This window comes from Haliotis asinina, chromosome 6, assembly GCF_037392515.1.
Source record: "Haliotis asinina isolate JCU_RB_2024 chromosome 6, JCU_Hal_asi_v2, whole genome shotgun sequence".
In the NCBI taxonomy this organism is placed as follows: domain Eukaryota; kingdom Metazoa; phylum Mollusca; class Gastropoda; order Lepetellida; family Haliotidae; genus Haliotis; species Haliotis asinina.
The window spans coordinates 59,417,703-59,660,593 of NC_090285.1; the positions used below are offsets into that span (position 1 = coordinate 59,417,703).

A 242,891-nucleotide genomic window follows, 5' to 3' on the forward strand; every position below is an offset into this window, starting at 1 on the left:
CATGCTCTGTGGTGCAATATTTGGGACAGGCTGTCATTGGTGCAAGTCTACCGATATGCTCTAAATGGTGCAGCATTTGGGGCAGCCTCCATAATGGGTGCAAGTCTATACTAGCATGTTCTCAATGGTGCAACATTTGGAATGGGTCTTAATGAGCGCAAGGCCACTGGCATGTTCTCAATGGTGCACAAGTTGGGGCAGATTCTCATGGGTGTAAGTCTACAGGTATTCTCTTTATGGTGCAACATTTGGGGTAGGTTATCATTGATGCAAAACCGTGGACAGATTCTCTGTGATGCAACTGCTGATACATGCTGTTGTTGGCGCAACATTAAGGCAGCTGATAATGAGTCAACATAAGGAACATGTGATCATCAGTGCTAAACTATGACAGGTGTTCGCCGATGCAACACTACTTGTCTTGTCAATTCAACACCATGCATAGTGGTTTTGTCATTTGTAGTCTGGAAAATGTTGTTCATCAGTGGATTTTACTTTAATGGAAATGGACATTGGAACTAATGATATTAGTCTTTGTATTGTGTCAAGCATTACTTTTCATTACACATTTCAACAACTGCTACAATGCGATCACAAACACTTGTTCTTGTGTTGAAACATCATCCTGTTGTAAAACAGCTTAGAGTGTTTAGTTTAATCAAGAATGTTAGTTTTGGCTAAAACATGCATGAAGTGTTGTATGCTTGTGATGCCAAAGCTAAGTGAATGGTGTATTTATGCAATTCATTCACAAGTTTATTCATTCAGATGTTTGTTGTGTGAATCTGGCCTGGGAGGTGTTAAGTTTGCCAACACAAACACATTGTAACATTCCTTCTGGTATTCCCTGGCAGACAGCCTTACACATCAGCAACCATGAGTAGTGTGTTTCACTCAACACTGTCACTGGTGGGATGTTACCTCCCTGGATGCTCTCAACACTGTTATAGTAGAGACAGAGACCATATCCTGAATATATGGTCTCTGGGTGAGACAACTCCTTGGCAGCGCTCAGCACTGTTATAGGTGGGGCAACCTCCCTGTCAGCAATCAACACTGTTATAGAAGAGACAGAGACCATATACCAATATATGGTCGCTGGGTGAGACAAACTCCTTGGCAGCTCTCAACACTGCTATTGGTAGGGCAACATCCCTGGCAGCTCTTAACACTGCTATAGGTTGGGCAGCATCCATGGTAGCCCTCAACAATGTTATAGGTAGGACAACATTCCTTGCAGCTGTCAACACTGTTATAGGTGGGACAACATCTCTGCAGGTCTTAACACTGTTATAGGTGGGACAACATTCCTTGCAGCTCTCAACACTTATAGGTAGGACAACATTCCTTGCAGCTCTCAACACTGTTATAAGTGGGATAACATTCCTTGTAGCTCTCAACAATGTTATAGGTGGGACAACATCCCTTGCAGTTCTCAACACTGTTATAGGTGGGACAACATTCCTGGCGACTCTCAACACTGTTATAGGTGGGACAACATTCCTGGCGACCCTCAACACTGTTATAGGTGGGGCAACATTCCTTGCAGCTGCCAACGCTGTTGTAGGTGGACCAACACTTCAGAAGAGACCAGTGTGAGTGAGTCAGTGAGTGAGTGAGTGAGTGAGTGAGTGAGTGAGTGTGTGAGTGAGTGAGTGAGTGTGTGAGTGAGTGAGTGTGTGTTGATTGTAACACAATGACATTGAACAACATCTCAAGGGCATCATTCACTTTGTACAATACTATTATACTGCTGTTCAATGCACATTTAGAAAGATGTACTTCAAAGCTTACTTTCTCCTAGAAGATGACTTTTTGGCAAAAGTACAAGAAGAGGCTGTTATAATTGTATTCACGTTCAGCTTGAACACTGTTATTACATTCTTACCTTGTTAAAATCAATATCAGCTTTGTGGAAGAGTAAGCTGGGTGTAGCTGACATTCAAGTGTTAAAACAGTTTGGATTGAATTTGAAATACTACACATTCCATCTACATTTGGCTGGTGTACTGCAATATCTGATAAATTCTGCCACATATTTAAGTTCCTTGTCACATTAGCAACAATCATGAAAGTGCAACACTAATGGTTGGTTCTGAACAGTAGACAGCTGTCATGTGCTGGAATTTAAGCTTACATGTGTGCATGGCACCAAGCATGCAGTTCCTTTTTCATCTCACATTCAGCAACCCTCCATCTACAGTGGGATGTGAGAAATAATGCCTAGATCAGACAATGCAGAGACTGATATTGTGAGAACTGTTCCTAGTCATCGGGGTAGGAAATAATGCCTAGATCAGACAATGCATTGACCGATAACATGAGCACTGTTCCAAGTACTCAGGGTAGGAAATAATGCCTAGATCAGACAATGCAGTGACTGATATGTAAGCACTGTTCCTAGTCATCAGGATAGGAAATAATGGCTAGATCAGACAACCTAGTGACTGATATTGTGAGCACTTTTTAAGTCATCAGAATATCATGACCTTCCAGCTACTCTGGTTTACCACTTTAAGACTCTCTGATGATTCCTGCATTTTGTACAGTCAAGGGAAAAAGTTCCATTTGCGAAATGTGCCTTTTGGTACGCAGCAAAAACATCACATCAATACCATCCATTGTGTTATTTTTATCAAAGCTGAAGGAATCCAACTAGAATGGAAAGTTGCCAAACAATATCATGCTTTCATCTCTTGACAAAAACACAATTGCACCACAAACCTAAACAACCCATGTCTGCACAAAAAGGTATTTATTTGTCATGTGATGAATGAAAATTCAATTCTCAAGGTATCTTAGTCCATCTCACAAAAATAAGCCAGAGTTTAGGTAGGGCTCCTTGATTGCTGGTATTTAAAGCTTTTAAGGCAGTGAAACCCAAGAGTGGAACTTTCATGGCTGTAAAGATGGTGCCAGTGGGCTGGGGTGAGAGGTCAGTGATAGGGACTATTTGTAAGACCCCACTGAGTTGACTTATCACACTCCAGGAATCACATTAGTTAGGTCATGTGTTTATATTTGCTTAAACAGTACAGTTTGTTTGGTAAACACCCAGAGCTGTTGAATGATGTGAGTGTCACCCAATCCATGACTCCTGTGGTCAGCATGATATCTTCCTCAAAACACATTATAAATGTGCTGTGTAAATAGTTCTGCTGCATCCTACATTAATGGCCATATTACTTACCTTAACATCCTCACAGTTTATCACTAAAATGTAATTGAATATTTATTATGCCTGTAAACCTGAGAAATGACGATGGACCACTCACATAGTCAATTCTTCATCTCCTGATCAGGAAGCCATAAACAAAGCTTTACTTGCTTAATTCCATGTATACATTTGGCTTATAAGGCATAAATTATGGAACCAATAATATGAACATGAGCACTGACACATTACAGGAGAATGGCCTGTTATGGGACAAGTTTTACACTTGATGCCACTCAACGAAGTTAGGGTTATGAATCAAATAATGTCAAATCACAACAGGTGACAATCCGGGCTAGAACTGGCTTTCAGCAACCGTGGATGTCTTATAAGAGGTGACTAACAGGAGCAGGTGGTCAGGTTTGCTGACATGGTTGGCACATGTCATAGTATCCCGGTTGTGTAGAATGATGCTCATACTGTTGATCACTGGAATGGCTGGTCTGGACACTGCTGTCACATAGCTGGAATAATGCTCAGTGCAGCGTTAAACAACAAACAAACAAACTGTCAAATCACCAAACAGTATTCAACAGATTTCTCATAAGGATTAACAGTAAGATCACACAAAATATTGTGCATAACAAACACTACTAGCAACGTTTTCTGTAAATAAAACCAAAACACTCTGCCTGCAAGTTGCATTAGTTTCTCACCCTGAAGACATATGATTACCAAGATCACATATTACACCAATATGTCACATATCACAGGCACTCTAACATAGAAATAGAGCAATGCAAAGAGATACCTGGCAATCACCGTCATTTCACAGACACACCTTCGTCTCATCTTGAAGCAGCTCCCCAAACTACATGGCACTTTCAGAAGTCTAAAGTGTCAGACTTCTTAAGACCTGACTAATAGTTCTCTCTTACAGTCTGATTGTATTCTGATTAGTTTGGGCATCCGGTGTCTGGTCATGATAATACTTTCCACACCACTGGTTACACTGACAGATGGCTGGGATCTTCATATGCCTCTCAATACAGTGCTTGTTACGGGATTCAATTGCTGTCTGGACCAGGCAGTCAGTCAGTCACTATGCTCCACCAACATGATGATTAAACTGTATCAACAGTCTCCTAATTCAGGAAGGAAAATAAGACACAGACCATTGTACACTCTGGGGGAATTTTTAATAAAATAAAATATTCCTGAAAGTGTTGAGAAAATGTGCTCCAGCTTCTCTTTTCAAAGCAAGAAACTGGAATTTTAACAAAATTAATATATTCCTCAAAGTGTTGAGAAAATGTCCTCCAGCTTTTCTTTTCAGAGCCAGAAACTGTTTGTGAGTAAATATCGCAAACGAACATCACAATCCATGAACTGTATCTAAGTAGTATTGAAAAAACAACTAACTCAGTGAGTGAGTTGCACCAATGTTGGGAATCGAAACCGAGTCTTCAGCGTGATGGGTGAACACTTTAACAATAAGGCTACCCCAACACTTCACAACTACCACAGAGTATTAAATAGCAAACTGAAGTACATAAAGAAAGCCAACCACTCACAGTGTTTCTATATGCAGAGCAACAGCTATAAAGATGAAATGCAACTATTATCAACATGTGTTCTACATCTAGTAACGTCTTACACCTCTCAGAATAAATATTTAGAGGAAACATATTCCTCAAAACTAAGCTACGACTGGGTGACCTGACCTTGTTGTGGCATATACATGACATGAATGACATATACATGATATATATGTTTCTAAATCATTTTGAAAATGTGTATATTAGATGTGTGCCATACATCTGTGTGTCATGTTTGAGTGTGCAGTGCTTACATGCAGATGTGATTTTCTATTATTTATGCCAATGCATGGGTGTTCCAAAAAGGCATGAGCACTGGATGTGATTTCTGAGATGCAGAGGAATCTGCATGTAAAATGTTTGTTTCTGATGGTTCATAGTGGTTACCATTGACTACACAGGTGTATCACTGATATGGGAATCTTTGTGACTGTTTCCAAATTCTAATAAATACTAGTATATCTTTGTGGTGTTTTCATTTCTAATTCACTGAAGGTGGAACTCCTTGAACAGAATAAGAATATGAGTAACAATGTGTTCGTGACCTCGACTGACTGTGATCTACAACAATTCACCTTTGATGTACATCTGTAAAGAACTACGAACTGGGGAGGGTTCTTGACTTGGGAGGGCTGAGTGAATTTTTTTGTCTGCTTTTGGCAGTGCTGCTGAGAATCCCGAAGGAGATACACACAGTATGGAGTACAGTTCCTAGTCTACATTCCTATGTACATTTACATAAAGAAAACAAAAAAAAAACCAAACCCAAAATACAATCAACAAAATAAGTTGATTGATATTGATATTTTTCTGACTGATTTTTTATCAGTACATCAATGAATAATACATCATTATTCATAATTACAAAATTGCCCTAACTATTTGTTCCAGTACATTAAAAGTATTCCAGTATATTAAAAGTATTCCAACATCCAGAGTTAACTCAACACATATTTTGTAGAGTGAATGAGTGAGTGAGAGAGTGTTTTAGTTTTTGCTCCTCATAATGAGCAACATTATTCTCAGCATATATTCTATACTTTCATATTCCACAAATATTTATGTTTATTACATGTAATGAGATAATACAAACAACTAACAAATAATGTGAACAAAACCTTACTGCTTGTGCACAATACAAGGAGTAGGTCTGGTCTGGTGAGCTACAGTTAAATTATTTGGCAAGTCTGTATTGGGTGGAAACTGCTCTGCTCATCCTGAAAGAAGCACTTCGCCTTCAGTTGTGACGAGTTTGGATGAATGTTGTCATTACTGGAGGCCAATCAGGCCACAGACACCACACACCATTGCGGACCAGAACTGTCACCCAGTGGTGTTAGTTTTCAGGCCTTTCATAAGATCTAGTGGAATCAGATGGAATCAAAATATTACATGAAATCAATTGCCCCTTCCTTGACTGGGTGCCTGCGGCAAGGACCAGACAATTAAACAGTATACAGTACAAGTCAGAGTGACCCTCATGGCTCTAATCAGGAACATGTCTCCCACCACCTGCAGACTTCGGGAAATCTTCGCAACAAAACATCAACTCTTGATTTCAGATTTTTGGGTCTCACTGTAGTTCCAGATTGCATTGCTTTCTCAGTAATCACTGTCTACACCTTGGTCACACTTTATCTATGCCAGGGTGAAAGGGTTCTCCTTTCACAGTGATGGACTGTCATGTAGAGCCTTTGTCCTCTGTGATGAACTGTCATGTAAAGTCAGGGTCCTCAGTGATGAGATGCCACATATGGTCAGGGTCCTCAGTGATGAGCTGCCACATATAGTCTGGGTCCTCAGTGATGAGCTGCCACATACAGTCTTTGTCCTCAGTGATGAACTGTCATGTAAAGTCAGCGTCCTCAGTGATGAACTGCCACATATAGTCAGGGTCCTCAGTGATGAGCTGCCACATATAGTCTGGGTCCTCAGTGATGAGCTGCCACATATAGTCAGGGTCCTCAGTGATGAGCTGCCACATATAGTGAGGGTCCTCAGTGATGAGCTGCCACATATAGTCAGGGTCCTCAGTGATGAGATGCCACGTATAGTCTTTGTCCTCAGTGATGAGCTGCCACATGCAGTCTTTGTCCTCTGTGATGAACTGTCATGTAAAGTCAGCGTCCTCAGTGATGAACTGTCATGTAAAGTCAAGGTCCTCAGTGATGAACTGTCATGTAAAGTCAAGGTCCTCAGTGATGAACTGTCATGTAAAGTCAAGGTCCTCAGTGATTAACTGCCACATATAGTGAGGATCCTCAGTGATGAGCTGCTACATATAGTGAGGGTCCTCAGTGATGAGCTGCCACATATAGTCAGGTTCCTCAGTGATGAGCTGTCATGTAAAGTCATTGGTCCTCAGTGACGAACAGCCACATATAGTCTGGTTCTTTTGTGATGAACTGCCATGTAAAGTCAGGGTCAGACACACAGCACTAATCAAGCTATATGGTGGCGGTTTGTAAATAATTGAGCCTGGACCAGACAATCCAGTGATCAACATCATGAGTACCATTTCATGCAATTTGGTTACCATGACATGGATCAACCAAGAGATCCTGGCCACCTGATCATGTAAATCACCTTCTATGACAAGCATGAACTACTAAATTCTTAACTGGATCTTTATGGGTATCTGCAACTTTGAGCTCATCTTTGCAAAAGTTTTACATCAGTTATCAATATAAAATATCTGGATAAAGGAAAAAAGCCTGGAGGGATGCCTATAGGTTTTGGGTTTTATTTTGTGAAACTGAAGATCATAATTATCTTGAATCTTAATTTTAGGCCATAATCAAAGGATCCTTGCATATAGGGACATAACTCTGCACCGCAATATTTGTCACCTTTATCAACTGGGTCACCTGTTGTGAAAAAAAGATGGTCCCATTTCAGTGTTTGTTTATGTGAGTAGGAATTTAAGGCATCAACTAAAACAAGAGCATTTGAAGGCCAGATACAGCATTAATCTCATGGAGCTGGAACAAGCTTATCATTTAAGGGCTTTGGGGTAAAAAACTTCAACTACCACATGTTTTTTGTCCAGATGCATCGAAATGAAACACATGTTGTGATTGTTTCCCACCCCACCCTTTCTCGGTGAATGTCAGCCCTGCACAGGTTATCTGCTAGGTGTGGGTCTGCACATACCAGCCCGGCCACACCATGCAGATCTACACACACACACACACACACACAAGGTCACACATGTGTTCTGTGCAATGCAGAGACGGATCAAACACTCTAATGTGAACAGTATGTGGTCATGACTGCTTGGAAACTCACAGCTATTGTCCATGATGAAAATTTGGAATTAATCTGTTTTTAAGTTAAATTATAATGTAATTTATTTTGCTGTCAGATCTTTGCAAAATTGCAAAATTATTATATTAATGTTTCTGAAACTGAAATCAATTTTACTGGGCACCTGGGTATTTCATTCTTTACTAGTATAAAAGTGTTATGTGACTTAGTCAAAAGTGTCAAGATATAGTAGTGCTGCATAATTTGTTTTTAAAAACTGGTGGCTTGACTGAGTGATGTATGTTGTGTATATCAGTGCATATACAGTAGTGTTGTATGAGCTGTTAAAAAGCAGGTATCTTGACTGAGTGAGGTATGTTGTGTATATCGATGCATATTGATACCTTGGCACATGTACATCCGTGTTATGCGTTAGTGCATGTTATGTGTGAGACATGTTTTGGTTGGATGTGTTTGGCTGCCTAGCCCTCCTAGTCTGTCTCACAGTCACTGAACCACATTACTTTCACTATTGCCTAGCCCTCCTAGTCTGTCTCACAGTGCCTGAACCACATTATTTTCCCTACTGCCTGGCCCTCCTAGCCTGTCTCAGAGTCCCTGAACCACATTATTTCCACTATTGCCTAGCCCTCCTAGTCTGTCTCACAGTGCCTGAACCACATTATTTCCACTATTGCCTAGCCCTCCTAGTCTGTCTCACAGTCACTGAACCACATTATTTCCTCTACTGCCTAGCCCTCCTAGCCTGTCTCACAGTGCCTGAACCACATTACTTTCACTACTGCCTAGCCCTCTTAGTCTGTCCCACAGTCCGTGAACCACATTATTTCCCCTACTGCCTAGCCCTCCTAGTCTGTCACACAGTCCCTGAACCACATTATTTCCCCTACTGCCTAGCCCTCCTAGTCTGTCTCACAGTGCCTGAACCACACTATTTCCACTATTGCTTAGCCCTCCTAGTCTGTCTCACAGTCCGTGAACCACATTATTTCCCCTACTGCCTAGCCCTCCTAGTCTGTCTCACAGTCTGTGAACCACATTACTTCCCTACTGCCTAGCCCTCTTTGCAATGTTAAAGCCGTTCAATTCAAACGGATTTAGTTGTTACTATCAAAATTATATATATTCAGGGGATAAGTGTTAGTTTAAGGATGTTTGTCATAATGTGCTGGTGTGTGTTTCATGTGAAAGTGTGTTGTGGGATGATGTCTGATGAGTGTGTGTTTCGAGTTAGTATGTGTGAGTGCGTGCATAAATTTGTGTGTTCACGCATGTGTGTGTAAATTTTTAGGATTATGACCATGTGGGAAGCATCCATCCTGAGCTACTCAGCTCACCCAACAATAAATGGCAATAAAATACAAACATAAGTAACTTCAGCCTTTCGATTTACACACTCAAGGGAAGAAATCAATGGCTCCTCTCCCTATCAAAGACCTGTTCTTCCACAGCACTTCTCATCTCACTCATAGTTTTCTTTATTGTTGGCCTGTTACTGAACCCTTGAGCCTAGAGATGAACCAGCACAGATACACTGACTAGAACCGGTGCTTGTCCCACTGATCAGCCAATCAATAACTAGCACATCAATGCAGGACGTTACTTTAGAGATCACTTGACTTACTGCAGCAAATCAGCCAAACTAACACAACAATTTAGGAAGCGTTTTTAATAATGAGGCTTATACTTCTAACAAAATCAATATGAGATTCAACATTGGGGAAGGAGGCTTGAGTATGCAACAGCCACTCCTGGTGTATAAAAGGACATGTATGGAACTGTGGGTAAGGAATATGAATAATTGAAGAACTACTGAAAACTGCAACTCTACATCCTGCAGACAGACATAAATGTTCAGCTAGACTTAGAGGCAGCTAGCTACCTCTGCTACAAGCGATTCAAGATTTATAGTCACACTTTACCTATACAAACATTCTTTCAAAACACACTATATATCACCACTCACAAAATTCTCATCCTCATCTATACTGGTTTAATCCTGTATACATATCTGGAAATGTAGTTTACTTGTAGTAAACATGGCTAAGTCCTTTGCTGTATATACTGGCACCACTCATAAAAGAGAGGGCTATATCCAGTGCTGATACTGGAACCAGACAGGGAAGAAAGGGCTATATCCTATCCTGCATATATACTGGCACCACACATACAAGAGGGGGCTTAATCCTATTCTGTACATATACTAGCACCACACATACAAGAGATGGCTATTTCCTAATCTGCATATATACTGGCACTTCACATACAAGAGGGGGCTTAATCCTATTCTGTATATGTACTGGCACCACAATTACAAGAGGGGGCTTATTCCTATTCTGTATATATAGTGGCACCACACATATAAGAGATGGCTATATCCTATTCTGCATATATGCTGGCACCACACATACAAGAGGGGGCTTAATCCTATTCTGTATATATACTGGCACCACAATTACAAGAGGGGGCTTATTCCTATTCTGTATATATAGTGGCACCACACATATAAGAGATGGCTATATCCTATTCTGTATATATACTGGCACCACACATACAAGAGATGGCTATTTCCTATTCTGCATATATACTGGCACCACACATACAAGAAAGGGCTATTTCCTATTCTGCATATATACTGGCACTTCACATACAAGAGGGGGCATAATCCTATTCTGTATATATACTGGCACCACAATTACAAGAGGGGGCTTATTCCTATTCTGTATATATAGTGGCACCACACATATAAGAGATGGCTATATCCTATTCTGCATATATGCTGGCACCACACATACAAGAGATGGCTATTTCCTATTCTGCATATAAACTGGCACCACACATACAAGAAAGGGCTATTTCCTATTCTGCATATATACTGGCACCACACATACAAGAGAGGGCCATTTCCTATTCTGCATATATACTGGCACCACGCATACAAGAGAGGGCTATTTCCTATTCTGCATATATACTGGCACCACACATACAAGAGAGGGCTATTTCCTATTCTGCATATATAGTGGCACCACACATACAAGAAAGGGCTATTTCCTATTCTGCATATATACTGGCACCACACATACAAGAGAGGGCCATTTCCTATTCTGCATATGTACTGGCACCACACATACAAGAGAGGGCTATTTCCTATTCTGCATATATACTGGCACCACATATACAAGAGGGGGCTATATCCTATCCTGTTAATATACTGGCACCACACATACAAGAGGGGGCTATATCCTATCCTGTTTATATACTGGCACCACACATACAGGAGAGTGCTATATCCTATTCTGCATATATACTGGCACCACACATACAAGAAAGTGCTATATCCTATTCTGCATACAAACTGGCACCACACATACAAAAGGGGGCTATATCTCATGTTGTGTATATACTGGCACCAGACATACACAAGATGGCTGAATCTCATGCACCACAATACTAGAGAGGGCTATATCCCATGATGTACATATACTGGCACCACACATACAAGAGAGTGCTATATCCTATCCTGTATATATACTGGCACCAGACATGCAGTGTAGCAGCCTTGCGGTCTCTAGTGCCAGCAGTGCTGCTGTGTTTACCATTCATAATGGGCCAGTCATGTGATCCACACATCTAATTTGGGACCAATCTGAGATGTAAGTGGCACCAGGCAGGTCTGGAGTAATCGTGACTGCTGTGTGGAGTGTAAAGAACATAACAGATATCTATGCCTCTTGGATCTAAAGGAGATTTATCTTGGCTTTATATCGGACAACTTCCGCACATTTCTCATAGTAAGGCTGGACCTGTCCTCTCAACTTGAGCCTCAACTTTACTCAGAACTGCAGGAACTGTATGTGGGCATGAGACTGTAACCTTGGCAACTCACACAAATGAGGTAAGTACTTCATTCTCAGTTCTGTAACATATCCATGTATGAGTTAACTGGCACCTGAAACTTTTTCAAAACTTTGGTAAGTTCAATGTTTAACTTCTTCATCATCCCATCCCAAAACAATGTCCCATATATAATGTTCTTAATGATGAATATATGGGGATATTACCATCCACAATATATATAGCAAACATGAACCATCCGTATCAACTTCTGACCCCCTCTTCATCACAGTCCTGTGAAATGGCTACATGCTGGATACACACCATTACTGTAAATCAACTAGCTCTGATATGGATTTTTCCAAGTTGAGTTTTGCTCAGCATGATGAGTGATTGAGCACGATCCACTGTGAGCACTTCTTACCAACACCACCATAGGAAGATGTTTCTGCAGACTGGTATTGATCTCACAGTGATGGAGAACTGTATCACCTCAGTAAGTTAACATTCTTTCAATCAAAGAACTTCAGTTGCCAGTGTACATGCAAGAATAGGGACTGATGCAGCATATATCCAGACTACAAAGGTGACAATAATCGCAGTTATATGATATATGAGACAAGACTTCAACAATATCAAGATATGTCCGATTAAGGTGTAAGAAATATGTCCCTGTCTCTCAGCATGAGGAAATAAGCACATGAAACAGTCCATGCATATTTCCGCACATATGACGACATAATAAATGCAATAAAACAGCAAGCTGGTGCCTTCCAAGCTTTGGAAGCAATATTGAGGCTGCGACTAAATCAATTATTTCTCATCATAAATCAAACTATTGTATTGAATAATTGAACAATTTACACACAAATATATATTCAAGGTTATCATAAGAATCTCCAAAAAAAGTGCTTTCCAAATACTGGTGCCAGTCTCTCACAGTGTGCCAACCAGATCTGCTGAGTAGATGGGTACTTTAGACACTTACATAAACACGTGCTTTTCAAATACAGACCATGCAATTGATAATTTTGTATGTCATTGCATATGCAATTGGATGTCATTTTGAAATATCAAGATTGTTGACATAACTGTTCAGTGCCACGTATTATGCATCACCTAACCATCTGCATGTCCAGCTTCTGTCTGGGTTCACCCCATCTACCAAAGCCATCTATTCTATTTGGTCATACAGACCCAGACACAAATATATTCAATACAGCCCATGCAGTCTATTTTAAGTGTGAATTATTGCAGTTTATTACCTACAAGGGCACACATATACAGGTTCATATTTTTCATATGATGCCCTTGGGCAAAATATCACTTTGTCCTGGTGACGTCATGAAAAATGCTAGGACGTCACTTTTCTTCTGTGATGTTGCATTCTACATGCGGCGAATGCACGTAGCCTGTTTGAAAGTAGATTTGAGTTCTTTCTTCTCAATTTGATGACTGCAGTAATAAACAGATATTATATTTGTGCCCATACTCGTGCCTAAATATTGGTATATATCTTGCTTGGGAAATACCATTTAGCCACTCGTGTCGTAAACATAGTATGACATGGGCACTCATATAATTTCCTCTATTTCTGTAAATGAATACAGTCTGCTTGCCCCTTTCAGGGGTATCTTTTCAAAATATACTCTTCAAAAAAGTATGGGAACCTGAACTTTGAAGTCTGGTAGAAAGAAAACCCATTGAGGAACGTTACAATGACATTCATCGTGTGTATGCAGCATCATTTCACGTTATCCCCACACGCAAACACAATGCATGGGAAGCAAGTGCACAACATGGGAGCCTCCTACACTTGCATGGGTTGTCAATATGAATCTTGACACTTTTCAGGCAGGTCGATAAATCACTGTAGACCATTTTTTCCCATAATTTTCTTGCATTTGTGCATGGTCAGGGTTTTCAGGGTCAAATCTCCTACTATTGACTGAAAATTGTAATCCTGAAATTTTCATGTCATACTACAGTCACCTAATAAGGGGGATAAATGAACTAACAGCTTTGCTTTGAATGAAATCCATTCTCAAAACATCCATTTTTTAGTATCAACACTGATTCAGTCCCATATATCTTCCAATTTTGACAATCATACATTGAAAGTACAGTTCCCCTACCTTTTTGGAAGAGTATACTTGAAGAACTCTCTGTAAAGGATGCAAATCTCAGAGACTAGATGTTCAACAGTGTCTAGTCAGCACTACCTATTAGGTCAATAAGCTCTATCTGTCCAGCCTGTTTGCAGATCTAGCTTAGAGCTAGTCTTCAGTAACCCATGCTTGTTCATGTTGTTGTAAGAGGTGACTGATAGGATCAGATGGTCAGGCTCACTGACTTGTTTGACCATGTCATCATATCCCATTTGCTTAGATTGATGTTTATGCTGTTGCTCACTGGTCTGGTCCAGGTGTGATCATTTACAGACCACCATCATATAGCTGGAATATTTCTGACTGCACTGTTTAACAACAACCAATCAAAAACCAATTGCAGCCTTTCTATCTTAGTCTGTTTCCCAGATCCTTGAGAATATACTAAAAAAGGAGTCCAACTCAAGTCTTGATTGATTTGGCAAGTCCTGAAATTAAATATTGATCTGCGCTTGAATGTTACTTACTTTAGTAGAAATATATCTTAAATGAGACAACTTTAGTTTTCACATTAATGTTAGGTTATGTTTCTCTATACAGCCCATCTGTTGAGCTCCTATCTCTCTAGGCCAGTAACTCTCCTCAGACCCATCTATTTGTTCAGACCCTCACATTCCCTCTCTAACCTGTCACTCTAGAATTTTCTCTGGAAGCCCAGCGATCCCAACATAACTGGGCAGATCAGCTAATCATCTTAAATGGTTCAGCAACAGTTGAATTATCTAATCAGGAATTCCTCTGTGATTCCTGTCTGCTACTGGGCCATGCAGCATGCCACATGTTGGTTAGGCCACACTGAAGCTTGAACTGTTAACAACCAATTGACCAATAGGCAGAGTGTGTGACTAACAGCCTATTGACCAAGCTTGTCATGAGAAGCTCTCTTTACTTGCAATAATATCAGCACCAGCAGATAAACAATCCTGACAAGAAACTCTTTAAAAGTCCCTTAGAAAGTTGACACATTATATTATTAAAATACAACCATCTTTTAACCCTCCAGTCTCCTATATCTGCAGTGAGGAACTGTGGGACTGGAGACCTTTGAGCCATTTCTTGTCATGTTCAGTCTCAGTTTCGTACTGCATTGATTTTGTTGATGGATGTATTGACGACAATGAAATATGGTCCTGGCTGGCCATTGCCAGACATCTGTTCGCGTAAAGTAATATTAACTCACTCTAGAGTGAGTTTGTAATTTAACTGTGTACCACTGGGATCCTGGTTGATCCAGCTGGCCACAGCTTAGCCTTGACTATTTGAATCTATTGCACTTTAAGCAACATGGACATGTTACATTGTTACACGAATGTGTAAATAAAAGTAACATAACACTTTACATATCCATCAGAAATCTCTGATAAAAGTCGACTACACGATTCCCCCTTCCCACTGTATCACGAGCATGTGTTTATGAATCATTACCCATTCTTAACTACTACTTGTGTTCTGGTTCCGTATCTAGACTAACACTTACTCCCTGAATATGTAATTTTGATAGTAACAATAAACCCATTTGAATTGTTTGCGTGGCATTCTAGAAGTTGCTGGTGTAGAGATGACACATTTTTACGGATGATAAACTTTATTTAACAATTGCGACATTTCGGTATAGGTCCTTATATGCTTGAAAACAGTACAAGAACCTATACTGAAACATGACAATTGTTTAAATAATGAAGTTGATCATCCATAAAGTTATGTCATCTCCAAATCCATGGAAACTGAATAGGAGCCTCACTGAGATTAGAGATTTCTGAACCTGTGGAAATCTTGACTTGCTTCATTTAGGGCTTTAGCACTGCAGGGAAGGCTAGGCAGTAGGGAAATAATATGGTACAGGGACTGTGAGACAGACTAGTTCTGTACCCTGCAAACCAGGCTAATGCTGAATGTTCTGAAAATACAGAAAATTGATAGCAACAACTCTATTTAAATCTATACAGAGCTCCAGTGAGATGGGAGACCAGACCTGTGGGGAAAAAATCCAGATTTGCTCCATTAATGAGCATCAGCATTAGAGTTGGGCAGGAGGGAAAATAATATGGTTCAAGGACTGTGAGATTACCTTCTTCTTCTTCTCCTTCATCTTCTCCTTCTTCTTCTTCTTCTTCTTCTTCTTCTTCAATGCCAAATTGTCACAGGCAACCATCCTTTATCCTGAAATGCCAACCATTCTGATTTGGTCAGGATCAATACAATAATTTATACTGAATTCTGCCAGTACAAAAATGAGTGAAGTACCGTCAAGTTTTGCCTGCAAAAAATTTTTCAAAAAAATGCCAACATTATCTGAATCTGATATTGACTACATGCATTGTCATATGCACAAGCAATTACAGATTAATTATCAATGACATTTCTAGCTTGTGATTTTGTAAGGTTTACAGATTCTGTCAAGTTGGGTAATGACACCTCATGCGAAAGATTAATCATTATCATCAAAATGTCAGTCACACTTATAATTATTACAATTATTGGTTGTTTTAAAAGTAAGATTTGAAGAGTCAATTACCCTAATATTCCTTATTACATCAAATTAGGTTTGGTATTTCTTTTTCAAATCTGGGTGAACTGGACAACAAACATAGTGTACAAAATTTCTTTTATTGTGGCCTGTTACATTCTAATTAGTCTACTCTCATTAATTGTATATCTTGATAAAAATCTGTATATGGTATGCACAAGACTATTTTATATTTTGCAACACTACCACAGTTTCACAATACAGCAAGTTGGAATAATGTCATATATTTTTACAAAATTACTAAAACAAAACATTTTTTTCAAAGTGAATAATTTGTCTGTAATTTGACCAAAAAGAAGATTGGGTCCATAACTCTTATAAACTGGCGCTACTGTATGTTGCAGTCAGAAGACAGTCCTGTCTCAGTCTGTATGTTTAACCTTACTCTCATTACTTGAGCCCTCAGGGTTTTTACATGTCTTGATAACAAATCTATATGACATGGCATATGGTCTGTACAGACATAAAACAACTTCACTGTATATTACATAGTTCAACATCCATGTAACACTTCATGTACAAATGCCTCTTGATACAGTGACAAGATAGATTTTATTTTTTCTGTCAATTTGTCAATACAAACACTATGGCCATGACTGATGGAAAATGGATTCGGCATTGAAACTGGTTCAAGAATCCCTATGTTCATTTCATAATATCTATATTTAATGACAAGGAACAAAGTCAGTTTCAAACGAAAAAGGGGGTGTAAATTTGGTAGGGCCTTGTCTGTAACCTTGACATCCTCCAGGAGTAAACCTGTGTCAGGTGTTGATAAGGAGATTCATTATTCATCCCCACAGTTAAAGTAACGCCACTCACAATGAATTATATATTTCATAGGCTTGCACCATGTTACATCATCTCACCTTCAGAACAACCTTGACCACAGGCAGAGGCTGGCATGAGATAAAAGTACAAAGTGTTACCTGTGCATTTGACAGCTCTCAATTTAATGTTGAATCTGAAACCAAGAAGTTTCATATTTCAAAGAGTAGATTTATAATGTTACCAGTGTTACCATTTCACATAATGGGATTTAATTTTAAAACAATGAAGTTTCACAGTCTGAATTTTATTAAAAGATAGTGTATGCTGTAAAATCAGCTGTACCTACCAAAGACGATTTGTTGAAATCACTGATTGAAGACTTCTTGATTCTGCTTGGTCAAAGTCATGGCAAATGAGGGTTCAGCACAGTTTTTATTAATACCTATGTTATTTGTTTGTTTCTTTTTTGTTGCTTAACAACACACTCATGCTAGATGGCAACAATCTAAATATAAGAATTGTTGGACCAGACAATCCAGTGATCAATATCATGAGCACTGATCTAATCCAGCAAATCTGACCACCTTTTCCTGTTACGCACCTCTTAAGGCAAGCATTGGTTGCTGAGGACCAAATCTCACCTGGATCTACACAGGTAATACTTATGGTAAAGGGCTCCTGCTTGAATAAATTAAAAAAAGAAAGTTTACCTAATGCAGATTAATCATGAAAACAATCTAGATTGTGATCTGGACAGAAGGGATAATACATATAATATGGTTCAGGGACCTTGAAATTGGAATGGGGTCCCATGAAAATTGATTGTGGCATCATGGAGACTGGGACTTTCATGCCCGAAGAAGTTGATAATATAAGTTGTAAACTGATCAAGGTCACTCACAATTCATAAATATGGTATTCAGCATTATGTTTCACCAGTGACATAACAATCAGCCACTTGGAGGCACAGTTTCCACATCAGTGATATGCCGCAGTAAAAAGCATCAGTACCTCCATCAACAGTCAGTTTTAATTTGAATTGTACCTTCACACAATATTGAAATATTCACTCACTCTCATACAACATGTGAAAACCCAGGCAATAACTGTACTAATCATGTTTCTAACAATTTCCATTAACCTCAAAGGGACAGCAGTAAAACAGATATTATCGGAAATCACCAATGCCATCAGGTGACTCATGAAAAAGACAAGCATGCAATACTTCCTGTAAAAGAGTCATATTTTAAAAAAAATCTTTTTATCTATAATATTTATGGACTGATACATGAGTCACTATTCAATTCAAACTTTAATGAAATCTCCCAGGGCTATAAAAACAGCATCTTTCTCCTCTCCATAAATGTCAGCAAAACCTACTGGCAAAATATTCAGAGGTTTTATCGACAAAATCTGTTTCAGACAATACTTGGATTATGAAATAACACTTCTCTTGATATGATGAATAATTATAAAATTATTTGGACCCTTATTTTGGTAGAAAGATAATTGGATACTTCAAAGCAGCAACATTAAGAAATATTCTATCTCTAATCAAGATTACACAATCTAATTGTTTTTTACAAAACGGAGAGAGGAGACCCTTATCCCTTTTACAACAATCGGTTTCTTTGACCAATACTGGTTTTTGATCAGTGTGTTCAGTGATATACTAAGCAAACATGGCAAGCATTTTTGCTATTTCTTAACCACAGCAATCTCAAAAATCTATAATCTAAACAAAATCTCAAATCCTATCTAAATTATCACAAAGTGAATCTTTCTCTGTTACTTTGCAAATTGATTTACCTGGTCCAATTTACTTTTTATAATTCAATTTCTTAACTTCCGCTCACCTAATAAACAGTTCTTTCTCAACTGCAAAGCTAGTTTGTTGCATTCACTGGATCTTTGTAAACGTTAAATCTGTCGTATACAAGAAAATAATGCATCTGAAAAACTGATGAACTGTTTTTCAAGTATTTGGGGATTTTCTTGTGAAGGGAATAAAAATACATGGTCTTCCTAGGCCATCTTAAATCTAATTTTTCTTCATCCCCAAATGTTAGTGATCCATTATAGTTTCTTATCAAATCCATGCAATTGGTGTATGCTACTGAGATGCAGAGTGAGTGAGTGAGTGAGTGAGTGAGTGAGTGAGTGAGTGAGTGAGTGAGTGCGTGTGTGTGTGTTAATACTGCTTGAGCAGTATGTCAGGATGTGTTGCAGGAATGTCATGCTGGTCTTACAATGTTCACCATTTTTTCAAACCAAGGAACACTTGCATTGGGCTTAAGAAGATGATGGACAATCTAGGATTCAAACCCTGGCCTAATGATCACATCTGTGGTGGTGTGTGGTCTTGGGCATAGAGCCTTGGGCATAGAGCCCAGGCCATAAATCAGTTGAAGTTAAACAACGTTGGTCATGAAGAGTGCGTTTGGTAGACCGTGTTTGGCAGCTTGACTCATGAGAGTTTATAGGACCGAGCACACTTGGCTCATGTAGTCTCACCTTAGGTAAATGAGTTTGTCCAACACTGCCTCTGTTTACCCAGCAGTGAATAGGTACCTAGTGGGTTAAATCACATGACTGTTAACCATCTAGGCAGCTTGGGTTAAATGGGGTTGTAATGTCTTAGCACTTTGATATGCCCAAGTGCATGGATAAAATGTCCATTATTATTAGACATAATTAACTCTGGGCAAGTGCATGGATACAACATACATTATTATTCGACATAATTAACTCTGGGCAAGTGCATGGATACAATATACATTATTATTCGACATAATTAACTCTGGGCAAGTGCATGGATACAACATACATTATTATTCGACATAATTAACTCTGGGCAAGTGCATGGATACAATATACATTATTATTTGACATAATTAACTCTGGGCAAGTGCATGGATACAACATACATTATTATTAGACATAATTAACTCTGGGCAAGTGCATGGATACAACATACATTATTATTCGACATAATTAACTCTGGGCAAGTGCATGGATACAACATACATTATTATTAGACATAATTAACTCTGGGCAAGTGCATGGATACAACATACATTATTATTAGACATAATTAACTCTGGGCAATTGCATGGATACAACATACATTATTATTAGACATAATTAACTCTGGGCAAGTGCAGACTACCAGAAATGAAGCAGAAGGTTTAAGCCACATCTTTCAGTATTAGTTTTCTGAAATCTCCTTCATGTCTGTCCTGAGAAGGTCCTGAGTTTATATAGTTATATTCTGTTTGTGTTACTATCTACATATTGTTTATAATACATCAGATACTACAAGGTCGATTGAGCTAAGAATATAAATTATATATGTTGTCCCAAAAGTGATAAATTTAAATCAAACATGACTTGCAACTCTATTATTAATCAATACAGTGCTATTCTACGTATTTTCTTTTTAACTACATCTATTACAAACATAACAAGAATTAATCAGTTCTAGATCTGAGGGGAATATCTCCAACCATTTAACACACAATAATTTTGTTGCAACAAATAACTGCCTTGACATAACTGCACCACTCATTCTGAACAGTTGTTTTGAAACTGAGATATAATTTCAAGAATATTACAGATTAATATCCCATTGCATTTGATGGAGTAAATATGCAAATTTATGCTCTATGATAGCACTCTAGAGAGCACAGCATCTTTACAGAGCTGGTAGAACCATAGCAGGTTAATGCTAATCACCATGAACTGTCATGTTGAAGCCATTTTGAAGAATCTGATAAGTATTCAAGTAAAGATATGAATTCTGACTGGAGCCGTTGCGTATTGGGATTCCCATCACTTACACATCACTTAGGACCAAAGAACAGCATAAACACTACAGGAGCAGTAACAGGCTATATAGCAGTCAGAATATCAATGACCTTAAGGGGTAAAGCCCTTCTCACTCACTATGCACCCTGTATATACAATTATTTCATCTACAGTTGGTTCCATGGTACCGATGGCGTTGACAACTGGATGTCTTGTCAATGAGCATCTTGCATCAGGAACTAAGTTCACAACTGGACGTCTTGTTATTGGGCATCTTAGATCAGGAACTAATTCTCCCCAGCAACGCCGCCATTCTCCTGGTGCAAGTTGCCAATCCTAACAAATTATCCCAATTATGTGACAATTATCACTCACTTACAGCTGAATATTGCAACATCTGATTACTAAGCAGCCATAGACATGCTAGTTATTATTGCTGCCATTTAGAAGGAAAATTAAGTAAAATGGTCGCATGATACTGTTTACACGTAATTGTGAATGTTGATATTACCACAAATATGTTTTCCTAGTACACCTCATTTTATTTTTGTTACAAACATTTGTATCATGTGCCATATACCCAGAGTCTCCTCTGTGACATGTCAATCATATATCAGATGGTGTTACATTCCCAGGTACTATCAGATGGTGCTATATATCCCAGGCACCATCTGACCAAAGTACATGTATATACACTCCTTCAGTGTATATGATTAACACTGGTCATATGTTGCCATATCTCCCTAGTCTCCTCTGTACCATATTAATCATATACCCTGGTCTTGAGGCGCTATATATGCTCCACTCTCTGGTACAGTGGTGTTATACATAGTCTATTGCACCCCAGATGTTCAGGTGAAGTCAGGTGAAGCTTATGGATCGACCACAAGGTTTTGGATTTATCCCAGCTTTGAGGTCAAAGGCCAAACACACACAGCTGGAGGTGTTTGCAGCCAATGTTGCATTTATTTCTTACAGAAACTGGTGAGCATTACCATATGGAAAAGCATTAGGGATATATCAACAACAACATCCTGAAAAAACATCCAACAGAAGGGCTCATTCTGCTAATACTTTACTCCACTTCTCAATAATGTAATTATGTAAAATATTTGTAGATAACACTTTTTATGGTCATTCGTTTAAAACAAAATATAGATAAGTAGACACAGAACACTTCCACCATCATGGATGGGCAAATGTAATACACAAGATAGTGCATACATTCTGCATACCTGGCAACTCCATCCATGGCAGATCCTGTTTCAGGTGTCTAGGCATTTCCCATTACAACTTTTACTTCTAGATTTTTCTTTTAGAAAAATATGGGACCAGAAATTCCGAAGTTTAACATTCCTTCATCAATTCTGGAAAACCCAACCCATTAGTTTGGTTTCTTTATTTGAACCATTAACTCACTGTGGAATGATTTATACTGTTTGCAGGATCTGAAAAGATTAAGTCAGGATGGTAGCAATTATTTCAGGCAATTAGATATATCCTTTAATTGGCTTGAAGTGTGGTGCCCTGGTTTCTACAGGTGGAATGATGCAATCAATCTACCATCGGCCTACTTGGTCTCTGTTAACTAGCTGCCTCTTGCTAAATGTATGATGAGGATACCTAGACTCTGCATACTGTATGAGGAGCCTAGTTGAGTCACATTAATGGTATGACATGCCCAGTTGGGCCCTGCTTAAAGTGTATGAGGAGCCTAGTTGAGTCACATTAATGGTATGACATGCCCAGTTGGGCCCTGCTTAAAATGTATGAGGAGCCTAGTTGAGTCACATTAATGGTATGACATGCCCAGTTGGGCCCTGCTTAAAGTGTATGAGGAGCCTAGTTGAGTCACATTAATGGTATGACATGCCCAGTTGGGCCCTGCTTAAAGTGTATGAGGAGCCTAGTTGAGTCACATTAATGGTATGACATGCCCAGTTGGGCCCTGCTTAAAGTGTATGAGGAGCCTAGTTGAGTCACATTAATGGTATGACATGCCCAGTTGGGCCCTGCTTAAAGTGTATGAGGAGCCTAGTTGAGTCACATTAATGGTATGACATGCCCAGTTGGGCCCTGCTTAAAGTGTATGAGGAGCCTAGTTGAGTCACATTAATGGTATGACATGCCCAGTTGGGCCCTGCTTAAAGTGTATGAGGAGCCTAGTTGAGTCACATTAATGGTATGACATGCCCAGTTGGGCCCTGCTTAAAGTGTATGAGGAGCCTAGTTGAGTCACATTAATGGTATGACATGCCCAGTTGGGCCCTGCTTAAAGTGTATGCTAAGTTCAGCTGGGCCAGAGAAACTCCAGCATCAGCTGACAGACTGACAACGCCAGGTGATCGTATGACGACAGGTTATTGTATGATAACCTCAGCTGACTCTATGACAACAGTTGATTGTATTGATAACTGCAGCTGACAGTATAACCTTAGCTGGCTGTATGACCACAGGTGATTGTATGATAACCCTAGCTGACTGTATGACCACAGGTGATTGTAATGATAACCCCAGCTGACTGCATGACAACAGGTGATTGTATAACAATCAACTGCATGACAACCCCAGCTAAATGTATGGTAACCCTAGATGACTATGATCACAGATGATTGTATGATAACTCTAGCTGACTGTATGACAACAAATGATTGTATGATAACCCTAGGTGATTATTGACAAAATATGATTGTATGATGACAGCAGCTGACTGTAAAACAACATTAGCAGATAATCTAATGTATGACAACTGACAGAATAAAAGAACTTCACTCCAACAGCAGTTGGACTTACTATCCATATTGCAAACATCTACCCATCCTAAGTGAATGATTCCGAGTAGGGTGACAGATGTGAAACAGACAGATTGATTTCAGTCACTAATGTTAGGCTGAATCTGATATACAGAATTTCTGATTTGTGAAACTGGCATTTTTAAGCTATGAATAGTTTTGGACTTTTGACTTGTGTAGAAAAACACACAGCACAACTGATTATGCCAAAATGATTAAGTGTCAACATAAATCATTTCAAACTCCCAAGAGCACGATTTAAAAGCATTCAATACCATCTGCTGGTGTTTCTCAACATTTCAAAAAATCCAGCCATCATGAGTCAATATATGATTGTCTTCATGCCAATATCTGCATATGTTGCACTGTTTTGTTAGTAATGTCAATAATATCAAGTCATCAAAGTCTCATCACACAAGCAGATTTCTTCTCAAAGTCCTGCATTACGTTTGGGGTAATAGCTTTTTAATACATATGAAATCCAAAATTGTAACAGGTTTTCAACAGTTGCAGAGACTGAATTTAAAGGGCCACATTGTCCCATATCACACGTGTCACAATACTGATCAATATGCCTGTATCTGTTTACATTAGTCAGAATGACAATGAGTCTCCTTTACCTTCACCTTGCACTACACGAAGCCAGTCGGTGCACTTTGAATCCACCTTCTGGGTTCAATATTGTCTGTATGTTTAAATACCATGCCGGTATTTATGTTGCGTTTTAAAATCACCATGGAGTCTGAATGTTCATCTCATATTTCAAGTATATTCACAATCTGCCATTGGTGAATGGTCACATTTCTTTAACAACAGCTGTCAGTGGTTATTTCACATTGGGCAACATAAATCATATCAAATCATATTCACTCAGCCACCCACTTACCTGATCCTACAGTACAACCTCACTGCTGAATTATTATTCAAATATTTTACACAGTTCAGTCAGTGCTACATCAGTGTCGAGAGAGGCCATGTCTATTGGATAAAAAGGACTGTACATTTAAATTTGAAGGAGAGCTATCTTAACTAAGTAGGAGATACCACACTTCAGGAATCAACTAAATAGTTTACATGTATTCCCTCTCTTTAATAGAGAAACTATGCAATAATGTACAGAGAGCATTTGGTAAATTCTAGTGTGTTTATTACATTCTCATAAACTGAACAAGAATGGACAGAGTTTGAGAAAAAATTTGTGGCTTTGTTTTTCAAACTGGAAACTGATCAAACAATTTCAGACAAAATATTCCTTCCAATGGTCATTAACCATACCTTGTTTTGTTTGGCATATATACTAATGAAAAAACATTCAGAGAACACAAGGCCAATATTGCAAAATGTGTTCACTGAAATTTCACTGAATATCATACCTGGGAAACGCCTACGATATGTTGATTGCATTGTTATACGATATATTCTTAGTGTATACACACATTTCCAAGCAAACCAACTATTTCCCATTATAATCAATCCGAGATTCTCTCTCCTTGCCACATATGAATATACCTAGCACAGAAAAGTTGAACAGAATCTTTATGTGCTTTGTTTAAAAACCCCAGTGGGAGCACTTGAAATGAATTAAACATCATAAAGAAATGACTAACTTGTAAAATCAAATTCCATTCAAGTCATCAGACCCCAAACCATACATCCGAATCCATAAATTCTATTCTAAGATATGATAGTTTTGTTAAACAGATAATACTGCTCTAAGAAATTAATGACCCCCATATGTTGGCCGTACCCTACTTCAACCAGCCTGCCCCACCCTCATTTAGGGAGGGGCTGGTCCACCCCTGGGGCAAGGCAATGAGGGGTGACTCTAAATACTCCATTGTCAGGAACTTCATTGTTTTACATGAATAAATAATTCAACGTGAAGTTCTTTGTCTAACTTCACCATAACTGTGAACAGAATGGGACAAAGGACATCTCTCTGCATGACTCATAGCTCTGTAGTATTCCGGGTGTGCACGTGGGTTGTTACAGGCTAGTGGAGTAGATTGGTCACTGCTTTGTCCCACGCAGCTACAACCCTACATGGAAGCCTAATTTTCCAGCTATCATTAAACCTGCAGCATTGTCTTTGTTTAGCGGAAAAATTCCAATAATGATCTCACTGTTTGATCATAATGCTATCAGGTTGCAAATCTAATTGGACCTACTGAAGGGGAGGGGGAGCTGAGGTCATGCATGGCTTGTTTCTACTATCAACTCATATGCGTGTAGATGTCAATATTGATTTTATGAGTAATTCGTCCATAATGAAAAGTCTGGACATATCAATTACAATCTGATGGTAGAATAAGCTGGGGCTGAATGAGTCATATAGGAAAAAATATTTCAAAATTCATTTATCATATGTAAGTTTTGATTTGCTCTTGATGTACTCTTTTTTAAAAAGAGGAAAAAAGGGAAATCAATTATGTTCCAAATTTCGTACCTTTAGGTTTAAGAACTTTAATGTGTTTCTTTGGATTCTATAGAACTAATGGTTTTAATTGTGCTGGCTGTTTAAACAGGTGTTTCTCACTGATAGGATTGTGAATAAACTACTCAAACATACAATCTAAATGTCACTTTAAATTCCATAAAAACTATATCTAGTTTTGAAAGCTTCAGAATATGTTTAAACAGGTGTCACATGAATATAATCATGGAAAAATATTATTGGAAAGGGACCAAGTAATGGCATTATCAGAGCACTACCCAACACATGGCATAAAACAAACAAGCAGTTTTCAATATTCAAATCAGCTTCAGACATTGATTAAACACACATAAGCTTTTTTTTTAAAATTAAATATTTCTCCAACTATGAAGCTGCTCAATATAATTTTCTATTATTTCAGAGTAGGACAGTTACTGGTATTACATAGCTTGATCCTACCATGCAAAACAAAACAAGGGAATATTAAGGGCAAAGATGTTTCATTAAATTCAATTTCATCCACATAAGCTTTTTTGTAAGTTAAGTATTTTTCTAAATATACATTTGCTTTATAGGGCAGCTATTTCATAGCTTGATAATACCATGCAAAACGAAACAAAGGAATATTAAGGACAAAGATGTTGTATCAAATTCAATTTCATCCATCATCAAACTACACAACAGATATCAAAAGACCTTATAATTATTCTTCAAAGTTAACTATTTGCACAACAGCTTTTATGTTTGAAAATACAACAGCATTTCATAGTGTAATTCTGACGTATGTATCAAAGATAATATTTACTTTGTTGATTGAACACCATCCTGCTGGAGCTGAGGATTACAGTGATTGGTGGTGGTGGGTGGATCAGGACTTCCAGTGGTTGATGACTGGGCTGCCTACTGGTGATGTATCCCCTAGCATGTGATCCCCAACACACGTTCAGTAATTACCCAGATAAAAACCATGTTTTCATCATCCAGTAACCTTCAGTGATAATCAGGGTCAGCGACATGACCCAGTCTCTGAAACTACTGATGCTGCCATGTTCAGTGGGGTCAGTAATCATTCCCCAGAACAAAAAAAAATGTTGGCAATAATAAGTAGCTGATATTCAACATACTGTTCCTACCAGCAGTTCCTGTGCTTAGCCTTACCATTTTTGTATTTTACTTACTGAGCGACTATGGTTCTGCTACTGGGCCAGCCATGTCATAAAGGGAACATTAGAAATGGACTTCATATGTTATTTTGTATATGGACATGGGTCTTCTGTATGATGAGTTAATGCTTTAAAGGCTAGCTTATATTACATTTTATGGATGACAAATTTTGTGTGTGCTGTAAGGGACATTAATTTCTTCATGGCTAGGGGCTGAGGCTGGGTGGGCGTGGGGTGGGGTTGTTGATGATTTTAAGTGGGGGTTCACCTATTTTGTTGCAGAGAGGTAGAGGGTCATAAATTTTGAATATATGTACTAGAGAAGTGGTTATTGATTTAGTACATGACATGCAAGATAGAGCACACTTACTCTGTACATAAATTTGTGCAGGGTCACCATCACCCCCTGAGCCATAAATCACGAAATATCATGTTGGGGTGTCAGGTTTGAACTGGTCCTTATTGTCATCAAAGTGTGACAGTGGGATTTGTTGCTCATAACATCAACCACTTGATTGTCTTGTCAAAATTTGGCTAGTAATCATGAGTGAGAGAGTGAGCAAGGTTTTATGTCCTTCTAGAAATATTCCATCTACATCACCAGAAATAGTCTTCACCTTCCATTGTGGGGAAATGAACCTGGGTCTTCAGCATGGCATGTGAACACTGGGGTGAACACCCCAAGGCTACTCCAGATCCCCAGTTATCATCAGTAACCAAGGTACAAAGGTAATTGTTGACAGGTGAAACCATCCCATTTCTCCCCTCCTTGCAGCTCCAAACACATCTCCTTCCTGCAACCCTACACAGATTTCTTGCTCACACACCTATCTTCTCACTTCCCTTAGTCACCCGTGACCAAACCCGGGCTCCTATCATGCTACATACTGCTCCCCTCCACACTTTCATATCTGTCCTTCTTACACCTTGACATCCCTTCTTCTTCATACCTCACTCTCACACCTTTCCCATACCCCAGTCCTCACCCTCCACACAAAACCTTCACCCACACGGACGCACGGACGCACGCACGCACACTGAAAAGCACTGGTCCATTGAACAGCAACCCACCCCAAACACATTCCATCCCTGTGCCAGCCACACACACAGAACCCCCATGGCTACCACAAAGCTGTTTCTGGACCCTACATGTGTCTACACTGAAAATGCCTAATTAAGTTACTCCAAAATGGAACAAACAAATAGTAATTCCTGTTCAGCTAAACATCCCAGGGGATGCCAACATCCTGCCAGGCCTGGGGTCCTTCCTCCCACTGTTACTTGTGACGACCAGGTTGTGATGGAAACACTTCCACTTTGATATTGGCAGATATCAATAATAACTAATGTTCTAATAGACTGGGCAAGATGTTGCACACCCTTCAGCAGGAAACTGATAAATGTCATCATTGAAGGCATAGTACATATGTTCATACTAGAACAAATACACTTGGGTATGTGGGCAAAGAAGGGGTGGACGAGATCTGCATGTAACAGTACCACAGGAAATCATGCAGCCAACCACAGCATTGAGTTCTTAAAATCTTATTTCCATATTACTATGTCAATTACAATGCTAGTATTGACATTGACATTATATAGTTTTCAGTTATAAACTGACATGCACATATAAAAAAACCAAAAAAAAACGTAATTTATCCCAAGTATTTGAGTTAGTGAGTGAGTGCTTGAGTGAGCATGAGCAAGTGAGTTAGTGATTGAGTGAGATTTTACATCCCTTTCTTCAAGAAACAAATACAGGGCTCACACACCCATGATGAGAATCAAATCCCAGGCCTCTGGCATGCCAAGAGAACTTATACCACTAGACACCCAGGTAGAATCCAGAACCCACACAGCAGCATTACATACAGAAGAGTTCTGGCACAGGGCTTGATTTAGTTAAGATGCCAGATTATGTTTCGATATATTTTGGTACGAGAGCTGCTCTAAAACACTTTGGTGTGACGACAAACTCATTAACCATCAGGGTACCCCAGTCCAAGAATCTCTGACATTGGTATTACACTGTCTCACAGTGCCAGGATAGTTCACTAGCATTCTGGGCAGGAGTAACTAGTGATGTCAATACCAATTACCCTGCAATGAACTGAGGGAATATTACCAAGTTCTCAGAGTGCTCTGGCCCCACATTAAATGTTATCATGAGGTCATGTCTTGTAGTGATTCATCTTTTTCAGTCTTCAGAAAGCTTTGTGACTTCACTCTGTGAACACTTCTCATCCTCCATACAGCACATAAATCGCCCTGTCGCCAGTACTGAGTCAACCATAGCCTAGAGTCTCAGCAACATTTCCCTTCCCCACAGTGAATACTGAGGTTAGAATTGGTCTTCAGTAACCAGTGCTTGTCATAAAAGGCAACTAACGGGATTAGGTGGTCAGATTTGCCAACTTGATTGATGTATGTCAACTTATCTCAGCTGTGTAGATCAATGCTCATAACGTCAATCAGTAGATTGCTTGCTCAAGATTTGATTATAGACAGGCATCACATAGCTCCAATAGTGCTGAGTGTAGCAATAAACAACAAACAAACCCCCCTGCAATGGAAACAACAGAAAAGTACAAGCCAAACACTCTAAGATACATCAGCATACACTACATCATGAATCCATTTCTTCACTATCTCTTGGCTCTGTGTATCTGGAATACTAACTAATCAATTTGATGTTAAACTAATCACCATCATGATGACCGCTGTCTGTGTTTACCCCTGTCCTGTAACAACTCAGTGATTGATGTATTTTCTATGTATCAATGCTGGCTCGAGGTGGCCCCTAATCTAAGGCTGACTGACCAAGGAGTTTGAGACTTCCCAAGTTGTCAATGTAATGATGACTTCTTTCAGTGGCATTTTAGGAGTTGGGAAGTAAAATAATGACAAATGTTTTGGATAACAACTTCTATTTCCCATCACCATTACACTTATTGAATATATAGTGTAATGATAACCGGACTGTTGAGGGGTGAAGTAGCCTGTGATTGGTCACTTTCTACATGTGTGGTTATAGGTTTACACTTGTTTAAGGGGACTGACCTTAGAGTTTCAAGCATCACTAAATTCTCAGTGATGATGTGATTGTTGGGCCTAACTATGGCATTTGCTATACATCAATGCTGGCAAAAGGTGGCCCCTAGTTTCAGGCTGACTGTCCATGGGGCTTGAGTGTCCCTATACTGTCAGTGTAATAATGACAGGATTCTTGGGTGTAGAAGTGGCCCCTGATTGATGCATTTTCTAGATTTCAGTGCATACTGGGAAGAGGTGGCTCTTTATTTTTCATAGACTATCTATGGATTTACAAGTGTCCCTTGTTTGATGGTGTATTGATCCCAAGGGTGTTAGAGTAGAACTGAAACCTTTTCAATGGTGTATTTACCACACGCCTTGTGCTGGAACCAATTCTAGTAATGATGGACACACAACTGTTTAGGGGGGGTTAATTGGCACTATATTTATGGTACTGATCACCAGAGAATTGAGAATAATACATGCCACTAGTTCAGTGCACTTTTATAGCACTTCATGCAATATTCAAGATTCAGGACATGAGAAAGATACCCATACACTCCTTTTCCTGGATGAAGCCTCTAGATTCTCTGGTATGGACCTTTCATGTTGAAATGACTTCTGGAATTTTAGGTTCAGAGGTGGTACCTCTCAGTTTTTTGAGCTGTAGCCCTGTTTGACAATCATGATCTGTTGGGACCCAAAGTTGATCCTTGTTGAATGGGTTTGTGAGGGTAAGAAGTGTCACTTTATGGTACTAACTCATGTGACTTGGTCTGATGTAGCCTTTGTTAGATGTCATGGAGGTGGATCCTTGTTGAATGTACTGACATGGGTTCGTGAGGGTTAGACAAAACCTTCATTTGATCGTACTGACCCATGTGACTTTGTCTTATGCAGCCCTTTCTTGACGACACTGAGCTGGATCCTAATATATTGTACTGACATGGGTTTGTGAGGGCTAGACGCAGCCTTCATTATGTGGTACTAAGCCATGTGACCAGCTTTGATGCAGCCCTTGCTTGATGACACTGAGCTGGATCCTACTAAATTGTATGGACATGGGTTTGTGATGGCTAGATGTAGTCTTCATTGCATGGTACTGAGCCATGTGACTAGCTTAGATGTAGCCCATTTAATGGAACTGATTTGAATTTCTTGTTGGTTGTACTGGTATGGGTTTGTGAGACCTATACATAACATTCATTCCATGGTACTGCCCTATCTGATAAGTCTGACGTAGCCATTGCTTGATGACACTAATTTACCGGGCTGTTAGGCCTCCTGGATGATTGTACTGACCAGAGTCGTCCCTAAATTGATGGTGTTGACTACTGGACTGGAATTGATCCCTGATTCATTTTCAGCTGACACATTTTACAAGATCCCCCAATGAGCCTCAACTCCTTCATTTTGAGCAATAATTTACCATAGTCAGTGTTTGAATTAGTAGTGAGTTAGTAATCTTCATTTGCCCATACTTGGCGAAAGCAAAGATACCTGATATGATAAAGCTAATCTTATAGATAGACCTCAGGTGTGGCAGTCAATCTCAGACTGATCAGAGGGCCATCCACCTGTACTGGCCTGTTAGCAGATTCCCTGTACTTACCTGAAGTTCATGATGACAGGTGTACAGTCTGTTTGACTAGGGTCAGCGAGAGGAATTCTACATCAATGTCCATCAGGCAAAGCAGGCATCATACATTAGATAGAGCAGCACCTGAATGTCTCAGAATAATAGTTTAGCTGAGATGAAGCCTAGGCAACTGGTACTCGCTTGGATAGAAAGATGCAACTGTAGGTAATGGTTCAACTGGATTGGATGGCAGCAATGGGATTCTCTGGACATCTCGTCGCCTGGGCGATTGAAGCCTGCAACTGTACTGTGGCTCAATGTCTGATCAAAACTCCCATTTTCTGAAACACCTGTGTTTGTATCTACACTCATGACAGCAGACATCATAGTGTCAGAGTATATTTAATGCTTTGATGGAAGAAGGAAATACTAGATATACAGAGGAAGCAGGTGGGGATATTACCTTGATGTATTGCCTGAGTGGCAGGTGGATGGTGGGTGGTTTTAGTCTACCAATACCTGGGTGGTTGGTGGGTTGTGCTAATATAGCAATAGGTCACAGGTGGGTATTGGTTGGGGGTTATTTACTAGAAGGTTTGTATGTTGTGTTGTGACAAACTACGAGTTGCAAGAGGTTAAGTTGTGGGTAGATGGTGGGTGGTTTTAGTCTACCAATACCTGGGTGGATGATGGGTGGTTTTAGTCTACCAATACCTGGGTGGATGGTGGGTGGTTCTAGTCTACTGATACCTGGGTGGATGGTTGGTGGTTTTAGTCTACCAATACCTGGGTGGATGGTGGGTGGTTCTAGTCTACTGATACCTGGGTGGATGGTTGGTGGTTTTAGTCTACCAATACCTGGGTGGATGGTGGGTGGTTTTAGTCTACCAATACCTGGGTGGATGGTGGGTGTTTCAAGTCTACTGATACCTGGGTGGATGGTTGGTGGTTTTAGTCTACCAATACCTGGGTGGATGGTGGGTGGTTCTAGTCTACTGATACCTGGGTGGATGGTTGGTGGTTTTAGTCTACTGATACCTGGGTGGATGGTGAGTGGTTCTATTCTACCAATACCTTGGTGACGCTAACATAGCAATTGGTGGGTATTGGTTGGTGTTATTTACTAGAAGGTTTGTGTGTTGTGTTGTGACAAACTACAAGTTGCGAGAGGTTAAGTTGTGGGTCATGGCAAATTAACAGTAGGTGGGTGCTGGCAGTAATGTCCCTGTGGATAGAGTATCAACCACATGACTTTGGTTTGAATGTCCAAGGAAAGTTAACTTGGTAGATATCAGAATTGGGTCTTGGCAAAGTGCATTTTGAGAGGTTAGTTAAACTTTCAACAAAAACAATAAAAACCTATCTAGTCAGGTTATCCAATAGCACAGTTTCCTGTGGATTGCTTACAACAAAAAGTCTTACCTCTTTGATAAAGCAAAGATAAACTCAGCAATATAATCTGTACAAGAACATGACAGAATCATTTTACAAGATAAGAAACATGCCTCATGAGCTGTTAATGAGGAAGAGGCAATCAACACCTCAAGAGGGAGGCTAAAGGGGTAACCATGCATATCCTTAAAGGAGATGATAGGTGCTAGATGGGTGACACTGCTATGTATCTAGAAGCAACATATACCATGGGTTGGTTATATCATGTATACATGGTGATACAAGATGGGTGACCATCTTTTTATCCCCTCAGTATGTCTGTCCAACTGTAATCCTTTTCCTTCCCGGGCGTAACTCCAAAACGGTTGAATATTTTCCAACAAAACTTCGTGCATGTATCAAACAGCACCTAATTATTATGGTGCCCTTTACTATTTCCAGATTTTTATTCTTCTTGGTTTCTATGGAAATGATTTGAACTGAGTCTTCAAAGGGAGGGGTGACCCTCATTTTCAGAGCACAACTGGAAAACATCCTTTATATCTTTCAGCCATTATATATGCAAAATTTGGCAGATATGTGAGGTAGACCTCAAAGTGGTCCTTTTGCTATTTACAGATTTCTAGCATTGTTATTTCTCCCCGGTTTCAACGGAAATGTTTCGGACTTAGTCTTAAAAAGGAGGGATAGGCTTCGTTCCAAAGCACAACTCGAAAACCATTTGATATCTTTCAACAGATCTTGGCAGATATATACGCCAGATCTTGAAGTGGTGCCTTTTGCTGTTTACAGATATATTGCATTATTATTTTTCATGACATCCATGGAAACGATTCATACTTAGTCTAAGCAATTGTCAAGTAACTGTTAGATGGTTTGTCCTTTCAAATATGTGGGAGCCAGGGGATATGTCATGGTTTGATAACTTTTGTTACTAACAGAGCCTAGCTACAAGGGCTGGGCAAAAAGTTCTAAGAATACATAACTTCTGGTGACACCAACTAATCTTAGGAGTGTTGTGGACAGTGTTCTTCATCAGCATTTCCAGTTATTTTACTCAAATAGATAAACTAGCTCAAAAGCAACAGGTTCTTGAAGCATACTGGGGTATACAGGTGTCGCCACAGAGGTGTCACCAGTCTAGAAGTTATACAGCCTTAGAACTTTTTGATCAACCCTTGCATATCATCATTTTAACAGGCAGGTACAACTAAAATGGGCGACCAACTCTATACAGACAGGTACTAGAAAGATGGTTGACATCTGAATACAGGCAGGTGCTAGAAAGAAGGTTGACAATCTGAATACAGGCAGGTGCTAGAAAGAAGATTGACCATCTGAATACAGGCAGGTGCTAGAAAGAAGGTTGACCATCTCAATACAGGCAGGTGCTAGAAAGAAACTTGACCATCTCTACACATGCACATGCAAGTAAGATGGAACACTATGCACTATACAGAGAGGTTCATGCTCAGGATAGCTGACCATCTCTACACAAGCCGGCGACAGCTAGATGGGACACCATCCATCTTCCACATCACTCTATCTCTCTGCAAAGTTACTGAAAGACAATATTACAAATTATTTATGACATTTTCATCCTCATTCACCTAACACTGAAACACTGAAACTGATGTGAAGTTATTATCGATCGAAAACCATCCATCTATTGTCCTGTCTCTGTCACCTGCTAGCTGACAGTCAACACTGAAAAATATGATTAGAAAATGTAATCTGAATTTGATATAACTAATCATCTCAGATGGCATTCAAATTAATCATCACTCATACCTAATTATGTAACACAAAACAGTCTTGTCATGATCATGAATCAACACGCACGGCCATGTGTCAGGGACTGTTGTTCAGATCCTTGTTAGTAGGTTGTAACTAACATGAAATACTGGAGTTCCATGTTCGAAACACAGTCCCAGTCTGACAGCAAGTGGCTTGTTCACATAACCAATAACATTTAGGTAGAGATGGAATCTATTAGAAGATTCCACACCCAAACATGGAACAGCAGCTGTTAGAACTATACGTAAAAGCATTTACTGTAAGCAACATTCCCTTTATTAGCATCATAGATAATCCAGGCCATTTGATCACCATACTATCATGTTAAACACTTTTTTATCCTGATGCCATCATGTACCATAAGGTTACTGTCAACCATAGCTTCATTTTGTTACTGATACTGCAAAATATCTTCTCTGATTCTGCACAGTTGTTCTTGCTCATGACAATATTTGATTGATTGGTTGGTTTTTTGTTCAATGTCGCACTCAGCAATATTCTAACTATGTAGTGGTGTCTGTAAATAATCTTGTCTGGACCAGACAATCCAGTGATCAATAGCATAAGCAGCGATGTTTGCTATTTGGAAACGATGACAGTGTCAACCAAGTCAGTGAGTCTGGACACCTGATCCCATTAGTCGCCTCTTACCACAAGCATGGGTTGCTGAAGGACAATTCTAACCCGGATCTTCACAGGTTTTATGACAGTAATTTGACTGGACAGCGGCATGCCATCAATCTGGGTAACGTGACACAGTTGTAGCCAATTGATGCCGGGTATTTATCCACATAGAGTGATGATGTTGATATAATACATTTGATTATCAAGGAGGTTGCATTACTGCATCACCCTGCAGGTCTCCAGACAACATAGATTCACAGTTTATGTGGGTTAGGCCCATAACAGTACCACGAAATACATACAGTTTTGGATGAGCCATTAGTGTAGTGAGTTACTGCTATATCATACATGCTCAAGATTATTGATATGGTTGTCCAGACAGAGGCCACGGAAGGGCCGTCTGCAACTCCAGATTCACACGTATTGGAGAACTGAAGGTGGCTTATTACATCAGTAACGGACAACTTAAATATTACCTGCTGGGACAGCTGCAAAAATGAACAGCTAGTTCCTTTTTGAAGAAATATTTTGTTGACAACCAGTACACATTCAAAGCAATCTGCAAGCATTTCAGTGAGTAAGTAGGACTTTATGTCATTTTTAGTGATATTCCGGCAAACTCATGTTGAGGGACATCATGAATGTCTTCACACATTGTACCCCTGTGAGGAATCAAACCGAATTTTCCGTGTCAAGATCAAACGCTCTAATGACTCAGTTACACTATTTCTTCTTGTAGTTCATGGAACAGAGACCATATAATTGTGTATGGGCTCTGAACAGAACCAAAAGATGTGACATTTGGAAAGTAATCTTGAAAGATGAACCTTATATCATTTGCTTTTTGATAGCAGCAGTAATTTTTTTTTTTTTGCGGAAGACACTGACGTCGAATACTTCAGCAGTCCCATCACTTGGGGGTCCACAACTTTTCAGATACAAACGAGCATGCACTCACTTTCTATGAACATTCAATGCTGAATTTTTAACTTTATCTAGCATACAAGAGTAAAGGCTTCAGCAAGCATTTGATGAGTTTTATGGCAGACAATTTTTGATGGCATTACCAAGTTTCAAGATGTGTGATGAATATTTTCTGTAGAGCAACTGCCCGGGTTTGTGGGTGGCAGAATATGCTCATCTTTGAAATTTATGAACACCTGTTTTACCACTTTTTGATTGTGAAGGTGATATGGTCAGAATCTGGCAATAGACTATGCTTTTAGCACAGGTTCCGAATGGTTATGGTTAGGAAAATACATTCTTGTAACAGGATGCACATCATAGACGTAGTGTTAACATACAACACCCAGTATCAACAGGCCTAAAACAGTTTAACAGTACAGTGGTACAGTAACAATGTTAAGAAGTTAATATAAACAGACAATTGTCTCTGTTTAGTATTCATACACATGCAGGTAATGTAGACAACCCACAAATCCTGAACCCTTATTTCCCTTCAGCCCTATCCTTTCTAATGCAAAAACACAAAACTGAATCAAGTCTAGATTTTTGAAAGATTTTTCTAGCCCACTTTCAACTTAAATAGTGTTATTTCTTTATTTGTTCACTACCATCAAAGGATGGGTGTTTAACAAGTAAGGATACAATAAATACTTAATGTTTACTGATTGAAACACAGAGTTACAGTTAAAACTCCTGAGTATAATTTCCTTTACAACAATCACAGAGATTTTGGAAAGAAATCATAAAGCAGAGGCAATCAAGTGGCTCCCTTAACACAAGACACAGTTCCAAAGGGCAGTTCCCTTCTACCCATCGACCGGAACAGTTTCAGGAGCTTCAAAGGTAGTATTGCTCCAAGGCTGTACTTCAGATTAAGCCCATGAATGTATAGTAATTCTATTCCTCGAAGAGGCAAGTCTAGAAAAGCGGACCGTACAAGAACCCCAGTCTGTTATCTGTTTTAGAAACTATCATTTGAACTGTTAATTATTACCTTAATCGACTTGTACAGGTCTACTTCAGAAGCTGACCTGGCAGAAGCATCTAGCAGATGAGATCCTATGCGTGCACATCATTGTGCAGTATTTCTATGTCATGAAATGTTAACGAAATTTAGATTATAAAACAGCAAGTCAGCACAACAGAAAACGACAACAATTCAGAGAGCTGTACTGTGCAACCAATATGTAAACTATATGTAAGTCTCACCAGCCATGTTGTAACCAAGCACATACTGGCAGGCAGGCTGGCTGTCACTTTGCCCAGTAATGACCTCTCAACTGACCACATCAGCAGCGGCTCTGATCATCAGCGGTTACATCTGCAGTTATGTCAGCAGCTATAACATCTGATAAAGCTGTCATCAGCAGAGGGGAAGATAATTGCTCTTTTGTTATTGTGAACAAACACAACATGTCTTGTTGTGAAGTTCATGAAACAATGGCTGTCCTGATGACTTGCCCAACAAACACCCACCTGTCAGACGATGTTTATCTGTAGTTCCAAGTAATCAGCCTGGCTGGAGGTGGATACGTCCATCATACATGCTGTAAACTAGCCATTTCACAGTGTTACATGATAAACATTTACCAAACTGTTTGCTGAAATTATATATTTGTTTCTTTGAGTCACTGGTAAGATGAAACATTTGACAAAAATATATTTCTTTTTGTGAAGGAAGTCTTGTCATGAATTCCCTGACTGTATTTAAAACCATGTCTATTTTAAGGAGCATAAAAGAAAGATCCTCTTTGATCTTTTTCCATTCAAACCTGTCAATTGTTCATTATTGTACTTGGCTATTTATGAGCCCAAATTATGTATTAATGCTTTTTTGTATTGGGAAGTGTATTCAGATAGCACTTAGTTGCCAGTGCGTGCCTGCGTGCGTGCATGCGTGCATGCATGTAGAACCATCCCTAGAAACTTAAAGCGGACAACTTTTTGATTTGTACCAATGGTGAAGGCTGATATATGTTGATATTGTCTATACACCAACATGTATCATTATGTATCATCATCACAAAACAGTTTATATAGCCGCTGAAACAGACGTCTGTTTTTTCATTTTATGAGACATCACGGCCCAGATCTTCAGATTACATTTGTCAATGTCCACAGTGACTTTAAAATTTGAACAATCTGGGTCATAAAAGTGTGATGTAGACGTAATTTACTTGTTGCAGTTTGTGGGGGGTCATGGTGGATGACATTATCAGCTATGTGGTATTTACCACACTGGTTTTAATTGCCAACGATGAATCTGGAAATATCACAGCCATCACTCTCCATGGATATTAACACACTTTGGCTTAATGGCATAATAGTCCCAGATGATGTATGTTTACAAAAGTAGCCTAGGAACCTAAACTAATGCTTTGTCTTTCAATGTATAATTTTAACATTAACAAAAAAAACCCTGCAGGCTAAGCAGGAGAGAAATTAATGCGGTTCAGGGACATGAGACAGACTGACTGGCATTTCTTTTTCAATGCTACATTTATAAATGTGCTAAATTTACAACTCAAACCTGAACTATTCCAGTTATATCCTTGCAGTTAGTAAATAACCTGTCTTGGATGCTACATTCTGTTGGGGTACAAAAAGAAAAACAATAAGTCATTGTTTTCAAAGACAACACCAACCACATGTTCTAAAGTATGTTAAAACATGATTCACATTTTGCAATACTATTTGGCAAAGTTGTCCTAGACATTCAGGCAATAGGTAATTAACACAAAAATCTCATCTAAGCACATGAAATACATCTTTTCAAATTTTGAAGCTGAAGGTGTGTTTGTAAATAATGACACCAGGTTATGCATCACAATGCTGTTGATCATTCATTGCTTACAGAACAAATAGTGCTTTCTGATCAGGAATGTACTTGACACCAACCCCTTCAAAAAATAAAATTACCTATGTTATTTTTACCATTATCTCTTACCTCCATTAAGGCTATTTACCAATCAACAAATAAAGTTGTTGTTTTATCGAATGTGTGAGAACCTTCTAGCAATGAAGAGTCTAGGAGTGGACAAGTTCTCTTCAAGTTGAAAGACTCCCCAGGGAAAACAAACTAACATGTTCCAGATTTCAAAATAGCGTACATGTGTGAGACTGAGTGTTGTGATGTGTTGAGGTAATCAGCATTTCTCTTGCACTGCTTCCCTCACAACTACTGATGCATGTTCCACCTGTATCAACATCTACCTGGCTAGGTCACCTGATAACCTCATCCACAACTGCTGCTATGACAACACTTTGCTGTTTAAAAAATATTTCTAAATGCAACGCTTATCAAAGAAAGGTTCATCAAACACCAGCTTGTTGTACCCATGATGAGGCGGGCACAAAGCTGATGAAACATGTTTTGTTATTTAAGACTTACAGTCAGCATTTGTGCTACACAAATCATTTGTCACCTCATAAGAATTCAACTATGAAGTGAATACAAAGCTGTTGTAATGTTTCTTGTTATTCAACCATAGCCCACTATCAGTATGTGTGTACAAATCATTTATCACTTTGAACATAAAGTTGATGTAATGAGTTTTGTTATTCAACCTCTGTTATCAGCAAGTGTATGTTCAAGGTATTTATCACCTCGAAAGTGTTCAAACTGTTGACAAATGGAACAAAGAAATAATCAGAAATATTTCAGAGGTTGAGTAAGTACATCAGACAAAATGAATTGTAACTGCCTGTGACAATGACACTGAGTATATCATCTAAAGCCCCACATGTGGAGGTGACACATGTGTGAGGTAACACTGCTCAGTCCATGCAACCACTCTTAACAACAGAAACACTATCTTCCACACAACTAATGACAATGACAAGAACCCCCTGGGACATTTGAGATAACAGATCTATCTTCAAGTCCCTTGTGTTCATTAGTGCACCCCAGTGCCATCTCTAACATATAGCAGTACATACCATCTCCTGCTCTCATGCCTAATTAACTAAAACGTCCTTATCTCAAAGAAATATTTCTTGTCTGGTCCATAAAACCTTTTAGCTTGGCTGATCAGCCTCTGATAGTTTAGTTGTTCTCATTAACTACTGCTTGTAATGAACTGTTACAAACCTGATAAGAAAATGTTAAATACAACAGGATCTTCAGCAGTACCATGGCCTCAGTCTGATGCACAAATGACTTCCAAATTCACACTTTCCTAAATTGTGTGTGGGCTTAATCCATTAATATGCATCGCAAACTGCCACTTTGTGAGTTCTGGATTCAGAATGCAACTTTCCGCCAACAACATTTTTTCTTTGGGAATTAATTTTGGCAAATTAATTTTGTCAACACACAGAAATTCCATTTGTCATCAATAATACATACGTAAACAGTTTTTAAATTATCTTGTTAACATTAATATTTACTACAGGGAGTGATAAATTTTTTCAAAACTTTCAAGCCACGGAAACCCAGGCCATTAACAATAGGCATGTATACAGTCAATATACCACATATCAAACTGAATTAGTCAGCTGCTTATATCAATACCTAAATGCTGGTTATTCTTTGTGATATATTAGTGCTGATGTCATCCTGACCTGCAGAATTAATGGCAAGCCCTGTTATGTGCGACACAGTCTAAATGTGCATGGATCAGCTTGGATCTGCATGGGTGTCCTACAACAACAGCTGATGCCATCATCTGCTTCCAAGACAAACACTTGCACTGTGATACAACTGTGACACTGTGTTTTAGAACACACAGACTAGCTGCGTGTCCCATTTCTCAAGGCAAAACTACTTTGTGTATTATCTCTACTAATTTTTAATTTTTCACCATATTTACTATTTTTCCTTCATGCCTACAGGACAGTTTCTTTCAGTGAACTGTGGTTTTGTTTGACACAGTGTCAAAAGATGACATCATTTATTGCTCATGGTGTCACAAACAATTTAATACAAAATCATTTTTTTCAGTTTCTCACTGAATTCATGCCTCCAACTTTGAAAATGAAATACAAATTATCTACAGTTTCCCTGAAAGACGCCTGTTGTTAACAGAAAGAGCACCTATTCACTCTCTGAGTGTGGATTATGGAAGGAATTTAATTTGAACATTACAAAAAAGTAATTTATGAGGTCAGATATCCAATATTCTTCATAATTCTCTAAACCAATATCTGTACTAATATTGCTATTTCTTCTTCTGACTGTGAATCCTTGGAAAGATATATGATCATCAGGAGAAGATCCTTATTTTCAACGTGATTATAGTTAGTATGTCAAGGTAATGTCACACAAACAACCATCATATGGAAGAATTTAGAATATTTTTTTAGATTAATTTAGCATTGTTATTGTTAATCTGTCTTGGATAATGTCATCTGTAAAAATTAGCCATTTCTAATACTGTTCATTCACATATAGATTCTTGAATGACACAACAAGTGTTCCACTGGCTAATAAGCGATGTAGTAATTATGCATGAACTCAGCCATATGTTGTGATCAGTATTCGGTAAATGTCGGAGTCATTAGAAATACCACGGTTCCCAGAATGTTCTGGCTCAAGCACAATGACACAAACAATTTCCTTGTTATCCTCCTACTGGTGATGAAATTACCTCAGAAAACTTCGAGTCAGCAGACGTAATGTGTTGCAAAATGTGTCTATCTGTTCACCTACAATTGCAGGATACGGATTGTAAACTAATTATGAGATTCTCATCCCAGTCGATTATCGAACACCCTCAGTCGATTGATGTTATTACCCCTGACAGCCATATGTGACCATCCCCCTCAGTACTGCCTCACTTGGTCATAACTAACACTAAATTTTTCTCAAGAAAACATCTGAAGATTTTCTTCTGTTAAATTGCTCTTAAATATTTAATAGAAATGAGTAGAAAGAATCCATTATTTTCCATAGAAAGAAATCTGAATTTACTGGATTGGTTTTTTTTCAGTATATTTTTGTTTCTGGGTTAGACTAACGTCTAGTCCCTGAGATTTTGAATAGTATATTACAGATAAACATAAAAGAGCTGTCCTCTGACTCTGGTCTTATTTTTTTCACGAGCTACTGACAGCTAAACTTGTACAATGTCACGGACTTGCATAGGTTGTATTGAACATATTTGTATCAAGGTCAGCAGATACGGATAGATATGATGGCCAGTTCATCGTTATTATTTATTTCTTTAGATAAGTTTGCGGCATTGTGGAAAATCTGAACAATAAGATGCAGTGCTCTAATGACAAAATACATACATATCTGTTCAAGTTTTTTTTAGAAGATGACACCTTAACATAACCCACATGATTGTATTTGCTCCCTGTATACATCCAATATTGACCACAATGTCTGTCAGAACAAGACATGAGGCTATTACAGGCTGAAAATCTAATACCGGTAGTTTTTGTGGCCTCATGAATAAAGGCCTTACGTTTACCATGATAAAATCAAACTGTATGCAGTCCATGAACCTCAGTGTGCAGCTACAGAATTATTTAGTTAGCTGAGCATGTTTTTCCTCAAAACAAGTTCAATAAAAATCTAAAAGATGTGCAATGCTTTATATCTTGTAGAGTTTCATAGTAATGAGAGCGGATGACATTTTCTAAAAAGTGGTCAAATGTAACACATGTTGTATTTGGGATTACACTTTTTCAGTCAAGAACCAAAACAGTACTTGAATCTGTACATTACTGAGAAAATGTAATGCTTATTATAATTTACCTGTGAAGATTCAGGATAGAAAAGGTCTTCATCAACTCATGCTTGCCACAAAACGCAACTATGCATGTCATAAGATTTGACTAAAGAGATCAGATGGTGTGGCTCGATGGCTTCAATGACAAATGTCATCAGCACCTAATTGTGCAGATTAATGTTCCTGCTGTTGATCACTGGATTGTTTGGTCCAGACTCAATTATGTAAAGACCGCTGCCATAGCTGGAATATCACTGAATGTGACGTAAAACTAAACTCACCCACTAATCCCTTATTATAATCATTTTAATTTAGGACAAATGTTTCCCTTGTCCCCAAACCAACAAAAGGGAGATAGTTTAGGAGGCTACATTGATGTTATGATAATTTTTCAGTGAGAAATAAACACTCCTGGCTGAAATGTGATAAAACTGGCTCAAGTTGTATGAAGGAGCTTCTTCCATCATTCATTCACAGACTCAGTGGATACTGTAAAAACAACAACTCATTCTAAATTGAAATTAAGATATGAATTGCTAGCATTCCTTTTACATTTTTGCTTTAAATTCTCAAACACATGTCACTTTGAAGGAAATTTTAAAATGCATTGAAAAAAAGTTTTAAAAATATCTAAAATGGCTTTGAATGATTCAGACCATCCAAAATGAATTATCTCATCAAGGTGGTTGGATTGTCTGAGCAGTTAACAGATTTAGACCACTTAAAATGTGAACATGTGCACATGCTGGTGAGAGGAGAATTTACAGAAGAAAAACTCTAGAATTTCAACCATGCTCTCTTTAATGTACAATGTCAAAGCTTTGAGCAGCATAAATTCAACTTCAGTTACAAAATTAAAAATTAAATACACAGAGAAAGAACGCATCACATTTGCCATTAACATGAAACTTGCAAAACAGCTTCGTCTTTGTCAAATATGGGAAAAGCAATTTCACTCTAAATCAAACAGCAATAAAGTTTTCAAATAAATAAAAATGTCAAAACCAATTCCATAATCATAAGGAATCTGTCCTAAAAGCAAAGTCCAAGTTAGGATTCCATGGAGACCAAGAACATGTGTTTATGAATCATAAGTACATAGAAATGGAGGGAAATATGTATCAATACAATTTCCTATATGAGTTTTCTATAACTGCTGCATCCCTCGTCTTGATGAGTTGTTTGAACGTGCTGAACACCAACCTACCCTCTACTGCCTTGATGATCAACAGCTGTAGCATGCATGTCCTAATAAGGTCGTGTAAGGACAACTCTTATGCAAAGTAGAAATTTTGTTCTTATTCAATGTCTGAACTCTGCATTCTTCCTATAAACTTTTTATTCAGATTACAAAATTTACGACTTTCAATGTTTTGTACTACAAATGTCAAGATGTAAAATTCTTCAAGTACCAGTTTGTGGATTTTCCACAGTTCAGTGAGAGATGCATGGTTTTGTAATTTGTTTATTTTCCATTATGCAGGAGTTGGTTTGCCTGCCTTGTATGAAACACATGTAAATGGGAAGCTGTGTACATCCACCCTTCAGCACCACCCTTACATCAACATCTCCACCCACCCGGACCTTGGGATTTTTTAGTACAAGGAGGCCCCTCAAAACTCAAGACTCCAACACACTCCTTCCACTAAAAACAATCCCTTCCCCTAATACACATCTACAATCTCCATCCATCTACACAGCATTAGGTCAATCATAGACTCTGGAAATAAGTCACTATGATGTAAAAAAAAAAAAAAAATTTAAATTGAAAAGAAGCCACAGAGAGATGAGTCAGTCTTAACCTGAGTTAAATCTGGTTCATGTAGGTTTAGATATGAGAGAATGGGTTCAGCATTACATTATAATGTTCAAGGATTTTGAGATTGGGACAGCACTGAAAACCCATCTTCCACCCAAATAAAGCTGTCCCCAAAGTTGTAATCCTGATTCCCTTGCCCGACCCCTGCTACATTAGTTGACTATACATCCAGTAGTTAGTACATCCGTTGGCTTCCTCTCATTGCCACTGGTAATGCTAGATCTCATCTAACAGGTGCTTGTTTATCTGCCTGGCCCTGGCCATCTTCTAACTTGAAAACTGACAAAATCTGGTCAATTTCCGCTGAGATCTCAACTCCCGCCATTTGTGCCTCTGTGATGTATGTTAACTGATTGCCCTACTTCTCCATGACAGATAGTCCTCTTTCTAGTTACATTATTCCACTTTTCAGCCTGTAATACTCAAGAGTCCATCTTTACATCAAGAGTCTTGCTTCTCTGGGCAGTGACATAAAAGCTATGAGAAGAGTTCACAGGTCTCCTACATGAATCAGCCTCTTGTCTTTATTTGCTCTAATCTACGTGTACCTCTGCCAACTCTACTTGAGTTGCTCCCCACACTGAAGTAAAGGATGGTACTAGCCATACCTTCTGAGGTGGTACAACCACTAAGACACTAGACAACCTATTTAAGAAAACAATCAGCTGCATTCAAATTTATAAACTCCCGCACCAGACATACTTCCACTTTCTCAGTTCTAGCTGCCTCATTCTCATCTCCTTTTCAACTCAAGGAGCCTATACTCAGTCACATTTCAACTCAAGCAGTCTTTGTTCATCCTATTCTAAGCTTAACTTGATTTACTTGTCTCCTCTCAACTGGAGTTGCCTAATATTCACCTCTTTTTCAACTCCCACAGCCTATACTGATTCCCTTTTCAACTCAGGGAGGTGGGTTTCTCTGTAAAATTTTAATTTCTCTAAGTACTAGTAATTAGTTTTATTCAACCTTCATACCTAGCTTGCTTTCACAGCCCAAATATCAATGGCTAATAAGATCTAGCTAACAAAAAATGATATTTGCTGTCAATTTTACTCTGGATGAGTGTGTGGATGATTGTCTGTGTGATAACATGGTCCCCACAGCTAAAACAGGTGGCCCAGCCACCTCCCCTTACCTCCCCCTAACTGTGACTCAGCGGAACATCCAACATCTCCCGCCCCTTCACCCTGCTGAACCAAGGGCAATGGACACATCCAACCTATCACTCAGCATGTTGCTTGACATGCTAATCTGTTTACTGCTAATGTGTCCAGCTAATATTCCCAGTTTCTGATGAAAGATTACACAGTCATGTAACCAGGAGATAAGGAAAAATCCTGATGTCTGAGTGCAGAGAGGATGCCTGGTGTGTCAGAGAGACTGTTACAGCTGACACCCTGTGAGTCCGTCATCATGTCACTAGATTCAGCATAGCTCTGTACATGTCATCAGCCACTAGATTCAGCAGAGCCATCTACATGTCATCAGCCACTAGATTCAGCAGAGCCATGTACATGTCATCAGCCACTGGATTTAGTTGAGCCATGTACATGTCATCAGCCACTAGATTCAGCAGAGCCATCTACATGTCATCAGCCACTAGATTCAGCAGAGCCATCTACATGTCATCAGCCACAAGATTTAGTAGAGCCATGTACATGTCATCAGCCACTGGATTCAGCGTAGCCATGTACATGTCATCAGCCACTAGATTCAGTATGACCTTGCATATGTCATCAGCCACTGGATTCATTAGAGCCCTGTGCATGTCATCAGTCACAAAGATTTAGTATAACCATGTACATGTCATCAGACACTAAATTCAGTATAACCTGTCATCAGCCACAAAGATTCAGTATGACACTGTACATGTCATCAGCCACAAGGTTTAATTTAGCCATGTACATCATCAGCCACTAGATTCAGTTTGGCCATGTACATGCTCTCAGCCCTAAGGTTCTTCATAGTCCTGTATGTATCGTAAGCCTCAAAGCTTAGTGTTGCCCTGTGGGTTTCATCAAGTTCAGTATACATATAACTCTACTCATGTGATTATCTCCAAGGTTCAATAGATCTGCCACACTGCTTATCCCACACTGACAGGCGATACCATCCACCAGGTACAGTATGCTATATAAATGTATTTTTAAGTCAGCATACAACAGGACAGTATAACTGCCTTCAGCATAACCATTCATAGATGCTGATGAAAAAATTCAAATAACACAGCCAGATCCAGTATTCCAATCATCCTTGTTATAAATGTCAAGATCTACATATTTCAGATATTCCCTCGGCAATTGACGTCATGGGGTAAATATCAGGAATTATACTTCATTATTACAACAAATCAATACTGATATGCCAAGTTAATAACATTATTCATCAGAAGCTATGACTGGTAAGTTCCCGAGCTACAGAGAGTCTACATGTAACCCCCAGCCTTAGCCACATCAGACTGCCTGTCTCACATCCACACAGATCCACAGGAGAAGAGCCCTATGACTGGAAGTTTCACTTGTTCTAAAAGAGAGATTTATTTATGATAGGAAATTGAGCTGTGTTTTGTTTTCCCACTTGTGGAGTTTTGTTGTCAGAGGATGCAGAGATGTTGTTTTGTCAAGTGTCTGCATCCTGGGGCCTTGTGAGATGACCCTTAGAGCAGCAGGACTACTGCCCAACATTAACAGTACCCATATCACTGTTCTCCACACCTCCCCACAACACATAAAATCTCAGTTCAGCTCAGTATTCCTACACGCAGCCTGTTCTGGTGTCTTCTTGTAAACACACAGACTAAATTGATGGCAAATCCAAACCAAATATACTCATGGCCACAGAATATTGATTAGTAATATTCCTCAAAATTCCCCAAAGCACCACTCTAATATTTTTGTATATGCCAGGAGCGTTCTATTCCTGTGTACAACAGTGTCAAATACAGAGCATATCCCACCACATAACCCCAGCCCATTTTACAGATGCCCTCCCATCCCAATCCCTCACATGTCTTCCACAACTATCAACAAGGCTCAGCAGATGAGAGATTTACTACAAACCCATCTAACATGTGTCTAACTTAGGCCTTCACTTCTTTACCGAGCTATATTTAGCTAACGTTTATTAATACACATTCACATTTCAGGTGCTGTTTTCAGGACTTTTTCAAGACCGGTCTATTTAGCCACACAGTGTGTTTCCCTGTGAACCCATCTCATTACCATTACCCCCTAAGCTGAATGCACTCTCCCAGGCAGGTGTAAAGAAAGCCACTGACTGTGTTCAATACTCACTCAATCAGTGATAGAGCCAAACTCACTCAACCAGAACAGTGCCACTGCCCACACCCCTACCAGGTTAATCAACTCTCCCAGCGAGTGAGGGAGGGATCCAAAGAACTAAGCACTATGTGATGGTGAGCCGTCTGTGATTGTTGGATGATGATAGTACGCTATAAGACTCTCTTCCTACTGTTTCAGGACTAGCAGTATGTGAGCGTTCCTATTTTCTGGATTTCTCCACACTGGAATGGATACCATTTTCCCCATCTCCCTGGTGCTAGCCATCATTGTGGCAGGTAAGTCACAATAACTTGGTTAACTTTCAACAGCTTCGATTAAACTGACAAATACTTTAAATAACATCCCCCATCTGCTATTCCTATCAATCTCAAGGATGTAGATCTTTTACCATAGTAGCATCTTGTAACTCATCTTCTTTCATATCTGCCTTTGTTTTATGTTTAGGTTTAGTTTAGAAGTGTTCAGAACTTGAAGTTATATGACTACAAAGTAAATGATCTGTGATGTTCCATGTTGCGCTGGGAATACACGCAAAGTGTGCCATATATCTCATTGATCTGAAGGACAGACAAGTGGTATGCTGCTCTCGTTGCCTTACTCTCTGGTCGAACTCTGGTCTTTAAGAAGGCATTTGCAGTTGTGTGTGTAACATGCCACATATGCATCAACTGCTGTCAATAGGTGTCTATTTTCAACAAACCAAACTTGATGCAGCTGGTGAAAAAGGCTCTATTCTGGGGAACTCATTGTTCAGCCTGTTCAGTATGTATGAGCATAAATCTCTAGAATAATGAGCACTCCACTGCATATTCAACAAGGTATATTTTTCATCTACTTTCTACACATAAGTCACATAAGTGCACAAACACTTCAACCCCTTTAACTACCCACCCTGCTAGAATCCCATTATATACCCACCATGATAACCCTTTTATCTACCCACTCTGACACCTCTTTGTCTACCTTTCATTACATAACCTGTTCTATCTACCCACCTTGACACAACCCCTTCATCTTCTCCATCTGAAACAACCTCTTCATCTACCCACCCTAACTTTCATCTACTCAAAATGAAAGGACCCCTTCATCTACCCACTTTGCACACCCCTGACATCATAGATTTATCTCACACTGACATGCAAACACCTGATGGCACTGCACATGGGTGCAATCGAAACAATACACTGACATTCCATAAGTGGCACTTACAGAAAAAATGATCACAGTGAGTAGGTGAGTATGGTTTTATGCTACATATAGCAATATTTCAGCAATATCATGGTGTGGGACACCACATATTGGCTTTACATATAGTACCCATGTGGGGAATTGAACCCTGGTCTTTGGTATGGCGAGCCAACGTTTTTACAACTAGGCTACCCTCTCATCCCAGATGATCAAGAGACACAAACATATAACTCACACTTCAACACAGGATATGATTGGTGTATTCTCTGGCTGATCCCCCCAGCTGCAAGTGACCATCTGATCAGTATCTCAGTACACAGACTCCAATTAGGGGAGTAATGTGTAAAGTGGATGCCATACAGCTTCTGTAATTGTAACCACCTGCCTTACAATCAGTTGTGTGTAGGACATCAGCTTCTGTGTCTGTACAGAGAGATTGTTGTAACAGATAGACTGGGTGGTGCATTGTTCCAATAGATTGGTGTGTAACATTGTTTTAACATATAGAACAGGTTTCACATTGTTCTTACCGGTAGGTGTGTGACATTGTTACAACAGATAGGTGAGTCACAAAGTTGTAAGACAGAAGGGTTGTGCCCCGATTCTGAAATTGTAAAAGAAATGTAAAATACTGTCACATTGTTACTGAAAGAAGGGATGTGAGCTAGGAGGCTTGTATTGTAAGTTATAAAACTATAACACTGCAACAGACAAAAGGGTTATAACAATGTTGTAACAGATAGGTACATAAGATGTCACATTGCTACATCACCCATAAAGTTGTCAAGAGGGTCTGATTTATGACTACATCTTTGTAGGCCTATTGATGTAATTATGCAATCAAGCAATTATGAAAATATCAAAGGTTTTGTAGTGAACAATTAATTCAAGCTGATTACACTGAAAGAGATTAGCATTTCCAGCTTAGCATTTATGCTCTTGTTGTAGTTGAAACTGTTTTGAGAAAAATATTGAAACACTGGAGGGCTGCTGGGACAGCCTAGTGGTTAAAGCATTCCCTCGTCACGCCAAAACCTGGGTTTGAACCCACACATGGATACTATGTGCAAAGCCTATTTCTGGCATCTACCACTGTCATGGAGATATTGCAAGAATATTGCTTAAAGTAGCTTAATACCAAATTCACTCACCCACTTGAAACATTGCAAGGAGTCTCTACACAAGATTCAGCTTTACATAAGATGAAGCTGTGGCATCCCTGAATTGTGAAGCTACTGTCATTAGGCTACATTAGAGACACCTTTCAGCACCATCTATCTTTGTATGCAATCATTTGACTCTACAGAGTTGGGTACAGCAACAATCCAGGAATACACAACAGTGGGGCCACAAGAACCAGGGCTCCTCACATACATGTTGTTAGGTACTACCCATATCAGGCTTGCACTTTCGCGTCTCACCTTCCAGACACAAACAAAAGACGATAGTATGTTTGGATATGAGATGGAGGAAAGCTGCCCTATCTCTTAAAGCACATCATTTGGATTAGTGTTTATTGTTTTGATTTGTGTCCATGATAAGTTGCTATTTAACCACCCAGAATTGAAAAAGAATGGAATATCATGGAACAGATTTATGATACTAAAGTGCCCTATTCCACTGACAAAACTTAATAATGCTAGTATTCAACACAGGAATGAATGCCTTCAAAACACACTGCCAAACACTATGCTTCTCTCAACTTTTTTATCCTTCCAATCAAACCTTTCAGAGAATCCAAATATTTCATACTTTACATTTTTCAAAGTCTAACTCGGTGTTTCAAAGAATAGATAAAACATACCACATTATAAAGGCATAATGATCATGCTGGGTGGAGTATTGGTACATTGTTCTACAACACTCAGATACTCTCAATCAGTGCCTTTGTGTATGCGTGTCTGTAACTAGAAGACAAAGTAGCCCTCTGTCACCCCAACTGTTACAAAGACAGCAGCACTTTAAAGAATCACGACGTCAATAATTCTCTGATTGAGGGGACAAGGAAATTGACTAATTAAAGGAGATCTACTAATTTTACCACTGTTGGGTTAAGTCAGTGTGTAACCTGGTCTGTCTTTAAGTGTTATTACCCAATTGATTCTTCTAAATGCACCCATCCTGTACCCATAATGTAGCATACAGCAGCCTGGGGCACTGGCATACAGCAGCCTTAGGTGAAAAGTAGCCTTTTGTAATGGCTCATAAAGAAAATCTATAATCATATTTCAATTGTTTAATCAAACAAAACTCAATGCCGCTATTTGTTGCAACAACTGTTTTGCATGAGTCACTGGGTCTTTGTTCATTTCAACGTGAAGTTATGATAGCGTCATCCCCGTCCACACAGCGCAGTGACATCATCTGATCAGATTGTCACCACCTGTGTAGAACCCGTTGTTGTCATCGCATCGCATCGCATTGCAGCCACGGCCAGCTGATCAATGTTGCCATGGTCAGCTGATTGTTGTCATGGTCCACTTCCTGCCATGCAGTCAACCATTTATTCAGGTTCAGTGAGTCAAATCAGGATTAACTGTTGTGACTCGTCTCCACCTAAATCATGAGTATCCTTTGTAGCATGGACAGGCCGTCAATTAGCTAAATGTGCCAGAGCTCATAAACAGTACAAGGGGAATTATACTGCTTGCTGCTGGAGTCATCTGTCAATACACATATAACAGGATGGTTCCTGGTTCACTGACTGGTCAGTGCAGGTACATCCACATGGATAATAACACATTGCATTGCAGTCATCACACATATATCCTGGTAGTTTATAACAGCACATAGCATTGCAGTTATCACACATATATCCTGGTAGTTTATAACAGCACATAGCATTGCAGTCATCACACATATATCCTGGTAGTTTATAACAGCACATAGCATTGCAGTCATCACACATATATCCTGGTAGTTTATAACAGCACATAGCATTGCAGTTATCATACATATATCCTGGTAGTTTATAACAGCACATAGCATTGCAGTTATCATACATATATCCTGGTAGTTTATAACAGCACATAGCATTGCAGTTATCACACATATATCCTGGTAGTTTATAACAGCACATAGCATTGCAGTCATCACACATATATCCTGGTAGTTTATAACAGCACATAGCATTGCAGTCATCACACATATATCCTGGTAGTTTATAACAGCACATAGCATTGCAGTTATCATACATATATCCTGGTAGTTTATAACAGCACATAGCATTGCAGTTATCATACATATATCCTGGTAGTTTATAACAGCACATAGCATTGCAGTTATCAGACATATATCCTGGTAGTTTATAATAGCACATAGCATTGCAGTTATCACATATATATATCCTGGTAGTTTATAATAGCACATAGCACAGCAGTTATCACACATATATCCTGGTAGTTTATAATAGCACATAGCACTGCTGTTCTCACATACATATCCTGGTAGTTAAACACTGCAGATACCCCACACGTATCCTGGTCATTTATTATAACACATAGCATTGCAGTCATGTCCATGTAGACTGTTTGATTGGTTTCTAGAAGTTGATGAGCAATATGAAAGGTATGATACTTAATGAACAGCCTTTTTTGTATTGTGAGCATGGTTCTGTGCTGTAGTACTTCACTCTTTCTAAACAGGCATATAAGAATCTCTTCAGAAACGTTGCATCACAATATAATAACGAAACTGCAATCAATAACATGTCACACCTTTCTTTCATCCTTGTAGTTTATGAAAACACATATCACCGCAGTTGCTTGTATACTTTAACAAAAATTGCAATTTCTAGATTATTCTAACACTTAGACACATCATTGTGGCTGCTGGTGTAGTATAATATATACACAACAGACACTAACAATCTGGGGTGGACCTATACTATCCTACTGAACTATTTGTTAATAAGAAAAAAGAGGTATTGAATCTATTTGCTTACATACATACTAAAGAAAATCTTTCAAATGAGTCATGAAATAACATCCAACGAACAAAAGCTTAGTTCTGACACTGACTTTTTCATTTCTTTAATCTTTTCAATTGCCATCTACTCCAATTCTTTTTTTAAATTTTCAAAAATATATCCATCAAATTCAATTTATAATCAGTATTACATGTATCACCATGTACATAATTAACTGATTTTGTGCAGTAGCTAGTAGTATCCCCATCAGATTTCACAGTCTGTAATTAATCTACAGAACATAAACACACTGAGTCTGCTGCTGACTTCAAAGTGCTCAGGGAGTGTACATAACATGATTGCTAACAGAAACCACTGAACACATTGTACACAATCATGGAGTCTTCACTCCACTAAAAGAACATGAGGGTAGGGAGTATGAGGCTGCTGTGTGACAACCTCTATTGTTGCACCATGTAATACAATGGTATTATATGGCCAGGCACGACAGGAGTGTATTTTATGACCCAAGCGTGGAACTGTAATTACACAGTCTCAGTTGACTGCACAGATTGAAGTATCCATCTGGCCTCAAATAACCTTGCTACAAGGCTTCACAGTAGGGGGAGCACCACCCTCACCTCATTTCGCCTGCCCCTCATCAGTCACCTTCACATCAGTCTCGTCTCCCCACACAACATATCCACCTCTACCCCGCCCCTCTCTATGTGATCTCCCTCCACTACATTCTTCACCCCCACGCCTTCATCTCCCAGCATTACACCATTCATCTTCATTTCAACCCAACATTTTAACTTTATTTTACCTAAGCTTCCCCCACCCCTAATCTCCCCATCTTCACTCTATTAATCCTGAAACCCTGCTCCTCAGTTCCTTCCCCAGTCTTATCTCCCCCACCCCATACTACAACTCCCCCGACCCTCCTCATCAATCCCTGATACACACGTGCCTAAGTCTCCGTGCCAGCCCCACATACAGCCCAGATATCCTACCCGAGACCATTGTAATCATCAGTTTCTTTAGATCTGACAGAGCCACAACGGTTGTCAATCCAAGTCTGCACATTAATCTCTCCCATCTGTTTGCCAACAGGCCACTTGAACATGTTCACTAATGATCGTGTTATTCAGCTCCACCTGGAGACAGTTCTTCATGTTTTCTTGTACAATATTTGACAGTTTGTACCAACAAATTGTCAGTGTAGTTGGTGTAGTTGCCCATGTGGTGTTGATGTAGTTGTAGTGCAATGTACCTGTACTGTGGCATGTTTGCAGCTTCACACAACAGCTGTCAGTGGCAGTCAGCTTCACAAAGAACATGTCCTGCAACAATCAGATTTCTAATAAGAGTCCAACAGTATCATCATTCTTTATGCAGAACATGTCACAAATTCAATTAGAAACCTGTAATCCTAAAATTGACTTCCCACACACTGGGATTAAAAAAATGTTGTTTGAAATTGGGCTGAAGTGATATTCTTTACCCACATGGACAAAAAAAAGTTTCATAGAATAATCAATAGACGCTAACTGACTTTATAATGCTTTCCATTCCCTGATCCCCAACCTCCCAGCTCCTCAAACCTCCTTTATGTTCCTACTCTGTACCAGGTCTTATTTCAAAAGGGAACCACACTGCACAAATGAAACATCACATCTATTTTTTTCAGTACAAATGTAGTTTTTGGTATAATAAAGAGTCCAAACTGCATCCAACCTAAATGTGATTGGCTGTACTGCTGCAATTACAGACCAATTATCACATGTGAAAGATAAAGTTGCTGTTAAATATTGATATGTCATGAAGAGAGGAACTCATGTATCAACAGACTTTTATTAAGGATTCATTCACTCAGTAATCACTTTATGGTGGAAATGCGCATGGTTCTGTTGCCTGATGAAGCAATGCCACCATCGTCTTCATGCACACTTAGTGCCTCAGTGCACATTTTTTTTTCCTTCTGTCCAGTTCTGGGATAGCCGAGGCATGAACAGAGCCAACAGATGGCGAGTGGCAATATCCTTGCTGGGTACACCAAACATTGGTTTCACACACTGTTTCTCCACGTGGGGATTTGAACCTGGAACTTTGACATGACAAGCAACCACTGTAACCAATAGGCTAACACACTATCACTTAACAGGAAATTAGTATATGAATGTAATATACCATCTTCACCACCACAGTATATTAAAGTCAGTGAATTGAACAGTGGTTGATAGAATGAGGAAAGATTCACACACATGCATCAAATAAATAGATCAATATACAGAGCATGGGGTTAGTGAGTGAATGATGTCAGAATCCCTGTCAGAAATATTCCTGCAATATGACAGCAGCCCAAAGATAAAAAAATCATTATGCTTAGGTAAAAAAGGTGTCTGACAGGACAAGCAGGAGGTGACCACATTACAGTAAATGCTACCACCAATCTTCATTAATATAGGTCTCTGTGATGAGGAACAAAATCGGGAAGGGAGTTGATACCAGAATCCCCACCGGGATACAGCACCTTGGTGACGCACATTCAGATCTATGGTACAGTGGAGACTGTAGACAACAGTGCTGTTAGGTTTAAATCACTTAATCAATAAATAGTCTGAATAAAGAGGCTGTATAAGGTGCCTGTCCAACTGAACATTGAAGCATCACAGAGACACATTGAAAGTTTGAACAGTGCAATAAAACACTCCTATGGATATTGTGTAGACTGCAATATATTTCTGAGCTATAAAATTCTGTCTAATATTGAGATTTCAGTCAGGATTGAAAAAAAGAAACCCCAAAGGAATTATTCCAGACAAAGAGTTTTACAACACAAAGCAATCTAGCCTAAGTCGGTAATGAATGATAAGTCTATGAATTATTACACTTATTGTTCATCACAATACGCAAGTCCAGATACATGGTCAACCTTGGGATGCCTGGCTTTTATACTGACTATATGCTCCTATTATTCATGTCATTTAGAAATTATGAGTTAATAGGGCTTGATTTATAAGATGAAAACCCACTTGGACAAGGTGCAACCTGGTGGCATCAGCCATATTCGAGTCGCACTGCATTTATTGTATTATGTAATGAAAGACACATGATAAATTATTTACATCTTTATTCACAAGTTTACCCACTCATAAACTGAGTTACACCCGATGCAAGTTAAGACCAATAATTAGGTTGCACTTGGTCATATTAAGCTGCACCAGTTCTACAAAGCACTAAATCAAGCACTGTTTTATGATTATTGAAATATGTGCAAGTTTACTTGCCATGAAGACTTGCACAACGTTTGGTATCTCTCTTCATAATCTTTGCTCTGGTGTGTATGTAGCTTCCTTCTGCCTTCTTGTGTGTGACCAGGGTATATATTATATATATATAATCTTTTAGGATTTTAAAACTGATAAGACTTCTGTTTTGGCATCAAGATTTTTAAACCTTTTAATCACCTTGACTATGTTTTATGTAGCCATGTTCTATGACAAGAATTAAGCCATCAATCATGACAACAAAACATGGCTGTTTTATTTGGCTGTGAATCATCATAAGAATGGGATTCTTATCTAACCAAAGTCTGCTCATCCAGATGAGGATTACCAGATAACAAAGCAGACTTATCTGGGTACAGCATCTGGCTGTATATTAAACTGATGAAGATCAGATCAACAACGATAAGTAGTATTCTAGACATCTTATTGCTACAGATATTTAATCTACTGTATTAAATGCTACAACAGTTGTAATGAAATGACTGCAATGACATATAATACCACATTATACACTGGTGCAAAGGCAGAACATTTTGTCAAATGCAATAACCCCTCAGGGAAGAAACAACATAAAAACCAGTACCTAGCTGTTATATCGCGGACTAGGGCATGGAAAATCATTAAGTCCAAGCACAAGGGACAATGTTGCATTATTAACCGCCTGTCCCAAAGCGTAGGGCAGAGGAAAGGCTGGCAGGTGGCCTAGCAGGACAGATGGACATCTCATCAACTCTCCAGCAGAAATATGAAGTAAGAATAACACTTGGCAAAGGCAAGCTAGATGAAAGTTTTATGTGACGACAATATTTCAGCTGATTGTTTTCATAATGGTGTTTCTCTTCACAAATCGTATTGGTGTCACTACCATGAGTCAAAGAAGGTGAACAAAGGATTGTTGGAGGTAGCCGAATCCAGCAGTCAGTGCACCCTGAATAATCCCAGCTGCTCAAAGGGAGGATTGCTATGATCAAGTGTTCATTCATACATCTCATTATCTGGTTAATTGCTACAATCACACTGATAGGAAGTTCAAACACTCTGCAGTGATACTGGAGGTAAACATGCGTAAATTCTATTACAGAGGATTAACCTGATTACTCTTCAGGCAGCACACAGTATCAACCATAAAACTTGGCACAAGTTAGACACTTTGATGGCAACATGAATCCGATATTAAAATGCAGTGTGTGTAATATCCCAGATTAGAAACATTGCAGCCCTGTTTAGTGGTATTGGTTTGGGACAGTGGTGATGGAGAGGGAAAACATAAGGGTAGGGATAGATAGGGCTGTTGGTAGGAATATATTGGGTGGGTATGCTGGGGGAGGGTAGATAGGGGTCTAGGAATTAGAGATTGGACTAGGGGTGAGGTTGTATGGGATCAGGTAGAAGGCATGGTTTACAAGGAGGGTACCGTTGGGGTGATATGGGTGATGGAAAGCGAGGGGTAGTTACATGGGTGATGTGTGGGTGGAGATATACAGATGACTGTAAGAGTGGAGTAGGACAGTGGGTAAGAGTGGGGTATGGCTGTGGGTGATGGTAAGGGTGGGGTAAGGCTGTGGGTGATGGTAAGGGTGGGGTGGGGCTGTGAATGATTGTAAGTGTAGGGTGGGGCTGTGGGTGATGGTAAGGGTGGGGTAAGGCTGTGGGTGGTGGTAAGGGTAGGGTAGGGTGGGGCTGTGGGTGATGGTAAGGGTGGGGTATGGATGTGGGTGGTGGTAAGGGTAGGGTAGGGTGGGGCTGTGGGTGATGGTAAGGGTGGAGTAGGGGTTGTGAGTGATGGTAAGGGGGAATGAAGGCTGTGAGTGATGTGAGAGTGGGGACATATGGGTCATGTAAGGGTGGAGATATAGGGATGATAGTAAGTGTGGGGAAGGCCTATGGGTGATGGTAAGGGTAGGGGTAATCAGGTGTTTCAGGATGTGGGACTATGGTTGATGATGGGAGTAAGGGTTGAGGTGGGGCTTGATGTGTTGCAACATAGTGATTAATCTAGTTAGTACCATTGAGGGAATGGTATGTTAATGAGGTGTTCCTATTAAAGCGGTCTTGTAAAAAAATAATGATTAAGCAAGTTTTCAATTCAATACCCAAAAGACGTTAAATAATTCTAAAATCAACACATTGATGTATGTTATATCAATATTGCTGTAATGACATGGAAATCAACACCACAGTTAATTCCATGAACATTGAGAGTTAATGAGAGAGAAATCATATCATTACTTTGAAACTTGAGTCAGGGGATTGTTGAACGGAATGAGATCTCCACATGGCCTCTAGATGAGAGGGAGGGAGGGCGGAGCCCCGCATTTCTCCGGGCTGGTAGCACTGATGGCCATGCCAAGCCCTCCAGGATAATCACTGGGCTAGTTTATGGCATCAGTTATGAAGTTTATTGGCATTTAACTGCACTTTCATCAGGGACTAGATGTCAGTGTCCTGCAGGGTATTGATTGTGTGGGAATAGATTCTACTGTCATTTGTCACTGTCTCAGCTCAAACAAAGCCTTTAGATAATTTGATGAAGGAGGATGCATGTTAAACAATAAATGTCATAAAAGATTAATATCTACAGCATGTGTGGACTGGTGCTGGACACTACACTCAGGTGGGTCACTGTTAGGAGGGGGAGCATCTGATAGAAGGGGCAGGGTGGTGGGTGCTGCAGCAGGTGACCATCAGGTAAGGATCAGTTCAAAGGTGGAGGGGCAGTACAGGATGGGATGAGCATCATTTTGGAAGGAGGAAGTGGGCCGCATTGGAGGGGATCTGTTGGGTTGGAAGGGCATGATGGAGAAACATCAGTGAGAGGTTGAGCGGGAAGGTGGGTTGAAGCAGGAATGTGGAGAGGAGAAGTTTGAAGTGGAAGGCTTGGTGAAACAGGAATGTGGAGTGTAGGAGGTGGCGGTTGAGGGTGGATAGTTTTGTGAAGCAGTATTGTGGAGGGGAGGAAGAAGATGAAGTTTGAGGTGGAAGGTGAGGTGAAGCAGGAATGTGGAGAGAAAATGAAGGTTGAGGTGGATGGTGGGATGAAGGAGGAATGTGGAGAGGAAGAAGATGATAAGGTTGTGCTGGAAGGTGGAGTGAAGCAGGACGAGGGAGGTGGAAACAAAGATGGCATAGACAGGTATGTTGATGAGGAGCAGGGTAGTGGTGGGCTGTGGCAGAATGGTGGGTTGAACATGAGTGAAGCAGGAAGGTGGATACAACAGGTTGGGGTTGACCAGCAATGTGTGAGTGGAGCAGAGGTGGTGTCGGAGGGCTTACCACTTAGCTGGATGGTGAAACTGGTGGCCTCGTGGACAGGTCAATGAGTGGCTGACCCAGTGAGCCAATGAACTCAATTCCATGCATGTTAATACCCAGGACTGTTCAATTTACTGTATACAACGTGACTGACAAGCCAATAAACTCAACCAGACAGTTTTGTTATGGTCATCAAGTTCAGATAACCGGCAAGTCTGATCTGTTGACAGCCAGCAGCTTGACCTCACTTCCCACAGGCAGACAGATTACTGGCTTCAGTACATAAGTTACATCACTGTCCTGACAACTTTATCAATCACTACCCCCAAATGTATTCATAAAGATTTGGATCATATTGTCATTGAGTGAGTGAACCGAAAGTGAATTGAAACAGCAAGTTTTCCAAGTTCAATCTCATCCATCTTCATCTCTCTATATCTTCATTTCAGTTTACATAGCATCAATAATGAAATGGGATTTAATATATATTAAATAATAAAACAGCTGGGCACAACACCTAAAGTAATAAGAAATAATGCAGAACAAGAATCAGAATCATCAAGAATTATGATATTTTTCTGCTTTTCATTTGCTTTTATTTACTCCAAGGATATGACTCAAAATACTGATCAAATCAGCAAATTGATTGTTTCTCTAGCCTGTACCAATGTGCAGTGGCAGAATGGCAATGGTCTATTTTTTTTTTTCGGTGGACAGGTGGCAGTGTGCATCATCCAATGGGTTATATATGTGGAGCCCTGTTATACAGATGACATGTATATGTAATGCCCGGTAACACAGGTTATATATGTGATGCCCAGCTCTACAAGGGAATAAATGTATGATTAATATGTTTGATCAAGATGAAAGTTTGGAAGTCCAAAATAAGTGAGGAATGTGTTGAGATTGAGAGGCTCTTTCTATTTCTGGAGGTTTCTGCCAGACATCAAACAAAGTTTGTGACCCCCTGGTGGCAGATATAAACACAGCATTCCCCTGAGAGAGAAGTGAGCTCTGCTTCCAAAGAATAATCCCAAACAAGCCACACAAACCAGTTTTAGCTTTCTCTGGGCAGAAATTTGTTTATAGAAGGCCCCCAAATAAACAATTATTGTAAGTAGACCAAAACGAGAGGCTTAGTGTCTAGTAAGTTGAACTGTTGTTTCTAATTCTTGTGTTTTCGAGCAAATTGTGTACTGATGGATCATCCTTTAGAGCACTGAAACCAATGAGCCAAGATCAGATTGTCCAATAACATGATCTATCTGAATACTAACAACTGCAAACTATACCATCTCATCTCACATTCATCTCACAACTTTAAAGAACTGTACATGTGAATACTTGTATCTGTTTAACTACAAGAGAAGCTTACCAAATGGAACACTTTTAATCCTGAACCCATATGAACACTTGTTCAATATGAGAAAGATTTAAAGGTAGACTAACAACTAGTCCCTGAAATGAACATACTTAAATTTCACAGAAAAAATGTTCATAGTAAATGAGTGTATCTCATACCCCAGACTGCTGAGTGTATGAACCATGGTGCCCATCACAGGTGATATCCTTGCTCATCTCATACCCAAGACTGATGACTGTATGAACCATTTTGTCTATCACTGGTGATATCATTGCTCATCTCATACCCCAGACTGCTGAGTGTATGAACCATTTTGTCTATCACTGGTGATATCATTGCTCATCTCATACCCCAGACTGATGAGTTTATGGACCATTTTGTCTATCACAGGTGATATCATTGCTCATCTCATACCCCAGACTGCTGAGTGTATGAATCATGGTGTCCATCACATGTGATATCCTTGCTCATCTCATATCCAAGACTGATGAGTGTATGAACCATGATGTCCATCACTGGTGATATCCTTGGTCATCTGATACCCAAGACTGATGAGTGTACGGACCATTTTGTCTATCACTGGTGATATCATTGCTTATCTGATACCCAAGACTGATGAGTGTATGAACCATTTTGCCTAACACTGGTGATCCCGGCTGATCACACATCCCAGACTGCTAAGTGTATGACCATGTCTATCACTGGTGATATCAAAACTTATCACATACCCCAAACAGTTTTTCGGACACATAAATTTGCACACTAGGAATATATAATATATATACCTCAGGTCAATTCTGCATGTATCATAGCCAGCCCATCACATCAATCAAACAGTGCCATGTAAATACAATGATTTCCATCTCAGATGATATCTTAGCTTATCACATCACTCATACAAAGTTCTGCAGTAAAAGTGCCACAGGATTCAGCTGCATGTGTCTTCTATTGATCACTGCAGCACCGCCACATTCAATCACCATGGACTAGTTGTAGACTTAATCAACCCGCTCCTGTTACCACCCCTTGCTGCTACAGCTCACAGTTAACATCCACTGAGGGTTACGCTGGTGCTGCCCCTGGTAAACACTTTGTTACATCACGCTGATTTTGACAAATCTCTGTGTTTGTCCATGGAACATCTGGACAAGGTTTACGAGCATTCCACAAACTCAATACTCCCTGGAAGAAACAGTGCCCTGATGCCTGTTTGGACAGATATCACTAAAAATGTTTCAATTTCACACTTCCAGTCCAAAATGTCAAGATGCAAGAGGCTAAAATACATTGATCTCCATTGACAAGTGTTCAATCCCTTTATATATCCATCACAGAAAAATATGTCCAGAGACTTAGGTTATGGATGTTTTTAAAGAGCATTTCAGTTATATCATGGCATGTCAGGTTTATATGGAAGGAAATCTGAAACTGATTAAATGTTTTTACCTTTTCCACTATTATGAAACCTCCATGTATATGATACTGAAAAACCTGGAAAAGTGAGCCTGTTTTAAAACCTACAATGGCAGGTTTCTGGCAAGGATAAAGCTTTGAAATGCATATTGTCATGGTTTCTATGAGTGGGTCATCAGTGCCCATTTTATCACATAAAAGCCTGTTGAATGAGGACACTTGATGGATTTAACTATTTCAAATACTAGAAAAGTATTAGTCTTGCTTGAAGTTCTTGAAAAGTCTTGCTTGTTAATGGGTGAAACTTCAAGGCATGGAACCAGAAAACTACTGGTTGAGTTTGTTAATAAGTGAAACTTTCAAGGCACAGTAAAACATAATGACAGATGCAGTTGTATCCTCTGGTGATGATGTAGGCTAAGCCATAAACTATTTCTGACAAAATACCCTGATGCAAGAACAGGACATCTTGACTTACGATGGCAACTGCATCAGCCATTTCAATAACCCTCCTTCCCTGTCCAGATTCTTATAGCCCTGAGAGGCTTCCCTCATTAATCATGCTGGGTTTGATGCAGAGGACTCAATAAGGTTGTGGAAAGAGAATTTTGAATATGTGATCAAATATTTGAGACATCTTCAAAAGGACCATGCCTCCTTGTTAAGTTCAATCATTCATTGACTCAGCTGTAAGTGTCCCCTATAAGCAGCATGAGCTGCCAGCTCAAAGGACAACATCATTCATCTCCAGCCTGGGGCCAGTTGTGTTGCCAAACGGAATACCATTTCATAAACGTTGTACAACTAATTTATCAACTAAAAATGATACCTAATAACATCCTAGTTTTCTTGATCAATATTACTTTGGATCAGTTACAGTGAACATGTTATCATCTGATGAAGCTATTCTATATGCACTAATTAAAGAATTACAGAAGTGATTATTGCCATAAAATGGTAATTGAACAGTCATCGAATCATTGATCTTGCAGATATTCCTGGATCTAACAGTAATCTTAAACCATCTCCGGTCCACAACAATTATACAAGCAAACAATCCCCGACAATATGTCTCCAGTTACGCATGGATATCACATAGCCATCAGAAATCAAACAGTGTGCAAAATATGACTAAAACTGACTAATAGCTGGTGGGAAATGTGTAATGTCATGCAAACAGCTGATCCATAGAGTTGGATACCTGCCTGGGCCTTCCTCCGGCTGCCTACTGCAGTATTGATTGGATGTCGATCTGATGAAAATCTGGAACAGGGACATAAAACATGTAACACAACACAGTTTCAAATGGTGGGGACTTCACACAGCGGAACTAGCTTTTCATCAAGCAGCTGGCAATAGTCTGTAGTATTCATGTGTCATTTCTTCCTCAATATCAGTTCAGTAAGGAATCAGTTCATAAAAACACATCATCGCAGAGGAATGATTTCTCACGTCTCTAGTGTCTTCTGTAAGTTTTAAAAAGTTTAATCAGCCAAGTGGCAGTAAACATCTTCTTTCCAAACACAAATCATGTTATGACTAAGAAATGCAAATACCAGTTTGTGCGTGATGTTTGTTGAGTGTTGTGATGTCTCAGGTGTCTGTGATTGGAGGCTAAGGGGTGTGTGTGTGATGTCTCTTTGACTGGAGGGGAAAAGGCATCGATCTGTACCCCCTGTGTGGTATGACTGTGAGTGGGGTTTAATGCTATATTGAACTGGGCAGGACCATCAAGAATGGGGTTCCTCACATGGTGTTCTGAAGAGTGATTGGCACAAAACTACCCATAGAAGACATGTTTTAGTCCTGTAAGTCACTTTTCTGTTCTGGAGGTCCCCTGGTTTACTCTGTACATGCTGCACATCCGTGGGATTTGTAGGTCACTAACCCATGAAGATTCAGCTTAGAACTGGTCGTCAGCAATATATGTTTGTTGTATGAGGCGACTAACAGGACTGATTGATAATTATTTCCTGGGATTGATGCTGAATGTTGTTATCACTAGATTATCTGATTCAGACTTGACTTTTAAAACACTGCCATAGCTGGAAAAGTGCAGAGTATGGCATTTAAGAATGAACAAACAAATCGAAGGTGATTGCATGTTTACAGATGGTCACTGAGGCAGTGAGAATTTCTGTAAATCTCTCTTGAGTGCTATGCTTGATACTTTGTAGGTGGACTTCTAGGAATATTTGTTCACCTATTGCCAGATTGATGGCAGTGGTCTAAGTAATCAAGCTTGGACCAGACAATCCAGTGATCAACAGTATGAGCATTGATCTGTGCAACTGGGGACCGATGACATGTGTCAACCAAGTCACCGAGGCTGATCACCAGATCCCATTAGTCGCTTCTTACGACAAGCATAGTCTTACGACACAGTCACCTTTTATGGCAAGCATGGCTTGATGAAGGCCTATTCTACCCTGGACCTTCATGGGAAATATGTGGAAAGAATTTTTCGTGATTTGAATCATTGTCAACTATGTTGTAGTGATGTTGAAACAAATTATATTCCTGCATATTTCCCATTGCAGTAAGGACAGGCTGAGTCCATATGCAGGCCAGATAGCTTTCACACAAATTAAGGATGTACCTAACCCAACTGTCAAAACTGACATGCAAGGTTCAGTAACATTATAATCTGCACTTACATCTAACATGAAGAAAGACTTTCAAATTATCCTCACAGCAATTATCAGATTTTAAATGACACACCAAGCCAGTCTGTCAATCTTCTTCTGAATCTGACAACCATAATTAAGTTTTTGCCATGTGGAAATGTTACTCTATGAAGATATTTACACCCAGAGTGGCCAACTTGATTACTTCGGTGACTAATGCCGATAAAGTCAGCCACTGCAACCTCCATGCAAGCTAATAAAGTTTTATGTCTGTACACAGAGTGATTTGTGGGATATTGCTAAATTACAAAATAATATCATACTGATTTCTCCATGGCTTATGAAAATCTCTCTTTATGGTTTGTGAGATCACTATGTTGACCTTTCTGAATAACACATGGTCTGCTTTTAAAACAGTACATAATTAGTTGTGTAAACACTTACATGGGTTTTTCGTTGATTGGCAGCAATTTCTGCCGACATGGAGTTGGAACACTTGGCAGAGCCCAGATAAACTGCATATTTGTGTAAAATACACTATGGAAAAGCTGAAATATGCAAGAAAAATAAATTGCGGCACATGAAGAAAAGCTAAATATTTACATTTATGCTATGTCAAAATAACAATGCACATTTACCAAATACATCAAAATCATGTTGCGTATCTTATCAATTGAAGCTCATCAAACTTAAAGTTTTTCAGTCTCTAAATATTCATCATTGAAAAAAATCTTGAATAATTCTCAACACAATTAAAATGTGCAACAGTGTAGAATACTTATTATGGTTTATCAATCTTTCACTAATTAGCGACCGATCAAATAGCTGTTTTCTTTCAGTAAACAAATCCATAATGGTGAGCAAGTGTGATGAAAAGCTTCAACACGCTCAAAATAAACTACAAAGTTTTATTATGCTAAAATCAAAATCTACTGAAGGCCACTATTAAGTGTTTAAGTCATCTCCCTACTTTGAAAGTTATCTATTACACCTTCCTTTAAATGTGTGCATATAGCTTACCTATATTAGAACTTGAACAATAACCTACCAGTAGAACTGTTGAGTGAAGACATCGCTGTTATATAACAGGCACAAATTACTTCTTAATTATTGAACAAAACAATACTGTACCTTTTCTACTTATCTGAAATGAATACCCAGATTTGAAAAAGATGGAGGGTATCTAAAACTATAGATACAACTTGAAAATATATACATGCAGTGAAGAACTGTTATGTAAAACCTTATTTAACCTGACACCTGTAAGCGAGGATGTGTTTGGTGGGAAATATCACTTCCTATCAACAGTTATGTCAACCATTATATTCATGTTGATGGCGGCCCAGCTACAACTGCCATGAAGGTGCATGAACATGTCAGTACCACATGTTACTGTTCAGTGCTGAGTGGAAGCCGTCAGCTTTGACATAGCAGATAGGTTTAAAGATAATGGAGTCCTTGTAGATACCAAGTTTATTATCAACTCATCTTTCATTTGGTGCATTTAAGTTGGATGTTGACCAGATGAATGAATCATCTTGACCTACTTAAGGATAAGCAAGGACAAATTGGATAGTAAACAGGCACAGAACAATAATACCGGAGAGAAACAATACTCTTTTACATGAAAGTGATGAATAAAATTACATAGACAATAACATAGATAGATAGATAGATAGATGGATGGATGGATGGATGGATGGATAGATAGATAGAGATAGAGATAGATAGATAGATAGATAGATAGATAGATAGATAGATAGATAGATAGATAGATAGATTTGGGAGTTTTGTTGATGTCAGAAGGTTTGCCAGATATATGATAATAAAGTGAATTAGATGGATCAAATTAATTCTGTCTTGTCAAAAAGATTGGGCAGATTGATACAGTTACTTCTTACCATGGAGACCATGGTTAAAATTAAGTGTTCCAGCTAAGGCTGCTGCCTCTGTGGATCTCGAAGTGGAGACTTAGTGGACTAAACAGTTGAATGTGTGGGAAGGGAAAGTGTGGGATGCCGCCATGGGACGGAGAAGAGAAGCAGTGCAAAAGATCAATATATATTTACTTCCAGGCTGACTCCCACCAGAGACCCACTTGTTGCTCTCAAATGCCTTGACCTCAATCTTCATCGAGTCAGGCTTTCTCTGTCTGGCATGATGTCTGTAACCTGCTTCAATATTGAGGGCATTTCCAACTTAGCATATCCTATCAACAGCCCAAGACATTATTGGAGCACCATAACCAGTGTTTATAGTTACTTTTACCTCAAATTATCACAAGATCAATGCCGAAAACAATGTCTCATTTTATGCTCAAATTACAGAACAATAAATGTCTGTATTTTGATGATAATTACCATTGATCAGCAATAAATCCTGGCAATAAGAAAGTGGTCACTTGGTTGCACCATGCCACTCAGTTCAACCTTCCCAAACACAGGTCGCTGGGTGCTGTAGGTGCTGGTAGTGTTATAACACAAGAGTGCAGTATGTCGTCAGCTGGCAGTATCTGATAATAACCCTTTCTTTTGTAAGCAATGTACCTGTGTAATAATTATCTATCTCCAGTTAAGGCTTTTCTCCCACATAACAAAATACTAAAATACTATTTTAAGTGTATTTTGGACACAATTCACTTAAAATCTTTTTAACTGTAACTAAACAATAATTTGTATATTGTATGATATTTGGTTGTGTTGAACTCCAGTACATTTTATGTGGTGACATGATGCAACACCACATTGGTGACCATTGCAAAATTCTGTTCATTATGAGTCAGATGAAGAGATTTTATTGCGCATGTACGTCTCCAGCACATGCTTTTTCCAACTCTTGCTAGATGAAAAACATACTGGTTAATTCCTACAGCAGGCATGGATTAACTTAACAATTTGGACACTGATCAATGTATAGATTAACTCAACAATATCATGTCTACAAGGTGTACACTAGCCTTGCTCCAATGTTACACTGATATATACGTCCATAGATGTATAGTACTGTATTCTACCTTTTAAAGAGGCAAGTCTAGATTAGAGGACAGTACAAGCACACCAGTCTGTCAGAAGAACTACAGGGATATTTATATTTTTTCATAAATTATTATTTAACCCATTAACTATTACTTTGGAGACTTGAGGAAGTCTAGGTGCACGTGTATCACATTTCACATGTGGAGAATGGAACCAAATTTTCAGCATGACAAGCTTCCTAGAGTAGGATAGATAAAGAAGTTAAACATGTGATTGATGGTAGAAGATTATCCTATTTTCAGTCAAATCAACAATAAAGTCCACTAATAACTAGATGTAGACACTCAACACATCACCATATAGAAGGAAATTATCAATATGAGGATTCATCTGCATTTCCAGATGATTGTGTAGTGTCTGCTGCATGTCAGTCTGCAGTCCGTAAAATGTCATCCTGCTTCCATTGTCCGATGGGCATCTATCTGAATAAAGCAGCTGATAATAGTGACAGAGTCCCGCAATTGCCCTGATTTGTCTGGAATGCACATTACCCTGACTTCCTCAAGACGCTGGCTAATCACATTATCATCTCTCTGTTGTGCACCACGCTTCAGAAGGCTGGTGTTGGGAATGGGAGGCCATCACACCATCATCAGCATGAAGAATATTCATACATTCCTACAAATGTCTAGATGGCACAAACATTCTCCATACTTATATGCCAAGTTACTGTGATCAGTGTAGCTATAATTTCACCCATATTCATTCACTGGAAGAGAATAGCAATAGAAATCACTACTGAATGTAAGCGATAACTCAATGATATCCTTTCATAGAATTTAAGAAGTGTATTTGGTAACTGTTACTCTGGTGTCTCACTCGACTAATATACACAGGAGTATTCAAAGTTTATTCAGCACTGTCGTCCAGAATCAATGGAGTTGTCTAGACAGTATAAAATGTTTATCCAATACTGATATTTCACACACCAGTTTATACTGTAGGTACAGTTTAATCCAATATTGTTATCCAGTTGAAAAGATCAGACAGTATTACCCTGATTAAACATACTTATTCATTCATGCCATGAAACTAATGATTGTACTTTGCTTCAAAGACTTTTTATGAAATGGACCATGCAGTGTAACCTGCAACTTGTCCAAGGCTAGTTGAGTATGTGGCCTTAGTCAGTAGTCATAAGCAAAAAGTGAGTGAGAGAGTGAGTGAGTGAATTGTAGCACAACTTAATATGTGCTTTATGTGCTTGGATAGTTCAATAATGTTCAGTTTTTCTGAACATTATTGAGCTCTGACCATTTTGGTGATACTCAGTGCATGAATCTGTTTATCACTATCGTTGTTTAACTATTAACTATTTCCTAAACCTACTTTGCAGTACGTGGCGAGGGAAGACAGAACATCTATGCCAGTGGTTGTAATGAGCAGGAAGTAAAGCTGGACTGTGGTGCGGGACACCGCATAGCCATCAAGCGCTTGTTCTTCGGAGTGAAGCTGGATCCAGCCTGTGTGGGACATCGCCGTACCCGGCGTGACTGCTGCTCTACGTCACATACAGACTGCATTGTGAACAGGGAACAGTCCTACCTTGATATCAACACCCAGTGCTCTGGCTATCCTGCCTGCAAGTTTACAGTCAGGAAGGTCACCACTGGTGGTCAGTGTCTGAAGAAGACAACTGATTTTATGACCATCATCTATGACTGCATAGCAGGTGAGCCAACACTTTTTCAGCATTTTACCATTCCAATTGGAACTCTACCAGAACATAATTTCCTCCTCCTCCTCGTCATCATCGTGGGTACCTTAAATCTACCCCCATATAGTTAGAATACTGCTGAGTGTGGCATTAAACAACAAACCAACAACAAATAAATCTACTTTTAACATCAGGTGTGCTAAGTCAAGGCACTATACCAAATCATTCCATGTGAGTGTAAAAAGTAACTACATTGTAGTGTCAGTTAACACTTGTCATACAAGTACATGAAGCATGAGAGCAAAAGTAACAGTTGTCAGACCAGCCCCCTAAAAACAGAAATACCTAAATATGACATATGTTACTATACATTAAAGAATAGTACACCCACACACCAGAGTGAGTGAATAAGTGACTGAGTGAGTGAGTGTGAGCGAGCAAGGGACACCAGAAATGGGCTCCACACACTGTACCCATGTGGAGAATTAAACCCAGACCTTTAGTATGGTAAGTGGACACTTTAACTATTAGTTATGCCACTGAACCTAACACAATCAGAACAATGCCAGCATGTAGTAAGTTTATTTAAATAAGTAACAAAAGATGTGTTACATTGTATACACTGCGGAGATAAACCCACCACTATCATGCACAACAGGTGAGTTTTAAATCAACTATGATTAAGAATACCAGCTGAGCTGAAACAAACAACTATTGTATTAGAGAAGTTAAATCAAAACCACCTCGCACTTAACTACTTGCTGAGTGGCACCTCATAATTCTTCACTAGAGTATGTAAACATGTTAATAATCATATCCACATGTGACAGGTGAGGATTTTACATTTTGAATGTATATGAGATGATTGTAATTATTCATTATCACCACCAGGTGAACTGAGGGAAAGGGGTAAACTACCTCTTAACATGCAAACAACATCTCCACTCAACATTCTATGGACTACTTAAGCAGTCAAGTTTAATTTTACTTCAGTTCATTTACTCATAATTAATCCCTTACCGTTCCTCATGACCTCAATACACTGAAGAGAAAAAAGTTCCCTGAGTTTCAGAAACAGACTTTCTCAAAATGAAGCTATATCTGTCTGTATGAAGCAATGAAGAAATTGCTCAGCTTGTGCTGACATCAGTGCTATCTTTGATGTTCCCCGAACATATGGCTGAAGATGACCTCCTATAAACAAATGGTGCTACTTTACACCTGTACAATGTATGTTATGTACACAGACACAAGGTTAAGTCATCATCAGCTGTCTACACCATCTACAGGAGGCATCCATACACATCCAACAATTGTCTTGCGTGGAAGGAGTGCTTATGATAGCAATGTGACTAGTTGCCAAGTGTCAGATAACACCAAAAGTTGTTGCTCAGAATTTCCTCAATGCAAACAAGTTGTAACATTGTTGAAAGATCACAGTATCATAAACACAGGCAATGATGAGATACACCCCAGAGTAGGACAAAGTGGAGGTGATATGATAAACCTGACATGAACAAGGTAGTGATTAGATCAGCCACAGAATGGATTAAAGAAGCAGTTATTAGTATAGTAGGGGCGTTGGGGTAGCCTGGTGGTTAAATCGTTTCTTCATCATGCCAAAGCCCATTTCTGGTGACCTCCAATGTGATATTGTTGGAATATTGTCAACAACGGTGTAAAAACTCACTCACTCACTCATTCACTCACTGTTAGAACAATCACAGTGTTCAAAGGAGCATGCCACGAATGCCATGAAGTTCAAAAAGATAGCAGTCATAGAACAATTACAGCTGTTAAAGTAGAACAGGTCAGGTATGACTGGTTGGCATGTTGTTTAACACCTGACTCAGCAATATTCCAGCTATTTGGTGGTGGTCCATGAAAATGTGACATTTTATACTTATGGAAACTCGTTTTTGATTGTGACCTATACATCATTGTGTTTCATTCTATTTATCAGAATAAAACAGTTTTGTTCCCCACCCACAAAGATGACAATGTGGCAGCAGTAAATTTTAAATTACCACAGTTTCAAGAATTTAGAAATGGTTTGATCAGCCAGTGTCAGACAATGTTGACTTCTCTGAGTTAACAAAATGGCATTATACCCATTCCTCTGTACAACACAGATTCTGATGCCAGTGTGTATCAGACACTTTGTCACTTAAATAAAAAACAAACATCATGCTGATATGAAGCATGTATGGTCATCAGAAACAACACGACACTTCAAAGCCTGTTGGCTGCAAAGACTTTTTTTTATTCACAATCCACACACGGCAACTTCAAAACATCTGTGGATTTGCTCTTATTCCCCTAAGATGTGAAGTATCCAGTATGCTCACTGCTCATGAAAAAGTTACATACCCTACATCTATATGTAATGGTTATCGTAGTTCTTATCATGGTTGAAAGGCTGTAGAGGAAATCCCTTCCTACTACATTCTACAATTACATGTAATCAAACCGACATGTATTTCTGTCAGGATTCACACAGCGCCTAAGAACCCTACCTTGTTTAGAATACTCAACACAAGCTTATTACAAAAAAAGTAGGTGGGTGAAATCGTAACTTTTTTTCAACATTAGGAGTGTATTTACACCAAGCTGTCATGTTATTGTACCTACGTCACAGCAGCAGGAATCAATAAATAACTTCCTCCTACCGTTTCCAGACCAAATCAACTAATTTCAAGGGAAATGGAAATGAAAAAGAAATCAAATTATCCATGACAGGGTTGTCAGTCTTTCATTCACCGTGTTAACAGTTATTATCTCAATCAAACCACATTAAAATAAATGATGGCATTCAAAACATTGAATTTCGTTTACAAATTATTCATGTAAACTTCCTGTTATTTACACAATTATTTTGAAAGCACTGAATAAGATTGCTGCAACGTAACATCATCTCTAGATAAGATACATGCAAGGTAGTAAGAGTTACTTCCCTTGGGCACAGCACTTTTCTTCAGTTGATGTCAAACAGAACTTATTAACATCAAGCCTATCTCAAAAACTATCAACAAGCCCAAACTTATTTTAAGGCATAATGTTCAGCTTATTTAGTTTAAAGGAAAACTAGACTGACATTACCTGAGCTTAGATGACAGAATGATGTTAGACTTTTAAACAGCTGATTGAACACACATGGTAAGAAAGTATTAAGGCATCAATATAAAAACAATAACTCTTCTGGAACTCTGGTAGAATTCATTAAATCAATAACATGCTTTTTCTAAAAACAAAAACTAAAATTATAAATCTTATAGCAACTGTTCTGCTGCTGTCAATTCATGAACGTTGTTGAAGGCATGGCAGGATCTACTGAGTCAAGGAGTTGCCTCTTTTGGGCACGCCAGTGATCTGTTTGAATTACATTTCCATCTGACTGTTTTTTAGGTTTGACAGCAACTTACCTGTAATTGTTAGTTCCCCATACTTACGTTTTACATTCAAGACTGTAACTGCCAGGGGCTGACATCCATTTTGTACACGTCTTTGAAGGGCATTTAGAAGTGAAATGCATAAGAATGAAGATTTTATGGATATCAACTTCTTTATATGAGAACACAACGTTTCGGAGTTAATGCTTACTCCTTCATCAGGTGATTGAGAATGGGGTACAGAGCTATATTTATATGTACAGGTAAAGCAATAACAAAGTAACAAGTGGAATGACTTAACGAAAGCTGGAAGCCAGTATAAACAAGCGCTGATTGGAAACCGACAGTTATGATAACAATGATAGAAGCCAATGGTAATACATTACAGATGATGGGATATGTTTACATAACACAGGTAGGGGGTAAGGACGATGTACATGATAGGGGAAAAGGGTGGAAGCCAATGGTGGATGATGTTTACATAACACATGATTGGGGATAAGGATGATGTACATGACTGCATGAGGGTTGATGGGCATGTTTACATGGGGGTAGATGATGTACAAACACAAGTAGATAAGGATGTACACGGGTAGATTGGCTATACATGGATTACATAGATTACATAGATAGAATGTACACAGATAGATGAGATTAATTTATCAATAAGTCCCAGGCACTTGGTAGGTACAATCCTTGGTCACGGTTGATTGCTGGTTTCTGTCTCCGGATCTCGATGGCTTCTTGCAGTTTCCTTTGGCGCCAGTTGTTGTTGTTGGTAGATAGTATCCTAGTGTCCTCCCATCGGATGAATGTCCAGGGTTCTTGAGAATGTGTTCAGAGATGGCCGATTTCTGGTCAAGTTTGCTGACGGAGGTCTGGTGTTCCTTCATTCTGGTGTTGATTGGTCTCAGCGTTTCTCCAATGTATCGGTCGCCACAGTTGCAAGGGATCTGGTAGATGCATCCTCTCGGGTTAGGGTGTTCACAGCTGGGTCCTTTACCGTTGGCTTTTAGGTAGGTCTTGATGATCTTGCCACTGGAGAAGGTGACATCGATGCTGGCTTTGGTCTTGATGAGGCGTGATATTTGATGACTGATGGGGCCAAGGTAGGGTATGGTTACTCTGATGGGTGATGGAGAAGGCTTGAGGCGGGGTTCTCGGTCCTTGAGGGTCTTGTTGATGGTGGCTGTGACGAGCTGGGGAGGGTAACCGTTTAGTGTGGTGAATGTCTTTCTGAGGTGGTCCAGTTCATTGTTTAGGGCATCAGGATGGCAGAGGGCTTTGGCACGTCTGGTAAGGGTGGCGATGATAGCTTGCTTGATTTGAGGATGGTGGCAGGAGTTGTAGTGGATGTACTGGTCGGTGTGCGTCGGCTTGCGGTATACTGAGGTTCTGAGTCCATCGTCTGTGGCGTGGAGGGATACATCAAGGAAGGGCAGGTGTTGGTTGGTCTCAGTCTCCATGGTGAACTTGATTCTTGGATGTTGGTCGTTGAGGTGGTTGAGGAGCTCGCTGGGGTCGTTGTCATTGGCGATGGTGGTGAAGGTGTCGTCGACTTTGCGCTACCAACAGAGGGGCTGGAACGGAGCTGTGGAGAGGGCTGCTTCCTCAAAGGAGGTCATGAAGATTTCTGTAATGAGAGGAGAAAGAGGTGAGCCCATGGGGAGACCGTGGATCTGCTTGTATATCTTACCATTAAATGTGAAGTAGGAGGTGTCAAAGCAGCTGCGGGCGAGGTTGATGATGCTGTCTATGGTGAGGTGGGTGTCCAAGTCATCTATCCTGTTGGCTAACTTGCTGCGAAGGATGTCCAGGGCTTCTTCTAGTGGGATGTTGGTAAAGAGGTCCACGACGTCGTAGCTGACCATGGTGCCTGTGGGGTTGGATTCTTTCAGCTGGTTGACAAAGGATGAAGAGTCGCTGATGTAGGACTTGCCATCTTTGCCAAATGAAGCGAGGAGATGTGAGAGGAACTGGGTGGTGTTGTAGAAAACTGAACCTCTGGAGCAGACTAGGATCCGGGCTTTGGGCGGGTTCTTGTGGATCTTGATGGTAGCTCTTCCATATGGGGCTTGGGAGTTGATAGGGTTCAGCTGGTTGAAGATGATGTCGTTGATTTCTCTCTTCTCATGAAGGTCCTTCAGGGTTTTCTTGTGTTGTCTTTCCAGTCTGGCCGTGGGATCTTTCTTGATGTTGAGGTAGGTGGTGGTGTCTGAGAGGCTGTTGTTGACGAGCTGGAGGAATTCCGGGGTGTTCATGATGACTGCTGCTTTGCCCTTGTCAGCTTCGGTGATGGTGATGGTGTCATCCTTCTTGAGTTCGGTGATGGCCTGTCTCTAATGGCGCGTGAGGTTGGAGCGGGGCTTGGGAGCTTGCTTGATGGTGTCTATAATCTGGTGTCGGAGATAGTCTACGTTGCCATTGGGAGCCAGTTGTTGAAGTCCACTTTCAATGCTGGTGATGAAGGCATCTGTGTTGATCTTGGCGGTGACTGGGACATACCTCAGGCCTTTGGCAAGGAGGGACGTCTGAGATGGTGTGAGAGCTTTACTGCTGAGGTTGATGACTGTCTTGGGGTTGGTGGTGTTGTTAGCTTCAGGAATGTTGGAGGTGGGAGGGCATTGTAACTGGGTGAACTTGGTGATGTGGGTAGTTTTCACTTTCTCATGGAGGTGCTGCTTGGTCTTCTCTGCTAAGGACTGGGTCTTGTGGTAGAGGTCAGACTCGAGGGTGTCTTGTAGGTGGCTTCTGCTAGTTTCAATGTCTTTTTGGAGGTGGGACTTGTGGCGGCGTAGTGAGTGAGTGAGTGAGTGAGTTTAGTTTTACGCCGCACTCAGCAATATTACAGCTATATGGCGGCGGTCTGTAAATAATCGAGTCTGGACCAGACAATCCAGTGATCAACAACATGAGCATCGATCTGCGCAATTGGGAACCGATGACATGTGTCAACCAAGTCAGCGAGCCTGACCACCCGATCCCGTTAGTCGCCTCTTACGACAAGCTGAGTCGCCTTTTATGGCAAACATGGGTTGCTGAAGGCCTATTCTAACCCGGGACCTTCACGGGTCTGTGGCGGCGTAGGTGCTGTATCTGGTGCTTGACTATTCTGGTGCTGGCATTGTGGAGTATCTTGTTGATGGCAGGTGAGCGAGGGACAGGAGATGAGAGTTGAAATCCTCTGGGAACGAGGTTGTTGTCTCAGCATCGTAACAGGAAAGTTAGATGATTACTGGTTTTCACAATTTTGCTAATAGAACGGTTGTACCTGTTGATGGATATAACTGCATCATCTCCATGTTGAACTACCCACATCACCAAGTTCTTCATTCTCATTTTGTACACATTACTATTTTCGGACATGACATGCATGGGTAGGGTGAGGTGTCACATATTTTGTAAATAAATGCTGTGTGTGTGTGTGTGTTTTCGCATTGTACTTGCTTCTTCATAAAAAGTCATCATCAGTTAATCATGAACTGACCACTGAAGCAGAAAATGAAACAAAGACTTACTTACTGGAATATTTCTTTGCATACCGTCATACAACTTGCCTGTTTAATGAGTTCTGGCCATTGCACATTTAATACCTGTAAATTCAGCAGTTCCATTCTAAATAAACAAGAGGGACAATTCTAAGGCTATACTTCTTCATTACAAAAAAACATTGGTTTACACACTGTTATTAAGCAAGCAAGACGTATAGCCACAGAGTTATCTCCCTTGTTCAGCATTCAACTTCAAGATGTTATTTGAAGAAGTTACCACTCAAAGTTATCAATCAATGGACATTGCAGATGTTGATGTTGCGAGCTTCTGCTCTGATACACATAAGCGAGGGAAGGAGTTGTACATAGCCAATGAAGAATACCCAGCATCCATCCGTGGCAACAAACATCGATGTTCCTGCCTGGCCACCACAGAGCAGTCCCGCGGTATCAGCCTCCACTCCATCGACATCCTCATTGCCATGTCAGAGTATGGAGGCCGAACCTGTACCGAGCTCATCAAGATTGAAGACAGCTTCAATTATAAGAAGAAGATCACTTGTGGTCACCGAGGACTGTATGGTTTCCGAGCTCTGTATGAACGATCTACGCGGAATGTCACCATCAGCCTGGAGAGCCATGGTGAAGATCGTGGAACTGCTTATGTGTGGTTCCAGATTAAAGGTGAATAGCAGAAAAATAACTGTACACAGTCAATTAATTTTACCTTTAGATATATTAGATGTAAAGAAGTAAAATGTTTGTTTTAATTGGATCTGATTTTCAACATCATATTTTCAAAACTTTCATTCCCTAAATATTTTTGCAAGAAATCAACCTATATCAACCATGGCAAATTTCTTGTTTCATCCTGTATTTGCCTTTTTATTTACATTCAAACCATTGACAAGGGAGGTAATCATTATTCTACAAGTATCTCATTAAATACAAAGCTCCACTGGCTAATGGCCTCAGAGCATCTATATGATAATACAAAACAGACTGGATAAACTAGAATGGAAGATGGAAGAACACAGAGTCTTCGATGACTCCAATTTGTGAGTTTTAAATCAACTATGTTAAGTTTAGTTGTGACAATCTTGCAGAACTTTAGATGACTTAAGTTAAAATCATATCGAGTTTTGATCTTCTTCTGCACGTCATCTAACATGGTAGTTGATCAGAAAGAGTAGGTAGTGGTTCACCTTCCTGTGATATGATACAATTGGTGATCAGAAAAACTTCATTTCTTGTCATCAAAAAGTACTGTTGATCAGAGTAGCAACACTTTCTTCTTCCAGCTGAAGAATCAAAGGACTTTGTGAACGTGTATTGTGGAGAGGCACTCAGACGCCTCCTTGCCAAGCCATATCAAGATGCTGAATCAAGAGATCGAACTAAAGCTGAAGGTTCCAGTGAAAAGTTGAGCACCGTCACACCTCGCTGGCCTGAAAATGAATCACCTTCAGCAGCCATATTCCCCCTTACATCTGATATGGGTGAGTCAAACTATCATAATCACAACAGTAGATATCTGTTTCATTTTTCATTACTTTACTTTTCATCTCACCCATTTGAGTCAGTTTATCATAACATAATCTAGTATTCTCCCCTGAAGTTAAAATCCCAAGAAGATCCAATGTAATACAGATAATCAAAGCTTGGAGGTTTTTAAAACATGCACACTGAACTCTGTTCCCAGTTTCACTATAACCAATACCTGCAATGGAAGGCCTAGATATGACATGTATCAGACTATCACCTTTTTATTGAGATGTTGAAATCTGTGTATCATTATCACAAGCCTGTCATTGTGTTCCAGCTGCAATAGTAGGAGGAATCGTGGCTGCATCGTTTGTTATCTTCGCCATCCTCATCATATCCATAGCTGTACACTGCAGGAGGTAATTGTTTGCGTCGGGGTAGCATTTCTTTCTATATTGTTTGTTCATTAATGTCCAGACAATCTGTGATTGATATTATCAGCAACAATCAACCTAACTGACATACAACCGAGTCTGGGCCAACTTGCACAAAGGGATCTTAGCGCTACAATGATTGTAACTTCCATTCTCCAACACAGGCTTAAGATAGTTGTAGCGATAGTTGTGCAAGTAGGCCCAGATTACGTTCCACATTACAACAAGCATAGGTTCTGGGGACATCAGATCCTGTTACAGTTTAACAGACTGAGACACATTTGTTCAATACTGATCAATATGGATTATGCAGTTGTTTATTCAAGTACACAGGTACACATTTAACTTCCTTATGGACACACAGTACATGGACAAACCAACAGAATGGCAGTAGATATTTATTTGGCTGAACTCATCTCCCATGTCAGAATTCATACTTATCTGACCAGCAATTCAAGAATTCTCCATTCGACATGTCTCAGCATATTCCATGATTCATTACAGCCCTATTTGGCTGCAACTTTTCACCAATCAAGCATTATTTATTTTTATTCACAGTAGTTATTTTTAACACAGCACACCAATCATGTTGTTGTACAGATGTCATTATGGTATTTCTGCTGTAGGATGCGTCGAGCGAAGGAACCAGTGAAGCGGGTTGAGATGTACCCTGCCATGAGTCCTACTCCATCCATGGATGTTGCATCCTACTGTCGCTATGACTATGATGACGACCACTACTGTTCAATCAGTCGGAGTCCACTGAAAGTATCTTCCCAGTATGACTACAACCCAAATAAGAATGTGGTACTGGGATCAGACGAATTTAACAAGCCAGAAGAGGAGGAAGACGGGGATCTGCCTGCCCCTCCTCCCCCTTACAATGGCAGCCTGGACGGACACCAAACAGAACCCCTCATGAGTGTTCCTCCTCGTGATTACCTCACTCTGCGAGAAGAAATTGACAGTGCTGCAGGAAACCGCACTTTGACACAACCTCCAAACTACTATGCTGTCATCAACAAGAAAGGCAATAAAAGCCCACCACCAAAAACACGCAGCAAGAGTGTTACATTCTCTCAGCCTGTCGCGATGGTAACACCACTTCCATCAGGTTCGGATGAGTCTGTTATGGACCGAGAAGGAAATGAGAAAAATGAGGAGTTTCCACCACCAATACTTGACTCCCCCACCAAACCAGAGACCATCCAAATACCCAGGTACGATGGAGGCCAACCTCTGGACACGCCAGCAAGACCGCTGTCCACATTCCGTAGTCCTGATGAAGAGATGAAGATGAACAGCCAGTTTGATTTACCTCCTCCTCCTCCTGAAGACTATGACATGGACAACACATGTCAGGCACAGTATGACAACATCCCCTACTATAGCACCCAGGAAAAGTCTGTCTGGTTACCACCTCGCAACTATGCACCCAGTGAAGTGCCAAATGGGAAAGTGAGAAACATCTATGAAACAGGAGTCTGAGAATGTTGATCAGATCTATTATATGTGCCATCTATGAGACACAGGCAGGGAGTATGGGGTACCGGGATAATCACAAACTGTGTCAGCACTTCTGTTACCCATGTCTCAACACCAGGCAGTGGTAGAATGAACACTTTCATTAGACACAAGGAAGAACATCAAACTTTGCAGGTTCTTGACTTCCCATCAAGTCGAACTTGGCACTTTTGACAAGTATATACTAAATGTACCTGTGGTGAATGACAATTTGTGGAAATCAGTATATATGTCTACTGATAAATGTCAGAATGTAAAACCTTGTCTGACTGAAACACCTATACCAAGGCTTGCTACCTACAAATGGCTATTTTATATTATGTCACTATTGAGAGACACTATTGAGGCTGGCCTCATACCGTCTTACCTGTTCAAGGAAAATAGTACTGTCAATATTGTACTTGGCAACAATGTTGGATGTGTAAAACCAGTCTAATGAAACTGAGACTATTACAATGTTGTAGGGTCAGATGTGTGTACATTTAGTACAGGAATGTGTATAAATTGTGTTTGAACCTGTCATATTTATTATACAGATGAGACCAGATATGAAGGACATGCTCTACATGTACATATTTGGGAGCAGTTCTAATATGTTCATTTGTTACTGCTCTGTGTCAGAGCATCACAGTCCTGGTCCTGCCTGCAAAATATTTGGAATGAAATTCTGCTCAACAAATACAAGAATTTTCAACTTTGTACTATTTTCACAAGCTCATGAAGAGGTCATCAGCACCTTCTGAACCTTGCTTGTGCCATGAGCATCTTGGTTACAGTGTTAGCTCTGTCTGGATCATTCAAGATGGTTCATGGCACTGATCATTAGTTCAAATCATTTCAGTCATCACAGTTTGATGAGTTATACATAGATTATACTGACAAAAAGGATAACTACTGATATTCCGTCTGCTGATTGCTGCTGGATTATGTGCAATATAAGGGAATGGATCCTGTCTTCTGAGGAACAATGTGCAATATACAAGAGTACAATGTATGTATTTTGTGATGAAATCCAGAATGCAGATACACTGTAGCATTGCTGAAGCTGATATGTCTAGAGCAGTTGGGCAATATACATTGTGTGTCTAATCTGTTCACTTACTAAATATATCCACAGTTATAACATGTACAAAATATAGTGCAGATACAGAAGCCATAGATGATGACACTTTTTGTGCCATAGTATTAGAGCAAAATGCTTGTTTTATTCCTAGCAACATCTGTGCCAGGCAATATTATCTGGTCATATAGTATGAGTATTAGTAAATCATTGAGTAATCACTGAGTATACATGTTACACTACTGATGAGTAATCAGTTGAAATTCATTAGTCACAACTCTCCATGATATTCATCCACAGATTTGTTATATTTCATGGAACATACTTCTTCCTATATCTGCAATATACCTCTTTGTAGACACTTTCCTGTTTCTATAGACCTGCCTTAGTGGAGGCCATTTTACTGTTATGAAAGGCCAGTAGATTTTGTCAAGTGGATCCATCTTCCTACAGCCATAAAAGCCAAAAGATCTTTTTCAGAGGGGGCCCATCTTACTCACATCATGGAAAGTTAGTTGGCATCCTTAAGAGAAGGCCATCTTACCTGTAAGAAAGTAAACCTCCTCAACAGCAGGCCATCATACTCCCAGGCACAAGCGAAGGCCTTAAGATCTTGAGAGGTGACTTTGTTTCACACATCAAGAAAGTATATAATCCACGAGAAGATGCCACTCTACTCCTGTGAAAGGTCAATGGTTACTAGGAAATAGATGATCACTCTTGACCATGGCTTCAGCCTTTGTACCTACTCCTAATGGCATAGTTGTATGAAACACTTGTTGTTGATCAAGCTGTATCTAAATTATTTTTGAGAGTAATTATTGAATAACACATGATTTTATGAGTGCCTCTGATTTCATTTCCTGTAGATACAAAGTGATAAACATGTTCAGCTTCATGTTCTTTCTACAGATATCAGTATCCTTGTACTTGGTGTTAATCTATTCTGTATCCTTGAACATGATATTAATCTAATTTGAATCCTTGTACACCATGTTAATCTGATCATTACTCTTGTATATGTTAATCTGACCAGTATCCTTGTACTTGGTGTCAGTCTGACCAGTGACCTTGTACTTGGTGTTAATCTGACCAGTGACCTTGTACTTGGTGTTAATCTGATTAGTGACCTTGTACTTGGTGTTAATCTGACCAGTGACCTTGTACTTGGAGTCAATCTGATCAGTGACCTTGTACTTGGTGTTAATCTGACCAGTGACCTTGTACTTGGTGTTAATCTGAACAGTGACCTTGTACTTGGTGTTAATCTGACCAGTGACCTTGTACGTGCTGTTAATCTGATCAGTGACCTTGTACTTGCTGTTAATGTGACCAGTATCCTTGTACTTGGTGTTAATGTGACCAGTATCCTTGTACTTGGTGTTAATCTGACCAATGACCTTGTACTTGGTGTTAATCAGATTTCTAACTTTGTACATGGTGTTGACATATAACCTTATACATGTTAATTGTATCAATACATTCTACTGTATGTGAGTGAATGAGTATGCCATTACAAAACTGTTAGCAATATTCTAGCAATATTACAATGGGGAACACCAAAATGGGCTTTGGCATGACCAGTGAATGTTTTGGCTTCTTTGCTATACCACCACCCCTTGATATCTGCATAATCAATTTCATTTTCAATTTTGACCTGATTACATATACACCACTCTGTGCATGGTATACCTTGTAGCAGACGAATTCTTCAATTCAACTCCGAAGTTGGCTGACAGCCTAGAAATGCTGTTCTATTTTTCTACGGTTCCTCATCTGCATGGTAGTGCCCATAGCACCCATGCGATGCTACCTACGTTGTGTCTGCATCAGTGTATGTCTTGTTGCACATTGATAGCTCTGATGTCATACTGTCCTATTCCAAACATTTAATAATGTGCCATGTATTTATTATTGGTAAGCCAAAGTACAGGAGTGAATGGTTGAGTGGGTGGGTGAGTTGGTGAATTGAGTGTGAGTGAATGGGTGAGTAGATGGATGGAGGACTGGGTGGGGTAGTACATGGGTGAATCAATGTCTATGTGATAGAGTGGCTGTATATATGAGTGAACATAGGGACTTCAAGATTACATATGCAAAAATTAGAGGAGACACAAAGAAACAGTTAAATACACAGGGTTGTGGGTCCTCCATAAAACAAACTAATTTCCAGGTATTTGTAATTCATTGCTATAAGTCTTGCAAAAGGCATGCTTAGTATCAAGCTTACAAATGTCATGGTGCAAAGATCATGGTGCACAAGGAGGACCGGACCTCCATTTCTTTAAATATGGTATGAAAATACACCAATGTGATGTGTATATATGTGACTGAATGGGCAATATCGGAGACTTGAGATAAATATATACTACATATAGTGAGTAACCCTCTAGACAGCACTCCTGTGTAGTGCAAGTAATGTCTAGTACCAGGTATAAGTATAATAAAAAGCATGTGTTTTTGTACATTTACATATTACAAACTGCATGCGAGCATTTGTGTAGTGGAATATGTATGGTGTACACGCCTCTAAATAATCTCTAAATAGTTAATGGAGACAAATCAGGACCACCAACAATCCCTCCCTTTCCCATCATTGCATATTTTGGTTTCTTTTCTCTCTAGCTCCTATCATCCATATACCCAATCCTCCTCTTCACATGTACAAGTGTCCCTCACATTCTCTCTGCTCAACTCCATGCATCCCCTACCCTGTCAACATCGACCACCCTTTACCCAGTCAAAGTCCACCATTACCTACCCTGTCAATGTCCACCATCCCATACCTTGTTAAATCAATCATCCCCTACCCTGTCAATGTGTATTTGTGAGTGATGAGCATCAACTCTCTGCACTTTTCTTGTGCATTTGTGATGTGTCTCTGGGATATACATATTCTTGTTGTGGCTTTGTACGTCCTTTGTCAATGTGAACCGTTAGTGTACAGCCAGTACATAGTGCTCACGTAGCTTAATGAGGCCAGGGTAATAGGCTGCAAACTTGACCACTTTTTTTTACTCCCTACACTTTCAATTCTCCATACCACTGTTTTTATCATAGATCTGAAAATTTCTTGTATATATGTTAATCTTTTTCTTGAGATGATGGAGCCACAAATTGCCTGTTGCTGATCAGTTAGCAATGTCTTCCATGACACCAAATCTTCCAGCAATGTGGACAATGTAATACAGCGACTTCCATTACCCAGTGTAGCTTACTTCAGCATGATCCTTGTGATATCACGCAATGGTTCTGTTTATAAACAAACAATTTTTATTTTTGTTGAACCCCTAATTAACATAAACTCCTCCATTTTCATCTGGCAATTTCAGTCATTTCTCTGTTTTGACACAGGAGTAGCTGGCTGTCCTCATCTTGACATGAGTGAGTTGGGCTTTAAACCACTTATAGAAATATTCCAACAATATCACAATGGAGGACACAGACATGGGCTTCATACACTGTACAAATTGGCCTTGTCAAAGAAAGGATTAAAACAAAAACATGCATTTGTGAATATAGTGACTCACAAATACCTCCTTTTTGTTCTCATTTGATGACTTACCTACACTGGACCCATTCCATGCCAAAGCTTAGTTTCACCAGGAAATATAGATAAATTTCTATGAAAATTGTATAAATGAGGGAATGGTGAAGCTACTCCCAAAATAAAGGTAGGGCAGTTATTTGAATGAATCTTCCACAATTGAAAGGAGATAAAATACACTGGGTAAAAGAGGCTGCCTAATTGGGGCCACATGTAGAACAGCAGAAAATAGCTGAGATTAAATAATCAACTTTTCATCTTGTATCATAACACTTAGCATGTACTGAATTTTGTGTAGTGCTCAAATACACCATTGCCAAATACAAACATATGTTTTGCTGACTTGCATAGCTTGTCAAGTACTGAAGAATCTTCCCCTGGCATTTGTTCAGGTCTCATGAAGGCTGTCCACATGACTTGTTTTGCCTTATTCTTGAATATCATACTGCAGTAGTGTCTCCATGTTAAGTTGCAGTCAAAATGAAGAGATGTAAACACCTTTCCAGTTAGGGCAGAACCTGTAAGGCAGGCAATCATGAGACTAATGGTTGTGGTAGAGCTGAAAAGCACCTGTCTAAGATCAAAGGTAGAGTTGAGCTCAGAAGTACCAGATCTGTCCAGGACCAATGGAGGGATCAGTGGAATAGACAAGCACCTTGCCCAGTCTAAGAACTGTTGTAGATGCAGAAATATTCATAAGCACCTGCCCAGTTTCACACCAATAGTAGATGCAGTAGAGCTAAGGCATACCCACCCAGTCTATGACAAATGGTAGATGTAGTAGAGCTGTAATATTTCTATGCAATGTCCACATGCTCATGAGCACATGTCAAAATGGATGTTAGGCAAGTAGCGATTCTTTCATCTTGTCATTATTCATGACACATGTAATGACCAATCACACGACCAATACCATGTGTCCTATTATATGATCCTGAAGAGCAAATGCTTTGTTATTATCAAATCACTGTCAGTCATCTTCTTGTTAAGCAAACTATTAGAACTATATAACCTCCATGCTTTTAAACAGTGCTTGTCAAAGATACATATTACCTATTCTTGTAATGATGTTTCTGTGTGTTCATCCCTCCTGGGATCAGTGTAGGTTGAGCTGCTTCTCTAATGCTGCTGTTTAGCTAAGGACTATCTTTAAGTCTCAACCTGTGCCTCAACTTGTTGCTTGTATTGGATACACATAGCTCAAAGCCTTCTGCCATGTTTGATACTATATTACCTGATGTTCAGTGTATTCATATAAACACAATAAACAAACTCAATTTACATTACACAATATGTCAGTGTTGTTTGATATCATACTGAGGGAAGAAGGGTAAAACACTTCAGCAGTGAACAATGTTCAACCATATTGCCAGCAACACCATGATGGCAGGGGGCACCTGCAATGTTTGTAGTCAAAAGGCCATTCCAATTATATTCAGGTGTGTAGTAAATAACTCAGTCTAGACCAGACAGAGTCTGTGTAGTAAATAACTCAGTCTAGACCAGACAGAGTCTGATGCATTGTTTGATACAATTATCTGTGCTGCAAGTTTACGAAGATGTGATGTTGACCTCCTGATTCAACTGGCCTCCTGATCCTACTAAACTCCTGATCCAACTGATCTCCTGACCCAACTGACCTTGTGATCCAACTGGCTACTTCACTTGACCAGCATTGGTTGATAGAGAACAATTCTGACCTGGAATCTGTTCAGGCACAGGTGAAGTGAGCTTCACACAATTCTGGGGAATTGAACCCTGGTCATCAGTGTGATGAGCTGCCACTTTATCAGCAAGGCTACCCCACTGTCCCACAAGGTAGTCATACAGGTGTGTATCAGCAGTAACTGATATAGTATACATATATATGAAGTGTCTGCTCCCATAAGATGTAGAACAGATTACAGCAGAAGGGTGAGAAGTATCAAGTCACAACAGAATGAAAGAATGAAATCCAGCACCTGCATTCAAATTGAGTTGATATCAGTACAACTTAAGTCAATGATAAGTGCACTGTTGAAGAATACTGTACTGTTTATGCAGTACATTGCCCATATCAGAATCATTTAAAGGACAATAATACAAACCCATCAATCTGGACAGTACATATAAAGACCACATAATAGGGATAATTTAAGAGTGATACTCTGTGAGGGCCATAACTTCGTTCACTTAAGTTTACAACTTGGTTTACAACAGCCAGAGGCATGCCAATTTTAAAGGGTGGCAGGAGTGAGAATTTCTACACAGATAGTTTGGGACTACTGACATTATACGCAATGGATTAAATGACATTACCAGCAATGGATGACATGGCATTACAAGCAATGCATGCACTGGAATCATAAATGGACCGTAAGCTGTTTGCAGACAGTATCTTAACATCAACAATGGAAGGTTATCTGTCCGGAGAGAAAAAAAAACAATGTGGCAGTTATGACAATGTGAAAAGATGTTTTGCTGCAGGGTGATTTTACAAGATTGATTCCTACTTATGAGGCAGAAAAATGATACAACCATTGAGAAAACATTTGTATTTGAACCCCTCACCAGATATCCAGATCTATAATCTTACCAATAAGTACAGCCATATTTTAAAATGATTGGAAACCTGACTCTTGACACATCAATTAATTCAAAACCTGCATCTGGGGATCCTTTCAACAAATACCCCCAAACTACACCTGAACAATAACTCTATCACACAATATGAGATCACATCTCTCCTGCAGATTGCACAATTGGGTATCCCTGTCTACAAAACACTGTCACTTATTGAAATAGGTTTGGCATCATGGTAAAAGTTTGAGCATTTGAAATAAAAAAATGCACAATGAAAGAAGTTGTCAAAGATTAATGAGTCTACTGACATTATTAGTTTTAACTGAATCAACATTAGCTACTTCTGCTTTCAAATCTGTTTTGTCCTCATGACATGAAATAATACTGTCTGTACTCATGTAGACTCAATACCCCAAATCATCATAAACAGGTCTCTAGTCTGTTTCATTCTCAGCTCTTAAAGGAGTATACAACAGTTTGTGATAAGCCATGAGGTTACCAGCCTCATTACCATCCTTCAGGGTGAAGGACCTACAATTTTTTCAATCTGCAGGCTTTGAATTTATGCAAACACATTTGATTTATATCATAAAAAATGGTGACACACTGCACAAACAATGATGTACAATAGTTTTAGGCTCAGATAGTGAGGTTGGGATTGTACCAGTCCACCATAGCGTTAACACCAGCCATCATACACACAGCGCTCAGTCCCCAAGCCTAAGTTGTAGTTGTGTGTGGAGGCCTGGCTCACCAAAAAGCTCTGTTGATCGATGGCGGGACTGACAAATACCACAGACAATGCATCCCTCCTCACATCCATGACATACCCCGGGTCATGTGAACTGTTCACAGTACACATTTCTGTCCCGTTAAACATCAGCAGATTTACAAATACCTGTGAAAATCTTTCATTAAGGCACTGTCAGAGTTTAAGTGAAAGCGATTAACAACAGAGTGACAGCAGAGATTTAATTAATCCAACAACATCCGCCTTGAGTGAGCTATTCTTCTAATTCCCATGCAAAGAAATTAGCCTAATGAGCTAGCTAGACAATTTTGATGTCATCAAATCATCCCACAAACTCACTTTCGTAACTCCTCCAAAACTCCTGTCTTCAGTCTTTAGATGAAGTTTCCTTTACCCACAAGACCTAATTCAGTGGCCAATGTACTGATGGCCTACTGAAGCCAATGTATTACAGCAATGTATCAGTTGTCAACAGTGACCAGTGTACTGAAGGGCTATAGCGGCCAATGTATAACTGAACAATAATGACCAATGTATTGATGAACAAAAGTGGTCAATATACTGATGATCAATAGTGGCCAGTATATTGATGGTCTGCAGTACCGAACTTATTGATGATCAATAGTGGTCAGTGTATTGATGAGAGATAGTATCCAATGTATCGATGCTGATAGTGACGACAGCTAATGATTTGACAACAGTGGATGAATCAGTTTTACACACTACCAAACTGTGCTCCACAGTTGGATAATATAACTACTGACATGTGACAATTCTGCAATGGAGATTCTTTCCAGCAATGTCTAACTCATTAAATAGACCACAAGGTAAGTAATGATTTAATTCAACAAGATATCAACTTTGTGAAATGAGGAGAAACAAGGGTCATCGCTACACTACTTAAGGTGTGAAGTGGTTCAAGTACCCTTATCTACAGAATGAAACAACACTCAAGGGTGATGACCTGAGGTCATGGCCCACCACATACACAAACACACACATGTATGTGACATCATGAGTTGGTTTGACCAGAACCTGGCAGCAGTCATGGGGATGAAGCCAAGGACTCAGTGATAGCTGCAGTCTGAGTGCAGTCAGGCCACGTGGGTTAGTCTGAAACAGATCAACAAATCCTTGGAAAGATTTGAAACTGTCAGGGACAGGGGTCCTTTCATGACACCAAGAGGCCCAGTATGGTGTTCCAACAACCCTGGCAATGTGTACATTCACTCAGATATCAGAAATACTGCCTCTTCTTAGAAATGAACACAGGCATTCCTAGGCATGTTAGACTTTTCTTATTTCAAACAAGAATAAGCTGAAAGGGAAACAAGTTGCAAAAGCAACATAATAATATCCCAGAAATGTTGTGAACTCCACCTATTCTGTGCCCCAATGTGTAACTGTGGCAATCCCTCTAGTGCCCTGAATGGCTGCTCGGGTAATGTAAACTCTGAACCATCCTTGTCAACATCTGATGTAGACACAGCACTGCTCACTCTCAACAGGTATCCCAGCAGGCCAAGTTAACCCACGAAAACGTCTCACATTCACGTAACATAAGTACGTTATTACATAAAGGACTATCGGTACGTTCAACTCAAGACAGAAACCATAATGTGAATATTACAGATGGTGTTCAGTGTGATTAGGTGAAGAAAACAGTGACAAAAATCAATGTGAAAGTTCTGTGTTTCCACCCTGGTCTACATCTTTTTGGACAACATGGATCTGTGGGATGGTCTCCTGGCACTTCTGGCTGTATACTCTGCAAGCCTTCCAGAGGTCACAGGTAGGTGTCATTTGATGACCATTGATTTGTTCTTGATACTGAAACATTTTCTGCTGATCTATACTCACTGCGAATGTCAGATAATACAACAAAAACATAAACATCAGAAGAATAACATACTCATGAAAAAATAACTTATGACAGGAACTTGAAAAATATGTCATTAGGACTACACAAATAAATGTTTTTACTTAACATGGAATTTTCTCAATTTGGAAATTTTGAACACACATGTTCAGGAATATCCAGAAACACAATGGAAACTACATACACATTCAAGAATACACAGAAACATGTTGGAAACTACACTCACACATTCATGAACATACAGAAACATGATGAAAAATACACACACACATTTAGTAATATACAGAAACATGACGGAAGCTACACACACACATTCGAGAAAATAGAGAAACATGACAGAAACTGCACACACACATTCAGGAATATAGAGAAACATGACAGAAACTATATACACACATTCGAGAATATAGAGAAACATGATGTAAACTACACACCCACATTCGGGAATGTAGAGAAACATGACAAACTACACACACACATTCAAGAATATAGAGAAACATGATGGAAACTACACACACACATTTGGGAACATACAGAAACATGATGGAAACTAAACACACACATTTATGAATATAGAGAAACATGACAGAAACTACACATACACATTCGAGAATATACAGAAACATGATGAAAACTACAGAAACATGATGGAAACAACACACATTACGGAAGAACATTCTGAAATCACACATGATTGTGACGACAGAAATATGATGGAAAATATCTCCATTACGGGAACTAAACAAATTCTGGTAACTACATACACCTTCCCGAAAATACAGAAATAAGACAAACACTAAACACAAACCATAGAAACTATATGTGAAACATGATGGAGATTACACATACATGTATTTTGAAAAAAATACCTAGTATATCTGATGGGCAATCCATAAACTGCACACATTCAGGAAAGACAATACATTCACACAGACTTCATGCATACATAATGGCATCAACACTTTCATCCCAGAACTTAAACACAGATAAAGTGAATGAGTGAGTTAGTTTAGCTTTCACTGCTTATAACAATATTCCAGCAATATCACAAGAGATGACACCAGAAATGGGCTTCACGCATTGTACCCATGTAAGGAATCGAACATGTGTATTTGGTAATGAAAAAACATGTCAACTACTGGGCTACCCCAGGTAAGAACACAGATCAGAGATACAAGACTTAAACATCATAGAAACACAACACACAATTCCTGGTGATTACACACATACTGAGGCAGGGATGACAAAACTTAAACAAAAACTTGAAAGTGACTACCAGATTGTGATGAGTGACACAAAATGGCCTTTACTGAGATCAAACCAACAACATGGTTTCAAGAGACAGATCATGAGCCCCATATTTGATCATATTTCTTAAAATCTGTTTAAGCATGAGGCCTCAGATATGACAGTCATTAAATGTTACAGGGAAATGTCAACGTAACCGTTCGAACACTGGCGTTACTGCTTCAATGTGTTGTAAGTCGGAAAACATCATTCTTATATTCAATAAGATTATTCCAACATTCTCAGTAAGAACACAAAGAATCACAGTTGATCAAATGTATGAATCATTTACTTCAGTAATATGATTCAACTCAAGACCATCAAGTGAAAGAAATTTTCACAAAGGTTTAACTTCAAGCGTTTTTAAACATAAAAATTTGATGAGATTTTCACACCAAGGAGCTATCACATGTGAGTTTATTTACAATCTGTATTGGTGGTGACGCACACACACATACAACACCCTCTAACACAATGGATACTGCAGTGCTCTAACAGCCTTCAATCAGTTTTTGTTTACAATAGCCAGCATTCAGATGAGTCTCCACATTAAAGTCGAGCTGGTATTGGGAGAGCCTTTACATTACAAGAGAGGATGTTTAAAGGAGGGAATTTTTCAGGTGATAACAGCCTTCAGAAGCTGCATGTTTGACAAATTGTGTAAGATGGGTGATGGGATACTTGCAATGAAAACAGAGATAATATTCCGTCCAAGTTGTTTTACACCTCAGTCACCATTACAACTGTGCCACTTTACTGTGAGACACACAGACCAGTGGCTGATAGAACAGGCAACAGCATAAGATGCCTGAGTACAGCAGACACGAATCAGTGGTTGACAGCATAAACAACCATCTAGGACATGTGGGCACTCTGAGACACATAAACCAGTGGTTGATATAATCAGCGACTATATATGATGGCTGGGTATAGCAGACACACAGCAGGATACAACACAGAGACAATCCAACTGATATGGTAAATCAGGAATTGGTGAATGTCTATGATCTTCATCATATTGATAATTGTGTCCATCATCACTGAAAGAAATTCAAAATAACATACTTAGATCAATAATACCTTATTCCATAACATGGGCGGTGGGGTAGCCTAGTGGTTAAAGCGTTCTCTCGTCGGGTTCGATTCCCCACATGGGTACAATGTGTGAGGCCTATTTTCTGGTGTCCCCCGCCGTGATATCGCTAGAATATTGCTAAAAGCGATGTAAAACCAAACTCAATCACTCATTCTTTATTCCATAACATTATCTAATCCTGTAAAAATCACTATATGCTTGAATTTACACTATCATATCCTATTAACGTTAACCTATCCCTAGATTATATACTAGGCACATAAAGAAACCACGCATTGTCAAAATATTATCCCAGTTGATAAGTATGATAACAATGTCAAAGGTGTATATAGATTTTAATGGAGGGATCATGAGACCAAAACAAATTTCAATTGAAAAGTCAATCACAATAATGTAACGAGTCCATGAGTGGTACTGGGATGTCACGCCAGATTCTCTCAAGTTCTGTTGCACGGTCAAGGATGCTACCTGGCGGATGAGGAAGACGGCGTAGATGTCAATCCATCTTGTCCTAAACATGCCCTATTGAGGAGAGATCCGGCGAATCTGCAGGCCAAGGCAGTAAGTCAGCGTTGTGGTGTTGCAAGAAACCCATAGCAACCCTTGCCTTATGAGGGCAGGCATTGTCCTGTTCGAATGTTAACCCAGGACCATGACATTGCAGAAAAGGAATTGCCACAGGTCGAAGAATCTCATCCCTGTAGGCCACACCAGCTAAGTTGCCCTGAACAATCACCAAAGGACTTCTTTGCTGTGCTGTTATTCCACCCCAAATCATCACACAACAAACACCAAAGCAATTCCTCTCCAAGACACATCCTGCGCATAATGTTCTCCCACATGTCTATATGCACGTTGATGTCCATCACTACGGGAAATGTTAAACTTGGACTCATCTGCAACAACAACATTTCTCCACCAAAACAAGGATCTGAGGACATGATTTCGGCACTCCATTTGGCAAGCTTGTCGATAACGTTGTGTCAGGATAGGTCGTATGGCGGGATGTTGTGGACTGATCCTATGATGACATAAACGTTGTTGAACTGTGTTGGGGTGAATACGGTGAAGTCCTGGGATGGTCCGGGCAGTCATCACTGCAGTCTGAAACCTGTGGTGAAGATCATGGATCACCCTCATCCATCTGTCCTGTCTTGGCGTTGTCTTTGAGACATTCCACAGTCCTCATCCCAATGGCCTCATGACATTGTGCAGACGTTAGCCTGGGCATGCTATGCGTTTCAATAGTCATCTAATTTCATTTGCTCTGTCTCTCTTTCCTGGAATGCACATGCATTGTGCATGTGCATGCATAATGGATACATGTCATTAATTTCTGAGTTTAAATCCTTATGTGTCGACACAAGTTTGATAAATTTTTATTTTAAATTTTTGTATGCACAGTTTCTTTATGTGCCTAGTATATTATCGTATCCTCTTAACACTACTGAATTCCTGGATTTATGATATCTTCGTAAACATAACTGTACTACTTGATTTTCGTTATCTAATCCTCTTAATATCACTGCATTATTTGATTTACGTTATCTAATTACATTAATTTTACTTTGTTCTATATGTTTGAGAAATGTACCAGTCATGAACGTCACATATCATCCTGGCCCAAAACTATGCTCACAGAAATTTAAAATTACATCATCAGATTTATGTGAAGATCACTAAAATATAATGTTCAGAGACAAGAACAATTTTAGAAGTCAATACTTATATGATAATTTACACAATTTTTCCAAAATGTAGTTCGCCAATGTGTTTGCTTTTTTAATGTGTTCCCTGAAAATATATCAATGAAATGTAATGGATATATTTTGCTTACTTTGTTTTATAATGTACATTACATCCTTAACTATACAAAGACAGAGTGTAAACATGTTAAATCTTCAGCATCCGTCATTCTTATTTTCACAGTGCCATCTTACAGCTATCTCGAAACAAACAAAATCAAGAAAGCTGCAAGGAAATTTCATAAATTACAAACTAGTGACTGTTTAGATTTGACAGTAAATACATCTAACATCTTCTTTAGTTTCATTGACAGGCAAATGAAATTTTAAGCATAGCACAGTATTACACAATGGTTTGCCTGGTTATCAGCAATGAACAATTATAAAATTGTACAAATTGCATCCACAGTCCCATACATTTCAAAATTAGCAAAGAATTATATTTTTGTATTCCCAATGTATGTTGTTTATAATGGGATAATAACATGCTGCAAAATGCATTGCATGACAGTAGTGCATGGCCACAGCAAATATTTAAATTCAGCATTTTTAGTACCACATACATAGGCTGTAAATGGTGTTTAAATGTTCCGTTATACCGAGCGCAATGCTGTCAAGCAACTACAGCAATACGTCTCTTCTATCCACAGGACCATGTTGACATAAGAATGAAAAGTGGGTAGGCTGCTCTAAAAACTCCTCTTTCTAAGGAAGAAATGATAATCAAACATTTTCAGAGCTTGTTTACACATGCTCCTCAATGTGCATAAGTCCATAACACATGAGGTAAATTCTTTGATTATGTGCTTCAACCAGCATCTGATTCTTGACAAGGAACAAATCAAAATTACAGAGTCCTCCCAGCCACTTACACAGATTAATGAAGACAGGTACACATTAAACAGTTGCTGACATGTTCTTGTTCATGGACACAAACTGCCTGGCAAGATCCCTTCAATGGCATAAAAGCGTACTTGATTCATTAAGGCGACATTTGTCTGTAGTCTGTCATGTCAGATAATCAGCCATGCACACACATGCCCGACTGCCAAGGAGTCTGCTTCAAAGGATCACATCAGGACCAGTTCAAGTCAAATATCCTTAAGCCATAATACAACAACAGTTTGTCCTTGTGGGTAATCCAGAGTGTTGTCAGCCACTGAAGGTACTGTACGCTGGCAATGTCCTCTCTTTGAAAGTGTCCAAGTTTCCCAAGATACTAGCATGACCCAAGATAAATATTTAGTTACATTCCTCTTCACATATCAGCATATACTCAAGAAAACAAACAATGGAATACACATTAACAATGCGGACTGATAAAACATTGTTTCATATCAATGTTGTGTGAGTGTCTCAAGTATTTCAAGCATTCCTCCGATGCCCATTGTGTATGGGATTCAAACTTAACTCTGTTTCCTAATATTTCCAAGGCCAGAGATACTGAATATCTTCTTTTAAGATAGGTCAAAGTGCCAAACACACATAGGGATAACAACCAAAATAACAAATAATGCCAGGAGTGTGTTTAAGATAAATGTCAGAAATGTTAAAATGAAACAGAACACAGAATAATTTGCTTACATTAAACTAAAGGTTCAAAATAAGTATTTTTCAACCAAGCACTACACAACTTAGTAAAATAGTAAAAATTACAAAAGATTGGTAATAACAATTAAGTAAGTGACAGTATTATGAAATTATGAAACAATTTGTTCATTAGGAAAGTCATTAGTGCTTTAATCTACATTTAGTGTCATTACAAGAATATCTGATGGCAATATAGATTTTGACCAAATATTGTGAAGTTCACAGAATTGTTTAACTCTCCTAAAGTAATAAAAAAATGATGGATATCAAATATATTTCATAAAAAATTAACTTCTCTGCCATAGTATTAAAGAAGATAACCCCTAAATATCTGTCCACATGAAATTTTGTACACACACAGATAAGTAAACCTTTAGCAACTGCCTCACTATGATTTCTCTATTTGTACCCCATATGCAACGGATATGCGATGACACTTCTCAAATAGAGTCAAAACAGAGAATACATTAGATATGCACATTTATAATTAAACATTGTTGATATCAGTATTAGATCACCTGTAGCATTAGAAAATAGTTGGCCAGGCATAAACACGTTCGTGCCCCTGTGTATATTGGAGGTGACCATTTCCATATGGATATTTGACTACTGAATTGTCCATATTGGACAGGCACAAACATGAGAACAGCCTTAATTACCTTGCTATATTGATCTTATATCAAATCAAATGAACTACTTTTCTAAGACAACATCATTCTGTTTGACATTGCTAAAAACTAATCTGTCTGGTCAGGCATGCTGTATATACTATATATACCATGGGAATAACTCACAGGTGATGAAATATAGTGTTCATTTTAGGCTGCATACCTGCAACATCAATTGCTATTTGTCCACCCAGCACATAAATGCACTGCTTTTTGGGGGCCTCTGATAATACAATGAATGAATAAATGTGAAAACAGGACATCAGGTTTCAATAAACAAAAGTGATACGTAATCATGTTTATGAGCCAATAACTGTTAAGTCAGCAGTGTGATCTCAATATGGAAAATGCCAAACATGTCTTCCACAACGATTTGCAATAATTACATTGCTATTTTAAAGTGATATAAATTTCTTAAATCAAACTGAAACTTTAAAATGATTAAACAATCATGTATGATTGTATGATGCAATATTTCAACCTTTTTCCAAACCTAGCAACCAATTTTTTCACTCTTAAATTCTGTAAACACTTAACCCCCAAAATCTCTCCTTAACAAGTTTGCAAGCCAAGACCACACTCCCCAAACAATATTTACCTTGAAACATACCCAATAGTGAATCACCTATAAATTCTGTCCAAAATCTTCACAATGTTTTCAGAATGTAAGGCAACACTACACAGAGTAAGAGCAGCAAACATGAGGCTGGTCCCATTACTCCTGCTGAATGTAGTTCAAGAAAATATTTGTAAATGACAAGTCTTTTTGAAGATTGTGTGTCCTTATGAAATAAATGAAAAAGAAATCTGCCACATCTGTCTGTTAAAAAATGTAAAATAGGAGTCAATTACACTTACTGATCATCATGGCAAACCTGCTAGCTTCAGGCTTGAATCATTGAAAGAAAGACAACCGGTGTAATACAAACTTCCCCACATGCATTGTGCAACATAACCCATCTGCCTTGATCATAAACAGTTTTCCAGGTTTGTCAAAATGACAGTGAAATATCAGTGACTATAGTGACTTTATTATATTTACTCATCTACTTCATCAAGCCCAAAACTTAGTGCAGCAATGCAGGAATACAGTATCGCTGCCACACATTGTTTATCACAGTTCATAAAGTCAAAACAGAAACTCAGAGTAATCAGAGAATTGTATATATTAACAGTTTAATATTTCAGGATCTATGGCATAATAAAGCTATACAAAATTCAAATAAGTGCTTCATAATGAAAGTACAAACTATTCAACATAAGGAAATTTGTGGCATTAAAAATGCAGGCTGACATGTGGATGCCAAAACACAAGGAAACAACCTGATTATCACCACAAAGTAATGTTCCCAATATACACAGGTGCATATCAGAACAGTATCAAAGTCTGGTTACTGCACATTTCAACATAGCAATTCTTATTCTAGGTGATGAATAAGGGTGTTATTCCTATGTCATAGAAATTTTCCAAAGTTGACACAGCATGAAACATCAGGCTTCACACACTGTACCCAAGCATGGAGTCAAACCCTGAACTTCAGTGTCATGAACGAAGGCTTTAACAACTTAGCTTCTTGGGGTATGATGTAAGGTGCCATATCAAACCTTCAAGGTCTTGTTGTACAGAGCAAAGTGAAAGTTGCAGTGGCTGACAGGCTAGGCAGTTGACTTTGTGTGCAGGCAATTAGGTGCCTGACTCTGACGGTGCGGGTTAAAATCCCGGATGGGACTCAACCAAAAAAGTACTAGAAGTTGTACTTTACTAAAAAAGTGAAATCCCAACAATAACATATGTTGCAGGGCAAAGTTACCACTGAAGTGGCAGCAGGAGAACATGACAATAAGTGGTGCACTTCGGCCAAATCCCTTGTTATTGTAGACAATAAAATAGGTTTAACACAAGGTGATTGTTAACGTCCATGCCTAAACACAGGCTTACAACACTCTTAGGACTAATGTTGTTTTGAACAACAGCATCCAGATCCCCATTTCAGTTGATGATGCGTACAATGGACTGTTTCTCAATCCCCAATAGTTAGGTGGAAAGAAGCATGAAATTTTGCAAAAAAGTCATTAGAAACATACATTATGTAAAGTTATGCAAAGGTGGACATTTTCAGCGTTAAGTCAGGACTGCTTGTGACAACTTGCTGCTTGACAACATGTGCAGCTGTCATGTTCTGCCAATAGTGCACCAACACCAGCATGCACGATCAACAAAACACAACAGTAAACTTCAGCCACAACCACCTACCGATCTATACCAATGTAAAGTTTATTTGGGAGTGTTATCGCATTCCGCAGGCATGCTTTCAACAGTCACATTCAAACATGGACGACAAAAACTTCCATTATGAAAGGTTATGTTTGAAAATGGTGTTTGAACACAACTTTGCCCAACAGTGAAGTCTCGTCTCAGAAAAATTTACAGGGTAATTAACCTTTTTACCTGACTCCAGATGTAGGGATAGGAGCATATGATATATGCAGAGAAGCTAAATATTCATATTGAGTTTTATCAGGAGGCTTATATCCTTCTTTTGTAGTTGTAAAGAACATGGCAGCTGGAACTCAAGCTACTGAATCCTGCTAAACTAAAACTGTCATAGGTTACATGTCCAATAATCACCTTCAAAGAGCAAGGCTTAAATGACTTACACAGGAAATTTCCAAATTATCCTATGTACAAAATTCATTATATTTATATCATTATATTACATTAATCAGATTATCTTCATTGATGTAATTTTGTAATATTTTCAATTCTCATTTCCTAGTGCTCATCAAATAGAAGAATTAGATTAAAAAAGAAGATTCAATGGGAAAAAACTCTGGATCACTGACAGGCAGTCCATCAAACAATTGATCCTTTGATTCACAACAGGAGAGGTGTAGGTGTTGCCTTCGCAACTTCTCATGTGTGCTTTTTCAAGGACATCCCATCAAAGCCTTGCATTCTAGCATCCATGAAATGTTGATTTGTTAAACTGCTAAAGAATCAAGTAACCTTGTGCTAAAATGGAAACAGCTGTTGAAGCAGAGTAAACTTAACTGAAACGTTTGATGCATAAGAATCTCACATGCAAATGTGACCCGAATTAGTTGAGAATGAGCAACTGAAGCTGGCCAATGTAACATCCCCAAGATGATGTCATGGATTAACCACTTCAAATGTGCAACATTTCTGTTGTCAGAAGCACTGTCAACAGGATATGTACCAAGCAATTCATGGACACATAGAAATCCGTGTGCCACCTCCTTAATCATGTTTTGTAGCTTAGATGGATGCACTGACAGAGTATATCTGCTCAAGCCTTTAATCGGACTTATAACCATTCATAGACCACCAGTGTGCCTCTTGACCACAGTGGTCATGACAAATGAATAAACACAAAGTATCACTGTTTTGAATATACATGTGTGTGCATTGAGCAGGAGGTCAGAGGTATAACAAAAAGAAAGGTAAAGTGAAAAACAGATCATTAACAATAAAGGTTACATATTCCATACATATTTGGCTGTTTGGAAAATGTGTGCTGATCAACAACAGAACAAATTGTTCAGCTTTTAGCAGTAACAGTGAGAATATTCAGGTGTGTAAAGGATCCAGGGTAACAGAAGGGAGAATCAGAGCATTTGATATAAACCTAAAGTGTGCTTCTCACTATATGTTAGGTCATCTCTTGTTTTCCCAGAATAACCGCATTTGAGGTTTTTGTTTTGGAGGGACAGGTTTTACTTTTTGCTAGAAAGACCTCCTCCCAGGTTTTACTTTACGTTAGTAAGACCGGTTCCCAGGTTTTACTTTTCCTAACTTTCCCCTTCGGTATTACATTATCTACCAAAACCTTGGAGGCGTCTTTTCTCCTATACATAATGATTGTCTGTGTATATGTGTCGATTTTGATTTCATAACACTCAATAATACACCATCCCGTCTTTCAGTTTATTTAGTATTTCAGCTCAATGAGTAGTGTTACAGCATTGTGTGGGGGGTTCTTCATATCTCTATGAATCTGATGCTTTATCTCTGCACATATCATGTTTCCTATGTGTATGTATCTGGCTAGCTATTCTAGAAACGTTCATAGCCCTACAAACTTCTTAAGCCCATTCTTAACACATTGGCTACAATCAAAGTTAAGAATTCTTAGGGCTACGAACATTTCGAGAATAAGGGCCCTGATGTTCAGGCTCTCCATGTGTGGCTGGTTTCATCTTTGTATATATGTCTGATGCTTTATCTGTGCATGAATCTGATGTTTTAGTTCTGCATGTGTGAGTTGTTTCAGGGATGCGTATATCTAATGTTTCAGCTCTGCAGTCATATGCATGTTATGGAACTGCCAACAACTTCCTGGAACTGAACTGTGAAGATGGGACGGCAATCAAAGTGACGGAGGTCCTGTATGGAGCTAAGCTTAAGGATGACAACTGCCCAGTCCCAACAGTCAACACAAACCATGACCCAGCCTGTTGCTACCTCACAGAAACAACCTGTGCCTTCTCTCTCCCAGGGGGTGTTGATGAAAGGACTGACCCCTACAAGGCAGTGTGTGCTGGTCTGACAACTTGCTCCATGCAGACCCAGTGGTTGGACACAACAGGACACTGCAGTGAGGACTACATGTCACATACAAACTTCATGCAACTCACTTACATCTGTCTGAAGGGTAAGTACAAAAGGCCTTGATTTTAACATCATGACAAAAGTTATCACTAACAAAACAAGACACAATCATGCACTGACACAACTTGATGATGACCCAGCCAGATGCTGAAAGCACGTTGACAATACTGGACAACAACAAAATTAGACACAGGTACTGACAAAAATGGATAAAAATGACAATCATAGGTAAAGGGGTCACAGCCATAGCTATTCGTACTGACATATTCAACACAACCAGATACTGACAAAGTTGGGACTCCAACGCATTCAGATAAACACCGATAAAACCTGACAATGTCACAACTGGGCTCCTTCACCTCATGCCATGGATCAAAATCACCATGACCAGTCTTTGGTTCAAAACAAAGGCAGCCAACTCTTCACGCACAACAGCAATACCTTTCATGTTGTCAGGGCAGAGTCACATTTTATCTTTTCAAGGAAAACAAGTCCTGTGAACAAGGTATATTTGTAACAGCTGTTACTGTTTGTGTTGCCAGGAAACACCAGTCAACCAAACAATGTAGCAGCATCGAGTAAACCAGTGAAAACAGCAGCTACAACAACAACAACAACCACAGCAACAACTACCACCACAGCAACAACAACATCCAGACCATCAAGCACACAAAAGGAAGGAAGTACCACTGCCACTAAGACACCCGACTATGAATTGTATACAGGGACATCTTCTAAACCAACTAAAGATGGAACTCCAAAGTCAGGACCAGAACATCTGACATCAGACCGACCTAACAGACCATGGTCTAGGTCTAACTTGTCAAATGCTGGGTCTCGATCATCTCCCCACATGACCCCATCCCCATCCCCTGGGAAACACGTGGAGATGGATGTGACCTTCACCACCACATCTGCATCTGTCAAGTCATCATCATCAGCATCAACATCCAGTTTTGCATGTGAGTATATGATATGACTTTATCCTCAGTGTGATACAATACAGGTAATTTTGACTTGTCCTGAAAACCATTACAGTGAGAAGGAATTTATGCAACTTTCAATAGGAAATCATTCAAACGAAATCAGTGATCACTTGTCTGCCAATCAGCTAAGGGAGGCAATTCTGGATATCAAGGATGGCCATTGGGCCTACCATTTCTCCAAACTAAAAACCTGAATTGTTATGACTATCAAAAGTGTAGATTTAAGGATGGAGTATCTTTAAAGGGGCACTGATGCGGAGCGAAAAATGTTTCTCGTCAACGGTCTAATTACGAAATCAAACTGCAAATTGGTCAGTGCCCGCTCCCTCGACCGTGACGGACAAAGGAACTGGGCTCCTGTCCATATTAGCAGAATTTCTTCGCCTTAACAATCAGGAGGCCGGATGCCCATCATATGCCATTATTTAAAAATATCCACGGTATTCCTTGTCTGATCGTACCAAAATATCCCAGCAGTGTATTTTTTTCGGATGCTTGGATGGCATATACAGTGACTGATCCAATTAGATCCTATTTAATTATGTTATGTGAACATGTGATGCCTACAGGCACGTAGCAAGCCATTTCAATCCGAAAGATTGCAAAGCTTTATATTTAGACAGATTTGAGTGTTTGTTCAGCTGTGATGGCAAATATCACACGTAAATTTGGGTAGCTTTGGCAGTTACCCTGGTTTATTATTTATGATAATAAAAACAGACGGTTGATTTATTTGAATTCGTAAACTAAAAACAATGACTTTGCCTTTGGTAGAGAAATCTGAAAATCTTCTTACGTAAAAACCTCCAACTTAGTACACCTATTTTACCAAAGTACACAGCAAATGCCTATATGTATTTCTTATATAACGAAGTTCCGTTGGTATCCTAAAAAGAGTTTTGGCCCTAAGTGTTTTCAGGCTGCATGCCACACAGAAATCATATCTTGATCCTTGCTGTAACTCGCGTTTGATGGCGTAAACCTACACGTGTTATTTGTCATCATTCTCTGGATGGTCAGTTAATGAATTTTTAACAGGTATAATTAGTAGTAACACCACCCAGGTTACTCAACAAAGGTTCCCATTTGGCATTTCTCCTGTCTGGAGTAAATACTCAACATTATAAATTAAGGTCTGTAGTGGCAAATGTATTGTATGTTATGTAATATCTGCATGTAAGTGATGCAAGAGGGTTTATCAGCTGAGTTACAAAAACAAACATCGATCAAAGGATTAACTGATAACACACTGATTGATTAATTACTTTTATCTTCTACAGCGGATTTGTCAAAAGACAGTGCGTGTAGATGTACTAATCTGTACTGACTACATCCTGTCGTAAAGTGCGAGTGTAAAAACAACATCCTCCCTTCAAAGAATTAACCACCCTTGCGTTGATTGATTGATTGCTCATTATTGGTTAACTAAATTACTTAGAATGGCGGACATCATACAATTAGTTGCCAGGTATGCTATCTTGGGTGACCAATAAGAGGTTTATTAGGTTTTCACCAATGTGAAAGACGTGAAACGATGTGTTACTTTTTCGAAAATTAGACTGTTGTAAGACACGACACAGAGCAGGGTTATTTACCAGCTGCAGATGAATGGAATATCGTTCTTTTATGTGGATATTGATGGATACATTCCTGAACAAGGTAGTAGCCTGACATTGTTGCTATGAAATTAGTCTGTTTTACATTCATTTGTTGCATTTTGTTTGAATTTATTTGTTGTAGCATTCAGCAGAATCTATATGACAGAAAACACACACTAGATCGCTTATGTGTGTGAAATAGGATCCACATTGGCAATCTATACAATGTATAAATGTTGCTGTCATCTTAGAAATTTACTATGATTATAAGCAGACCGTTAATTTTCAAAATCATACAGATATGACAATAAACTAATTAGGGTTATGAGACAAAATACAGAGACGAACATTGGCTTCGTTATTTTTCCGTCCTAATAGGTTTTTTTTACCATTTCTACCATTGCCAGATGATTAACCTTCAAAGTGTTTCATTTGTTTTCATAATACATTTGTAATGAAGTAAAATGACTTCACCTAAGTTGATCTGTCTATAATTAAACTATCAATTGCGCTTACGGACTGCGCAGCAGAAGTCACGAACCAGTCACGAATCCTGGGATATCATCCGGGTACTCACGGGAGAAAAACAATAACAAAAGTTTACACCAGTCCACGGATATTGCTCCGCATCAGTGCCCCTTTAAGCATAATAAGATCACATCCAGAAGCTAGTTACTTACATAGTTTTTCTGTTTATTAATTTTCGCCACTGTCATCAGAGTTCTAGCTATATTACTTTACAACAAAAAACAATGTCACAAGAACATTGTCACATCAGGAAACATTCAGTTGATTTCCTGATTACAAAGCACACTGAACTGAGTGACCTGAGAAAAATTCAGCTGGTCACACCTGATGTCACAATGACTCGACATATCACCACATTACTTCCTGATATGATTAGATCTCAATATAATTATGAATACTTCTTGGAAATAAATAACTTGAAGGAAAGAGAACACATAATAGAAAAAGGGAGTGTCACATGTTGCTTTCATAGGTGAAGTTACACATCCACATTGTAGCAATACATATCACGAACACACCATCTTCACACATCACTGACACACATCACACACATACACATCATGCACGATCAACAACAATACGCATCATCCACACAACACATACATCATTAACACACATACACACATAAACATCGCCAACACACAACATCAACACATGTTGCATCAAGACACACACATACATCACATACATCCCACAGTTTCTTAACATGGACTCAATTGGACTGGCATGAAGTGATACTAAAGAAATGTGACAATGAACAAATAGTGAGTGAGTTTAGTTTTACGCCACACTCAGCAATTTCCATGGCAGCAGTCAGTAAATAATCAAGTCTGGACAAGACAATCCAGTGATCAGCAGCATGAGCATCGATCTGCGCAATTGGGAACTGATGACATGTGCCAACCAAGTCAGCAAGCCTGACCACCAGATACCGTTGGTCTTACAACAAGCATAGTTGCCTCTTATGGCAAGTGGCATGCATGGGTTGCTGAAGACCTATTCTACCCCAGACCTTCATGGGTCATATGAACAAATAACACTTCTTTCTTACCCATGTAGCCGCAATAATGTATACTCATGGGAACAAATATAGGAACACATGAAAGTACAAGTGTTCCTTGCTTTTTTGTCAAAGTTTCACCCACAGTGCATACATACATTGTGAAAACAACTGACAAAAAATGAAGGAACACTTGTACTTTCATGTGTTCCCTTATTTGTTAACATTAGTATATAATCTTGATATGCTTCAAAATGTGTGCTACATCCCCTGGGAGACGTGAAAGGTTGGCAGTTGTTCCAGTTGACTAGACCCCAAACAACATAACCATTATGAGTAAGCATTACTACATTATTTATTTATCAACTAAATTTGTGAAAATACAGCTTTGTGTCAGGCGAGTGCATATATAAACATGCTGCACTACTATATTCCCAAAGTTAATAAAGGTGAGAGACACTGCAATTAGGGAGACACTGCTGAGTCAAGACAAGAGTGATTAGAAGATGACAGATCCCCCCTGGCCCACACATATTTGAATGGACAGTTACTTAATGATTTTTTAGACTAAGTTTGAATCATTTCCCTGGAAATCATGAAAAATATAAATGTCATATATATATTACAGCAAGAGGCACCACTTCAAGATCTCATATATCTGCCAAGATCTCTTGAAAGATATGAAATGGCTTTTGAGTTGTGCTCCAGAAAAAAAATCCATCCATCCATTTTGAGACTAAGTCTGAATTGTTTCCATGCAAACTGGGATAAGTAAAACTTCCAAACATTGTAAATAGCAAAAGCACCACTTTGTGGTCTGCCTCAAACATCTGCCAAGTTTTGCTGAATGATCTCAAATAGGTTTTGAGTTGTGTTTCAGAAACAAGTCCCATTCTTCCATTTTGAGACTAAGTTCGAATTGTTTCCATGAAAACCGAGAAAATCATAAATCACAAAAACCTGTAAGTAGCACAGACACCTTAGGTTCTGACTGATATATCTACCAAGTTTTGCAGAAAAACATTGAACGGTTTTTGAGTTCTGCTCCAAAAACAAAGCCCATGCCTCCATTTTGAGACTAAGTTTGAATCGTTTCCATGGAAACCAAGAAAATAATTAATCACAAAAAGCAGTAAATAGCAAAAGGCACCACTTTGGGGTCTGTCACACATATCTACCAAGTTTTGCAGAACGATATTAAGAAGTTTTTGAGTTGTGCTCCGGAAACGAAACACACATCTCACTTTTGAGTCTTAGTCCAAACGTTTCCATGAAAACTGAGAAAATAGTAAATCACAAAATCCTGTAAATAGCAAAAGGCACCAATTTAGGTTTTGACTAATGTATCTACCAAACTTGGTCTAGAAATATTGAACAAGTTTTCGTGTTCTGCTCCGGAAACGAACACACCCCACCAATTGGCCTAAGACCAAAACGTTCCAAGGAAAAACAAAATAAACAAAAAGAAAAAGCCAAAAAATTGTAAATAGCAAAAGGCACAACCATAGGTTCAGATTACTGTATCTTTCAATTTTGGTCTAAAAATAATAAAAGTAAGTAAAAAAATGAATAAAAGGAATAAAAATGTTCAACATAATCCCAGTCAAGGAAGAACTTTCTCTACATTCACAGGGAATATTTGGGAAAGGTGTAATGAATATCATGTATATTCTCAAAAGCCTAAAAGGTTTACCAGCATTGTTGCAATTGCAGAAAAGAACTAAGTTTAGAATTGTCTAAACGTTCCATTTTTCATTTGTAATCTACTAACTCAAATTATATGCTCACGGAAAAAACTCATTTCTCAATTTCTATGTGGTCTTTGTTACTTGAGATGATGACCATACTTCAACGGTTAAATGAAACTGAAAGCTAATGACAGGTGCAGTTTCAAAAGAAAATAATACAAGGAATGCTGGAGCACTCATCAATGATATACCATGCCATTCTTGCAACATTTTGGGACAAAGCATATTTTGGCATATAGGAAACAACAATCCACAAATCACATATTCCAGTATGCTGATTTGTTACTTTATGCATAGAAACTAGAATATTTTTCTCTGATTAATATGGTCAAAACAAGGTAATATGTCAATATGTTTAACTTACATTTTGGGTAATTTGATGGTCTGATGTCAGTAAGTAAAACCAATGCTATTTCTCTTGGCATAATGGAGACCATTGTGCCTGCCTTTTTTTCATTGGTTGGTTTGGTGTTTTAACACCAGAAAAAGCAATTTTCTAGATATGACGACAGTATGCAAATAAGTGAGACCAAACAATCCAGTGATCAAAAGCTTGAGCATCTATCAACACAACTGGGATATGATTATATGTGCCAACCAAGTCAGTAAGCCTGATGACCCAATCCCATGAGTCACCTTTTACGACAAGCATGGGTTGTTGAAGACCATTTCTAACCTGTGCCTCCATTGGTCTGTTGTTTTTTTCATATTTAAACCCTATGTAAAATGCATTATCACTCTGACAAAATGCCCTTTACCAAACTGAATGTCAAGGAGGATGACTTCAAGTTTCCAAATAAAATCTTTGAAATAGTGGGTGAGTGAGTGAGTTTAGTTTTACGCCACACTCAGCAATATTCCATCTATATGGTGGCGGTCTGCAAATAATCGAGTCTGGACAAGACAATCCAGTGACAAACAACATGAGCATCGATCAGCGCAATTGGAAACCGATGACATGTGTAAACAAAGTCAGCAAGTCTGACCACCCGATCCTGTTAGTCGCCTCTCACGAAAATCTTTGAAATATGTTGAGCAATATTCTTGTGGCTCTAACCTTTGGTGTCCTTCTGCATTAAAGCTTAATCAAGAAATGTTCTTTCCATGCTATTCTTCAGCTGAACCACTGACTTGCATGTTTTGTTTTGTGTTTGTGACACAAATTTCACTGGCTAAGAAGCAGATACAATAATTTCATATAGCATTTCTTATGAACATGGAATGGCCTTTCTCATTTCTGCTTTGTATACATATACCACCATGTACATGTCACCATGTACCTGCTGAATCTTCAACATGAAGCCTCGGAAGTGAAGTCCTATACCATAAGATGTATATTGTAGTTCTCTTTGTGTTAATGTGTGTCATCCTGTTCCAGTCACCACAGGAATGATGGGAGGGATGACTGCAGCCATTGTTGGACTAATGCTGACCATCTTTGGTTTCATCTTTTACTGGGGCAGGTATGTATCACCACTATATTCTCTTCACAGCCAAAAAATAACTCTTTGAGGACAGGAGTAACAAGGGAGATTTGGATAGAGGGCTAGGATATATCTGGAGGCCTGGGACTCATATTCTGAGACTCAATTCTAATGTCACTCCTCCTTAGGAAAGCATTTTTGGGAGACCCCAAGAGAAACACTTCTCTGAGATGTAAATCCTGTTCAAAAGTGTCTACCCAGAGAAAGTGTTGAATTTGTTTATTCAACATAAAAGCAGGTTTTGATTTTATATTAACTCAGAGGATCACACTTCCCCAGACTGTTTGGCCTTGATATTTACTAAAGTTTCAACAGTTGCCTTGAACAGCTTTCCATTTACAATGGATTTTCAAATTAAGCTACAGTACAAGCAGTGTCATGTAGACATTCAACCTGAAGAAGAACAAACTGATACAGCTGCATGGGTTACATTTATCCATTCACATCTCCTTGCAGGAGGAGAAGGAAGTTGTCTACCACCAAAGCCAACAACAGCAGCACTGTATGGGACTTCCTCCTGGCTCACACGGTTGCTGCCCGCACATTCCGGCGTGGCTACGACAACTTCAGCAACAACCGAGAGTCTGTTAGCTCAGAGACAGATGCAACAACTGGCAAAACAACATGGTTGCCCAACATCCGTGTAGAACCAAGCCCAGACACACAATCCGTGACATCAGATGACAACTGCAGCATTGTGAACATCAACACCCTTGGCACAATTAGCAGCACACACAACCGCTCTGAGGCATAGACATCCAGCGACTGATAGTTCATGTGGGCAGACGATCTATCAATAATGTGGAGTCCTCTCCACAAACACTATCAGTGCTAGATAAAGGATTGTCTTGTACTTAACATGATCTTTTTTCACACTTTAAACAAACAACAAATTATGTGATAAGGAATAATTGTTGACAAACCTGACAGTGGTATATGTGAATTTGTCCTTTTGACTTTACCTCACTTGTTGCACCAAATGCAACTGTGAGGAGCCCCTGCCTTCAAGGACAGAGGAGACAGAGTTGTACAGCTAGTGCATTATATCTTCTACATTGCTGAGTACGCTGAACACATCTGCCTCCACATTTTATTTCAATGGCATGACTCAAAATAGACATTTATGCACATACAAATGATATCAACACACATTTAAACAATAACTACAAACAAACATTTATATGATTTCCATTTTCTTCCTCCTTTACATGGTGTACAAATATTTTCATGAACTACATATTCAAGGAATACAATGCAAAAGAGGGAACTCTCAACTGAAAACTGAAAACTGAATCACTGATGGCTGTCACTTTCCATACTGATCAACAGGAACTGTCTAAATGGGCATCGGTATCACCCTATTTGTATATATTTTCAGTAGTATTTTTACCTGTACATATTGTTAACATTGGGAGACCAAGTCTCATGTTGGTATTGACTGTAAATACATCTGTCCAACAGATTGCTTTGTGCATACAACTTATGAAAAGGTCATGGTTACAGGAAAGCCTGCTACACAGCAACATAGAAAACTTCATTCACGGCCTAATATGTAATCATAAAATCCAGTGTCATGTCAGACTCGATGAAGTGAAGAAATGTTCTCCTTCACATGAAATGGCAAAATCTTTTATTTCAGAACTTGTTAACATTCAACATCTATCATATATCATCAGAGACTGTCAACACTGGCAGTAACCCATCAAAAGTTATGCAAAATTCAGTTTAGAACTATTGACTGAAGTAAGTGGCTATATTCACACTAGTGAGTCTATACTTTTGATGGGAAGTATATTTAAGACCACTGAATGCAAACCACAATCAGGAATATGTTGATGTGAGTCAACGGATCATATTCAACAGAACATGGAATTAAAACCCACACCCAGTGCATCATTCTTGCACAGCTATTGCACTGGAATTTGCAATGACTTCCTGCTATACCTTCCTCTGTTTTTGAAATGTGAATTACTAGCTGACAAAATTTTGCATGGGCTATGACATGTATGTGGTGATACTGAACTATATTGGCATGCATCAGCCTCATCACAAGCTCATTATGGAATAAACATGTTAATGCTAACATATTTCGGTTCTTATCTTTTAACATCACGTTTCTTATGCTTTGTGCATAGGGTAATGAACATGAGATTGATTGATCTTGGTGTATGGCACCTAGTATTACATTTGAATCAGTGTGTGTCTGGTAAATGTGAATGGACTGCCAAGTGTCTCAACACCAACCATTTTGGTCAAACTTAATCAAACGCATTGAGCTAACAAACCCTAGGATGCAATTTATGCTAATCAGAAGCATTTGGAGTATATGAATATATGTGTCAATCCCAGGTGACAGGCCACTGATTCGCAGTATGAGATCATATTACTCTATTGCTTACACCATTGGCATGGTACCTGCAACAGAAAAAAATTAAAAAATTATTTGATTTTAAGTAGAGTCAGCATCAGCATCAGCATCAAAATTTCTTGAATATTTACTCACATCCTATAAGAAAATATATTAAAATATACTTGAAAGTAAGCAAAATATCACATGTAACAAAGGAACGGTACATCCATGATTGAAGGGAGGGAATACAAGGTGGTCTGGGTCTGTTTAGAAAAAAAAAAACTTGTTCAGAATATTAATCGGCCTGGAACCCTTTCCATGTCAAAGTGGACAAGGAAGTGTTACTGAAAGATTGTACCATCAATCCCTTTGGTACCTTGTCCATTACAACAGGCACAATTATCAATCTCAACTCCTTGGGGTTCAAGCATCTCTTGCAACCACTAGGCTGGAAGGACTGGGGCACATAGTTACAGCACTTTGTCCAAGTAGACAGCACATTGCTGTACCTGCAACTAGCTGCCTGCAGGTGTTCATGTGGCCACCATCTGGTCATGTACCAATAGATTTGTGGGTTCTTTTGAAGTGCACAGGTCGTGTACTGCACACTACGGGGTGTGACAACACAGAGTCTGCACACAAAGTTGCCTCCAAGGTTTTCATGCCCGATCAGTGGGCTTGATCCCATCACCACAAGCCCACTGGATCACTAGTCTGGCGCCTTAGCCAGGTAAACTGGTGAAGTGCCCATAAAAAAGAAAAACTTTTTAAGTACCATTTCCTCACTCTTGTTCTCATGGCATAAAACCTAAAGTGAGGTGCAAACAACACCCCCATGCACAACCCTTGTTCTACTACTAAAACCAATGCAGTACTTGGGTACCAGAAGTCATAGAGTACAGTCAGTCAACTCTTGATATCCATTCAACGGGTAGATGAATAAGAATCAGTTGCGAACTAACAATAATCTTCACCTTATTCTATCTTTGCAAAAACAGTTCAAAGAGTCATTTCCACTGTACACAGACATTTATAAGTATTGGTCTAAGTTGGAAACTAACCTCATCAATAAGTAACAAATAAGTAACAAGATACCTCTACATATGGTATCAATGGCAGTGTTGTGCATGCTTTAGTAACATTGCTAAAACAACTTTCAGCGGCTTCTGAAATACAGCCATACAATTCATTCATTACAGCGACTTCACAGAAAGATGACCTTCTGTCTACACAAGTGACTAACTCTTCACCAAGTTCACACTGTGAAATCAGTCTCTGTTGTATTATGATGGTATGTAAAACAAAGATAAAACAACAAATAATCTAATTCACTATTGAACATTCATTATCTGCTGTGTTTAACACTCCGTTACTATTTGCCTGTCACAGGAGGTGACTAACAGGATTGGGTGGTCAGGATCGCTGACTTGGTTGACACGTCATCAGTTCATAATCGCACAGATTGATGCTCATGTCGTTGATCACTGGACTGTGTGGTCCAGACCCGATTATTTACAGACCGCCACCATATAGCTGGAATATTGCTGAGTGAGGTGTAAAACTAAACTCACTCACTCAGTCACCCTTTACTATTCTTCTGCCTCTTACTGAAGTCAAAACGTGACATCATAGCATATCATGTGATAACCACTCATTTTCAACAAAAACATCAGCAGCACAATCAAAAATCGTGCCATTGTCATGCAATATTTTGAAATTAGATGTTGTTTCAATAATATTTTTACTAAGTTTGTTACTGTCACTTGATCTCAGTAAACAAATTACACTGCATATACAGGGTTTATTGTGGCAGATAGCCATGTTTACACACATTCAGATCAGCGCCATTGTTGTCTGTTAAACAGATGAACCTATCTCTACAAGGAATGCTTAACCTATATATTTCTACAAAATAAAACAAAAATAAACCAAATCCTTTCTATTCAACAGATGCTTTCATCAAGTCATCAGTTTGAATACTTTCTCTATTCTCCTCATGTGAGTCATGGCAAAAAGTCTAAATCAGGGTAATTTTCGCCAGTCTTTAGTTATAATCTGTTGCAATGACTGCCATTTACTTTATAGTTAAGGAAAACTCCACAATAAAGTGCTCTCAATCTTCGCTGAAATGCAAAGGTAACAGGTAGGTTGACTTTCACCAATTTCAGAGCATGTTTTCGCTTTAAACATAAGAACATGATTCCTGCACTATGACTGCAGAATATCTGCATACAATACTCTAACAAGCAGTACAGATTGTGGAAATGAGTAAGTCCATCCAGCTCTATTCCATATGACTTCTGCAACTGAGGAGCAGAATTTATTGTGTAACACAAGATGTGTTTTTGACCAGAAAGCCTAGAAATCAAGCATCATGATTATCATGATTATATTTCTTGACTTGATTTACCTTCTTGAAACATCCCTACATTTCATACTCTTGGTTCAAATCAATCCCATGTTGTACATCAATTTCTTGTTGTTAACAAATGTATTCCATGTTGTAAACAAGTACATTCCATGTAAACATCAAAAGACATCTGCAAAATATGAATGTATGATTAACTGATTATTTGCATTAGCCGAAGAACGCATCATGCAACACCAGGTAACCTTAGACAAGCTGACTGCCTGAGAATCCTGTCAGTTAGACAGATGACCCACTTCCCCATTGTAATATGTAATGTGCCCACTGAATCGTGACACACGTAGCCACAGAGAGATTGTACAAACACTTCTATTGAAAGGGACCGCCAGCCAGCTCCAAACAGTATGCATCATAACACTATTCCAAAGGAATTGAGCAGATGTACATAGTTCACCATATGTAGGCAGGAAACTATAAATAACCTACAAACTTGTTCGGGTAGCATGCAAGGGTGTGCGACTCCATAACAAAACAGGACAGGTAGACTTTGTTGTGTTCCATAAAGAACACAAGTATGACATGACAGTTTGATGGTGTTGTGACAGTTTACACCACAACCAAGCGCAATACTGCAGTGATATTCCCTGGTTCAAGTGTCACCTGTGGACCTGTGATTGGAACAAAGGGCACTATTGTGGATACAGCTTTTGACAACAGTTTGTAATAAGCATAAACCACAAGCACAACTGAATGCGCATCTTCTGCCTAGAAATGAGTCTGTCATAAGGTGAAAGCACAAGGACAGTACTTCCTCCTTCTACAGCATCTACACAGAGGCAGAGTCAATTAAACCAGTATCCCAAGAATATGTTCATTATATTCTCCACTGGAGCAGAGAAAAGTTGGGATGTAGACATTTCTGTTTGCAACAGATTTTAATGTAACCTGTGACTTGATTATGAAGATATCCTTTCATGTCATGTGCATATAACATCAAGGATATTATGTGAACTGAAGTAGAATATTTTCCTGGTTATCTGTGATATATATGACTGGACACATTCAACAACAACCCTTTGTCACAGCCAAGAAGAAGATGACAAACACCATGCTGGCATCACTGTCTCTTCTCCTTCTCATACAGTGTGGTAAGTTATGGTCGAGATTCGTGGTAATGTGCATATTCAGTATGTAAAATACATTCTAAAACTAGAAAACTATAGCTACTGCCTTCTACCCTCATTTAAGACAGAGTGACCTAATTATGGAAATATCTGACATATTCATTGACTACTGCTTATGGTGGAGCATTTGTCAAGATCTAGGCAAACTTCCACACAGCATTCTCAGGTCTACAACAATCTTAACACCCATGCTCTCATAAATATCTATGGTAGTCATAGTGCTGAGACTCTCTTGTGGTGCAAATGGGTTCAGATATAGATTTTCTGTCCAAACATAAAGTACCGTAAGATGCATGTCACACTGCAAGAGTATCAACCCCTCAAAGCACTATACATGTTACATCTGACCTCTTTCTAAATTGTTGTGTATAATTAAGACTTGATTTAGGTACAAATAACATGCACCAGTGTATCATTTTATTGAAAAACGCAACTATTTCATAGTTCCTTCAAAGTACATTTACCATACTATTTCATAAATCCTTGTTGTGTATGTATTTTGTCATTTGGGATGACATCCTCAAACTGTGGGTGCTTAACGCTTATATTCCTATTACAGTAAGGAATATTTAATTGATTTGAAAATGGCAGCAGACAGCCTCTGTTTCAACTGAACTAAACTAACTAACTAACTAAATTAACGGGACCAGCTTTTGTTTAGTTCGCTTAAGTCTTCATACCAACATCGACCAGGTGTATGTTCTGATTATGTCTAAAATGACTGTAAAATGGATATATTCTTAATGAATTTATTACAAATTTCACCAAATTTTCAACATGTTCAACACATCACATGTTCCTTTAAGTCTGTCCATTTCCAAAACTCCAAAGACCCTGGGGTTTTGTCATTGACTTGTCACATGGAAGCAGTTTAATGACTCAAGGTTTTGTGGATATCCCTCTACAACACCATGTACTGTCCACAGCAAATAATTCACTATTACACATTTCCTCCTTTGCAAGACTCATAACTTATCATTCAATCCTTGTCTGTACAGCATCACTACACACAATTCAGCAAAGGATGACTGACGAAAGTACAATACATGACAAGTATTATCTTCCATTGATGGCAAGTCATCCAAAAATGCTTAGTGCAACAAATTTACGGAACATGTTTTACAAGTGGAATTTGGCTGGTGCAACTAGATCCTTGTCACAGGTTGAACCTGGTACAAGTAGGATAGCATATCTTGCATTGAGCCCTGCATATTCTCTTGAAAATGCAATTGTTATCTAGTTTGTTGATTACAACATGTAACATGTGACCTGTACTCAAAAAATGTGCAAATAAAAAAAACAAAAACACATTTACATAACATGACATAGAACATTTAGGTCATTTTGCCGATAAGGCGACTGTATCTGTACAGCACTTCTCAGTAATGTTCCTTTGGCAACACTGTACAACACACGTACATAATGTTGCAGGTCAGGCAAACCTATACAAAACATGTACATAATGTTGCAGGTCAAGACACACATCTTGATAATTGATGTACAAAAAGCTTATAATGTTTCCGCTCAGACAACACTGTACAATATATATGCACTATGTTTCAGCTCAGACAACACTGTACAATATATATGTACACAATGTTTCAGCTCAGACAACACTGTACAATACATATGCACAATGCTATGACTCAGTCAATGCTTTACATCTTCATAACGTTTAAGCTCTGACAACACTGTACAATACATATATAAATAATTATTCAGTTCAGACAACACTGTACAATACAGATGCACAACGTTTAGACTCAGGCAATGCTTTACATCTTCATAATGTTTCAGCTCAGACAACACTGTACAATATATTTGCACAATGTTTCAGCTCAGACAACACTGTACAATACAGATGCACAACGTTTAGACTCAGGCAATGCTTTTACATCTTCATAATGTTTCAGCTCAGACAACACTGTACAATATATTTGCACAATGTTTCAGCTCAGACAACACTGTACAATACATATGCACAATGTTTAGACTCAGACAATGCTTTACATCTTCATAATTTTTCAGCTCAAGCAATGCTGTACAACACATCTTCATCGTGCTTCAAAGGCACTGGAAGGAAAGAACAAATACATGCCACCTGCGACCACAACACTACCACTGAGGTAGGGATCATTGCTGTTCGAAGACTGTTTTATGGAGTAAAACCAAAGAGCAATCAATGCCAAAGCACAGATGATGCCTCTGTGTGCTGTGAACACAAGAAAACAGATTGTGTTCTAGTATCTGCTGCTGGACAGCTCCCTGAAGGGACCATGACAGGATGCTCCGGTCAGGCAGAGTGCCTGATACAAGCCAAGAAGAAGTTCACTGGTTCCTGTCCATATGCCAGCAAATTTCCCTCTTTCACTACATACGGCCACATGGAGTATGAATGTATCAATGGTAAGTGGCTCCATGCATAGATTACAAATGTGTCAGTGGTAAGTGGCTATACACTTTGAAAATACATGTATCAGAGGTGGTTTCACATATGGATACAAATGTATCACGGGTACATCAAAAGAACTCATTTTGCGCACATTTTGCTTAAAATGGGAAACCAATTTTTATTACAGTGGTACACATCTAACACCTCCCTCACTTTAGGTGTATCCTCCCAAATCAAGCAGACATGAGTGACTTTAATATTCTTCAAAGTGCTGCCATTGTATCCACTCTCTCTTATGACCTTGATCTAGAAAATAACATCATCAGTCTATCCACTCACATCCAAGGAAACCTATATTCAATTTTGTTCTAGAGGGGCTCTTGACAGACATGTGCCATGCAGGCATCATCGAGAGCAACAAGATCCTGTACATTTCCAGCAACATCTACCATATAAATGATGAGCATCAGGACAAATCCTGTTCCTGTTCAGTGACAACGAACTGTGGGGAAACTATAGATGTAGAAGCCGTTGACATTCGGTTGCACCGAACTCCTAGCTCCTGCACAGAGAATCTCGTCATCCTGGACAACAAGAACACCACCCATAACAACACCATTACATGTTACAACACAGGCCTCAATGGGTTCATTAACATCTTCACAAGCAAATCAAATAGCCTCACCTTGAACATGACTATCAATGGCAATCACACAGGACGAGTCTGGATCAAACTGAAAGGTAATGTTAGCATTCCTGCATTCAGTTACCTGGTCCTGAAAACCATCCTTACTGTTGAAATTGTTTTACCATGAGTTCTTATCTAAGTGCTCTGAGAAGAAAATTTGTACCTTTTTAAAATAAGTATATAATCCTATTACTTCCTCTTCCTCATTATATGCTGGTCCTGTTATCAATTATTTCTCAAAAAGACTATGTACACTTATGTCTATAAAAAGCATTTAAGCAAACTACTTTTCATTACCTAGCAATCAAGATCAGTCAAAATATCAGAATATGTGATGTTTTTGCCCCATCATGTCAGCTTTCCTTTCCATGCATGAAAAATCTGATAAATATCATGTCTTGCCTTATAAAAAACATGTGACCAGTCCATTTAAACAAAAATCATAACCCTAACAGACAGATGCTGATAATGACAATCCAAGTTCCTGAAGTGGAACTTTCTTCTCACGATAACCATATTGTCTTCCAACCCATATGAAATGACTTTGCTGGCAGGAACATCACCAAACACCACTGTGAATCTCAAGTGTGGAGCACTCAGCACCGACCCCGACCATTTCTGTCCAGGGGACATGACAACACCACCTATAACAACACCACCTATGACAACACAACCTGTGACAACACCTGCAACATCAGCAACAACTCCAACGACAAGTAAGTCACATTTCATCAGTTCAGTTTGATGGTTCAGGGGAAGCTGTAATGAACTGATCCTTAAAATGAAAACATAGTTTCAAGCTTTTGTTGGAAACAGACTTGGAGGAAGTTTGAACAGATAGTGGCCAAGACAGTCTATTTAATTTCTGAGCCAGAAGAAACAGAGACAAAGCAATGACAAGTCTGCTTCAGTTCCTTGTATGAGCAGATCAGGATTAAGGGCTTGCATTAGAATTCTAAAGTTTTGTCATATATTCACAAAATGTAAGTAGAAGCTTGACATTCCTTGCATATGTGTGTTCTTCTAAGAGAATGGTTCTCTGTATATTTCAGCTATCAAGAAGTGTGGTTCTCAAGAGAACTGTGGGGAGCCAGCTGCACCAGGTATACGGGATGACAAAATCTTGGGGGGTCTTTCTTACCATTTTTATTGCCACCGGACTGTATCTTCATTTTAACATTACAATACAATATAACATAAAACATGATACACAAACATGTATCGTATCAGCAGAGGGAATCATTATGGACCCATCTGAACCATACTATTAAAAGTAAATTAATCAAACACACAATGGTTCATAACCTTATTCCTATTTACAGAAAATCTAATGTATAATGCATTTTTTTGTGCTAAACATATTGTATAAATGTTACTCACACAATAATCAGCTACTTCATTATATGATACTGAAGTCATGGAACAAAGGATCTCCTTGTGCTGTATGTCACAATCCAAGGGTATGGCAGGGACATGCAGCTGTTGGTAACGTGGCAGAAAGCATCACTGACTACATATTATTATTCTGCACAGACTGGACCATCTGAATTTATTGTATGTATGGGCACATAATGCGCATACATGCCTGTAATTGTCTGAATCTCATTCATTGTTCAGTGATGGTCATGTTGGTGAATGCCAGAGTTGTGGTGTGGCATGGCATGGTTTTGTGCAGCATGGTGTGGCGCACTGTGTCATGGCATGGTTTTGTGCAGCATGGTGTGGTTTCATGCAGTTTGGCTTATGGTGGCATGGAATGGCATGGCATAGCATGGTGTGCTTTTATGCAGCATGGCGTGGTGTGTCGTGTTTGTGTGAATGCTTATACGCACCTGGTACATTTTCTCGGTTGACACACTATCTACATGGGTGATGGCAACCAGACATTTCACCCTGTGAATGTTAACACATTCCATTACTTATTCACTCAACAACTGGTTCACTCCCATAGAAACAAAAACAGCACACAATATCATCTTATGGACATTGACACTAATAGCTGTGAATTTACTTGCATTCTTGTTGAAATTTGATCTCTAACAATGCTAAAGAGATATCTGAGGAGATCTCACTGACCAATCAGAATATTTCAGATATGGAAAGTGATAATAAGAGTATGTGTTCTAAACATGCAACTTCCAAAATTTTAACAAAAGAGGTACTCCCATCAAAAGGCCATCAAAAGCCTCATCCATTACCTTGTTTCACCGAAATAACAATTATAAAATGGATGAGACTTTCCATACAATATCAGTCATCTGGTATCCTTTCATGCCTTTTGTTCTTTTGTTTTTTTCAGTTTTGAAACTACTGCCACCATCCTCAAAATAATAATGCTTTTTGATCCACTATTGCCAAGTTCATGCGTGTCATTTCATTGGTCAGAAAAGTTTGTCCAAGGCCACTGATTTGTTTTGTAAAAAGATGTCATCAGATCTTTGTTAAGCAGTTACATACACAAATCTGATTTTCACTCCGTTATAAATTACTTGGAGTGTTTTCCCACCAACACTGAATACAAATTAATTACATGTACCAATATTGAATATCATATACATCATGTAATATTCTATACTATAAAAAATTACCTGTTAGTATATCCTCTTTTCCTGCATTTTCAACAAGAACAGTTTTCTTCAAATGAACAACAATTCTAAGAAAGTATCAATTTTCATTTTTACAGGCATCTCTCCAGAATCTTTGATTTGAACAACCCTGATAAACTTTGTTGTAAACTTACATATTGGCACCTTCTACCTATCATCTTGACAGTAACTGATTGTACCATGTCTACCTTACATACGGGCACATTCTACCCATCATGTTTACTGTAACTGATTCTACCATGTCTACCTTTCCTTACAGGGGCTCAACAGGAACAGTTATCCACTGGTGCCATCATCGGTATCATCCTGGCTGGTGTCTTCATCCTTCTTGTAATCATCCTCATCCTTGTCCTCATCTTCCGCAGGTAAGGATTAACATTACATCTGTGGGGAAAATGGCATGCTCACATGAAACACTCTTCATACTGGTAAACATAATGAATGCATGAAAGCAATTCATTTTAATCTTTCATATTCAGAATTAATGTATTTCAATAAAGAAAAAGCTTGCTTTTTGCCTTCATTCATGGAAATATGACTAACAGAGAGACAATCATTTATGAAAGCAGCCAAATGGAAATGAGGCAGACCAATACAAGGTGAGTGAGTCAATATGAAGACTATGCAGGACTAATTTCAGTTCAAAGAAATTCCCATTACCTGCGTTGTCAGGCCAGTATGTTATATGTTCACCAAGAAGCATGGTGGGATATGGCTGATGATATCTTTGTCCTTCAGGAATACCCCTCCAGACCCAGACGATGATTACACCACACCAACATACACACCTGACTATGAAACACTGAGGAACTACGTTCCACACGAGAGAGCCATGGCAGCTTATGACAACCAGGTCTACTTACATGACAAGATGGAGTCACAAGAAACCAACCATGACTATGCTGAGCTGCAGGCAAAGATGGAACCAGGAGCCTGCAACTATGACAATGCTGCCATGCAATACCAACCTCCTGAATATGACAATCACCAAGATGACTCTGTGATGGAAATGCCTAAAGGAGCAGTTGGTTAATTAATGCATTTCAGAACTGACCGCAGGACTTATCATCTCACAATAACCCGAGTGAAAACTTTGATTGAACTGGTCCAATACACTTATTTGCTGTTGAGTTAAAACCTACTGATTTCAGGTTATGATACGAACAATGCATCAATGTGAAAGAATATGGTTGTCTTTAGTTTTTTTCAAGAAACAGCAAAGGCAAGATACTTACACTTTATTATTAAGCTTTCAACCATAAAAAACTTTCCTTCACTGTTTCTAAGCAGTGTGTATCAAACAGTTGTTTCAGTAATGATCAGTATATCATACCTCTCAGCATAAATTCACATGAAATTTTTTCTCTCCATTTTCTGTCACAATCTCCGAGATATATCAATTGGTTTGAGATAAAGCATCAGTGTTTCACTTTGCCCAAATGGTTAGGGGTCCAATGGGCAATTGATATAGCTCAAGGGCCCTTCCTGGAAATATCAAAGTCAAGTAATGAAATGGTCTAGCATCCTGTACTGTGAAATTTGAAAACTTTTAAGAATTTTTTGAGTACATGTCACCGAGTATTTTTCAGGGTGCAAAGCATATTTTATTGCGTCAATTTCATAAATATGTGAATATGAGACACACATGTAAAACCCTGAGGGATAAAACATATTCCAAATTGAGGTTAACTTCCTTAAATATCACAAAACCTACAACAGTGCTTTTTTATTAGTTGCTGTATATATTCCATGTGCACTTCTTAGAAAATTCAGGCTGATGCAGATAATCAGTGAAGTCACAAATATACAAGTGTTATTTATTTACCTATGGACAGAAACATATAGTTGACAAATATGTTCATCCAGATGTTGTCATGGAGATTAACCACTAATATCTTCTAATATATGATAATTGGTACAGGAAATACTCCTCAAAGTTTCGAAAACTGCTGACATTCATCATGGTGAGAGAAACAGCCCTAAAGCTGACCTACAAACAATACTTATCACGCAAAAGCTGGATCGGAACATTTGACCGTAAGATTTTTAAAAACCTAAAGGACATAACTCTATGGAACCTCAGACAACTGGGTAGAAAATTTCTCTAGGAAAAGGTTTTGTCATGACAAAAAACTGAAATACACCTCTTTCATCTGTGAAAAGCATTTCACTTCATATTCAACATGAACTTATTGATAAGGATCAGATATAATTTTAGGGGCGATTGGTGAAAAAGAATTTTGGATCAGGATCTTATTACTTGTTCTCTGCTTGCATACACATACAGAGACGAAAATGGAATTAATATCACCTGAGTCACTTGGAACATGTCCATGAATTACCCAAAGTCAATATTTGATCCAAAGTCTACAGCAAATGTCAGTCAAAAGTGACAACTGGACAGTGTGCTTCAAGACGATAATGACAGGGCTCATCATGCACATGTTGTTACAGACTTTCTCAGCTAAAGATCTTTTCAGAGAATGCAATGGTCAGCGTATTCCAGTGCTTTTTTAACATGAACATATCTGTGACATTTGGACCGACATGTTCATGAAAACCACCCACATCCTGCCAGTCACTCAAAGCTGGTTGCATTTCTTCAACAAGAATGGCAGACAATACCACAGGCATTCTTACAGACACTTGTCAGATCCATGAGATCTCACTCTGATCTCACTGTGATAAATGCATCCCGAAACCATGGTCATCACACTCATTATTAACAGTGTCATGACGTATAACTTTTAAAAAGGACCCTCTTCACTTGCAAATCCCTGTACAGATATTGTTTGATGATTTGGTTGTAAATGTTATTGAAAATACAATCATGAAATATCTGGTCATTTAAAATTATACAAAGTTTCCAAGTTTTTTTTAAAATTAGGAAGATATTTTGGAAATATTGCTTGTAGCTTGTATAGCTACCTGCTTCCTTGTCTTTTATTCACCTGCTGATGGAATCAGAATTTACTCCAAAATATTATTAGAAAGAAGCTTTGATCAATAAAATTCTCACCTGTTATCGTCTTGATTATCCAGTTTTCTTTTGGTACTAAATACATTTCTACTCCATTGTATTCTTAACATCTATACATGTCCGAATTACAACCAGCCATGATTACACTATATATTACTATAAAGACTTGATGAAAACACATTAATTTATCTCGTATCTATAAGCTAGCTTATGTGTATGCATTGCACCTATACTTAAGCCATCCTAAACAAGCTTGGCAAACCATTAATTATTGACATACATTTATTAGTTCATTGTAGGAACTTAATATGTCATGCTTGAGGTCTCTGAACTGATAAACTGCTATGGGATTTGTCAGAGTTCATGGCAGTATTTCCTTTATGGCAATGTGGCAACGTTTTGCTTTGATCTATGTTATTCATGTTAGAGAGTAAGTAACAATGTAGCAGGGGGTTGAGTTGAGTTAGGTTTTATGTCACATTAGCATCATTCCAGCCTAATAACACTGACGAGATCAAGTTTGAATTCATACACACTTTAAGGACAGAGTACAAATATGTTTAATTTTGAAAACATATACATTCATTCCATTAATATCTAAAAACATAAAATGCTGCTGCATCAAATTCAAAAGCAGGCAATTTGATTGTATTATGTACATACAGTTTATGATATAGGTCAAATTCCCTCAGGTAGATAACAATGATATGCCTGCTGATGTTCGAAACAACAAACATAGTAAGGGGAACAAAGGGAACACTGGGATGCTGGCACTGCTAATTGTCAAGCAGTAATGATGTTTTCTTGAATTGTGCTTGATAAAGTCATGTGGAGGAGAAACTGGCACCACCGGCGGAACAATCAATGGGGCAGTAGAATTATGCTAATGTAAAAATTATGAATGAAATGTGCCAGACAGGATGTTTTCTGTCAGCGATTACACATCAGACAAATTTAGGCTGCTTCTTGGTATGCCTATAGTAAACAGTGATGTACAGGAACATAGATGACAGAACAGTTTCCCAGTTTCCCTTGGGTACTTATTTACAGGAGATCTTCAGTAAGTACCAAGTTCCAATATGGAACAAACAGACTGGTGCATCAGGATCAGGGTGATACTGCCTCTGACATCCATTGAAAGGCCATTCAAAATCATGGCCAAAACAGAGCCTTTATTCAACAACAGTCAACAATGTTTGCCAAGGAAAACAACATGTTATGGTATTTTATTGAATGGTAGGGCATCTTAAAGACAGACTGATATATATGTGGCAGTCCCACTCAGATATTCACTTGTTTCATGGGGCAGAATCAGGTATTTTATGAATGCTTCTGAGTTAGGCCTGTATTGAATGCTTTCTTATCACAAGAGGCATCACTGGATAAGTGAGAATGGTGCCATCTTGAGTAATATTTTAGGTATATCACAGCATGTCAGTCTGATGACAGTGGAAATCCAACGGTAATGAGGGCTTTGTGTAGAGGTAGCCAGGTGAGCCCATGAAATGAATGGCTTGTGCCTACAACTTTACCATCATGGTTAGCTATTAGGGCCTTGCTTTTCTGGGATTCAACGCACAATCAGTGGAGCCTGGAATTTAAATGAATGACGAAGAATGCAACAGTGAATCATGGCACTTATGTTGGTAAATCGAAGCACTGCTCTTACCTACCGAGCCTGACTTACATACTCGTTATTTCTGATTTAAAAATACCGTTCTTGTGTCTTGAAAATGGACAAATGCAAATCTAAATAGTCAAAGCACTGATTCTTGGTGATAAACAGTAAACTATGGTTATATTGAACCTTAAGGAATTGTTCATGTTAGTCGTTTATATAACAAAGCTTTCTGTACACATTTTGAATAAAACACACAATGCCCAGAAAAACAAAAAAACCTACAGTTTTTATCATGTCTTTCTTTTCACTTTAAACATAGTTTACTGTATATTGAATTGTGTTACCAACATTTACTAAGACTGACTGAAGTTCCTTACTCTAACAGCAGACACCAACCACTTACCATTTTGGAAGGAAAACAGTGGGTCCCTTGAATATAAACTTCATTACAATGAAATAAGTCTCTTCCTAGCCTGAATGGCACTGAATACAACTACAGATATGATGGGATGTGGTGGTCCAACATACACCGGAGACATGGAGATTTTCACATCTACGGCAGTATCTGGGATATTACATATTCATTATGGATAATGCTACATTCCCAGCAGACACGAAAATGTTATTGAAATACATCTCTAAAACATTTACCTGAAACCAAGGACAGTAATTCCTTTCATGAAATAACAGTTTATATCTGATTGGCGTATCTCAAAATATCACACAGACAAGCAGACGAACTATACGTAACAACTTTCAGCATCACCGTCAATATATTACGTCATGGACTGATCCCTGTGAGGAGCCCATCGCAGTGTGCAAAAGAACTTTTTTCCCGTCACATGACGATGAAATCCAGGCAGCCAATCACCGAAGAAGAAAGAGTTGTGCCGTAATCACTGCCTGAGATGTGATAACAGAAAACAAGGGAAGAGTGTCTTTTTATTCAGCGGGTACATCCTTGGGGAAAAGGTAAACACGTATAAAAACATGTCATGATTAGTGAGGCAGAAAAACGTGCATGTTATATTCGCCCAACGTCTTTATTTGACGCATCTGATCATATTTGTCAGATGCCACGCCCTTGATAACCATAGTAATTGTCATAGGTTTGCAGACTTGAGGGTTTGCATTCATTATTACTGGCTAACACATGAAAACACATTATGAAGAATCTTTGTCATGAACTAACTGTCACAGTAATTATCACAAATCAGTGGTGTCAGATTGCTATGTACATCAGTCACCACACAAAATTAGTCAGACAATCAGTCACACACCAGTTGTCTTATACAAATTTTTCCGGCGAGCAATCACTCACCAAGCGTCACAGACAAGCTCTTGCATGTATATCACCTTATAGCCTTATATAAAGTTCACTGTAATTAGTATTATAAGGGTAACGCTATTTTTCAGGGCATTATCATTTGCAGAAGCCCGAAGTCTTTCATTAACTGTTTGAAAATACCAAGGGCTTCTGCAAATGATAATGCCCTGAAAAATAGCTTTACCGTTATTATAGCTACATGAATAGAATTTTTAATAAAATAAGAATAAAAACAGCGGCATCAGTTTAAAAGCATTTACTGCCAACAACAAAACGATGGAGGTCACTGACACACATTTTGCACATATAGACACATCATAGAACAACACAGACGACGTCACTATTGAGAGTGACGACATTCGACCTTGACCTTTGCTGATACTACAAGCCGCCATTGTTTTCAGTGATCAACAACGTTAGACTTCAAGTCGATATTTTCATTGCTGTATGTTGTCATTTATGGTACAATTGTTATGCTTGGCACAGGCAGGAAAGTGCATAATGGCACAAGCACATGTGATGAATGTGACCCAGATATATAGTCAAGAATGAAGCCAAGTTCAAATGAGCCGTAGGTGATTGAACTTCAATAGCTGAGCTACCTATGACGTCACCTAACAACGGGCTTGATAATGGCCCGTCGTCAAGCATTTTGCGGGCATAATCAAGTTACAGTGGCCCGCTTATTTCTGATAAGGTGCGGTCGTTTTAATGATAATTCTATCCATTTTAGCTATAATGACAAATATCACACTGTTATTTTCACATCCAAGTTATCATACACCAGTGGTTGTTTACAAAGGTCAGGGGATACCTTCTGCTCTGTTTTGGTGAAACATTAGAGTGGAACCTGAATCGTGTTAAATGTTCATGTAAAGAAGGTCACGAACAAGCCCAAAGTGATAAACCACTTCTATAGTATTAATTGCATGTAATATTGCTGGTGCTACTATAAATACTGATTAATTCCTTATTACTGTGATAACATTGTTTTGTTGTAGATTTTAAACTTTTTCATCAATTTTTTTAAATAAAGAATTTCACCTCCAGACAAAGTGCTAGATTGAATTTAGTTTTGTTTGCAGTCAATGATACACAGTTCATGCATTTAAGTACAGAAAACACATATATATATATATTACTATTTAAGAAACTATACAGTAAAGTTAGTTAAAACAACCCCACATTTCTAAGCGACTATTTAGTCATACGTAGTACACCCTGTTAAGATAACGGTAATGCTTAACAGTAACAGAAATTCTTAGAAATGAAGCCGTAAGACACATAGGGATATAGAGATTCCCCACATTGTGGATTTCCTTAGAGAGAAATTACAGTTTTCATTGAGAGTTTTTACATAAAAAAATTGATATAGGTAATAAAACGAGTAAACACCTGTTGACTTTGAATTACAGATGATCTTTCCCTCGTTAAATTAGTGATGTATTTCTCGAGCGAAGGCTGTCGAATTTCATCATTAATGTAACTCAGAAAAGATAACCTGCCATTCCCAGTCACTCTTTAGTCATTACCTAAGTCTTCTCCCACCTTTGGCAGGACCCATGGAGATCCAGGTTAGAATTTATCTCCAGCATACGATATTGTGGGAAGAAACAACTCACTACTCACGGGATGAAGTAGTAAAGCTGATGTACATGTCATCATATCTCAGTTTCGTAGATCGATGTTCATGATATTGATCACTGGATTGTCAGGTTCACACTTGAATATTTACAGACCACTGCCATATAGCTGGAATATTTCTGAGTTTGGCGTTAAACAACAACCAGTTAATCCTATCAATCACTAACACCTGCAGATCAAGTCAACTGATCATTAGGAATATTAGGGAACCCATAGGCGCTCGACACTGGTACATATTTGGAAGTATGACCTAAGTATGCGAGATATAGAAAGGTGTGACACTGCCAATGGCGGCCCTGCTTGCCTCGGCTCGTTTTCAGTCTGACAAATGCTTCTGTAGCTTTGATCGTTGAAAAAACTGCACAATTTATACTCCGTTGACCTCTGTAAAGTACCTTGCATATCACTTACCTGCTGATTTTATTTCCATTTAAAGATTTCAAAAATTTTACCGTCCACTCTCGGACTAAGTCAGGACATATGCCCGCAATAAAACAAATCTCAAGCTACAGACCTGCACCAAATAGAAAACGAGCTGAACCAACCCGGGGCGCCATTGTTAGTGTCACACCTTTCTATGTCTTATATATTTAGGTCATACTTCCAAATATATATCAGAGTCAGGCACCTATGAGGGAACCATATTGACTATGGCCAATGCTTCGGATTTGGAAATTTTCCCGCTGCATGTCTGCTGTGAGAGTGTCCTTTGTAGATTAGAAGTAATTCTAAATGTCACCCTCTCTTAAGATCGGATAATTCAGATCCAGATACAAACACTGGAATCCACAGAAAATAAGTTTTTGTAAGTTAATGGGTCCTAGAAAGGATGAAGTCACAGATGGTCACAAACATATAAGGCCCAAGGGTTCGTGCAAGATTCCTTTACAGGCCTCAATTTAGTGTTCAGGTACTTTTCACTACTACAACCCAATATTACAAGGTGCAAGCTAGTTATTAGTGAAACTTCCATCAAGTGCCAGTCGTTTGAAGTCGGTATGCTTCTGCATTAAACCTGTAAGTACTTCACTCTACATACTGCCAAAACAGCAGTGCAGCCTAAGTTTGGCTGATCCAACTAGGTTTTTATTGTAAGTAAGTTAACATCATCTAAAGAGCCCTTCTTTAAAATTGTAAGCATTAAACACTCCAGGTACCTCAATCATTTTTTTTTTTGATAACTTTTAAAGTTAAGATTAGGGCAAATAACTACCCAGAGCAATGTTTCAGAACTTCAAACATCTGACATGTAGTTCCTGTCATGGATAATGTGTCCTAATGCATGTGGTATACACCAGACTAAATGTATCAAAGGAGGAGCATAGATGGTTAAAAAGAAAGCAGTGTGATCCAGAAACATCTCATAGAAGCTTGCTTGGAAATGCCAATGATGTCAGGAAACCAGAGAGTATCTGGTGTCAGTGAAAGCCATGCATCTCTATATAAAAAAAAAGTATATTGCAAGGTATCTTGGGTTTTAAAATTGTGTGACCACACCGTGATATAGCTAGAATACTGATGAGTGTGGCATAAAACTTAACTCACTCGTATTACCACAGACGAAACTGTTCAAATAGTAATATGCAAGATTGTATGGTATCTGTTTATTATTTATAAATGCAGATTATCCCACCAATGTAAGAAACTTTGCTTATTCTTCTGGCACTAGGAAAAGAACCTTTGATCCTCAGTGGGAATCAGGGAGACAAAGAGCTTTATTATAATGAGTGTGAAAACATAATTGTGGCTGTGTTTATCAGACTTAATATGCATATTCCTTGTGTAGTTGTCACATTTGCATTTTACTTTTCCAATATTTACTTGACCCCTGAGCCAAGCTAAGTTACGCGAAGCCTTATGTTTCACCCCTTGGGTTCAGAGATATCAGATGATTTTCTGAAAAGACAATTGACATGTAAAGTCTTGTTCAGTCCTGTATTCTGACCAAAATGGCAAGACTTCTGAACTGGCATGTTTGTGACACAATTAGTACATTACACGGTACATGGTATACATTAATACTGATACTTAAGTACAATCTATTTCAACAGCATGTGTTACGGTGATGAATTTACCATGACTAACGATGTAAGAAATCCCCTGTGAACCGGCAAAACAGAACAAAGACAAGTCATAAACGTTCAAATTCTGTATCATTATGCAACGAGAGCAAGGTATACAAAGTCACAATTCAATAGTCACAATATCGATTGCAAATTCAATACAAGTGAGGCAAAATCTAAGGCAATGGGTCACAAAATATAATATAGTAAACTCACCAAAGTCTTAGTGTGAGAGAGAATCAACTATGCAGAATGTAAGTTTGCGCTGCAATCGGTCTGACAGCAGATAATGTACATACAGGCGTTAACGAATTTTGATGATCAAGCGTTGGCAGCATTGTTTACTAATGGTATGGTTTATAATGAATTCATGAAGAGTAACATTGATGTTTCAAGGTAATAGCATTACATGTTATGAATCTACACATTCCAATTCATAAAAGGAACATCATTATTCAACTCTGTAGGCACACTGACTGAAAAGTGTTATAATTCATTCAATCTAACAAATATTAAAGGACCACTAAACTCAATTTTTTGGTACTCTTTTTATCACTGCATATGAAAGACTTTTGATTAGTCATAAACAAAACACCATTTTTTTTGTAAAAAAAACCCCTTGTGGTTAATTAATACCAAGCGCTTAAAAGTTGCTAAAAAGCCATCTGCTTCTCTCTCGCCCGCAAACGAAACCGCAGACAGGTTACGTAACTCTGTCGCCTGAGCCCTACAGTGACGTCATAGAAGGAACGATTTCCAGTTAAATGTATAGAAAATGTGTGAGGAAACTCGTCATTTTGCTGATTTCTCGACATCACCAAAGACATGCCGAATTGTTGTGTTGCCGTCAATTGTTCCTTGGGGTCGGGTGATGGTGTCACTATGCACAGATTTCCACCAGACTCTGTAGTTTGTGCTTAAATTGGTTGTTAGTGTGTGCGAAATGAGCTTTGTGGAAGCCTGTGGTATATACTAAATTGGATGGTTCGCCCCCTACCACACTTCCAGGGTAGAAGATGGAGTTCAAGTTTCATCGAGTTTATAAAATCAAGACTGCTCACTACACATTGCTGACCAAAAGGATTTTGCATGGATACAATGCTTTCTTCCCCGGAAACGAGGTTGTGGTTGAAGTGACAATATTATCGTAAGTAATATTATATTGACCCCTTATATTGACTGATTCCAAGAATGAAATTGTTATGTTATAAGCAATGTCATATAAAATCCTAATGTCCATCAATAAAATACATATTTTACTGCCAGTAGAAAGTAATTTTGATTTTGTAAGTCGATGAAAACAAACTTAAATAGCATTCATCCTCAGACAGGGCGCCGCCATTTTTGAAAATCGTGAAGTCAGGGGCTAATGTCTGTTAGAATTATTGAGATTATGATTTGTTCTCATCAAGTTAGAAAATCAAAACTACTTTTTACTGGTAGTTAAATATGCATTTGAATCATGGCCAAAAGGATTTTGCATGACACAACTTTTAACATAAGGACTTCCTCCAAGGAAGCAAGGTAGGGTTTGAAGTGACATTTATATTGCAAGCAATGTTATATTAACCTCCACCTCACTTCCAAGAGTGAAATTGTAATGTTATAAGCAGTGTCATGCAAAATCCTATTGTCCATCAATAAAATACATATTTTACTACCAGTAGAAAGTAATTGTCCTTTTGTAAGTCCGTGAAAACAAACTTAAATAGCATTCATTCCAAGACAGGGCGCCGCCATTTTTGAAAATTGTGAAGTCAAATCCATTTGAATTAATGAGATATGTATGGTTTGTTCTCAGCAAGTTAGAAAATCAAAACTACATATATATGTATTTGAATCATTACCAAAAGTTTACATGACACAACCTGTAACATAACCTAAGCGAGGATGGGGTTGAAGTGAAAATACTGCGCGATAAATTTCTTCATTTGCTAAATTTACTTGGTTTGTAAACGTTCACTCACCAGTATGTAGGTACTTGTCAATATACCTCTTTATACTTGGTCTCATAATCCTAATTATTTTATAATCATACTTGTATGCATTTTGAAACTATTTAAAAAGAAGCGATCTGCAAATGTATAACAGGAATGTAATATGTAGACATTTCATAGTTTTCCTGTATGAATCATAATTCGCATGCACGCCTTAGTGTATGTCGTCTGCATCATTACACTTAACGACAAAAACAATGATTCTGTTGAAAGCTACGACAACTTATTAAAAACAAAAATGCAAATAATAAAATTAAAGTTATAGGAGCAATGTCAGGCTATTACCTTCTTCGAGGAATGTATCCATCAATATCCACAAAAGCAGGTGATGTATAATTCATCTGCAGATTTCCCAAGTGATGTGTCTTTTAACAGTCTAATATACGAAAACGTGATGTATCGTTTCAGGTTTTTCACATTGCTGTATAGTTTCATTGGTTACGCAAGATAGCACACCTGGCAACTAATTGCATAATGTGCGTTATTCTTTTTAAAAGGTTATTTAGTTAGCCAATAATGAGCAATCAATCAATGTATTGGCGGTTAATCCTTTGAAAGAAGGGTGTTGTTTTACGTAGACACAGACATGACAGAGTGTATTCAGTATAGATTAGTAAATGTACATACATAAACACTACCTACTGACAAATTCCCCATTTAAATCCCCATAAAACTAATTAATCAATCAGCGTGTTATCAGTTAATCCTTTGATCGATCCAGACAAAAGAAATGCCAAATGGGGGCCTTTTGCGGGTAATCTAAGTGGCGTTACCACTAATTATACCAGGTATAAATTCATTAACTGAGCATCAAGTGAATGATGACAAATAACGTGTAGGTTTATACTACCTAACACTGATTACAGCCTAGCGACACCAAGTGATTTTGACAGAATCATCTATGAAAACAGGGGTTGTAACTCGAAAACTGCGGAAAGCAGGAGACAAAACTAAATGATAGTAGATTGTGAGAACATACAGGTTTCATTTTTCTCAAAAGCTTTCACGATTTCAGGTTTGTACAAACCTGTAAATGAAATAGTTTAACCCCTGAAATGTAGATGAATTCTGCACAGACCCTCATTTCTATACCCACTATTACGTCAAGGAAATGCGCCGCTCTGATTGGTTGAAATTTTGTTTGGGGCTGAGAATTGTGCACTGTTGTCAAAAAGGTTGATTTAAGGAAATTAAAGATCGAAATGAGCAGTTTTAATAACGGGGTTTCATTTATAACGATATCAGCAAGTGATTCAGCAAGAGTAATCAATTGCCATCTTGGATTTTACTGTACCTTGTGGAAGGGGAGATAACTCAATCCAGACTATCTGCTTCGGATTTGCAAGTATTTTACTCGTTAGAACAGTGTTCACGAATAGTGTCTGACCCTCTGTCAAATCTGGCAGATTTGCCAATGGTCAGAAGTTCCTAACCTGCTGGCCCCAGTGTCTGACTGAATATATTACAATGACTTTGTCTGAAGTTGGTATTTGTGGCATGTGACACGTGCACTGTTTATATGTTTATTTTTTATAATGTTTGTCATTATATAATGTTAATAATTTCAATGCAAATTTTGAGAAATGTTAAATCTTAAATGTGCGTTTCATTTTATTCTGTGGGTCCTGTGAATTTTCAGTAGGTCAAACAGACATCTGAAGCTTTCAGTATCCCATGTCCTGTTACTTGGAAACTCCATTCATAAACACTGTTAAAACAACCAATAGATCAATGAAACTTACAATCCTTCATGTTCCTTAATCATATCAAACCTACTTTCCTGTTTTTTTCTAATAAATTACTGACAAGGTCATTAAAGGTGATGGTGTCCGCAAAATCAGCCACTCTGTCACTTACTATTTACACACTATCTTAGACTTCCCACATGAATACAAATTACATTACGTTGTATAATTACCTGAAAAGACAAATGACACGTAAAGTCTTGTTCAGTCCTATATTCTGACCAAAATGGCAATGCTCCTGCAGTGGCATGTGTAAACCCCGTAGGTAGCTAACAGTAAATTTACTGTCAGAGTTATCACCCCTTGGAGTGATTTTATGCCCCCCCTCCCCTGTCAAACAAGCAAATGAGTGATTGAGTGAGTTTAGTTTTACACTGCACTCAGCAATATTCCAGCTATATGGTGATTGTCTGTAAATAATCGAGTCTGGACCAGACAATCCAGTGATCAACAACATGAGCATCAAGCTAAACAGTTGGGATATGATGACATGTGACAACCAAGTCAGGAAGCCTGCCCACCTAATCACTTTAATCGCCTCTTACGACAAGCATAGTCGCCTTTTATGGCAAGCATGGGTTGCTGAAGGCCTATCCTACCCCACGGGTTCAAACAAGCAAATAAACAAGCAATAAAATTCAAGTGTCATTTGTCATATGTTACACTTGCTTTTAAACTGTTTCTTGCCCAAACGTTTCTGTATATCAGGCATAGACTAGTAAAAACGAAAGTCTATTGTCTTGTTCATCTTATCAAGGTGGGTTTCTGAAATTATCCTGTATACATATACCACATAAAGGCAATCCCACATGGAATCCAACCCCCTCATGTTGACCTTCAGAAATCATTGCCTCTTTTGTATATGTAGGAGTGTATGGAGTCATCCCACAGATGACATCCATACCTTGTCAGTGTGGTAACGGGGTTAACCTCTTTGGTCAGCTTAGGATCAAAAGGTCCGTGGCTTGAATCCTAGCATGGGCAGGCCCCCCTAAGTAACTGAAGGAATTACAGCAAATTTGAAGGAATTGCATCTCAAATGTAAACAAACGCAGCCCACTCGCGAAACAATTGCAGCGATATCGGTAATTTAGCGGTAATAACAGAAATACATCGGCCCTATCGGAAGCAATGTCGGTAATACTGGAAACACGATCGGCCATCTCCGGAGATTTTTCGGTCGCGAGCGGAAACTCACGCAGCAAAACATGGCGTCGTTGGAAGAAGCACCCGTCTCGGTGAGATTTGTTTTTAGTTTCTACTATTACATTTTTATACTTATCCATCTTTGACCACCCGTGTTGAATGCGTTTAGGTATGAGGTGTTGTCGGGGCAATAGCTTATGTTTTTAGGAAAAGATAGTCACTCTAGGAGAGCGTCACAAGTCATGCCCCTGTAGTTTGTTTACATCTGAACATCGAAGTCGTGCCGATGATTACGAACGTGCGCCAGATATAACATCATTTTTTTGTAAAATGTGTTTAAATTTGTCAATTGCACTTCGTAACAAGAAAAATTATGGCTCATAAACTTCTTCATGGTGCACGTTCATGATGTTCGTAATCATCGGCACGACTTCGATGTTCAGATGTAAACAATCTCCAGGGGCATGACTTGTGACACTCTTCTGCAGTGACAATCTTTTCCTAAAAACATAAGCTATTGTCCCGACAACACCTCATACCTAAACGCATTCAACACGGGTGGTCAAAGATGGATAAGTATGAAAATGTAATAGTAGGAACTAAAAACAAATCTCACCGAGACGGGTGCTTCTTCCAACGACGCCATGTTTTGCTGCGTGAGTTTCCGCTCGCGACCGAAAAATCTCCGAAGATGGCCGATCGTGTTTCCAGTATTACCGACATTGCTTCCGATAGGGCCGATGTGTTTCTGTTATTACCACTAAACTACCGATATCGCTGCAATTGTTTCGCGAGTGGGCTGCGTTTGTTTACATTTGAGATGGGGGGCCTGATGGGGATGGGAAATTTTATTGCCCCTATGCTTCGTCCACATGACCAAAGAGGTTAAGTTCCTTAGCAAGCTGGATGTCATCTGTGGGATAACTCCATGCCCTGCTACATTCAATCCATGTTTATGGCCAAAATGGATAGAATTATCATTAAGACTATTGCACGTTATCAGAAATGACACAGTAACTTGATAATGCCTGCAAAATGCTTGACGACGGGCCATTATCAAGCCCGTTGTTAGGTGACATCATAAGTAGCTCAGCTGTTGAAGTTCAATCACCTACGGCTCGTTTGAACTTGGGTTCATTCTTGACCATATATCTGGCTCACATTCATCACATGTGCCTGTGCCAAGCATAACAATTGTACCATAAATGACAACATACAGCAATGAAAATATCGACTTGAAGTCTAATGTTGTTGATTACTGAAAACAATGGCGGCTGGTATATTTGTAAAGTGTGTGTCAGTGACCTCTGTTGTTTGTTGTTGGCAGTAAATGCTTCTAAAAAGATGGCGCTGTTTTTATTCTTATTTTATCAAAAATTCTATTCATTTTAGCTATAATAACGAAGGAGGGCAGTTAAAACTACCGAGGGCTCTTGCAAATGATAGTGCCCTGAAAAATAGCGTTACCCTTATAATAACTCGCCTGGAATGAACACATCATCAGTCCCTCTGTCGGCAATATACACATGTTCATTTTCCATTGTATTTAAATGTGTTGCTTGTATAGTCTGGCAGAAAATGTTTCAGGATGGTGTTTGGTAATTTTACTTTAAAACTATGAGTGCTGTCCGTTTCCAATTTGGTATGAGGCTTTATAATTCTTCTACCATTGAGGATTTTAATTGTCATAGGTCATCACTCAATAATAAGAAAGTTGTCTATAAGAGCTGTCATTATTTCAAGTCACAACACCACCTCACATGTCAAGGGTGTTGAGCTACTTACTGGAACAGCGACCTGGTCATGCAAATAGGCAGGTCACATGTCACATTCTTACATTCTGCTCGGCAGGTCATGTCACGTGACTTCAAGCATGTGCATTTTGCGTTAGTTAACGGTGTCAGTACTGGTGTAGGGCAGAAGGGGTCATCTCAAAATGAAATATATCACATAATTTATATGTTGTTTTCAAATTGCTATTGTGATGTTTCTTCATGCACATGTAAATAACGGAGAATTTTGATTGTTTAGATTCCATGAAAATATTTTGAACTTGGAAGTAGTTAGGGGACAGGTTTATTTTTTAGGCATTATTCACAGTCCATTAATCTTATTTCTGTGAAACTATGCATCTACACATTACTGAAGTGGGTCATTGATTTGTATTTTGGGGGTTGATCACTTACCTGTTTTCCTCAAATTTTTCAAGATTTTTCAATCACAAAGCATCTCTTCTTCAGACAGGTCAGTATCTGATTCATCTCCAAGATGTATTAAGATTGGAGGGATGGTCTTTTCTCTAATACCATCTAGTTTCCAGTACTCATTTTCAACTGCCAATACATGTTTGACACCACAGGCTTCCCACCAACTGATATTGTCGTGTGAACAATTTTTTCAAAGTCAGATAACTTAAATGTCATGTTGTAGTGTGATACCTTGCCCTTGATATCCCCCCATATCATTTCATTTGGATTCAAATTGCAATGGTATGGCATTAGTCGTAGACCCTCGTGACCAGCGTTCTTCAACATATTGTCGATGGCATAGGAAGATGGTGGTTTGTGCTGTAACACAAGCTACTACAACACTGGTTTTGTTGCTTTGTCAGGTCTTACAATGTTGTTTCTGTCAAGCCATTCAATGATCTTTGCTCTACGACAATTGGATGTTGGACACTGTGGTATGGAGCATTGTCTATGACTATCAAGGACTTTTCTGGAAGGGCTGTGGTCAGTTGTTCTTCTACATACTGTGTAAAAACAGCCCCGTTCATTTCCATGTGACAGTCTCTCCCGTCGGTGGACTTAGATTTAAATACCAAGTCACACCCAGGCAGAAATCCTTCATGTGAGCAGCTTCCGCTTCGGCTCCTGTCTGTTAGGATGCTGCCATTGGTAAGATGCTGTATGGGAGGCATTTACCCATGCCTCGTCTAGATACATTGGTTTGTAACCATCTTTTTCTAACTGTTCTCAAGTAATTTATTCTTGATTTTCACACATGGCAAGTTTTATCCCCTGAACACTTTTATATTTGTAACCAAATTTCATTATGGATAATTCCACTCAGCACGCCCTTTTGTGAGATCCAAGGCATGTTGGGTCCGTTTGAAATACCTTTCAGGATCTGCAGATGGACGGCCCCTTTCACTTTCTCGTTTGAAATAATTATAGATTTCTCTAATAATGTTTTTTGTGTCAGCCGACAAATTGGATGTGGACATTTCTCTATGTGTAGATGTGAATGCAGTTCATGAAATGCACATGCTTTAAGTCATGTGACATGATCTGCCGAGCAAAATGTAAGAATCTGACATGTGACCTGTCGCTGTTTCGGTAAGTAGCTCAACACCCTTGACATGAGAAATGTTGTTGTGGTTACTTGAAATAATGACAGCTCTTAAAGACAACTTTCTTATTATCGAGTGATAAATTATGACAGTTAAAATTTTTATGGTAGAAGAATCATAAAGCTTCATACCAAATTGGAAACAGATAGCACTTATATTTCAAGTTACCAAACACCGTCCTGAAACATTTTCTGCCAGACTATACTCCAGTACATGGCACTAGTTTGTATGTGAAGACGCTCAGACACCAAACTGTAGACAGTATTAAAATCTGCATGTTAGACGAAGTATGTCTTATTCCCTGTTACTTATTGTTAATTATCTGAGTTCTAATTGACCATATTTGTGTGCTGTAGATACCACTGGAACATGGGCAAGCCAAAGATAAAAATTCAGAAAAGCCAGCGGAAGCAGAGATTTTCACCTCGAAAAATCACCTATAGACAAGGTACAAGAGTTCCGTGAGCATTGTTTCAACAAATTGGCAAACAGTACCTACGTATACTGATAAAATCTTTGTGAGGTATCTCTGCTTTTGCCATTTGCTATGCTGCGCAAAATAGTACCATATATGACAGTAAACAGCCAGACCTTGTGGATAAGCTGAGGTCCAAACTGGATCACTGAAATCAAAATGAAATGTTTCATGCATAAGCTGAAAAACACACCCACCCAACCACCATTCATTTATTATTTTTTTGTGATTAGTTATCAGAAATAGAGTAGCAACAAATCTATGTTGAATTCTACAAGTTGATACTGTGTTACAGTATCTTGTAATGAAACTTGAAATCTGATCCCATTCTGCAAACTACGTACATTTTGGTGACCTCAAAACTTGACGTATCTACTGTCATATACGATACTTGTTTCAGGCCATTATGTTTGAGACACAATACAGTGGAAGCCCTCTAAACCAGGATTTATTGGGACCAGCAAGAGATGCAGATATAGAGGGCATGCCAGTTTAGAGAACTTTTTCCTTTTCAACCTGAGAATGATCACTTGATGCATTTTCAGAATGTCCAAAACTGTTTGCCTGCTAGTTTGGTACTTACATGCAAGATCAGGAGTAGGCCGAGGAATTGCATCAAAATCTTTTATCAACTGGATTTTCTGTATCAAGAGTTAATTCCAAGGTAGCCAACTTGACTGGTCTAGCCATCTTGACACAGTGAGCAACAAGTGAAATGTGTCGCTCACCAATTTACCTTACCTTCTGAGGCCTAATCTGTATCCATACTCCTTTTATCAGGCAATTTAAATAAGCTGGTTTAGACAGCGTTAATTACTGTACAGTCAACTGGAACATTGTTGTGCCAAAATACAGAATAGACTGACACCTGATTAGAGGGCATGTAAATTGTCATATATTAACTAGGTACTGCCGGGAACAAATTCTAGTACCAGTATTAAGAGCATGTCAGATTAGACGACTGTCTGTTTTGACAGCTTTCACTGCATGAGCTTATTCAGTGGTTTGTCATACATGAAGGTTTCACAGATTATACTTTGGTTAAATGAGGCAATATGAACCTTTCTGTGGTCATTACCCAACCATTGTTTTTAAAGAGGTAATTGAATTTGATATATTGTATTTGCTGTTGGGTGCGTAAGACTATACAAAATATTTGACATCACATTTGGAGAGAACCAACTTTAGTTGTCAAATGTTCAGATGTTAATGAAATATTTTTCAGCTTGAAGACAGGTAAGAAGACCAGGTGACTTTATTGTTTACAATACTGATGGGGTTTTCTTCACTATGATAACTAGTAACGTGAGAGTGTGCAATCTTTGTTTCTCTAAGAAATGATCAACAAATTATTTTCTTTCTAATTTTAATACAAGACCAATTCAAAAGTACGTTTGCCATTTTTGTTCCACTAATAATGGATACCTCTTCCACCATGTTTCATGTCATAATTGGCAATCGGAACAGAGACAACTGTTCCACATCAGGGCTCCTTTTAGTGTTGTGTGACTTGCACTGGTTCAACCCGATATTACAAAGCGCAACCTAGTTTTTACTAGGTAGGTTAACATCTATTAAATCGAGCCATGCATATTCTGATTGGTCATGCCTATTCCATCTGCTGAGTAGGGATTTACCATGCTTTCTGCTTTGTCATTGGTCTCGCTTATCTAATCAGAAAGTTTTGTACAGTTCACATGAACTGTTTTTTAATGCCAAGTTCTGATTTGTCACTAAGAGACTTTTCGAGATTATTCTGACATGTACAGTACATGAAAAGAATTGACTTTTCCCTATCCTGACTCCATACAATTTCCTTTGCTCTCCCTTAACCTGAGAAAACATTGTGTGTTGTGTTACCCAACAAGAGTGAAAATATCTCATCCACCATTCCCCTTAACTTGTTCTCTGGTCTCCGAAATGACCGGCCAATGATATTGCATATAGAAAGCAAGATATGTATATGATTACATTGTTTAGAATCATCATTTCATAGAGAGATTGTAAATTCTGTTACAAAACTTGATATGGATGTAGTGGACATAGTAGTTACAAGAGCTTGTTTTCCTTCATGAAAATATTACTGATGTTAGGAATTATACATTTATTTTGTCCTAGATGTAAATGCTATCAAACCACATTGTTAGACATGCCCTGATGTTTTATTTTTTAGATGATGTGTTTAACATAACAATACACAGTCTGAGAGAGAGGGAAGATAGTTCTATGGGTCACAGTGGAGCATCTAGCCAGCCTCATAAATGTGAGAAAGTGAGAGGGGACATAGTAACAGAACATCAACAGCTCCATGGCCAGCAGAGATGTATCACTGGTAATAAAGGAAAGTTGAGCACTGGCTCCACCAGCCTGACATCTGCCCAAAGCATCATGACCTTCAATGACACCTACAAGGAGTATGTGCAAAGACTCAGACATGTCAGACATGGGAAGTCAGAGGCAAGGTCATCCTTAAGTTCCAGCTCTGGGTCAAATTGCAACACTAGTGTCCATGTTCATTCTAAGACTTCAGGTGCTGTGTCTGGAAAGAGGAGTTCAGATGACAGAGATGTAGGTGTGGAGAAAGAATCCTTGCCATCAGGTGCAGGGCTAGACATGGAAACAGATTCAGTATCAGTCACTACCAGACAGCATGGAAAGTTTAAGACTGTTTCTTTGTCAAAGCAAAAGAAACAGTTTAAGGAAAAAGCAATGTCGAGTGCAAAAGTACAACACAAGAGGAGTTCAAGAAGATCAAAAACTATTACAAAGGCTCTGAATAAGAATGTCAGGTGTTCAGAATCTTACCAACAATTACCAAAGATCTCAACAGTGTCTGAAACATATAGTAAAAGCAGTGGAAAACATAAGGAATCTCCTTGTGTGTCTACTGATCAGTCAGTTAAGAGGCATCTTCATGTAGATGTTTCATCACAATCTTCATCAAGCGGAATGCTTATTGCACATATATCACATCGAGGTTATGGTGAGGATAGCTTTCCTGAGACTGACATTTCAGCTCGTGAACCAGCTCGAATTCTGCGGAACAGGGGAAGGGTTCCTGTTGCTGATGCAGGTGTACAAGTTCATTTTGACAACATGTCAGCAGACTTTCAGGTTTGTGTTGATGTGGAGTCAAATAGAAGATTTATTTTGGAAAATGGGCTCAGAGAAGTATGTTCAGATAAAGATTTAGGTGGGTGTGAGAGTAGTCATTTGTCAAATTTAGTTGTTTCAGAACTTGAAAAAGACAAACAGTCTTCAGGATCAAAATATGTATCCAATGTGAGTCATTCATCCAAATCAAACAACTTGGTTTCTGATGTCTGGCACCATTCAGAAAACACTGACAGACCTACAGGTTCAGGAGCAAACACTGACAGAGGATCCATAGGATTGAGGAACAACAAGGATACTGACAAAAAATCCACAGGATCAGGAGAAAATATGTCCACTGATGACAGACCTACAGGATCAGGAGAAAATATGTCCACTGATGACAGACCTGCAGGATCAGGAGAAAACAAGACGCATATAGGGACAAAAGAACATGTGTCCACTGTGAGACAAATATTGCCATGTGACCTTGATTCATACTTGTCTTCCACTTCACATTTTGGGCCTGATACTATAACAGTGGACCAACCTGCCTCAAAACTGACCCAGCCTGTTCTTGACCTTTCTCCCATAGAGGAGAGACCTACGTATGTACGAGCAAGACAGAAAGCAAGGACCAAAAGAAGAAGAGTTACAAATATTGATCATACCTCTCTGAACCAACAATTGCTAACAAGGAAACCTGCTACTGATAGGGACATGGAATGTTCAAAATTTCAAGCTTCATCTGTGTCAAAAAGAAGAAGACAGTCTCTGAAGTCAGGTACAAGTCCTGCAAGACTCAATCAGGAGATTCAGCATAAACAAACAGTCTTTGAAGTATGTTGTGATAACAGCGACATTTCATCTCATAGCCTGAAGTCCAAATACTGTAGTTCTTCAGTAGTACAAATGGATGACAATACGAGTGAAGCAGAATCATCAACTTCCTGTCACAGCAACCAGGAGTTAGCATCAAAATCACGTGAGGCGAAAATGGACATACCACGTTTTAACACTAAAGAGCTATTCACTACGAAGTGCACAAGCGAAACATGCTCTGTATCTGCAGGAGAGGTTGAGGAAGCAGAGACATTCAGCGCATCTGCAGAGTCTCTATTGCCACAATTAGTCTCGCCCTCAACTTCAACTCAGTCAGACGATTTGGCAAATAGCCAGACAGAACACACTGGTTTACAGAGTCCCCTAAGGACAGAGGGCAGTAACTCAAGATGTAAAGGACAAGGATTCTCAGTGTCTGCTCATAGTTGCCATGCTCATCAATCTATGACGAAAAAGCGAAAGCAAATGGTTAAAAAGCAAGAAGCATGGAAGAAAAGAAAATCTGTTTTCAATCCATGTAAACTCTCAGATCAGTTGGATGAATGCTTTAGCTGGAATGAAAACTCACCTGATGTGTCAGTATCATCTTGTAATACTGTCAGTCTTGTCAAAAACACACCTATCATTGAGGGGAATGCAACAGAAAGTGAAACTAACCAAAACAGCACTGATAGATGTTGTTCAGAGGATGAATTGCTTCTAGCAGAAACTCACCTCAGAAACTTGGAAAGTCATGAAAGGAAACCTGAATCGCAGCCTGTACTTAATTTATCCATGGCCAAAAATGTGGATGAGTGTTGTACCATGGGGACTTGTCAGGACAGCTTTGATGGTGAATGGAGAGATCAAAGAAGCCAAGAGAAAGGCCAGAATGTTAAAGATCACACTATTGACGAAACTTTTTCGGACATTGACCGTCTGTCTTTGAACGTTCTTGACGATACGTCTGATAGACTGACCATGGATTCAGTACCTGGGGATGATGACAGATGTGCTCTGCAGGAAGAAGTTGCCAACAAGATGGACAGACCTCTTTGCTCCAGTCCTATCACCACAGTGCCTCCAAAGATACCAACAATAAATTTGAATACTGCAACCGGCATGGGAGTAGTGCAGTACAGTAGCAGTAGCTCAGAAGAAGAAGGTGGCCTTCATCGTAAAGTAAAAAATATAAAGAAGGTACATGATGCTAACAGACTCTATAATCTGCCTCAAAGGAGTAGTGCATTTTGTTTGTGTTAGGAGATTTAGGCATTCTTGTGATAAGATTTAGTTAATGTCAATGTGGAAAATAGGAATCCGAGGCCCATATCAATCACCCTGAATTTCTAAATATTGTAGCAGTTAGTAAAGCTTTGTGTGAAAGGATAATTGCTTTTAGGTTCAAGATAGTTTTGTCAGTGTTAAAGAATCAATATTTCTGATCAATGATATGTTGAGAAGATTGTTATCAGTCCTCCAGATAATGTTCATGTTTCTGTCAGATGACTATTCTTGATGTCAAGAGAAGTCTTTAAGTTCAGACTTGGAAAATGTTCTAATTTGTCCTTAAAAATCATCTTCAAGTGGGATTTCATGGTTTCATGTTCAAAGTTTGTTTCTTTTCACTTTCAACAATAAGATACAGTTTTGACTAGGCACAATACAAGAAATAGCAGTTTTGTTGTGTATTTGGAAAGTACATTTTTACTTGGCCTTTGTTCCACGTTATGTAATAGGTACTATAACATGCATATCCGTTAAAGCAAGGGGGTCATCCGTGGACCCAAAGACCCACGTCATGGCTAGGGATTACTGTATTACCCAACTCACATGTTACATCTTGTCTATGCTTTGGTTATTTGGTCATTTTCTGTTCTCTGATCAAAAATTACTTCAAGACTGTACTTATTACCAGTGTTGGAACGTGATTGCTTCTACAGCTTGATAGGGGTAATGGGGTAGCTTAATGGGTGAATTATCTGCTTGTCAGATTGAAGTCCCAGGTTCATTTCTACTCATGGGTACAATGAGTGATGACCATTTCTGATGTCCCCAACTATGATATTGCTAAACTCATACTGACTCACTCATTCTTCAGGGCACGATAACCTTATGTGGTGTGTATCAAACCTACTTATATTTTCTGCTGCAAGGGATTGTTCCAGCTTTGTCAGCGTGGGCGCAGTGGGTGGGAGGAAAGCCTGCGACAGCACCCTGCAAAGACTGAGCGATTCCAGGTGGGCCAGAACGCAATGAAGACAGTGGGGATGGTGTCGCGGCCCAGGTCGACAGAGAAGAAGGGAAGTAACTCCAGTGACTCAGATCTGCAGACAAAGGAAGCAGCGGAAGTCCCCGAAACAAATGAAGACAAGAGACCTTATGACTCGTCCATCAATAATAAAACACCTTCAGAGTAGGTAGTAGATTTCTTTTGTGTGAAGTAGGTCTGAGGTTTGAGCAAATCAATAGGTTAATGGTTTGGGAACAGCACAACTGTTAGACATCGTTTCAGATGAACATTTTGTGTTTCAACACACAGCCTGAACAAAACACACATGAACTGTTAGCCTCTTGTGCCACCATTACAGTGCTTAATGGTTAATGCCACACATAGCACCTTATATTGACAATTTTGCTTCAAAATATTTAAATCGAGATTTTGACATTTTTTTGCATATTCAACACGTACTTCATAGTGCAACACTTTTTTATGTAAAGTCATTTTGATTAATATAAACCAGTACAAACATCAGCCTGTGTGTGATATTGAAATATGTTTGTAAGCAAACCCAGAAAATCCCAATTTTCACACCCACCAAACACTGACAAACCCATTCATGTTATACATCAGGAGAAAGCTCGTTGTCTCCACTCTGTTGCTGTTCAAAAACAATCTATATATAGATATTCTATGTAGGGATATCAGTTTCCCATGGTAGTGATTCTGTATGAAAACTTCCTTGTATGGTGAAGTATCGAACAGTGCAACATTATGCAAAGTGAAATATCTCACAGTGCAACATTCTGCAATCTCCACTCAATCCTTATATGGTAAAACATATCCCACAAATGCACCATTTGGCTTAGCAACAAAACTTTGGCCTATCCCAGTAGGTATGCAAGATGGCGCCTGCCTAGTGAAGAGACTGACAGGTAAACAGTATTTTTGACATATTCTTGAATGAAAATTGTGGAATTGTTAAAAAACAAAAAACAGGTCATGGCAAGTCAGTTGTGGCAGGCACATTTGAAATGAGCTGTCAGTGATCAGACAAGTGTTACAGCCCGATCTACCTGGAGAAAGATTCTGACAGCCTGGACATTTTGGATGATTTGGGGACCATGCTGTTGAAGACATGTTCTTGGAGATAATGAAGGTGAGAAACTGTTTTCATTGAATTCACGCGGTGACATTAAACTTGCAAAGTTGAAAACTTCTGAAAACACCCGATCTCATGACTGAATTTATGCTTTCAAGAAAATGAGTGTCCCTCTTTGAAGTTTGAAAAGAGTGACATTTTGATAGGTTTGGATTTGCCATAAATATTATGTTGACTTGTCAAACATGTCAGATGTGTGTTTCCACTACCCCTCGCCAGGGTCTGGTAAGCAAGCAGGTATCAACCCCACTCAAGTGAAAGACATGTTCAGGCTCTCTTTGTCAGAGATAGGACTTGGTCATGCTGCAATGAAACATTTATTTTGGTTTTTGGAATGGAAGGTCTCCATGGTAAGATATTTCAACACAAGCAAGAAATTCTTTCCAAAGTTGTTATTGAAAATACTGAGGATGTTTTGACTGAGAGTGTTGAAATTATCAAACAAGCTCATGGTGAACAACAGACTGTATTAGATGATGTACCATTGGACTTAACTGTCAGTTATGACCACTCAGGGCAGAAGTGAGACCACACTTCCAATTACGGTGTTGGAGCTGTCATTGATGTTTTGACAGGTCTTGTGATTGATTATGAAGTCCTGTCAAAATACTGTCATGGATGTACCTTCATCACCAGTCTGGGACAGGACACTTAGACCTTCAGACTTATGGACCAGACATAAGCATTGACAAGGGAGACTATTAATCATGCTCATTAAAGGATGGGCATTTGTCAAAAGAGTTTAGATTGGGTGGTAGAGGCAAAGGGAAGCTGACAAAATAACAAGCTTTGAAACTGCTATATTATTACTGCTTTGCCATCACTAACAATGTTGGTAACATCGATGGTACGAGGAATGTCATCGGGGCTAGTTTGTTTTACTGTATGTCTACTGGTGATGCTCCTTAGCACAGTAGGTGACCCAATGGCCCTTCCAGCTGGTAGTTTTACAATAGAGCACTTGCCCATGATCAAGAGGCTCCTTCTCATGAAGACCACATCAAATATTACCTTGATGTGCGTATTGCTGAGCAGATGCTACCTGTGTATCAAAGAATGTCTGATGAAAACCTCCTTAAGAGGATAACAATGGGCAAGACACAGAATGCTAAAGAAATGCTTAAGCATGTGTTTATCTGGCACTGAAGTAGAAAAAACATAACCAAACTTATTTTCCTATTTTCTCCATGAACATCATTTTCGATCTTCTTGAACATTGTTCTCAGCTATTATTGACCCGAATTGAATGAAATTTTGTTTACATATGGGCAACTTTATGCAAAAACAGAGAGACTTTTTCGTTTTTGTTGCCTGATGCTTCTAAAAAAATACAATAAAATGTTATTGAAAATCAGCAAAAAAAGTTTGAAATTTAAAAAAAAAAATTAAAAAATTAATGACAGTCATTTTTTTAAAATAAATCTGTCATTGCACCCTACACCCCACCAGCTATGTTGTAAAGTTGACATGTCATAGATATCTATCTTAATTTTAGAGAATAACTTTCCTTAGTTTTCATCTTTTTCAGGCTTGCGATGGCCATCTTGGACATTTCCATCGCAACCAGAGGCAACATCACTGGAAAAGACTCTTTTTCAAATGTCAACATGTGTACCTCTAAGTTGTAATTAATTGAAAACAAGAAATACTTGTGAAGAACTTTGTCATTTGTAAGGTGCTGTATCTGGTCCTAAACAAACTTCTTTGACTTTATATTTGTTCACATACAAGTCATATTTTGCCTGGGGATAAAAAAATCAAGACTCGATCTGTCCATTTGTCATGTTTTGTGTCTTCAGTAACCCATGCATGTCGTAGGTGGCAACTAATGGAATCTGGTTATCTGAATCGCTGACTTGGTTGACATATGTCTTTGTATCCTAGTTGCATTGATGGATTCTTATTCTCATTACTGGATTGTGTGGTCCAGACTTGCTTATTTACAGACCGCCGCCTTGTAGTTGGAATATTGGCAAGTGAGGCATAAAACTAAACTCACTCACTCGCATAAATACTTAGATGGTCATTTGTTGAGGCCCAAACCTGAACTGGTGCTTTTTGGTTGTCAGGATTTTACAAAATTTCTGACTGGTTGCCAAAGCAAACGATTGGTCATTTATTGAGATGAGTCCATGTTTCTAATGATTATGAAACATTGTATTGACATCAGCAATTGCTTTTAATGTTAAGTCCATTGTTACTGTGAATAATTTGCTGTGACAAAGGTATGAGAAATCCCCTCAGAACCAGCAAAATATAACTCTGACAAGCTTAAAATTTCCGGTAATATATATTCAGCAAACAAGAGCAAGATACAAAGATACACAGTAGAGGTTTCATGTACAATGCAACTGGCTCAAATCTGAAGTAATGGATCACAGATATAATATCAACTCACCGAAGTCTTGGTTTGAGAATGAGAAACATTTATAATGAATGTTACACTGAGCGGTCAGGCAGTGGTTATGTAGGTCAAGCGTTGACGGAGAGGCAGGCAGATAGGCACGATACGACTATAGCCATTAACTTTGAACCTTCATGTAATCTCCTGGAAGCATGCACAACTAATAAAAACACATACTCAAATGGAGGTACCGCTAAAGCGCTACCTTAAATCCTGCTGCCAAAGTACGAAGAGGACTGAATATTTAGGATACGAAATGTGACCCATAATGACAATCGCTCAAAACATCATGTTCCAACAATAATTATCACTTAATCAATAATACAATTTACAGAAAATACACTCTCATAACACCATATAGCGAAAAATGCAGAAGTTACAAAATTGACATTAGAAATGAATGTAATTTGTAGATGTAAATGTATATTTTACTTACCATTTTGAATTTCAGCATAACTCCTTGCAGGCAGTGTGTTGATAAATTACATAACTCTTCATAGGATGAAACAAAAAGATGATACAAAGAAAGTATCCAAAGACCGAACTCCCCCGAAGAAACGTCATAGCAACAGTAAAGGCAGCAACCAGGACTTGTCCAATAGGAAGTGCAATGACAGTCCGAAGAACAAGGGTCCAGAGGCAGTGGTGCTGGAGACTGATGAGGAGCTGGCACAAGCTGTTGAAGTTGTAAGTGTTTGTTGTGCATTCCCCTTGAGAAGACAGGGTAGGAATTGGTCTCAGCACCCAATAATTTAAGGCAAAGAACATGATCAGGTGATCAGGCTGACTGACAAAGTAGTTAAGTGTCATCATGCCAAGCTGCTTTGATTTTCAAGAAGTCCACCCTTGGATTGTCTCGTCCAAGCAAGAATATTTATGTATTGAGTACATTTTGCTAGAATTTTGTGGCCTGTGGTGTGTAACAATAAATGTGCACACAACTGGACTTCACAGGATGGTAGTGCAACCACAGAAACCTTAATCTTTGCGTAAAGTAAGGACATTTTATGTCCAATTTATGCTATAAGTAATCCGTTAGTCTTTGTTTAGTCTCGAGAAGTACCTTTCTTTTGTCATGTATCCATATTTATTTATTACTTTTATTTTTTATTTATTTATTTATTTATTTTTTTTGTATTGTTGCCATTTAGTCCGGTTTAAAATATGTCTTCAACAACCCATGCTTGTTGTAAGAGGCAACTAATGGGATTGGGTGGTCTGGCACGCTGTCAGGATTGCTACATGTCATTATATCCCAGTTATGTAGATCGATGCTAATAATGGTTGGTCTGAATAAAATATTTTTGGCATTTCCATGGCAACAAGTTTGACTTCGACTGAAATTGGAGATAATGCGGGGGATATTGATGACTGTGTCTTCTTGTGTTGAGATGAGATTTGACTGTTTCTGACCTAGGAGCCTAATTATGGCAAGCTTGTATGGGCTCGATTGTGTGGTGAGCGATGGTGGCCAGGAACCATTGTCAAGGGAACACTCATTTACCTCCAGTCTCAGAAGTCTTCCTCATCATGGGTGTACTGGTTTGGTGATCACAAAGTGTCTCAGGTAAGTAACCATGTTAGCATCTTGCCTTTGAAACTTCTAGTGTGAGGTCAATGATTTTAACATGCACTTTTAAGATAAAGCCCCACATTGCAAATAAACAAGTCTGTGTGATCTGAACCGCTCAGCCTCTGATGCTTGTCAGCCTTCCCAGTGACCTAGTGTGTCTGTATCGATACTTATGATAACTGTTTATATTATCAACATAGCAAGGTCTTGTGTGGCAAAATTCTTAAATTATTTCATGTGTAAATATATGCCCCATTATATTGCAAAGGGCTATAGAGTTGATTTGTACTTGTAGTTACAGAAGAAGGTAAAAGATATTCAGTTCAAAAGGTCGGAAATTGTGATTACAATACAAGTGGAGATATTATAGAATTTGCTGAATATTTGAGTGAAATGATACCCAGGTGCTCTGTTTGACCAAAACTGTAACTCGAATGATGAGAAGTGTAAAATATCAATTTTATACAAAAATTACATACTCATAGCAACATATTTTTAGTCCACACATTGTACACAAGACACCAATCCTTCCTTCACAAGTAAAAAGTATGTTAAAAAAGTATGGTTTCTTGCAGGTGTCTCATGACAAGATCATATCTTTCTCTGAGAACTACAAGGCCAAAGTGGGCAACTTCAAGAGCAAGATGTATCGCAAGGCTGTTCTAGAGGCACTAGCAGTAAGTTTCTGCAGACTAAGTCCACTGTTTAAGAACTCTTCACAAAATGATGAGTGAAGAGTTCAGAATGAGGAGCCTTGCATAAGGGTTGTTTATTGTTTGCAAAGTGCATTATTTGATCTCACAATGGAGTCATATTACAAAATATTTTGTTCACGTTAAAATTCATTCATGAAGCATTAGCAGGTCATTCTGGTCTGTTTGAATCCAGTTATTCATCTTATTCTGAAGCTGTGTTTTTGCTGAAGGGAAAGAGCCTATTCATAGCAAGTATATGAGTTGACTATTCAAAGGTTTCGGAGTGACAATTAAGATGTTAAATAGAATGTACATCGCCTGCTTTGTAGGAATGTTGTCGCCGAGGAGGTCCACATGTTAACAACAACAATGACACCCAGATGCTGCAGTGGGCAGAAGCAGGCTTTCCTGACAGTACAACAGGCAGACAGGTGTCTCTGGACCCCCCTGAAGGTAGCTCTAGTTTCATCTCAAAGCACCACTGGATCTTTCAGTGTTGGACCATTGAATATTGCAATCCTGGTTGAAAGCCATACTCCCTTCCTGCCTCATTCTCTTCCACAGATGTTACTTGTCATATCTTCGTATGATCTCTTTCATGGTGCAACTGTTCAGGATTCATGATTGGTCGCAGTCAAATTTAGTTGGGCAATGAGTGGCATTCTCAAGGCAAGGTAAAACAAAGTGAAAGTGTGTGGAAAAAACTTACATCACTAAAGATAAACTCAAAATGTGTGACCAAGAGGGGATCATGTGGTTGACAGAAGAGGAAAATAAAGAAAAATACTTCAGACTGCCTGAGACCACATTTTGCATTCTGCTTGATCAGTGCCCAATCTGTGAGAAACAAATCTTCTATTATCTATGATTACTTGTTAGACCACAGTCTTGACATACTCGCTATTTCCGAAACATGGCTGAAGTGTAAGGATACCTCTGTGATTACAGACATACTTCCACCTAATTATGACATTATAAACGTTAACCGGCCTCGGCGCTTTGGAGGAGGCGTTGCAATAATCCATGAAAAATCATATACTGTGAAGGTAAATCATATGGAGAAATACTCAACGATGGAAGTAGTTGAAGCCACATTCTCTGGAGGATTGAAATCACTAACTCTCACCGTTATTTACCGCCCCCCAAAGTCGAGTAAAAATCAGACCACTTACAAGGATTTTCAGCAAGAATTTATGTCTGTTGCTGAGTCAAAATTGTCTCTATGCCATGATTTTATGATTGTTGGAGACTTCAACATTCACATGGAAGATCTAAATTGCACCGTTGCTTGCAATTTCAAAGAAGTTCTGGACAGCTTAAATCTTCAACAGCACATCAGTGAACCGACCCATAGAAGTGGCCACACACTCGACTTAAGCATCTCAAGACAGGATGAGCATACAGTCAAATCAAAACAGTCACTGTGGAAAACCATATGATCTCTGACCATTATTCAGTGTTTTGTGAACTTAACCTCCCAAGAGCCTCTCCTGTGAAAAAAATGATTTAATACAGAAAAACAAAAAATATTGACTTAAATTGTCTCAATTGTGACCTACAAAAACGTTGGACTGAAAATGAAGTCCCTCAAACGGGGACGGTAAACGATCAAACAAATCAGCTCAACCAAATTCTTTCAGAAACACTTGACGCACATGCACCTGTACAGAGAAGGGTTGTTAACATACGACCTGATATAAGTTGGTATACAGATGAAGTTCAATCCACCAAGCGAGAAAAAAGACACGCTGAGAAATGCTGGAGAAGAACAAACTTGGAGATACATCGCCAGATGTACAAGGCAGCTAGAGATAGACACAATGCCCTCTTAGTTCAAACTCGTACACAACATATTAACTCACATTTTGCGGAAGAGTTGAACAATCTATTACATAAAAGGACGGACATTCTGCCTAATCATGACAGTGAAGTGGCTCTTGCGAATCACTTTGCCGATTTCTTTACTACCAAGATTGAGAACATCAATGTCAACCTACAACAGAACCAGCCAATCACAATCACTCCAGATAAAACGTTCAATGGGCAGTGCCTTAGTACCATGAGACCAACATCAGAAAGCACGATAATAATAAGGAAGAGTCCATCAAAGTCATGTGAATTAGATCCGATCCCATCTTGGATCTTAAAATCTGTATTGGATCTCACCTTCGTGGGCATGTTCAATACATCGCTGGCTGCATCTGAAATACCAAGTACATTCAAAATGGCTCTTATCCGTCCACTCATCAAGAAAACTTCACTTGATCCAAATGACATTAATAATCATAGACCAGTGTCCAACCTACTCTTTCTATCAAAGGTACTTGAGAAGATTGTAGCAATCCAAATCAAGGAACATCTAGATAAGAACAACTTGATGGAAGAGTTCCAGTCTGCCTACAGAGAACACCACAGTACAGAAACAGCACTTCTTCGTGTGCTAAATTACATCCTTGACAATCAGAGAGTAGTACTCCTTGTTCTTCTAGATCTGTCAGCAGCCATCGATACAACAGACCATACTATCCTTCTGTCTCGACTTGAGAAGACTGTTGGTATCACTGGACCAGCATTGAAGTGGCTTGAGTCATATCTAAGAAACAGAACTCGGTGAAAGTTGGTGAGGCCATGTCAGAAGGAAGGTGTTCATCATATGGCGTTCCACAGGGTTCAGTCCTTTGACCACTCTTGTTTACCATCTATATGTTGCCATTAGGTGATGTTTTCCGGAACCACTGCATTGACTTCCAGTGCTTTGCTGATGACACCCAGAGCAGGATTGTATCACTTCAGGACAAGATAACAAAGCTGGAAACCTGCATCAGTGACATTAGAACCTGGATGAGAATGAACTTTCTCAAACTAAATGACAACAAAACGGAAGTATTCATTGCCGGCCTAAAGCACTTGCAGAAACAAATGACAGAATTCTCAGTCAACATTGGACCTGTGAATGTGCCTGCCTCTTCCTAAGTGAAGAATCTAGGAGTTGTTTTTGACTCCCACAAGCACTATGTTAAATGTTTTGATGTTTTTGACTCAAACAAGCAGGTCACCCACATGTGCCAGTCTTCTCATTACCATCTTCATCAGATTGCTAAACTAAGATCTTTCAGATGAAACCGCCAAAACTCTCACTCAAGCAATAGTCATATCTCGCCTTGACTATGCCAATTCACTTTTGTATGGGATAAGAGCTTCCCTGATTCATCGCCTGCAGGTTTTACACAGCGGCTAGGATAATAACTTGTTGTCCTCGAAGATACCACATCACCCACAGGTTAAGAGAACTGCATTGGCTACCTGTTGCTAGACGAATAAAATTCAAGGTGCTTACAATCATCTACAAGTGCCTGAAGACTAACACCGCTCCAGCTTACCTGTCATCTCTTCTTAACAGCCACAGACCAACAAGAACTCTTAGATCACAAGATAAAGATCTACTTATCACCAGACCATCTAGGACCAAATACGGGGACCGCTGCTTTGAATGATGTGCTGCTCCCATGCTATGGAATAACCTTCCTATGTCGCTAAAATCAGCTCCAAGTCCACAAACCTTTAGAAAACATCTAAAGACACATCTGTTTGAAATAGACTGAAGTGCACAAGGGCCTGTGAGCAGCCTAGCTGGAACTCGGCGCTATAGAAGTAGATTATTATTATTTTTTACAGATTAGAATGAAAATGCAGCAGAGAGGGTTCGGGTGATCCTGGCACAGTCAGGCTGGTCAAGCTCATCATCAGCTCAGGGCCCTCGCCCCCTCTACACGCAGCCCAGACAGCGAATGGGACTTCTCCCAGGAAACACTGCCTAGTCGAACCCACCAAGAACTTTCCGGAGAATATGGAGGCTCCCCAACACTGCAGCCTTCTGCATTACCCAGATTGTCAGAAGGGCTGTGCTCCCGGTGGAGAACCCGGGCACTCTCCTCATCTGCGCCAAGAGATCAGGAGGTACCAAACCAAGGGCACCGAGAACAATGGGGAGCCTGACGACAGTGTAATTGGGATGCAAGCGAGACATTTCTAAAGGCGAGGTCCGCATATTTATCATGCTTTTCCTGAATCTTGCCAATCACATTGCTGTCAAAAGGGACAGAAAATTCAATGATATAAATAATTTCATTGGCTTTATCAAAAAGGACAAGATCAGGTTTGTTGGCTGGAATTCGTCTCAGGCTGTATATTGGCCTATTCCAGAGAAGTTTAAAAGCATCATTTTCCAGGACGCCCTGGACATGTTCAGGGTCATACCATGGATGGACCTCGGAGTCAAAGCCACAGGCATGGCGGAGACGATAATAAAAACAGCGAGCCATGCCATCATGTCTTTTGAGATATGCAGTTTGTGCCAAGGAAGGGCATCCACTGACAAGGTGTTGGACAGTCTCTGTAAATTCATTGCAAAGACGACATTTCATATTGATATTTTCTTTAAGAATCACATTCTGGCGATTGCGAGTGGGAAGTGACTGGTCCTGAGCAGCAAAAAGGAAGCCCTCAGTTTCACATTTGAGACCAGCCGACTTCATCCAGGCGAAGGAGTCGGTTGGATTGCTGTTCTGTTCCACACACTGCATGTAAACACGATGCAATGGCTTCTCAGACAGCTTCTCCACAAAGGACCGACTCTGGGCAGACTTGGTGAAAGACTTCACCTGGTTTACTCCCATCACTGTACCGTCCAGCAGTACATCGCCATCAACAAAATCAACGTCAAATTTCAAATTGTGTCCAACAACCTTGGCACGCTTAAAGTAGCTGTGGAATTCCTTGCTTTCATCATGAATCTTGACGTGCATCACCAGAGGATCATCTGACAAATAAATATGTGCAAAAGTACACAATAAAATTCTGTCATGAAGAGCTTACACATTAATCAAACCCCGTCCTCCTGAATTGATTGGCATATATAAACGATTAAGAGAGGAACGAGGGTGGTGTGCTCTGTTATCAGACATGATCCTTCTGGTCAGGCGGTCAAGACTCTGGATGTCTTGTTTTGTCCAATCAACTACTCCAAAGGAATAGGAGAGGACTGGCACAGCAAAAGTATTGGTGGCTTTGACTCTGTTTCGAGCATTTAGCTCTGAACTCCAGATTTTCTTTAAACGAGATTTATACTCGGCCCGAAGTTATCTTGAATCAGGGCATTCTGGAGCTTGTCTCGAACTTGCATTCCAAGATAGGTGTAGGCCTGATCTTCCACAAGATGTTCAATAACTCCTCCCCCTTGTAACTTGACCGATCCATCATTAGTTACCTTGCCACGTTTTAAATGAAGAGTATTACATTTGTCGAGTCCAAACGTCATGCCTATATCATTAGAGACGGACTCGACAAGGAGAACCTGTTCTTTCAAATTGGTCTCTCCCTTGGCAAGGAGCTCGATGTCATCCATGTAGAGGAGATGAGTAAGAGGTGTTGGGGATCTGTGCTGAGGAGGTCCGGGATGATAGCCCTCCTCCCTATTGAGCAGAAAACTCAAAGGATTCAGAGACAGACAAAAAAGCAAAGGACTAAAGGAGTCCCCCTGGAAAATTCCCCTTCTAATTGGAATAGATTCCGAAGTCTGCACCTGCCCTTGTGAGTACATCTCAAGTTGAGTCGACCAGCAACTCATTAAAGACTTGAGTAAATCAAGTAGTCGCTCAGGGAGGTCAATACACTGAAGAGACTTCAGAATCCATTCGTGAGGGACAGAGTCGTATGCCTTTTTGTAGTCTATCCAGCACATGGAGAGGTTGCGGTGATAGGTTTTAGCCTCTTCCAAAATCATTTTCTGTACAAGAAGTTGATCCTTGCACCCCCAACATCCCTTTCTCGCCCCCTTCTGCTCCCTGTAAATTATCTCATTGGAAGAGCAGTAACATGACACGAGGTTTGTCAAACACCCTGTGAATAATTTATATTGAGTATTTAGACATGTGATAGGGCGGAAATTTTGGGATCAGTCAAGTCTCCTTTTTTGGGAAGGAGTATTGTGCGACCTTTGCAGAACCATGGAGGAACATCACCTGTATCCACAAGAGAATTGAAACAGTGAAGGAGTGGTGCTTGGACACAGGGAAACAGTTTCCAGTACCGGTTTCGAATGCCATCAGGCCCTGGAGCTGTATTAGATTTGGACTTTTTAATGACACTTTTAAGGCAATCTGGTGAGATGTAACACAAAAACGACTTAGTTACTTTCTCATGCATTGCATGGTCATAATCACTTACCCATGGTGCCTCCAGGTTACAGCTGCCGGGTACAGACCACAACTGTTTCCAGAACCTTTCATTGGCAGCCATGGGAGGCCGTTTATCATGCCCACCATCACCACTTGTTTTAAGTTGCCTATAGAATTGTTTTTCATTATTCTTAAACATTTTATTTTGCTTGATAAATTTGTTTCTCTTTTCCCATTTTTTCTTTCTTTCTGTCCAAACTTTTATTTTTGCCTGAAGGGAATCGACAATTTGGAGAAGTACCTTTTCTTTTGTTGTCTTGTATTGTAATTTTAATTTTCTCCAAATTGCCTTTTGTCGTTTAGACATGGGATTCCCTGATGATCGTAATTTCAGGCACAGCTCTATCCAGGAAATATATTTTCTAGTTTCTGTTAATTTCACTTGAAACCGGTTTTTCCTTGGTTTGTTGTTCTTAGTAGTAGAAGATTTTTCTTTGGAAACTGTGTGAAGTTCCTCCAAAGTTCGCGCGGCAGCATAGACGCAGGAATTTATTTCATGTAATGAACAGTCCGCAGAAAGTTTTACAGAGATAATTTCATTTAGTAAATCAATTTCATTTTTGGGAAAAGACACGTTTAGTTCTTTAATTGGCCCCCGTTTCTCTAAAGGTAAATCACAAATTTCCTCATAAATAGATGTAAACAAAATATAAACAGGATTTTCGGTAAGGTCTGCAACTGAAGAAGAGGAAGAGTGAGGGTCCAAAATTTCGGGGCCAATTGGCTCTTTCTCGGAAGAGTTTCCACCAGGAAGAGGAAAGAGGTTGACGCGGACGTCCATAAGAAGTTTTGGGTCTGCTGCCACTTGAGCATTTTGCTCTTGCAAAGATTCCTGACGGGCACCAGTTGTGGGTTGAACTGGCTCACGGGGCATAAGATGTTTTAGCCGCCGGAGTTGATCTCGGAGATTTTGCTCCGTCAGGTAAGCATACATGGGCATGGCATTGTCCCAATGCAGCTTAAGCGACTTGCCATTTATGCGTGGATTATCAGGCCATCCAGTCGCCATCGCACACTCAAGTAGTGTGGATTTTAGATGTTGTGACCAAGATATTCTTGGTCGGGTTCTGTGCCTTCCCCTGGGGCAAGTCCCATCTCCAGTAAGGTTGGTTTGACTACCGGAGGAAGGCTGACTGGGCTGCGGAAATGAAAGATTCAAGTCCTCTTGTCTATTTGTAACCCAGTGTAAAACCAGTTTCGGGGGGTCAGCCCTAACTGGGTGATGTACGTTCAGTTCAGGGAATAAAATTCCCCTATCTAGGCCCACCACGAAGAGGCGTACATCATCAGGCCCATTATTATTATTATTATTATTATTATTATTATTATTATTATTATTATTATTATTATTATTCATTGTTTCAAAAGTCATTATTTATAAGGCTTTGGGAAAACTAGAACCCCTTCCCCAGCATGATGAACACATGTTTCATCTAGAACTCAGTAATATAATGGCCAGGTGAATGGCGTCTCCATAGCCCTCGTCGACAACCAAGAAGCTAGCTATTTTTGTCCCTACATTTGCTTGAAATGTTGTATTAGTCAAGTTGGATCTAAGTCAACGTAACAAATACTCTCATTGGATAGAAAGAAGAGTGATAATTCTTGTTTGCCTCCAGGGGATTTTATGAGAACCGGGAGATATGGCCATATCAGAACCGAAGTTAATAGAAATATATGACAAGTAACCTCTGTTGGAAGAGAATGTTAATGCTTTGAAATTCACCCTTTAAAGCTTTTCAAGGTACAGAAGATCCCCACCAAGGTACCCCTGGATTTCAAAGAATGAATACTATTTTGTGCATATATAAGTTCATTATTTTGTATTGGATTCTGGTATAGGATTTAACATAGATTCTATTGTCATTGTCAAGCAAGTGATATATGGAAAGTGATTAGGGTGTGATGAGATGTTTGGACAACAGATGAGGGATTGGGCAAAAATGAGTTGTTTTTACTATAGATGAGGTTTATGTAGGTAGATGGAAGCCAGTAGACGATGAAGGTGGTTGTATAAACAAGGGATGTTGATTGGCATCCAGCAGAGAATGATGTATATAGGTGATTGCATAGGTGATACGGTACTGTTTGGGAAGCCAGTGGAGTTGTGATAGACACAAGTGTAAATGTACAATAGCTGGGCAGGTTACATGAAAATTAATTAAGCAAGTGGTGATAGGCCTTGGGGATGAAATATCCTTCATCTCTGTTGATGGATGGGCTAATCTTAAATGGACAGCTTCAAGTAGTGTTTGGGTTTTGAAGTCAGTCTTGTTCCTCTCGATGAGCTTGGTGGTGTTCCATCTGATGATGTGGTTTGGATTGACTTTAAGATGGTCAGCCATGGCGGATATAGAGTGTTTGTTTCTCGTTGAGGCCTGGTGTTCTTTGATCCTAATTGTGACTGGCCTAGATGTTTCACCAATGTAGGATCCACCACAGTTGCATTCAATCTAGCAGACAACACCTTTGCTGGGGTGGGTCTGTCTGTGGCCTCCAGGAGGTTCTGTAAGGTGTTGCTTCTTTGGAAGATGACATCAATGTTGGCTAGAGGACTTGCCAGATTTGATGGCTAGTTTGGCCAATCTATATGAGACTGATGGTGAAAGGGACTGTTTGTTGCCGGGGGACAAATGGGTGTGGTAGGGGTGCCTTGGTGTCAGGGTCTAGGATGTCCTTTGCGACGAACGATACAGGATATTTGTTGCAGCTGGTGAAGACATGTCTGAGGTGGTCCAACTGTCATCACTAGCTACAACAAATATCCTTCGTCGACAAGACCATCAACAACATCGACATCAACATTGACCCTCACACCAAGCACCCCCAGCAACACACAGCCCCCTTTTACTAACCGAACATTAAGGTGACCTAAGAATCTTCCTCTCCAAGTATCCTCTGATGCGCGCAGAGAAACCAAGATGTCCCCTTTGATTACCCTGACTTATTATGTGTTGAAAAGTTTCTTCTGACTATTTCTGTGCATCTGAAGCCTTTGCACTGGTGTAAAATATGATGTTCATGTTCCAGACTGTCCTTTGCCTGGTTCTGTTATGGGCTACCTCACAGAGATTGGGAAAGACATCAGAAGGAAGGTGGCCAATATGGATGCTGGCAACAAGCAGCCAGATGAAAACAGAGGTTGGTGATAGGCTGGATGGTGACGTTTGTTGTCCTGATGTGGTGGTGCGGCATTCTGTGTTGTGGTTTGATGTGTAGTTGTTTGGGAAGGAGGTGGTAAGGCATAATTCGGTGGGTGGTGTGTTGCAGTGTGTGCTCGTTCTTTGATTTTGATAGTTTTATTTATTGTACACCTGAGCTACAGTCAAGCTACGTGTGCTTGTATTTGGCCACCCTTTTTCAATAGCTTTTATGAAAGTGAAAAAAATAATAATAATTTGAAATAGCCAGTTATTTTCCCTGCTTACTGGACAAATGTTTGGTTATTATTATACAAACACTGCTTGGGAATAAAAAATAAGGGAATAAACAATGTCATATATTTGTTTGCAATATTGAACCCATTAGGAAATATCGTTCTCGTGGATGTGGTAAACAAGTAAGCGTTACACATAATTAAGTACAGTGCTCAGTGATAATTTTCAACTTGACAACACACATTCATGCATACATGCTTCTAATGTTTTTCGTGGGGGCAAAATATAATTTCAAGGATCATGCAAAATTCATAGGAATACTTTGTGATGTGTTTGAAAGTTCTGATAAGCAGTGATACTCTGCAACATTTCCAGGAGTATTTGTATAGTTGTAAGATGTGATTTTATGTGATAAGCCGAATTTTGAGGGGAAAAAAGGGCAGTCTGTAGAAGATTGATGGCTTATCCTGCCTCGAACAGCACTGGAAGTTTACAAAGAGTACAGATACTTTGCTAAAAATGATCATTAAAACACAGTTTTTATTTACCACGGGTACAAAAAAACATGGTTTTCTGGAATAATGGTCAATATCACCTTTATTAGTAAGTATTCTTACCAAGTATACGTATGTTTCAAACATCCAACTATCAGATGTGGTGTGAGTTGGTTGCACCTCATCGCGGACCATGGGGTCATCCCTGATTTTCAGGGTCAAGTGAGGGGATGGTCTTATCTATGAGGTCAGGTTATCTATGTAATACCATATATTACCGTGTGTAAGCTGAATTTTGAGGACCCAAAAAACCTGTCTGCAGAGTGGGGTCGTATTTTTCTGGTTGCAGTGCCCTGTCAGGATGATCTTGCAGGTTAGCGGTACACCTGCTTAATAATCAATAAAATACTTATCAAAGTATGCAGATTTCATTATTTCAAATTATTTTGCCCTTAGTCATTATTAAGTTCTGTACCTACCTATTTATACATCATATAAATGGCGTGCCAATTCGATCAGCTGTTTCCTGTCACTTCACATACGTAAATTCCACGTAAATGATATACAAGTTCTGTTAATAGTTGGCCAGATTGCTATTGTGTTGTTGTTTGCACAAGCACCTTCAAGAAGTGGGCGATAGTTGGAGTAGGGGCATTCATTTGTAACATGTCATTATATCCCCCAGCCAAAAGCCGTGATGCGATCCCACTGAATTTCCCTTCACCCTTTTATATGAACATTTTCGTGTAATTTGAAAATTATTCTTAAATGATTTCTCAAATAATACCTATGGACATTTTTTCCCCAATATCAATGGCTTCCCGCTCGGTAACGGGATACAACAGGGGCAAATACCTCAGTTTTCGAAGCTCTGTACAAATAACATGTGAGACGATTCGTTTGATGGCGGGTATCATTCGAAAGCTCTGAAAATCAACCTTGCCAAGAGTATTTTCCAATTTGTAAGAAGCAATCTTTGTGGATAAAAACTAGTTTCTAATGACGCCTATTCGCCACACAGCAATGGATAATGTTCTTGTAAACATAGATTCAGACGGAAGTTTTGGGTAAAACCTATCGTGTTAGGTTATGACCTGTGACAAAAATGCTTTATGCACAATTTTTATTTATTTCAATCTTATGTTTGACATGCCCAGGGGATTCAACTCTGCACAATAAATTGGGCCCCCTCAGACAACTCCAGCTTGTGTTCGTGTTTGTGCTAAAGAATTTCCATATACGATGGCAGCTTCCATTTACACTGTGGTACATTTACACATGTTACTTGTTCATGGCATACAATAAGTTTCAGTATGCATTGTTCTCTGGTCAGATAAGACATGGTCAGATAAGAATTCACGTGGAATGAGGTGAAATCTTGTATTATGCAGATAATGCTGTGGAAGCAGTTAGAAATGGGCAGAAACAACTGGAGGGTAAGTGGAATCTTGTGACAAATCACAGGTCAACCATTGAACAGGAACTTTCTTGGAGAATGACTCCATATTGTGATGTTTTCAATGCAGACTATCTTCTTGAGCTTGTGATATTTGGTGGTTGCCTATTGGTTAAAGTGTTTGCATGTCTTGCCAAAGACCCGGGGTTCAATTCCCAATGTGTGTGAAGTCTATTTCTTATGTCCCAGAATTTGATAATGCTGGAATACCACTAAACAGAGAAAGACCTCGCTCGGTCACTCGCTCACTGCCAATCCTGATAAAGAAAGTCTCTTCTACAAAGCAAAGACATTATTTATTACTATGTAACTTGAACTGAAGAAGCTTGATTTTGGTCAATAGAGAATATTCACTGACATTTTCTGCACACATTGCCAAATGATGGCGCTTGAGCAGCTAATCTAAACCCTTGAATTATTAACAGGGCTTCAAACCATGCATCTACAAAGTGGACATAATTCCCTTGAAGATGTAAAGGAAGTGTTACTGGTTCATCTTATTGATGCATGCATAGGAACGTTTATGAACACATTTGAGTAGTAATGAGAAACTGTTTTAGTAACTCCAGGAAAAACTATTGATATTTAGCTCTCTTTATTGCATACAGCCTGTTGTGATACATGATTTGATTTATTGATAGATGTTTTTCATCTCCATAGGTTTAAAGGTTTTCATGGGTACATGTTTAAGGGAGTACTGGTGTGGTATGTTGTAGATATCTGCATTGGCTGTTCAGATTTGCAGCAAGAGGTTGTGTGTGGACACCCATTGTTCGAAGGAGGCCTTTGTTCTGGATGTAAGGTAGGAGTGGCAACATTTGAAAGAGGCCTTGACCTTATTTTTAAGGTCACCACAAGACTTTGACCACTTTTCAGATTCTTGTTAATGCAATATCTTATGAACTATTGTACCTAATATCTTCAAATTTGGTGGCAGCCTGCATTGGGGATTATGCACACACCAGTCAGTTTTGGTGACCTTGACCTTATTTTCAAGGTCAGTGTAATCAATATTTGAGTGTTCTCTAGCTGTGCTGACATTGCCATAATTGTGGCAGGCGCTTGTTGTTAATGCTGCTCTCAGCAGTATTTCAGCTATATAGTGGCAATCTGTAATAATTGAGTCTGCGCCAGACAGCCCAGTGATCAAAAGCACTAGCATCGCTCTACAAAACTGAGAAGCAATAATGTGTCAACCAAGTAAGTGAGCCTTACCTGCCATTCTTGGTAGTCACCTCTTATGAGGAGCATGGGATGCTGAAAACCAATTTTGACCCAGATTTTAACAGTTCTTCTTCTTACAAATGTAAGGTAGGAAGGGCACTATTTGATACACAAGGGCTTGTAACGCTGAAACCTTGTCAAGGTATGTATGGTTACTAACGGGTCTTACCGCTGTACAAAAGTATCTGGCCAAATTCAGCTGTGATTACTAAAGCTACCCTATTAAATGTATGCACACATTTCAAGCCAATAGATTTGCCTACAAAATGAGACATACAACACAAAAATCGAGAGCTGGGGTCTTCAAAAGCTCGAAAAATGGTGATTTCTTGATTCTGAGCCAAATCCCTGCTCACAAACTGTAGCAGTGACTTACAAATTTTCTTGTTTATTCCACAGTATACTCAAGCAACATGCATGAAAACGTGTTGAACTGATGGTACCTGTCAGCACACTGATTACCATTCTTTGGGACACACTTGCACCGTTCTGTCATCATGAGTTTACGTACATTATTCATTGTAAATTGATCATTGTGTCATGCCAGTTAGCCATTGATGCCCTTCGCCATGACCTTTCCTACACTTAAAAGGGTCAGCGTGGGACATATTTTGTTTATGACCACTGAGCTCCCAGACCCTTTTCATATAATAGTTACTTAAAATCCTGTACAGTACACATTGAAACATGGAAGAGTACACAGTGAAACGTGAAACGGTACACTGAAACACAGACCAGTACAACCTGAACACAGAACAGTATTCAATGTCCTCTGTGTGTATGTTAGTCCAAGAGGGAGAGAGGTCATGAACTTTCATTTCTTCAAACCTTAAAGTTTTATGAATTGTTTAAGTGTTCAGAAATATCCATAGGCCATGATGGACTGCAAATTCATTCATATATCAGAGTCCCATTTCAGTAATAATTAATCATCAATTCATGATAGTTGTTGTTTAGTACATTAGTCAGAGCTTTAAATAGTCACCGAGATATTACTGTAAGATGATCTCAGAGGCCTCCTGATAATGCACAAGATTTTTCCATGTGCTTATTCTGCAGGTGGAAGTATCAGAGACGATGTATGCCGTTGGGGATGACGGACTTCATGTGAGTTCCTGAAATGAATATATCAGAAATAAAAGCATGTTTCCTGTTGTTCGAAGTGTTTTCATGTAAATCACAACAGGATATCACGAGCTGTTGTACTGTGTTTGTTTCAGAGCTTCTGTGCTGTGTGTGGTGCAGGGGGAGACCTGTTTGTTTGTGATTCTCCAGAGTGTCGGAGGTTGGTGCATTTGACTAAGCGAATTTGATGTTCTAGAAGTTCTGTGGGTTTTTGCAGAACAGAGGGTTTTTGTTGCAGGTGTATGGACTGGTTCTTTGAGTGTTCCAAGTTTTAGTGTGTATTGTTCCATGTTTCAGTGTGTACTGTTCTGTGTTTCATGTGTACTGTTTCATGCTTTGGTGTGTTCTGTTCCATGCTCATATGTGTATTGTTCCATGTTTCAGTGTTTACTGGTGTAGGTTTCAGCATGTGTTGTTCCATGCTTCAGTATGTACTGTTCCGTGTGTTGATAATTACCGTTCTGAATTTTGATGTTTCAGTGTGTACTGTTACACGTTTCAGCATGTACTGTTCCATGTTTTGATATTTACTGTTTTGTATTTCAGTGTGTATTGTGCCATGTTAAAATGTGCACTGTTCCTTGTTTCAGTGTGTACTGTTCTGTGTTTCAGTGTGTACTGTTTCAGTGCGTCTTGTTCCATGTTTCAATGTGTACTGTCCCTTGTTTCAGTGTGTACTGTTCTTTGATTCGATGAGTACTGTTCTGTGTTCCCGGGTGTACTGTTTTGTTTTCCATTATGCACTGTTGTGTTTCAGGATGTACTGTTCCGTATTTCGATGTTTACTGTTCCATGTTTCAGAGTGTACTGTTTTGTTTTTCATTATGTACTTTTATGCTTCAGGTTGTACTGTGCTGTGCCATGTTTCAGTGCGTACAGTTCCATGTTTCAGGATATATTGTCCCATGTTTAAGGGTGTACTGTTCCAATGTGTACTGTTCAGTTTTTCATAGTGTACAGTGTTTCAGTGTTTTGGTGTGTACTGTTTCATGTTTTGGCATGTATATGCTGATGTGACTGAGAACTTATTTAAGTGTTTCAGTCTACATTAACACATTTCAAGCGTGCTGGTTCATGTTTCAGGGTGTACTGCAGGCCATGTGTTGAGGAACTAGGAGGTGAAGACATGCTCCAAAAGGTATCTGCAACAATTTTCAACAATCAGATTTTGCCTTGTTTTCTACAAGAATACCATGAACTCCGTCTGAATGTTCAGTGTAATTGTAGTCTGTTTGAATGTTTTCATCTCATTTCCAGTTTCAAGTATACATATATTTTACATATATGACCTAAGATACTATGGTTAAAAATTATGAGTAAACCTCATTCACTCTCTCGCTCTCACTCACTCACTTTCTTTAGGGTGGTGGGGTAGCTTAATGGTTAAAGTCTTCGCTCTTCACGTCAATGACCCAGGTTTGATTCCCCAAATGGGTACAATGTGTGAAGCCCATTTTCTGGTCTACCCAGCCGTGATACTGCTGGAATAATGCTAAAAAGTAGGGTAAAACCAGACACGCTCACTAACTCTTTCTTTCTATCATTCTTTGTTTCTCTCCTTTTCTTGACATGGTACAATGTGTGAACCCCATTTCTGGTGTCCCCAGCTCTGAAATTGTTGGAATATTACTAAAAGTGGCGTAAAACATAACTGACTACTCGCTCACTCTCTGTTTATGTCATTGCTGATCTCCACTCAGCTTATCCATTTGCACATTGTGTTGAGTCAGCAAAGTAAATGAGACCATAGGGTCAATTTCCACTTCATGCTGTGTAATGGCTACAACCTTCTGCTCTTGCAGGTGATAGCAGCCAACAAGTGGCACTGCTTCCTGTGTTCCTCATGTACAAACCAGCCAGACTGTCTCCTCCATCCTCGACCAAACTCACACGAGATGATCATAAGGTTTTTTGACACAGGATACAGGGTGCAGGTGAGGGGGAGTTCTTGATTTAAAGATCACATGTACTCTAGGGTGTGAAAATACATAAATCACTCCTTTGGATTGTCATAAATGAAACCCCGTCATTAAAATTACTCATTTCGATCTTTAATTTCCTTAAATCGACATTTTTTACAACAGTGCACAATTCTCAGCCACAAACAAAATTTCAACCAGTCAGAGCGGCGCATCTCCATAACGTAATAGTATGTAAAGATGTGAGGGCCTATACAGAATTCATCTTCATTTCAGGGGTAAACTATTTCATTTACAGGTTTATACAAACCTGAAATCGTGACAGCTGTTGAGAAAAATGAAAACTATATGTTCTTACAATCTGCTATCATTTAGTTAGGTCTCCTGCTTTACCTAGTTTCTGAGTTACAACCCTTGTTTTCATAGACAATTCTGTCAAAATCACTCGGTGTTGCTAGGTTGTAATTCATGTTAGGTGGTACAAACCTACACATTATTTGTCATCATTCATTTTATGCTCAGTTAATGAATTTATAAGAGGTATAATAAGTGGTAACGCCACTTAGATTACCTGACAAAGGTTCCCATTTCGCATTTCTTGTGTCTGGATCGATCAGAGGATTAACCAATAACACGCTGATTGATTTATTACTTTCATGTGGATTCAAATGCGGATTTGTCAAAAGGTAGTGTCTATGTATGCACAGTTACAAATCTATACTGAATACACTCTGTCGTGTCTGTGTCTGTGTAAAAACAACACCCTTCTTTCAAAGGATTAACAGCCAATACATTGATTGCTCATTATTGTATAACTAAATTACTAAAGAATGACGGACATTATGCAGTTAGTTGCCAGGTGTGCTGTCGTGGGTGACCAATGAGACTATACACCTGAAAGCTCCCTACATATTTTCTATACAACTAACTGAAAATCGTTCCTTCTATGACGTCACTGTCAGGCTGTGGCATTACGTAGCCTATCTATGGTTTTGTTTGCGGGCGAGAGAGAAGCAGATGGCTTTTTAGCAATTTTTAAGCACTTGGTATTAATTAACCACAAGGGTTTTTTTAAAACAAATGGCGTTCCGTTTATGACTAACCAAAAGTCTTTCATATGCAGTGGTAAAAAGAGTACCAAAAAATTAAGTTTATTCATTCTTTTAAATGCTCATAAGGATGAGTTCCTGATACAGCATGCTGTTAATCACCAATGTTGTTGGGGTTTGTTTTTTTTTTTGTAGGGGGGGGTTGGTTTTTGTTTTGTTTTTGTTTTTAAAACATCATACCAACTCTGTGAGGTTTTTACCAAATTTTTGTTCTAAAAATAAAGTTGTTCAACAAACTATCATTAAAATATTGACGCAATTCACTGTTTATTATGAGGGAGGGGTGCAGAGAAAGGGAGAGCCAGGTGTTCGAGAAGCAGGTGCACAAGTGCCGACAAAGTAACGTTTGTCATTAACCTGTGTTGTGCTGTCTCCATTCTTTCTTGCAGATATGGCTGTCTCTTTCTGTGCACTCCTCCCTCATAACAAATAGTGAATTGTGTCAATATTCTAATGACAGATTGCTAAACAACTTGTTTATTTTGGGGACCAAAAGTCTGAAAAACCTCACAGAATTGGTACAATGTTTTGATTAGGATCAGCGGTTCATTATATTTCATGTTTGTTAGTTTTTTAGTTAGATTGCACTTCATTGGTCTGCTTTTGAGCCAAACAGACTATAGTATAAAACAATACATGTAAGTATAGGCTGATCAACTAATGATACACCAAATATTTGGACACTTGTAAGGTGCTAATGTATCACACAGGTAATTCACTTGACACAAGTTGCTGGAGAGAGTGGGGCTGAGATCTAGTAGCAGAGTATATAGTTCCCCTTCTTACCTCCAGGAGTTTAGCTGCTTTTCTGTGTCTTTTCTGCAGATGCCCAGTCTTGCCTACTTCAGCACCAAGAGACCACTTCGGGTTCTCAGTCTGTTTGATGGCATAGGCAGTGGTGAGTTACAGATGGCAGGTCCAGTTAACAACCCCACAAGGAATAGGGTACCGGAATGGGTACCACCCATTTTGAACCATTTTGATAATTTTTGCAAGCAGAATTCAATAAGTAATCTGGTGTAATAGGACTAAATACAACACTACAAGTAATCTTTTGGGGATATGCACATGAATGGGAAATACCAGATCACAAAGTGCACCCAGTGTTGAAAGATATGATTTAGCCAGATTGAAATACATTGATGTCATCAGAAACATCAGCTGACTGGCATCAATCAGTTTTTCCTCACTCTACTTCATGTTTTTCTTACTTCCCAGGGAAATTAACACTTGACCTGCTTGGCTTCAGTGTTGATGCTTACTATGCCAGTGAAATTGATGCTGATGCCATCATTGTTACCAGATGTAACCATGGCAACTCTGTTGTCCATGTTGGAGATGTCACTCAGCTGGATCACAAGAAGGTCAGTAAATGTTTGGTAAAAATTTAGAAAAAGTCCAGATCCTCCTGTCTTCGAATATTTAATATATTAGGGCAGACTATTACGTTATGCCCATTTGTTGTGGTTATGAACCTGTGAAAATCTGGATATGAATTGGTCTTCAACAACATGCTTGTTGTATAAAGCAACTAAAAGGATCGGGTGGTCAGATTCGACAACATAGTTGACACATGTCCTCATTTGTCAGTTGTATAGATCAGTGATCACGCTGTTTATCACAGGATTGTTTACAAGCCTCTGACATAGAGTTGGACTATTGCTGAGTGCAGTGTTAAACAACAAACAAAGTGAAACTGTAATACTGAGTGAGGTTAAGTTCACCCTCTCTGTATGGCATTAGCATGACTATTTTTAGTCTGGAGTATTGCTGACATCCACATAAAACATTCACTCATTTTCTGTGGATTTCATGTCTCCATTCAGAAATGTTTAGCTCTCTTATAAACAGGTATGGTGAGCTACAGAACTGACCGTTTCATTTCCCTTGTACGTGCATCCTTCCATATTATTTATGTACATGGTGATGATCACTTGATCTGGTTTTCAATTACTTTCCAGCTGGCCGAGTTGTCACCTATTGATCTTCTTATTGGCGGATCCCCTTGCAATGACGTTTCTCTTGCTAATCCTGCAAGAAGAGGTTTCCAGGCTTGTGAGCAGACAATATCTTATTCATAACAAGCAAGCTACTTCTCTGAGCTCATCTTTTCTTTCTTTGCAAGGTTTCTTTAATGCCAACCATTTGTTTCACCTTCACTTCACAATTGTGAGAAAGGTTATGTTGTGTGATAAAGGCAAGTAGACTGCCCTACATTTTGACGTACAACACTTCAGTGTACAACAACACTGCAAAGTAAGAAAGTACTTAGATGTACTTTGAAGTAAGTTAATCAAGATGTCAATGTTAAATTTAAAAAGTATTGTAAAATATGATTCTGCAATCTCATTTTCATTCATGTTATTTGGAAGTCCTTATATGACCATTCAACAGAATGAACATTTTCTTCAATGCATGCAACCTTATAAATTTTCCCTTATCCTGATTCATGCTTAGTTGCTTACTCTCCTCTTCCTGGCGAAGGTAGTGGAACACCTGAAATCCCTTGAAGTTCCCTTCTAAAAGAAGCGGACGTAATATCACACTCACCCATGTGTTACCTCCCTTTCCCTCCACATGATCAGCTGGCCACCATGCTACTTCACTCTCTCCCATCGCCCTATGAAGGCGACTCGAGGCACTTTGGGGCCCGTATACGGCGATAAGTCTTTCATTCTTTTGGTATTTCTAACTAAATTTGTGCTGTATGCGGTTTTTGGCTTGTATGTATTTGTTCTTATTATACAATTTTGTGATTTTTGTGTCTATTTCTAACACATATTTCATCATCTGAAACTTAAGACAGCTCACATTAGCCATGTCTAAATCTAGTGAAATAAAGTCGGATAACTGTTTAATAAGTAATGCTGAGATTCATTCCGGCGAGATGACAGCCATATCTCCAAGACTGTGTCCAGGATCGGGGGAGTCCCCTCCCAAGACTCAGAAGAGACTATTTGTAGAGACAGGATGGTCTCAGACAAAGAAAATTAAAAAGTCAAAGTTGTCATCTGTACGATCATCACAGAATCATCCCTCTTTGATGAAGAAGAAGGGGAGGAGATAGTCCCCATAGAAGAACATCAATTTTTTTACGAGTCTCCATTAATGATATGGATTGAAGATACCACTCATCGAAAATTGGCAACTAGATCGACACCGACGGCATCTTCGAAGCCTCAGAACACATCGCATCTACAAGAGACATCGCAGATGTCGACTGCATTCACAGGCATCGTAGACAACTCTTCAACACAGTCGTCAGTGCATTCAACACAGGCGTCTTCATGCAGCAATTCACAACGCAGATGAACCTCATGGAACAAAGATTGGAAGAGGAAAGACGACTGCACTCGTCAACGATGTTGACTGTGAATCAGCAAGAGCATTCATCTAGACATGCACTCACATGCATGAACGCACTCACTCCAGGAGATCCAGGTCCTGATCATCAGATTGCCGCAGAGAGAAGGATATACCCATGCTGAGTGTCATTTACACACTAGATTAGCATTCTACAGCGTCATTTGATTGTTCAGACGTCATAGAGATCTTCTACAGCAGACTCAATGTTGCCTATCAGGAGGCTTTCAGCAATGAATGTTAGTTTCTGATCGGACAGACAGCCAGCTATAAACAGACTTCCTTGAAATGTCAACACGTTCAGCGTTGATGATCTGAAGATGAAGAATGACACATTTTCATAGCATACAAGCTCATCATGGAGAAGCCAACTCAGTCTACAGTTGGATTTCACTATCAGATCACTAACTCAGCTTGAATGACTTGAGAATCTAACTCCTCGGGATTTGATTCATCACCATGTTGAGGTACATCGCTGTCCCAGGATCGGTGGGTCCAAGTTCAAGCTGGTGATTAGAACAAGGTCTACTCTTTCCTTCATGGCTATGATAATGTCTACTCAATCTGCTCACGTCACCTCAGGATATGACCAGACGAAGACGTCAACTACTACGTTTATGACAGAGGTTCCTGAGTCACGGTTTCACGTCTTGACCAGTTTACAATGCTATACAACTTGAAACCACACCCGCTATGGGGAACTCGCCAGTCAAATGTCTGTGCAGGAACTAAGTGTTACAGTCAGTATTCAACAACCATCTCCATGTAGACATGTCTCTCCAAGGACGGGGTGCCCATCTAAACAACGACGTTGCAGCAGGAATCTGGAAGACGGAAGATCAAACTCTTCCCATGAAAGTGGTGATTCATACTATCTATCACTGGTCGACAACACTGAGATGATCCACACAGACAGTTCAACAGTGGCTTTCTGCTTAAAGAAGAGTCAATGCAATCACCATCTCCACTACACCTGTGGTTTCAACTTTTCAACATGGTCGACAGTCTGACTCTCCAAATAAAAGCATCTCACATACCAGGAGTGTGTAACATCATGGCATATGCATATGCCCTCTCGTACTCTTCGTCCATCACCAACAGAGTGGATGCTGCTTCGAGAGGCATTTAACTAATCAGCCAGACGTTTGGATTGCCGCAAATAGACTTATTGACAAGAAGGTACCACAAACAGACTACAACCGTTGTATCACAGGTACCAGATCCGTTAGCCTTGGCAACAGACGCTCTCAGCATCCCAGGGAAAGGACTAAAACGCATTTATGTTTCCCTTTCCACTGCTACTACCAAAAGTCATTGAGAAAATAAAACAGACCAAGAGGCTACAACTGCCTTTGGTCGCGCCTAAGTGGCTATCGAGACATTGGTTTCCAACACTCATAGAGGAGTTAATACAACCAACCTTACAACTACCAGATCTGGAAAATCTCCTTGTCCATGCCCACACAAAACAGGCACACAGCAACCCATCTGCATTCTGACTTCACGTGTGGAATGTATCAAAATCTATTTAAAACACAGAGGATACTCGACTGAGAAGTGAAAGCAGTTACCTTAGCCTTACCCAAATCCACTCACATCTTTTATGATGACAAATGGAAGCGGTTTGAGACATACGCCATACGATAGCAGAATATTTATGTCACCTATGACATTCCAGAGATCTGAAAGGCCCTACATCGTGAGTTGGTTCATTTAGACGGGACCATTCACAGGGTCATGTCTCCACTCAACATGGTGCTAACAACGACAGAGGGGGTGGCTTATGGCTGTGAATCGTGTTGAGGCATCAGCAGGCGTATACCTGCGCAGCTATGATCTTGGTGCAGGAACAGTTTAACAACATCCTGGATTTGATTGCTTATTTTGTTTCCTACATCACTGTTGTGTGTCAGAGGAGACTTCTACAGCTATCTTCCTGGGAGGATAGGTTCCAAACAGATTTATTTTGCCAACCTTGGTCTGGTAGTTCACTTTTCAATGGGGCTATTAGAGAAGTGGCTGACAAGGTCAGTCAAGATGCGCATCTACAAGTTTTGGTTGAGCTCCTGAAGTATCAGAGATTACAGGGGGAGGAAGTTATGCGACAACGGCAGCCAGCCAACCCACCAACCCAGACTTAAGCACAGGGACTGGATCCTTTTTTCGGGGGAGAGGAAGCAGAGGTTGTACCAATCATCTGCGTCACTCCTCTGGCACTCCGAGGATATCAGGCATTTCTGAGCAGTCCTCCAACAGGAAGTCGGATAAGCAGTGACTGCATGACATCAGAGTGTGACTTCCACCCCCAGTCGTGCCTATCCTGTCTTCACCAGTAGGCAGAAGATTTGGAATTTATGCACCAAATTGGACCATTCTGGAAGACCTTAATGTGTGGACCACTCTGTCCAAAGGTTTTCAACTCCAGGTTGTAGGAAATTCTCCCTTAACCCTGTTACCAGAACACAGAACATACCCAGTTCAGCAACTGCATGTCTTACTGATTTGCTGATTTTTCTAGTCCTGAAGAAGGATTTCCTACAGGTTGAGGCTAATTTTCAACATGAAGGAATTCAACAAGAGGTATCTACACGCTCCACCTCACTTCCGGATGGTGTCAGTAGCTCTTTTAAGAACAATCATCAAGCTGGGGGATTACATGGTCAGTCTCGATCTGCAGGTTGCATATCTGCACATCCCGATCTTCCCAGCTCATCACAAGTTTCTTTGGTTTGTTTTCGAGGGCACCCACTGTCAGTGGCGGGTGCTCCCATTTGGAATTTCTTTGGTCCCGTGGCTATTCACACGAGTCACAAACCCAGTCACCAGCTTTCTGCATTGCAAGGGGAAAGTCTTTGAAGCATACATCGATGACTGCATGCAAGCCCAGGCTGATTCTGCTCTTCTCCTGCGTCACATGGAGTTCATGATGCAGCTACTTCACCAGTTAGGCTGGTTAGGCAGAAGTCCAAACGATTTGGCAAGATGCAGTGCTTAATTCATCTTGCATTAGCTCAACCCAGGACGCTCCATCAGTGGCAGGAACTCTTGGGTCTGCTGTCGCCAGCTCAGGCTTTAACCCTCAGAGGTCAGCTTCAACTCCGGCCAATGCAAGTGTTTCCAGCTCCACATACCAGGAGGGGCGTTCCGTCTGCACTGATCATGCTACCCATTGAGTTTCACTCTTGTCCACTGTGGTGGATGCAAGAGTTGAATGTTTGCGGTGGAGTTTGTTTAGAGTCGTTTGTTCCGTCTCACCACCTTTTCTGTCTCACCGTCCCTCATGGTTCGATTGGACAACACATCAGTCATGTGGCACATCAATCGGATGGGATCAACAGGGCCGCCTCAGCTTCTATGGTGGATGCAACAATTCTTCGACCTGGTGGACTCTCTCAAAATATTTGTTCGAGCCAATCATACTCCAGGGGTCAAGAATATCATCGCAGACTCTCTGTCATGTCCAAAGCGTCCATCCCCAAGGTAGTGGAAGTTGCATCCAGAGGTGTTCAGGACTGTTTGTCTTCAATTGATGAAGCCGACAGTAGACCTATTCACCACCAGATTCAACCATCCGCTGCACCTCTTCATGTCTCCAATCCTGGACTCATTGGCTTGGAAACAAGACGCTCTCCCAATTCCATGGGATGGTCTCAACGCATACGAGTTTCCACCAACGGCCCTTCTTCCATGTGTGCTTCTCAAGCTGCGTACGACTCGGCAGATGATACTGCTTTTGGTCACGCCCTACTGGCCGGTGAGGAGTTAGTTCGTAGATCATCTAGAGCTAGCCAAACCAGATCCAGTTCCACTTCCCGACCGATTCGACCTACTGGTTCATCCGCACTCAGATCATCTATATTGGTCTCCAGCTTGGGATCTTTCGGTTGTACTTGCTCATCTCACATCGAGTGAGTATGAGGACCTGAATGAGAAGGATTTTGAGCATGTCACATTGAAGACCTTTATCCTTTTAGCCTTGGCTACAGCTGTGTGTATGTCTTGAGTCTAGATGTATCTCGGGTACGCTTTGAGAGGTCTCAACATGCTAGAGTGTTCCTTGGTTTGTGGTGGGACCTTCTTGCCAAGAACCAACTGCCAGGACAGCCGGATCGTACCTTCCATATTCCTCCTCTGTCATCCATAATGGGTCCAGAAGACATTGAAGATCTATCCTTCTGCCCAGTGCAGGCATTGAGGATCTATTTGTCTGCCTCTAAGGACAGGTGCAGGCTGCGTAAGAGACTGTTTATTCCACTTTCAACGACTTCCACTGCAGAAGTGTCTTGTACAACTCTAGCCTTTTGATTGAGGATCCTGCCGTGATATTGCTGGAATATTGCTAAAAGCGGTGTAAAACTAAACTCACTCACTTTTGGTAGAGGTCCACGAAGGATGTTTCTGGAAGTCTGATGCTGTGTTTGCAACCTTCGAGATATATCGGTCATGGATGTGGAGAGTCTCCATCAGTTTGTTCCTTTGGTCTTGGCGCAGCAGGTGTCCTCGATGAAGCAATTCCTCGTGTTCGGTTTTGCTATGTGCACGATAAGATATCGATGTTATCCATTTCTTATGTATTTTTTCATATGGGCAAGATCATTCTCACCTGGAAAACTAGAGCCTATTGCACTGTCATACTCATGGTTAGATAGACTGAACGGCCAGTCTTGTGCGCAGGCAGAGATGATGTGACACTCCGCTTACTGACATCTACTCTCTGAGCAGTTATGTCAGTGAAGCGTTGAATTTCCGATTACCTAACGGTTTTCAAAGCGTTCCGCTCCTAGGTCCTTTCTCACCTTTGGTAAGTTGGGGAGATTGGTACTGAATGTTAAACTAGTTGAGCAACCGGGCTATTCCTTCTTTCACAGCCCTCCGGCCCTTTAGGGGGTTGTACCGAAGCAGGGCAGCCAGATCACAGGGGTCACCTGATAAATTGTGGGGCGGCGAGGCCTACTTGGAAAAACTGCGTCCTTTTACTCTAGCAAAAGTTGTGGCTGAAAACTGCATTAAGTCGGGAGCGCCCACTCCCAAGGGTTTTTGTGTTGTCTAAAACACCATCAGTCCTAGCAGTGAAACAAACATATTCGACTGCCTGCATCTGGGTGAAGTGTCCAATGTTGACCTTATGAGAGGACATATTCTGCTTCATGACATACACACATGCTGATACAGTAGAAGGTAGCATTTTCTGCTTCTCACCTTTTCCAAGCCCAGATCAAAGTTAGTGTCACTTGCTTCCTCAGCCCTTACTGAACTCTTACAAATTGCTGGGAGTAGCTGGATAATTGCTGATGCAAAATCAAACAGTATTCATTCATTCATGCTGTCAGCCACCAGTTTGACAGCCTGAGACATGGCTATTTGCATTAATCTGATATGGCTGGAACATATCATAAATTTTAGCTTCATGACTATTCTGGTTAAAAATATTGTTCCTAGCTTCCTATGCTTTTTTTTAGAGGTTTGCTTTAATCTGGTGGTCATGTTAAGGGACATTTCGCTTGCTGATGTGATGTTCATTTTTGAACTGTACACAGTTGTACAGGCTAGGTTCAATTATTATAGTTGCAAGTTGCAAAATATGATTTTGAAGAAAATAAAAACCAACATTGTGCCCTTACAGGTAGCACTGCCCTGCTGTTCTTCGAGTATGTGAGAGTGCTTGACAAGCTGCAGCAGCTCAACAGCAACACACATCTGTTCTGGCTGTATGAGAATGTAGCATCAATGAAAACCGAGTTCAAGAATACGATGTCACGCTTCCTAGAGGTAGGATGTTATGCTTCATAACATGCTCATGCTGCAGGATGATTGAAGTGATAACTTTATATTTTGTCTTATTTTCAAATATTGATATTACAAATGACATTTATTTGTTGTCACTCCATGTAAATAAGAATTCTCTAAATTTTTTGATTGAATGTGAAATACTGCAATGCTTGGATATTTCAATGACAACATTTCTTAGCCTCCGTTACCAGTTCATCTGAGCGGAGACTAGTCCCTTCTAATGTTGCAGGTCCTTGAAAATGCAAAGCATTAGTTTGCACTGGTTGACCACATGACTCCCTAGGGAAGTCAATATCTTTCATGCTGCTGAGTAAAGATGACCTGCTTGAGACTGAAGATAAAACTTTCAGGGCACTTTAGAGGTCTGGCTCAGTATACAGTCGTCTCTCCCAATAACACGCTTCGCGATACCGCAGATTCGGTTAAACCGCGTGGTAATCCGTGGCTCCCAAAAGTTCATGTCTCATACACATTGCGTAATGAAAGCAAAGCAATGACCTGGTAATATATCTCCGCGTGTTCTCCATATCTAATTGAGGTCGTGAATCAATCCTTTATTGTTAAATAAACATCTACCCTTAAGCTTACGGGGATCAATATTCGTATTTTTATCATGCCATCAAATAAAGGTAGTGTTCGTTAAAGTTCATTTCGTGTTTTCTCTTCAATTTTGTCACACCGTGGACATTCTGCAGATTTTAAAGCGATTATCCAATCACTGCCTTTCTTTATGTGAACAAAATGATACAATATATTTGATTGGCTAAACTGCTCACATGCCACTGCCTCTCTATGTGTTCGAGAAGGTGAGTTGACATCGGCAACTGAAAAGAAGGACGTCACTGGCTCACTTCTAACTCCCATACATTTTAATATCTGAACGATTAGTAACAATCATGTATACTGTTACATTATGGAAGAAAGTCTACCGTGCAATCTGAAATTTCCCTTTATTTGGAAAAAAATGACAGTGCCAGTTTGACAGCGCCAGGTAAAACTACTGACCATATCATACCACATTAGCAGATTTGCGTATTAAAGATCAGTCTTACGGAAATAAAACACAGAAACACTTTTGTAAGTTTTATTTTCTCCGTCGCATGCTAGTTTCATAACCATTCACAGATGCACATACTGTACGTTTTGTATATACACATGCACATGTGTACCAAATGCAGTGTTTATGTACACTCTTGTTGCTGGGTCTTTCACTCAAACTATATTCATGTGAGCAATAAAGTGGGTGTCTAATAACGCGGGGGTTGTCTATGGACCCTGAGACCCACGTTATTGCGAGGGACGGCTGTATTTCGTCCCTGATCTCTGAGGAGATCCCATAGGCTCTTCCAAACAATGACCCTTCGCACAACCAGCCATTGTGGAAAGGATTTTTGCCTCAAGATGGATTTTTGGTGAGACTCTTATTTTCTGATTCATTCTGAGTCATTTGAAGTTTCTTTGCTTTGTCTTAAAGGGAGTACTTTCTCAGTGGATGGCAACCCCATTATTATTGGCCCACTTGATAAGTTTTTCATGCAGTTCCTCCAGGAACGTTGTCCTGGAAGTTATGCAGAGGCAACTTATCTCAACGCTTGAGTGCTGGAGCAATTGGTCTGGATCATCAACATAAAGGATTTGGAACTTGTTCTGACTTCATGGTTTCAAATCATCACAGGGTGATTTTGACACTTAGCTGGGCGGAATGTTCAACCCAGATGGCTGAAGATGCGGCATAAAGTTCCAGTGGCACTTAAATAACCAAGGTCCTTTCAACCATGGCAGGAGCTCCTAGGTGCTGTTGTATCTGCTCCAAATGATGGCTTGTCCAAATTTACGGACAGTTGATGTTGGATTCCAAAGTTATTCTGTTATCCTCCTCTCTCTCATCACATTCAGTGGTGACTGACAGAATCGAATTGAGTCAGATAATGAAACAACAGTTAAGTACATAGGCTAAACAGATTCTCATGACTATTGGAGCTACAATTGATCCGTTCAGTTGATAGAATAACTACACTTCAGGGTCTGTGTCAGCCAGGACATCATCACTGATGCTCTGTCTCGCCCAGTCTGTCCTTATCCTGCTGAGAGGAGACTCTATCTAGAGATCTTACCTTCAATCGGCGTGATTATTGACAATCGCCAGAACCAGTCTACTGAAGTAAGTGTGTGCAGTTCCAGACTTATTAGACCCGTGAAGGTCCAGGGGTAGAATAGGCCTTCAGCAACCCATGCTTGCCATTAAAGGCGACTCAGCTTGTCGTAAGAGGCGACTAACGGGATCGGGTGGTCAGGCTCGCTGACTTGGTTGACACATGTCATTGATTCCCAATTGCGCAGATCGATGCTCATGTTGTTGATCACTGGATTGTCTGGTCCAGACTCGATTATTTACAGACCGCCGCCATATAGCTGTAATATTGCTGAGTGCAGCGTAAAACTAAACTCACTCACTCCAGACTTATCAACATTTGAGTACTATGTCCAGACAATCTGCTGGGAAGGCCCAGATGGTAATAAGTTTCCTCTGAGATGCCTGCTGCCACAGGTTCTACACAGGCTTCAAGCAACCAAGCAGATTACATGATTTTGTCACTCTCTTCTGTTTTGCAAATGTCTCATGGACCATAATCCTCTGATCCCTACTTTCTTTGATCAGCATCATCTTCTCCACAGATGTTGCATCTTTGCAGTTAGATCATCTTCAGAGATCTCTCAAATACAATGCACTTTCATCAATCCTTGGCCCAGATGATACAGACCTTTCACTCTAAAGTGTCAGCAGTCTAAGTAAAACTTAGTCTCAGTACTTTTCGTTACAATCCATTACTGAGTCTAACAAAACCAAGTAGGAGGTCGCGTCAGGTAACATTTGAGATTGATCAATCAGACACAGCTTACCAAATCGCGAAAGTGGACATCCGCACATACCTTTTGAACTTTACCTTGGAAAGGTTTGTACCCAAACAATTCCGAATGCTATTTTCCATACAATCGCTAATGCACATGAAGCATGCTGCAATAGTGTCAACAGTCAGTAAACAGTCGCTGAAAATAGTGTTTTTGTCAATATTCAAGGATGTCAGCTTGCGGAAATATTGGCTAATGGTAACCATGTCATCAGAAAGCCCAAAGCATTCTTACTGTAGGTCCAATACGTGTGTTTTTTGTGCAAATTTTCGGTTCAAGGAAGCTTTGTCAGTGACTAGCGATTTTTTTTAAGTCAAAACCCTAAACAGTAGCTGTTGTCTGATTGGTTAAAGCCGTTCGGCCTTCTCGTGTTGATTGGTCAGTCATAGGTCACTCAAAGGTTACCTGACACGACCTCCTACTAGGTTTTGTTAGACTCAGTAGTGGAGTGAAACGAAAAGTACTGAGACTAAGTTTACTTAGACTGCCCTGTCCGATCTCTCCAAGTTTGCCGCATGCCTTCACAAGACTGTCTTATACCAAGTGACGCTGTATTCCACTGTACTGTCCACAGCATCTACATTGGAAGTTTCCAGAGCTTCATCCTTCATGAAAAGTACTTGCCCAGGAAGATAAATTGAATTTTGTATTGAAAGCATAAACTGTGTTAAATTTGGAATGATTTTGTGTTTATTCTCCATTTTTCGTCTGATAAATGTCCATGATAAATCTCCCTCAGTACAACATTCATAACAATGGCGTCGAGACAAAACTATGTTACAGCATTGAGGCAAGCCATATATAATGTTACTGATTTTCATGCATAATACTCACCAACCTCCACACTAAAAAGCAACCATCTAAGAATAAGTTTGTGAATTCCGAAATCTCATTGTATGTTGATTACAAACATTAATGTCATGGGTTCTTACAGCATCAGTGGCCCAGAGGGGATCAAGGTGTAAAGGATCATAGTTTTTAGGGTTTTCAACTGTTTCATTGTTTTCCTGTGTGTGACCTGGAGTATGCACAGACAAAATCTTGCAAGAGAAACTTTTTGTTAAGGGTTATTTCCACTGTGTGGTCAAGGGGAGATCCACAGTGTGAGATAGGATGAGTATTATGCTTGTATAATTTACAGCTAAAATTTCCAATTTTCTATATTTTAACGAGTCAGCGAGATATCTCCAGAACCATTCACTGGATATTCATCATATTCAAGGGAAGGAGCAGGGCCGAGTTGATTTTGGTGACCTTTACACAATTTTCAAGGTCACTGCAACACTTAACATTTGAACAGCAACATTTTTAGGTTATCTGTGTTTTTTAGGATTTTCATACACAATGGTCAAGTGACTCTTCAAAATATTTTTGTGTTTGAACAACTACAGTGAAAGATATCAAGAGAGTTTGAGAGTAATGTTTTCGTTGACATTTTACTTCATCTTAAACCTTCACTTTCATTTCTTTTTAAGTTTGACTTGATAATATGCGGCGGGGATTATGTCCCCTTAGTGACAATGCTTGTTAATTCTTGACATAATTACAGTTACTGTGCAGGTTCCAGTAGCTCTTATCCATGTAGTAAAAACTTGCCATACAAATGCTACAATACAAATCTCACTCTAGTAAATTCTTTTCCGGTTTCAAACACAAACACAAATATTATCATTCTACCATTTTCATACTCAGGGTATTCTGTCTGTTGTTAGTGCCAGCCAGCCCTTTGGGACTCCAAGTACATGTCAGCCCAGCGGAGGGGAAGGTTCTTCTGGGGAAACATCCCTGGCATGTACAGGTAGGCTATCAGTTGTGTTTACAGGCAGGTCTCTGAATGTGATAGGACAAGTGCTCAGAGGCAGTACACTAAGTATATACAGGTAGGCTATCAGTTTGTGTTTACAGGCTGGTAGGTAGGTAGGAACGATTTAGGGCTTGCATTAAAGAAGCTGTAGCTTGCTGTCTTTTCCAGCACACCAGCAATCTCCACCTTCATGCATGAGAATGTGGATCTGAACAGCGTCCTGGAGCAAAACTGCAACCGCCGAGCTACCATCTCCAAGATGGGTTGTGTCACCACACGCACCAATAGCCTCAAGCATGGCAAACATGATGAGCTGTTTCCCATCGAGATGGAAGGGGAGACAACTGGTATTTGGATATCAGAGGTCGAAAGGTAAATGACCATAGTATATTTACACTTTGTGAGACAGATTTTCAAAAACATGTACAGTCGAGCCCCGTTTACTCGGACCCCACATATCCGGAAACCCCGCCTTCCGGATGATTTTTATGTGAACCGAAACCTACGTTCATTAATTGTACTTGCTTAACCAGACCCCACACTTCCGCACCCGGACAGTGAATTTTTAAACCATTCCCATAGATTTCCATTGAAAAATGATCCAGTTATCGGGACGGAGAGATCTGTGCAACGTGCATGTGTATGTGTCACATCAATACCGTTTACCGCTTGACTATGTGATTTCATTCTTAATCTATCGGAAGGCATTTGATTTGAATTGATTAATTAGCCATCAAAACACTAGGGATGCGTGTAACTCAGGTTGTTCCTTAGGATTTGGCATCTGTGAGAACATATCATCAGTAATGAAAACGCACGTTAAGTAGGATTAAGGTAAACTGCACTGTAATTGTACTGTATATAACACTTATAAATTGACCCCTACTATCTGTCGTGATGCACGTTAAAAATAGCCTCCCACGTGATCAAAGTCATGTGATCCCATTTGGAAGTTTACTTTCTACAGACAGCATAAGTTCAAAGCAATGTCATATGTTTTTAGTGCATTTAAAATTAAAAAAATTGAATGTGCAATTGGCAAAACAGAGACTTTTTGTCATCAATTTACGTTTTTCATCTAACTTGCCACCTGAAGTTCCAAACTTGCAACCTGAAGTTCCACACGCTGCATGATTATGTCCGAGACAACCTGACAAATGGTAGCCTGCATTCCGCCTTCCATGCATTATCGGTACATTTATATCTTATGATGATTCACGGTTATTACTATTGACTATTGATTTATTGATATACATACATGAAATTTTTATGCTTTCACTTAATTATCACGGTTTGCTTGTTTGATCCACTTAACCAGACGTCTCGCTATCCGGACGATTTTCAAGTGAAACCAATACGTCTGGATAAACGAGGTTTGACTGTATATTGAAATGACATATTGGGTGTGTTTGTGTGCGTTTAAGTTTAGGGGAGATTAATCTGACGTGCTGAATCCATGCTGCAAATAAGTTAAAGGTCACATGCAACGTAAAACACAACTTTGCAGATTCTGGTACCTTTCGGTATGCACTTACCGAAACTAATCATAAAAAATGCCAATTCAACCTATAAAGTTGAAAAAAAACGTGATGAAAGAAAAGCCCGCGAAATCGGAGTTCAAACGTTTCACTAAATTCCCCCCAGCGCTGGGGGAAAAACTGGTTTCAACAGCTGTGCTCTGCTGCGTCCATAACGCATGCGCAGTGAACAGGTTCGTGGAGCTTGAAACAGTATGCATGCCCGGCGTCTTAAGTGGTGAGCAGTAGTCTAATCTTGGTTGTGCACACAAACAAGTAAATAATCTACTCGTTATGTAAAAAAACTTGTTGATTGTGGTAAGCAGACTCTGTCACAGAGAAAGCTCAGTGTCTGGTTTATTCACACCTATATGTCTGTCTGCCTGTCTACTTAATGACAACATGCAATACACAGCTTCAATCATTGACCACTTGCAATTTGAACTTAGCACCTATCAGACTATACGACGAAAAGAAAATAAGTTGATTTATGACTCGTGCACCCGAGTCCCGTGTCTGCCACATTATGTAATTAGGCACGTGTGATACACATGACATGTTTTATGTCTGTGGGTTGCAAACAAACTACATTCATTTCTTTCGGATGACTGGATCTGACGGAAACTGGTACAAACTCTTGTCAGTTTCAAGTCCTGCTTTGTACTTAGACAGATTCCAGCCGTGCACTAGTTTACCATCCCTACCGACATGATATTTGAATGGATCGAGCGCAAATTCAGAGAACATGTATTTTCCAAACCCAACATCTCTATATACATTCTTCATGGATAACGACTTCTTTTAGTGTATATGATTTTGCTTGACAACAGTATATGAATCCATACTGAAACGAAGCATCAAGTACAATAAAAGAAGTTGTTATCCATAAAGAATCTTACTTTCTTGTGACTGGCTATACTTCTAAAATGCCCATCAAACAGATCATCTTTCTGTACACATAATGAACCCTCAGCATGTCAGCAAATGAAACAGGCAATCGGAAGCCGTCGTTACACTTGAGTGCATATCCACCCGCTATGACTGGGTTCGGTCTACCGAGGGCTTCGTTTCGGGAGAAGTGAGCCGAAGTACAAAATATTGCACTTTTGAATCGCTATTGTACGCTTATAATTTTGTTTATTTGTTTTTTTAAAAGCAACAATGTATATTACATGTCATGAATAAGTGATAAATGTGTTTTAATTATGTTTGATTTTTTGGTTGCATGTGACCTTTAAGTTTTTAAGAAAATGAAGTGTTTGAAGGGGAGTTACCTTATACATGGGTGAGAATATCTCACATTGGTGAATGTCTCAAACCTGTGTCTCTTTTGACACATTGCTGATATATTTTTCAAGGCATTATTAACCAACTTGTTGCAGGCTGTTTGGGTTCCCACCTCATTATACAGACGTAGGAAATATGCCGGCCACCCGCAGACAGAAGCTGCTGGGTAAATCCTGGAGTATACCCATCATGAGAAACCTTCTCAGCCCTCTAAGGCAGTACTTCACAACCACAACAACCACAACGGCTGAGTGAAGCTGCAACCATCACCGTTGATGAAGATGACAACTGTGCTTCACCTAGTGTTTCCACTTTCCTGCCTCTCATCCCTTCCTTCCAAATGATACCCTCTGATCTAAACATTCAGTTACCCCTGACTTACTGTCCTGTTGATTCTCATACCTTCCAAATGGTACCTTCTGACCTCAACATCAACAACATCATGTCACCACAAACCTGCTGTCTCCCTCTCTTCCCTACTCTCCTCAAAAGACACAGCCACCATAGCTTCCTTCAGATGAAAGCCTGGTACGCCACCCCTTCAGATGTTACCTATTGTCCCTAACACTAATTCCCTCCCCTTAGTTGAACCCTTCTGTCTACATAGATGTTCCCATGGGTTCACATATGTATGGTTATTATCATTGTTATAGGTTTTTCTATTTACTGTTTTCTTCATTGTACATTTGTCATCATCGGTATGCAATTTTTGGACATTATCAAACATGGTTCATTTTATTTCCAGCTGCAGCAATCAGCTATGCAAAGTTTGTCTCATTTAGCCTTGATCACACAATCCGTCAATAGTGGCCATATAAATGAGGTAAAGATTGTTCCATCCACACCGGTTGTATGGTTCGTGTCAAAGTGGTAGTTGCATAGAAACTACTTTTGGCTCTGCAGTAACATTCAGCTGACCTCACGTCAGTGTCAGTGTCATTGTTTTCATCCAGGTGTGTAATATCTATGTTGCTCCTCAGTGTGTCATTGTTATAACCACAGTGTTTGTCATAGTTATCGGGACATTGTGGCTGCTCCTGTTACCCCATGCATCATTGTTATCACACCAAGTACCATAATGACTCATTGTGACATTATTCTAGCATGCTCCAATGTTATTCTGCCCTTTGTCATTGCTGCTGTTACAGTTCATCATTGCTCCCCCACCATCTACTATTACAACTGTTATTGTTTTCCCACCTTTGGTCATTGTTATCTCACCTTGGATAATTGTTATCTCACTTTGGGTCATTGTGATCTCACTTTGGGTCATTGTGATCTCACTTTGGGTCATTGTGATCCCACCATGCGTCATTGTGATCCGTTTACATGTCATTGTTATCCCACCATGTGTCATCAGTATTACTCTTGTCAGTGTGCACAACCTACACATTGTTACATGCTCATTCAAGGACCAAACATGTCATATGAGGATGTTGTATGTGTTAAACAGTAATTATGTAACACGTTTACTCTTCTATCACATGGAGCCTTGAAAACATGTCTTGTATCCATGGTGCCCACTGTGTAAGTGTTGACTATCTCTAGTAGAGATACGTTGCCATGGAAAAATTTGTTTCCTATTAGGCGTATATTGACTTTTCATGTCTGCAAACAAATCAGTGGTTGAGTTGTCGTGTTGGCATATAGGCAAGAAAGGACATATTTATAGGTCTGAGAATAGTTATGTGGGAATAATCTCAAAAGTAATAGTATTCATTCCTCTTGGCAAGCTCCAGAGGATTCAGGATTAGACTGCATGAACCTTATCTAACACTGCACACATGGCAACCAGAACTCTTTACCCAAAATTTTTTAAAAAATAACTTCGATGTTTTGCACCTAAACATAACTTGTCTGCTCATCATTGTAGAGTAAGCTCTTTTGATGAAACTGTTCAACTGTTCTTCCATCTACATAACAAAACAAAAACAAACACATGCACACGCGTGCACACACACACATATATATTGTGTGATGTTCTGTACATGCAGATCATCTCTTTGTTACACCAGCAGATTGAAATCTGTACATGCAGGTCATATCTTTGTAAAGCCAGCATATTGAAGTTAGTTTTGTTGTGTTAAAATGAAAGAGATAAGGGTTATGTTACATTTTCTTGGCTGCATGTATCATCAGTTTTTAGGATGATGTTATTGCAAGAGCCCCTTTGGTGTTCCATTAATGAATGTGTGACAAGTTCATGACATTCATTTTCAAGATTTTCAGTTTATGTTATTTTGCTTGTAAGCAGAAAATGCCCTGTTTAGTTTATAATAAGGTTATTTTTCATGATTTCACAGAATATTTGTGATTCTGTTTTTGTAAAGAAAACGTGATACAAAAAACAAAATTAAACAGTTTTGAAGAATATTCATTTTTCTGTTATGCAGTGTACAAATGTACATGTAGATGTGCTGAGTCTGTTTCTGTGTTGTCAACAGTATATATGCCTGCTCCCTGACTTAATGGTTGTGAAAAATGTCTGATAACTGCTTTGGTTAGGGTCTATCTATACTCTAGTATCAATGCGTGATAATTCATGACATAAATCTTATGAAACCCCCATTACAAATTCCTGGTGAAACAGACCTTATAGTTCATGCTTACCATAAAACTACCCAAAATAGGAACCCGGTGGTGATGATCAGGTTCGAAGACTTGTCAGTGAGATGGCATCATCATAGTTCTTTCCATTATAGTATATACCCATGCTGTTATTCCTTGGACACATTCGCTACCATAGATTGGTTTTTGTGTTGACTCTGTCACATAACACTGTTTCTAGGTTTCAGCTGATTCCCATTTAAGTATGATGGTCACAAAATGTGACTAAATGGATTTGTTCATGAGGCTCAGTAGCCTCATTCATCACTGTACATCATGGGCCGTTACACACATTATCAGTCAGTGGGTTGTCTGCACTATATTCATTATTCAGAAGCTTTAATTGGAGATGCTCTTATTTCAAACACACACTTAGGACAAATGTCAGATTACATAATATACAGTGTATATTTCACCAAACATTTTGTTAAAATGAATCCCATAGAGGATGTAGTTTGAGCAGACCCGTGAATGTCACGGGGTAGAATACGCCTTCAGCGACCCATGCTTGCCATAAAGGGTGACTATGCTTGTCATAAGAGGCGACTAACGGGATCGGATGGTCAGGCTTGCTGACTTGGTTGACACACGTCATCGGTTCTCAATTGCGCAGATCGATGCTCGTGTCATTGATCACTGGATTGTCTGGTCCAGACTCCATTATTTACAGACCGCCGCCATATAGCTGGAATAATGCTGAGTGCGGCGTAAAACTAAACTCGTACACTGTAGTTTGAGCTTGACTATGAAGGTTGATGCGTGCCATAGAGCAGTGACCCTGGTAGTAGTAGTACAGAGGATGGCCGCATCATTGTATTGGATAGTCCACAGTGTATCATACCTTCCCCCAACCCCAGTTCCAACACAAACTTTATCCTCGAAACACATTTGTAACATGAAGAGAACGAGTGTGGCCTCAGGGTGGACGTGACGGTAACCACACATCTCAAAGAGGACCTGTTTAAACAATCCCAACGAAAGTCGTCAGTATTGAGTTTAGTTTTACCCCTACACTCTGCAATATTCCAGCTATATGGCGTCGGTCTGAAAATAATCGAGTCTGGACCAGACAATCCAGGGATCAACAGCATGAACATCAATCTGCTCAGATAGGATACGATGACGTGTCACCCAGCTTGACCACCCGATCCCGTTAGTCACCCCTTACGACAAGCATGGCTTACTGAAGATCAGTTCTAACACTGATCTTCAGGGGTCTTGTCACCATTGGCAGATAGGTGCTTGACCAAGGTCTTGGAAGGTCAGGGCTTGTATTAACTACTGTCACACTCGCCAAGCTCAGGTCGTCCCAAATGAGACGGTGGGGTGCAGGTCTGGAGAATGGAAAGGCCTTCCATTGCCTTCAACACCCGCGTTGCATCAGAAGAATCGCATCACAACTGGGGCGCACGGTTATCAAGTTCAAATGTCACTCATATAGCCACATGGATGTGAGAAGGACCAGGGTCAAAAGTGTGTCCCCATACTATAGGGCAGGTACATTAACCGACTGTCAGTGGTTGGCCGGCTATCAGTGGAGACAGACCGTCGAGACAAAATTCTCACCAAACCATGAGGCTTCGCCCTCCAAACGGTCAACCTGACACTGAGACTGTTATTTCCCTCCTCAGCAGCGCCACACTTATACCTTGCCATCGGCAAAGTGAGACGTTGAGCACAAAGGGTCAGGATAGTTCCTGTGTATGGTCGTCTAACTTGGATGACTTGTTTCTTCATGAACACACAATGATTAATGTAATCAATACTTTTTCTGCACCACGTATTTCATGAATTGTAGCATTATGGATATTCTATATGCTGTGTGTTATTTTATTTTCAATCAAACAGGTGTATTTTGATGCACTATTCGACGGAAATGAATGACCGTGCCCTGGTAATCATCTTAAACTGGATCTTATTCATGTCCTTGTGCACGTTTTTCATGACCAAAGACAAAACACATTACATGTATATATTTTATTATTTACTGTCCATTAACTGATGAACACCCTCAGATATATATATTATTCATAGCGGTCCTGCATTATCATAAATTTGTTCACCTCCAGTTTCCAATCGACCGCGGTCACTTGCAATAAAAATGAGACGTAACGACGTTTCAAAGAACGTCGACCTCGGTGACAATATGTAAACCATGGAAACGCTTCGTATGACAAACATAGGAACAGATATGACGCATGGCATCACACGAAAATGGTTTGTTTCAACTTACTAGTAATTTTAAACTTGTTGCGTTAGAATACCACAGCCGTCTATGGCATGTACGTTTATACTTGCCATCAGAATGCATGTTTAGCAAAGGAACCAGAACATAGCCTTTGACTCCATTTGTCTTACGTTTGCGTGGAACACGAATTTCACATTGAAATCTGTGTTTATATATTACTACTAATTATGACGCTCCAATGCGGAGGTAGATTTTCACACAGTCTTTGCGCGAGGTTTAGCATCCCATCTGAATTTTCTTTTTCACATTAATGAGCCAGAATAGGTTTCCACTCTCACCCATGTCTTTTTCGATATATCGTATACACATTAACAGTCTTGATAAAACTCGTAAAATACTGACATTTCATCGTTTCCAGATACAGCATTTGACTTCAGGGAACATTTGTAAAGGTGAAATATCGCAAATGTATCAACTGCAGTATAAAGATTAGATAACATGTGATGTGCATGTGAAAGAGAATACACAATGGGAGATAGTGATATTCACTGAAACAAGAACGACTGAATGGTTTCACTAAGAACTTGGTAAATGTGCGCAGCTGTGTGGTTCCAGAAGCCATAAAATCTATTATATGGTCTCTCACGGTTCTCATGTATTACACCAGTTTATGAGGCTTTTACTGGGAGGGGAGACAATCATCAACCCCTTATTGTATTAAGCTTCAAACCGATGTTCATACTTCTCAGTGTCAGGCTTGCGATTCTGCACAATTTGGTCACTCGATGAGTATGAGTTGGTGGCTCATTTGTCTGTAATACGTGTGAGAGCGCTATATGGGTTCACCATGAATGGCCAATATGGGCATAGTTTTGAGAATACTCATATTGGTCAATCATAGTGAAAACATCTCTTATAGCCACCTTTTCTTTGTCGACTACCCGGAAGATTCAAAGTAATAGCTAGGCTCGCATGGCGATCAGCATAACTGAAAATGTTCTATACATTGTCCTTGTCCCTCTTGATGATGACATACAATATACCTATATAGGTAGAGCCAACATGCAATGTATGACATATATGACTCTATGTACATAGAGCTTGGACCCATAACCATGAAGTGCTTGCCCAAGTCAAGGCACGTATATAAACTGAGCTGTCCATATATAGAGCAGGGCCTTCCTCTGCAAGTAAAGGGAAGCAGTGTGGCTGTGATAATCCGACTGGACGTGAAAGATGAGATCCCATATCTGAAGTACACTCATACCCTGTAGCACAACGTAGGAAGTGTTCGAAACGTTTTCGCTGTATCTCGAAGTTCCTTGCTGGCGATGTTGTGTTTGCAGGTAAATTGATTACTTGGGCTCTCCTCATAAACATACACTTGTTGACTGGCCGAACCCAGTGGGTCCGTATCTTTGACTTGGTTAGTGTATGTCCCCTTGTCCCATCCTATCCTAAATGCTCATCATATCACTCAATGGGATGCCTGATCCATGACCCCGTTCCCCAAAGCCATTGTAGCGCTACGATGATCGCTACTCCTATACTTTAACACAGTCTTACCACAGTCGTAGCGCTGCGATCGCTTTGAGGACCGGCACCCAGAGTCGAATATTGACATACTGCCTCATTTAGCTTGAATATTGCTGAATGCAGGATTACACAACAAAGAAGTCATGAGCGGCGACAGTTTTTTGGTTTCCCATTGTTGTGTCTGTGTGGGTCTAGAATCTCCTGACGAGTTTAACGCTGTAGTTTGGCGGAGTGTATGTTAAGCCGACTTGGCCCTCCAGGCTTGGTAGTTGGCCGGTAGAAGCAACCCGAATGTCATATCTCTGAACCAGGGCGGAAATAAAGAGGAACAACTCCATCCGTGCCAGTGACTCCCCCAAACATACGCGGCGACCTGAAACAAGAATGAAGAATAGTGGCAATGACAATATATTCGCACATGGCAACCTACAGGTACGGAGAACGGTGGTAGCGACCATACACACACATACGGCGACTGGCAGCGAGCAGCATGACACATAACATTGCGTCACGTGTACCTGTTTAATGCACGTTCAGAATAGTCAATGAATTTCTGTCTCCCAATCATCTGTAAGTATGGTGTTGTCTCTCTAAAACATATCTACATACATGTGATTTCCATATATCCTCAACCCTTTGCACTTCCGGGTTGGAATTGGTCTTCAGGAACCAGTTGTTGTAAGAGGAGACTAACGGGATCGGGTGGTCAGACTCGTTTACTTGGATAACACAAGTCATCGTATCTCAACTGCGTAGATTGATGTCCATGCTGGATTGTTTGGTCCAGACACGATTGTTTACATTCCGCCGCCAAATAGCTGGAATATTGACTCACTCACTCAGACCTATATCCTATATAATCTTTCCTATTGAAGTAAAGGTGCTCTGGTTATATCAATACAGAACGGTAGGTCAGCTCTGAATCAGAATGAAGTGTACAACAACAGCGTGATGTGATAATAACGGTTAAGCGTCATGCATGGTGATTTGCACCAATGTCCAAAGATCCTGGGCTTAGATTTTCCAAGCTGTCTTAGTGCTAATATAGTCGTAAGTGCCACACGTTGATATTAACTGACGACTATCTCAGCGCTAAGAGAGCTTCGAAAATCTAGGCCCAGACTGACACCAGAGGAATCTGATGAACGCACTCATTTGGTAATTACACACCAACCACATGTCATTGTTTCATCATCGTGTCATACAACAACTTATGTCTTCAGAGCAATGCTTTCACATGTTATTTAGTCATTATTACGTTTATTATCATGTTTGTCCTGTCGTATTTAAATGTCATTCATATCGTTTTGCGAGTACCGGGTAACACGAAGAACTGTCTGTGGCATGGCTTTCAGGTATATCACGTGCGTAAGTCCCGATCAAAGGACTATCATGTGCAACTGGCATTTACAAGTGGGTCAAAGCGCTGCCTCGTGTGAACCTTCATCCCACAGGCACAACGCACAACAGAATATTCGCCACCGCTCTGAACGCACATTCTTCTAACACAAATTGAACAATATCCGCGAATCGAGTACTATTCACGATACTGGTGAGTGAGTCGCTTGGGTCTAACGCTGTTAACAGTCATTCGGATGTATCAAAGCGTCTCAGTTCTGTTACAGAGGAATACAGTTGTCTTACGTTAGTGTTTGTGCATGCTCTTTGTTAGGCTAATACAAGGCCTGGTCAGTTCCTCGTTAATATGTCTGAAGAGTTCTGATCACCATAACAATTACACCCTTATCTACGACAAATAAAACGTGAATATGACTGCCAAAGGCAGACAAGGATAGATATACTTTGATAAAAGCAGAGTGCATGAATATTTAAATAGTCCCTATATACTACCTGTCTTTTACCTCTTTGCTATTTGAAGATCAGTAGACGGTTCTGGTCTATCCACATGGGTTAGTCGCATTGAAATGTTTTCGTATAATAGGATGTGGATGTGCATGTGCATGATTAACACAAGAGTTAACCATGTACAGAACTATATACATGTGCAACTATGTATAAATCCAACAAAAATATAGAAATTAAACAAAAAGAGTTGACGATGTGAAGATATGTTTTCACCTTCACAAACAAAGATTATTGAACAACCCTCGACAATCATGATGTATTTCTATTGAGAGCCCACGGATATCATTTTATCACACATGATGATTTGATGTTTTGCTTACATGAGCAGTATTCAGCTCAAAAGTATCTATCTCCAACAGTGTATCAAGCCTAAAACTTACGTGTTTGACCGAAATTACTATTTCTGAAAATAGCTTTGTTTATAGAAAGTGTGGAAGCTAAGAGCTGAATGGAATCCCTGACCTTCGTAATCCATGCTCCCAAGTTACTGACATGTGAGTTTGACCCCTTTATTAAATAAACTGTCTGCCTGTCTGTCGTCCATACATTATGCATCACGACCTTTAGTCATTTTTCTAACGAGATAGCCATGAAAGTGATGTGACTGGCTATAAACAAGAGGAAATGTTTTCCGAACATAACGTTAAAAGCACTGTTTCCGATTTTTACACATCTACTATATATGCTTCACAATTTGTCTTTGGTGAATCAATTATGGCAGTCAAAGAACTTCCCGTTTACTTAAAGGGGTGAAGGCAGTCCTGGCAAATTTGATTAGGATAGGCGTCGTCTTTTATTTCCAACTTTCTGAGTGTTATGCTGGGAGCGTGACTGCTATACTGCAATTCGTTCGCCAGAAATTGTGACCCTCAGGCAAATCCGAAACCTGTGATTGCGGTTTGAATCTTGATTTGCCCTGATTATATTTCTAGGTCTGTCAGTACTATTCCCGGGCGATGGGGTAACCTAGCGGTTACAGAGTTTGCCGAAGACCCGAGTTCTATTTCCAACACGTACAATGTGTGAAGCCCATTTCTGGTGTCAACCGCCGTGATATTGCTGGAATAATGCTAAAAGCTAAACTCACTTAACTATACTGGCTAGCGACCAGTTATCGCCGCGTACCAGTTATCGCCAACATGTGGCTATAGCGCTTGCGCAGACAACTTTACTTGTACTTCCGTTGTATTTGACACACAGACACATCCAGAAAACGACAGATTACAAGACTTAAAATTACTGTGAGTATTTTACGCTGTACACATCACAAATATGAATCCCTCGGAAGACGAGACCCATACACGTCGGGGTATGTCACGTGACCATTAGTGTGTTGACATGAAATTTCATAAACGATGAGAATTGAATGAAAATCATCTAGGCTGTGTTATGAATCTATGACTTGACAATTCAGTCCATAAAAAGTGCAGATTTTAATTTGTCTGAACATACACATAATGCAACATTCAATCAATTAACTTTGAATTGACCCAAATTTCAACCTCCGTTCTATGTACTCGACAGATACCATGCAGACGATACTGACAAAATATAACCTTTATCTTTTCGTTTTTTCCCCGAGAAAACAAACTTTGCGAAAATTGCAAAGTACTACTCGTAACGTCAAGTTTGATAAGTTCAACCCCGCGGTGATATCACTGTTCTCCCGTCAGCTTATATCAGCATCCGTCAACATCCACGAGAGCGAGTTTTGGTCTTTTAATTTTTTTTCAAGGCAAATTCCAATTATGACATTTCTTCAATATGTCAAGGTTTGAAACACAATAGTTTTTCACCAAATTTATGTCAAATTAGATGAATAACATAACAAATTCAGAAATGGCGATAACTGGTCGCTAGCCAGTATACATATTATAAGTTGTTCACTGGTCGCGAGGGGGCCATGGGCTCACATATATACACTCAAGGCAGGGTGAGGGGCACATAAACAAGCCTCGTGGGTACATGGGACCATGGCCCCCGAGGGACCAGTGAACAACGTATTTATCTTACCGAAGACCTGAATTTTAATTTTGAACTGTTTGAAGCGCTTCTGTTGAATGCGAGGCGAATCGCCATTTTGCAGACGACACAAGGTAAACAGATTTAGTGTTATCTCCCTTCCATTTATTTTCAATTGCAAAACATCGGTTATTCTCCGTGCTTGATGCGTGATTCAATGTTATTCGAGATACGAAAGTACTATGATGAAGCACAGAAGAGTTCGGAATTCCCAGCGGTGTACATTGAAAATCATACGTCGCCTGTAAGTGGGGTACATTGAAAATAATACAATAGCGCTTAGCCAATCGGAAAGCGGCATTCAAGCGTGAGGTAAGATAGTGACAGTTACGTATACGTACAGTCTGTCACCCCACTAATAGGGGCGATAACCGCTTGAGATGGAAAGCGCACTGGGGTGTATCCAAAGAGTTCTAGTCCCTTACTCGTCTCTGTTTCACAAAAGTTTAAGCTATCCTCGCAGTGTTTCATGATTTTTGTCAGAGTAAAATTAAGTTGGAAATAAGTAAAGAATGTCACAGAATAACAACTAGTCTAAAAAAAGCTTTCGTCTACCGAATCGGAAAGGATGTTTAACATAGCATTTGCAATATTTAGGATTACACCTTCTTAGTAAAGTACGCATTCTAGTACTCTTTTGGTTGAAACCCTTTCGGGATTCGAACCCACACCCTCAGTCAGGCCCCTAATCGAAAGCACACAAAGTCAGCCACCTAACCCTACACCCACCGCTGATGTTCCATGTTGCAAATTTGGAAAAAAAGATGAGTTTCTTAGTCTTTACGTATTGACATCTGATCGATCGTCTTCAAATCGATAGATCGACCTCGCTTTTCTTACTTGCTGTCAAAACTATTTCAACAAACCACCAACTCCTTATTGATGTGAACGAATGTGAGTAAGGTCATTTTGCATAAACTTTTGCATCGGTGTATTGTCTGGTGAAGCAACACAGAACGCAAGTTAGCTACTCTAGACACTAAAATGAAGAAACGACTGACTGTCAGATAACGCTCCGTTATAATTAGTAAGTGAGTGAGTTTAGGTTTATGCCGCAGGCAGTAATATTCCAGCTATATGGTGGTGGTAGGTAAATAATCCAGTAATCAACATCATGAGCATCGATCTGCGCTATAGGAAACCGATGACGTGTCAGCCAAGTCAGCGAGCCTCACCACCCGATCTCGTTAGTCGCCTCTTACAACAAGCACTGGTTACTGAAAATACATTCTAACCCGGATCTTCGCGTGTGTCGTTATAATCAGATTTCGCCAGGGCATCTCTGCTCACTAATTCTTGGTAGTTCCCGGAAGAGGAGTAGTAGTTTAAGCCACAAATGCTTAAATGCTTAATTCTTCGTCAAAATGCTTGGTTTTATGTTATGAATGGTTTAAGTTAAGATTAGTTTCTGCATGTCTCATTAAACAGTGACAATTCTAAACTTCACACATTACATAATTAGTGTGAAGACATTCATAACCAGCAATATCCTCAATCTCTATATTTAACAATGTCAGACTTCATCTGTTTAACCGTTGCATTGTCTTAAAGCGATCCAGCTGAACCCAGCAGATCCCAGTAATCCAAGTAGAACGGGTCAGGATGGACCAGGTTGATACCGCGAGGGTTTGATTAATTAATTACCTGCTCATGAACACTCCAAGAACGATCCTACGAATAAAGGATCTTTTTGACCTTTCGATGTTACATCTGTCTCAGTAGAAGACCAAGTCGACTTTCTACACATTCCCTTGTATCTGTAAATCCAAAGTCACATGTCCCCTAAGTACTGCAACTACATACGCCCAACATCAGCAACTGGCCCATCCTTGATGTTACGCTTGTAACTGCATAAACCCCTCTCCATCCTCCCTTCAGTCAAGTACGTGTCTCGTCTACAGTTACCTGCCCCTCTTCATCCTCCCCACTTGCCATTCCTACTTGCCAGTAACTGTTTACAGCCCTATGTTCTCCAAAGTACAGTCCGAAATCTGTCAGGGTCAACGCCCAACTCTATATTTGAAGGGAATACGGATATTCTCCAGGGACATTTACGTAAATCTGCGCACGTGTTCTCTGGAAACTTTGGGATTTTCCAGCAGGACAACGACCCAAAACATCGTTCAAAGCATTCGCAGGCCATGGTGACTAGAGAAAATGCTAACTTCACCCGTCTTTGAATCTGGAGTTATGTTCTGCTAATATTCATATTTAATATTTGAGTAATGTGTGATTCTTTTTCTTTTTTAAATTACAATCTTTAAATTATCAATAATTTCTGGTCATACAATATCTATTATATGGTCTCAGATAAACCATTCACCCTCGTTCCATATTCTTCCCACGAAGTCCATACTTGACATCTTTTCCTATCTGAAATGCAGAGGGCTCCTGAATAATCAAGCTTCTAAGGGTCCCATTTTGTCAGCGTCATAACCTTAGACATAACTTTATGTTTGGGATAATGTAACAGTTGGTACCTACCCATAAAGAATGGAATAAACTGCTCTGGTTTGGTGACACTGCCTGTGTCGTCGAGAAATCGTTCAGGTCGGAAGTCTGCCGGGTTGACCCAGAGTTCAGGGTCAGACAATACTGAGTGAATATTTGGGATGACAATGCTGTTCCGAGGGACTAAATAGTTCCTGAACGTGACGTCCTGTAAGGTGCCATGGGCCACTGAGAACGGAGCAATATCAGCGCACCGCTGAATCTCGAGGATCGTGGCTTCAGTGTATGGCAAGTTGGACTTGTCGGAAACACTCGGCTGTCTTGCACGTTCCACGTGACGGTCTATCTCATCACGCATGCGCTGCTGTACTTCCGGATTGCGCACAAGAAAGATGATTGCCCATCTGATGGTCGTGGAAGTTGTTTCTGTGCCACCTACAAACAAATCTCCGATCACTTTGACCAGCTGCTCGTCTGAAAAGAAAGAATAATCGTTTAGGTTGACGGTTACGGATAATGTATAGCAACTTGCTACTACCATAACTGTTACAAACTATATACATTTACACTTGACATCTTATTGACTGTGTAATTAAAGAATTCACGATATCCAAAATGTGATACAACTACAGTTGATTCATACTGAGATGCTTTGACAGTTGTAGTATCGTAAGTATAATTACATTAAAGATACAGAAGTGCTTAAATTTCAGAAAGAGTACATGAGAGTTAAATGACTAAAACATATGAAGTACCATTACGACCGAAGCATTGGGTCTCGTTAGGAATGAATTTAAGGTCGAGTGGTGTTACACAGTAACTCCGTATTTGTCCAGCTACCGATATGGGTATCCTCATCCACTATCAGCTGATAATCTACGGGTATAACTGAGTCTACTTCTGACAGTTGTTTCCACTAGTTGAGTCTAGGACTCCCATCAGTTGAGTAGACGTCTACTCACAACTGACAAATCTACTCTGATTTGAGATTACGTGTACTTTCAGTAGAATCTACGTCTACTCTCAATCGAATATACGCAAACTCTCATTTGAGTCTACGCCTTCTCACAGCTGACTACTCTACCCTGATTTGAGCCAAAAGTTGAATCTACGTCTACGTTCAGTTGAGTCAACGTCTACTCATCATTGAATCTACGCCCACTCACAATTGCGTTCACGTCTACTCACATCTTAGTGTGGTCTCAGGATCATCTGCCTCTTCCTGCATTTCTTTCAGATAGGCGTCAATAAAGTCCCGTATGTTGAACGTGTCCAGGTTCTCGATATGGAGTTGTACAGTGTCACGGATGAAGGTCTGCACAAATTCCACGTTGCTAAGGACTTTGTTAAACTTGAAAATGTCACCGGGCAAATACTGGAATATCGGGAAAAAGTTCAGTATGGAAGTTCCACCAACAAGTTTCATGTTCTCGTCAAATATTTCGAGGAATTTCTTAAACAGTGAGTCATCGTAACTGAACCTTTCCCCAAAGACTATGGATGATATGACATTTGCAATGGCAGTCTGGATGATGTCCTGGGGGTCCACGTCTTCCCCAGTGTGATGATCCAGCACGGCAATAAATGCTTGTACCTCCTCCTGGACCTTGTCCTCAAACGATGCTTTCCCGAAGCCGAATTGTCTCAGAGCAGCGAGTGTGAAGCGGCGTTGTTCCTTCCATACTTTGCCTGACGTGTTCACAATACCTACAGAAAATACAACGAGAAGTAGAGAAAACCGGTATAGGGATCTGGTAGAAATCGTCATGTTTGAATAGTTTGATCGGCATTGTAGAAGTAGGTGAATCAGAAATGAACACCCTTTTTGTTTTGTGCATAGAGCGACGTTTAGCTTGATAACATTGTAAGAATTTTCGTCGAAACGTCGCTCTTCGCAATAAATCGAAAGCTGTCATCCATGAAGTATGCTTCATTTTTGACACATTTGAACCGTCTCAGATATCACATCATAAATTAAACATGGCTTTGAAAAAGACGGATGGGGCTTGGTGTGTGGTGAGGTGAGGCTGATGTGTTCAGTCCTCGACGTGCAAGAGGACAATTTTATCACAAACGTAATCATTTCATTAACAGGTGTTGGCTCTTATAAGCTAGTAGGAAGGCCTGCTGACGTAGTTGACGCGCGGGTTTTGGTCACAGTATTGTCTGGTCCAGACTGGATTATTCACAGATCGCTGCCATATAGCTGAACCATTGTTGGGTGAGGCGTTAAACATAAAGTATACCACACGGCACCCCGCAGTTTTACGCCTCCACTCCCAAGCATTAAAACCCACTGGTTTCCTCGCCCTCATAGATATTTTGGTGATGATTGGTCTTCAACAACACGTTTGTCGAATGATGCAGCTAACAGGAGCGAGAGGTCAGGGTCAATTCACAAGACTGGTTCATCCTCGTTTGCCTGGCCCAGACTCAATTAATTATACTGCCGAGTTGGCGTTCAACAACAAACAAACTTAACAAAATCATTGCGAAAGATTGCACGAGTCTGAGGCATATCATTGCCATTAACAATCATATCATTGTATCAGCTGTATCAGCTGTATCAGTACTAGGCTTCTGTTTTAAGAGCAAAGGTTATGTGCATACCTGCGTGTAATGGAGACTTCACAGCAGCATTTGATGAGACTCCAAACTACACGCGGTATAAACATATCGTTCCTTATTCCCTTTGAATTCTTTAGATGCCAGGTATTGTTTGTTTTCTTGCATGAATAATTACGAAGCAAGTCATGTGTTTAACGACTCACGACCAACGTGGCGTGCCAGGCCAGGTTATCTGCAGTGGAAGCTGTCTAAACCGACACTCATCGGGACTGAAGAAATAATCCATTATTAACAAAGTGCCGGATTGGAGAACTGATGATAAATGTAAAAGCTATAAATGGGATTGAGTTTTTATGCCGGTGTTGACAGCTTACGGGAATGGACAGATGCCGGTTTTTCTGTGTTGAGCTCATGACGATAGCTTATGGCATGACGCAATGGAATGCGTATGTTGAGTGCCTGCCGAAATTTGCGCGAAATATGATTTGAAGTCTTTATGACGTTGATGCGTCTTCATAACATATGTGGTGGTATATCAAGTTTTGATAAGTAATATCATATCTCTATAAAATATTGACTGTTTTTGACGTAACATAATCTTATATTTTGTGCATATGAAGTATTGATAACGTGGACCCGTGAAGGTCCATGGTAGAATAGGCCTTCAGCAACCCACGCTTGCCACGAAAGGCGACTATGCTTGTCGTAAGAGGCGATTAACGGGATCGGATGGTCAGGCTCGCTGACTTGGTTGACACACGTCATCGGTTCCCATTTGTGCAGATCGATGTCCATCCTGTTGATCACTGGATTGTGTAGTCCAGACTGGATTACTTACATATAGCTGAAATATTGCTGAGTACGGTGTAAAACTAAACTCACTCACTCACTCTTGATAACGTGCCTATTATCGTATGACGTATGAGGGAAATACAGTTAGCAATATCGAACTACACAAGCCGGTCGGCCTCGTTAAATCCAATTTCCCTTACCAACCACTGACATAAATTATGACGTGGCCTCTTTCAGTTAGTAATTTCTGCGTTAAATCGACTGTGCCTGGTTTTTTAGCATTGCGGCGTGACTGAACATTCACTCAGCTGCAGGCGACTTCTTATGATGTTGGCAAGAAGGTGCGGCTCGTTCCACTTTCACCGGTAACACAGGCACTGGCTGTCAACCGGCAGCTGAGTTACCCTGTTTTGTTAAAACATGAACTCACCCGGCAGTAGACAGACACAATCTGGCTGACAGAGATATGTTTTTCAACACAAGTATAACATTTCTGTCAATTACCACTCGTACTTTGCACGCCTAAGCGTGTCAGGCCGACCGGCTTGTGTAGTTCGATATTGCTAACTGTTTTAGCTCCATCATGAGACCTAACCACTGCTGGTGTGGAACTATGCGGTGAACTACCAGCGAGATAAGTACAGGCAGCAGTGTGTCGTTGCAGCGACTTGTGATAGACCTAATACTCAGTGGGTTACCGTAACGTTCGCCACAAGTCAATACAGCAGTGGGACTCAGCTGCTGGTTCTGTGGCTTGATAAGAAATACTGCAGGTTAACAAGAGTTCATGTTTTCCTGAATTTCACATCTCGAGCAGATTCCAACTCTGATACACGCTATCGTAGCTGCACAATGGAAGGCGTTACTTTCTCTCTGTTTGTTTTCGGAGATATCGTATACGAATAAACATCCAGAATTTGGCCGTGGGATTTGGAGCAAATGACTCAATGTTGCTTAATGCCGCCGCCACTCTCGCTCAACTGCAAATCATAGATGCCCCGGTGTCGTTATGCGACAACCAGACCACATGATGTGATTATACTATCAGTGTGCGGTTAATTCGATAATTAAGGCACTGTTGAACTGTATGTAACTCACTCATTGTTTCACCCCAAACGTTTAACATATATTTGTTCCTGACGTTTTGCTGTTGAGCATCTGATAATATAGAATTGCGATTCGTGACGTGGACTGACGTACAAAAGAAACTACACATTCGCGAAGCAACCTTTACTGTGGTTAACCTCAACTCCCATTCTTTTACAATGCACTAAGGTTACTTTATTGACTTACGGTCACCTTAGTGTTTTGTGAAATGAGAGCCTGGTGTTTTAGAAATATTTTCAAAAATACCATGCCACTAAATATAACCACGTTTTGTGTTGTTGGGCATAAACATGCATGTGCGATGGGCCGTACCATATGTGGACATATCAGTTAAAACCACAACATAACGAAAACGGTAATAAAACTAGACACGTCATCGTGTACCCGAAGTCAATATGTTTGTGCCAAAGCTTGGCAGTCACTGACATGGTGCTGTAAAATACCGCTCAATTCATTACTGTTATCAGGTGAAAATTGCATCCATATACAAGAAGCGTATTACAAATCCATTATTTGGTTTTGCGATTCATAGCATCAGTGTTATTACTAGTGGGCAATATATAAAGGGATACAAAACCGTCAAGCAATAGAACAGAATATATTCGTCAAGTAGCAATTAATGCTGATTCACTGAATAGAGTTAATGGAAATTTACAATCATGAGGTACGACATGAGACCAGGGAATGATGTAACTTCTAACGAATCGGAGGAATTGTATAGGGTCATGTGACAAGGGTGGAGCAGGTTCGAAACCCCTAAAATAGACCGTCCGCACTAAAAAGTGTGCGAGGTTGACTCGATCCACAAAAGAAGGATTCACCCCTCTTCATCGCAAGGGACGTTAGAGTACACTTGCTCGTCAAACCGAAGACCTGGTTGGATTCCCACTAGGGCACAATGTGTGAATTTCATTTCTGGTATCGCCTGCCATGGTATTGCAGGATTTTTGCTAAAGCGGAGTAAAACTAAACTCACTCACTTTATCTCAACACAGTGCAGATCAGCCGAATGCTGTTGCAGGTGGTTTGTTCTTTATATAGACATTCTGGAGTTTGTCTCTAGACTGTGTGTCTTGGTACAGGGTCGAACTTTCCACGTGATTGCAAGTGACTCTCCCTGTTACCAGTAGGCTAGCCTATCCTCATTAATTTTCTTCAACTCTGTAACTCTTAACATTTTCGTGTAGAAAGATGGCATTGGATAAGGACTCGACAAGGAGACTTTGATGTGTGGTTAGGTCATTAGCTCGGACGATCAAGGCCATTCATGAATGTGACTGAGTGGTGATGCGAATCTTGTATGTTAACATCCTCCTTTGATGTACTTGGCCCAAATCGTCATGGCTAAATCTAAAACAACGCATGCTCTTCACCGCTCCTGTGTCTTCCCTTCTCTTCGTCATCTTAACCCCAAAATAGTACCACCCCTCTCTCTACACCCACACCCACACCCACACCCACACCCACACCCACACCCACATCCATCACTTTCACCATCCCGATTTTACAAAATGCCACCATGTCATTTCCTTCAAACTACTGTTCCAACATCCTTACAATCTCATCAACTCCACCCAAATAAAACCACACCGCATGTTAGCCCTTAAAACGTGATAAGACGATTAAAATGTCTAACCCTCCAACATTTCCTCTGATAAACCTCTATCTCGTACCCTACCACTCCCCATCCGCACATCCATCCCTACAAGCACCATCCCAAAGTCTACCCCCTCCCAATGGTTGGACGCTCGGTGTAAGTGATGGAGAACATGGCTCCGCGGCCCAGATAGGGAACTGATTTATGAGGCCTATTCACCGTGTTATAAAACACAACTTACTTCGAGGTCGTGTGATTGATGCAACCCTCTCCTAAATATTTCAGCGGAATTACGAAAGGTATGCACTGGATTACACTATCAGCAGTTCCTACATAGGTGTTGACTGATTCTGTCACTGCTGTGCATCTCCCTCCCCTCTTCACGTTTACAACGCCTCATAGTCCCCAAATTATCCCACATCACCTCCGTCATACCTTACATATCACCCTAAGCATTTAACTATGACTTATCGAAACCCCATACCAATGCTGTGATGAGTGCACCAAACACCTCACGTCTACACTTAATCCAATACAAATATCTACCATTGTATCACATACGTCACACACACGCTTAACCCGGTACAAACATCTATGATTGTATCATACAGTTCATATCTATACCTAACCCGGTACACATATCTATGGTTGTATGACATAGTTCACACTTATGGTAAATCCTGTCGCACAAATCTGTGATAGCATCTGATAGATCACCACTATACTAAACCTAATACACATAACCATGATTAAATGCATGTTTCCCAACACCTGCACCAAACCCAACATCGATACTATGATCATACATATGACTCACACATATACCAAACCCAACACACACAACTATCACTAAACACCTGAAACCTACACTAAACCCACCACACACCAGGTTCTGTTATACTGCTTACTCCATTTACCTATGCTCAGCTGCTCTTGCCGCGCTTGATATACTCCTGTCATAAACCCCTAGCTGGTACAAGCCGCCTCTAACACATTGGATATTGTTTTAGTACGTGTTTCCGTTACTGGTCAAAGCAACTTATATGCTAATGGAAGATTCTGGTTTCTTAGATTTAAAGCCGATAATATAAGGACCTCTCCACGGGTCAGATTGTCTTAATTACTGACCTCCTGTTGTTTACATATATATGTGTACCTCACCTAGTTCTGTACAGGGTTTAGTGTATTTTGATGTACAATTTTCCAAAGTGTGTGTGTGTGAGTGTGCGTGTGTGTGTGTGCGCGCGAGCGTGCATGCGTGCGTGAGTGAGAATTTACTGAACGGACATCCCACTGAGACAGGTTAGATATAACTGTACAAGATACATACGTATTTGTGAGATACCTCTTAAAGCCCCGCCGGGTTAGAATTTATCTTCAGTAATCCATGTTCGTCGTAAAAGGCGACTAACGGGATGGGATGGTGAGGCTCACTGACTTGGTGGACACATCATTGTATCCCAGTGGCGTAGATCAATGCTCATGCTGTTGATCACTAGATTGCCTGGTCCAGACTTGATCATTTAAAAACCTCCGCTATACAGTGGAAGCTGTCAAAACCGGCATCTGTCCAATTCGGCGTGTTGTCAACACTGGCGTAAAATCTCATTCCCGTCTTTGGCTGGTACATTTATCATCATCTCTACAATCCGGCACATTGCCAAAATCGGATTATTTCTTCAGTCCATGAAGATGAAACTGACTTTGCAAGGAGGACAGTAATCTCAAGAAGTGGTAGTATTATTTGTTTGAACTTAAAAAGCTGCCTCCGTTCGACTACTTCTCAAACAGAGTTGCAAATTCCTCCCACCTGTCCCAGACAAGCTCAGGCCTATGTGTTGCATATTTTGCAACAAAACTTTCCCTCCTCTCACAGACATTACGTTAACGACTCAAAGAATGTAGGATAAGAAACGAATCGTCTTTGCATTTAAATAGATTACAGGACTCCGACGCCTATACAACTCCAACGATGCCATGTACATCAAAACAAATCTGCCATGAGATTACTGTCAAGGAATTTCATTTGCTAATTCTGGCCCTTCTGACGAGTTCAATAAAAACTGAATACTGAGCATGGTGCTTGTGTTACACCACAATGCACTTCTACAACCAATATCCACACGTGTAATATCCCCCAAACCAGAAAGAAAGTCAGCAACTTTCAACACTTCCCCTGAGTCGCCTCATTTTTCAGGAAATGTTCGGCAACCCTAGAAACCTGGATCAAGAAGAAAAGCGAGCTTTTGATGACGCCCGTGAAGGTCATATGTGTTAAACACAAAGGGAAAACCACGAGGGCTAGATCTCTGCAAACAGTCGACTGTTGTCATTGTAGGTACATATGGTCTCTAAAACCCCGTCAAAGTATGTTTAAAACATTCTGGAACATATACTCATACACATGACCTCACTGACTGAAACACAACCGCAAAGGTGACTCGCAGATGACTGCACATACGCTGATGAAGATGACAAAAACGCCAAGTTCACAAAACGTGCACCTTTTAACTTGACGGACAGCGACACAAGGTCTAGAAAACATTTCTTTCAGAATCAAATATACTTTGGTTGTAGGTGAATCCTATGTCAGGCGTGTTCAGCAAAATACGAACCAGGGTATATTTGTTATGACTGAAAATGGCGGGTACCAGAAGCCACAAGACTGCTGCTAGTACAACCGTTGGTTGGTTTGTTGTTTAACGCCGCATTCACCAACTTTCGAGCTATATCGCAGCGGTCTGTAAACAATCGAGTGTGGACCAGACATTCCAGTGATCAGCATCATGAGCATCGACCTTGGCAATTGTGATACCATGACATATGTCCACAATGTCAGAGAGCCTAACGACCCGATCCCGTAGGTCGCCAGTTACGACAAGCATGGATTCCTAAAGATCAGTTTCAACCAAGATTTTCACAGATCCCAGGTACAAAAGAGGAGGTCCGGGAGCACATGGAACCCTTCCCAACAATCGATGCTAACAACACCTTGCCACTTACTAACAGGAAGTTCTGGAGATCGACATCATATACTCAGGCGACAAGAAACCGAAATCCATCAATCTATTTCTGATATGTAATTTGTTCCGTTAATACTGTTTTCCACGGCGAAAAAAAAACGTGTTTACCACAGACGCAGCATACATGACGTTATACATCACTAAAATATTAACTCAGTTGTTTTGATATTGCAGAGACAGGTCGTGAACTTAGAATTCCATTCTTTGCACGATGTTCCTTAAGGAGCGGATACTGATTAACGTCTGCATTCGCATTTTCGTGCAACAGTGAGTATGCCATGTTTAAAGTGCTAACGAACATCAGAGAGCAGTAGGGAATTTTGAGGCAGGTTGGAGCATCCAACGCGTCGCTAGGCGCTATGGAACATATCAGTCTACCATCCACAGACTGCTTATCAGCCGTTATCAGCAGGCAATCATCGTCGCTGACCACTGTCTTAGCGGACGTCCACATGTAACGTCATATTGGCAACATCGTTAGATGGTGACCTCTCATTTACGAAATCACCTCATACCAGATACCACAACAGCCCGTAACACGATAAGAAGACCTATCAGCGATAATGCTGTACGTCGCCGTCTGACTCAAGCTGGTTCACGTCGTCGTCGACCTTACGTTGGTTACGTTTGACGCCACGACACAGACGTGCTAGACTAAACTCGGTGGTAGTCTATTGCAAATGGCACAAGGGACAGTGGCAGAGCATGGTCATCCCCGAATTGTATCGATACCGCACACGGCAGGGTGGGAATACTGCGTTGTAGGAATACTTCGGAGAGGGGGGCTCCATATATTGCTCAACGACGTCATTTTGTTTTTAGCAAGATAACGCGAAAGCGCACACAGCAAGACTGGCACAGACATTCCTCGAGAACAACAACATCCAGAACAGGGATTGGCCAGCTCTAAGCTCGTATTTAAATTCCTTCGAATACCTCTGAGATGTGACGGAAAGACAAATTCACCTACGACTAGTACGTCCAGTTAACCTGCAACAACTGCTTACAGAAACATTCCTAGGAGGTTCATTCATCGTCTCTTCAACAGCATAGGGAGAAAATGCACACGCGCAGCTGTTGCTGATGCCAATGGAGGTCACGCTCTTTAATCACGTTAACATTTGTTTTGCTTTTAAACACAATACCTAAAGGCATGCGTTATGTGGTTTCCATACTGACTGACAGGATTTTCAAATCACGAGAACAGACACACTAGGTGCTTTCTTTCGAGTTATCGTTGTCTCTTGTGAAAGTGAAAACGCCATGTTTTCACTCATTTCCAATACCATCATTTCACACTATTCGCCATTCATTTGGCAGTATACATCAAGAAACTGTACGAACTGTCACAAAGTGACTTGCAAAGAAAGATGTACCCAATTTGCCAAAGACGTATCAGTGCTATCTGTGACGAAGATACTCCAGAAAACCAGATACAGGCATCTATGCACCAGGCGAGTTGGACACTGTTGTAAGGATCCGTATAACTTCTTTGAGTGGCATTGTAGAAGTTTGGGAATACAAAATTTACAAACTTTATGGATAACAACTTCTTTGTTACGAGAGTGCGACGTTTCGATACAGATTCTTGTACCGTTGTCAAGCAGAAATGCTTGAAACGTCGCACTCTCGTAATAAAGAAGTTGTTATCAATAGAATTTGACAATTTCGATTCGCATAATGAGGTCTCGATACAGTATACTGATGTGATGGGCATATCTGTTAGTTATTTGAGAAACCTGATGCAGCAGATGCACGCACGCACGCACACACGCACACACACAAAGTGTGGGAAATTTAAAGAACCCATTTAAAGAAAGAACCCATTTAGAGAACCCATTAAGCACCCCGTAGAGTATAAATGACCACATCACTGTTATGATGCATTGTGGAACTATGCTTGAAGTAGTGTGACATTATTGTCAGGAATAATACTGTACAATGATCATGATTATATCCACAAAGAAGTGTTTGAGGTCGTTTAACTCATGTGTTTAGTGATGACAACATGTGAAGAAAAAATGTTCAAGCACAATTTAAGGTGACTAACAAGTAAACAGTATTAAAAAACAGGCAGGCAGTTACAGTTAGATGTTGATTGCAGGAACTGTCTGAGAGTGTGACGTACTGCCATTAAGGTTACCGGGAGATACGTTTACAGGACCTAGTGGATACATAGATGGGGGGCTGTGATAGTATAATGGATGATCCTGAGATCAGATGTTATTGCAATTAGGTGACTCAATGGTGATGCAATTGTTGTGGCATAAATAATGTCAAACAATAATGTCTGTGACACAGATAACTGATATCCGTAAACTATGCCACAATCTCCTGTTTAAAGAAACAGACAGACATATCCTCAACTGCCAGACACTTCTAAATTACGAAATAGGTAATCATGGGTGATTCTGGCTTTAACTCCTTGTTAAATGATGCTTCGCATTCATACCAAACCCAACAAACGGAACTATGGTAATATATCACACACCTATACTGAAGTCAATACATACAACCACGATTACACACATGGTCACACACACATACACTGAACTCAAAACATACAACTGAGATATTTACATATGTACAACTGTGATTCTGTATATTAATCCTCATCCCATCCAATTCATATATCGCTCAACAACGCCATCCAAGTTGTCACAACAGTTACTGTCAATCGGTATGTTGACTGAAAGGCAGGATTTGCACCGGCTACGGGTTTGACGCAGCCTGCTGTGTATAGAGCGAGACAATGTTGTTTTAAGACGCAACCATGTTTCATATAAATCGAGACGTCCTCAAAACGTTTTATACAGGAGAACCTCTGTTTCATAATACGAGCAATGATCCATGCTGTTTTTTACCCATACGATGAACATGAAATATCAGTCATTCTATATTCCTTTACAGGGATGGGCGACATGTAGGTGACGAAATCTGTGCATGCAATCCAGCGTGATGCGGCCTTTACAAGTGATGGATCGATATGGATTTATGACACGAGCATGCTACGTCGTGCAGTAAGTCACTTACCTCGGCCTTGTCCAACTTTGTCCACGGTGAACATGTGCGGGCGGTCAGAGAACACGTCCCCTTGTTTCACGAAGGCCTCCTTCAAAGCTTCGAAACCATTGATGACGACGATGAGACGGGAGCCGAGATAGAAGCTGAATACGTCCCCGTAACGTTCACGCATCTCCTGAAAAACCTTGCGTTTGTCTCCCCCTCTGAGAAGACTGATGGTGCCAATAAAGGGAACTGGAACTGGGCCTGGGGGTAAGGGGTTGGTCTTTCGAGACGATTTCAACAATACTGCTGCAAGGAGGATGAGGGCGGTTGTGCTTGCCCAGTGGTCACTGAGAAGATGCATGAACGTGGACAACATGTCGTGGTGGTGGTTATACTCGTGGCAGAGAGCCAAATCTTTGAAGAGCAGTAATTTCTGTAACACAACTTCTTCTTCGTCTTCTTCTAGAATATCAGTCTAAGTCAATAAACTGATTTCCTTACGCTGACTGCGTGATTGCTGATAGTACAGAAACAAAAACAATCTGAGGTTGTTTCGCAAAGCTGTACACGGTATCTACTTGCTCCGTAGATCAGGATCATGGCACAGGAGCTCCCCCGGAGGCGGAGGCGTGGTGTCGCTGATCAGCTATCCAGGATGTGCTTCTTTGATTCATGAACTAAAGAAGAATTGTTATTCGTCGTCATTGGTCTCCCATCCCTTCGCTCTAAACTCGCTGTGTGAGTGCCGTCATTCAATGCATCACATATCACGCATATTGGTCAATCCAGGACCTACATGCCGAACTACATTACATGGCTTGTCTTGGGATGAACGTGTTGAGTGTAACGTGATTATTCTGACTGTGCCGACGCCTGAATGAGAGAGATGCTGATTGGGGGTGTTGCCATGTCGCGTGGAGCTAGTCTCCTCCCTAGCGTGCAGATTCCGGCAGTGTTACCTTACTCGCATCAGGAACTGATCGTCAGTCGTAACAAGCGACTGATGTCGCTGCCAGTTACTGACGTCGTTGGCAGCACCGAAGAGATTTTGATTAGCGTATCTGTTACAGTAAGTACGCAATTAGTTCTGAGACTGACAGTTGTGTTGGTGAAGATTACAGAAGTCTTGGTGATAGCATCCACAGCAGAGTATCTCCTGTGGTTCAGTGTTATCAACTAGTGTCTATCACACAATATATCCCAGTGACTTAAAGACAGTATCCCACACCCAGGTGCTATCACACTGTATCTGTCACATAGTGTATCCCAGACAGTATCTAAAAGACAGTACCTCACACACAGGATTGATCATACTGTATCACACAGTATGTATGTGTTTATCACATAATATATATCCAAGACAGCAGCTAAATGTATCTCACGCTCAGGAACTAGCATGCTGTATCTGACTGCCAGTATAATGCATACAACGCAAGGCAGCTAGTGTCTATCGCAGTAGATGTCATCGGCAGTATCTATCATACTGTATGTCCCGGACAGTATCTGTTACATAGCGTATCCAAGACAGTATCTACAAGACTGTATCTCACATTAACATGATTTATGATACTGTACCTCCAAGGCAGTGCCTGTCACACATCCTATCCCAGTCAGTACCTAGCAGAAAGTATCTCGAACAGATAGTATCACACACACACGAATTCTCACACTGTACCTCCGAGACATTGGCTATCACGCAATATATCCCAATCAGTATCCAACAGACAGTATTTCACACACACACACACACACACACACACACACACACACACACACACACACACACACACACACACACACACACACACACACACACACACACACACACACACACACATTTTAACACTGTACCTCCCAGATAGTGTCTATCACACAATATATCCCAGTCAGTACTTAACAGACAATATTTCACACACACAATTTATCACACTGTACCTCCCAGACAGTGTCTATCACACAACATATCTCAGTCAGTATTTAACAGATACTATCTCTCACACACGATATATTACACTGTACCACCGAGACAGTGTCTATCACACAACATATGTCAGTCAGTATTTAACAGACAGTCTCCCATTCAGTATCTATAGGTCAGCATCTCACAGTCCGTATATACCACAAACAAATATTACAGCCAGTGTCTAGCACAACACATGTTTACAATAGGTGGACAAACAAGCCGTTATTCAACAGGAGAACAGGAGAACAGGATTGTGTTCACAATGCACTTTGACGATAACAGGGGAGCGGCATGGCGTAGGAAGCAGGAACGTAAAGAACACTGGTGTAGTGTGAGGATGACCTTTTTGGACGTAGGAGCATAATGTTTTGGGAACAGTTTGTGACAACAGTCAGACCCAACTGATAGTCATGCAGGTTCATTTTACTGTCATATACAGTATCACACAGATAGTTTCCACAACACAGTGTCTACCAATGGGCGTCCGAAGCACAGCATCAAACAGTACCTACAACACTGTACCAGGATAGCAATACCCAGGTGATATACAATCGCTGCAAGTGACATGTGTATATGTTCAATGTTCGCAGATTTAACAGGAGGTTGCCGATGCTTACATTAAGTCTTGGTTTCATTACCCCGCATGGTCAGGTAGTACGTATACCTGGGTCAGTATACACGAACACTCCTCGGACTGTACATTTCTGATATACATCACCGACACATACCAAGGTTTATAGACAAGATGGTCGTGATGGTCGCAAGTATGGGTTACTGCAGATCTAATCCGGATTTTCACGGGTTGATTGAAATGATGTATTTTGAGGAAATTATATATTTACGTTCAACGTAATATGTGGTGCAAGTATATCATCTCCACATTGTAGGTGATATGTGTCAGAAGAATGAGTTAATCTTTTACGTTGGCAATATTACAGTACACACACAAACACACATCCGCCATTCCATTCACTCACACATACACACACACATCCATCAATCCATCCACTCACACATACACACACACATCCATCAATCCATCCACTCACACACACGCACGCACACACACACACACACACACACACTCACACACTCACATACACACACGTAACCAACAAACACGCGTCATGTTCATGTTCCGGTTACGCAAAATGTAGTCTAAATTTGCTGTGTGTTCACGCTCGGGGATTAAAACGTGGTCTCACTCATTTCAACCGTTTCTGGAAACAATATATGATTAAAGGTTATGTAGTGTGTTATAATGGGTCTGTTTTGTGTAACATATGGTCTAAGCATGTAGTGTATTCACGAGACTGGATCTGACGATTGCTGTTTTGTTTTGTTTTTTGTTTACAGTATTGTAGAAACTATATGGACCGGTTTTGTTCTAAGTATACAATTTGTGAACTGAACCTTCCCAATCGTTTCACTCCTTTAACACAATTTACTGACTGCAGAAGAAATATTTCTGTATGCAATATATTGACAATACTAGGAATTGTTTCACGCTCTCGGTATACGCGATAAGGGACCACGTGTTCATGATTACGCCTAAAACTGTAGGGTTTCAGTTCCTGAAATTTAAACCACTGAATTTAAACCAGTGGTACAGGCTCGCTGCTAATACCACCTCAGTTGGTTCATTCGTCGTGTTTGTGTATCGTGCAGAGGTCAGACAGAGGCAAACAGTTGCCTGATTATTGTAATATGGACCTAATGATATAACCATCTGAAGCCAGGGCAGGGATAATTACGTTATGCCCTCTCTGACAAATTATTGGATGTGAAGGTCCGCCTGGAACGTGGTAATTACATGGACTGAGATTCGCAAGCTGGTTTCCATCGTTACAACCTGCATTGCCGGCAGCCTTCGGAGACATGAAAAGACGTTTGTTCACAATAAGCAGTTTTGTTCATGACATATTCCTCAGGCAAACAATACATGTAATATATAGATCACACAAAAATGAATGAAATTGTTAAGTCTCAAATACTTGGGAGTCATTTTATTTTCTTTAAAAAAAAAATCCTGTTTTCTACGATTCAAACTATTTGGTGAATACGTAAATCTGAATGTTTTACTCTCTACTTGGAAAGGAAAATAAACCCAAATCTACTTTCAAACATTTGCTGACTACCCGCCATCGCCGCATCTTGAACGCAACGTCGCAGAAGAACTGTGACGTCATGGCATTGTTCATGACCATGACAAAGTGCTATTTTTGCCCTAGGGCATCATATGAAAAAAAGGAACCCCGATATGTTCGCCATCGTAGGTAATACATTACTGCAGGTTACATGTTATATCCATGGATTTAAAATTATATCCACCGCCAAAGATATAACGTAACTATGTATACATGATGCCAGGTGATAATGATATAACCACAGATACACAATGCAACGTGGTAATGTTATATACACCAATACGAGATGCTACATGAAAATGCTTTATCAACACGAGAAAGTTTTTACCACAGTTACAAAGATACACAATGTAGAAAAGTTATGCAACATGACATCATTATGTCCACGGATACACGATGCGACATGACAATGTTATATCTACAGATACAACATGCAGCGTGCCTACTGGCATAATGATTATATCCCCTGATACGTGAATATTCCAGACAATTATACATCCAGCGATACACAACGTCTTGATGCTATATCCACTGACAAAACCCAAAAAAGCAAAGGCACACTGTTGATACGTTCAAGGTGTGAGTGAGTATTGTTTAACGCCGCTTTTAGCAATGTTCCAGCAACACCCAGGCGTGGGACGTGAGAAATGGGCCTGATACATAGTACCCATGTGGGGAATCGAACCCGAGTCTTCATTGTGACGCTTTAACCATTAGGCTACCCCATCGCCCCTTAAGTTGAAGGAACACCTTGTATCCACTGATACACCTGCGCTGATGTACCGTCAGCAACGGCATTTGGGCAGACGGAGGCGCATTCGCCGATAGTCACCGGCGTCAGGAAGTTGGCTTCGGTTGCATTCCCAATATAACATTCGCCGTAGAATTGTATCCCGAAAAACTCCCTGTTCGTCGAGGCAGATGCACTGGCACAGGCATCTATTGTCTTCTTGAGATTAGGCCAGTCAATGGAATTTCGAAGGTTGACATGGAGAACTGGCAGAACCTTTACGGGTGTTGACTTAAAGCAGCCGTACGATCGGTACCACCTACCTGCAACCTCTAAGCACAGAAAATTAAAATTGTTCATCTTGCTGTGCACGTTATTTTATAATTCCTTTTGATCAAAAGGTGTAAACTGTCAATAGTTCCACAACGACTAAACAAACGTTCTTACCAGCAATCTAACACCTTCCCGTATCGTGGTCGGGTAGTACTCTTTCAAGTATGTTCCTGCCTACAGGTGCTTGCTATACATCAGTGTATCTGACAGTAAGCATAGTCCTGTCTTTAATAGAGCAGATAACGTGTACAATGAACCTACTTGGGGTCGATTAGGATCGTATACAATTCAGTGCAATGCAATGTACCTTCTTGTAGGTAGGTAACACATCGTCCACAATGTACCTACTTGTTTTTGGGGTAGCACATCGTCCACAGTGTATCTACTTATGGTTTAGTAGCACATCGTCCACAGTGTCCATACTTGTGGCTGGGCTTTAAGACACAAAAAGTACTGTTTTCTAGTTTTTATGAGTTTATGCTATTTTATGCTATTTTATGTTTCTGTATGTTTCTGTATGTTTCTGCTATTTATTTATTTATTTTATGTTTTTGGGGGGAGGGAAGGGGGAGGGAGAGGGGTAGGTGTGTGTGTGTGGCGGTTGGGGGGTAGACGTTCTTTCTGGTTCAAATCGAAGTGAAGCGACACTTCCATCAACACCAGTTCTGCCGACATTTATAAAACGCCCTACTTGAATGGACATAACAGTATAACAGTATTTTAAATTCAAAGGTTAATACTCATAATACTTGCCCCAGTAAGTTATCTAGAACGTCATGACTTTCCCATCTGCGCATTCATGCGTGGGACCTGCCACTTATGTGAAATGAAAGGGTAGCAGGCTTCCAATTGTAACCGCTTGAGGAAGACTTTCAAGTTCTGTGAGCTGCCAGTCTGAGATAGGGTTTCGGCGCCACAGCACGTGAGATGGGATAGCATGCCTTACAATGTAATTAATGAGTACCATGGCCTACAGTTTAGCTACCTCAGATGTCACAGTGTCTTTTGGGGGGTATCATGCATGTGAAGTTAACCTGCCTCAGATAGGGTACCACGCGTGTAGAGTTAACCTACAGTAGGGTACCATGCGTCTGGAGTACACCTGCCTAAGGTGGGGTACCATAGTCTGGAGTATATATATCTACCTAAGATAGGGTACCATGCGTCTGGAGTATATATACCTACCTAAGATAGGGTACCATGCGTCTGGGGTGTATATACCTACCTAAGATAGGGTACCATGCGTCTGGAGTATACCTGCCTAAGGTCGGGTACCATGCGTCTGGAGTATGCATGCTTGAGATACAGTACCATGCGTCTGGAAAATACCTGCCTCGTGTTGGGTACCATTCGTCTGGAGTATATATACCTACCTAAGATAGGGTACCATGCGTCTGGAGTATGCATGCTTGAGATACAGTGTCATGTGTCTGGAAAATACCTGCCTAAGATAGCATACAATGCGTCTGGGGTATATCTGCCTGAGGTAGGGTAACAGGCTTCTGAGTATATCTATCTAAGAAAGGGTGCCATGCGTCTGGAGTATACCTGCCTAAGAAAGGGTGCCATGCGTCTGGAGTATACCTGCCTAAGAAAGGGTGCCATGCGTCTGGACTATGCCTGCTTGAGATAGGGTGCCATGCGTCTGGAGTATATATACCTACCTAAGATATGGTATCATGCGTCTGGAGTATATATACCTACCTAAGATAAGGTACCATGCGTCTGGAGTATACCTGCCTAAGGTCGGGTACCATGCGTCTGGAGTATGCATGCTTGAGATACAGTACCATGCGTCTGGAAAATACCTGCCTAAGGTTGGGTACCATTCGTCTGGAGTATATATAATTACCTAAGATAGGGTACCATGCGTCTGGAGTATGCATGCTTGAGATACAGTGTCATGTGTCTGGAAAATACCTGCCTAAGATAGCATACAATGCGTCTGGGGTATATCTGCCTGAGGTAGGGTAACAGGCTTCTGAGTATATCTATCTAAGAAAGGGTGCCATGCGTCTGGAGTATACCTGCCTAAGAAAGGGTGCCATGCGTCTGGAGTATACCTGCCTAAGAAAGGGTGCCATGCGTCTGGACTATGCCTGCTTGAGATAGGGTGCCATGCGTCTGGAGTATATATACCTACCTAAGATATGGTATCATGCGTCTGGAGTATATATACCTACCTAAGATAAGGTACCATGCGTCTGGAGTATACCTGCCTAAGGTCGGGTACCATGCGTCTGGAGTATGCATGCTTGAGATACAGTACCATGCGTCTGGAAAATACCTGCCTAAGGTTGGGTACCATTCGTCTGGAGTATATATAATTACCTAAGATAGGGTACCATGCGTCTGGAGTATGCATGCTTGAGATACAGTGTCATGTGTCTGGAAAATACCTGCCTAAGATAGCATACAATGCGTCTGGGGTATATCTGCCTGAGGTAGGGTAACAGGCTTCTGAGTATATCTGTCTAAGAAAGGGTGCCATGCGTCTGGAGTATACCTGCCTAAGGTCGGGTACCATGCGTCTGGAGTATATATATCTACCTAAGATAGGGTACCATGCGTCTGGAGTATATATACCTACCTAAGATAGGGTACCATGCGTCTGGAGTATACCTGCCTAAGGTCGGGTACCATGCGTCTGGAGTATGCATGCTTGAGATACAGTACCATGCGTCTGGAAAATACCTGCCTAAGGTTGGGTACCATTCGTATGGAGTGTATATACCTACCTAAGATAGGGTACCATGCGTCTGGAGTATATATACCTACCTAAGATAGGGTACCATGCGTCTGGAGTATGCATGCTTGAGATACAGTGTCATGTGTCTGGAAAATACCTGCCTAAGATAGCATACAATGCGTCTGGGGTATATCTGCCTGAGGTAGGGTAACAGGCTTCTGAGTATATCTGTCTAAGAAAGGGTGCCATGCGTCTGGAGTATGCCTGCGTGAGATACAGTGTCATGTGTCTTGAAAATAACTGCCTAACTGCCTGAGATAGGTTTGTCATGCGTCTGGAGTATACTGCCTAAGAAAGAGTATCATGCGCCTGCAGTATACCTTCTTGACATAGGGTACCAATGCGTCTGGAGTATACCTGCCAAAGATATGGTACCATCCGCCTGGAGTTTACATGCCTAAGATAGAGTAACAAGCGTCTGGACGAGGTGTTTTACCTGTGTCAGTTAACCACGCGTTTAGACTGAACCTACCTGAGATAGGGTAGCATACTCCACAACCTGTTTCGATGCTGCATGTTTGACAATATGGTTGGAGTGACGAGGAAATCTCACAAGTCTCATTATAACCACACGTGACATCCTTGCACTGCTGTCGCACGGACTGAAATGAACAATATAGCTCCTAAATTATATTTGTTTTTGCAGACGAGACACCTGACGCCATACCATTAACACAACCAGTGGTGATACTGTATTATATTATCTTGCACTGGGTAACTAGTCATTTTGATGACATTATTGTCAGCCATTTTCATTACTGTATCAGAAGGAGCCTTTACAGATATTACGGTTCACGTGTGTCAGAACTGGCTACATTTATTGTTCAACTGTTTAGCTTTCAAGTTGGTATTTCATTCCTTTGACAAAACGAGAGAAAGCTGTATCCAATTAGCTAGTCCCCGCATCCATATTCTCAGAGCATCTAAAATAAATTACCTTGCAATAGTATACAAGGACTGCTACCGAGATGTACTGACATGGATGCAGTGTAACGTACTGTGGTGTACCCTTTGTGATATAATTAATACATAAACCTGCTGTGTTTTGAAATTAGAGGTAGTATAATGGATTTATGATAGCTAGAGATTTAATCAAATTTAAAGTTTATGTAAATCCGTTATAATAGCTGCAGTTTGAAAACACAATAGGTCATGTCATTTCTACCATGACAATTTTATGAACGATGCCCAAGTCTTTGGGTGTTAGTGAGCAATGTTGCCTCACATTCCAGGCATGGCCCCTATTAAAGGGCTGCCAGGATGTCCATAACTGCCAACAACTAGTGACTGAGTTTAGTTTTACTCCGCGTTTGATATCAGCAATATCACGGCGTGGGACACCAGAAATGGGTTTCACACGATAAACCCATGTCGGGGATCGAACACAGGTCCCCGGCGTGATGAAAAAACGCCTTAACCCCTAAGATATTCCTGTGCCCCTGCCAAAAACTAACAAACTCCAGCTTAAGGTTACATATAGACAAATAACGTTTGGTTTTCTCTCTGAAACAATTACCCAGGAATAACTAAATTATAGTTAACACTTGGTATACATGTTGAATTTCCTCCGAAGACTCTTCGCAAAATTCAATAATTCAGCGACCTCCGTGTTGTAATTCCATATGTGTGTAATACGGTTAAATGTACGCCGCTTTCTATCAGTGTCACCCAAGCCAGTAGGCGCGGGATAACACTGCTACCTACAAGAACCGTATTACCCAAGGCAGAAGCATACAACCTATTTACTTACCGCCATGTTAAATGTACAAAATATAATTTTATTTTATTTGATCGGTACTATAATATGACATGTAAACACAAATTTAAAGAATTTTACATGAAGGTAAGATAATACCATGTGTTCTCCTTTACCAGACGTGTTGTATTACCTGATGTGCTATATTATGATGCATGCTAGTATGTAAACCGGTGTGCATATCGCCCTACTATATGAATTATATGTCGTATCATATGCATTACCTGAGGGAATCCTTCCATGTCATAATACACCCATGAATCTTCATTGCTGATTGTGCCCGTTTCAGCATAGGTGGCCTGATTTAGTTCACACGTCCCGAACCCGAGAAAGAAGTTGAAGGACTTGCAGCGTACCCTGTTGGCGCAAGCCTGTACACATGACATAAGACCTGTCATCTGTATGGACAAGAAGGTGTGTTGGAGGAAGCGCTTGTTGTTCTGGACTGGTAGGTTACCCAAGTTAGTGCATCTCCTGTCAGATGACGTGGTGGTCGTAACAGCCAGTAAAAGCAACAGAAGTATCTCAGATGCCATTACGCGCAATCTGAAATTTGTCAAAAGCAGACATACTTTGAACAGACAAGTTGAACATCCACAGTTATGATCCCTTAAGATCATGTAAATTCATTACATAAATTAACCAACATTTCAAGTAGAGAAGCTCAGTAGAAAACCTGCCATTCCAATATTTGTTGCCAACATAAGAAATGCGATAACAATGATATAACAGTTACATTGATACACAAATAAATCGCATTTCCGTTGATCTCTTTAAGACAGCTGCGAGGTGTTGACTTGCCTAATGTCTCACCAAGGTGAACAGAGCGTTCAGGCAGGTAGGGACGACTTTCCTCTGAAAACATTATAATTGGTAGTCAAAAGAACACCGTATTCCGTGACGTTTTCTGAATATTAATTCCAAACGCACGTAGAAAATGCAATGGCTTCCAATCGTTTAGATTCCTCTTCTGGAGACTACGGTATTATAATAGAGCATTCTCACCAATTAAACGTAATTGTTATATTTGAGACATGGTGCATAGCGGGATAACAGCTAAAACAGTACTGAACAAGTGTATATATTGTTTCATGACTTCAAACGTTGTACAGAATAGTCCGATGGGATGCACCTTTCATAATCTATTAAACACAGGCAACGAAGCAGCAGTGTACAAAGTACTAAAGAGACTTGCCAGATAAGTTTCAAAGTGTGATATGCAATGCCGTGTATGGGGGCTTTTGAAAGAGAAAACACCGTTGGTACATGGTACCTAGCGATGAAATGAGCGGATGTTTGAATGTTTACGAAGGAATCATTGAGCTGTACATTCTAGGTGTATTGAATTGTTTTCATTTCAATAGTTTATTCAACTGAAACACTGAGACGAGGGCATATACTGTCCCATGGTAGTCCGACACTAAACGTAGTCCCGCTAGGCAAGTATTCTTGTGGATATATTTATCGAAAAGTAGGATCCGATTCCCGTCCTTTCAATGAGCTGACACAAACATTGAGAAAATGTTGTAATTTCATTGACATTTCATATTAACATACGAAAGTACACAAGCACACACGTGTGGTTTCACCTCTGAAAGCAGCTATATCGCATTGTACAAACAGTCCAAAATATTCCCGTTTCATGTTACATGGAAATATAGCTTCGTTTGTAAATAAATATTTTACATTCTAACACTTGTACTGACTTTACTGTATTGAAAGGTCACTGGAGTGAGTGAGTCAGCTTTAGCACTATCACGGTTGGGGTAAACCAGAAGTTGTTTTCACATGTTGTAGTCATGAAGGGAATCGAACCCAGGTCTTCGTCGTGACGAGCAATGTAACTGGATAGTATTCTCACTATAGATGAAGTGTATTTTTTTCGCCATCTCCAAATAAGAAGTAACACGGGGATGCATTTATTTATAGCTTTAATACTAATGTTACAAAACCAAAATCGTAAAAACGTTCAACGTTAACAGTAAGATCTTCCACAATTTGAGCGTGTCTGGCTCAAAAGCATTGCTTGTAAGTAACTAACACTGTATGTATTTCCAAGATTATGATGACAAGCGATGATTACCCTTGGTGAGTACTTTTTCATGCAAAAAACCTGGACATAGGTTGTTGATTATTTTACTTTAAAATGCGTCACGTCTTTTTGTTTCACATCTGATTTTACTGTTTGCATGGATATTTCATGATTTTGATCGAACTGAACATTTTCGAAGATCAGCAACTATCCTAGCAGCGTCGAGTTTATCCTGGTTGACACACGTGTTATTGAACTGATATATGTGCTATGGTCATTATTCCGAAAATAATTACGTTTAGTTGTCCCAGATTTCAGAAACGTAAACTTTTCTCAGTTTGTCATACATATGTGACAAAATTCTTCCAGTATATTTAAGTTTTGATTTAGACTTGAGGTTACCATGAATACTGGTCAAAGAGTGCGAGTGAACAATGATTACAAGACAGAATTAAACATACTTTCAAAGTAGACACCTGTATATGTACACGCAGGATAGATTTGTGTGGCAGCAACAGATGGCGACACACGCACAACAGTCAATATAAATATTTTCACTTTTCGTTGAAATGTTCAAAATGTCATTCAAAATGTGTTATGCCAAACGAAGTGAATGCTAGAGGAAATATTAAACGCCAAACTATTTTATGCATAACACGATTATTAGAATTCTTCAAAACGAATCTCGAGTCGGCTGTTTTGGGAGCTTTAAATGTAAACATCACCTCGGTTTTACAGTAACATCTAAATAATTTACAAACTGTACAACTGGGACTTTGTCATGAGTAGACATTTGTTTCGACAGTATTACAGCTGTGTGGTGTTTTTATTTTGTTTTTGTTTTTTTTAATTTTCTATTTTTGTAAACAAATCGATTCAGTTTTCATGTTCTTGCGCAAGAACTATTAACAAAGCCATATCCAAAGTTTCACATGTGTGGGTAATGTGGTTCACGAGATATGAGTCATCACATCACATTGGAGCATAATATTTGTTTAAAAATTGCTGAAAATGAAAACGATATGCCATATGGTACCTCTTGGATGACGTTATGTCCTCAGATAATATCACATGTAATATGTTCAGAATGGTATTGAATGTGTTCCCATCATAAATAACAGCCAAAGATTTGGATTTCTTGATTTCGATTTAGACAGGGGATGTTTTAACGGACACCCCCACTTCGATCTTTCACAAACACTGTGTCCAGAAATTATAATATACTGGGCGCTGACACTTGTATGACCATTCACTATTTAGCTTAAACCCTAGGTATGAGAACATCAGAATCAGTCATGTCCTTATGATGACGTCAGCTGGAAGGGAATGGGTAGTGTCTCCAATACAAGCTCTTTCAGTAAACATGAAAGGGTCAGTCACCTTAACAAACAATTGTAGTTTCAAATTGCTATTTATACACTTTAATACTTTAGCGCACTTCTACCTACCTCAAACACACGAAATGTTTCTAGCATAGTTTGTTTCCTGAAGTTTGTGATGCATTGCAGATTTTGCGTTTTTGAGGGGTACCAAGATAAAAGGTCAAACAAAATGCAGATGGAGAGACTGATACACAGCAAACCAATTTGCTTGAAGTTGACAGATATCATGTAGAAAAATAAAACATGAAAACAGCAGCATTTATATCATTGTCGTGGTGAGGCTTGCTGCGTTATGGTGCCCTCTATAAACATATGCCAGTCTAGTCATTTGTTCAATAATTCAAAATATTCCTTAAAGCAGACATCATTTTTCTCACTGATGATGACATACCTTATGCTATGCCGACACAAACGGGTAGACCAACGTGCAGTGAACGTGGACAAAGTACTGTGACTATGTGTCCCAATCCACCCAGCTGTGGATGGGTATCTCGTAAGAGTGGGAACGCTGCAGTAACTCGGAGCACCTAGAGGCTGCAAGAGTTGTATAATCCCCAGAGTGGTGAGACTGATAATGTGCCGTTGATAATGTGTTGAAATTGACATCCAGTGATCGTGGGAAAAATTCCTTGAGCATGTACCAGTTGCGAGTATATGTGTGCTATTATCCTATAATAATATATTAATACATGTATAAACAATTAATATAGCAAAAATACCGCAGCCAACAAAAAGACCAAATCTGAGGTATAAAGTAAAGACATATACAAAAGGACGATATTGTACCATTTCTAACGAAATTTCGAGGGTTTGAAATTAATGCCGAAGGCATGTAAACCAATTACGTACATCTTCATAGCGTAACTTATAGCAATAATACCAGACAAATCTTATGGATAACAGCTCCTTCATTTGTTTTCCTCGACGTTCCTGGGTTAATCCTTGTCCCCTCTTAAGGTCGATAATTGACATCCATGACTTTACTTGTCTGCTTCAGGTGAAGCACATGCGAATGCGAACATGTTATCACTGGTAGTTCATATCTTATTCCTGCAAAATGTGGTATTTCTATAAGGCATTATGTTCATATATACAATATGTATATGCTTCCTGTTTTTAAATAATTAGGAACTTGGATTCCCAAATAGAACCTGAATACGTGTAGAAATACCTGGTGAAACACAGGCAATGTCTTCAACATTAACTTCGATACATTGTGTTTGTGCATCTGATGTTGGACCAATGGAAGTGTCGGAATTCTGATGTGTGTGACGAAACAACGGCACATATCTAAAACCAACAATTCCTCATGGCATTATTAACTTGACATTTGTAGAAAACACAATGAAGACATGTTAGTTAAGTATAATATGAATGTTGTGCTGTATTTAATAAGCGGAACAAAATCTACATCTCTCTGTAAAGAGAACATTTGTGTATACCATTATGTTTGAACGAACACAATACACTATTGGGTGGGTATATTGACGTTATCGTAATATATATTATTCATGTGAACAATTCTGCTTTGTTTGCAGTGTCCCTGGGTAAATGTGAAGACGTGTGTTTTCTATTGCATAGACGAGAATTTGTTGCGAAAATCTTGTATATTCAAACATGCATACTTCGTCCACAAATAGTCTTTAGTGCATGAAGTTTTACACCAGGTTAGAAGAAGGTAATATAGAACTAAGTGGATACGTTTAGATAACGGAGACGCTGAGCACGACCGGGTTTACTGGCTCTCAAGAACAATCTCTAAAACCTGTTCTGTACACTTAGGCCGTATATACTCTGAAAGCACCCTGGCTGCTGTACCCTCACCCGTGGCAGTACAATCACGTAACTGTGGTACCCGCGTGTATCGATCTTGGGCTGCAGTGTTAACTCGAGGTCTGCCTGTAGGGGGACGGTCATATGTTATACCTGTTTGGTTGGAATGACCTGCAAGCCATGCTTGCTCCGACTAACATTCAGGCTCCTGGCAACAGACGACAGACGTAATCTTCGACATGCATTCTTTGAATGACAATGATCAATGTCGCAGAGTCAAGACGTGACGTAGTGATTTGATCTTGTAACTCCTTTAAAACGAATGTCAATTTCTGACAAAAATCTGGATTTTTATTGCCAGACAGTGAATGCTCTTTGCTGCACAATTTCAGCTGGAAGGTGATCTCTGTTGCGTTATGGTGATGCCTTTCTAATCCTAGTGAGAAATCTCATCAAAATCAATATTTTCAAGCAAAATCGATTTTTACTTGTGTAGTTGTGTACAAGCATCTTATCAACACTTTTGTTAGATATTTTTATGATTGTTTGAACACAATAGGTAATTAAATGCTTTTAAAACTACAAATCGCCCATGCTTTTCTTTTTGGGGATTGTATACTTTTATGTCTCTTGTATATCTAGTAATAAATCTGTAACTATAAAATATACATTTGAAAATATATCAATCCATCACGAATTCACATGCATGATGTACACTCCACAAATGTTAGCCAAGTACGAGATTAGTTGGAGGAGACAAACCAAACGGTAGCAATGTGCGCCTTTCGATTGTATCAAATTGTTTCCGTGGATATGAAGTCTGGTAGCGCTTCGGTGAAATCAGCCAACTGGACTTCATAAAAGGTTCCCAGAAACGGACTTTTACAGCTCCTCTACAAGTCCTGTACGTGACAGTCTGATAACGCCTCCAAGTGACCACACAGCAAATATTGTTAAAATATGCATTCAATTTCCTCTTTTTCAACTTGAATTATATCTAATTCACAGGACCAGGATTTTCATGATAGGTTCATACAAATATAGAAAAACGTATTGACCATCCTCTAATTTCTTTTGATAAAATCGTATTAGCACCACTAATGTGTTACCGCCGGTTAACTATTCGAAACAGATCAGTGCTATATTTAAACACTGGTATCAAGATGGTGATCATTTCGATGAGGATCGATGTTCCACGAAGTTGAACTACTTTACCGACCACTATGTGACCCAGTCTTGTATGTGTCGTTATCGGGAGTCGTTGATGCGCGTGCTTTAGTTTCCGGACCTGTCGATATTTCTGGACTCAACTGAACAAAGGCTCTTCACGATCCCTTGGGACTAGTGGCTCTATACTTATTAAGAATTGGAAACCGTATGATCTGAAGACCTTGCAGTGTAAACAACCTTAGATCTTCCCATCAATACAAATCACACAATTGACTGTACATCATCGATTGAACGGGAACGAATATTCGATTAATTATTTGGTCCGTTTCCGCGAAGCTGCACCTACAAGTATCATAAGTCCAAATCCCTGTTATGTGGTGAATGCATAAAATGTCGATATAAAATGTATAGGATATAAATAAATGTATTTCATGAACCAAATCAAGGTGATAATTCATTTGGATTACTGCATGGGGCACACCTTGGAAACAGAGATCTTCTTCTGTCCTATACACGTTTATTTTTATCCTGTGATCTTATCAAAAAATTATCGTATAATTCACAGAATGAACCTGGCCTAATAAACCTGGCAAATAACTAGACGATAAAACCCTTTTCAATAGTTTAAAATCAATTTTATGTTGTATCATAAGCATGTTCACACGTAAAGGTACCAGGTGTTCCCAGGCAGGTGAAGATATATCCGAGTGACGAAGATACGCTGGCCAAGTATTCACCTTCAAAGATACGGTAACATCTGGGACAATTGTACAAAGGTGCTTGTTCCATTTTAGCGACTGATGTGTCAAGGTTGGAATACAGCCATTCATGGTAGTTGAAAGCAAGAGTATTTGGCCACTTTGATTCTTAAATAGTTTGCATCGATATTTAAGCGATACACTAAATCCGCGTATGTCTTGTTCAAGTGAGTGTAACAGTCCAATGGAAGAAGGTATTTGACCATTGCTGAATGATCAACCACATGTCTGAAGCTAATGTGGAACGTCTTGGCCAATCGATTATTTATTTTGCTTCTTCTGGGAGACGATACAATGCAGATGTAAAATAAACACATAAGCAAAAACAATGGCGTATAGAAACCTGACATGGGTATTGTCAGGGATAACAATCAAGGCAGTTGGCTGGCGGAGTTAAATGTATTCTGCATGACCGCACAGGACAGACGAAAAGACGGGACCGACGTACAATATAAAGCGCGGACGAACAGTTCTCGGTGATCTGTCTCGATGGCTTTACGTGCCATTTCGTATGATCAATACCATGTCTCCATTTCACATTCCTCCTCTCCTTAGGCGGTTACACCTTTACTTACCAAAACGGTTATCAACAGTCACAGAAAATAATCAAAGATTGTTCTCAGCAAAAACTGAAAATGCTTCTTACAGGATTTATGACCATATATGACTGTATCCCATAACCTCCCTCAAAGTTTCACGATTGTCTCTAACACCTTCTTGCTTAACGTTCATGTTTGGTATGAGCATGTTTCTTGGAAGTCAGTCACCACAAATAATCCATGTGTTGTCCCCCCTCCAGAAGAAACAGTACGCAGTCTTCTTACCTACCAAATGTAGCTAAATAAAGTGATACTCCAGTTGTTCTGTTTGGACACGAGACCCGTGAAGATCCGAAGTAGAATAGGTCTTCAGCAATCAATGCTCGCCCAAAAGGAAAATCTGCTTGGCGTAAGAGGCGAACAACGGGATCGGATAGTCAGGCTCACTGACTTGGATAACTCACATCATGCTGTTAATCACTGTTTAGTCTGGTCCAGACACGATGATTTACTTTCCACCGCCATATGACTGGAATATTGTGCGGCTTAAAATTCACCGTTTGGACACGCGTTTTGGCCAACAGCATTTCCGGTAATTAATCTTCTCAACTTTGTTCAGTAGCCGAAGTGTTCATCATGGGTGATTTTACAATTCTGTGATCCCCTTCTGAGGGCGACCAATTGGAATATAAGTGGTCACAGTGCCCAAGCATTGTTCGATGCTTGAGGCCCCCAAATTCAGCAGACTTGAAAGTTGACATGACAATCTATGAGTAAAGTAGATAGAAACACGAGATGGAAACAAGACTTGTCAACAATCCATGCCGAGGACAAAACCCTTTGCGACTTTACGATCTGCATTCGGCATTTAAGTTGAATTTTGCTTAAACATATGAACAGTGTCCTTTTGTACTCAATGTTACCACGTGTACACCAGCCGACAGGAGTACACATATTCATCCATCCATCCGTATATCCATCGTGGTTTGGTAGACTATTTTACCTGAAGTCACGGCGATGCTTACAGTATTACTTAGTTAACACTCTGTGTTACAAGATTGTGGTTTCTGTAATTTGTATTATTACTGATTAAGTGATAGTTATTACTGGGTCACAATGTTTAGAGTTTTGAGTGATAGTTATTATGGGTTAAATTTCGTATCACGGTAATAGTATTTTAGCGGCACGCCTTTTGAAGTAGCGCATTAGAGTTGCTTCCTCTTAGGAGCTGCTCTGCATATATGTGTTTTTGAATGTTGGTAAACACGAGCCCGATCCTGAAGCTTCGATGATTCGCTGGAATGCTCAGGAATCAGTGACTTTGTATATAAAAACATGGTTGATGTGCTGACGACACACACGGACTCACACTCGGAGTAATACAGGAGTTGCGTCACCATTCGGCCTATCTACATCTGTCTGCCTCTTCATCACGCCTGACCTATACAAGATCGCTCGCTGTGAAAGATTTAGTATAACTGTTTGCCTAAAAACCAAGACTGGTGAGTTGATATTATATTTGTGACTCATTACTTTTGATTTGACTCAGGTGCATTGTACTAGAAACCTCTATTGTGAATCACTGTATCTTGCTCTTTGGTCAATACATAATATTGACTATTTTAAACTTGTCAGTGTAATATTTTGCTGGTTCATAGGGGATTTCTTATACCTTTTGTCACGGCAAATTATTAACCGTAACATATAGCATATTCATGCTGCAATTTTATTGTGCCGAGTTCCAAAGAGATAGTGTTGCGTGCCTATCAGGGACAGCAATCAGCGCATAGCCAGCAACTCAACATTATCCCCAGTAATGACTATATCTATCCATATGTTTGGGGTACATTTTCATAAAATGCGTCATTTTCTTATTCATATGAAGAGGATGCATCCGTGTTTCTCGGAATAATCGATGATGCCAGGGCACGTTTTCTTATCATCACAAGAAGAAATAAATTGAGCTAATGCAATATGAAACACTTATCTAAGATAGTATTGGAATCATTGGTGACAGTGTCATTAAGTCAGTAACACAGGGCCTTTTCCGAAGCTAGCCATGCATGCGAACTGTTGTATACTGGAAAAAAGCGATGTCAAGCTGTCCCAAGACTTATTATTTCTCATAATATTTAAAACATACAGGTTATTTGGTTACTACTCAGCCAAAACGATATGGTGGTAGCCCAGCAAAGTTGCTTCCCTGTCATATTTTAAAAATCCCGTCACTAAGAAATTAACAAATATGTTTAAAATTAAAGACGATATGAATTATTTTCAACGTTGTAATTAGCGCCTGTTCATAACAGTCAACTTTAGATCAAATGAAAGAAAGTATTGTGCAATAGTCATGAACATAAACTAAAATGAACACAGACGGTGATAGGACTCAAATGTTTTGAAAACATGGTCGTGTCTCGGTCATCCGAAGCACAATTTTCTCTCTCTATATATGAGATGTATCCATGGTTCGTATATACTATCTTATTCAACTCTGTGTTTATTTCAACATACCGGCTAAGCTAATCTATGCTTCTGAACACACAGACCCGACACCGTACATATAATGTTTGTGTTTCGAGTGTCCTGTGAACAGATTGTACGTTGCTGCTGAGGAGAGCGCATCTTACCTTTTGTCTTATCTCTGCCTCTAAATCCGAAGAGATCCGTACACAGTTGAAATGTACAGGTATCACGGATACACTTACTGAACAAGAATCGCTGTCGTCGTCACCACGGAACGTGGAGTCGTTACGGCGCACAAGAGATGTCCCACGATGCCTTTATCGATTTCTGTGTTATTGTGTTTTAATCAATCACTCAACTATCGGAACAACCGTGAAACAGGTGGGTTGTTCCAACATTCACATGGACGAAATTACACGATAGTGAAATAGTTTGTTGTGGACACTGTCATGGCTCCATGTGCACAAAAAAGTATCCATACATATCCGTGATTTAATGTGAGGGCTTTAGCAGCTTACATACATGTATGGCATTGATTGTGTAGAGCGCTATACCCGATGATCTTTACAACGCTGTGTTCATTGACAACTACTCGCTGGCAGCAAATGCAATCTTAAATTAACCTTTCATCTAAGGAGTACACCGTGGACAATGTGGGAAAATCTGGGGTGGGGCCTTACGGAGTTTTCTCCTTTCTTTCAGTGGAACCGCTGAAGCACACAGGGCAGTAGTACTAATTCCGACTATAACAAGAAGTTGAATAGTTTAGAATAATACAATGGTTTCAGTGAGCTTACTTATATAACATGACGTGAATCTATACGTTGTAATTTGTTTGCCAAGGGCAGGAAGTGCATGCGTTTTATATCTCTACACTTGAGTACAGTAAATCCATTTCTATAGTTCTTTTGTAAGAGATGCAGCGTTTGCGAGGGTACAGAGAGCATATTGGCTTTCCCCGTGATGTCATTCCGTCACCATACATCAGACATCTACCTGTGACAACTCCTGGCATTAGTTATTCCAGAGCATATGGTATCATCAAATTATACTCATGATATGGTCGAGTTCGTACAATGGACTCTTGTTTGATGAGCAGGTGCATTTCGTTTACATTAAAATTAACGTGAATAGAGTAACTTATGATAACCTTCGACCGTTTCATGCTCTGTCTGTTTCCACTTACTGACATTTCAACCCGTCAGTACTGAAGGAGGTAGATGAAATTGTTTGGATATGAAGTTTCATTGGTTTCTCTGAAATGTTCATTAATTATCTGCGACAGTTTTCTTCTATGTTTAATTGAATCATTCGTCGAAGCCCCACCTCAAGGCTGGAGGCACGTACAGAAGTCATTTCACTGGGCTATATTGTTATGTTTCAGATACCTGTGTTCATGAACGTATCAGCTGGAGGTTACAACATGCGTGGAGGTCGCTGCGGATTTTACGATACTTCTCGCTATTTAAGAATCTGACATTCACGAGTGTATCAACCAGTCAACAGGGAATTAACGCTATTCGGAACAGTATATATTTACCGTAGAAACATTTATGTAACTGTAAATTGAGTAATGATACAGAATTCTGTACTGCAATTATTCACGCTTTACACGCTTCAAAGTCACTTATGTAAAATAGTTTACATTTGTAGTTTCTTCACGAGCTTTCTTTCTTTGGGAACATGATTTTATCTTGTCCGTCAATGATTTAGTTAAACTGGCAATGGAGGATATAACCATGGATATCAAGGTGACGTGAGATTACTTAGTAAATCATCAGTCTGGGTCAAATATACTTTCCTTGGGACACTTCAGTACCTTGCATAGGATGAAGGTTGACTGATACTGCAATCGTACAGATGTATGACAGTAGTATCTAAACAATCGAGACTAGACCAGATAACCTAGTGATTAATGTCATGAGATACGATGAGGAAGCATATACAATTAAAAACGTCTGCTCGCACATGACTCAGCAGCATTTCTCCCGTGCTGTTTGATAATTGTTGGCAGGTGAGATGCCAACCTTTGTGCTCAACGACTTTGTTTTTAACTTCATCAAATACCCATCATCTTTCCTTGCAACAGTTTCCCATGTACGTACACTTGCTCAAACTGCACACCTCCATACTCTCCATACATGTGTCGTTAAACCATACTGAGATATGTTTTAAAACGCTGTCATTTTGAGGCCTACATCTGAGATTTGGCTGACAAAATCTTCAACTTGATTTATGAACGTTTGCTCTTATATACCAGTTGTAGAATCTATTTGCTTTGGGCTGCTGGGGGTTTTCCGTTCATTGCCGTATTGCCATTAGCAATTATCCCCTGTTAGAGATGATAAGTGTCTTCAGTGCAGAAATGCATCAGTGGATCAACAACACCCTATTCATGATACAGTATGTATCTACACGGTGTTATAACAATGACCAGACGGCAATGGGGAGGCAATTGTCAGCCAGCCTACCACGTCGCTCTCTCAGGGTTAAGTCCCGACTAACACAAGACAATCTATCCCTAAGCGTGGAACCCTGATCAGATGTCGCATCTACGCACAGTGTCATGCCTCAGTGACCAACCGGCCTTTGTCATTCTGTCTACATCTCATTCTGCCTACAGATAAAACAACACAAGTCATGGTATGTTGGTCACACGAGCACGGCTGATATAATGCCAGTGGCTTTTGAATGGCATGACGATGTTATAATTGCTTATATATACTTATACTGCTTGGTTTAAAAAAACACATAGGATCAAAAGCATAGATATCAAGCTGAAATGAGATATAATTTCATGAATCATCGGACCGTGCATTCTGCCTACAGATAAAACAACACAAGTCATGGTATGTTGGTCACAGATGTAGGCAGAGAGCGATAGATAAAAATGGAAGAGCTTCCTTTTTTCGGTCTTGTTATATCTTGTGTTTTGGGGTTCTTGTTTGAGTTTTGAGAAGCGGACAGCTTGGTTTGTCCTTGATATATGGACATTCCTCTGTTTTGGTTACTTACTGGTATCTTATTATTTTTACCTATCAATTAAAACTATGAACAGACTTATTTCTCTCTAATCCACCTTTAATCATTTTATTCTCCTGATTAATTAGTTCTCTCTGTTAATTATTTCATGAAAATAATGACCAGACTGCTTTCTCTCTAAATCATTTGATGCATTTAAACTGCCTACAACGTGGACCTGATATTTAAACTTTGAGTTTAGTTATCTGTACCATTGCTGTTTTGGCTGGTTTAGAGAGAAGTGAGTTAGTCACTTCCCTGGCTGGAGGTCAGCAAGCCCTGTGTGAAGGGAACCTTTTGCGAGTACCACCCAAACCTGTTCGAGTTTACCTGTATGAAGGACATTGAATCAGCAGACAGAAAGAAGAAAATTCAGCTGGAGCATGGTAGCTAACCGAATATGTGTACCAAGTTTGAGAAATCTAAAGTGTGGGATATCTGTTATGGGATAAGTTATTTTCCATGTAAACCGCAAAAAACTAAATTTCATTTCTGGGTCTTATCCCAAAACAGTACATCCAGGGACGTTGCTTGACATGTGTACCAAGTTTGGTTAAGTTATCACGAATAGTTTAGGAGATATGCATCAGACTAAGTATGGCGGACCACAAGCACGCTGTAGCGCAAATGGGGTTGCGCAGCATTGAGAATATAACAAGTCTTCGTATATGCGAGCGAAACGAGCAAGCATTGGCAACGTACTTTCGTCGCTTCGATCGAGGAAAATATTTTTCATGTCAAAATAAAATATCGCCACCATGAAAGATACACTTCCATTTCCTCACTTGGCTGTGCTCTCACATTTCTTACCCCCTGTTTAGTAACTACTCACGTGAAATATGTTTTATTCAACATTTTAGGCGCCACTCGTGATATTCAGATCGTTATTCGCTTCCGTTACCCCAGCTAGCTTCCGGTTGAAAGGAGTGACGGAACAAGAATACCACATTGCCTAATTTTATCATGGACCTGTTGGAGTTTATCTGTCTTGTCTGTCGTCGCTGTTGGTAGACTTTTCGTAACATCTATTCTACATAAACACACTTCTGGCGCAATGGACGAATGAAGCAGGGGAGGTAACTGTAAGTATTCCATATAGAATAATACCCTTCTATTCCTTCCCTCCGATGAACCGGAAGCTGGAAGGGGGAATGGAGGCGAAGAACGGTCTGATATGCCACGAGTTACGCTTAAAATGTTGAGTAAAGAATATTCCACGGGAGTAATTGTTCAACATGGGGTTGGAAATGTGAGAACACAACCTGTTGTAGAAATGGGTGTATACTCTTGATGGTGGCGATATTATTTTGACCTGAAAAATAGTTTTCGAACCGAAGCGAGGAAAGTACGTTACCTATGGTGGCTGATTTGGGCCATCGCTTTCTCGCCTTAAATTTTTCATATCGCGAGACGACAAAGCGATAACACGAGACGAGAAAGCGATAGCACAAGACGAGAAAGCGATAGCACGAGACGAGAAAGCGATATCATTGTGCGAGAAAGCGATAGAGCGAGAAAGCGAAAAAGCGAGAAAGCGATATTACCCACAATTCAGTCCTGTCTAGCATGAATGACTACAAACTGGAGTTTAATCGCCATTCGTAGTTTCTCAATAGTATAAAATGGTTTTCAGTAATGTTTTTGGCATTGTTTGACTTGACATTTAGAGAAAGTTAAGATAGATGTAGACTTTCCTTTGGTATACTATTTGAATGTTAAATACCGGAAATATTCATTTTGTGAAGTGACTGAAGGAATTACATATTTTATGCCATCACCGAACTAGAATTGTCTTAAACAACTTAATGCCATCAACCAATTATTATTAGTGGGGAGGGGGGTAATGACAAATAAGGCATTGTGATAGCACTAGCGCAACTTAAAACGGTGTATTCAACCACATCCAAACATTCATCCTAAAATAAAATCACTGCAACAACCCCATTAAGTGAGTGAGATTCGATTTACGTCGCTCTTAGCAATAATAAAAATAGCTGGAACCATTTGTGTTTTTCATGGTTATCAAAAATTACAGCTGTACTTTCTTTGATTTCTTCACGATGATAAACTTTATTAACTGACGATCTTCACCTTTATGAACTCTACCTAAATCGCTCCTACCCAAGAAACGAAGAGGCGCGCTTGACAGTAAAGCACCTTAAATTGGTACCTAAATGTAAAAACAGAACCATTCCACAGTCAGTGGTCTAACCTAGGCAAAAGGATGCAGTCCAACGTTCGTCCAGTCAAACCTGAAAATATACAGTATACACTACGCAGTTAAACGCTGGGCTAACTAACCATAGTGAACTTCGAGAGGTATTTAGCAGTTGGTGTGCTGAACAGTGGGGACAGTTCTATGGATATGCAGCTTCTTTATTATAATATAAGCAACGTTTTGGTGTAGACACTGTTATCAAGCACGTGATGTACAATACTGTAGGAAACGCTTAAGTGAGTGAGATTCGATCGATTTATGTCGCTCTAAGCAAATTTCCAACCAGCTGGAACCATTAACAATGATGCATGATGAAGCCAAGTGCCCATGCAAATAACAACTCTTTGCTCTGTATCACGTTTATCTGATATCATCACTTAGAGTACGTTATGAATATATTATTGAGACAGTTTAAATGGTGTTTATATGTCGAAAGTTGATGTGTAAAACATTCCGTTTGCCATATCTGACAGCGTCGTAACTTATAAATACACTGTTTTACCTATCTCGGTATACATGTATTACATGAATATATCTCAAAGGGTGCAGCTATCATGGTCGCGTAGCATTTGATAAGCTGAATGGTGACGCGTGTATCCAATTAACGTTTTTCAGTCTGTAACATTTTCGTTGGCAATCTCGTTCAATATATGTAATGATCTACGTGTATTATCCTAGTATTTATAATTTGGTCAATTTATGTCAAAACTATTCGAATCTAATGACAGCAACAGATGACATTCACAGGGTTGGCGGCGGTCTGTAAATAATCGAGTCTGGATAAGACAATCCAGTGATCAACATCATGAGCATCGATCTACGTGACTGGGTTACGATGACATGTGTCAGCGAGCCTGACTACCTGATCCTGTTTGTCACCTCTTACAACAAGCAGAAGTTGCTGAAGACTAATGTAACCCCGATCTTGTTCCCCGTTAAAATGGGGAGTATAGAAGGTACTGCTTGTTAAGGATTTGCGGGGTATTATCACATTTCGTGATACTCTTCTTTATGGCGTAACGGAAAAGTGTAGCTTAAGGATAGGGCTTAAACAATCCTAGTATAAAATCTATAGAGAAATACTTCTGTGTTTGTGGTACACGATGTTACGGAGTATATTTTTATTGCTTCCATCAGGTGTATGAAGAAACTATGAAACGGAAAGCTATATACGAACATTTGAAACAACCGTGATAAGATACCAAGGGAAGCCGATAGTTAATTAGTGCTAAACTGGTAGGGTGGATGGGCAAATGGAATCCAGGGATTGTTCATCCAGGCAATGATAACAATGGGGGCATTTAACAAGGGAAATGACAGTAGAGAAATGTAAACCAGGAATTAATCCAGGCCTTGTTAAACTTTTCACAGGCTTTCAAAACACTCATTTATTTTAACAAAAACACTCATGGTTTCTGGATTTATTGTTGGATCGGTTTATTCTCTTTTTGCCGGCACCTTCATTGGCTATAAGCATATTAGGATTATAAGTCAGCAGAGGCTGTTCGGGGATCGTCTCACACGCCCGAGTTCGCTCACATGCCATGTACTCTGAACATAGTTCATAATAATTAGTGAACTCAGTTATCGCCAGTAATCACCAGTAATCGAATATAACGCGGCGAGACCAGTTATAAGAGAGAATTTTGACTTTCATTGTCAAACTAAAGGTGGATTCATTTATCAATGGCTTCAAGGAACTCGTGACAGTAGATCATAGACCAGTGCCAACCATCTACCAAGAAGAGAAACAGTAAGTCTTGTAATCATCATAGTAGATATTGATATTTTCAACTGTCACCAAAATACGTTCAAGTTGATTAACATTATCAAATCTGAACCAATCTCTCCGACAAAAAAGCAGAAAACATCGACAACCCCACGGGAGGATCGACATCCAGAAATATATACTTTTAACTGGCACCATCTCACCACTTGTTTATGGTGACGCAGTGTCCCATCTGGTGGGATTGTAAATTGAAATGCGACTAAATAATACGTGATATATATGTAAATATATGTGTGAGTGATGTAAAGTTCATGAAATTGTCCGTGATATATTGCATTTTAAAATGTGACTGTGAAGTTTTTAAGTAAATTTTCTTTGTGAGTGTAAATTTTAATGTGACTGTGTATGGTGTGAAGTGTGAGATGAACCTTGCCTAATCTGTTTGTTTTAAGGATTAGACCGGTCCACCGCTTTTAATCCCATAACAATACCTGCCGGCAAAAAGAGAACACGCCGTTGGATTATTGGCTAGACAAGTTAAAAGATTAATGGCAAAGTCGCCATAGAATTTGAAAGCATATGCATTTTATTCTATGCGACTAAAACAATTGTTGATTCAGCTGCCTGTTGGATTAAGTCATACGCAGGCAAGGGACAGGGCAGAATTCAGGTTAATATCGCTTTATCGCTCTATCGCTCTATCGCTTCCTCGTTCTATCGCTTTCTCGACTGGCAGTATCGCTTTCTCGACTGGCAGTATCGCTTTCTCGACTGGCAGTATCGCTTTCTCGACTGGCAGTATCGCTTTATCGCTTTATCGCTTTATCGCTCTATCGCTTTATCGCTTTATCGCTTTATCGCATTCTCGCCTAGTGCTATCTCTTTACCGTCTCGTGTTATCGCTTTCTCGTCTCGCGTTATCGCTTTCTCGTCTCGCGTTATCGCTTTCTCGTCTCGCGTTATCGCTTTCTCGTCTTGTGCTATCGCTTTCTCGTCTTGTGATTTCGTTTTCTCGCTTTCTCGCCTCCAAAATTTAAGGCGAGAAAGCGATGGCTCAAATCAGCCACCCTAGTTACCAGCCTTTGCTCGCTTCGCCTGCATGTAAGAGGACTGGTCATTATCTCTATGCTGCGCAACCCATTTAAGCTACAGTTTGCCTGTGGGCGGACGGACGTAACTCTTTACTATATCTCCCGCAAAAGAGAGTGGTCTAGTTTAGGTTTACGCCGCACTTAGCACTATCCCAGTTATATGGCGGCGGTCTGTAAATAATCAAGTCTAGACCAGACAACCCAGTGATCAACAGTATGAACATCGATTTGCACAGCTGAGAACAGTAGACACGTGTCAACCAAGTCAGCGAGCCTAACCACCCAAATCCGTTAGTCACCTCTTATCATAGTCGCCTTTTATGGCAAGCATGAGTTGCTGAAGGCCTATTCTACCCCGAACATTCAAGGGTCCCCGCAGCATCGAAGTTGCGGGGAATAATAGTGACGATAAGGACACGGAATATGATCGACTTCAGGTATACAAATGTCTGTATTTCATATATATCATCATGTCATCTACTATAAATAAAATATTAATACAATCAAGATTGTGTTATATTAATGTCATGGCCAAGTCCATGTCTAAATGAGGGGTGGCCTGATTTTTCTCATTCAGCGTACACTTTTATTATGTCTGTAGGAGGAATGAGAATAAACTCGCTTAACTTTGATTAGGCAGTTAATGACTATGATAGTGGGGAAAATGACAGTGGTCTATTGACAGCATTTCCTTCTGTTGACAGCAAAGTCATTATTTAGAGAGCTAGTCAGTTTACATAACTCAGGGAATATATAAATGTCCTTGATAAACCCTGTTTCAAAATGCCTACAATACCATGTTAAAGGTCACATGCAACCAAACAATCAAACATGATTAAAATACAATTATCAATTATTCATGACATATAATATACATTGTTGCTTGTAGAGAAATAAATAAACAAAATTATATGCGTACAATGGCGATTCAAAAGTGAAATATTTGTACTTGGGCTCACTTCCCTCGAAACGAAGCCTTCGGGAGACCGAACCCAGTCATAGCGGGTGGATCTGCACTCAAGTGTAACAACGGCTTCCGATTGGCTGGTTCATTTGCTGATACGCTGAGGGCTCATTGTGCGTGCAGACAGATAATCTGTTTGATGGGCATATTAGAAGTATGTCAAGTCACAAGAAAGTAAGATTCTTTATGGATAACAACTTCTTTTATTGTACTTGATGCGTCGTTTCACTATGGATTCATATATCGTTGTCAAACAAAATCATATGCACTAAAAGAAGTTGTTATCCATAAAGAATGTACATGTATATAGAGATGTTGGGTTTTGTAGATACATGTTCTCTGAATTTGTGTTCGATCCAGTCAAAAATCATCTCAGCAGAGATGGTGAACTACTGGAAACTGTCATTCGTCCAAGTACAAAGCAGGACTTGAAACTGACAAGAGTTTGCACCAGTTTCCGTCAGATCCAGTCGTCCGAGAAAAATGAATGTAGCTTGTTTGCAACTCACAGACATAAAAACATGTCATGTGTACAAGTATCACACCTGTCTAATTACAAAATGTGGCAGAGACAGGACTCAGGTGCACGAGTCTTAAATCAATTTATTTTGTTTATGGCGTGTCAAGTTCAAATTGCATGTGGTCAATGATTGAAGCTGTGTATTGCGTACTGTCGTTAGGAGACAGGCAGGCAGACATACAGGTATCAATAAACCAGACATTGAGATTTCTCTGTGACAGAGGCTGCTTACCACAATCAACAAAAGAACCTTGGACGTTCAATTCGATGGGAGGACCTGGGATGCTATCTACCGACAACAACAACTGGCGCCAAAGGAAATTACAAGAGGCCACCGAGATCCGGAGACAGAAACCAGCAATCAACCGTGACCAAGGAGTGTACCTACCAAGTGCCTGGGACTTATTGATAAATTAATCTCATCTATCTGTGTACATTCTATCTATGTAATTCATTAGTGTTTACACTACAGTGTGCCAACGTATAGCCAATCTACCCGTGTACATCCTTATCAACTTGTGTTTGTACATCATCAACCCTCATGTAATCATGTACATCAACCCTAATGTAAATCATGTACACCATCCTTAATCCCCAATCATGTGTTATGTAAACATCATCCAATCATGCGTAATGTATCGCCATTGGCTTCCATCCTTATCCCCAATCATGTACATCTGTGTTATGTAAACATTATCCAATCATGCGTAACGTATCACCATTGGCTTCCATCGTTATCCCCAATCATGTACATCTGTGTTATGTAAACATCATCCAATCATGCGTAATGTATCACCATTGGCTTCCACCCTTATCCCCAATCATGTACATCTGTGTTATGTAAACATTATCCAATCATGCGTAACGTATCACCATTGGCTTCCATCCTTATCCCCAATCATGTACATCTGTGTTATGTAAACATCATCCAATCATGCGTAATGTATCGCCATTGGCTTCCATCCTTATCCCCAATCATGTACATATGTGTTATGTAAACATCATTCCATCATTGTTATCGTAACTGTCGGCTTCCTATCAGTGCTTGTTTATACTGACTTCCAGCTTTCGTTAATTCATTCCACTTGTTACTTTATTGTTTTACCTGTACATATAAATATAGCTCTGTACCCCATTCTCATTCACTTGATGAAGGAGTAAGCATTAACTCCGAAACGTTGTGTTCTCATATAAAGAAGTTGATATCCATAAAATCTTCATTCTTATGTATTTCACCCCTAAATGCCCTTCAAAGACACAATCAACAAGTTTTTTTATGTAACAAGTTACTTGTTTGTGTACACAACCAAGATTAGACTACTGCTCACGACCTCATAACCCGGGCATACATACTGTTTCAAGCTCCGCGAACCTATTCACTGCGCATGCGTCATGGGCGCAGCGCAGCACAGCTGTTGAAACCACTTAGCACCCTCACCCCACCCCCACCCCCAGCGCTGGGGGAAATTTAGTGAATCGTTTGAACTCCGATTTCGCGGGCTTCGTTTTCATCGCGTTTTTTTCAACTTTATAGCTTAAATTGGTATTTTTGGTGACTTGTTTCGGTAAGTGCATACCGAAAGGTATCAGAATCTGCAAAGTTGTATTTTACGTTGCATGTAACCTTTAACATATATCTCAGAGACCACACACGTCATGACTATATAACTCGTTGGTCATTTTCGTATTCTCTCTAACATGATTTCTTTGTTTCTCTGGACGATCGATACTGCCACGGAAGCATTAGTTATTAATATAACAAGATTGCCATGTTCTTAAGCATTGAACACTTCAGTAATATATTTGGGCAGCCAAAGGTGGATTCAATTCCCATTGGAAATCAATTGATGTTGTTTAGACCAAGCAGCATAATTTTTATAAGCATTCTTCAACAACGTAACCCAATTACAAACAAAGGGTCGTCTATTGAAGCAAACCAGAGGCATTGATTGTCTTCCTATTGAGTGCTGGTAAGGTTGATAAGAATCATAAGGTCATGCTACAGAAATACTTCTGATATTTGTGTAAGCAAACTGGCTGCTTTGTTCTAACTCCCTGTCAATACCCTCTGGTGATAGAGGCTATATACAAATTTAATGTGATCTTAGATAAGCACGGCTGATATATGGTCAGTGTCTTTTGAATGGCACAACGAAGAAATGTTATAATTTCTTTTTCATTTTTTTTTTTACCAAACAAGGGGAACACTGTTGTTGCTATAGCATTTATTCACATCTGCAAAACGGTTTCCCCGAAATTCGATCATAACTCCACAATTGTTGAGTGACTCAGCTTTGTGCTTTCTATATGTGGGAAGGTCTGGGGACTCAATGTATTTGGTCCATAGACACGTAACGTATAAAATAGGTGTGTCATGTGAGACCTGGGTCGTCTTTCTTCCTAAACAGAACTGATAGGCTGTGATATAACTGCAAGACTGACGCTTAACTTAGAAACATGGATGCAAAAACTTGCAGAACACTGACTAGGTGATAGAGCGTAACACACAACTTCTTGGTTTAAAAATACATAGGATCAAAAGCATAGATATCAAGCTGAAATGAAATCTAATTTCATGAGTCATCGGACCGTGCACTGGGTGTAATGATGGATATATCATTAGCCGCCTTACATGACACATGTGAACAAGCTATTCCGCCCTGACAAGTCAGTTAATCAGAACAGGTGTCTGGTTCTGTATTCTAGAAGTTGGCGGGTTAAAAATGAAACATACAACTTTATGAACTTCTTGTTTATTGCGCTAAGCGACGATGTAGATTCATACGTCGTTATCAGGCTATCACCTTCACAATGACAATAATAATGACAATAATAACAATGTAACAATGTAACAATGACAATATAACAATGTAAGTACCATCGAAGCGCAATAAGAAGTTGTCATAAAGTTGTGTGTGTCTATGTTTTTAGATACTGGACAAGTTCAGGTATTTTTTGCATTTGATTGAATGTAGGAAAGAAAGTGACAAGAAAAACGTCACGGATAAAGTCACGGAAAACAAGTCACTGGTAAAAAGGTCAGAGTACAAAGAATATGCTAGTAAAGTAACATATTATACACTGGTGGGTTGTAAAATGTCTCAGTTATTATAACAGATTTAGTGTTATAGCAGATAACATATTTGATGAAGCAATTGGGGCTTTTCCAACTACGGATTGCCTCGAGCGTTTTGCTGAAGTCGACACCATTTAAATGGATGGCACCTTCAAAACAGGACCAAGGATCTTTTCGTATGTATTTTGCTTGAAAGTAGCATTGAAGGACACTTCACTCAGTGTAGGCTTTACTACCAAACAATATCGGTGCTGCATATGAAGAGCTCGTCACGCGGTAGTAGATAAATGTGAAGAACTTGGACTAGATGTATATGTTGAAACTGTTGTCACAGACTTTGAAGACAGCATATTGCGTTCTGTAGTATCAGTACTTGGCCGAGATGAGTTATTGTAACATTTTTCCTGAAATTTCTTTTCCTAGCCAAAACTATGCCTTTTTATCCGTGACGTTTTTCCTGTGACTTTCTTTCCGATCACCATTCAGTCACACCTCTATGACGTCGTGACTTCTCCATATGGAAAGATTTCACCATAACAAATCTTTCTATGTTAGCCTCTGTAAGCATCAATAAACGTATGAACTCCAGTAAATGTTCTACTGTGTCGTTTATATAACGTCGTTGAGTAATAGAAAAAAATACCACAATGGTTCTCGGTATTTTAGAAGATCATGTTCGCTACTGACGATGAAGTGAAGTATAACATACGTGTAAAAAGCATTTCTTTTGATTACCAGTCGACCAACTGTTTTTTTTATTTGGGGTTTTACATGTGATTCTGGCATTTAGGGCTACGGTTCTGGATTTGAGCGTGTTCAAAACGTTCAGTCGAGTATTTGATCAGCGCGTCGATATGGTAAAAAACATATTAATGTCCTTTTATCGATTTGACATGTGCACCACTGCCTTTCAGTATCGACAGCATTACATTCAGTGTAGCCAAGCACGGTATATGCGTTCATTACATGATTTCCCCTGATCAGGTCGTTCAACATTAAACAACAGTTCGCAACCTCGAAAAAAGAATGGGGCAAAATGAATCAAGCTGACATTGGGTGTGTGTGGGGGTGACTATTGAGTGGGGAAACGATTGCGATCAACTATTGCAGTTACTGTAATTGTTGTTTTTTTCAGTCCTTGACTTTATTAACACGTGAAAATTGGACAAAGTTTTACCAATATTTGATAACGGTATGTGTTGAAAATTGTAAATTTACAGACCAACTGACCACGTTCCTCAATGTTAAACCTGTCAAGGGTCACAGTG

The 242,891-nt window shown here is 39.7% G+C and overlaps 7 protein-coding genes and 1 pseudogene across 8 annotated transcripts; 5 read left to right on the forward strand and 3 right to left on the reverse strand.

Moving 5' to 3' along the window:
• The first annotated feature begins 11,740 nt into the window (after positions 1 to 11,740).
• On the forward strand, positions 11,741 to 86,655 carry LOC137287392 (uncharacterized). 2 transcript variants are annotated; one of them, XM_067819654.1, is made up of 7 exons: positions 11,741 to 11,914; positions 48,885 to 48,982; positions 70,119 to 70,454; positions 77,629 to 78,003; positions 78,621 to 78,818; positions 79,142 to 79,223; positions 79,865 to 86,655. In XM_067819654.1, exons 2-7 carry the CDS (start codon positions 48,934 to 48,936, stop codon positions 80,724 to 80,726), a joined length of 1,902 nt encoding a protein of 633 aa, XP_067675755.1. In that variant the 5' UTR covers positions 11,741 to 11,914; positions 48,885 to 48,933; the 3' UTR covers positions 80,727 to 86,655. The 2 variants fall into 2 exon arrangements, with proteins under 2 accessions (XP_067675755.1, XP_067675754.1); XM_067819653.1 differs by lacking the exon at positions 11,741 to 11,914 and having other exon boundaries at positions 48,810 to 48,982.
• On the reverse strand, positions 82,794 to 83,261 carry LOC137287979 (uncharacterized). The gene has a single exon (XM_067820345.1). It carries the CDS (start codon positions 83,259 to 83,261, stop codon positions 82,794 to 82,796), a length of 468 nt encoding a protein of 155 aa, XP_067676446.1.
• A 3,752-nt stretch (positions 86,656 to 90,407) lies between the features above and the next one.
• Positions 90,408 to 111,001, forward strand: LOC137287981 (uncharacterized). Its single transcript, XM_067820346.1, has 5 exons — positions 90,408 to 90,474; positions 101,264 to 101,620; positions 102,120 to 102,539; positions 108,816 to 108,900; positions 109,378 to 111,001. Exons 1-5 carry the CDS (start codon positions 90,408 to 90,410, stop codon positions 109,673 to 109,675), a joined length of 1,227 nt encoding a protein of 408 aa, XP_067676447.1. The 3' UTR covers positions 109,676 to 111,001.
• Positions 111,002 to 113,987: 2,986 nt separating this feature from the next.
• Positions 113,988 to 121,694, forward strand: LOC137287223 (uncharacterized). The gene is made up of 7 exons (XM_067819411.1): positions 113,988 to 114,787; positions 116,852 to 117,229; positions 117,588 to 117,956; positions 118,458 to 118,619; positions 118,956 to 119,006; positions 120,769 to 120,874; positions 121,248 to 121,694. Exons 1-7 carry the CDS (start codon positions 114,688 to 114,690, stop codon positions 121,540 to 121,542), a joined length of 1,461 nt encoding a protein of 486 aa, XP_067675512.1. The 5' UTR covers positions 113,988 to 114,687; the 3' UTR covers positions 121,543 to 121,694.
• A 4,244-nt stretch (positions 121,695 to 125,938) lies between these two features.
• On the forward strand, positions 125,939 to 186,813 carry LOC137287132 (uro-adherence factor A-like). Its single transcript, XM_067819288.1, has 22 exons — positions 125,939 to 126,082; positions 138,741 to 138,832; positions 141,033 to 143,974; positions 144,931 to 145,190; positions 149,062 to 149,248; positions 149,979 to 150,128; positions 150,710 to 150,811; positions 151,159 to 151,282; positions 160,096 to 160,206; positions 162,328 to 162,372; positions 163,109 to 163,194; positions 164,676 to 164,723; positions 164,837 to 164,901; positions 165,825 to 165,879; positions 166,544 to 166,675; positions 168,595 to 168,667; positions 168,988 to 169,133; positions 169,731 to 169,824; positions 176,756 to 176,901; positions 181,545 to 181,630; positions 181,805 to 182,008; positions 184,536 to 186,813. Exons 2-22 carry the CDS (start codon positions 138,754 to 138,756, stop codon positions 184,693 to 184,695), a joined length of 5,295 nt encoding a protein of 1,764 aa, XP_067675389.1. The 5' UTR covers positions 125,939 to 126,082; positions 138,741 to 138,753; the 3' UTR covers positions 184,696 to 186,813.
• Positions 146,492 to 147,303, forward strand: LOC137286681 (uncharacterized; annotated as a pseudogene).
• Positions 186,814 to 189,009: 2,196 nt separating the features above from the next.
• LOC137286929 (cytochrome P450 2C20-like) lies at positions 189,010 to 210,136 on the reverse strand. Its single transcript, XM_067818969.1, has 4 exons — positions 209,231 to 210,136; positions 198,299 to 198,817; positions 197,144 to 197,584; positions 189,010 to 191,144 (listed from the first exon to the last, which is right to left on the reverse strand). Exons 1-4 carry the CDS (start codon positions 209,580 to 209,582, stop codon positions 190,963 to 190,965), a joined length of 1,494 nt encoding a protein of 497 aa, XP_067675070.1. The 5' UTR covers positions 209,583 to 210,136; the 3' UTR covers positions 189,010 to 190,962.
• A 3,169-nt stretch (positions 210,137 to 213,305) lies between these two features.
• Positions 213,306 to 219,420, reverse strand: LOC137287433 (uncharacterized). The gene is made up of 3 exons (XM_067819703.1): positions 219,109 to 219,420; positions 217,601 to 217,730; positions 213,306 to 214,378 (listed from the first exon to the last, which is right to left on the reverse strand). The coding sequence occupies exons 1-3, from the start codon at positions 219,418 to 219,420 to the stop codon at positions 214,050 to 214,052; spliced, it is 771 nt and encodes a 256-aa protein (XP_067675804.1). The 3' UTR covers positions 213,306 to 214,049.
• Positions 219,421 to 242,891: the final 23,471 nt, after the last annotated feature.

Bases quoted from the DNA above. Each gene is read 5' to 3' on its own strand.
- LOC137287223 (XM_067819411.1), top strand. From the start codon at position 114,688: ATGACTGGACACATTCAACAACAACCCTTTGTCACAGCCAAGAAGAAG. The intron at 118,620-118,955 runs GTAAGTCACATT...TGTATATTTCAG, and splicing joins AGCAACAACTCCAACGACAA to CTATCAAGAAGTGTGGTTCT. The intron at 119,007-120,768 runs GTATACGGGATG...CTTTCCTTACAG, and splicing joins TGGGGAGCCAGCTGCACCAG to GGGCTCAACAGGAACAGTTA.
- LOC137287433 (XM_067819703.1), bottom strand. From the start codon at position 219,420: ATGGCATCTGAGATACTTCTGTTGCTTTTACTGGCTGTTACGACCACC. The intron at 217,731-219,108 runs GTAATGCATATG...TGTTCATTTCAG, and splicing joins ACATGGAAGGATTCCCTCAG to TCCGTGCGACAGCAGTGCAA. The intron at 214,379-217,600 runs GTAGGTTCAGTC...TTCTGTGCTTAG, and splicing joins AGTATGCTACCCTATCTCAG to AGGTTGCAGGTAGGTGGTAC.
- LOC137287981 (XM_067820346.1), top strand. From the start codon at position 90,408: ATGGATCTGTGGGATGGTCTCCTGGCACTTCTGGCTGTATACTCTGCA. The intron at 90,475-101,263 runs GTAGGTGTCATT...CTAATGTTTCAG, and splicing joins AAGCCTTCCAGAGGTCACAG to CTCTGCAGTCATATGCATGT. The intron at 102,540-108,815 runs GTGAGTATATGA...ATCCTGTTCCAG, and splicing joins ATCAACATCCAGTTTTGCAT to TCACCACAGGAATGATGGGA.
- LOC137287392 (XM_067819654.1), top strand. From the start codon at position 48,934: ATGGATACCATTTTCCCCATCTCCCTGGTGCTAGCCATCATTGTGGCA. The intron at 78,819-79,141 runs GTGAGTCAAACT...ATTGTGTTCCAG, and splicing joins CCCCCTTACATCTGATATGG to CTGCAATAGTAGGAGGAATC. The intron at 79,224-79,864 runs GTAATTGTTTGC...TTTCTGCTGTAG, and splicing joins ATAGCTGTACACTGCAGGAG to GATGCGTCGAGCGAAGGAAC.
- LOC137286929 (XM_067818969.1), bottom strand. From the start codon at position 209,582: ATGTTGTCCACGTTCATGCATCTTCTCAGTGACCACTGGGCAAGCACA. The intron at 198,818-209,230 runs GTAAGTGACTTA...TATTTTCTGTAG, and splicing joins CAAAGTTGGACAAGGCCGAG to GTATTGTGAACACGTCAGGC. The intron at 191,145-197,143 runs GTAGGTACCAAC...TTCTTGTTTCAG, and splicing joins GTTTATTCCATTCTTTATGG to GTCGCCGCGTATGTTTGGGG.
- LOC137287979 (XM_067820345.1), bottom strand. From the start codon at position 83,261: ATGTACAAAGTTAGAAATCTGATTAACACCAAGTACAAGGTCATTGGT.
- LOC137287132 (XM_067819288.1), top strand. From the start codon at position 138,754: ATGGGCAAGCCAAAGATAAAAATTCAGAAAAGCCAGCGGAAGCAGAGA. The intron at 143,975-144,930 runs GTACATGATGCT...TTCTGCTGCAAG, and splicing joins AAGTAAAAAATATAAAGAAG to GGATTGTTCCAGCTTTGTCA. The intron at 150,129-150,709 runs GTAAGTAACCAT...GGTTTCTTGCAG, and splicing joins GTGATCACAAAGTGTCTCAG to GTGTCTCATGACAAGATCAT.